Consider the following 251,451-nt stretch of genomic DNA (forward strand, 5'->3'; position numbering starts at 1 on the left):
GGCTTTGCCCCACTTTGGCCCAGCCTTACTCAAATGTGATGGCCAGATGTTTCTAATCTTAGGCATAAAAGACTCTATTCTTTGGTTTTCAGAAGCCAAAAGAAACTGGAAAGTTTAGGAAAAGTACTAAGCAGATGAGCTTTCCTTCTCTCCGACTCTTAAACCGTCACATTCATATTGTTCAAACTTAGGAAAATATGAAAAGCAAAACAAAATAAATATTCACCTTTGGGTTTGAATCAACTATGTGAAGTTTTAAGCCATGAAGGAAAGTGTATGTATGTGGGGTTTTTTTGTTTTTGTTTTTTTTTAAAGTAGTGACTGAAAAGTAGATGTCAGCAGTTTTCAACTGTAACTATAACCTTGTACCCACATGGCTGTGAGCTGAAGCCAGGAGGGAAAGGCTGGAAGGGAAGGGCTGGAGCCTTCCCCTGCTCTGGCAAGCTTGTGGCTTTGTTTTCTTCGCGTTGCTACACCGAGGCAGAGGAGAGGGGGATGTTTGGGTTTGCAGGCCGCCAGCCACTGTCAGCAAGTTTGCAGCCCTGGCTTCACTTCCCTGAACGGGGCCGAGAGAGGGGGGTCAGCTGCCCCAGCCTCCCTCTAACAACGGAGCCACAGAGAATTCAAATACTCCATCAGTTTCAAGGCTCTGACTTTACTCAGCTGAAAATTGACGATCTCATCTGGGAAGGGTCAGTTAAAAAATGACAGAACTGCCCAAAGTAAACAGAGGGGACAACCACAACAGAAACTTTCTCTGCGATGTTTCCTTAAAATTACTGACCCGGCCCACCAGAGCTCTGGCTAGAGTGCCCACCCACCCTCTCTGTTGCCCCCATGGCCTTGTTTGGGTAAGCCCTGGCTGACCTGGCCAGCGCGTCCCATCCTCAGGCCTCTCTCCAGCGCTCTCCCCGGAGAGCAGGGAGAGTCCACATTGCAGAGTGTTTTTAGATTGGAGTTTGGGGATCGTCAAACAAGAAGACTGTAGCGCTCATTTACTAGGACCCCTAATCGACGAGTAAACTCGGCTTAAATGATGTGCCCAAAGGTGGAGACTAAGCCTGGGGCAGGACTGGTCTCTTCGCTCCTAACCTAGTGCTCTTTCCAGACTATCATACACTGTTGTAAGGGGCTAAAAGTAGGAACGTTAGCTTTAAAGTTCTCTTTCTCCACCTTTTCTTTCTAACCAAATTCTATTTTGTTGACCTTCAGGGCTATGTAGAAAAACGTATTTTGAATTTAGACTTAAGGATGAGAACTAAATCTTACCCTATGTGTACCTTGTGTGTACGTCAGAGTTCATGTTACTCATCTGCCCCTCCAGGCAGCATTGTGAGGTCAGTGGCTGAGCAGAGTGGGCAGGGCATGGGCTTTAGAGTCCAACAAGCCTCAGAACTCAGGCTCTGCACATTGTAGCTGCGTGAACTTGGACAAATTATCTACTCTCTCCACAACTTAGTTTCCACACGTGTGAAATGGGAACAATCACAGCATCTACTTCGTCATATTTTCATGAAGATTTCACGGGATGGTACATGTCATGCACAATGAAAAACCCAACAAATGTAGAAATTGTTAATACCCTAGGAGGCATTTATTATTTCCTTTTTACGGATGAAGAAATTAAGGCTCAGAGAGGCTAAAGGGCTGTAGTCTTACAACTGGTTAGTAAGAGAGTCAGGATTCAGCTCAGCCTCCTTACACCACATCCAGGGCACTTGCCACTCCACTGCTGAGTGTAGATGGTTGAAGGTGGCTCTGGGCCACGGGTCAGAATCGTCTGTCCCTAGCATCACAGAATGACATGTTATTTATTAAGCCCTCACATGCTCGAGGTACTGGGAAATGGATGCTTCAGGGGTGAGGTAGGCTTTCATGTGCAGCTTTTTTATCAAGCAGTCTTTACACAGACACCAGCTAGGAAATGAAGCCTGGCACTAATTCCTAGCCCAAGCCCGGGGAAGTTGGGCTTGGGGGTTAGGTCAGAAGTCCTCGAATATTCTCAACTTTCCTTTCCTTTGGCAGTGCTTCCTTGATGCTCTAAGAATACTTTGTTTACCCTGCTATTAGAGCCTTCTCCACACTCTCTCATGTTACAGTATTATTGAGTATCCATCTGATTTCCCCTTGGGACAGTGAGCTCCAAAGTGGGTTGCCTAAGATGCTACACTGAGACGTGGGAAGGAAATATGTGAACACTTGCTTCTATTTATTCTTTAAAATACTAAGAAAATTAAGCTTTACCAATATTTAAAGATTAGTACCATATAACATATATAATTTATAACAAATATGCAATTATTGGGAGTGCATATTTGCTCAATATTTGCTCAATATGCTCAATATTTTTGATGGAGTGGAATGATGAAAAGAATTTGGACATAACTGTTCTAGAATGTAAGCCCCTCAAGGGCAAGAGATGTGCTTATTTCTGATTTGTATCCCACCTTCATCCTCAGTATCTAGCACTTAACCATTCCCCAAACAAATGAATTTGGCATCTATATGAACTTGGTTGTCTTTCTTTGCTTTTTTCCCTCTCTTTGTCATCCATCTGACATAATCCCATGTCTTGTTCAATATTCTGCCAAGACCTGAGCAAATAATAAAGCTGTGTTTGAGAAGTAAAGAGTGCAAGTGCCATGAGAAGGTTGAAAAGTGCAAAACTGAAATAGAAATAAAAGCAAAAATAAACAAGTGGAACCTAATCAAACTTACAAGCTTTTGCAAAAGAAAGCATAAACAAAACAAAAAGCCTACAGAATGGGAGAAAATATTTTCAAACGATGCGATTGACAAGTGATTAAATTCCAAAATATACAAACAGCTCATACAGCTCAATAACAGAAAAACAAACAACCCAATCAAAAATTGGGCAGAAGGCCTAAATAGACATTTCTCCAAAGGAGACATACAGATGGCCAATATACATTAAAAGATGCTTAACATTGCTAACTATTAGAGAAATGCAAATCAAAACTACAATGAGGTACCATGTCACACAGGTCAGAATGGCCATTATTAAAAAGTCTACAAATAATAAATGCTGGAGAGGGTGTGGAGAAAAGGGAACCCTCCTACAGTGTTGGTGGGAATGTAAATTGGTGCAGCCACTATGGAAAACAGTATAAAAACTAAAAATAGGGACTTCCCTGGCGGTCCAGTGGTTAAGGCTCCGTGCTTCCATTGCAGGGGGCACAGGTTCTATCCCTGGTCGGGGAACTAAGATCCCACATAAAGCGCAGCATGGCCAAAAAAAAAAAAAAAAAAAAAACCTAAAAATAGACTACCATATGATCCTGCAATCCCACCCCTGGGCGTATACCCAGAAAAGATGAAAACTCTAATTCAAAAAGATACATGCACCCCAATGTTCACTGAAGCACTATTTACAATAGTCAAGACATGGAAGCAACCCAAATTTCCATCTACAGATGAATGGATAAAGAGTATGTGGTACATATATACAATGGAATATTACTCAGCCATAAAAAAGAATGAAATAATGCCATTTGCAGCAACATAGATGGACCTAGAGATTATCATACTAAGTGAAGTAAGTCAGACACAGAAAGACAAATATCATATGATATCACATGTGGAATCTAAAAAAATGATACAAATGAACTTATTTACAAAACAGAAAGAGACTCATGGACATAGAAAACAAACTTATGGTTACGAAAGGGGAAAGGGGGAGGGGAATAAATTAGGAGTTTGGGATTAGCAGATACAAGCTACTATATATAAAACAGATAAACAACAAGGTTCTACTGTATAGCACAGGGAACTATATTCAATATCTTGTAACAAATTATAATGGAAAAGAATATGAAAGAGAAAATATATACATATTCAGCTATAAAGGTATATATAGAACTGAATCACTTTGCTGTACAACAGAAACTAACACAACATTGTAAATCAACTATGCTTCAATTATAAATTATTTAATTAATTAAAAGTGCAAGACTGGAAGTCCCAAAGAAGATAGTTAACGGTAGTTTAATGCACACAACAGGCAAAAGTAAAACATCATGGAAGAACCATGGGCACAAAGTCAGATATGGAGCACCAGCTCTGCTGTCTGAGAAATCAAGTGTGGTCTGAGCATCTGAATGTTTTCAAACTGAGCACTGCCTTCCCTCGTCCTCCTAAAGCTTCAGAAAACAACACAACACAATACAATGAGCAAGGATCTTGGAGAAGTTTCAATTCTGTCACTCTCCCTGGCTGGGTGATCTTGGGTGAGGCCCCTAACCACTTCTCCCTCCTCTCCTCTCGGGAAAATAGCTCTTTACCTACAGATGAGGTTGGACTACATGATTATGGAGGTCCCTTCACGCTCTGAAGCAGCCGTGAATATAGATGAAGTTGGTGGTTTTCTACACGAGACAACTACACTTTGAGGGGCACCGTGAGGCCCACTGGACCAAAAACATCACCTTACCACCAGCCTTCCATGGTGCGTGACATCCCCCCCTCAGACACTGTGTTTCTATGAGGGGCTTACCAAACCACCAGGAACTACTGACATGCAGCCACTTTCATTCAGTCTCAGCAATGTCCGTTATATATGTAGAGTGAGACAGCAACTTATAAAAGACTATTTGTATGTTGTATATATCTATAAATAAATATAAATATATGTGTTTATACCCAGAAAGAGAACTGAGAGATACCCACCATACGTTTAACATTGATTATTCCTAGGGCGTAGGAGAGTGAAGATGAGGGTAGAAATTTTATCATTTACTTTAAATCCTTCTATATCGTTAGCTTGTTTTTAATAAACTATTTTAATAATTAAAGATAAAATTGTTTTAAAAATAAAGCTTAGAAGTCCTATACAAATGTTTCAACAATAGTTGTAATAAGTGGCACCTGCTATTCAAGAAGAGGCTCTGCTAGAAACAAATCTGCATCTTGATACTTCATTAGAGCCCTTGCTAAAGTACTGAGTATGCACAGATTCTACAGAGGGTAGAGGCCCAGACTGGGAGGCCCTAATCACATCATCAAAACTCTCATTTAAGTCATCTTGGGCAACTTGAATTTGCCCAAACTTAACTTGAGTTTGGATTTCTCAATGATAAAACAAGGCTGTTAAACCAAATAACCTATAGGGACCTTTCTACTCTGAAGACCTATGGTTCTGAATACGGTGCATGCAAAGACCCAGTTAAGAAAGTGAGCATGACAGATGGGAGCCAGGAGAGAAGTTCTTACTTTCCTCCAAACCAAAGTGAAAATTGATGGAAAACTCTCTTCCTCCCCTACCCCTCTTTTCTTTGCTACAACCCGTTATCTAAACTTTCTGTATTTGGGACTCACCCCACTTTATGGGCCCTGATGGGTTACAGAGACAACCCCCCTTTATAGAAGCTGAAAATATGTCTTAAATATGTCTTAATGCTCAGTGCAAGCATATTCATAGGATAAATTTCTGACAGTGAAGTTGCTGGGTCAAAGGGTATAACTTTTTAATTTTGACAGATAGCACCAAACTATACTACAAGGAGATTGCATCAATTTTTAATCCTGCTAAAATGCTTTAAACTCCATGTCTCCCCATATTCTCACCCAATGAATGTGTGTTATTAGATTTTTATAGTGTTGCCATTCTGATAGGTGAAAAATGATTTCTCATTGTCTTAATGTTTATTCTTTAAACCGTAAGTGAGGTTGAGTATTTTTCCTATATATAAAAAGAAAAAGCATTTTCTTATATGTACTATTTATTTACCTATGTTTTCTATTCATGCCCTTTGCCTGTTTTTTTAAATTGGATTTTGATCTGCTTTAAATTATTTTGTAAGAACTCCATATTTTAAGGGAACTAGCCCTTTTTCATATTTGTTACAAATATTTTTTCCCAATTTTTTTTGGTCTTCTGACTTTGCTCACTTTACCCAATTTTTTTTTTTTTTTTTTTGCCTCGCAGAAATCTTTAATTTTTATGGAGTCAAATTTGCCCATATTTTTGCTTGGAAGGCCTTTTGGTTGGGAAACTTCTTATGGTCTCAACATCAAAGCTGCTTATTTAGAAAAACAATACTTGAGATTTCTGGTTGAAGACAGCAGATTAAACTCATGCACTGTGTTCTGATCCCTCCTAGAACTCAACCAAAAGTTAATGTTTGATGAAGTAATACATTCATGTGGTTCTAAAGCCAAAAAATGTAAAAAGGCACAGACCAAAACGTTTCCCTCATCCATGTCTCCCACTGGCCCAGGACCCACCTCCTTCCTGTTCATACGTGAGCGCTGTTACTAGTTTCTCATGTGTGTTTCCAGAGTTTCTTTATGCATATGTAAGGCAATAAACACTTAGGTAAAAGGATAAACCTACAAAGACAAAGAGAATGTGAAAGGGACAACAGCAGGATGACTTTAATAGCTGGAACGTAGATAAATGAGTGATACCTGAATCAAGAGAAAGCTGAGTTCTAAGCCAGCAGAAGAGAAAGCTACAGCAACTTGCTTTACATTTCAGAATCCTCCATGTACCCAGCAACTGGAGACACCAGGTACTTTTGTGAGTAATTTGTGAGTAAATTTGTGGTTAAAACAGTAGGCTGAGTTGAAATTCAGTTCAAGAAGCAGCGAGGTCCCTAGACCCCTTTTTCCCCTTGCTGCTGTCAGGTGGACGGCCCCTTCCCTGCAGTGGCCAAAGAACAGAGGGTTTTTTTTTTCTTCTGATGGGAGAGCAAGACAGAGGGAGAACCAGGCACAGTTGTGTGAAAGGACAAAATACTGAAAACATTACCTAGAGACCCCCTGCCTTCTTCACTTGCATAGGTTGTACAATCCTGGCATCCAGCCAGGAGATAGGAAAGCATTCTCGGAGGCTGACACGCTGGAGAGAAATGCCCTAAAGACCATTTGGAAACAGCAGCACCTCTGAGAGGACAAGAAAACAAAAAAGTATTAATATCGTCAGAGAGATAAGAGAGGATAGTGCACACATGAAATAAGAATGGAAGGTTATTTTTTAATGAAACATTTAGAGAACAAAAGCGAGATCTTAGAAATTTAAATATGATTGCAGAAATGAAAAAGCTCAGTAGAAGCTTTGGAAGGTAGAAAATAAAGCAGAGAGATGAGATATGGGAAATGGAAGATAAAGAGCAAAAGTAGTTTATTTTGGAGGTGATCCCAGCAAACACCTGAAGGGCAGTAGGGAAGTGAAACAAGGAAACCAATATAACCAGCAAGTTACTGTGAATAGCTGTAACTTGATTCCTTTGGGGAACTCTGGGAGGCTAGTGTAGAAATCATACCTCAATGTTACCCCCACTCAGGGCTGGGAAAGCTGGGGTATTTATCTACCAATTCTCATTAAGGGCTGCTCCTAGGGAGGAGGGGGTTAATTCACCAATACTTCCTCAGCAAACCTTCACTGGCCAGAAAAAGCCCTCATGCAAAGGGACATCGTGCTGGTAATTTAGAATGCCTGGATTTAGTAGGTACCAAGAGAATATGGGCAGGCACTGAGGGCAGCTGTTCTGTCTTTCCTGCACTGTTTCTTAGGAAACTACTGGAGGCTGTGCTCTGCCCAAACAGTGGAGTGAATCAAGAAAGAGGAAGAGGTGGAATTGAGAGGAGACTTAAACAAGTGGAGGACAGTAGGGATTAAATTAGTGGCATGCATAGGAAATCTAGGCAATTATTAACTCCAGAGAAAGCAAAATGTTTTTCAGGAAAATGATTATAATTTATTATACAGCACAGGTGTGAGTAGTACTTATTTGGTTAAAATAATGTAAATACTGTGTATCAACCTAATGATGATATAGCTATATAAGTCCAGGAAATATATGTGTGTATGTGTGGTATGGAAGGGGTGAAAGCTAAATCCCCATTTCCCACATTAGAAAGTCAATAGATTACATTAAGAAGGAGCTATTTAGAGATATGGTGAGTCAAAAAAAAAAGGATTAGTTAAAGCATTAGAAGTGCTTTCCTCTGAGGAGTGAGAAGTGGGGGGATGTGGAGTGGGGGGCTGCTATTTAGTAATGTAGAACTATTCAATTCTTTAAACTATGTGCATACTTAATTTTGATATAATAATAAAAATTGGTAATTTATCTTTTTTATTCTGCTGTATGAAAAAGGGAGGAAGTGAGATGGAGAATGTGCATCATTCCCAGCTGAGAAGGAAGCTGGGAAGGTAAAGTGAAACTTGTTTCTTGAGTCTATCAACCCAGCAAGGCCATTGTCTTTTCATCTCCTGTTGAGGCAGGGAAAAAAAATTATGAGCAACTGGGAAATTAAGACTTAAAAAATTTTAAAACAGCTGTTGATGCCAAACTGACCTGAAATCTAGGGCTGACCTAGGAGGGTTTTGACCCAAGGAAATGATCCAGGTAATTGCAAAGAAATAATTCTAACAAATTAAAAAATAAAAACAGCATTACATTAAGGGGGATATTAATAGCACTAAAGTGTCAGTGGAATAAATTCTTAATTGTGTCTGGATATACACTTCTTGAAATTTTACTTTAAATGCCTATTGCCTTAAAATCCAAAATTTAAAAATATGACTATTTTGATTTATAATTTTAATTTAAAGAAAACATGGAAATGCTTTCTACAGAGTTTTGCTTAACCATGTCTATGACTGAAATCACATTGTTTAGGTCTGTGGCCCCATCAAGACACCAGAGTCTGCCACCTTCTATTGCAGGCTAAATACCGTGGGGATAAGGCCTCTTGAAAGCTGACTCAGTCCTCTTTTCTCATCCTGTCTTCAATCTCTCTCCATTGGATCCTTCTCCTCAGCCTAGAAAAATGCTCAAAAATTACCCGTCTAAAATAAAAAATGATCAAAGAAGAAATTCTCACTTTAGCTATCACCCCGACTTTCTCTTTTCCTTCATCATAGTACTTCTAAAAAGAATACACGCTAACTTCCTTTTCTTCCTTTACTTCCTCACCACAGGCTGCCTCTTCACCTTGCACAATCTGGCTTTCACTCCGACCATTGCACTGAACCTGCTACCTCAGAGGTCTCAGGACTTCCTACCTGCTAAACCCTTGGTCCTATCTAGTCCTCATCTTCTTCAACCTCTCTAAGCCTTTGATTTTTAAAACCTCTTCCTGCTAGCTCTCTGTCTCTGTCTCTCTCTCGATTCCCTTCCTTCTCCCATATTCTGCACCTCTCACACTTCCTGGTTTTCCCACCTCTCTAAGAGTCTCTCTTTGGCTGCCCTCTCCTCCATCCGCCTCTGAAGAATGGGCATCCCCAGAGATCCACTGACTCCCCGCCAGATCTGGCCTCTGTCTCCCACCTCATGTGTACCCTGTCTCCCTTGCTCACTACACTCTGGTCACACTGACTTTTCTTTCAGCTCCTCTAATGCACCCAGCTCTTATTGCCTTAGGGCCTCTTCCCTCTACCTGGGCCGCTCTTCCCCTCCCCTCCATCTGGCTATTTCCAGCTTGACTTTTAGGTCTCAGCTTCCTATCACTTCCTCAGGCTACTCCTCCTGAATGGCCTCCCCACCCCACCCCCACAAAACTAAATCTGCTTTCCCACTTCTTGGTCTTAGAAATCTTTTTTTTTTTTCTTCAAAATATTTTTACAGTTTGTAATCACAGGCTTTCGTTTCATTATACGTTAATTTGTTTAAATATCTACCTTTCTCTCCAGAGTATCAATTCCATGAGGACAGGAACCGTGTCAGTTTTGTTTACCACCTTATACTTAGCATTCAGTACAGTCCCTTGAACAGTAAATACTAATTTTTGTTGAATGAATGAATGAGTGAATGAATGAATGCATGAAGTGATTTCTTCATGCCAGGCACTACAGTTAATTTTACATAAGTCACCTCATTTTTATTCTCACATCAACCCATATTCAACCCCTATTATCAGGCAAGGAAACTGAAGCTTAGAAAGACTGAGTAACAGTACTCAAGGTCTTACAGGAGCGTGAGTGTCAGAGCTAGAATTTGAAAATACGTTTCTCTGACTCTATGTAGGACTTCTTAATTATCATGTTATAGGGCTTCCTAGTTGACAAACCTTCTACATCCACCTTCCAAAACTGCCCTCACGCTTATGCCTTCTTGATGGTTTTCACGCTTCCTCTTGTGTCCTCCTCCCCGAATCTGTTCCAAGCTGGATACTGGTGCCTGGTGGGGAAATGGTCGTGGAGGAGACCGGGTGGTCCTGGCAGCTTTCCTTTTCTAACACATGTTTCTGAGAAGCCCTCAGAAAACCTGTGAGGCAGGCAAACCGTGATGCTCGTCAGTGTTCTGACTGCTCCCCTGCACTTTCTATATTCTCTTCTCATTTCCTGCCTTCTCCCCATGGCTTTGGGTTCCTCCCCATTGTGGTGCCCCACTCAGGTCTTCTCTCCCTGCCCACACACGCCCTCTGCCTATTCTAGTCCCTTTCGCTGACAAAAATGTACCCGTCCCAGAAAATGTTCTCAATAGAATGGTAAGTGAAAATAACAAATTAAGATAAAATATTGTATAAATAGTGGCTATGAGTTGAGTTGTATCTACCCTCAATTCATATGTTGAAGTCCTAAGCTCCAGTACCTCATTTGAAAATAAGGTCATCGTTAATGTAATTATTGAAGTTAAAATGAGGTCATATTGGAGTAGGGTGGGTCCCTACTCCAATATGACTGTGGTTCTTATAAAAAGAACACAATGTGGAGAGACAGACACGCACCCGGGGAGAACACCATATGGAGATGAAGGTAGAGATTGGCAGCAGAAGCCAAGGAACAACAAAGATTCCAGAAAGCCACCTGAAGCTAGGGGAAAGGCCTGGAACAGATTCTCCCTCATGATCCCAAAAGGAACCAACTCTACCAACACCTTGATCTTAGATTTCTAGCCTCCAGAACTGTGAGACAATACATTTCTGTTGTTTAAGCTGCTCAATTTGTGGTACATTGTTGTGGCAGCCTTAGCAAACTAACAGAAATAGTATAATCCCAATTTTGTTAAACAAAACAAACTTGTGTATGTTAGGGATTCTCCTTCTCCTCTCTTATCTCTCTCTCTCTCTCACACACACACACACACACACACATACACACAAATAAAAGAAAATATATACAAAAGTGTACAGTGGTTCGTTTGGGGAGGTGATGAGTAATTTTGCTTTGTATTTTTCCCTTCACCTTTAGGTATTTTCTCAATTCTCTTACATCTCTGCAATATTACTTATTATTACACAGACAAATCCTCTAGCTTCATCTGTAATTTGAGAACAGCCATACCAATCTTGCAGGATTGTTGTGAGGATTAAAGTGTCTGACACACAGTATGTCAGTTGGTGTCCCTAGACTAGGGAGAGCAGCTCCAAAGAAGTAAAGCCGGGCATAACAGCCTGTGGTTCTTCCGTTCATCATTAGGGGACTGCTCAGTTCATAAAAGGAGGCTTTGCCAAGGCTGCTAAGCACTGGTCTCCTCGTGTGGTAAGGGTGGATATGGGGAGTGGGATGGCACAAGGGTGGATATGGGGAGTGGGAGGGCACAAAGGACCTGGCTGGATGCCTTGGGCTTGGGAGGGTCGGCAAAGAAAAGCAAGAGAGGTTGGAAGGTTGATTGGAGGAAGATTAATTAAAAGAGGATAACAGTCCATTTGGGGTAATGTTTCTCGGTTTGGGGTGGGGGTCTGATGGGGTGACTGAAAAGGAAAGAGGGACCAAGATAAAGTAGAAAACGTAGTCAGGAAGTCAAGCAATTCCCTCCAATAGGAAGAATGCCCTGCCCCCTCATTTCTTCTCTGAAAACACTCCAGGAATGGTGTGGGCAACACAATTTACTTATAACTTTCCACAGCCCATGGGAAGATGTTCTTTCCTGAGGAGGGTTGTTCCCCAAACATCCCCTTTCTATCCAGACCTGTGATAAGATGTTCTTTTCTGGAGACTGTTTAGGTAGATGCTACTAAAACATTTAGCTTTGCCTCCGACTTATCTGAGCAGGGAGGGTGAATTGTCTTGAATCTTGAATTTAGCCATTTATGACTTCAAACTAATCCTTGGTCTCCAAAAATTGGGGGCTTTTTTGCTTCTTCATACTCAGCTGTGTCTTTTCTATCCCCATTCAAAATCCCAGCAACTTAGGGAAAAATTGGGTCCCCACAAATGATATTCACAATTCATACCTTTATGGGAGGTCACTGATGGCTTTTGCCCACTCCTCTTGCCAAAACCTTCATGTCCCCTTTCATTTTATACCTGCAAGATTCTGTAGCAACGTGGGAAACAGTTATACTATTTAATAGTGAAAAGAAGTCAACACAAAAATTGCATGTAAATTATGATTCTGGCAATGTAAAAACAAATAAACAAATAAAAAATACACACACACGTACAAGGACGATAGGCCTAGAAGAAAACAAACTAAATAATTAATAATGGTTATGTTAGAGTACTAGGATTGTGGATTTTTTTCTTATTCTTTATTGATCTAAAATTTTTAATGTAACGGAAAAATGCTTTTATAATTAAGAAACACACTTATTAAGATTAGGTAAAGGGCAGATTGAATAAGGAAGTCTGATAAAATAAATAAAACAGGAAAGCTAATTATAGATAAGGTTTTCTGGAAGTAAATATACATAGCTCTCAGCTCAGTGTATGTGAACCAATGGAGAAATATGACCACAGAACTCTTATGGAAGACAGTTAACCACACGTCAGCCTGTCTACTTTGAGAAAGAACAAAAGGAAGAACAACACAAGACTTCAGACCTGCCTGGCATTTGAGAAGAGCTGGAGAGCTAGGAGTCCAGGCACATTAGAGGTTTGGGGGCTATAGAGACACTGTGAAGAAGTTACCAAGTGTGGAGGTTTCCGGGAAGTGCTTCAAGCATGACATGGTGAGGCCCTGATACTGTTTATTTTTAGAAGTCCTGTTGAGAGGAGTATCTTTCACCTCTCACTAAATTAACTATGCTCCTTGGAACTATGGACATCTTTCTGCTGTAGCAGCAATAGGATCAAAGCACGTGTTTAGAAAGAGAAGTGAAAAACACCAGATGTGAGCAAAACCACAAGGGGAATTTCAGACAGGCAACGTGCACCAGATTACCCAATTTGGAATGTGGCCCAGGCCCCAGGACAGGCAGACCCTCTGAGGATCAGGCTGGAGAGACAGAGGTTATTGATCCTGATTTAAGCCAAATGCTGCTAACTTGATTCGTGACCTTGCTCCAGCCATTGACCTCCTCCAAACCACTTTCACCATCTGTAAAATGGAAGGACTGGCTCGTTTCCCCCCAGGAAGAGCTAATGGAAACCATACTAAAAACTAGAGGTAATAATGAAGCATGATCTTGTGATCTTGAAGACTGGTGGTAAATTGTATTTGAATATATAAATACCACAACGTATACACACTTACAGTGTGTACGGGAAGGATGTGTATAAAAAATGTGGGATTAAAGACTGTGTCATATCAGTTCACAAAGTAAATAATCTACATGTTGACAATTGCAGGAAGTGTGACGGGAATTTTTTTTCCCCCCTCACTCATAGCGCTTTAGGTCTCCTGGGGTCACCCCAGATGTAGACTAAAGCATACTACCTAGTACATAGTGCTGAATAAATGTTAGATCCAGAAACAGCTTAAGCTTCAAATTCCAGCTTTCTTTATCACTTAGTTGTATGTAGCCTTGGGTAAGTTACTCCATAGGTTGGTACCTTGGTTTCCTCTTCTGTAAAATGGGGATAAAACTAATATCTACCTCCTGGACTTGTTGTGAAGATTTAATAGAGTAGTATATCTAAAGAGCTTAGAAGAGTGCTAGGTGGATGTTAGTTATTATTATCTTCCAAAACCTTCAGTGTGGACTTTAAAGCTCTCTGCATTTCTTTATTCATCTCAGTTTTCTCATCCAAATGTTTCCAACATTCTTGCTCCATTTAAGAATATTTCCTGTCTTATTAATCTATGTAGGACACTGCTCCCTCCAGACTTTAAAGCAGTCTTACTCACCCTCCACCAAAGGCATTAATTTATTCCCATTTATGCCAGCTTTTTTTTTAACAACAGAATTTTCATATTTATTGAACAGAGAAAAAGTTCACAACATATTTTTTTTTTTATTGGGGTATAGCTGCTTTATAATGTTGTGTTAGTTTCTGCTGTACAGCAAAGTGAATCAGCTATACGTATACACATATCCCCTCCTTTTGGGGTTTCCTTCCCATTTAGGTCACCACAGAGTTCCCTGTGTTATACCGCAGGCTCTCATTAGTTATTTATTTTATACATAAGAGTGTATACATGTCAGTCCCAATCTCCCAGTTCATCCCACCCTCCCCTTCCCCCCCTTGGTGTCCGTACGTTTGTTCTCTATGTCTGTGCCTCTATTTCTGCTTTACAAATAGGTTCACCTGTACCATTTTTCTAGATTCCACATATATGCGTTAATATACAATATTTGTTTTTCTCTTTCTGACTTACTTCACTCTATATGACAATCTCTAGGTCCATCCACGTCTCTACAAATGACCCAATTTCGTTCCTTTTTATGACTGAGTAATATTCCATTGTATATATATAATCACATCGTATGTATTCATTCATCTGTAGATGGACATTTAGGTTGCTTCCATGTGCTGGCTATTGTAAATAGTGCTGCAATGAATATTGGGGTGCATGTGTCTTTTTGAATTATGGTTTTCTCAGGGTATATGCCCAGCAGTGTGATTGCTGGGTCATATGGTAGTTCTACTTTTAGTTTTTTAAGGAACCTCCATACCATTCTCCATAGCAGCTGTATCAATTTACATTCCCACCAACAGTGCAAGAGGGTTCCCTTTTCTCCACACCCTCTCCAGCATTTATGGTTTGTGGGGTTTTTGATGATGGCCATTCTGACTGGTGTGAGGTGATACCTCATTGCAGTTTTGATTTGCATTTCTCTAATAATTAGCAGTGTTGAGCATCTTTTCATGTGCCTCTTGGCCATCTGTATGTCTTCTTTGGAGAAATGTCTATTTAGGTCTTCTGCCCATTTTTTGATTGGGTTGTTTGTTTTTTTCATATTGAGCTGCATGAGCTGTTTGTATATTTTGGAGATTAATCCCTTGTCAGTTGCTTTGTTTGCAAATATTTTCTCCCAATCTGAGGGTTATCTTTTCATCTTGTTTATGGTTTCCTCTGCTATGCAAAAACTTAAGTTTCATTAGGTCCCATTTGTTTATTTTTGTTTTTTTTTTCATTACTCTAGGAGGTGGGTCAAAAAAGATCTTGCTGTGATTTATGTCAAAGAGTGTTCTTCCTATGTTTTCCTCTAAGAGTTTTATAATGTCCAGTCTTACATTCATGTCTTTAATCCACTTTGAGTTTATTTTTGTGTATGGTGTTAGGGAGTGTTCTAATTTCATTCTTTTACATGTAGTTGTCCAGTTTTCCCAGCACCACTTATTGAAGAGGCTATCTTTTCTCCATTGTATATACTTGCCTCCTTTGTCATAGATTAGGTGACCATAGATGTGTGAGTTTACCTCTGGGCATTCTATCCTGTTCCATTGATCTATATTTCTTTTTCTGTGCCAGTACCGTACTGTCCTGATTACTGTAGCTTTGTAGTATAGTCTGAAGTCAGGGAGCCTTATTCCTCCAGCTGTTTTTCTTTCTCAAGATTGCTTTGGCTATTCGGGGTCTTTTGTGTTTCCATACAAATTGTGAAATTTTTTGTTCTAGTTCTGTGAAAAATGCCATTGGTAATTTGATAGGGATTGCATTGAATCTGTAGATTGCTTTGGGTAGTATAGTCTTTTTCACAATGTTGATTCTTCCAATCCAAGAACATGGTATATCTCTCCATCTGTTTTTGTTGTCTTTGATTTCTTTTATCAGTATCTTATAGTTTTCTGAGTACAGGTCTCTTGCCTCCTTAGGTAGGTTTATTCCTAGGTATTTTATTCTTTTTGTTGCAATGGTAAATGGGATTTGAGTCAATTCCTACATTGACCCCACAACCAAAAGTCTATGAAGCATCATTACATCCTCTATTCTCCCATCCTTGGTTTCTTACATAACAAGATGCCCTCTTAACCAGAGCTGTCCCAGTAAAGATTTAAAAATATGGTTTTTCTCCTCTTTAGTAGAAGTTGTCAGTCACAGTGTAGAATAGGGAATCACCTTGGAATCACTAAGCATGGCTATCTTTAGAGAGATAGGGCAAGGAGAGGAGTCATGGGTATAATGAAATCCCCCGCCCCACCCTTTGGTGAAAAGTTGTCATTAGAGAGAAAGAGGGATGTGGTAGTGGGTCCAGGATGGCAGACACTGGAATTCATCCTGGATCATGTATCCACGAAGTGGCTGTATATGAGACCAGGAAAAAAGAAAAAACAACCTGATCAGTGAGAGTTACAATATTATGGGGGGAAAACGGAGTGGAATGTTGAGGAATCCCTTTCCCTAAAGTACCAATGTGGATGGACCCTACTTTGGCACCCCTGGAGGAGCAGAGAAAGGACTCAGACACCACAACCCTTCCCTGGACAACGTTTGCTGCAGTTTCACCAGCACTAGCATCATTCCTTTCCAGGAGCGCTTGGTCATCCACCAGCACCAAGTTTGATTATGTGATCATTGTTATTGTCCTTATCATTATCGCCTTCAAATCACTTAATATTTTTTCATCCCTCCACCATCTCGTCTTCTAGGGTGCTTTTACTACACTGTCATAGGAGTCCCTAAAGATGATTTAATTCCATAGAAACATTTGAACCCCTATTATACAAGGCTAAATTCTGGGGAACACAAAGATGAGTAATATATGGTCACTGCTCTCAAGGAGCTACTAACACATGATTTAGATAGATTTAAATTGCTAACTAACACTTAATCCAGTGATGACCTAGGTTACCCTAATTATCTTCCCTATTGGCCTGCCTTGTCCAGTTCATTTTTTAACACATATTTATTGACTGTGTGCTAGGCACTGGGCTAGCCTTAGGGTGCAACAACAAATAAACGTCATCCTTACCTTTAGAAAGCATAACTACAGTGTGAAAGTACTAGGCTTGATGATATACCTGGCTGACTACAAAAGGAATAGGTAACACTTAATATACCTGTCTCTCCTCCTGTAGAGTGAAGTACACTCCACTATAGTACTTCACTCTCCCAGCCATCATGCAGTGAAGTTACAGTTTAGATGTGTTAAGTTCTTCTTTGAGTCCAACTTCAGAGGCACCTGAGAAGAGGAGGGAGAAGGACAGATCTCCTTACAATGGTGAGTAGCTGGGACCTCCACATCCTGTGCTCCTCACCAATATTCTCATCTTCCCCCGTCTCAGGAATCCAGTACCCTTCATGCTACTGCCTGATTCTATATGGGTTAGAAGTTTTTAAATAGATAAATGTGAAATATCTTTGGTTTCTTAATGAACACTCTTCAATAATTGAGGGTAATGTCAATTATATAAATATTAAGCTTCCAAGGAAAGGAAGGACTTCTAAGGAAATGTTTTCCTTATTGGGAGAAGCATTTAAGATGAAGGTAAGTATCAAACTTCCATTGATGGTGATAAAACTACTTCTTATAATATTAAGCTATACAGCTGATCAAATAAGGGTGGTAGTAAATCTCCTCAGGTCCTCTGCCCACTCAGAATAAGACCTCAAGACATGCAGGAATGACTCACTGTGACAAACTCAGACAACTATTGATTAACCGTGCTCACAGAGCAGCATAATATTAGAATAGGAAGTAACATCATAGATTGTATTGGATTACTGGCACAAGCCTAAAATTTGGAATCAGATGGTCCTAGGTTGAATTTTCAGCTCAGATTCTCTTTGCCACCTGGACCTGGGGCAATTTACTTAGCTTCTCTGCCCCTTTATTTTCTCATTTGCATAATGCAGATCAAAATTTTTATCAACCAGTGTTTTTTAAAAGGACTAAATAAAGTGACATAATTGAAGGCACTTGGAAAAGAGTGGGCACCCTGTAAGTGCTCGTTTCTTCCTTTTATTTTACAGATGAGGAACCAAAGCCTGAAAAATTGATCTAACTTGCCTGATTAACCAATGTCATCCTTGGACTAAAGCCCCTGGCTTCCTGACTCCTAGTCCAGCTGTCTTTCTATCATTTCCATAATGGGAGTTGAGCAAAGATAATAGAAAACACATTTATCCCTGGTTTTCTAAAGCTTGAGAGGGATGAAATAAAAAGAGAGGAGGAGGCTGAAGTGGGGTGAAAGGTGTAAAAAGCAGATTTACTTCCCCGGTTTTGCATTACTTTCCTGAGTTTACATTGCTTGAGCACACACCCCCTGATGGTGGAGGGAAGTGGTAGAGCGTAGCCAACATGGGATTAAAGATTGCATTACATCAATCCACAGAGTAAATAATCTACATGTCCACAATGGAAGGGAGTGTGAGAGGGTGTCTTTTTTCTTCTCTCACTTATAGTTCTTTAGGTCTCCTCCGGCTACCTCAGACCTAGACTAATTTTCCAGAAGGTCCTACATAACCCTTCTCTTCAGGGCTCCAAGCTTGCTAGTGTGTGGATTTGGCAGAGAAGTGCAAACTAAAAAGGTTATGCATAAAAAATCACTTGTGACCTGAAAATTATTTCAGTGTGGGGTTGGTGCTCCACGTGGTTGAGTAGAAAGAGCCCTGGGCCAGAGACGGGATGCCTGACTGCTTCCCCAGCCCTGCCACTAACTAGCTGGGGGGCCCCAGAAGAGGAAGTTAACCTCTCTGCGCATCTGTTTTGTAACCTATAAAATGTCATCAAAAACATTCACCACATTTTATTTTCCTTTATCCTCACAAGAACTCCCCAAGGTAGATAGTACTCTTCCCATTTTAGAGGTGAAGAAATAGAGGCTTAGAGAATTGTGACTTGCCCAATATCATTCAGCTAGTAAGTGGCAGAATCTAATAGACATTGGACTTGAGCACAGAATGTACTCTTAACCTCCAAGATAGACTACCTATATTTTGATGGGAGAAATGGATAGTAAAGTTTCAAAGCACTTTAAAGGAGTTTAAGCAAATGTTTATTACAATCATTCAGAGGGGTTATAATCCCAAGGAGGTGCCTGTACTCAAGTCATTTTCAGCTCATTGACTTTCTTATTCATTGCTTTTCATGTGGATCTGAGAGTATCAAACCACAGTTATCCTCTTTCACCTCATTTGTTTTTGGTGTCAGTTCTCCTCCCACACTGGCTGCTTTCAGGGCCAGCCAGCACCACTTCTTGCCAACTGGAGGAGTGTAAGTGTAGGAAGCCACGCTCACACACTCACAAGCCAGCACACAAATGCCCACGCTCATCAACACACGCACACGCACACACATATATTCATATTACTTTGTACGCAGATCCATGGTTTCAGAACCTGACAATTTAAGAGTTTGTCATTATTATGACAGTGCACATATCATGTACAAATAATTTCCCAGAATTGGGCTTTGGAGTGAAAAATGCTATGATAAAGTGATAGAAAGTGGAGGGATACGTACTAAGGAGAATACCAAGAGACTTAGACCCTTCTGGCTTCAGGTCCAACCTTGAATTCTGCTATAAGCTTATGAATTTCTCCCAGCTCATTCAGCCTCCTTGAAAGACCCTTACCCTTGGTGGGCAATAGGTTTGACACCTCATTGTCTCTTCATGAGCTGATTCTGAGCTTTCACTGTTGTCTACATATGTGTTCCGGGCAGTGGTGGTCATCAGACTGTAAACTTCAGAGGTTCGGGATCACATCTGTGGAATTCTCCCTTCAGTGGTTTGGCACTACATGCAATTATCTCTTCGGTGACGACAACACTTCATTCTTGCTGCTGCTTTTTGTTTGGTTTGCTTAGGAGTCAGACACAAAAGATTTTGATCCTTATTTAATTATGTATAGCCCAGAACTGTTGTGGCATTTAACAAATGAATTTATTCATTGCACATGCACTTGTGAACACCGTGGTAATATTATGTCATGTTTGCATTAACCCTTAATGTTTACAAAGTACGTCCATGATTAGTGTCACACTCAGACTTCCCTTTGAGATGGTAGAAAGGGATAAAAATATTACCTACTTCATGAGGATTAAATTTGTGAGGATTAAATGCAATAAACTACTTAGCATTGGGGGCCAGCACAGAGCAAACAGTATTAAATGTTACTATTAGTACATGACTGGCCCATATTACTGATGAGGACCCACAGCTCAGAGATGCTAAGTTACTTGTTCAGGTTGTACAGTTAAGTGGTGGAATTCAGTTAAGAATCTAAGTCTCCAGACTCCAAGCCCATTTTAGGAAATTATCAGTTGACACTGCAATCATGGAAGGAAAAAAGCAGAGCCTCAGAGGAAGAGCATTCCTGACAGTTTTATGGTGGGTGAGTAGCCAGAAGTGTTTAGAGATAAAGCACTGCTCAAGGGGTTGTGGGGAGACACAAGGCCCAGGCCATGTACCACAAGCGGCCGTGCTATTCATTTTTGGTTCTGCAAATGCTGTCTTCCCTCAGCACCTTCACATATATTGTCCTCTTTCCCGCCTGCCTTCCCTTCTTTCCCCGATCTTTCACCTGAATAATGCTCCAGGATTCCAGGCTCAGCTATTCATGGAGGCTTTCCTGAGCCTGGTCTAGGTTTTCACCTACTGATACAGGGACCCACAGCACCCTGAATGCCTTCTTGTGAGAATACTCGTCCAATGTCTCTCCCCAGCTGGAATGTAAGCAGTGAGAAATCATCAACTTTATCCTGCTTGCTGGCTGATGTATCCCCAGCACCTTTACAGTGTCTGGAACATTTGTTAAATGCAGAGCAGGTGCTGGCCAATATCAAGATGGAGAGGAAGAAGATTAAGAAAAAAGTGAGAAGACACCAACCAGAACTTAAAATGTGTTACCATTTTGCCACAGATACACGCTGAGCCACAGATAGATACAATCCTCTATTGGAGGAGTGAGGAAATGTAGAGTGGGCAACTGGAAGGAACTGAAGGAAAGACTCCAACATACAAGAAAGGCATGGAGCAGCAAATCAAAGTAAAGTGTAACAAACACGGGGAAAAGCCCATCCCAGGCCCAGTCTTCGGCAGATGAATGAAAGGGGGCTGAGAACAAGACACTGCTCAGCCTCTTGTTGGCTGCCTTTTGCTAGAAAGCGATCAGGACTCCTGCTCTCTACAGATGACTGACTACAGAATACAGAGGGGAAGAGGGAGGGAAGGAGAGTTTCCACCAGGGTGAGGTATTTCTGACTCTGCCTTGTTGACAGCAAACAGTGGCGGTAGTGGGACTTTTGACAGGAAGTGTCCACCTCTGGGGGAGTCAGGATCGGGCCAGGAGGTAGAGCAACCCTGGCACCCTAAAGCCCTGGCTTTTTCCCCTCTGCACTCTGGTGCAGGAGCCTCCACATCTCTCATGCCTCCTTAGGGCAGCCGGGGGAGGGCACGAGGCCAGCCTTCAGCAGGGACCATTTCGTTTACATTCCCACCCCTCGGCCCTGGGAAGCCCCGAGTTCCCACACTCACTGAGGCAGGAAGGTCGCCACGGACACCTCATCTGTCCGGGTTGCTGACTAACTACAGATAAGCAGCAGCTGCTGCATCCACATTGGATGCAGATTGCCCACCCTGGAACCAGGCGGAGAAGGGCCAACCTCTGCCCACTGGGGGGTGGGGGACCACAGGGCCTCCAGGGCCATCTGCTGCGGCTGAGGCCAGTGACCGCGGTGGGGTGGGGGGGGGCCGAAAAACTCGCTTTGGCAGAGCTGCTGGACGGGACCAAGGAAAGGCAGGTCTTAGGTGTGCTTACCCCACGGCACAAATCCAACCCGACAGCCGTTGAGCACTTGACAGTTTTACAGTACTCTGTTGCATACTTTTTCTCACATCACTCTGACCACCACCCGTGAAGAACACAGAGCAGGTGTTTTTGTGTCCATTTTGCAGATGAGTAAACAGCCTCAGGATGTTTGAGAGACTTGCCCAAGTTCTCACAGCTAGTCAGTGGTAAAAGCCGTTTTTTCACGGCCTGTTTGGTGGGTCTTTCCATTACTATGCGCAAACACAACAAGCCAAGTGGACAAGTTCCAATTTTTATCTCTGAAAGAAAACTCCTCCTCCTGGGTTTAACCTGTCTTCCACCCAGCCTGTGGTGTAGCGAGAAACACTTCAGTCTTGGAGTTTGAATCCCGATTCCCCTTCTTGCCAGCCAAGTAATTTAGCAGCTGTGTGATTTTGGATTTGATTTTCTTGAATATTCGCTTCCACATGTGTAAAATGGAGTTGATGTGGCTTAAGTTGTGGAGGCTTCTGTAAGGATTAAGAATAACAGTAAACATCTACTGACTATTTTCCGTACCCCCAGCTCAGTTCTAAGCACCTCATGTGCACTGACTCACTGAATTCTCACAACAGCGCTAGGTTAGTTCATATGTGCTATGTTATTTCACTTCATAGATGAGGAAAAAATGGCAGCGGTAAAGAGACTTACCCCAGGTCATGCAGCAAACAAATAGCAGAGCCAGGATTCTCACCCAGGCTGTCTGACACCAAAGCCAAGTGCTTAATCTCCATGTTATACTGACTATGCAAATTATGATTACTGCCTACAATAAAGTACTCAGTCAATAGCTGTTACTAGGTATTGGGGCAAGTGTAGCTTGATTTATAAGCAAAGTGAAGAGCTAACTGCCTGAACTAATTAGATAAACCAAAGGCCTGTCCACTAGGAAGTATCTTCAGTTTAGTATGCCATGGTTTCTCATTTGCCACCACCAGCGTCATTCCTTTAGAACAGGAAGACACTTCGGGGACGTTTGGCAATGTCTAGAGACATCTTTGGTTGTCACAGATGTGGGAGTGCTACTGGCATCTAATGGGTAAGGCCAGGGGTGCTGCTGAACATCCTATAATGCACACAACCGTCCCTGCATCAAAGAATCATCTGGCCCCAGTGTCAATATGCTGAGGTTTAGAAATTGCTTTAATATTGAGCATTTATTATTGACTAAATACTAAATATTGAGTATTTAGTAAGACTACTTTAGTCTTGAAGAGCCCTGTTAATACACAAACTTGTCACACAGAACAACAAAGTAATGTTCTGTTTAACATCTCTTGATATGCTGACACAGTTCAATCTACGCAATATTTGTTATTACTATTGCTATTGTTACTGTTGTTGTTGCCAAGCAAAGATGTGTGCCCTAGAAATGATCAAGCCGATTTGGGGTTTGTGGTAGAGTTAGAAAACTGAAGCTCTTTTTCTGTCAAATTACGTTACCATCCTCCAAATTGCTGACATTTCTTCCAATATGTTGAAATAGGTCATAAATAAACTCACAGCAATGCCATTTCCTTTTAACATGCAGTTCTGTGAATCCCTGATATCTCTCAGTTCAGTCAGCTCTTCTTTTGTGCCCCTTCCCATTATGCATACACCAAACAGATTTTTTTTTTAAGTCTGATTTTGTTGGCCTCTTTTGGAAAGTCCTATAGCTACTAACATCTTCAAAATGGTAAACATTTGGGGGCTTCCCTGGTGGCGCAGTGGTTGAGAATCTGCCTGCCAATGCAGGTGACACAGGTTTGAGCCCTGGTCTGGGAAGATCCCACATGCCGCGGAGCAACTAGGCCCGTGAGCCACAACTACTGAGCCTGAGCGTCTGGAGCCTGTGCTCCGCAACAAGAGGGGCCTGCGCACCGCGATGAAGAGGGGCCCCCACTTGCCGCAACTAGAGAAAGCCCTCGCACAGAAACGAAGACCCAACACAGCTAAAAATAAATAAATAAATTTATTTAAAAAAAAAAAAAGGTAAAAATTTACTTTGCCAAACAGAACTTTGACCAGAAGAAGACTCTTCATATGTGAAGTATCTGTGATGTTTGGCAGACATCCAGCTTTCTTACTTTGTTGGAGAACACTGTGCCTCACATCACTGTGACTCACTGATTTCCATATCATTGTGCATTAGCTTAAAATACTCAATAAATAATCCTGAAAGGAGTTGTATCAGTCAGTTTAAGCTAGGTTATGATGCAATAACAAATGATCCCAATATCCCAACCACAAAAAAAGATTTATTTCTTGTTCATATTGTGTGTTCATCATGTATTGGTTGTAGCCCTGTTTCATCTGTTCATTCATCATTTAAACCAAAGGAGCAGGCCTTATTTGGGACATGATGGTATCATAGCAGGAGGAAAGAATGATGGTGGAACAACATGATAACTCTTATAGCTTCTGCTCAGAATTGCTCAGAAGTGGCACACGTTCCATATGCCAATTTGTTTCTTGCGTTGACCTTCCATTGGCCAATGCAAGTCAATAGCCAAGCCAGATGTCAATGGGGCAGAGATGTATATTCTTCCTACAGGCCCCACAGGCAGAGGTAGTGAATATTCTGAACAATAATATAATCTACCACAGGACTCTGTCTTTGTCACCAAAGTCATGAACTTCCTCAGAGCCAGGGCCTTAGCCTTGAATCACTACATTTTCAAGAAGTTTTTAGCAAGAAATGGGGGAAGAATATAAAGTGAAAGAGTTGAAGAGGCAAAATTGTCAGATTCTAGTGATTGATTTGTTGAGGAGCAGAGGTGGATGGCAAACGTCAAGGAAAAGACAAGAGTCAAAGATGACTTCTAGGACTCCAGGACTGATGAGTGATAATGCCGACAATTGAGATAGAGAACAGAGAAGGAGAGGAGGTTTAGAAGGAGAAAGGGCAAGTTTGTTTTTGTTTTAGATTGAGAAGACAACTTTATTGCTCCTTACAGCTGTCCCCTGAAAACCCACTTTATTGGTTCTTTCACCCTCTCCTCCTTTTTTGGGGGGGCAAGTTTTATTTTTGACCCAATGAACATGAGGTGTCTTTGGAACAACCATGTAGAAATATTCACTAGACAGATGACTATATGAGTGTGGCTCCCAAGAGAGTACTGAGCTAGAGACAAAGATCTGAGATTCAATCACATATAAGTAGTCATAAGTGATAGCTATTATGATTATATTTATTGAGCACTTACTATGTCAGGCACTGTGAGAAGCAATTTACATACATTTTCGTATTTAATTCTCATCATATCCCTGGTCCATGTTGTTTATCCTTACTGTGTAGATAAGGGTATGAAATCTAAAGAAGCTTTAAAAAGCAAAACAAAACTCTGACTGTCTCACAGCTAGGAATTTGCAAAAAAGGACCCAAATGTTTGCCTCCACAACCTACATTTCAATGAAGTATGCTCTTATTTGGAACCATGACAGCAAATGAGAACATCCAGGCACTACAGAAAGAGAGAGAAGATAAGAACAGTGGGTCAAGGGTAGGACTCTGAGGAATATGAATATTCAAGGATCAGGAAGAAGATCCCTTAAAGAAGACAGAGAAGGAACAAGTAGGAGGAAACCAGAAGAGTGCAAAGTCTCAGAAGCCAAGTGTGTAGAGAGTGACAATGAAAAGAGAGTGTCTAACAGAGGCAGCGACTGCAGAGTACTTGAAGAGCAGGGCTGGGAAAGGTCCATGGGTGTTGGCAGCTAGGTCTAGTCCCTGGAAATACCTATACCCTCACAGAAGTGTCCATAACCAGCTATATTCCCCACCCAGAACCCCAGGAGTAAAATATCAACTGTAGGTGGCTGGTCACATGCTGACTTTGTAAACACCAACCTGTTGCTGGTTCATTCTCTTTGAACTCTGCCTCCAGAGACTGCCTTGATTTTTTGACCTGTTCGAGTGGGTCTTTGTTTCTGGGTCTTGGTGACCCGGCTTTTGGACTCTGTACCTGTGTGTACATGTCTGAGGTTCTGGCCTGTTTTCTCTGCTTAGGAAACCCAGCCTTACACCACATGCCTACTCTTGGTTACTACCTACTCCCAACTTGAGGGAGTAAGGTCGGACACTGTCCCTCAATCCACAGGGCTGTGTCTCCTGCTAATTCTCTGCCACTCAGCTCCCAGAATTGAAATGAGGAGTGTGGTTTCAGATGGTGGCTGCTGTATGATGTGGCAAATTACTGACAGTAGGGCTGCTGGCTTTGAGATCACAGGTTGCTGGTCAGACCTTGCCAAGCCTTACAATGCTTTTTGTCAGAGCAGCCTCTCAGTCTTCAGGTGAGCCCTCCCAGTTGCCATGCTTTTTAATCTAGCTCCAGCAGTTTATGGAGCTATGAGAGTTATATTTGGGGACAAGAGGACACTAATGTAAATGGGACTTTTCATGTCTGCTGGGAAAGCAGGATGCTGAACAGCTGTTCAACTATAGCTGGGAAGGCTACACTGTGGGCACCACTGGGACTTTTTCACAGCCATGACTGACCGGTAAGAGCCCTTTGTCCATGGAGTGGCCAACTTCACCGTTAGAGTGGATGAGTATTCAGATCTCCTCTACTCGCAGCAGCTTGAACTGAATGAACCAGTATTATGGGTTCCCTCTGAGGTAAGGGCTCTAGGATCCTCCAGCGTCTCTGCTCTTTGTGTTCAGTTGGATGCTGCACACATCCATCACCTTTCTATGACCACAACCCCCCAGCAAGGGTTACCAGATTTATTGAATAATAATACAGGACACCCAGTTAAACTTGAATTTCAGATAAACAACAAATACTTTTTTAGTATGTGCTATACAACATTTGGGATATACTTATACTAAGAAATTATTCATTATTTATCTGAAATTCAAATTCAACTAGGTGTCCTGTATTTTACTGGACAATCCTATGGGCACCACAACCCCCATTACCTGAGACTCAGTAGGGATTCATAGGCCTTGGGATCCATTGGTCTCCACTTCTCCCAGGAAGGCACTGGGGCACTTTGTGAAGAATAAAAGCAGAGAACTGGGCCTCTGCTATGATTACTGGGGTCTTGATCCTGTCTGGTCCCCTATGCTCCTGGGGCAGTTCCAGGGGTCCATGAAATTACACCTCCTGAGTGCCTAGAACCTTGTTTGCCTTCCATCAGCTGCATTTGGAAGACAAAGAGGGAAAGATGGCTTTTTAGAAGTGTCTAGACAGTTTGTAGAGACCATGATATCCTTGATCTGTGGCAGCACCAAATGATCAGTATCCTGCATGACTGTCCAGGGGATGGTTTTTGCATTTCCTGGACAATGTCCTAACATACCCTTGAACACCTCCGCACATACCCTGTCCAACTATGCCTCATATAATTCTCCAGTCCGGCAATCCTGGATTACCTGAAGCATCAGCACCTCCAAAACCGTCTCCAGACAACTCCAGTTTGGTGTAGCCAGGTGTCTATGATTCTGGAGTGAGAGACCCCTGGTCAGTTGACACAGACATTCCAAATTCGGCTTGATAGCATTTTGTTCTTTTTTGTGCAACTGACCTAGTAATGACCTCCTAAAAAGAGAGGGAAGTTGGCCTGATGTGCTGAGCTGGACAATATTTTTCATGCAAATCAAGACTCCCTTCACCTTTGCCCCATTATAGCACTAGCTGGCACTTACTATGTGCCAGAAACTCGTCTACATTGAATTTATTAATACAGGACTTTACCTGTATTAATAAATTCAATGCTTATAATAACCCTATGAGGTGTATGCTGTTACCACTGCTGTTTTACAGATGAGGAAACTGAGACAGAGAGATTAAGTAATTCCTCTAAGGTCACACAGGTTAAAAAGTTGCTAAGAAGTAAAAACTGGGATTCAAATGTGGGCAGTCTAGCTCCAGAGTCTGTCCTCTTAACCTTTGTGCCAACTCTAGGTAGCCTGGACCCAGCTTGGTTCAGCCTAACACTGTTGGGACTGGTGTTGCTGACACTGGTGCTCCTGACCAAGGAGGCCCCTGTTCTGTCCTCCATTATCCCCATTTGGGAAGGAGAATGGCTTGCTGTGAAGATGTCTTCAAGGCCTAGAGGGTCTAATGCATGATAGTGAGCTCAGTCTGCAGTAGCCTGAAGCATCCACTACAAACCTGGAAGCTTAGCTCATGCTATGCAAGGTGGCTTGCCTTATTTTATGAGCCTTGGGTGCTCCATCAGCTACACACCCAGCAACAGAACCACAGGGCAGATGGTCTAGGTTGTAAGCCTGAATACAAGGGGCAGCAGAGGCCATCAACCTTGGAAGAGTCTGACTTGAACATTTCACAGTCATTCAGCCCAAATTATCTTTCAGTCATCTACATGTGTTCCTAATCCAGATCCATAGCCTTTTGGGTGCAACTCAGAGAGGTATGAAATACTAGGAGGACGTCTATGAGAGTAGGGTGGTGCACATCCTGCCAGGAAGACCTGAATGTAGCCTCAGTTCAGCCACCCATCTGCTCCTCTACCAAAACACAATCTGTGGCCCTCTTCAACATCATGTGTGCTGGTACACTACCACAACAAGACCTGGACCTCAAGCAGATATTACCTGGGTTTCCTAAAGAGTAGCTGTGGCTCCTTCTTACCCTCACACCCCTCCAGGACTCCACCTATGGGACTCCCATCTCTGGTCTGCCTCTCTTGCCCAATCATTACTCGGTCCTGGCAGTGACAGCTTTATAAAGAAGGCATGCTTCCCTCCCTGCACTGCTCCTTTATCCAGTCCAGCCCCTTATACCCTGATGGGTAAAAGAGAGTTTCTACTTCCATGGTCTGTCAAAGCACTGCTTTCCAACCAGAGCCCTTGGGTCTATCAGGTCCACATCCACCTGCCTGCTACCCCTAAATGGGTGACAAGAGTAGTGCTTAAGGAATACCTGCATTCTTCTACTGCACACACACAATTGACTGCTCTGTCTAGTGTCGCTGCCACAGAATTTGCTTTCAGAATTTATTGTTTCCCTCTTTTCAGAACTGCTTTTCTGTGCAACAATATTTTGCATCCTTATCGTTTTCTTGCACCCCCTCTTCCTTGCACTATTGATGCTCCTGCAGCTAGAGAGTACCTGGGAAGGTATGCACCAACTTGAAGGAATTTTGATGAGTATACCAAGTTTTTGCTGGCAGCAGCCTTCAGAGAGGAAGATTGAGCATGGGATGCCATCTCATTCTCCCCTAGCACATTCATTCTACCTATCTAATATGAAAGCTAAGGATTGCTGATAATAATAACACCACCAGCAAAGAGATCTATCATTTCTTGAGCACTCACTATGGGTCAGGTAGTGTGCTACATGCTTTGCATATATTTTCTCACTTAATCCTCCCAACAATGCCGTAAAGAGGATACTATTTTACCTCTAATTTATAGCTGAGAAAACTGACTTGCCAAAGATCACATAATGAGTAAGTGGTAGAGCCAAATTTCAAACCCCAGTTAATTTAAAGCCTGGGCATTCAGCCACCTTGTTTTCATTGTCATATATCAGCTAACTTCCTCCATGTCCAACCTCCCAGCTCCTTCTATTCTTTTCTCTACTCCTAAATCTCCAGCCACAACCCCAACGAGGAGGGGAAATAAACATGAACTGTATTCCCAAGAGGAAGTAGACTCATTATGACACTGTGACTGACCTCACCCACTGGACCACGGGAAAGAGTGAGGGCATGAGGAATTGTTTTCATTTGGCCCTTTGAAACAGAGACCCTACTCAAAGTAATGAAGGGTATGTTATAACTACTACTTCCCTGTTTCATTCACTAATGGATCCCGAACACCTAGAACCATGCCTAGCTAGTAGTAGGTGACCAACAAATATTAGCACAGAATACAGGAATTTGGGGTTGGCCTGACGAAGAACACAGGAACCCTAGTAAGTCTGGGTGGCAGGAAAGTGGCTTTCAGTAGAGTAGTAAAGTAGTGGCTTCAGTATGACCCTCCATGGCCACCACTCCTTTGTATGGCATCCTTTCAACTCCAGTTTCCATGGCTAACTGCCCCATTATCTCCATGTTTCCCAGTTCAAATCCCAGAAGGAGAGAATCTGATTGACCAAACTCACCTTTTCCATTCAAGCCCTGGTTTTTGCAGGGGCAGCCCTAATGTCAGGGCCCAATTCCTGGTCCAATCAGGAGCCATCCCTGGGTAAAGAAAAATCTAGCTCTGCTTCTCAGAGCAGGGGGCTGTGGGTGGGGCAGTTTCATCTTGAAGAGGAAGTTGGGTGTGGCAGGCACTTTGTTGACATATCCAGTGTAGGAGTGCTCCTGGGAGCCCATCTCTCATCTCTGAAAAGTGACTTTGTAAGTTAGAACTTTTCACCAGGCATTCCCAGGAATGCCCAGGTAAATGCAGCTGGTAACTTGCTGAGTTTGGAATTCCTCTTGGCCTGCCATCTCTGCACTCTTTCTTCTGGGACTACCTTGGTTTGTCAGCTTCTTACCTGTTTGCAGTTGGCTCTTTCTGGACTCTCTTCTACTTAGGTGAGTTGGCTTCTAACTAGACTGCTTGACTGTTGGACAAGGTAGGTGTTTGGATTCAGCTTTGGTACTGGATCATGCTTTCAACTTGGATGAAATGGCCTCACATCTTGCGCCCTTGCCCCCTCCTTTCTACTCAAATTCACTCTGCTTCAAGTTATCATTTGCTTGAGGGTGCCTTCCCTTCCCAGCCCACCAACATATTCCTGATGGCATGACTTTAAGAAATAGTTGGTGGCTTCAGTGAGAGCAATTTTAGAGGAATGATTGGGGTAGAAACCAGATAGAAGCAGGTTGAGGAAGTGGAAATAGTGAGTATAGACTACTCTTCTGAGAAGTTTAGATGAAAAGAAGGGGAAGGAAACATCTACATGTCAAGATTTGTGTTTTTTTTTTTTAACTTAGAGTTTGCTCTGATTGTATAATACATAATTTTGTCAAACAGTTTGAAAAAATAAAAATTATAAGCAATAAATGTATAATTCCCCATAATTCAACTACCTACATAATTATGATAGTTACTCATTTTTGAGCACCTACTAAACAGAAGAACTGTTCTAGTCACTTTATAAATAGTGTTTCTATTTACTGTGTGATATAAAGTCCCAGCTGGGCCAGAATTAAGACAGATATGTCTGTGACATCAAGTAAGACAATATCCCCTCCCCTCAAGCAATAATTAGCATCCACTGATTTACAAGGGGGCTAAGAGTTTGTTGGGGGAAAACTCAAATTCTGGCTTTAGGAGGGTTTTGTTCGTGCATAGCCATGTCTGGGGGTAGTTCCAGAGGTAGACATGGCTGGCAGGTATAGTGGGGCCCCCAGAGAAAGCACAGCCTGTTGAGAAAGGAGTCTGCAATGGTAAGGCTGGGCTTTAGTCCTGCAAGGCCATGGCCAGTCTGGCTGTTATGTGGCAGGGCCTAACTCAGCTTCCTCGTGTGTGTCTTTCCAGAAGAAAACAAAGAATGGCCTCTGTGTAACAGAAAGAGCCATTTTGTGAAACTCTGAAATGCCCTAGGGCCTATCACCCGGTGGGTAACTGAGTGTAGCATCCGGGAAAAGAGCCTTTCCTTTCTCACTTTGAGAGAGGATGCTGACAGTCATCACAGGAGCTATCCAGCCCTAAATTTCCCACAAAACTAGCACCACGGGGCCAGTTGTAGTGGCAGAAAAAGTTTTTCTTTAATTCGCAGCAAGGTAACGGTAGCAGACTTCAGTTAGTTCGGTAACATTTTACCTTGAGCATTAATGCTGAAAAAAATGGACTCTCTTACTTCCTGTTTTTCAAAAGCATTGTTGACTAGGGGAACAATGCAGGGCTCCCAGTGAGGCATGGGTGTGGGCTTCTAGCTCACCGTGGTGCTGTCAGAGCCAGCGTCATGGCGTTAGGTGAAGCTAACTGTAACAACAAATGATGGCATAACTGATTCAAGAACACAGGTAAGAGCTGCTCACTAATGACTCAACAATACCTTTTCCACCTTGTGTGCTGCACAAACAACACCTTCACACCCTGTATAAAACCGAACACCCTTGCCGTCCCACCTGCCTAGTACCACCCACCCCAACTTTTTCTCCACAGCATTTATTACCATTTCACGTACCATAGTTTTTCTTATTTCTTCTTCTTTTTTAAAAATTGTCTTTTTCCTACTCTAGAATGTAAACCCATGAAAGTAGCGTCCAGGTCTACGTGTTTATTGCTGTGCCCCCAGAGTCTAGCTCAGTGACTGGCACAGAGTATTCAATAAATAAATAGTCACTGAGTTCATCCATTTTGTAAGTTTCCCCCAAATTTGGGTAAGGATGAGAACCATTAAGATTTTAATTAGCAGCTGGATTTATAGCCTGGAGGAACCTAGAATATGTGCTTTCATTTATAATAACCCTATAAGGTACATACTATAATATGCCTATTTTACAGATGAGGAAATTGGGGATTAAAGCAAAAGCAACTTGCCCCAGGCCCCACAGATAATAAGGGCCAAGGCCAGAATAAGCTAATATAGTAAGTATGAAGACCGTGTAGGAGGTATTGCTAAAGCTGAGGCAAGAGCTAACAAAAGCCTTAACTGATACGGTAGAAATGGGAACATAAAAAAAAGAGATGGAAAGGAAAGAAACTGTGAAGATTGATTAGAAACATGGGAGACAGAATTCAATGCACTGCTAGAAGTAGCCCATAAAAATCAAATGAGGAAAGGGGGATTTCTTCTAAGAGGAAGGTAACTTCAATTTATTTCAGGAAGAAAAAAAGAAAGGAACAGATCAAGTAAATGTAAGCCCTTGCAGCTTTGAGCATATTTATAGTAAAGTTAATGTGGATTTCATAATTGGATTTTAACTGCAAAACAGATGAGAGTAAAAGACCTTATGGCAAAAAGAGTCAAAGTTGTGTCCTAACATGGAGAAGACTCTGGCAAGAGTGTCCAAGGAATGAGTCAGGAAGCAGTGCAAAGCCTTGGGGAGAGGGGAATCTTAACAGTATGACGAGGGGTTGTTAATCATGAGGTTCCTGGGCAACATAAGAGGCCCTTGAAACAGGCCTTAGTTTGGGAAAAGGAACTGTAGGACCCAGGTAACAAGGTCAGGCCACCTCACCTTCCCCCTCACCCCTGGTCCATCAGCTGGTGTTGCAGAATATGCTGTGATCCTTCCAGGGGTTTTGGAAGGGGAACCAGGGGCAGACGACTGGATCAGAAGGGCCAGCAAGGATGGTCAGTCACACATGGTGAGAGGCAGGTAGGGAAACTGAGAAGTAATATGTACAAGAAGCATCAAAAGGCAAAATCCATCCCAAGTCACACGGGATACTGGCTCTGGGGGTTGGCGGTGTATTTGTTCAATCAATCAATATTTACAGAGTGCACTTTATATGCCAGGCACTGTGCCAGGCACTGGGCTAGGTGCTGGGAATCAAGCTCCTAATAAACTATTTCCTGATTTCTCCCCTCTCTTCTGGAGAAAGAATTGGAATGACGTCTGGCTCTCACTGGCAAAAGGACTGGGCAGGGCTGCATCTGCAAGAGGTAGACAGTGACTTGGGCAGAGAGATCAGGTTGGGGACAGCAAGGTCTGGCTGATATAATATTTATATTGTCCTGGGAATTTGTGTTTATTTTCTATGCTCAACTTGATATTATTTACGTTTGATAAGCAAGTCAACTACTTTATGCTTTCTTTGAGTAATTTCTAGATATACAGTTATGACATTTTTTGTGGGGGGCAGGGGAGGGACTTTTGATTTTCAGTCCTAAATGCAGCAGTGTGCCTAAATTACTGGGCTTAATAATCACTTAAAACAAATGTAGTTCAAATCACTCAACAGCAGCAGCAGCAAACAGGGGAAAGGGCATGATCCATCACCCCTTTATTATATGGCCAAACCATAAATCACAGGGGAAAGCCACAGTAGGGTGTAGGGATTTTAAATCACTGCAAGGGTAGAGGTCAGTGCGCAGATAATCTGGAGCGATGATCCCCCCCCAAACCCCTTAGGTACTACATTTGGTAACCACTTAACTCATAAGGGCAACCTGGCTATGAACTTCCCAAGTTAGGGTGTTTGCCCCCTTTCACTCAGCCTGCAAGTGGGCCTACGAGATTACTCCTATTTTCCATGGTAAGAGTATTCCTCTTAGTTACTAGAAGGGAATTGAAGAAACAGAGCTGGTGTAGTCAACAACCCTAGTTTCTTGACTTATTAAATAGAATGGAGATGAACACTCAAACAATTATTTGCCTTTGTGGAATGTGTTTTCCCTAGTAACAGTGTTGTACATACTTGTAAGATTTCTATAATAGTCCATTTAAAACTCTCTCTCTCTCTCCTATACAGACTGCAGACTCCTATACAGCCTGTAGCCCACTGTCTTTTCTATAACTGGAACTCAAATTGTATTAATTGAAAAATATTTTTATACCAGTAGAAAAAGGGGAAAAGAATAGTAGAAGAAACAAGAGGAGGAGCCAAAATGAAAGTTCCCTTTAAAACCATATTTAATTATGGATATATGATTATAGGTATGGGTTCTAACTGAAAAGATTTTAATCTCTGCTTTTGTAAACAATGAGGATTCCGGGAGACAGATTTTAGGAGCTTCTTTTAAAAGTTTCTAGATCTGTGGTCTGTGTTATTTTAGTCTTAGACTTATACCCCCTTAAAAATTTAGGCCATTCATTCCTACAAAGAATTTTAAAGCAGAATCAATCAGTGTAGTTCAATCTTAACATTTATTAAGGGCCTAATCTATGCCGGGCACTTTTCTAATCATTTTACATGTATTAACTCATTCAAATCTCATTAAACTCAGTTTTACCTAGGAGGAAATTGAGGCACAGAGAGTAAGTGACTTGTCCAAGATCTCACAGCTAGTGAGTGACAGTCAGGATTCCCGCCCAGTCTGATTCCTGAGGCCACACTGGCAGGCACCCTACTACCTTAGCTCTGCAGATTTAGTTTTCCCAGTACACGTCTCCAAGTAAATGGTTTATTAAAACAACTCTTAGATGTTTAAATGTTTGGCACCCATTTGTTGGATGATTACCTATTACCCTTTGAAATTTGTTAACTTTGTTTCTAAAAGCAACATGCTTAGTTTTTTTTTTTTTTAATAGAGCTTTATTGGAGTATAATTGCTTCACAATACTGTGTTAGTTTCTGTTGTACAACAAAGAAAATCAGCCATATGCATACACATGTCCCCTTATCCCCTCCCTCTTCAGCCTCCCTCCCATCCTCCCTCTAGGTGGTCACAAAGCACCCAACTGATCTCCCTGTGCTATGCGGCTTCTTCCCACCAGCCAACTGTTTTACATTCGGTAGTGTATATACATCGATGCTACTCTCACTTCGTCCCAACACGCTTAGCTTTTTAAACCATCTTTTGCTGCTTTCTTTTCCACAAGAGGAAGTTGTTTGGATAGTAAACTTTTAAGAAACAAAATGAGTGTAGAGTTACTTTTGTGAGGACAAATGGTAGAAGGCCATTCTTTCATGAGTTGGGCCAGCATCCCAGAAATTTGTTTTTGTTTTTTGTTTTTATTGAAGTATAGTTGATTTACAATATTATATTAGTTTCAGGTATACAACATAGTGATTCATATTTTTATAGATTAAAAGTTATTATAAAATATTGGCTATATTCCCTGTGCTATAAAATATATCCTTATAGCGTATTTATTTTTATTTTATTTTATTTTAATGTATTTTATTTTATTTTATTTTATACATAGTAGTTTGTAGCTTGTAATCCCCTACCCCTATCATGCCCTGTCCCTGCTTCCCTCTCCCCACTGGTAACCACTAGTTTGTTCTCCATAACCAGAACCTTGTTTTGAACAGCTTTCAGTTGCCAGTATGTGAAGGCAATCTACATACTAATGAAAAAGATTAAAAATTTGCTTATTTATATGCATTAAAATCTTTCTTTATAACAAAAAGTACCTTTCATTTTTCTTATTTGCTATTTTTCTTGTCAGTACATAATTCCCTCTCATTTCTCTCAGGTTTGATATAAGACTAGCCTTTTCACATCTGATACCTTTAAGGAAAAACCAGGAAAAAGAAGTGGATGGGGAAGAGTTCAGACTTATTATTTGTTAATTTATGATTTTTAGCATTTTAGTAACTCTTGTCATGCTATTTTCTCCAGCTTCTGCTAGGACTATGATGGGGAGAAGAAACTCATCTGGAGTGACAACATTTCTCCTTCCCATTATTAGTTCTTGCATAGGATATTTTAAAAACTGTTTAAAAATCTCATTCTGGTGATAAGGAAAGGAAAAGCAAGTACAGCCTGTATACTGGGGATTTTCCTAGAGAACATTATTTTGAACTTCTTCATGAGATAAAAGAGAAGCTAAAGTTATACTCTAAACTGTTTAAGTTTCAGACAGTGTATTTTGGTTCAAAATACGCCGTGAATTTTAGAACTTTCATCGTGGCTTGGTGACCTGGCCAGGAGACGTTTTTGGTTCCTCAAGATTATTATTATTATTTTTTTAAATTATTAACACCTTTAATTATTATTTATTTATTTATTTTTATTTTTTTGGCTGTGTTGGGTCTTCGTTTCTGTGCGAGGGCTTCTTCTAGCTGCGGCGAGCGGGGGCCACTCTTCATCGCGGTGCGCGGGCCTCTCACTGTCGCGGCCTCTTCCGTTGCGGAGCACAGGCTCCAGACGCGCAGGCTCAGTAGTTGTGGCTCACGGGTCTAGTTGCTCCGCGGCATGTGGGATCGTCCCAGACCAGGGCTCGAACCCGTGTCCCCTGCATTAGCAGGCAGATTCTCAACCACTGCGCCACCAGGGAAGCCCTGGTTCCTCAAGGTTATTAATCCTATACCCCCAAGTATATTTCATATGTAGTTCAACAAATGAAAATTAGATGCTCTTCATGGGTTTAGGGGTAAATGAGCCAATGAAAATAAGCCCTTTCTGAAATGACAGCCTCAGGGAGATGGACCAGTCAGGGACAGTCCTGCTTCTTCCCATGTACAGGAGGGCTGAGGGGGTCAAGAAAGGAGCACCGTAAGAGGGCGAGCCCCTCTCTGGAGGTGGAACTGCTGCACCACACATCGTGTTTGTTTGGATGATATACTGAGCCCCAAATCCACTCCGCTGTCTTATTCTCTAAGAACGAGCCAAGCAACTGAAAACATGGTCCACGCTCAGCTAAGTCAAAGCCCAAGGGATTACTAGCATCACAGGCTACACTCGCCCACCTGACATGAGAATGTCTGTGAGAGAATAGGGAAGGGTGGTGTCACCACTATCTTTCTCTTTGTGTCCACCAATCTAATAAACAAGCCTCCTTTCCTGGTCTAAATGTTTGCTCTAAAGGAGGCACAACTCAGTTGAAGCATCTTCAAATTACTGTGGCTGGTTTACAAGCCACCCTGTAAAATTATGCCCTGGAACAAATTTATCAGCTGGTTTACAGTAAAAAGAAACCCAGGCACATTGTTTATTATGAGAATGTGGTCAAAGTGAGAATTTTGTTTAATGAATGGATAGTATATTAAGAAATTAGACAATTTATATATTTGAGCTCAGTACTAGAGAGTAAATTATTTCTTAGGAAAAGGCTCATAAGACATTACATTTTAAAATTTAAAAACAATATCTCCAATAAATTAAATTTAAATAATTACATTCCAATATCAGTGGAGAAAGACCATAGTAGAGAAGTACACTGGGGAAGCTTGTTTTAAACTAAGAAAGACCTCTAGGTAAAAGATAGTAAAATCACATCATCAGCCAAAAAAGAAAGTTGAAGAGAGTTGAAGGTTATAGGCTTGTGAAGATAAAGATCAAATAGTATGAAGGCTAAGAAAAGCCTTTGTTGGTGCAGTCAATACAAATTAGCTTTGTTGCTAGAGATCCTGAAATTTAAATTCTGGGAATCAGGTCAGTATTACACTGATGAAGCAGCAATGTCAGAGGATATTCTACCAAGTCAAAGATGTATTAAAATTATGAAAGGACCATGGAGAACCTGATAGAACTCTGTGTATTCTGCTGAGCTGATAAGTAGAGAACTAACTAATTCAAGATGGATAAAACTGATGGGTCTCTCAAGCTTCTAATATTTTCAAAATGTATTTGTCTTATCACTTAAAGGCTTATAGTAACAGTAACCTAAGTTCTGTGTATTTTCCTTAAAAAAGGAATAACCATTTGAAGAGAAAATTCTATACCCCTTCAGCACGAAGAACCCATCCTTTTACCGTGTGAATAGTTTAAGCAGAATCAGAGCTCACTATTCAGAGAATGGTTTATATAACCTTTGGGTCAACTTGTGCTTCATGGTGCACTAAGCTCTTGACACTCACCTCTATAAGCTGGAGACAGATTTGGTTTTTGTATTACCAAATATTGACTGCAAACTTTGAAAAAAGGAAACTCCCTTATAGAATTACAGAATGTTAGAGCAAAAGAGAACTGAAAGATGATCTTGAATAAACCACCATTTTATAGATGAAGAAACTGAAGCAGAGAGGGACTTGTTGATGCCTCATGGGGGCTGGGGGCAAAGCCTGGTCCAAAGCTCAGTTCCCCTGACTCTTAGACCCACACTCCAGCACAAACATCATGAAGCCTCTCTCTTATTGCTTGATGAATGAGTGTGTTAGGCACCGGGAAGATAAAAATGTAAGAGGTATAGTACTTGACATCAAGGAGCTCAAGATCTAATAGGGAAAATAGATATTTTGACAGATTTCCCTCCCCCTGCCAAAAAAGCTTTATGTTATATTCTGTACACTATTGCTAGAATGATTTTTCTAAAAATACAAATTGGAACATCCTATCTGTCTCTGCTTAAAATCCTGCAGTGGCTCCTCTTTGCCTATAAGGTAAATCTTCCCCTTTGTTCTCTGACCTCCTGTCTTACTGCATCTATGCTGATGCCCCAGTTTAGCCATAGAGAACCAGTTGCTTTTCCTGAAACATGACCTGCTGCTTCATCCTGCCAGGCCTTTGCGTATGCTCTCCTCTGCCCGGAATGCCCTCTTTTCATCATCTGCTAGGAGGGTTATCTTTTTTTGTAACATATTTCATTAGGTTTCTCTCCTCCAATCTCCAGCCTCACAGGTAGAAGTGGACACTCCCTCCTTTTTTATTGTCCACCGTGTCCTGCCTATACTTCTCCTACAGCACCTGTAGTACTTTGTAATGTGGATTTCTTAAAAATAAATAAACGTATTTGGTATTTACACTCATGTCTTTCTCTGTTAATTGAAGGTAAGCTCCTTGATGGCAGTACCATCTTCTTTGTACCTTTAGAGTATAACTCAGCAACTTGCTCATAAAACTCCATTGAATGAACTGCCCATCAAGGCCCTTACAAAGTGCTATGGCAACACAATGGAAGGAGCAGTGATCAGTGCTTGGAGGAGTGCCCCAGAAGATAAAGCATATGCACCAAGTTTTAGACGATGAGTAACCCATCTAGGCAGACGGCAGGCATTGGCTCATACTTGGTGGCAAGAATAGAATGCAGAGGTCTGAGAAATGGTGGCAGGTTTGATAAATTTTGGGTTTTTGTTGTCGTTAAACTAGAAGAGTCTATAAAAGTCAGTCAAGGCCTATGTGTGAAAGTCCTGGTAATCCATTAAAAGAAAAAAAAATTTGATTGTATTATAAGAAGTTAAAGAAAGAAGAGTTGTGAAAGTCAGTATTCAAGAGTATGAATGATTGGATTCTCCTGTCAAAAGAAAGGGCAATGCAGCAACTGAACAGAGGCTGCTCTAGAGATGGACGGGACTGGGGGCTCTGAGTCCTGGGAAGACCCACCCTCCAGCACTGAGGGTTGTGGAGAACTGAGGGTTCAGAGAACTGAGAATGGTCTTGGTGAGAAGTGATGAGAGCATGATGTCAGGCAGTGGAGGTGGAGAAAAAGAGAATGATTGAAGAAACACAGCAGTGGTGGAATGATGAGTGATGACTGACTGAAGATGAGGAAAAGGGAGGAGTCGTGAATGATTCCAAGCATTGATCTTGAATGTTTAAGTGGATGGCAGTGTCCTGATATGAAATGCAGGAAGGAGAGGTTTTTGAGAAGTAACATTAAGTTGAATTTGTGATGCTTGTAAGATACTTAGATGAAGATGTTGAGAATGGTTGGAATTATGTGTATCATGCTCAGGAAAGAGTTTAGGTCATGAGAATATCTAGATGATAACTGAGTCCATAGGAGAGGATGAGAGCATCTGGAGAGTGAGAGCATCATGTGAGAGTGAGGGAAGAAGGTCTAGGATAAGCCCCTTGGCAAAGGAGGAGAGAAAGGAAGATGAGATCACATAGACTAAATTGGATGAAACAAAAACGTAGGAACAAATCCAATGTGGAGTCATGGAAGCCATCGAATAAGAGAGCTTATTCACCGAAAAGAAAGAGTTAATGGTGTCAAAAGCAAAGAAAGGACAAGGATGATGAGGATTGAAAAAAAGTTCTAGAAGAACTGTAATATAAGGCTGCAAACATACTCATTGGGGGCTGGAGGAAGTCCAGGATAAGCCAGCCCCAGCGTTGGGCCAATGAATCAGAGACAAAGGCTCCTTTTATTTCCTAGACCCATCCAGCCCATAAGCCTGAGGTTGACTTAAACTATGGTTTGTGCTAAATAGCTTCATCTATTTAGAGCTAGTGAAACTGAGGTTGTTGGATTATCTCTGGCAAGGACTTGATAAAGAATTGAAGGACTCTCACATTAATTTTCTTCTTCATTTGTGTGAATTGGGATTGGGTTAAGGAGGTAGCTGACTAAAGAAGTTTAAAAAACATGAAAAAGAGGGGGAAATAAGAAGTGTTTACTCTTTAAAAAGGTGATCTGCCAAGCAGCTGTCCTAGAGGTCTTTTTTCTCCTGCCTGCACATAGTCTAGGGTCTATTTATAGGAAAACTATAAGCTAGCATGGCCGATATAGGCTTCAGTGGGCCAGAAAAAATGCAATCACCATATAATTTGTTTCAAATTCCTCAAAACTGTTTTATTAAGGGACTTGGTAAATGTGGGGATTCAACATGTGTTCTATGGACAGTGTGGAACTTGAGGGTACAGAAATTGAGAGGAAGCACTTAGAAATTTTCAGAGCAAATCAAGAATTCTGTGACATACAAACAGGTCATCAGTGGGCTTGTGTCACTGAGCAGGGTATGGATGAGTCTTGGTGTTGTGGAATTCACACAGTAAGTCACATGGGGCATGACCTGTGCACTAGTCTTATGTAGGAGGACCAGGTAGTAGACAACAGTAGTTTGGAAATTTTTAAAAAACTAAAAAAAAAAAAAAAAAAAGCCACCCATACAACTACCCCACCACCCTGTCCCCAGATAGTTTGAGAAGCACAGATTCAGATCACAGCCCATTTGTAAGTTAAGATTTCTAATAGTTTGAGACAAGTTAGTTGACAGAGAGCTTCAGCACATCCCAAAAATTTAGCTATAAAATGAGAGGAAATTGGAATTCAGAGTAGAAGATGTGAACTGGTGATGGAAATGTCCAAAATTACCTTCTAAATAGACCTTCTAGATTAAATGTAAGCTAGCTTATTTTTTAAGTTATTTTGTTCATTACAATACGCCCAGGGTCTATAACAGTATCTGGCACATGGTAGGCACTAAGTAAGAATCTGTTAAATCTGGAGTTAATTGTTCTAACTACAACATAGAGAATAGATTGAGGAGAGGAAAGGTTAGCAGGAGAATTTAAAGACAGTTTAAATATAGGTTGATGGGACTAATCAGCCTAGTGGACACAGGAATAAAGAAAATATGAATCTAAGAATTATTGGGAGTAACCTCCAGTTTTTCCCTTCTCAGCTGGCAGCGTGGCCATCCCCTAAGGTCCAGTTCAGAACTCTGGAGTCATCCTTGACTCTTCCCTTTGTTTTTGCCCCCAGTAGTCTGTCACTCTCTGAGTCCTAAATATCTCTTTATTCTGACTTGTCTTACACTCCTGTAGTTCAAGCTGCAGCGTCTCTCCCCAGGACATTTGCAATAGTTTCTTAAGTAGTCTCCCTGCCCCAGGCTCTTCCCCATTCAACCTTCCTTTCAAATTGAAAATCTGGTACTTAGACTTTTTTGTTTAAAACCATTAAACCCCCCTGATTTACTTTCTAAGCTTAAACTATACCTAAACTCCTTGGTAGGAGCTTACAAGGCCTTCTATCATCTGGCACTTGCCTCACACTCCAGCCTTTTCTTCTGCTCCTTACCTGGTGATCCTTGAGCCTCAGCAACACTAAACTACTTGTAAGCCCCGCCCCAGGGTGTACCATGCTAGTTTGTGCCTCTATGCCTTTGCTGATGCTATTCCTTTTGTCTGGAAGTCTCTCCATCCCACAGCCTGCCTACTGCTCCATATGTATCAGTGTTCTTTTGCTGCTGTAACAATTACCACAAACTTAGTGGCTTAAAAATGACACAAATTTATTATCTTGCTTTTGTGCAATTCATAAGTCTGAAGTGAGTCTTGTGGGGCTAAAATCAAAGTGTCAGCAGAGCAGCATACCTTTTGGAGGTTCTAGGAGAGAATCTATTCTTTGTCTTTTCCAGCTTCTAGAGACTACCCATGCTTTTTTGGCTCATGGCCACATCATTCCAACCGCTGCTTCCATTGCCACATCTCCTTCTCTGGCTTTGACACTCCCATCCCCTTTTATATAAGGGCCTTCATGATTACAATGGGCCCATCTGGATAATCTATAATCTTTCTATCGTACCTGAATTTAATCACATCTTCAAAGTCCCCATTACTATGATACTTAACATATTCACAGGTTTAGGACATGTACATCTTTGGGGAGCCATTATTCTGTCTACCACACCATCTAACTCCAGTTGATCTCTTAAAGCTCAGCTCACATATCACTTTTTCTCTGAAGCATCCTCTGCTAATCCTTCCACTCAAAGCCAGTCCCTCTGTATTTTGTGTCATGTACAAGCTACCATCACTGCTGGATTAGCTTGTATTGCATATATTAATTTTTCAGACGTGTCTATCTCTCTACTAGGAGCTCCTAAGAGGGCAGCTTATTTATCTTTGTATCACCAGCACCTAGCATAGTACACAGCATATAGTAAATATGAGCTAAATTTATTTATTTTTTTAAATATGCTGGGCAATGTGCTGATCCATTTCATGTTACCTAGAAACGTAAATTTAAATGGTGATTGAAGTGTGTCCCCGACTCTCCAGCCTCATCTCGTATCACTCCTCCCCCAACCCTGCCCACTTTCACACCTACTTCCCCTCAAGTCACAAGGGCTTTCTAACCCTTCTTGATCATGCCGTGCCTTTGCCATCCTCATCTCTCTATCTGTCATGCTCTTCCTCCACCTTTTCTATTTTATGAATCTCTATTCATTCTTCAAGGCACAAATCAAAAATTTCCCCTCTGGGAAAATTCATGCCTGTTACAGTCTCTTCAATACACAATTCATCACTTCCTCATTGGGGTGCTAAGATATTTTGTACATATCTGTATTACATACCTCACATTGTGTTTTGCTTGGTTATGTACATATCTGTTCCCCCATAAGAGTGTGCAAGGACCATATCTTGTTTACACCCATGCTAGGCATATAGCAAGTGCTCAACCATGTTTATGAAATTAAATTGAACATATGAACAGATCAACATGGTGGGGATGAGCATGGAGGGCAATGGGAAGGAACCAAAGATAAAGGATGCCCTTGAGGAAGGTAAGGAGGAATAAGGAGACTGAGAAGGTGAGTGTTCAGAGGACCAAGGAAGTAGAGTGTGATGAAGACCCTAGGTAGAGGGCCTGACCATTAATTAAGGAGGAGAGTGTGAGCAGCAGTACCAAATGTCATTGAGACACTGACCTGGGAAATCAGTGAGAATGGCTGCTGGAGTTGACCTTTAAGAGGTTCTAATGGCTTTAGGAAGCACAGCTTTGGGTGTGCTCAGTCAGGGCCCTGGGTCCACTCCTGTTTTTAGGTCAGGAGAGGAAGGTTCTCCAGAAGGTAGATGACTTGAGGAAGAGGAAAGCCAGACTTTTTATCTGACCAGCCTGTTTGAATGCCTGAGGACATGAACGCCACAGCAAAGCTCCAAGTCAGGTTAGAAGGCTTGGTTCTTTCATCTGAAACAGAAGGTTCAAAGTACTGGGAGATGTTGGTTCTCAGGGAATGCGGGGACCAACTTGACGTGTTCCCCTATAATAACCAGAGATTTTCATCAATGGGGCATAGTCAGCCGGTAGTCAAGGGGCTCTTTAGGATCAAAGGCAAATGTCTAATCTGGCTTCAGAGCTGGGAGCAATTTCTCTTCCATGGAGCTTTTCTGGATATTGGGATTTCTCTATATGAGGTATTATCTGACCCAACGGACCAGTATTCTCCACGCCTCTGCCTGCCTTGAACCTTGCTCTCCTGTCTTCCACCAAAGCTGCTTTCTCCAACCTACCTCCTGCTTGGCTAACCTTTATGGCCAGCTGTCTGTCTTGGCCCATTTCAAGCCTGATTTAGACAAATTCTTATGCCTGCCACCTGCCTGGATTTTCCCCCAAATCGATTTCATCCAGCATTTAGTTCTGTGATCTGTTTCTGTTATGTCCTAGATCAGTCTGCTCTGGCTTGGTAGGTCATGCATTCTCAACAGGAGTGCGAGAATAGTTCTTGGGGGATGAAAAATAATTTTTTAATGTATAGTACAGATATAAATACAGAACTTAAACTGATGTAACTATATATCTGTGGTATTAAAATATTGTGGGGGGAGCAATTAAAAATGCCTAAAAAGGCTCCTTAGGAGGGCAATCATACGAGAAATGTTGAGAAACAAATTCAAGCGCCTAGAGGAGTACAAGAAGAGTGGATGGTGAGGAAATGGAGGTGACCATGGTTGGTTACTTGACTGAGAAGTAGATCACGGAGAAGATTCCAATCTAGCAAACACATTTTGAGCATTTAGTATTATGAGCCATGAGCTGTGTGAAACACTTTCACATTTGTTAGCAAAAAGCTTCTCTTTATTTTAGTCTCAATGGACATGTGCCTTGTGGGAACAATAGCAATGTTTTCCACTGAGACAGTAGCCCACCTCTCTCTTCTCTGCTTGGGTAGCTTTTATGCTAATTACACACTTGGAGGTAACTCCTCGTTCACATTTTGCAACATAATAAAATGAAAAACACAGCCCAGCTTGTGTTTGTAGAAGCTCCTTTCATGGCAGCCTTTCAATGGGTTGGGCAATTTAAAAGATGCAATTGTAATCATGACTAACTCATTAAGATGCTTGAGGGAAACCTGAACATCCTTAACCTACTTTTGAAAAGAGAGGCAAGGAAAATACAGGAGTGGGAATAATCCAAGGCAAACAATTTCAAGTCTTGGAACAATGGACAGACTCTGGAACTCCTTGGCTGGGCTAGAGGAGGCTAGGACAAGAAAACGGAAGGGTGCTTAAAGGAAGCCTAGTAATCACTGGTGTCTGCTTGCTCTTCTAGAGTGTGACCTTTATTTGGTTGTTTGCTTTGACTTTTAAAGTGCCCTTCTTTGTTCTCTTATGGCATGCATTAAGAATCTACCACTGAGTCTTCGCCTTTTATCCTAGTCAGATCATCTCCGCTATGTATTCATCTCATGTACTTGACTCCTGAGATTTCCTTCTCTCCTGCTTTCCTGCTTTTGTCCTGAGTGCTGAAGCAGGGATGATGGCGGTGGTGGAAGGCTGAAGGGGGAAGATGAATGAGTCACAGTGTCCGCTGAGAATCCATAGCCAACTCTTGGCAGCTTATCGGGGGTAAATCTTGCCTTCAGCTTCTTGTGTTGACTTTATCACCCACTCTGTGTGCTTAACTCTGATGGATGTTATCATCAGTTCTGTTTATTCACAATGCCAAGAGCACCAGTTGAACAGGGAAATCTTCAGGAAAACATACTCGTTAAGTGTCAAGTTGACCAGAAAAGAAAAAACATCATTGTTTTATTGAATTTGGCATTGTTGTAGAAATAAACGATCATTTATATTTTGTCAAACTACTTGTGCATGTAGTCACAGTTTTATTCCTTCTTCCTGGTCAGACTTCGTACTTCAGAGGATGGAAAACAGGAGAAGGGAGATTTTTAAAACACTGCTTTGAGTGGGGGGGTTTGAGCCACAGAAAAGGGTATCACTTTAGGGGATAGGGAAGCATCTCTGCTCGGGTGTACCCAACTGAGAGGGGCCATTGACCGCAGGAGAATAGAGACGAGGGACACTGGTAAGTAATTAGACAGCTTTTCCCATTCTGGGTCATTTTCACATTGCAGCCTCAATACATTTTTTAAGTTTTGTAAATTCTTGGAACATCATATTTACCCATTCAAACAGTTCTTTCAATATAGTGGATATTTGTAGGCTGACCTAGAAATCAGGACACCTTGAATTTAATCCCTGCTGTGACCATTGGCTGACTCTGTAACTTTCAGCCTTTTTGGTTCTCCAAGATATATGACTAATGGAAAACACACAGGTGTTGGAATTATTACAACGCGTGTTCAAATCCTACCCTTACCACTTATTAGCTTGTTGCGTTTGGACAAGTTATTTAAATTCTTTGAGCCTCAGTGTCTTTGTCTGTTAAATGGAGATAAAGATATCTGCCTTGTGGGAATGTTGTAAGGATCTGATGAGATCATGTATATAAAACACCTAGTCTATAGGAGTCACTAAATACATGGCTGCTCTCATAGGAATATCTGTGCAGAGATGAGAAGAGGCTAGGTGACAAAAAGCATGGGTGTTCTGAGCCCATTAGCTGCTCAATGGTTTCCTAAACTTATGGTATCATTAGAGAATGAGGAGAACGTATCCTGGCCCCATGGAAATCCAGGCCTGTTTTATTTCTGCAGGATCTGGTCACCCCACAATCAGAATGCGCAGGAGTAAGGGAGGGGGTGAGGAAGAGAGAGAGAGAGAGAGAGAGAGAGAGACAGGGAGAGACAGAGAGAGAAAATGGGGAATCTGTACTTTTCAAAGGCAAAGAATCTCTAGCATTCCGTCAGCAGTGGGACAAGAATGAAAAGAAATGGCTGCCTGCTGGTGGTATGCTCACCAAGCCAAACAACCAAAGTGTTTCCTGCTCAGTCTCCACAGATGTTGTTCCTTAGTCTGGATAAGTCCCCTGGAGAGCATTTTGCTGAAAGCAAGAAAGGCAGCTGCATAACCTCCTGGCCCATGGAGCTGACAAACCAGTGTGTCATCAAAGAAAGAGAGAGTCATGGGAAATAAAAGCCTGTGGTTCAACCTCCCAGTCAGGGAGTCAGGTGGCGGTGAGGTGGCACATTTGACTCTTGCTCATTAACAGAGTTTCTCTGTATGTCCTCCTTCTCCTCCTATTTGTCTGCCTGCCTACTGCTGGGTTCCACCGGGTAGGCAGTGAGTGTCTACCCCAATCACTATTTATTCAGTGAGTACTACGTAACCAACATCCATTCACACAACACAACACACCTACATTGAACACCTTCTATGAGAATAACAAAATAATAAGATAGACTCAGACTGTGCACTCAAGTAGGTCCCAATATAGTAGTCATATATTCAACTAACTGGTAAGTGGTATGTATAATATACTGAAAGCAGCTGCAGAGGGGCTTGGGGAAAGGTGCAACAAAGCTGAAGAAGGCTTCGCAGAGGAGATGACATTTGAGCTAGTCCTTGAGCTAGGATTCCACAGGTCGAGGGGAAGATGGGGTGGACGAGGGGAGGGAGGAAGGGCATGTCAGGCAAAGGAAAGTGCAGGAGCAGATGTGAGGAGTACATGGCCCACAGCACGTCTGGGAACTGGCTGGTAGGTTGACGTACCTGGAATATGGGCTGTGCCATATGGGGTAACAGCAGGAGAGGAGGTAAGTATGGCCAGAATGCCAGGGTTTTCTGTTCCAGCCTGTGGAGTTTGGGCTCTAACCACAATGAATGGGGAGCCACTGGTGGGTTTTAAGTACAGAGTGATAGGATTTTACTTGTATTTTGGATAGTCCTGTGGGCATCAGTGTAGTGAATGGACTGAAAGAAGGTGAGACTGGAAGCTGGGAGACCAATTAAGAAATCAATTGTGTCAAGTGCTGCAAAATGGTCAAGGAGAATGAGACTGAGAAGGAGTTCACTGGATTTGGCAGTTGAAGGTCTCTGGTGACATCTAAAAGTAATTTCACTGGAACAATTCAAGCAGAAGTCAGGTTACTAAGCCAAGGGTTTTCAAAGTGTGGTCTCCAGACCAACACATCAATATCACCTGGGAACTTGCTGGATATGCAAATTGCCCAGCCCCACCCTAAAACTCTGGAGCTGGAGTCCAGAAATTTGTTTTCAAATGCCCTCTGGGTGATTCTGAACACGTGAAAGCTTGAGAACCAGTGGCCTAAATAAATCTTTCTCCATCTCTTCTCTAAGTATTCCTTACTAGGAACCCTACCCTTCCAATAACTGACCTGTCTGCTATTCCCTAAAGAATTGTTACTCTTATGGTTTCTCCGCCCTCTGCGTAAGTCGTTTCTTCTGTTAGTTGTGTGCTCTCCCCAATGCAATGTATGTACATATATAGTCTCTACCTGGTGATATGGAATTCATTCTGCAAGGCTTAACTCAAGTGTCACCTCCCTCAGAAGTCTTCCCAATATTCCCCAGGCAGCCTTTCTACAGATACTTTTTTGCAAACATTACTATTATGTGACTTGTTTCATTGTATTGTGCTGTTTGCTTTACTATCTGTCTTCCCCACTAGCTGGAAGCCCCTCAGGAGTAGGGACTGCCTTGTTCATCTCTATTTCCCCACTGTTTTCACATAGTAGATGCTCAACAAATGTTGGGAGAGGAAGTTGTCGTGGGTTGAAGAAGTAAGAACAAAAGGGACAAGCTATGCTTTGAAGAGGTTGGGAAGTGCGAGGAAAGAGATATGTGCCTGAGCCTACAATAGAAAGTACTTGTGCAAATGTGAGTTAAGGCTGAAGAAAATTGTTGGCTGAGAGGATTAAGCCAGCAGAGAGGGAGAGATGAATGAGAGTGACAGTGGAGGCAGATGGATAATGAATGGCAACATGGTTTTGGAAAAGGCAGAAAGGGATTAAATCAATGGCCAGTGCAGAAGGTTATTAGCATTGGAATGGAGGAAAGGCCTTTCTCTGAGATCCAAGAAAACGAAGTAAAGGTGGGTGCATAAGAGATAAGTTGTGAGGTTGAAGGGAAAGAGGTTGGGGAGTTTTTAGATGGCCTGCCAGTATAGAAATGGGGAGGGCTAGGGAAGGTTACGGGGGAGGTGATGTTTGAGCTAGGAGATGTCTTTAAGTGAAGTGGGAAGTAAGGCCTTTTGCTGGGAAGGAAACAGGGAACAGAAAGAGGCTAGAGGACAGTGGGAAAGGTTTGTAAAAGCTGTGGAGGTGTGGTAAGGGGCTGGGCGGAAGGACTGAGGTTAGAGAGCAGCAGCAGGGGATTCTTTGGGGCTGATTCATTTCAGCTGCTGAAGGGCCCACCCATTCATCCCACTGGCTTTGGCAATGGAAGCAGTATAGGTGGATTGTCTGCGGAGGCTGTTTCTGCAATAGGATGGACAACTCTGGGTACAGATCCCAACACCTACGTGGAAAGCATTCTAGCTCTCTATGTCATCAATGCTGTAATATACTGCAGACAATAACCATGTTACTTTACATATGATAACTATGTAGCCTGTGTAGCAACACAGGACAAGATTTATGCTATGTAAATTAGCTGAGAAAGCAGGATTGATTATAACTATTTGAAATGTGCATATGAAGGAACAACTGAATAAAATATACCAAAATGCTATCAGTGGTGGTATTATAGGTGATTTTCCTTTAATTTTTAAATATATATATATTTTTTAAAAAAATATAATATATATATACATGTATATTGTTTATAATTTAAACAACGATATGGCAATAAATAGAACTGGTTCTTTCTCTACTGGCGTTTTCTTTCATTAGGTACACATAGAAGGCAGTATTTCAGAATAAAAAATTGTAGTGTAGAACCAACCGGCAGAATTGTCTGACCTTCCCTTATCTCGGGGGCAGAAGCAGGGAAGTGAAGTCCTCGAGATGTCCCAGGGTTGGAGGCTGACAAGCCAGATGTTGGGCGTCACGCTGTAGGGGAGCACAAAGGAGGTATGTGATCAAGCCCTGTCTCACAAAATGTTTGGGAGACCAGGCTTAAAATAAATGACAAGAGAACAGCTTATACGGTGCTCAAGTGGATGGTCTGAACAATGGATGGGATTGGATCTCTCAGGCAGAGACCTGTGGGCAGGCATATATACCACGCAGAGGTCAACCATGTGCCACTGGAGGTGGTCAGCTACCTGGGCTGTGCCACGGCTTAGCAGGTGTGTGATCCTGGGCAACTTCTCAGGCTCCACTTTCTCTGTAACGTGGGAATACTAATAGCTACTCATAAGCTGGCTGGAGCATTATAAACAATGAAGTGGGTAAAGCGCTTAATACAGTGCCTGACACACAGTAAGCTGTCCATAAGAGTTAACTGCCATTATTATTATTATTATTATTATTTTTTATAAATTTATTTATTTATTTATTTATGGCTGTGTTGGGTCTTCGTTTCTGTGCGAGGGCTTTCTCTAGTTGCGGCGAGCGGGGGCCACTCTTCATCGCGGTGCGCGGGCCTCTCACTGTCGCGGCCTCTCTTGTTGCGGAGCACAGGCTCCAGACGCGCAGGCTCAGTAGTTGTGGCTCACGGGCCTAGTTGCTCCGCGGCATGTGGGATCTTCCCACACCAGGGCTCGAACCCGTGTCCCCTGCATTGGCAGGCAGATTCTTAACCACTGCGCCACCAGGGAAGCCCGGGAAGCCCTTGCCATTACCATTTTTAATGATTGTTGTTATTGATATTATTACTCATAAATATTTATGATATAGGGAACTGATTTAGAGTAGGGGTACTCTGAGTTATTTGGAGGGAATTCAGGGAGGTGTCCTGAGTGAGGTTCTCTTTTACCTCTAGAATAATGCTGTGGGTTCACCCCAAGCCTTCAGGAGGGAAGAGGGAGCTGTGCAAGGAGGAACTCCACATTGGTTCTTCTTTTGCTAGTGTTCATGCTACTTCCCCACTTCTAAACAGGTGCATATTACTCCAGAGCACCCTTTCACCTTCCTCTCCCACTCTTCTGTTTTTCTTCTCTTCAACTCTTCTTACTTCCCTTTTCTTCTCAAAACCCCAAGTGGTGGATGAGCAAGGAACTATACTATATTTTGCATGTTCCAAGTTGGCCTTTTCAAAACTTGAAGTTTGTCTACTGATTTCAGCACTTGGAGCTTACAGAAATCAGTCTGTGTTCACCCTATCCACTCCTTCACTTACTTACAAATATATCTATACCAACCATTGTCTTGAGTAAATACTCTTAAATGACAGTCATCAGTAGACAGGCAAGTATTCCAGACCACAAGAGTTCAATTAAGGAAGGCTCTTTTGAGGTAACTATATCTTGCAAAAGAAACCAACAGAGATGTGAACTGTCCACAGGGCTCTTCTCAGCGATGAGGTGTACTTTCCTGGACTCACATGTAGATCGTAATGTGCAGAACGTTCTCTGTCTTGCTAGCATCTGTTCTTCTTTTCTCGCTTAGACTTTCAGGAAGTGTGATACGAGGGAGGGAGTCAACGGTTTGAAAGAAAAATGACCAGGTCTTTGGTCTGAGCAAGAGAACAAGTATTCATCTTATACTGTTCTCAACAGAAATCAGAATAATTAAAAACAAAAACAAGTTGGTATCCGGCAGATTCACCTGCTGAATTCCAAGTTCACATTCCTTTCCACATTGGCAAATAATAATGCTATACTCTCAGCTTTGTTGGAAACCCTATTGGTATATTTACAAGGTCATTATCTTCAGCAACAGATACCTGTTCTGAGCCCAGCAATTACCACCTCTGTCTCTGTACACATTAGCATGCATACACACCACTGATTTGTACTTTCCTACAAAATTACTCTTTCCCTTTTTAATTAGAATGTCTTCAGAGCAAACCCCGTTGTTAAGGCCATGTACACTTCCATTGTAAATACCTGTTGCCACCCATTAATTATCTCCTGATGAATTACTTTAGAAGTTTTTTTTTAATGCTTACTTTTAAAAGTGGGATTTCTTTTCCTTACTCTCGATGCCCCCGTCCTCACACTTAGTTAACTATTTTGAATTCCACATAAGTGGACTTACATGTGATCTGCACTCAGATAGTTTAAACATTTTGCCAAACTTTAAGGTGGAAACTTTCTGTATGCCTGGACCTCACTGCTCAAGAATTTCTTGGCTAATTGTGAGGGAAGAAAATAAGAATGTTGGGTGGAAACAACTGAATACTTTCTGAGAATAAAAACCTTAACACTTTACAAATATCTGGAGTTACATAACCATTTTAGTGACTGAAATGCTGCAGCTCATCCAATAATATTGTGGTTTGATAATTACACAGTTGTGGATTTATGCTGTTCTTGAGTTGGGGTGACATCCTGGTACATACAGGCCAATTCTCTTTTACATCATTACGTATAAAAAGTACACACCCACTTAGGAATTGAAGCATAAAATACTTAAAAGAAAATTTTAAGTCAGGTAGTACTAAAGTGAGCATTCCTATACTCACTTTATATAACTTTCCTGCTTATCTCATGGGTAGCAGAGAATTTTGGATTCCTAGTTAAGTTTTATAGGTGACATTGCCATATAGTATACAGAGCACATGCATATGAGGAAGATTTAATTATAAAAGGACAATCTTAAATTTTCCACTCCTTGACATCAATTAAATTGAGATAATCACATTCCTAAAAGGGCAAACATATGCCAAGAAGCTCACATTAAGATTTCTTATATTACTCATTTGGGTCTATGTTCAGTTGAAGGGTCTGACTGGCTCCTAATTCTCAGAGCTAGTTTGAATCTTGAGATTAACTCCTGCCTTCTGGAACTTGTCCCCTGTTTGGCTGAACTTGCAGACCTCTCAGAATGTGAGTCTTTATTGGACACTTATTCCATGCAAGACATAGAACTAACTACTGTGGGATTATAAATATGAATAAGAAATGGTTCTTGTGTTTATACTGCTTACACTCCGGTTGTATAGGCCACCTCAGGTCATTTATATATTGCTAGCTGGAGACAGGGCGAAATGAAAGTGGCCTTAGAATTAATCACAGTGCTCCCTACTTTCCCATAGTCCTGTGCTTTATCACTGTTGTAGTTATGCTGTTTGTATGTTGGCCTCCCACACTGCACTGTGATCTCTGGAGAACAGGGGCTGGGTCTGATTCCTGTCTGTACTGCCACAGAGTCAAGGACATGCTTTGCAGAGGGTAGGCTCTCAAAAAATGCTTTTAAATAAAAGAATGCATTCGCTTGCTTAGGTTTCCTAGTTACAAGTGGGTCAGCTTGTCCTGTACCGAAATGAAAGTGATGAGAAGCTGTGCCCAGACCTCTGCCCAGAGGTCCCCGCACTAAATATCATCTTCGATATGCTTCACAGTGTTGCAGGAAGGGACAGTGGAATGTGACTGAATAAGAAATCAGAAATAGTGGGGTTTTGTCTCAGCTCTGTCACCAATTACTTATTTAACCTTAGGCAAGACGCGTATGTTCTATCTCAGTTTCTTCACCTGTGAAATGGGGATAATAATGACTGGCTTGGCTATTCCCCACAACTGCTTTGAGGATCAAATGAGATAATACACTTTAAAGTGTTTTGGAAAGCCTAAAGCACTGCACAAATGCAAGGCATTATTTTGCAAAGAAATCTTCCTTTTAATTCCTGTTCCACAAACATTTCATTACGCATCCCTGGGTTATATGGTGAGATGTATGGAGTAGTTTTATATGTCAAGCTATGAAGTGCCTTGATACATCAACCTATGCTTGATAAGAACTCCAGAATCTCTTCTTCAACATATATAGTGTTTAGCTGATTTAGCACTGGATTTTCCAAAACACCTAAACTTTCTGTCAATATTGCACCTCTCGCCGATTCATATAGATATATATGTTCCTCATTCCACATTTATTTAAAACATGTATTGTTGACACTCATGTGCACTAACTACTGTGCTACAACTGGGGCAAAACAGACAACACAGGATCTCTGGCACTGGGCTTTTTTTCAGCTTATTGGGTTTGAGAGAATAGACATGAGAACAAGTAAGTGCCTAATTCTGCATTTGTCTTGGGAGGCAATTTTATGTGTGAGTTATAATTAGTAAAGACATATATGTATATTTTTAGTTTTGACAAAACCAAAACTAGTGGTGGCTTTTATTCATGTTTTTCTACTACTAATGGTCTATAGACTTTAATTTGGTCTTGGAGACTGATTTCTTTTTCCCCAGATGAAAGTTTGTGGGATCTCACTTTCCTTTGTATCAGTCAAGCTATAGAACTTTAAGGAATAGCAATAGCTCTGCTTAGTTATAGGATCGCCTGAATGTTTTCCTGCCAATTTCTCCTATACAGTAGAATTTGCTTTGACTAAAAGCACTGTCCTTGGGGAAGGCCATCCCCCAATCTAGTTGAGTAATTAAACTGCTGAGTACATTTTGGGTTGACATCGCCAGGTAGATCCTGGCATCTTATGTCCTCAGATGCTACTCATGTTTTGAGACACCACCACTGGACCCCCGGCTTCTGATAGGGATCAGGGAAACAGTCATCTAAATGCACGCAGTGGAATTTAGGTTTAGCTTTGGGGAGAGACCCATAGTAGAAAACATATTTCAGTGCAATTCCATCCTGCTAATCAGTCAGGCTCCTCCCAGCTCTCCTTAAAGCAGTCAACAGCCCTGGCTGCTACTGCTAAACACAGTTTTTCCACTTCAGCTACATTGCTCTTTTGCCTGCTTATCTATTCCACCAAACCTCCTTTTCCTTCTGTATTTCCTGTATCCGGTAATAGCTCATCATACCTCAAGATACTGAGGTCATTGCTGACTCCTTGGTCTACCTTTCCCCTCTCACCTAAGCAGTTACGAGTCTTAGGAGCCAATGCCCATCTTTTCTGCACGCCCACAGCCCCTGCCTAACTTCTTATCTTCCCACTGTGGGGAACAATCTCTCATCTCTATTGTTCACCTGCCTCTATACTCATTCCCTGTGCTTGAGACAGCTTAGACCTCTAACCATGCGAAATCGCCTCTTCTTTACCTCATTAATCTTCTGGTCCTCCAATTCTTAGTCTGGCTGTTGAGGTCTTCCAGGAAGCCTTCCCTGACCACCCCTGGGCTGGGACATGACACACAGTCCCTCAGCTGTGAATGTTCAGCTGTGAACGTTCTACTTGTCGCACTGGATATTAATTGTCTGTTACTTGTCTCTCTCTTTCTTTATCCCTCAACTCCTCATACAGGATCTGGACCATGGTAAATATTCACCAGAATGCCAGTTGATGGGTTGGACTTACTTGCTCTCATCTCTCAGTCTTTGCTGATTCCAATTTCTTCCCTTGATTTTCAGCTCCCTTTTTGTTTCATTTTTACCAATTTATATGCATAGCTTCCTTCAAAACACGTCCTTTCAAATACCTCTTCCGTCATAGCCTTCCCCTACTTCCATTCATGACATTTATTCTTTATTACTTTTGTCCTTATGGGGATGTATGCCATAAATTTAACATAATAACGAATCCAACAAAACTTACATGTGAACAAAATAATTGCTTTCCTTGAGACAGTCACCTTGAGAAATCACATACATATATTAATAATGGTGTTATAGCCACAGTCATTTCTGGAGCTGCTCTTTGGGGGTCATTACTTTTACATTCTTCTGGATCTATTAATAATGACAAATCAAATCTTTGCAGGTGATTTCAAAAATTTGTATACAGCCAAGTCATTGTGAACTATATTTAGTGAGTAAGGTGAATGATCAAGCTGGTAACCCCACGGGTCAACACCTAAAAAGTAATTTAATCATCTTTTTCTGAACACATTTGTTCAAGGGAAATTCCAAAACTATTTTGACTAATTATGTTATTTTTGAAAAGAGTTTTTAGCATCCCAAGCTGACTACTTTCAATAATAGTACTTGCTTCTCTATTATAAAGTGCTTATTAAAATTCAGTTTGGAAATTCATAGGCCTATGATCATACTGACCTGCACTTGTTTGGTGTTGTTTTACATTCTAGTTCCTATGTGATAGATACTGGGAATGAATAAGGCCATGGTCCTTGCCCGTACGGCCCTCTTAATCTGGTTGAGAAGATAGAAATACAAACGGTCCTGTGTGAAAAAATAGATAAGAGTGTAAGATAAAGAAGCAGTACAGTGGAGGGACTGTCAGTGAGGGATGGAAATTCGTTACAGTTTCCGTAGAGCCTTCTCAGGACTGAAGGATGAGTGATTAGAAGTTCACCAAGAGGAAGAGAGAAGGGGACTACAAGAGTTCCAAATCAGGGGACAGAAGGTGCAGAGACTGAAGCAAGAAGATATGTTCAGGGGAATCTCAAGTCATTCAATACCGTTATTGTGTTAAGTTCACAGTGGGGGGCAGAGAGGACAAGATTTGGAGCCCAGTGAAGGAAAGGCCTTATGTTTACCATTTGTAGAAGTTTGGATTTTATCCTGCAGGAGTCACAGGGAGAGGCTCTGTGGGTAGGATTCCCCTTCCCAACAGGATCATAAACTCCCACATCCAACTAGTCACATAGGTTTGCCTTCCCTCCCACCTCCCACCTCCCACCCCCCTTTTTTTTCTTCAAGATTGTCTCAGATCCATTCCTTCCTTGCCATTCTGGAATTTACCTCATTACTGCAGGCCTTCATCACCCCATGCCTGGACTGTTTCACAGACTCCTGACTGGTCCTTGGACTCCAGTTCACCTTTTGCTCCTGACAATCAATTCTGCAGAGGATTATCAGAGCAACTTTCCTTTCCATCAAGTCTCACTCCTGTTCAGAAACCTTCAATGGTTTTCTATGACCTGAGAGATAACTGTACCCCCCCATCCCCTGCCTGTCATTCAAGGTACTGCATAATCTGCTCCCAACCTCCTTTCCCGCCTTGACTCTGGTGGGTCGTTGCTAATAGTGCCAGAACTCATCTACTGATTTCCTTATCTTATTTGCTTTTGATGATGGCTTTCCCCTGGAATGTTATGCTCACATGAACTTTTTGATTATTTCAGCTCTTCTCTTACAAATAGCAAGCCCACTTGTACCCATACCTGGTCACATTCTCCACTCTCCTGCTGGGGAAGTAACCATTATTCTGGTTATAGTCTTCTACCGTATACTGTGTATTATGTATTCATAAATCATATATAGTATTGTTTGGAAAACATTTAAATATACAGAAATGGTATACTTTATAGTTCCTTCTGCAATTAGTTTTTTTACTATCTTTTTATTTTTAAGACTTATCTCTAATGACATATACGAATACAGTCTTTTCAATTGCTGTATTGTGTTTCATTTTATAAATATACCATACGTTATTCATCCATTCCTCTGTGGGTGGGCATTTAGGTTGTTTCCGATTTTTAGCTATTATCAACATCTTACAATGGGATATCCTTAGCTGATCTCCTTGTCCTATGCCAATTTTACTAACCTTTCAAGATCCTGGTCTCATCCCAGCTCCTTCATGAAAGCCTTCCCTGAATCCTGCAGCCCGCAGCAGCAATGTCTCAGTCCTCAAAACTAGCTTGTGCATCATGCGTCTTTAGTAACAGTCCATTGTGCCGGGCTACGCAAAGTAAGGCGCTTAAGAAATATTTGCTAGATGACTGACTGACTGACTGCATGAATGAATGAATGAATGAATGAAGGGTGCAACACAACCCAGTTGATGGCTCTGTTCATTTTAAATGGACTTTGGCGTCTTGGCCCGTTACCTTCTTTGACAGCACTGGTCCCTCTCTACCGCATTCCTCTTGCTGGCCCGGGAGTGTGTGGATGGACGTGTGGGTGTGTGGGGGCGATTCCTATCTCAGTGGATGATGTCTGTCGCTCCGGCAAGTTCAGGATCTCGACAACCCTAGTGATTCAAGTTCAGGGTCCTAACACCCACCCCTTCGGCTGAGGCCGGGCCCCGAGAGACGCTCCAGCGCCGATCGAGTTAAGGCGCGTCGGGACCCGACGCGGGTTGGCGAGGCTGGAAGTGGTGTCTGAGGACTCATAGTAGATCCCTCCGCGCGCAGCCCGGGCCGGCGCTTCTTCCTGCGGGAAACCCCTGGGTGCTGAAGGCGGCGGGGCCTGGCCGCGGCGACAGCGGGGCGGGGTTTGCGGTGGGAGGAGGAGGCCGAGGCGGAAGGACACACGAGGTTGCTTCGCTGCACACCCAAGAAAGTTTCAGCCAAACTTCGGGCGGCGGCTGAGGCGGCGGCCCAAGAACGGCGGACTTGGGGTGCAGGGAGTGGAGGCACGGAAGCCCGAGTTTTGGGGCGCAGCGCTAGGCCGTGAGCGGCAGAAGCAGGAGAAGAGGAGGAAAAAGTGGGGGCTCCTCTGTCGGGACCCCCTCCCCATGTGGATCAGCCCAGGCGGCGGCGGCGGAGGAGGAGGCGACCGAGAAGATGCCCGCCCTGCGCCCCGCTCCGCTGTGGGCGCTGCTGGCACTGTGGCTGTGCCGCGCGGCCCCCGCGCGTGGTGAGTATCGGGGCGTGGGGTGCTGTCCCCTGCGCTCCGGCCCACGCCCCTCCGGCCCGGCCGGCCACCTGGGGCGACCCTTCCCACCCTTCAGTCCTCCACTCTGCGAGAAGGCCGGGCTCGCCGTCGGCGTGGAGTGAGGCCACTTAGTTCCTAAAGTTTGGACATCATCGCCCCCCCTCCCTGGGCGCGCCCCCTCCCCCGCGCTCCTCGCCGCCTCCTGCTCCCCTCTGCCGGTGGCCGCACGCACGCCTCCTCGGCCGGAGGCGGGCAGCAAGTCTCAGAAACTCCCTTTCTGGAGCGCTTGAGTTCGGGGAGTTGGGCAGTTTTGCCCACTGGCTCCGCGTTTCCTGGGGTCGAGGGAGAGCCAAGGGCGGGCTGCCCGGGACAACCATCGCCGGCCGCGGAGCGCAGATGGTCTGAGCGGAGGAATGCCAGACCCTGGCGTGGAGGGAGCGGGGGCAGGGCCTCCAAGGCCAACGGCTTACACCTTCACAGCCAGACTTAGCTTTGCTAAGAGGAGGCCCACAGTCTGAGTGGGTGGGTTTGGTTTGGATGGGGACAGGGTTTTACGGCGCGCCTGAGTTCTGACACTCTGAATCCACGGTCCCCATGAATCCGGTGTAAAGTTTTGCTCGAGTCTTTGAAAGGTGGAGGCAGGAGCAGTAGGAAAACTGGTGTGGCTGCATGCTGAGCCACATGATTTAAAAATCTCCACTGCTGTTATTCTTTCCGAGGCGCAGAGCTCGGGCGCTGTTTCAGAGTCTGTGTCCAGCCCCAGGAATGTGGTGTGACGATCACCAACTCCTCCAACCTGGCAGCAGCTTTTGCTGTTCTTTTGGCATGGTTGGAGGTGGGGCGGGGGCGGGTGAGGAACAGTGGATACGTTAATTCAAAGTGGTGCCTTCGAAAGCTTCTTTATGGTTGGATATTTGCAACAGTCTTTCTGAACAGGGTTGGATCAAGGAAAGGAAATCGAATCATATCTTACCCATCCCACCCACACTCTTAGATTGCAGATTTCTTCAGACTGTTTAGTGGAAAGAGCTTGGGCTTTGGAGCTCTGCTCTTTAATCCTGGGTTCAAATCCAGCTCTGTTGTATGAACTCACCAATAAAATGGGAATGAAATTACCCAGCTAATAGGATTAATTAAGAGAATGTATATTAAACCCATGGCAGTCAAAAGGTATTCAGAAAGTCCTTTCAGGGCAGGGCTGTGTTTTATTTATTTTTTTGAACTCTCTGCTTCCAGTGGGATGGTGGCTTGTGCATGTTTGTTGAACTGAAAGGGGCCCCTTCTTTTCCTAGCCTAATCTGAAGGAAGATTTTTACCCTTACCAAGAAAACTGGTACATGATCTATGTCTCTTTGCAGAGAGAGTTATGAAGATGAGCTTCAGAAATCTTTGCTCTTTGTTCATTGTTAACAGACAGTCGACATGCCAATCACAGATGTTTAAAAGACATCAAGGTTATTGATCACAGTGCTGGGTTGTTCAACACCAACCAGATCTTTCTTGGAAAGTTCAAATTCCATACACCTCTGGGTCCCTCAGAATTTCAGAAGTGGGCTAGGATGCCGTGTGATGTTGAACCAAAGCTCTTGTTTCAGAAGCGTTTAACAAAACACATATGATAGTATTTTTGCCTTTCCTTTTTCTTTGAGTGAAAACTCTAGTATAAGTGTAAATTTAGGATAGAGAGGAGTATAAACAATGGGCTAGTCTGGGGTTATAATCCTTGGTCTACCATTAGCTTGTTTTAGTAAATAATTTTCATGGTCTGTTGTCTCCTCATCTATGGAAGAGAACCAGAGATCACTTACTTTAGAGAGTTGGAGGGAATAATAAATATGTTTGCAAGGCGATTTGCTACATTAAGTGTTTAATGATGAGACTGATGTCAGAAATAGGATTACTCTGACACACAAAGTTTCTCTCATTCTAGGACCTATACTTCTGCACTGATGAGGTATTGCTCTTACTAGCTAGCTTTTAGGTGGACAAGTCGAGTGTTAGTGTTAGCTCAAAGGACAGGATTTAGGTATTTTGATTTTTAGACAGGTGTTCTTCAGATGCTAAACTACACAAAAATAGAAGGGATTAAAAAACCTGTTTATTGGTACAAATCTTGAATCTTTTCAGAGTCTAACAGTGAAAGCTTCTTGAATCTTCTCAATTTATTATCATTGTGTTTTGCCAAGGTACCAATTATACCACACCCTTCCAAACTTTTGAGTGTTCCTGTATTTAGCTAGTGGCCAATTGTTAATTTAAACATCACTGAGTTCCTAAGGCAAGGAGCTGTCAACCCATCTGTCTGATTGTCTAAACAGCTATCGAAGACCACCCCTTGCTCCTTGTTTTCTTTTGCTTTACAATGGGAAGTGACTCCTGGTTTTGCTGCCTGCTAGATGATTTCTCAGTTGAATTCTTCTCTTGCTTTTAAAAAAATCACAAATTGTTTTTTCTTTCAGATGGAGATAAAACTTACCCTAAAACTGTTTTCCTTTTTCTTCTTGTTCTCTCTGTATTGATATTATTTCTTTTTGGGGAGGAGGGATGAAGGAGAGTGATTTTTTTTTTTTTAGTCTCTCTTTTCTTTTTCCTGATTTTTTGATTTTAAAAAATATTTACCACATCTTCTTGGCATCTCCCTGTGCCATTCCCACTCTACTGCCTCTTCTGTGGGCTTCTTATAGCATAGAGGAGTAACTTTTCAGTTCACCTGAACTGTAGTTGCTGACTTCAGGACCCTTAGAAAATGTTTAAATTCGGTGGGATATGCTTGGACGCTTCAGACCAGCCTTACAATACATTTTAAAAATATCACACCCGCAGAAATTCTATTTTGCCCACAAAATTTGCATTGATCTAGTTCCCACTCTCCGATGCCATTCCTAGTGGTCTTCCTCCTTACCCTGTCGACTGCAGTAGAACAAAGCTCCACATCCTGGCTGCATCAAAATCAGCTGGGGTGCTTTTGGTACAGTAGATCTGAGATTCTGTATTTTTCAAGGCTTATAGGTGATTCTGATACAGTAACTTGGTTGGAGCTCAATGATATTTCATTATTCTGCCTTCAGGTGTATATATGGGGTCTTTCCTTTTTAATTTTAATAATTTCCAGAATGGACTGAACCTTAATCAGCCATTCCAGTATTTAACCCTTCCGACTCCCAAAGATTTTTAAAATTGCCAGCATAAAAGCTATAGAGTATAATACTATTTCTTCTTGTTCATCTGGGCACAATGGGTCCACATTGTCTCTTTAGAAGGGCTTCATATATTTGCAGGATATTATTATAAACTGCCTCCTCCCTTTCTTCTCTCTTATCTCTTTTTCTTCAAGGTTCATTCATATGTATCATTTTTAGACAGTTTGTCTATTGGTCCTTAACGGTTTTAGAGTGAAAAATTCTAAGCCATGATTTGAATGAGAATATAATCAGAGATTTTACATTATCCTTATACTGTGTGTACAGTTCTTATTTAAGTGCTTCTTTTCTTGACATCTCTATCTGGATGCCGCAACTTGAACCTTTTATTTTACTCCCACCCTTTCCTTATTCTCCTTCTCTCTTCTTTCCTTTCTCTGCAAATGACTTGAAACCAAAGGGTTTTCTTTTCCTCTACTTTTCCTTCTTATTGGGCTACCATATGCATTATATTTTGGGCAGATCACTGGACTAGAAGCCAGAAGACCAGAATTCTCCTCCAGGTCAGTTATTAATTAGTCTTGTGCTGTTGCTGGAGGGGCACTGCTTTGGTCCTCCGTTTGCTCAGGCACTTTGTTTGTAATCACTGAGCCAATTACAGAGTTGAGACTAGAATTTCTCTCTTCTGGTCCTCAGCCTAGTGCCTCGTCCATTCTCCACACCACTTCCATCTCTTGTACAAATGAGCTCATGTACACAAAAATACTTAGAACTTCCTCAAGCGCTTATTGTTAATGTGTGCCTCTTGAGGAAAAGAATTGTGTCTTTTCAGTTGTGTTTATTCTAATGCCCCCCCTTGTACCTAGTATGGTGCCTTGGCATCTAATTGGCACTCAATAAATATTTGTTTAATTGAACAATTACTTTTAGTCATTTTCTTATTCTGGACTCCTGTGGTACTTCAAGTCAGTTTTTTAAAAGACAGTATTTGCAAGCGTTATTGTTTACCTTACATTTGGGGGAAAAACCAAATTTTTCCCTTCCCCAGATGTTTTATTTAAATTTGCCATTTTGAATTTCCCTCTTGGGGTGTGTGTGTGTGTGTGTGTGTGTGTGTGTGTGTGTGTGTGTGTGTGTAGTTTCTTCTCTCTCTCTTTCTTTCTTTTTTTTTTCTGATCACTTCTGCAATTCATAAAGGTCACTTTTACTTTGGAATTTAACCTCAAAGGTGCTGGCATCCATCCCCAGCCTCTCACTTGAGTTGCTTCTACTGCTTCCTGTATTACTGTATTACTATGGCAGCAATTTCTATTATTTTGTCCAGAGTTGCCACACCTTACTGTAATTTGGACATTTTGGGGACTCTTGGAATATAGTGTTCTTAAAATTAGAATTAAAAAAATTTTTTAAATTTTATATTGGAGTATAGTTGATTAACAATGATGTGTTAATTACAGGTGTACAGCAAAGTGATTCAGTTATACCCATCCAAGTATCCTTTCTTTTTCAGATTCTTTTCCCATTTAGATTATTACAGAATATTGAGCTGAGTTCCCTGTGCTATACAGTAGGCCCCTGTGGGTTATCTATTTTAAATATAGTAGTGTGTACATGTCAATCCCAAACTTAGAATTAACTAAGTTTGTTTAGATGATTATTTTGAGTTTTTTTTCATCCTGAGCTGGATATTGCAAACTTGTACTAGACTGAGAGGATATTTACATTCAGTGTATTTGTTTTTTCCCACCAAGAGGGTTCCCTTGAAAACCACCACCACTGACAAAAAACTCTAACGGTGAGACATAATAAATACATTTTTGAGAGAATCATAGAGTGTGAGCTATCTCCAAAATGAGATTTGTTCCTTGAGGGCAGGGACCATGTCACACACATCCCTCCTCTGACCTGTGCCCAGCATGCAGAGTCAGCTGGGCAGCAGGTCCTGGTTAGAGCACCTGGGATTCCTGCTCTGTCCTCCCCAGCTTTGGGACATTCTGGAAGAGAGCAGTGGTGAGTCAGGGGTGTGTCCTTATACTCCTTTCTCCTTTGAAGAGAAAAGATCAGTTGAAGGCTGACCCCACCTACAGACTTTTATGCTATCTCTTTTTATTAATTAATGGGTAGCTGAAATTTTCCTCTTTATTGACTTATGTATTGGGAGGAACTTTAAAAAGTTCACCTTGTCCTGTCTTTCCCGTGCTGATTCTGATCCTCTTACAACATCCTGGTTAAGATGTAGCCCAGCTTTTTTCTCCTTGAACACCTTTTGTGACAGACAGCTCCCTGCCTTCGGAGGCAGATGAGTCTAGATTTGGACAGCTGTAATTCTTAGAAAGATCTTTTTATATTCAGTTGTAATCTGCCTCCTTATGACTTGCCCCCATTGGCATTCTTCTCAGGCATTTGTCTCAAAGAGTCCTGAGCCCTTTGTGGGTGACAGGGATCCAAAGATACCCTTTACTGAGCTGACACCCACCCCTCCGTAGAAGGAGTTAAACTCAGTGAGGAGCATGAAGATGACCCTGTCTGGGGTGATTGCTTGGGTTAATCACCTTAGCCCTATGTGTTTTATACTTCCCTGCCCAGAGGGGCACTTGTGGGAGGGAAGCATTTGTTGAGCAGTGTTTCCCTAACCTCTCTTATGAGAGGAATACCTGGGGTCTTCTGGAGATTCTGATTCAGTGAGTATGGAATAGTGTCTGGGAATTTGTATATTTAAGAAATAGCCAGGTAATTTTTTTTTTTTTTTGATGTTAGCTATGAGTTTTTCTTTTTTTTTTTAAATTAATTAATTAATTAATTAATTAATTAATTAATTTATGTATGGCTGTGTTGGGTCTTCGTTTCTGTGCGAGGGCTCTCTCTAGTTGCAGCAAGTGGGGGCCACTCTTCATCGCGGTGCGCGGGCCTCTCACTATCGCGGCCTCTCCTGTTGCGGAGCACAGGCTCCAGACGCGCAGGCTCAGTAGTTGTGGCTCACGGGCCCAGTTGCTCCGCGGCATGTGGGATCTTCCCAGACCAGGGCTCGAACCCGTGTCCCCTGCATTAGCAGGCAGATTCTCAACCACTGCGCCACCAGGGAAGCCCCCAGGTAATTCTTATACTAGGGAAGTTTTGGAATCACTGCAGAGTGAATCTAGGGAAGCCAAGGGCTTTTTGTTTTGTTTTGGTTTGTTTGTTTATTCTTTGATAGTGCTAGAGGTGGGTTGCTTTGCGTCCTGTGGTCATTTTCTTCCCCTGCTTCTTACGGAATGGCTAGCTCACCAGGGAGAAGGAAGCTGCTCTGGTGTCCCCATAAGGCTAGTAAAGTTGTTTTGTTGTAAAAAAAAAAAAAAAAAAAAAGGTTTTTTGTGATCTATCCAAAGTCTTAGGACTGCCATGTGTGTGTCATGTATGACTTTGGTGGAAGCCTCCTTATCCCTCCATCAGAATGTTACCTGAGATACCAGAATACTTAAAAGTTCCACAGACTTTTTGGTGTCCATTAAGGAATTCTGTCCTCAGCCCTTGTGAATGATGCTGTCTTTGAGGATGTCTGTTTTGTTAACCTATGAACACATGTCTGGTGCAGGGATTTCCCTCAGACATGTTAGTGCAAAAAGATATAAAGGTCACTCATTTCAGGCAGTCCTGCTTTGGGGGGTGTCTGGGCTGCTGCAGCAAATGGAATAAGGAAGGGAGAATAAAGGAGGAATGGAGGACCTCTTGAGCAGAACTGAGCAGTCTGCAAGAAGGGGCCCAGGAGTGCTCCTCTGACAAAGACACTTGGTCTTGCTGTTCTTGATAGGAAGAAGGAAGTGGCTTCAGATCTGAAAGGATATGCTCATGGCCTCTGGATGGGACAAACAGCAGCGTTCGTTGGCAGTGGTAGGAAGTTGGCTGTAGGTCTGTTCTTTCTTTTCTCCTCTCTTTTTTGAAGGGAGGACGAGCTTTGTGGCAGAAAATACATTGTGACTTTAAAAAGAATAGTAAAGCCAAGAAGGCGGGATGAAAAGCCATAGCTAGGAATGAGCAAAGCAAAGCAATTATTGTATTAATTTATTTATATATGTAAATATATAAGTTTCTATATAATACTCTAGTAGGAGCCCTAGCTATATGGGCTCTAAGATTTATTACCTGTGTAGCTCTCCTGTCTTAGTGGTGTGTTAGGGAGGACTGTGGTGTGTTGTCATCCTTAATTTGTGTGTTTTCCTTAGTATCGTGTGGTAGGGAGTACAGGGTATTTTACTTTTCTAGCTGTGTGGGAATCACTGACCAAATGGAAGATAGAGTCCTGCCCCCAAGGAGCTGACATCATCAGGGAGACAAGACAGATGAGCACACAAAATTAGGGACATGAAGTACAGTTATTTAGTAACTTATCTTCACTCTCTGAGAGCAGTTTCCTGTAGTCAGGGTGACTAAGAGCTGTAGGGTCTGAGGGAGGAAACTCTAGGACCACCAGGGCACGGCGACCCCCAGCTCACCCCTGCTAGGCTTGTCTGCTGTTCTCCTCTTTCTCTGTTGGAATTCAGAAGTATCAAAACTTGACTTGGGGAAAAGACAAAGCCCCCTTGTTTGGTGGGGGTGTAAATATAAATTTGGCACCAGCTGTGGTGTCTTAGTGGGTTTGTGGCAAGAGAGAAGGCTGTGTTCTCAGTCTTGGATGCTGACTGAGCCTGATCTAGGACAAGTTAAGGTGGAAGGAGCTCCTTTGGAAGATCGAGTTCTCAGTGGCAGTAGCTGAAGGAACTTCTCATCACAGTCAGGCAATGACTGAGGTGTAGTGTGGACACACCCCGAGTTGCTGCCTCAGGTGGCATTGATTAATCATGCTGACATCTCCCTCACCCTCTTGTGCTTGTCTTGGCAAAACCCTGTCCTACTAGCCCCTCAAAGTTTGGGGTTTACTGGATGATTGGACAAACTCTTGGGGGGTCATTTTACTGTCCCTTGCCACTCTTGAACTGCAGGCGGGTTACCATGGTCCAGTTCTGGTGCCCTTGCTCTCCTGGTCAGGCGGTGAGGGGCCTGTGTCTCTCTTCCCAGTGGACTGGAGCACCTTCCCCAGAGGCCTCTAGGGCAGTTTCTGGTTTTCAAGTCAGTTCCTTCTGCAGGATATTGGCAGTGACTCTGCTTCTTTGAACGCCTCAGCCAAACATCGTGCCAAGGTGGACTCATCATCTCACAAAGACAGGTTGCATCTATGGGTGTCGCAGAACCTGTTTCTGGGTTAAGGGTAGCGCTCCCACCCTCATATATTTATTCATATGAAGAAAGCCTGTGTGTATGTTGTGAAGTAAGGAAAACATGATGATAATATTTTGATTGCAGTCAGATATTGTCTCCCTAATACTCTGTTGTCTTTTAACAAATAGTATCCCTTTAAAATACAGTTTTGCTTGCCGACTAAAGTGTTGTACAAGAAGCTGTGGTTACATTCTAAAGTATACTACCTTGTTCAGAGGCAGGTGCCTTTTTAAATTGTTCTTTTTTTTTTTTTTTTTTTTTTTTTTTTTTTTTTTTTAACATCTTTATTGAAGTATAATTGCCTTACAATGGTGTGTTAGCTTTAAATTGTTCTTTGCTTCTTTTTCATCTCTTTTTACTCTCATCTCTCTTTTGTGAGGAGATTCTGGGAGGCTTTTAAGTCTCAAAGATTAAATAGCCTATTTTAACTAGTACCTAACAGGGAGAGGTTGCTATGTTGGCATACTTACCCAACATTCAAATAAGAAAAATTGAGAACTATTTATACACTAATATGTTCTGTTGAGTTTATGAATAGTAAGAAAACTAGATAGTGCTAATTTGTTAACTTCTCTAAATGGTTAATGTGGTATGCTGCAAAGAAACTTTTGTTTAATTCTCTGCTTTCACATGCTTTTGTTTGTCTCTAAAGTGTGGAGACTCATTGAAGTTTGAGGACATGTATGTTTTGATTATTACTTTTTACTCTGTTTTCTTTGCAGAGAATGTGCCTTTATTTATTTGCTATATCTTTTTAAATTGGAAACATGAAGGATATTTACTTTATTATAACATCTAAAGCACTTTATAATCTTTATGAGGATTATTAGAGAAAAAAACATATTTGTAAATCATGCAAGTTTTGGATGTTACTATATAAAGTAAGTAACAATATGTCATGGCTCCTGTGACATAAACTTTCTAAGAGATTTAAGGAAAATGGTTGTAACTGAAAACAAACATTGTTACATTTTAACATAGGGTTGCATAGCAACAGAATTATTCCTTATGTTTACATGTAATTAACTCATATTTATACTTTGTTGATTTTCTCTGGCACCTTTATAAGATTTTTTTTGGGGGGGGTTGTTTTTAAAGTAATTACATTTAAAGGTAGTTAAGGACCTTTGAAAAGTCTAGAAAAGTGTAAGAAAAATCCACAGTCTTAACCACTGTTAATATTTTGATGTACATCATTTGGTCTTTTTATCTACTCTTAGATTTAAAAATTGTATATTTATAATGTATATACAATTTTCTGTTCTGCCTTTCTTTGGTGATTTCTCCTTTGCTTTGGTTGCATATTTGACTCCATCTTTTTTTTTTTTTTCTATATAAATGACACTGATCTTCTTTATACAAAAATTTTCTTCTTTAGGATTTTTCCATTAAGCTAGATTTCCAGAAGAGAAATTACTATCTCAAAGAGAGTGATTTTTTTTTTTTTTTTAAGTTTAATTTTTATTTATTTAATTATTTATGGCTGTGTTGGGTCTTCGTTTCTGTGCGAGGGCTTTCTCTATTTGTGGCAAGCGGGGGCCACTCTTCATCGCGGTGCGCGGGCCTCTCACTATCACGGCCTCTCTTGTTGCGGAGCACAGGCTCCAGACGCGCAGGCTCAGTAGTTGTGGCTCACGGGGCTAGTTGCTCCGCGGCATGTGGGATCTTCCCAGACCAGGGCTCGAACCCATGTCCCCTGCATTGTCAGGCAGATTCTCAACCACTGCGCCACCAGGGAAGGCCAACGAGAGTGATTTTTAAGAATTGGGAAATAGAATTTTTTAAACAGAAAAACATAAGAGAAAATTAAAATCTCCAATAATCCTATCACCTCTAATCAAAACCCACACTTAATATTTTGTTACATTTCATACAGTTTTTTTTCTGTGTCTCTTACTATAATTAGGACTTTAACATATTACAGTTTTACCATATACTTCTGCACCACTTAAAATATTGTGAACATTTTCCCATATATAAATATTTCTTTCTTTCTTTTTTTTCTTTCTTCCTTTTCATTGAGTATAGTAGATTTACAATATTGTGTTAGTTTCTGGCGTACAGCAAAGTGATTCAAAAAGAATATATATATATATATATATGTATATAAAATCTGTTTTCAGATTCTTTTCCATTATAGTTTATTACAAGATGTTGAATATACTTCTTGTGTATAAATATTTTTTTAAGAACATGGTTTTAAAGGCTGCATGTTGTTCTATCTGAAGATTCTGTTATATTTTATTTAAACTGAAATCTATTCTTAGTTTCCAATTTTCATAATTTGTAAATAATGCTGCGATGAACATTTTTTTTTTTTTTTAAGGGGAAGAGGAGGAAATGAGTCTTTTTTTTTTAATTGATTGATTGATTGATTGCTATGTTTGGTCTTCGTTTCTGTGCTAGGGCTTTCTCTAGTTGCGGCAAGCAGGGGCCACTCTTCATCGCGGTGCGCGGGCCTCTCACTATCGTGGCCTCTCTTGTTGCGGAGCACAGGCTCCAGATGCACAGGCTCAGTAGTTGTGGCTCATGGGCCTAGTTGCTCTGCGGCATGTGGGATCTTCCCAGACCAGGGCTCGAACCCGTGTACCCTGCATTAGTAGGCAGATTCTCAACCACTGCGCCACCAGGGAAGCCCTGAACATTCTTATATGTAAATCTTGATAGGAATATTTATTTTCTTAACATAAATTCCAAGAAGTCAAATTATTGTATTAAAGAGCATGGATCTTTGTGTGGAGCACAAAGATACACACTTTTGATACACACTGCCAAATTTCCTTCCATACAGTTTGACCAAGTTATACTTCTATCAGCAGAATATGAGACTCTCAGTGTTTCCAGCCGTTGTCAACACTAGTTTTTATTTTTACAACTCTTTACCAATTGGATAAGTGGTAAATGCTACCTCATCTTAATTGGTCTGTCTGCTTGTAATGATGTTGAATGTTTTTCATATGGTCAGTGGCCATTTGTATTGCCTTTTCTTTTTATTTATTTATTTTGGTATATTGTGTCTTTTATTCATCAAGGTATTTAGTTTTTGGTTACTGATTTAAAATATTTCTTTAAATATTAAAGGTATTATCTCTTTGTCTATCTTAAATGTGTCAAAACATGTATGGACACGTTAAACTACATAATATCAAATTGCTACCAATATTGATATCAAAAATTTATTTGATAGTTTTTAAAAAAATCCTTTGATTTCTAATGTGCTTGGTCAATTTTCTATGTATTTGTTAACTGGTATTTTCTGTAATTACTTTAAAATTCTAATCTGACTGTATCATAAATCAACAAGCTGTCAGTTGTATGTGCCCAGAAAATGCACATTTACTTTAATACCTTATAAAAAGATACTGGAAAAAAAAACAGTGTATTCTGGAGCCTGATATGTGATTTTGGGTGGGTAGAGGGTAATCTGCTTCTGTGTTGTTTTCTGAGATATCCAAGATCTTGGAAGTGTGTAACATCCCATTAGGCAGGGCTAATATGCACTATTAAATCTGACATTTTGGCCTAATTGATAATTGTGCAATGGTCTAGCCAGTCAGTTTGGTCGGCCAACAGGATGACTAAGATTCCTTCCCCTCTCCCTTCACCAAATTGATTAGTTGTGGGACAGAACTGACTGAATCAACCTGTTGTTTTGGCACCCCACGAACACCACCTGTTTCTTAGATTTCTCCCTCCAGCCTCCCACTGCCCTAGTGCAGTGCTGTGTGCACAGTGGGTAGGAGATCAGTGTTGTTGCTGAAGAATGTTGCAATAAAGAAGAGTAGATTGCTTTTTTTTTTCAAGCTTGTATGTTCTTAAGGCATCCTGCTGCTTTTGGCATAAGAGTTCCAGCTGAACTGCTCTATGTGGCAGCCCTGTAGGTCTTAAGTGTTTGATTCAGAGTAATTTCAGGCAATATTAATGCTTTCTTAAGTATCATTGGAATTTACTGGGCTGTTTGTTTGCCAGCTATTACCATATTTAGCATGAGGAGACCTGGGGAACAAGGACATTTCTGACCAACCAAAGAAGGAAACCTCTCTGAAAGATTGCAACTTCTTTTTTTTTTTTTAAGGTGTGGTTAAGAGAAAGCCAGTTAGAGTGAGATTCCAGTTTGTGTCCCCTGGTCTTTGCCCCAGCCACAAAATTAACTTACGGATGGGAAAGAGGCTTGATAGTGAAGCTCTTTCTCACCCTGAAGTCTAATACTGTTTCTGGGAGGAAATTAGAGAATTCTTACTCCTGGACTGTGCACTGAGAGGCTTAATCAGCAGGTGAAGTTGCTGATTAAAAACATAGGTTAATGGATGTTTATTCTCATCTTTCCTCTTGAAGGCTTATTACTTTTCTGCTTTGTCATGATCTGAATTTATTTTGGCCCAATCCTTTTCTCCATCCTACTTTTGGGATTATCAGCCTTCCCTCTATGGCTTAAAATTTCTCTGCCTCAGTTTTTCCATTTTAAAGATGAAGATAGTATTTGAAAGGACCACTCGATACAATTAACATAAAACGTAAAACAACGCTAACATTTACATAGCAATGCAGAGTTTACAGAACACTCTTACACAACTGCTTCCTTTAATCTTTACAAAATCTTGGTTGAAACTGAGCCTCTGAGGGGTTAGTTGGCTTGTATACCATTGTTTAGCCCTAGATAATAAGTGACAGAGCTGGGACTTAAACTTGTGGTTTGACTTTTAAAACCTCAGCTCTTTTAAAAAAATTGCTTAATTCTTACTATGTGTCAGTCCTTCTCCTAGGGGCTTTACATATATTTCCTCATTTAATTCACGTGGCTATCCTTTGGGGTAGACAGCAATTAGCTATATTACAGGTAAGGAAATAGGAGCTTAGATTCACAGCTTTGGGTGTTGGGGCCAGTCATGTGGTTAGTGAGGGATGGAGCCAGGATTCAGACCTCTGGCTCTAGGGCCTCTGCAGTCAGCCGTGGCACTTTCTGTACATTCACACGATTATGCCTCACAACAACCCTTTGAGATGGGGAGTAGGGGAAACTGAGACCTGTAACATGCTCAGGATAATGCAGTTAGTAAGTGGCAGGTTTGGAATTGATTGATTGATTGGCTGATTGTTTTGGTCTATTTGTCTCCATAACCCTTACTCATTCTAGTACACTGAAAATGCATGTTTTTCCTCATAGGTTCTCTGAATGTAGGAGCCAGCTGTTAGGAATCATTTGTATTTTCTGAATAAATGGGTTGATTTTAGTTGACTAATGGCCCTGGGCTTCTCTCAGTTGATTTCTATCATCAGGACAAGCAGACTGAATTTGGGTTGAGAAGAGCGGAGTTCCCATTAAGGATGTCTTTAAGCCAGAATGGGCCACAGCTATGAGCTCCTCAGAAGCCTGCTCTCAAGAGCAATGGCCCAACTCCTAAGGGCTCTGCTTGGGGACATTTCTGTTTGTGTTTTGAGAGACTTCTCTTTGAGAAGGAGTTGTCAGCTTAGAGGGAGAAAGGGTGGGGATACCCAGGGCTCTTAACTGACTAGCCCTGTGTCCCTGTTTCTTAAGCACTCTATGCCTAAATTTCATTATTTATAAAATGAAGGTAATAGTAGCATGTAAGTGCTAGGCTTGCTATGAGGATTCAATAAGTTAATCAGTGTTATATTTGTAGTATGGTTCCTGGCACATCGTAAGAGTGCAGTGAATAGTAGTTATTGTTGTTGGTGTTATTTTATGTTGCAGTTTAGACTGGCTTTTTGTTGCTTTCACTTTGATCAAAAGTGGATGAGTGATTCAGATCCTTGGTGAGAAATAGGAGCTTCATGTTTGCAGCATGTAGATTATTCACTGGTTTCCCATGAACCTGTAGATATTTAAGGGTATTATATTTGAGTCTGTTCCCTTAATGGGGTGTATCTTCAATTTGGAGAATTTGTCTACTATACAAATTGTATTGATAGATACTAAATCATTTCCCCCTTATTTATTCACCAGACATTTGTGGTTGGATTATGTTTAGTACAGAAACTATGATTTTTCTGAGATGTAGCTTTGAGGACAATATCAGGTCCAACACTCTTGTTCCCCCCTTTCCTATGATATGATAAACATCATCATGTGCCATCTGGTGTCACCATGCATTTGATGTTTTAATTAGCCTTATAGCACTTAATGGAATCTCTTTGGAATAATAGAAATACCTCATGATCTGTTATTACTTTAGGGGTTCCTGGAGATTTTGGGATCTCGGGCTGGGAACCACCCATCTAGTCCATCCTTGTTTTACAGATGAGGAAAGCAAAGCCCAAGTGACTGGCCAGAGGGCCCAGAGCTAGGTCAAGGTTGGGGCCAGAATCCAAGCTCTCGTTTTCTAGTCAAGTGATCTCCCCTCTATACTCCTTAGTCGAATGATATATCAGTATGTTGACCCTCTGATTTTTGAAATCTGAAAAGGGAACAGTGAAGGAGTGGGAAGGGTGGGGGAGGGGAGATGTGTGGCTATATTGTAAATGTCAGTGACAGCAGAGAAAATATTTGCCTGTGAGACCCTGCCTGTCCCTTTGGACTTCTTTGTAGTGGTTAAGACAACCCAGCAGGACTGGAGTCGTTAGTGATTCAGAATTGGATTAGCCAGGACTGGTGGAGTAACTTTCTCAGAAAAGGGTTTCGTATTTTAACATTTCTTTCCCATGACAGTTTGCTTATTCTCAAGTTTTGGCAGCCTTGAACAAATGGTTGTCAGGTTTTTTGTTTTGTTTTGTTTTAAGACAAAACTCCAAATTTTATTTTGCCAATTTAGTAAACTGTATTCTACCTACCACTCCCTTCTACTCCCTCTGTAATTATTTCTAAGACTTTGTTTTTCAGTTGTAGGAGTACTATGAAAAGTTTTCTTTTATGGTCTGAGATATTTATAATTATGTGTAAGCACACTGAAAATGTAAGTGGTGCATATGTTAACTCAGATACCCTTAAAACACTTAAAATATTTTCCAGTAATTTAAATCATCCTGCAAAGGCAGCTGCAGCCACTTACAGTAAAAGAGAGGAGGTATATACTAAGGGTAGCAGCATTTGAATGTAATTAATGTAGATAAATGTGAATGTCACTTTGGAGGAACTGTATTTGCATGAAAGCTGACCGGGGCATGCTTCTTTATTAATAGAGTGAACGAAACAGACAAAAAAACTATCCTCCTGGAGCTTATGAGAAGTAACAATAGTTTCCATATACTGAGGGTTTATTACGTGACAGATGCCTGGGGAAAAAGTGCTTTACGTGTTTGCTTTACTCCTCACAGTAGGCGTTATGATTCCTATTTACTGAAAGATTAAGGCTTGGTCATCCAGGTCACCCAGTTAGTGATAAAGACCAGGAGCTGGTATAGACCAGGAGCTGGAACCCCCCTTGCCTGACTCCAGAGCTCACATATTTACCCACTGTTAAGTGATGCCTTTGTCATTTGGTGTAGTCCTGTAGCCCTACAGATAGTGTAACTTTGGATTTAGTAATATTTTCTGTATTAAATTGACTTAAGTTTTACTCTTCTTAACATCTTACTTCTGAACGAACATTTGAATAATGTGGAGATTATTTAAATGTCAAAATTCCAGGGGCTTCCCTGGTGGCTCAGTGGTTAAGAATCCGCCTGCCAATGCAGGGGACACGGGTTCGAGCCCTGGTCCGGGAAGATCCCACATGCCGCGGAGCAACTAAGCCCGTGCGCCACAACTACTGAAGCCTGCACTCTAGAGCCCGTGCTCCGCAACGAGAAGCCACCGCAATGAGAAGCCCGTGCACCACAACAAAGAGTAGCCCCCCGCTCTCAGCAACTATAGAAAGCCCGCGTGCAGCAGCAAAGACCCAATGCTGCCAAAAATTAAATAAATGAATAAATAAATAAATAAATTAAAAAAAAATTCCATTTTGACGAGTTGCAGTTCTTTCTAAATCACTTTGAAAATGGGAAGGATAGATTTATATTTGTTGTAATCCAAGGAAAGTTGTTTAGCATTTCTCTCTCTATTACTTCTTGATCTTAAAAGAAATTCTTTAGTAGATTAAGACTAGGAATGAATGTGTAGCTTTTTTAAAAGAATAAAAAACATTTTGATAGTCTGAAAATGGCAATCCAGAGTCCTATTTGTGCCAGCCTTTTAAATTGCAGATAGCTTTTCTTGACTGTGTGCTTGTATTCTTATTGTATCTTTCTGAAAGGGATATAAAAGACCATGTAAAATGATTGGAATGCCTCAGCATATGAAAGTGGACATAGCCAATACTAAAACTGCCCAGGACTAACCTATCTAGGCCTGGGAACTTTGAAATTAGCTGTGTGTAGCATTTCTACACATAGTGTTACAGAAAAAGCATGGGGATAACCTTGGCTTTTCTTCTTTTCTGTGAACATTTTCCTTATTATCTCCTTTGTCACTGAAAATTGATGATCATCAATACTAATAGATGAGAGAAGTATGTTTGACATCAACAGAATCCCAGATAATCCCCTCTGTTTTAAAATACAGTCTAAACATGCATGATCAGACATGTGGGTCCTTTCAGACATACTGGACTTTCTCCTTCAGGTTTAGTTGTGTTCAGCTGCCAGTTGAATGGTGAAGGAGAGAATGCCCAGGGATATGAAGCATAATGAGAGATAAATGACAGTAAAGGCTGATTATTTATGACTTTTAGATACCCTTCCAAATACATTTTGATGTTTACTTTAGCGTAGCTGGTGAGTTTTGGAACCAGCTAGGCCTGGCTCCGATTCTTGGCTAAGGGTATTGGGCAAGCCACTTAGCTTCTCTAAGTCTCAATTCCCTGATTTATATAATTGGAATAATAGTAATACCTAACTTGCAGGATTGTTTGTAAATATTGGAAACTGCATGGTTCTGGGCACAGAATAGGCGCTCAAGTGCAGGGGGCCCCAAAGTTTAAACTTCATTAGTCTCATGGCAATTCCTCCTTTGGAAGATGTAGTCTGGGAATACTTGTCTCTGGACTTCTTGTTTTAATATCTTTTAATGATTCCCTTTAGACTCTGCTCCATTGCCAAGGCAGGATTATGGATCACCTAAAGAACAGACTAAAGCACTATCATTTTAGTAATTTAAAGTTTGCAGGATTGTGTGTAAGTTAAAAGCCTTTCTAACACTTTTGTCTGCTCTGTTTGCAGCAACTTGCACCTATGACCTCAGAAGCAATTGGTTCATAGAAAAAAATTATTTAGTACTTCAAATCAAAGCTGGAGAACTCTTTCAATAAGGAGGATCTACTTGGTTGGCTTATTTGTTTCCATCTTTCACCCCTGAGTCTTCATGGAAATCAGGTTTGAAATGTTAGAAGCAGTTGGCTTTCAGCATTGGGAAGGCTTATCTAATCAGGCATGTGAAGTGGCCTATGTCAGATTTCTGTGCCAGAGAAGGCTAGGGGAGGTTGAGGAGATTATCGCTCTTGCTTGTAATTCCTGAGCATTTTTGAGACACTAGGAGAGCAGTGGGGAAATATTTTAAAAAATGGTTGAAGTTGGTTACACCAGCCTAACACACATAATACCTACCATCCCCATTTAGGCTGGTCTCATAATATAGATGTATGTGATCTAATTTGAGTCATGTAATAGTTTATCATTTGGGGGCTAGATGGTGAAGTTTTTCTGTTTCACAGAATTTTGGATTGGAAATTTTACATACAATAATATTTTACATTAAATAGTGCTTCCTGGTTTATAATCACTTTTATAAACATGATCTTATTTGAGCCACAAATGACATCTGCTAAGGAAGGAGGGCTGGTGATATTTCAGTTTTACAGGTGAGAACAGTAAGTCTCAAATAGCTTAAGGGAATTCCTCTAGATCGCATGGTGAGTATATGGCAAAGCCATGATTAGAATCCAGGTCTAATTTCTAGGGCAGTTCTTGTTTCATTGTATCACATTGCTTGCTCCATAATGTCCCTAAATCTGAGTTCTGTTCCGCATGATTTGAAAGGATTCTCTTTCCTTTTGTTTGATTAGTTGTGTCAGTTAGAGCATGACAGTAATGAAGCAGAGGTTGAGGAGTCTTTCTCTAGATGGGTAGGTTAGCTTTTCTTAAAGCTGTTCTGTGCCTGCAGTAACTAATTGTCCCTGCTGCTGTTGATCCAAAGTGAAATAGGCTGGAGAGTGTGGCTGACTCACCTTAACCCATCACAACTTCCACATGTTCTGCCAATGGGTCCATAATGTTGTGTTCATTTACAAGCATTTTATGTGTTCTGGTGTCTGTTTCTTAGTATTTTTCCCCAGCTGTTTTTACTGTCTCAAGCCTTAGTTCTTCCTGAGTGGCCTGAAGTGACTTTGCTGTTCCTTAAAGTTTCTCTTAAGTCTCTCAAGAGCATGCAGCATGGGCTACCCCTTAATGTAATTTTATTTCATAGCTCTTGGCATTTCTCTCCTTAATCATCATAACTTTAAATTTAAACAGAATATAAATTGTTTATACAGATAGGCATGTCAGTTTTGCACTGTCACTTATGTAAGTGCACTTTAGCATTTCTTCTTTCCTTTTGATCAAAATGAGGAAATAGAAAATGTTTTGTTATGGTAGTTTTACGCATACACCCACAAGGAAATGCATAGCTAGCTTCTGTGGGAACTGTAACTGATACATTTTAGGGAAGAAAATGCATGATAGCTAAAATTTTAACTCTGCCAAATGGTCATGGGGAAAGAAAGAAAAATGATGAAATTCACGTATTGCACTTCAGTTTAGCTTGCTAATTCTGAGGCTAAAAACATATGAGCCTGTGACTTGTTACATCTATCTGTATATGAAAGTATGCTGGCCTTTCCACAAGAGTGCATTTCAAAAGTTGTGCTTCTCATTCAACGGAGCCATCTCAACAAGTGTTCTTTCAGGTGTACAGTGTAGGAAAGCTTACTGCAAAGAGTGGCCAATTAGTTGAAGGTTTGACACCTCAGTATCAACAGACTGCCAAATGGATCATTTTGTCTCCTCTGGCAGTCCAGTTGGACATTTGGCCATGCCCTGTGGTCAGCTGAGAGCTTCCTCGATAAAGGTCACTGTCATCTAGCTGCATCGGGGGTGGGGCTGCACCTCTCTCAGTAGGAAGAATTTGGCGATTCTATGTCATGAGAGCTGGGAATCCCTGTGTTCCATCAACCTGAGGGGAGCTTTGATAGCAGGATTTTTATTGTTCCTGAGGCACATAGATTATCTAAAATGCATATCATTTGTTGATAGAAAATTGGGAATTGATTATATTTTTTTATTCATGCCAGGTTGAAATTAATAGACTTGTTATAGTCACTGTAGTAGAGAAGTATTTATGGTATTTAAATTTCAAATTTGATAATTTGGATTTTTGAATTAAACAAACATCCCTACTTTAAGAGTGTGCGTGTGTGCGTGCGTGTGTGTGTGTGTTTGTGTGTTGGGAGGAGGACGGATAAACCTTGAAACTGTTTTAAAAAAATGTTTTATGATAGTGCCTATTCTCAGTTGGCACCAGAGAGTAACTATCCAGAGTGTTGTTCACGTCTAGTGAAAAGATTTAGGGAAGTTGTAACTGGTTTAATAACCATCTGTGGAGTGACATAGATCGACACACCCAATTACACAAGACCTGAGTCTGAGAACTGTTGATGTGCAATCATCCCATCAGCATCTGCTCATCATTATCAACAACAATAATGGCTCAGCTATTTCTTTGGGGCCACATGAAAAGACAGTGCACCCATAGCTAAGGGCAAGTCAGACCTAACAAAAACATAGCCCTCCCTGACCCCTTGCTCTCAAACTACCGTTTTGTGAGGTTTTGAAATAGTTCACTTTATTTCTTGTTTGTCATTAGTTTTCCTTTTTAGATACCATGTCTTTCCAGCTCAAATTTTTGCCGGAACCAGGAAGGGCAATGTACTGTGGGTCATTTTTCTAACCCATTTCTTTGTCATAACTGTTCATGTCCATGGCTTCATGCTGCTTTAAGTGTATGAAAGTATTCAGTATCTTTTCTAGCTTACACCTTTGTTACACCTGCTGTCAAACCACTTATGAGCACTTTCTAAAATAAATCATTTTGGTCACTGTGAGTTGGAGGGAAGGAATCAGTTCACAGGAATAAATTGACATGTTGAGAAGATAATATCTAATAGATGGCAAAGTACTTTCATGTGCATTATATCTTTTATAAGATCATGTGTTCATTTGTGGAGACTGAGGCAGACACCCTGTGAGACCAAATCCAAAGTCACGCTGTAGGTACCAGGGATAGTTGGAGAACTGAAGCCAGGTCTTCTGTCTGTTCCTTGCTGTATAACTGGATCATCATTTTATTGACAAAAATTTGGGATCTTTCTGTTTTTAAAAGGTACCCTTTTGCCTTTGAAAGCTATGTTAGCAGTTCTTTCCAGAGTGGAAAGACAGCAGTTGTATTTTTCTGCTTTTTGATAAAAATCATTGTTTTTTCTCTAAATTTTTTTGTTTCTAACTAGAATCTTGTAGCACTGCAGGGCTTCTGACTAAGGTGCCTTTTGGAAAAGTAAGGTTTTACAGAAATTTTTAATTTTTATTTTTATTTATTTATTTATTTATTTTCTTATCAGTCATCAATTTTATACACATCAGTGTATACATGTCAATCCCAATCTCCCAATTCATCACACCACCACCCCCAGCCCCCGCCGCTTTCCCCCCTTGGTGTCCATACGTTTGTTCTCTACTTCTGTGTCTCAATTTCTGCCCTGCAAACCGGTTCATCTGTACCATTTTCTAGGTTCCACATATATGCGTTAATATACGATATTTGTTTTTCTCTTTCTGACTTGCTTCACTCTGTATGACAGTCTCTAGATGCATCCACGTCTCTACAAATGACCCAATTTCGTTCCTTTTTATGGCTGACTAATATTCCATTGTATATATGTACCACATCTTCTTTATCCATTCATCTGTCGATGGGCATTTAGGTTGCTTCCATGACCTGGCTATTGTAAATAGTGTTGCAGTGAACACTGGGGTGCATGTGTCTTTTTGAATTATGGTTTTGTCTGGGTATATGCCCAGTAGTGGGATTGCTGGGTCATATGGTAATTCTATTTTTAGTTCTTTAAGGAACCTCCATACTGTTCTCCATAGTGGCTGTATCAATTTACATTCCCACCAACAGTGCAAGAGGGTTCCCTTTTCTCCACACCCTCCCCAGCATTTGTTGTTTGTAGATTTTCTGATGATGCCCATTCTGACTGGTATGAGGTGATACCTCATTGTAGTTTTGATTTGCATTTCTCTAATAATTAGTGATGTTGAGCAGCTTTTCATGTGCTTCTTGGCCATCTGTATGTCTTCTATGAAGAAATGTCTATTTAGGTCTTCTGCCCATTTTTGGATTGGGTTGTTTGTTTTTTTAATATTGAGTTGCATGAGCTGCTTGTAAATTTTGGAGATTAATCCTTTGTCAGTTGCTTCATTTGCAAATATTTTCTTCCATTCTGAGGGTTGTCTTTTCGTCTTGTTTATGTTTTCCTTTGCTGTGCAAAAGCTTTTAAGTTTCATTAGTCCCATTTGTTCATTTTTGTTTTTATTTCCATTACTCTAGGAGGTGGATCAAAAAAGATCCTGCTGTGATTTATGTCATAGAGTGTTCTTCCTATGTTTTCCTCTAAGACTTTTATAGTGTCCAGTCTTACATTTAGGTCTTTAATCCATTTTGAGTTTATTTTTGTGTATAGTGTTAGGGAGTGTTCTAATTTCATTCTTTTACATGTAGCTGTCCAGTTTTCCCAGCACCACTTATTGAAAAGACTGTCTTTTCTCCATTATATATCCTTGCCTCCTTTGTCATAGATTAGTTGACCATAGGTGCGTGGGTTTATCTCTGGGCTTTCTATCCTGTTCCATTGATCTGTGTTTCTGTTTCTGTGCTAGTACCATATTGTCTTGATTACTGTAGTTTTGTAGTATAGTCTGAAGTCAGGGAGCCTGATTCCTCCAGCTCTCTTTTTTTCCCTCAAGACTGCTTTGGCTATTTGGGGTCTTTTGTATCTCCATACAAATTTTAAGATTTTTTGTTCTAGTTCTGTAATAAATGGCATTGGTAGTTTGATAGGGATTGCATTGAATCTGTAGATTGCTTTGGGTAGTATAGACATTTTCACAATATTGATTCTTCCAGTCCAAGAACATGGTATATCTCTCCATCAGTTGGTATCATCTTTAATTTCTTTCATCAGTGTCTTATAGTTTTCTGCATACAGGTCTTTTGTCTCCCTAGGTAGGTTTATTCCCAGGTTTTTTATTCTTTTTGTTGCAATGGTAAATGGGAGTGTTTCCTTAATTTCTCTTTCAGAGTTTTCATCATTAGTGTATAGGAATGCAAGAGATTTCTGTGCATTAACTTTGTATGCCACAACTTAACCAAATTCATTGATGAGCTCTAGTAGTTTTCTGATGGCATCTTTAGGATTCTCTATGTATAGTATCATGTCATCTGCAAACAGTGACAGTTTTACTTCTTCTTTACCAATTTGTATTCCTTTTATTTCTTTTTCTTCTCTGATTGCTGTGGCTAGACTTCCAAAACTATGTTGAATAATAGTGGTGAGAGTGGACATCCTTGTCTCGTTCCTGATCTTAGAGGAAATACTTTCAGTTTTTCACCATTGAGAATGGTGTTTGCTGTGGGTTTGTCATATATGGCCTTTATTATGTTGAAGTAGGTTCCCTCTATGCCCACTTTCTGGAGACTTTTTATCATAAATGGGTGTTGAATTTTGTCAAAAGCTTTTTCTCCATCTATTGAGATGATATGGTTTTTCTTCTTCAATTTGTTAATATGGTGTATCACATTGATTGATTTGTGTATATTGAAGAATCTTTGCCTCTCTGGGATAAATCCCACTTGATCATGGTGTATGATCTGTTTAATGTGTTGTTGGATTCTGTTTGCTAGTATTTTGTTGAGGATTTTTGCATCTATATTCATCAGTGATGTTGGTCTGTAATTTTCTTTTTTTGTGATATCTTTGTCTGGTTTTGGTATCAGTGTGATGGTGGCCTCATAGAATGAGTTTGGGAGTTTTCCTTTGTCTGCAATTTTTTGGAAGAGTTTGAGAAGGATGGGTGTTAGCTCTTCTCTAAATGTTTGATAGAATTCACCTGTGAAGCCATCTTGCCCTGGACTTTTGTTTGTTGGAAGATTTTTAATCACAGTTTCAATTTCATTACTTGTGATTGGTCTGTTCATATTTTCTATTTCTTCCTGGTTCAGTCTTGGAAGGTTATACCTTTCTAAGAATTTGTCCATTTCTTCCAGGTTGTGCATTTTATTGGCATAGAGTTGCTTGTAGTAGTCTCTTAGGATGCTTTGTATTTCTGTGGTGTCTGTTGTAACTTCTCCTTTTTCATTTCTAATTTTATTGATTTGAGTCCTCTCCCTCTTCTTATTGATGAGTCTGGCTAATGATTTATCAATTTTGTTTATTTTCTCAAAGAACCAGCTTTTAGTTTTATTGATCTTTGCTATTGTTTTCTTTGTTTCTATTTTATTTATTTCTGCTCTGATCTTTATGATTTCTTTCCTTCTGCTAACTTTGGATTTTGTTTGTTCTTATTTCTCTAGTTCCTTTAGGTGTAACAGTAGATTGTTTATTTGGGATTTTTCTTGTTTCTTGAGGTAGGCTTGTATAGCTATAAACTTCCCTCTTAGAACTGCTTTTGCTGCATCCCATAGGTTTTGGATCGTCGTGTTTTCATTGTCATTTGTCTCTAGGTATTTTTTGATTTCCTCTTTGATTTCTTCAGTGATCTCTTGGTTGTTTAGTAACGTATTGTTTAGCCTCCATGTGTTTGTGTTTTTTACATTTTTTTCCCTGTAATTCATTTCTAATCTCATAGCGTTGTGGTCAGAAAAGATGCTTGATATGATTTCAATTTTCTTAAATTTACTGAGGCTTGATTTGTGACCCAAGATGTGATCTATCCTGGAGAATGTTCCGTGCGCACTTGAGAAGAAAGTGTAATCTGCTGTTTTTGGATGGAATGTCCTATAAATATCAATTAACTCTATCTGGTCTATTGTGTCATTTAAAGCTTCTGTTTCCTTATTTATTTTCATTTTGGATGATCTGTCCATTGGTGTAAGTGAGGTGTTAAAGTCCCCCACTATTATTGTGTTACTGTCGATTTCCTCTTTTAGTGCTGTTAGCAGTTGCCTTATGTATTGAGGTGCTCCTATGTTGGGTGCATATATATTTATAATTGTTATATCTTCTTCTTGGATTGATCCCTTGATCATTATGTAGTGTCCTTCCTTGTCTCTTGTAACATTCTTTATTTTAAAGTCTATTTTATCTGATATGAGTATAGCTACTCTAGCTTTCTTTTGATTTCCATTTGCATGGAATATCTTTTTCCATCCCCTCACTTTCAGTCTGTATGTGTCCCTAGGTCTCTTGTAGACAGCATGTATATGGGTCTTGTTTTTATATCCATTCAGCAAGCCTGTGTCTTTTGGTTGGGGCATTTAATCCATTCACGTTTAAGGTAATTATCGATATGTATGTTCCTGCTACCATTTTCTTAATTGTTTTGGGTTTGTTTTTGTAGGTCCTTTTCTTCTCGTGTGTTTCCCACTTAGAGAAGTTCCTTTAGCATTTGTTGTAGAGCTGGTTTGGTGGTGCTGAATTCTCTTAGCTTTTGCTTGTCTGTAAAGCTTTTGATTTCTCCATCAAATCTGAATGAGATCCTTGCCGGGTAGAGTAATCTTGGTTGTAGGTTCTTCCCTTTCATCACTTTAAGTATATCATGCCACTCCCTTCTGGCTTGTAGAGTTTCTGCTGAGAAATCAGCTGTTAACCTTATGGGAGTTCCCATGTACGTTATTTGTCATTTTTCCCTTGCTGCTGTCAATAATTTTTCTTTGTCTTTAATTTTTGCCAATTTGATTACTATGTCTCGGCATATTTCTCCTTGGGTTTATCCTGTATGGGACTCTCTGTGCTTCCTGGACTTGGGTGGCTATTTCCTTTCCCATGTTAGGGAAGTTTTTGACTATAATCTCTTCAAATATTTTCTTGGGTCCTTTCTCTCTCTCCTCCTTCTGGGACCCCTATAATGGTAATGTTGTTGCATTTAATGTTGTCCCAGAGGTCTCTTAGGCTGTCTTCATTTCTTTTCATTCTTTTTTCTGTATTTTTTCCACAGCAGTGAATTCCACCATTCTGTCTTCCAGGTCACTTATCCATTCTTCTGCCTCAGTTATTCTGCTATTGATTCCTCCTAGTGTATTTTTCATTTCAGTTATTGTATTGTTCATCTCTGTTTGTTTGTTCTCTGATTCTTCTAGATCTTTGTTAAACATTCTTGCATCTTCTCGATCTTTGCCTCCATTCTCTTTCCGAGGTCCTGGATCACCTTCACTATCATTATTCTGAATTTTTTTTCTGGAAGATTACCTATCTCCATTTCATTTAGTTGTTTTTCTGGGGTTTTATCTTGTTCCTTCATCTGGTACATAGCTCTCTGCCTTTTCATCTTGTCTATCTTTCTGTGAATGTGGTTTTTGTTCCACAGGCTGCAGGATTGTAGTTCTTCTTGCTTCTGCTGTCTGCCCTCTCTAGGTTTTATAGAAATTAACGAGCTTTTCCATGATTTTCTAAAGGAGTAGACTAAATCTAGTGATATAAATATATTCTTTGATTTAGCAACAGATTACAGACTTTGATTTTGGAGTTTTAATATTTGATTACCTTCTTTTTGGAGCATATATATACCTGTACACACAATGGATGCTTAAAAAGTTCTCATTAATTTGGCAAGCGGTAAAATGCAAGGTGAGTATGGGTAGAGAAGTGCTGTGTAACTTCAGTGCCAGGGTTGCTGTGTGCTTACTGGTTGTGAGACCCAGCTCGTTATTTGAGAGCTGATGCAGAGTTTCAGGAAGCACTCTGAGCTGTGGTACAGAAGTCCTGGTATGGGACAGTGTGAGCCCAGGGAATGTGCTTAGGTAAGAGACCATTAAGAAATAGGCTTTGCATTGCTTCTAAGAATGAGGCCTTGTGCTTCTTTGTCTAGTTTAGGCTTCTATTGGTGAGCTAAGGAGAAGAAGAAGAGACTAAACAATTCTTGAGAACTTCCTTGGAGGTTATAGCTGGCTGTAAAGAGTCTTTGTTGAGCTAGCCGAGTAACTAGTCCTAGGACAAGCAAACTTTGCAGGAGTCCCTTTGCTTGTATGTATAGCTCCCTGGGATTGCTATAGGGTTCCAAGTCATCACTGTTTGGAATAGTAGTATTCCAGCTTGAATGTGCATAAAGTTTTGGAGGGTTTGTTAGAACACAGATTGCTGAGCCCACCCCCAGAGTTTCTGATTCTGTAGGCCTGGGGTGGGACCTGATCATTCACATTTCTGACAAGTTCTCAGGTGATACTGCTAATATTTTGGGAACAACACTTTAAGAACCATTGACTTAGAGCATCCTCAGGTGTTTAAGTTTGGGGAGCTATGTAAGCTTAGTTGGGGTCTTCTTATAGTTCCTGCAGTGTGTAGAGGTGAGTTTCCAGGTGTATTAATTCATTCAGCAAACACGTGAGCATTTCAGTTGTTAGGGGATACTGTGAAGAAAGCCTACAAAAATGCCTCCATTTGTGAAACTTCCATGAGCATAGGCCAGGATTAACCTGATTATCAGTCCTTCTGGTTATCAGTGCTTGCAGGTGAGCCTGTTTCTTTTCCTAGCTTCCTTCTACTTATTTTTACTTTCTTTTGGAATCTTTGAATTTAGTAATAATGACATTGATATTATTAATCATCACCATAACTTTTTATTGAGTGTTTATTCTGTGTCACATACTGTGCAGCTAAGTGCTTTACATTCATTATTGCATTTAATCTTTAGAACAACCCTTGTGTTTTCATCTCGATCTAAAAGATGAACTTTAAAAAGGTTGGTAACTTACCCAAGATGATGCAGCTAGTTAACGGTGGTGCTAGGTCTGTTTGACTGCAAGACCACACTCTTGACTACCATGCTTTTTAAACTGCAGATTGTGACCACTAGTGGGTCATGAAACCAATTTGGTAGGTCTCAAACTGCACTTTTTGGGGAAAAAAATCAAATCGAATAGAAAAATCACAAGGTAGGGATAAGCGTTGTTTCTTGAAAGTTTTGTTTTGGCTGTGTACATATATATGTGACTATTTGTTACAGTAGATCACAGTAAAAATGTTTGTAAGCTACTGCCTTCTTGACTATGGGACTTTAGGTCATCTAATCATTTTAAAATACAGATTAGAAAATTTAGGTCTTAGGAAAGTAAGTAATTTTTCAAGAGCAGAAAAATTAGTGGCAGTACAAAGACAAGATGTCTGACTTTTCAGCCCCTGGCCACTGCTTTATCCCTCACACCATGCTGCTTCCTTAAAAGTGCACTGTATTGCCTGGGAATTGAGTCTTATCTTTTCATGTGATAGGAAATATGCCATGGAACCTTTACAGATGTTGACAAAACCTGAAAAGGGAAGTTGAATCAGCCTGCTCTGGGTAGGTGAAATTTCTGCCATGGAGCCCCCAAAGTCTACAGATAAAGCTCTAACATTTCTTCTGCTAATGCTGGTGTACTCGATGGAATGAGGATAATATTAACTAACAGTGCCAGGCTGCAAGCATGTTTCATATACTAACTCATTTAAGTACCAATTATTTTGACAGGGTGGCCATGGCTGGGTTGTGAACGGCTGTTTTGAGTGAGAGGGGGCGTCCTACCAGCATGCGCTAACACTCCTCTGTGCTGTCTCCAGTTCCTCATTTTGTTCCTGCTGAGTTCAGAGCTATTTTTTCTCATAGCCTGGCTTACCTGAACATGGTCTCAGCTTTATTTTCTTGTTTCAGAACATCCACCTTTGTTAGGTGGGTAATTTAGGTTCCTGTTACCTTTCCCCTTAAATTAGTACATTGCTGATCTGCGTCAGGGCCAGGGCTGTAGATTGTCAGCATGAATAGGTGATGGTGTACGTTGGTTCCCTCATGCAGAATGCTGCCCCAACCCTATACACGAAGGAGCTTACTACAGTCTGTCCAAGAGTACTGGGGGACACTTGGAAATAACTTGAGAATGCTTACAAACCCTTCCAGCAAGTGCCCTTTAGCATTATGCAAATAATGCATGGAAGCTGAGGGAATGAAAAGTCAAGGCCTCCCCTCGTGGGGAGGGGAGGCTTGCACGTTCCAGTTAGAAGAATATGTAGAAGCAAGTAAGGATGGGGTGAAAACTTTCAATGGTGAATCATAAAATTTGAATTAGAAGGAGCCTAAAAGGCCTGGAAGAGTGAAGTGATTGGCCTTCGGTCAGGTGGCGGCTAGGTGATAGAGAGCCAGGCATGGAACCTAGGTCATCATTCTGTGGCCCCTTCCATCCTAAGACATGTTTACTGGAGTTGTCTTTCAAAGCACCTGATTACAGAAAAGAGTGACTCTCCCTTACCCTAGCGTGAATGAAACAGAGGCACCAGGAACATGTACCAGGTTTATTCAATTTCTTTGCATTTTCCCCCAAATGCTGTGACCCGCCGCCCTGCCCCCCGGCTCCCCAGGGCTATGTGTGTCCTAGTTTGTGAAATGCCGGGGTAAAGGAACCTCCAAACTTTAAACAAATGTATGCCCCAAGGAAAACTTTTTTTTGAGCATGGACCCTCTCCTCCAAGTAAGTAAATAAATATTTATAAATTATGTACCTGTACAACTACTATACCATATGTGCATATGTTAACTCTTAGTAAAGTTCAATTATATGTTTTTTAGACTGTAAATATGTATACATTCTAAAAGTTCTTCTGGTTCCCCAGTGGATGGTCTTGAACCCCTCTACCTCTGGGATACACACATCTGATTTTGCAGACCACTGGTCCAGACTGAAAATTGAACAGTTTAATGTCAAAGCTATTGGCTCTTTCATTAGATAGATTACTTTTTAATCCCAATAATTTGAATGTCCCTCTGCAAAGTATTTTTTGAGGTTTTGAATTAAAAAGCTGTCTTTCCAGAGTGGAAGAGATAAGGATGGAGGATGTATATGAATTAGGTTGAATTTCTCCTTAAGAAAGAATGCTGTTTTTGATCTAAGGAGAATGAACAACGTTCCCTTTTATGGTCTGTGTTGGTGCAAAACCCTTGTTTGATGTCATTAAGTCTTCCCTCCCCACTTCTATAGTGATTAACCTGCTTCATAATCCATATTAAGGCTTGGTAAATGTTTGCTGATTTAAAAAAAAAATACTTTCAGCCTTAACTAGAGAGCAAATTAGAGATGACAGAGAAGCAGGATGGAGAATATACCACGCTTTCCTATGGAATGCTGTTGAATACTACTGGTAGTGTGAAAGGGTTGTTAATTTGTTTTAGGCCTTCTGCAGTATTACTCAAAGTTGAGCAAGACTTGTAATCAGAAGTAATGATAATAAATTCGTTCGTTTCATTTCAGGGTTTGGAAGCCCAGGACAATGAGGATTAGCTAAGACAAAGATACACTGAGTAAATGCAATGAAAATTAATTTTGGTAATAAGAAATTCCATTTTTGTAGTAAAATAAAAAGGAATAACATGGCCATCATTTGTGGAGAGACTATGGAGGGCAAATTAAAGAGAGGGATAAAAGTCACTGGCTACACAGCAGAGCCAGAGAAACTCAGGGACATGTATTATGTATATACATGTTTATTATGTATGTGTGAAATAGAGTATATAAATATACTCTATTTTAATATATTTATAGAGTATATTATATATGTTATATATATAGTATATCATAGAGTATATAAATATACTCTATGATATATATACATAAATACATATATATTATGTATTATGAAATATATGAAATATACATAATAGAAATGTATATTATATATATACATGTATTATGTATATGTATTTCCAATACATACTTTTGTCATTCGTGAGGATGCAAATCATTTCAATATTAGAGCAGCTCAGTTCACTACTGTTACTGGAAAAACGAGTTAAACCAAGCACATATCCTACTGAGGGTGAGTCAACAGTGTCATTTTAATGTAAGGAGGGACAGTATATTAAGTGACTTATTCCAAGTCCTGTGGTTTTCCTCCAGCTGAGCAAAGAGCTGTTGTTTCAGAAGTGGGGCTTAGATGCAAAAAAAAAAAAAAAAAAAAATGCCCATTTCTTTTCTCAATTATAGCCATTTAGTTTTCTTTTTGCCTGAGCCTTTTCAAAAACCCATTTTCTCCTTACATTTCTGTCATCAGATTTCCTGAATTTTGATGGAATACTTATTTATAGAGAATATATTATTTGTTATAGACCAATTATAATTTGAAACTTTAATTTGAATTTCTCCACAAATTTATGGACCCAGGTTGGTATATGGTGTCAGAGATCCTTTAAAAAATGTTGTAAGGGAAACAGAACAGTAATCTATTTTAACAAGTCATTATTTTCTACAGTTCTTTAGTGGTGTGGACATGAAGTAAGGTAGTATTTTATGGAACAATATACCAAAATGTAGTAATGAAATTTATCCTTTTGACTTTGGAAGAGACGAGTCTTGTATTCTCAGCCTGTGGAAAAACAGTGTTCTGAGCTGTCTGAGGTTTTCTTGAGTGGGATCCAGTATCATTATGGGTATGTGTCTGGATAGTTTATTTCTTGGTTTGGGAAGGTGAGTTTTTGTCTTTTTTCCCTCTCGGTGGATTCCTTCAATTGGAGAGAAGCAGACCAGATGAGGAAAATATTCTTTTACGGATTCTCGGTTTACCACATTAGTTATTACCCACCTTCTCTGAGTAGCAGACCACACTTTTCCTGTGTAGTGGTTCAGTTTTCATTAACTTAACTACAGATGTGTTCTTTGAAGGGATTTATTTCTAATCAGTTGAATTGTGGGTAGCTTAATCAAATGATGATAGATTGCCTGCTTTTAATAGGGTCATCATTTGTAAGAGTAAAATCTTGTCAAGATAAGGTGTCATCATTCTTATGATCTGGTTCCATAATTTCCTTTTGCTTCTGTGATGCTACTCTATTGTTGAGAAGAAATGGTATCTAGTTACAATTTCACAAAGGAAGAACTCTGTACAATTTCACCTGGTCTTTTATCTCATAGAGCAGTTTGTTTTTGTCTTTTTCCTAAGAAATATTGATAATACATAGTAGTGTATTGAATCCTAGGGTTGGCAAAGTGGGGTTCTTTTGTTGTAGAGGTAGGAGTGATACTAATGAATGGATGTCAGTCCTTGTTAGGGCATGTGCATGAAGAGTTGTTCTTATCCTGGGAACTCAGTATTGCCTTTGTTTTTGACAAGAGTGTGGTCATTAGCTGATCTTTGGCATAGGTGTTTTTTTTGTGTACACAGCTGGTATGTGGGTGCTTAGCTACATGAAAATGTTAGAGTCACAAATGTATATTACAGAGGTTTGCAGGTTTTGGTGGATATCAGGTTCTGACTGCATCTCAGCAGAGTAATGAGTGAAAGGACGCTGGACTAGTAGGTCAAAGAATTGTGTTTTAGTCCTGGTTTGGCCATCTTGACTTGAATAACTTTGGACAAGTCCCTTATTTCTTTGAATTGCAGTTTCCTCTTCTGTAAAATGGTGCTAATACCAATTTGCATGCTTACAAGATTGTTGTGGGGATCAAATGAGATCGTTTGTATGAAAGTGTTTTGTAAAGTATGGAGGTGCTTTTATCATAGTGTTATCTTTGGCCAGTTGATCTGGGTATTTCAGCCTTCTCAGGGCTGAGAAATTGAGGGTGTGAACTGACTTTCTGATTTGCTTGGCCACAGTGTTCACATTGGCCTTAGAATACTTATAGGTTTGGGTGGGGGAACATAGGTAGAAATAAGCTGAAAATTCCTGCCCTTTAGAAGCTGGGATGTTAATCCTGGGTACATGTTGCCAAGTCAATACCAACTCCATCTGTAGGTGCTTATTACTCTCATTTTACTGGGAGGACACTGACCAGCCATCTAACTTCGGATATGACTGGCCAATTTCTGAAATTCACATCTTTAGAGTTACCCCCTGAGGGGTAAGGTACTGTGTCTTTGGAAGGTTGATGCTTTGGGGTTATTTTCTGTGGAGATGGAAGCTCACTGTGCTGAAATTTATAAACATGTTCTACTTAGCTATTCTAAAGCCAGATTACATTGAGGGAGAGAATACTTGATTCACGTGATGTTTTTAATATAAAACTTAGAGTATTTGAGACTTTCTATGGTAACTTATAATCAGGCTTAGTGCCAAAGTGATTACAATGCCTTGGTTTTAATGTTTTTGATGAGATGATGTGTGCTTTGGTGGGGAGGAGGAGAGATGTTATTTAATCACCAGCAAATACTAGTACACTAATAACCACATTCACTGAATCCTTTGTCCCTTCGCTTGAACTGAGGGTTACTTGCTTTAACACCGGTTTTCCAGAGGGCTTAATCCTGTTAATGTGATGAAGTGATAGTGAGAAGGACATTCCCACTGAGCCTGGAGTGGTATAACTGGTAAAACTCCCTTTGTAAATCCCTCTTGTTCAACATGAGTGTCACTCCCATTTCCCCAAAGTGGAATGAATTTTTATTGAGGAGAGTATTTTAAGAGTGATAAACAAAAGAGATTCAAATATCTCCTCTGTCAGGTCACTGTGACCTTAGAAAACTAGAATAAACTATCATTTTGCAGATTTTATTTTTGTCTTCTTTTGTGGGAAATTAAGGACTTGTTTATGTTCTCTTCAAGAGAGATAGAAAACGACTGGCCTGTTCCTTCAACAGTTTGGCTTGGCAAACATTTTCCAAGCATTTCCCCTGTGCCTGGCATCTTAGCTGGGTTGAAGCTGGGTAGAGCAGACATGGTGTAGGTGTTGCCCAGTCCAGAGTCTCTCTTTTGCTGGAACTCCCTTGGGCTGTCAGGCAGGAGGAGTGGCAACAAAGCAGAAGAAATGAGTGGTAGGCCAGGGCATCTGCTTAAAAAATTTTTTTCTAGGAATTTATGACTCATTTATGAGAGTAGGGGAAGCACTGAGCTCCAGAAAGTCAACACCCCTTACTGGATTTACCCCCCAAATTTTAATCTAATATATTGGAGTTTAGATCATTGCTTTTGCTCTTTCTGAGAACTCTGGACTGAAGCTGGGACAAGGGAAGTCTTTTGGCCTCTCTAGAACCAAAAAAACCTTTGTGAAAGGCAATGTAACTTTTGCCAGATCAGGTGTTGCTGCAAATAGAGAAACCTAGATTTCCTTCCCTTGTTTGAAGACACAAACATGGAAGACAAATTTCTATATGGTCACTTATTGACGTACAAGTGTACCTTGGAGATATTGTGGGCTCAGTACCAGACCACTGCAATAAAGTGAATGTCACAATAAAGCAAGTTACATGAATTTTTTGGCTTCCCAGTGCATATAGAAGTTATGTTTACACTGTATTGTAGTCTGTTACATGTATAATAGCATTATATGTAAAAAAACAAGGTACATATCTTAATTAAAAATACTTTGTTGCTAAAAATGCTGACCATCATTTGAGCCGTCATCAAATGGTAATCTTTTTGCTGGTGGAGGGTCTTGCCTCGATATTGGTGGCTGCTGACTGATCAGGTGGTGGTTGCTGAAGATTGGGGGGGGGGCTGTGGCAATTTCTTAAAATAAGACAACAGTGAAGTTTGCTGCATCGATTGACTCTTACTTTTGTGAATGATTTCTCTGTAGCGTGCAGTGCTGTTTGATAGCATTTTACCCACAGTAGAACTTTTTTCAAAATTGGAGTCAGTCTTCTCAAGCTCTGATGCTGCTTTGTCAACTAAGTTTAATAAAATATTCTAAATCGTATGTTGTCATTTCAACAGTCTTCACAGCATCTTCACTAGGAGTAGATTCCATCTCAAGAAGCCACTTTCTTTGCTCATCCATAAGAAGCGTATCCTTATCTGTTAAAGTTTTATCATGAGATTGAGCAATTCAGTCACATCTTCAGGGTCTGCTTCTAATTAAAGTTCTCTTGGTATTTCCACCACATCTGCAGTTATTTTGTCCACTGAGGTTTTTTTTTAAAAATTGAAATATAGTTGATGTACAATATTACGTTAGATTCATGTGTACCAGATAGAGATTTGACATTTGCATACATTATGAAATGTTCACCATGATAAGTCTAGTAACCATCTATCCCATACAAAGTTATTACAGTATTATTGACCCTATTCCTTATATTACATTCCTGTGCCTTTTTTATTCTATAACTGAATGTTCATACGTCTTAATCCCCTTCACCTATTTTGCCTCACGCCACTCCCTCCCCTCTGGCAACCACCCATTTGTTCTCTGTATCTGTGAATCTGTTTTCATTTTGGCTTTTTTTGTTTTGTGTTTTAGATTCCACATATAAAGTGAGATCATATGGTATTTGTCTCTCTCTGTCTGACTTATTTCACTTAGCATAATGCTCTCTAGAGTCATCCATGTTGTTGCAAATGGAAAGATTTTTTTTTTATGGCTGAGTAATATTCTGTTATATGTTTATATATACCAAATCTTCTTTATCTATTCTTCTATTGATGGACACTTAGGTTGCTTCCATATCTTGGCTATTGTTAATAATGCTGCTATGAACATTGGGGTGCATGTATCTTTTCAAATTAGTGTTTTTGTTTTCTTTGGGTAAATACCCAGAAATTACTGAATCATATGGCAATTCTATTTTTAGTCTTTTTGAGGAGCCACCATATTATTTTCCATAGTGGCTGCACCAATTTATATTCCCATCAACATTTTAGGAGGGTTCCCTTTTCTAAAAATGCTCACCAGCACTTGTTATTTGTTGTCTTTTTGATGATAGCCATTCTGACAGGTGTGAGGAGACATCTCGTGGTTTAGATTTGCATTTCCCTAATGATTAGTGATGTTGGGCATCTTTTCATGTGTCTATTGGCCATATGTATGTCTTCTTCAGAAAAATGTCTATTCAGGTTCTCGGCCCAATTTTTGATAGGGTTGTTTGTTTTTTTGATGTTGATTTATATGAGTTCTTTGTACATTTTGGATATTTACCCCTTATCAGATATATCATTTGCAAATATCTTCTCCCATTCAGTAGTCTGCCTTTTTGTTTTGTTGATAGTTTCCTTTGCTGTGCAAAAGCTTTTTAGTTTGATGTAGTCCCATTTGTTTATTTTTGCTTTTGTTTCCCTTGCCTGAAGAGATAGATCCAAAAAAAAATATTGCTAAGATCAGTATCAAAGATCGTACTGCCTATGTTTTCTTCCAGGAGTTTCATGGTTTTAAGTCTTGCATTTAAGTCTTTAATCCATTTTGAATTTATTTTTGTATATGGTGTGAGAAAGTAGTCCAGTTTGATTCTTTTGCATGCAGCTGTCTAGTTTTTCCCAGCACCATTTACTGAAGAGGCTGTCTTTCCCCCATTGTATATTCTTGCCTCCTTTGTTGTAGATTAATTGGCCATATAAACCTGGGTTTACTTCTGGGCTGTCTATTCTGTTCCGTTGATCAATGTATCTGTTTTTGTGCCATGTCATACTGTTTTGATTACTATAGCTTTGTAGTATAGTTTCAGTTTGGGAGCATGATACCTCCAGCTTTGTTCTTTCTCAAGATTGCTTTGGCTGTTGAGGGTCTTTTGAGGTTTCATACAAATTTTAAGATTATTTGTTCTGGTTCTGTGAAAAATACCACTGATATTTTGATGGGGATTTTCTTGAATCTTAGATTGCTTTGTGTAGTTAGGACGTTTAAACAGTATTCCTTCTTCTAATCCATGAGCATGGTATATCTGTTCATTTGTTTGTGTCATCTTTTGTTCCTTTCATTAATGTCATATAGTTTTCCCAGTACAAATCTTTTACCTTTTAGGTTTATTCCTTGGTATTTTATTCTTTTTGATACAATTGTAAATGAGATAGTTTTCTTAATTTCTCTTTCTGATTATTATTAGTGTATAGAAATGCAAGTTTTCTGTATTTTGCATCTGCAACTTTACTGAATTTATTTATTCTAATAGTTTTTTTTATAGCATCTTTAGATTTTCTACAGATAGTATCATGTCATCTGCAAACAGTGACAGTTTTACTTCTTCCTTTCCAATTTGAATTCCTTTTATTTCTTTTTCTTGTCTAATTGCTCTGGCTAGAACTGCTGCTACTATGTTGAATAAAAGTGGCAAGAGTGGGCATCCTTGTCTTGTTCCTAATCTTGGAGTAAATGCTTTCAGCTTTTCACCATTAAGCTGAGGGTTTGTCAAATATGGCCTTTATTATGTTGAGGTATGCCTTCTGTACTCACTTATTGAGAGTTTTTATCATAAATGGATGTTGAATTTTGTCTGCATCTATTGAGATGATCATATGATTTCTATTCTTCAGTTTTGTTTGTTGGGAGTTTTAAAATTACTGATTCAGTTTCAATTCTGATAATGAGTCTGTTCATATTTTCTACTTCTTTCCGATTCAATCTTGGGAAATTGTCCATTTCTAAGAACTTATCGATTTTTTTCTAGGTTGTCCATTTTATTGACATAACTGTTTGTAGTAATCTCTTATGTTCTTTGTATTTCTGTGGTGTTTGTTGTAAGTTCTCTTTCATTTCTGATTTTATTGGTTTCAGTACTCTCTCTTTTTTTCTTGATGACTCTGGCTAAAGATTTATCCATTTTGTTTGTCTTTTCAAAGAACCAGCTCTTAGTATCGTTGATCTTTTCTATTGTTTTTAGTCTCTATTTCATTTATTTCCACTCTGATCTTTTTTATTTCTTTCCTTCAACTAACTTTGTGTTTTGTTTATTCTTCTTTTTCTAGTTCCTTTCAGTGTAAGGTTAGATTGTTTATTTAAGATTTTTCTTGTTTTCTGAGGTAAACTTGTATTGCTATAAACTTCCCTTTTAGAACTGCTTTTGCTGTATCCCATAGATTTTGGTCGTTGTGTTTCCATTTTCATTTTTCTCTAGGTATTTTTTGATTTTTCTTTTTGATTTTTTCAATTGATTATTTAGTAGCATGTTGTTTAGACTCCATGTGTGTATGTTTTTTGGGTTTTTTTTGCAGTTTTTTTCTTGTAATTGATTTCTAGTCTCATACTGTTGTGGTCAGAAAAGATGCTTGATATGATTTCAGTCTTCTTAAATTTATTGAGACTTGTTTTGTGGCCTAGCATGTGATCTATCTTGGAGAATGTTCCATGGGCACTTGAAAAGAATGAGTATTCTGCTTTTTTTTGGAGGAAGTGTTTTATATATATCTATTAAATCCATTTGGTCTAATGTGTCATTTAAGGCCAGTATTTCCTAATTGATTTTCTCTCTCAATGATCTGTGCATTGATGTAAGTGGGATGTTAAAAGTCCCCTATTATTCTGTTACTGTCCATTTCTCCCTTTACATTTGTTAATATTTGCTTTATGTATGTAGGTGCTCCTATGCTGGGTGCACATAAATTTACAATTGTTATACCTTCTTCTTAGATCAATCCTTTTGTCATTATGTAATGTCCTTCTTTGTCTCATTACAGTCTTTGTTTTAAAGTCTATTTTGTCTGATATAAATATTGCTAGCCTAGCTTTCTTTTCATTTATATTTGTATGGAATATCTTTTTCCATTCTCTCACTTTCAGTCTGTGTGTGTCTTTAGATCTGAAGTGAATCTCTTGTAGGCAGCATATATATGGGTCTTGTTTTTGCGTCCATTCAGCCACTCTCTGTCTTTTGATTAGAATATATAGTCTATTTACATTTAAAGTAATTATTGATAGATATGTACTTATTGCCATTTTTTTTAAAGGTAAGGTAACTACAGGAGGAGATGGAGTTAAGATAAAGCTTTTTTTTAAAAATTAATTTATGTATTTATTTTATTTTTGGCTGTGTTGGGTCTTCGTTTCTGTGCGAGGGCTTTCTCCAGTTGTGGAGAGCGGGGGCCACTCTTCATCGGGGTGCGCGGGCCTCTCACCATCGCGGCCTCTCTTGTTGCGGAGCACAGGCTCCAGATGCGCAGGCTCAGCAATTGTGGCTCACGGGCCCAGCCGCTCTGCGGCATGCGGGATACTCCCAGAGCAGGGCTCGAACCCGTGTCTCCTGCATTGGCAGGCAGACTCTCAACCACTGCGCCACCAGGGAAACCCCTTATTGCCATTTTGTTAATTGTTTTCTGGTTGTTCTTTTTATTTCTTTTTTGTTCTTTCTTATTCTTTTGCTCTCTTCCCTTGTGATTTGATGGCTATCTCTTGTGTTGTATTTTGATTCCTTTCTCTTTTGTTTGTGTATCACAGATTTTTGGTTTGTGGTTACCCTGAGTCTCATATATAACAACATAAACATCTATATATTTCACTACTTTTGTCTTTTAGACTTCCTATTAGCTTTATAAGTTGTTGATCTACTACCTTTACTGTATTTTTACCTTTACCAGTGAGATTTTTTCTTACATAATTTTCATATTTCTAGTTGTGGCCTTTTTTTCTGCTTAAAGAAATCCCTTTAACATTTCTTGTAAAGCCTGTTTAGTGGTGCTGAACTCTTTCAGCTTTTGCTTGTCTGTAAAACTCTTTTTATCTCTCCTTCAACTCTGAGTGATAAACTTTTTGGGTAGACTGTTCTTTGTTGTAGGTTTTTCCCTTTTATCACTTTGAATATATTGTGCCACTGTCTTCTGGCCTGTAAAGTTTCTGATGAAAAGTCAGCTGATAGTATTATGGGAGTTTCCTTGTACTTGTTGCTTTTTTCTTCCTGCTTTTAAGATTCTGTCTTTATTTTTAATTTTTGCCATTTTAATTATAGTGTCTCTTGGTGTGGACCTCTTTGGGTTCATTTTGTTTGGGACTCTCTTTGCTTCCTGGACTTGGATGTCTGTTTCCACCCCCAGTTTAGGGAATTTTTCAGCTATTAATCTTCAGGTAAGTTCTCTGCTCCTTTCTCTCTCTCTGTTTTTTCTGGGACCCCTGTCATGCAAAATCAGTATTCTTGATATTGTCCCAGAGGTCTCTTAAATGGTCCTCATTTTTAAAAGTTGTTTTTCTTTTTTTCTGTTTAGCTTCAGTGATTTCCACTACTCTGTCTTTCAGATTGTTGATCTGTTCCTCTGTATCATCTAATCCACTGTTGATTCCTTCTATTGTATTTTTTTATTTCAGTTATTGTATTCTTCAGCTCTGTTTGGTTCTTCTTTATATTTTGTAACTCTTTGGTAAAATTCTCACTGTGTTCATCCATTCTTCTCCTGAGCTTGTTGAGCATCTTTATGATCATTACCTTGAACTCTTTATTGGGCAGATTGCTTATCTCCACTTTGTTTAGTTCTTTTACTGAGATTTTGTCTTGCTCCATCCTTTGGAACATATCCTCCATCTCCTCATTTTGCCCAATTCTCCATGTTTATTTCTATGTGTTAGGTAGGTCAGTTATGTTTCCCGTTATTGGAGAAGTGGCCTTATGTAGGAGATGTGTGATAAGGCCCAGCAACATGCTCCACTGTGATTACCAGAGCTATATGTTCTGGGGGTATCTCCTATGTGGGCTCTGTGCACCCTACTGTTGTGGCAGGGATAACTCCTGTGTGCATGCTGATAAGTGGGGCTGGTTCCTGGCCTGGTTGACTGCAAGGCCATGTCTCATGCAGTAGCTGTGAGCCAGCTAGAGGGAAGGGTAGGCTTCCCATGCAATTGACTGTTTGGCTTGAGGGGGCTTTGGGGATGGTGCTAGCCTCCTGGAGGGCAGGGCTTCCACTGAAGTCTTGAACCCTTCAAAGTCATCCAAGAGGGTTTGAATCAACTTCTTCTAAGCTCCTGTTAATGCTGATATTTTGACCTCTTCCCACGAATCACAAATGAGCTCAATAATATTTAGAATGGTGAATCCTTTCTAAATGGAGGTTTTCAATTTCCTTGCCCAGATCCATCAGAGAAATCTCTGTCTATGGCAGCTATAGCCTTACAAAATGTATTTCTTAAATAATAAGACTTTAAAGTCAAAATTACTTATTGATCCATGGGCTGCAGAAAGGATGTTGTGTTAGTAGCAATGAAAACAACATTAATCTCATAGTACATGTCCATCAGAGCTCTTGGGTAACTAGGTGCATTTTTATTGAGCAGTAATATTTTGAAAGGACTCTATTTTTCTGAGTAGTAGGTCTCAATGGCGGGCTTAGAACATTCAGTAAGCCATGTTGTAAATGGGTGTACTCTTACCTAGGCTGTGTCGGTCCATTTATGGAGCACAGGCAGAGTAGATTTAGCATAATTCTTAGGGGCCCTAGGATTTTTGGAGTAGTATTCAGTAAATAAGCATTGGCTTCAACTTTAAGTTACCAGCTATATTAACCCCTAACAAAAGAGCCTGTTTTTTGAAGCTCTGAAGCCAGGCGTTGACTTCTCTCTAGCTATGAAAGTCCTGGATGGCATCTTCTTCCAATACAAGGATGTTTCATCTATACTGAAAACCTGTTGTTTGGTGTAGCACCTTCATTAATTATCTTAGCTAAGTCTTCTGGATAAGTTGCTGCAACTTCTGCTCAGCACTTGCTGTTTCACCTTCTGCTTTTATGTTAAGGAGATGACTTCTTTCCTTAAACCTCATGAACCAACCTCTGCTAGCTTCAGACTTTTTTCTGCAGCTTCATCACTTCTCTCAGCCTTCATAGAAATGAAGAGAGTTGGAGCCTTGCTCTGGATTAGGTTTGACTTAAGGGAATATTGTGGCTGGTTTGTTCTTCTATCCAGACCACTAAAACTTTCTCCATATCAGCAGTAAGGTTGTTTCACTTTCTTATTATTTGTGTGTTCACTGGAGAAGCACTTTTAATTTCCTTCAAGAACTTTTCTTTTGCATTCACAACTTGGCTAAGTGTTTGGTGCAGGAGGCCCAGCTTTCGGCCTATTTCGGCTTTCAACATGCCTTCCTCACTAAGCTTAATCATTTTTAGCTTTTGATATAAAGTGAGAGACGTGTGACTCTTCCTTTCACTTGAACACTTAGAGGTCATTGTAGAGTTATTAACTGACCTAATTTCACTTTTGTTGTGTCTCAGGGACTATAGAAGCCTGAGGAGAGGGAGAAAGATAGGAGAATGGCTGGTTGGTGGAGTGGTCAGAACACACACATTTATTAAGTTCACTGTCTTACACGGACACAGTTCATGGCACTCCAAAACAAAGTAGAACCATCAACAATCACTGATCACAGATTATCATAACAAATACAATGATAATGAAAAAATTTGAAATTTTGTGAAAATTACCAAAATGTGACACAGAGACATGAAGCGAGGAATAGCTGTTGGAAAAGTGGCACGACAGATTGGTTCTATGCAGGGTTGCCACAAACCTTTAATTTGTAAAAATGCAATAAAACAAAATGCAGTAAAATGAGATAAGCCTGTATACAAGATTTTCTGTTTGCTGTCTTTCTTGGCTCATCCAGCAACAGTTAGATGAGCAGGAATGGACATGAGCATTTGCAGGCCAAATTGTGACTGTTAGTATGCTGGGCTGTTTTTATTCAAATGAGTGGTGTTAACTCCACAGAAATCTAAGTAGTCTTAGAGATAAATTCTTGCTTACATGCACAGTAAAGAAAGAATGTGAGTAGTTGAGAGTTTTATGGAGTTGGAGGACTAGAGTTTTTCAGAGGGATTGATTGAACATTGAAATTATCAGCTCTTCATCAAATTTTTAAACATGCATTATTATTATTCTTTTCTGTCGACCATGGGGCCAAAGTTTTGTTTGCGTGAGTTGGCATAGATGTGTGTCTGAAGAAACAAAAGAAGGGAGGGATTGAAAACAAAACTACATAAAAATGGAAGTTTGGGGCTGTATTTCATGTTTTCTTTTACCCTTGATATTTAATAAAGATTATTTTCCTTCTGTTACCTTCCTCTGTTCCAAGGTTGTTGCCCCAGGCATGTTCTCTGGAAATGGGAATGATATGCATTTACCATTTCCAGATTTAGGTATTTTCCTCACAGTGCTGGTTTCTTTGCTTAGCTGGGATATTCTGGATATGAGCCTACAGTTTAGAACCTTTTGAGCTCTTGGGTTTAGACAGTTCTCAGTGATGTGTGAAGGAATTTTGAATTGAATATTGTCCACAGGTGAATAGGGTTTACTTTTGGCTGAAGATATAGAACCTCAGTGACCCAGATAATAATATAGACATGACCCAGATGTTAGGAACTTAGCCTGTGCAAACCCTGACTTCAGAACATTTAGTGCGACTTTGTATAAAGATTCAGACCTTCTGTCATCCATTAGCGTAGTACACTGATTATGGTGTTCCAGTGACTTGATTCTTGGGAGTAACATTTACTGCTACCAACCAAGGATTTAAAAAAATCCTTCCTGTGGGGAAGGATGCCCATGGGGAAATCTGAAGTCGTTCCCTGGGTTTTCCCCATTTGGTTTTGGGAAGTTTCCATGACCTTATATAATAACATATAACAATATAGATTTTTCCATTTTCATTTTTGACATAATTTTGTCCCTTATTCTTTCTGTTTAGGGTCTACCTCTAAATTAACAAACAGTAGAAATTGTCTACTCCATTTAAAAAGCATTCTGAACAATTTAAGCTAAAAGAACACTTTGTTTCTTTTGGGTGGGTATCAAGAAAATTATATATATTTATAAAATTCTTTTCCGGCAAGGGTACTTAAAAGCATGTATTTGAAATTAAAGGTTTTTTGAAAAATGGAGCTGTGCTTAACAAAATAGTCTTTTAAAAATTTTACAAAGGGAGCGTTTACTAAAAGCACAGGAAATTGGTGATAGGCAGAGTTTGTCTCTGATAAGAGAACAGATAGAGACCATAGAACAGAACAGATAATAGAATATATAAGACAATGGAATAATACCTCAGATTGGACTTTTATGACCACTAAGCAATACAGAAATATATAGTCCTTTGTGTGGAGAATAATTTAACTCCAAATATGATATAACTTCTTACCCTCTGTTGTGTTTTATTACACTAAGATCCTGACCCTTTTGGACATGAAAACCTTGTAACTGTTTTGGTCAGAGTCATTTTACAAAGGATTAGGTACTTACAGTGAAGAAATACATTGGAGCTATTTTGGACCATATTGGTGCTTATTGTTTTGTGGATGTGTATCAGTGTATCTACCCATGGGGAAAATAGTACTGTACAATAAAAGCATACTATCGCTCTAAGACACTGATGAAAGAAATTAAAACTGATACAAACAGATGGAGAGATATACCATGTTCTTGGATTGGAAGAATCAACATTGTGAAAATGACTATACTATCCAAAGCAATCTACAGATTCAATGCAATCCCTATCAAACTACCAATGGCATTTTTCACAGAACTAGAACAAAAAATTTCACAATTTGTATGGAAACACAAAAGACCCCGAATAGCCAAAGTAATCTTGAGAAAGAAAAACAGAGCTGGAGGAATCAGGCTCCCTGACTTCAGACTATACTACAAAGCTACAGTAATCAAGACAGTATGGTACTGGGACAAAAAACATAAATATAGATCAATGAAACAGGATAGAAAGCCCAAAAATAAACCCATGCACATATGGTCACCTTATTTTTGATGAAGTAGGCAAGAATACACAATGGAGAAAAGACAGCCTCTTCAATAAGTGGTGCTGGGAAAACTGAACAGCTACATGTAAAAGAATGAAATGAGAACACTCCCTAACACCATACACAAAAATAAACTCAAAATGGATTAAAGACCTAAATGTAAGGCCAGACACTATAAAACTCTTAGAGGAAAACATAGGCAGAACACTCTATGACATAAATCACAGCAAGATCCTTTTTGACCCAGCTCCTAGAGAAATGGAAATAAAAACAAAAATGAACAAATGGGACTAATGAAACTTAAAAGCTTTTGCACAGCAAAGGAAACCATAAATAAGATGAAAAGACAACCCTCAGAATGGGAGAAAATATGTGCAAATGAAGCAATTGACAAAAGATTAATCTCCAAAATTTACAAGCAGCTCATGCAGCTCAATATCAAAAAAAAAACCCAATCCAAAAATGGGCAGAAGACCTAAATAGACATTTCTCCAAAGAAGATATACAGATTGCCAACAAACACATGAAAGAATGCTCAACATCATTAATCATTAGAGAAACACAAATCAAAACTACAATGAGGTATCACCTCACACCAGTCAGAATGGCCATCATCAAAATATCTACAAACAATAAATGCTGGAGAGGGTGTGGAGAAAAGGGAACCCTGTTGCACTGTTGATGGGAATGTAAATTGTTACAGCCACTATGGAGAACAGTATGGAGGTTCCTTAAAAAACTAAAAATAGAACTACCATACGACCCAGGAATCCCACTACTGGGCATATACCCTGAGAAAACCATAATTCCAAAAGAGTCATGTACCACAATGTTCATTGCAGCTCTATTTACAATAGCCAGGACATGGAAGCAACCTAAGTGTCCATCAACAGATGAATGGATAAAGAAGAAGTGGCACATATATACAATGGAATATTACTCAGCCATAAAAAGAAACGAAATTGCATTATTTGTAGTGAGGTGGATGGACCTAGAGTCTGTCATACAGAGTGAAGTAAAATCAGAAAGAGAAAAACAAATACCGTATGCTAACACATATATATGGAATCTAAAAAAAAAAAGAAAAAAAGGTCATGAAGAACCTAGGGGCAGGATGGGAATAAAGATGCAGGTGTAGAGAATGGACTTGAGGACACGGGGAGGGGGAAGGGTAAGCTGGGACAAAGTGAGAGAGTGGCATGGACATATATACACTACCAAATGTAAAACCGATAGCTAGTGGGAAGCAGCCGCATAACACAGGGAGATCAGCTCTGTGCTTTGTGACCACCTAGAGAGGTGGGATAGGGAGGGTGACGCAAGAGGGAAGAGATATGGGGATATATGTATGTGTATAGCTGATTCACTTTGTTATAAAGCAGAAACTAACACACCATTGTAAAGCAATTATACTCCAATAAAGATGTTTAAAAAAAAAAGCATACTATCTTAGCTTAGCATTCACTTGGAATTTTTATACCTATGTTTTCTGCATTTGCCGTTTAGATGTAAATTATTTGGTTTCCGTTCAAACCATTTAAATCAATTCTTACCATAATACACATGGCTTAAGATTCACGGGGGAGAGTGTTTCTTTATTCATGCAAATTTTAAGATAGGAACTTCCAAAGATGTTTTAGTTTTGTGAAGATTAAAAAGTATGGTTCCACTTTCTCAACTGTTCATCCCTGTTAAAGGCCAGGAAATTTGCACCATTTTTTCCTCATTATTTTACTTTTCTACTCCTTACACAATATGAAATCAGAGTTATTAGGCACAGTCACATTTGGGTATCCCCGTGCTTATTAAAATTGGAGCCTTAGAATATTTTAAACACATAAACCGATTGTTGAGTTTGTTAAAGGGTTTTGTCAAAGTTAGAGATAGTTAGTTCATTGAATATTTTATGAATATTGAGTATACCTGCTGCGTTCCAGGCACTGTTCTAGGTCCTGGTTATACAAAGATGAGCCAATCATGGTCACTACCTTTAGAGAATTTGCTCAGAGGTGGAGAGAAATTGGTGAGCCTGTATTTATAATGCATCTGCCCAAGATGTAAGGGGAGTACAGAGGAGGGACATTTAAATCAGATTGGACGGTCTCTGAGGGCTTCTTAAGGAAGGTAATGCTTTATTCGTGATTTGAAATATAAGTAGGAGTTAGCAAGATGGAGAAGGAAGAAAGGGAGGGGAACTATTTTCCAGGTGGAAGAATGTATGTGTGTGTAGAGATGATTATTAACAAATTGTTCACATATGATTTATAAGTATATGTGTATTTTTCATATCTTGCATTTCATATGGAAGAGGAAGTCCATTTTCATCCTCAAAACTAAGAAATTAAAATTTAACTCATAAGTAAATTTTTTCTGCAGTCTTTAAAAATACAGCAAAATAAAAGAAAAAGAAAAAAAACACAGTGCGTAATATATGTTAACATAGTACAGCAAGTGTGCCAAATTTTGTTTTTTGCAATAAATCCAACATTATAAAATAGGACAAAAATTGGAATTTTTAAAATGAAAGATTATTATAGATTCACCAACTCACTGGGATGAATATCTTCATAAAACAAAAATGCTATTAATAATTTAAAAAATACCCTTATGTATAAATTCAGTTTTTTGTTGGTTATATTTTCTTAAATCAAGGCATACCTGCTTTTGAAAAGTAGTAATATTTTGCTATGAATCTTATAGCTTAAGCCTTAATTTCTGTGGGTCTGGTATCATCATCTCTTAAGTAGAAAACAAATGTTCTATTAGATGATACCTTTAAGGGGCATAGAAATCCTCGGAATGCTATCAGGAAAATAAAATTAATATCTCCCTTGTTTCATTTATGTGCCTTTTAATCAAGGCAGATTTCAAGGAGGAAGACAGATGTTTCTCCATTTTGTTTTTCTTTCAATGTACTACTTGGGATTTGAAGCTTCTGCACTTCTTCTGTTTGTTTGGATTTTTTTTTTTTTTTTCATGGCTTAATCCCAAAAAATGGAATAAAAAATTTAGCGAAAGCTTTGTTGTTTGAAATTGCAGGGTGCTGAGAGACTTATTGCAAATCCCTGATGTCTCCCTGTCTGCCCTCAATTCTCCTATTTTTGGTAATAATGCAAGCAGTCATTTTAGAAAACTTTGCTGTGTTCATTTTACTGAGCCTCTTCCAGAACCATGTGCCTGAAGCAATAGCAGCCAGCCACAGCCAAGGTCCTAGGGCATAAACTCAGACTTCATCTTTCTCAAATGCTGCTACTTGAAATTTGCATAAACGTTGAAAAGAAAATTAAAAGGGCCTTCTATGCCTCCTCTTCACATATTTTAGGAACCCCAGCCATTCAAGGCATTAAAATGTCTTTTGAGTCATCAGTGGATGTAAAAGCACAAACAGATGCCATCCTGCAGACAGAGGGAGCAGGATATGAAAAAAATCATGTGAGATAGACGACAGAGGCTTATTTGAAGAGGCTACAAAGCAACAAGTAATGCCAATTTAAAACGATTACATGTTAATGCAACAAGTGAAACACATTTGAAGGCTGCTCAGATTACACCGGCTGGGGTGCAGACTTAATTACTCATGTTAGAGATTTCTAAAACAAAGGGAGGCTTTTAAACCAGTCATATGTAGCTGGCATGATACTGAAAAGCCCTGGAAAACCTAGGTAAATGCCTAGAGGAAGTTTTAAGGACAATTCCATTAAGTCTGGATATCTTGGGCCTGTCCCTAAATGGGCAAATTCCTTAGGCACTGGAACTGGTAAAAATCAATGACAGTTTATTCTGTTGTTTGCAGTATTTATATACAAATGAGGCTGATAAACTTTACTAGAACCTTGTCTGGACTTAGTTATACTTAGTGCTAAACAACAAAGGTTTGTGTTGTATTTCTTAAAGGTTCTGTCTGGAGTGATTCTGAAATTGATATTGAGAGAGTCTGCTAAAGGTATACAGTAAAAACAATTTTTATTTTACTCCTATTTATTTTAGAGTCATTTGGGTAGGTCATTTTCTATCTGTCCCTATTCCTAACTTCCCTAGATTGTGTGCACCATGAGAATAGGAATTGTTTGATCCCTGTTTGATTTTCATGCGGTGCTTAGTAGAGGGCCACACTCAGAGTAGTCGTTCAACAAATAGTAAAAGCACCATATGAAAACTGAATGACATTTTTGCTCATATATAGTGTTATTTTACCTTTCATGAATTACTTCTCCCTGTGCTTGCAGTGGTATACCTTTTTTTTTTGAGCAGTGAGTGACTGCTTTTTGTAGTAGTTCAGGATATCTTTTACTAGACCTTTATTGGTGGCAACTGGGAAGAATTTATTCCATTTATTGATATTATGTCCTAAATTGCTTAGGGCTCTTCTATTTTTCCAGATTTCTCAGTTTGTTAAACTGGGGTTTGATTGATATAACAAGTTCCTCTAAAGCCACCATTTATCATGGAGTCAATAACAAAGAATTTAAGTACCTACTATGTGGGCAGTCCTTTTTTGAGCTCTTACTATGTGTCAGGCATTGTTCTAGGCTCTTTAAATGTATTAATTTAGTTCATTCTTGCCAGGGCTCTGAGAGAGATTATTTTGTACATGAAGAAATGAAAGTACAAAGAGGATACAGAGATAGATAGTAAATGGTGGGGCTGGAATTCCAACTGAGATCCTGATTTCAGCATTTACGCTTTCAATCACTAAACTATATTGCCTGAAATATACAGAAGAGAAGAAATGGTTTCTATCACCTAGGAACTTAAAAGTGTAAAAGCCGAGAGAGTTAGGAGACAGTACAGAATTAAATGCTAAATTGTGAGTTATGAGTGTTACAAGGGTAGGGGTTGGCCTGTGAGGACAGAAACGTCCAGGGGAAGCTTTGTGGGCTAGGCAGAAGGTGAGCTGGGCCTAGGAGGACGGAGCAGAATTTAGATTGTAAAGTGGAAGTGGCAATCAGAGGAAGCTGAGATACTAGTGGAGGCAAAGAACTGAGTTCACAGTGGTCTGTTCAAGCAAGAGGCTGCATTCAAAGCGGTTCGAGGTGAAATGCTGGGCGCATAATGTAGGCTGCGATCTTGAAGGCCAGGGTGAGGGCTTCGACTGGAAGAAGGAAGGAATGACTCATCCCTGGAAGAAAAAGTGCCAAGCTTGGCTCTGTACCTACCGAAGGTACTGCATCCACCCCTCAACTGGTTCTTCTGAAGCCAAGCTGAGAATAAGTTCTGAAAACTAAGAACTGAAAGCCACTGCAGATGAGCGAGTGGTGGACTGACACTTGTAACATTGTCATTCTGGAAGGTTAGATGGGATTAGAATAAAATCCTTACCATTTGCGGGGGGAGCTGAGAAAATGAGTGGCTTCGGCCTAGTCTAAAATGGGGTGACTTGCATAAGCTTATATAAGAAAGGAAGAAAAGCCTTCACACACTGGAACATTTAACAGTCTTGACTTTTTTCAAACACAGATCTGGTTGTGTTGCTTTCCTTGCTTAGAGCAGCCCAGGAGTTCACGCTCACCCTTAGAGTAGAAGCCGTAATCTAACCCCTGCCTGCCTTCCTTGCTGTTTCCTATTACCCTCCCCGTTGTTTAATAATTTCTAGCCATACAGACATGGAATACCAGTCTCATTCCATCTCCAGGCCTTTACGCTTGCTGTTTCCTCTGCTTGGGATCACTGTTTCCCCATATCTTCATGATTCTTGTTCATTTGAGTCTTAGCTCAAAGGAAACCACCTGAGAGAGGCCTTTCCTAGTCACTTTATCTAAAGTAGGTCCCTACACCTCCAGCCTTCCTGATTACGTTGTATCCCATAACTGGGTTCTGTTTCCAATAGAATCTATCACTTACCACTGTGAGATAATAAATAAATTCACTTATTCATTATCTGTCTTTCCCTAGTAGAAATAAGGTTCATGAGGACAGGGACTTTATTCTGTTAACCATGGTTTCGCTGACATCAGGGCCTGCACCTCACATAGTAGATGCTCTGTAAGTACTTTTTTTTTTTTTTTTAAATGAATTTGGCTGCTCCCTGAGGCTTGTGGGATCTTAGTTCCCCGACCAGGGATTGAACCCGTGCCCTCGGCAGTGAAAGTGTGGAGTCCTAACCCCTGGACCTCCAGGGAATTCCGTCTGTAAGTATGTTTCTGAGTATTGGAAGACTAGTCCCCAAATATGCAGTACAGAAAATGTGTGAAAATTGGAAATATTCTAGATATTGTGTCACATTGCCAAGTGATGGAGTGATGAAATTGGAATCCACTGCTTCTTTTTGTTTTTGCCCCTTTTGGGGGCAGGGGGCACGCACATATATGAGATTGATATTCGTCAGCCAGCATTTATTGAGTAACCTCTGTAGCTTAAGATGAAAATTCGGGAAAAAGTCACTCCTTTTGTGAGTGACCGGTTTCTCTGAGTCTATTAAAACATCAGTTTAATGTCTTAACTGATACGATGGAACATTTCACTTTTTACTTTACACATATAAAGCTGCTTTTAATTTTATTGTTAAATTTAAGTGTTTTACGTTGGGGAATAAAGTAAATTGAATTTTGAAATGAGATCTTTTCCAGCCTCACTCACTGTCATGGTTTTTAGTTATCAAAGTTTTAACTTCTATATTTATGACAAATAATTACAGTATTCATTTAGAAATAGCCTCTGAGCAAAGTTGTGAGTCTCAAATTGTACTTTTTTGTTGTTGTTGTTGTTATTCATCCAGGCAATATATTGTCGTCTAGATCATCCAAGACTTCGGGTGGATTATATAGTCTTAGGGGATTCCTTAAAGTGGCCCATCATGCCTTAGTACAGGTATTGTCTGCAAGTGTGGCCCCTCAGAGCAGCGGCATCAACATCACCTGGGAGCTTGTTAGGCATGCACATTCCCAGGCCCCCTTTAGACTGACTCACTCAGAAACGGGGGGGTGGAGTCCAGCAATCTGTGTTTTAACAAGCCCTCCAGATGATTCTGATACACACTAAAGTTTGAGAACCGTGGCTCAGTAAATGTTAAAGGTTCAAGGTAGCATGATCCTACGGATCAGCCAGATGGCATTAATTATTAGCCTTGTGAGCCTACCTCCTTTTTGGTCCCTGAATTTGATTGGTTCACTAAGGCTAGGCTGTGAAGTTATTTTCTAGATTGATTGCCACATATTGACTTTAGGTTGTTTGTATTTCTCTGCACCTGTCACTGTAATGATTTGCCAGGATGCTTAATAGGAACAGACTGTGATTTTTTTTTTTTTTTTTGCACCCATGGCTTTCTGAGTCATGGGTGGCTGGCTCCTTTTGTCCTTCTGGATAGATTTCTCTAGGTACCAGGCATGCCATTCATCTACTTTTAATGAGGGAGTTGTCACTGTTGGAACACAGGGAATCCTTCAGCAGCATTTAGTTTACCCCAGTTTGGTTTACAGGTTGGGAAATTGAGCCCCCATGAGGTTGTGCTTTTCTTGCAGTAGTGCAGCTAGTTTGTGGTAGAGTCAGCGTTTCGGGACTCCTGACTCCCTCCACTGCCCCAGGATTCCTGCAGGGGGGAGGCCAGAGCTGTGGCTTGCTCTGGGCTGCAGGGGGAGGACAGAACTCTGGCTTGCTCTGGGCCTGCGGGACATTCCTTTCCTATTTAAAGAAAAAAGCAAATAGAAAAAAAAGTCAGGAAGTTCTCATTGAAACTAATAAAAGTGTCTAAAGAGAATAAAAAAATCAGTTTGAGAACTTTGGTATGGAGGAAATAACCTGACATTAACTGTTTTAATTATAGTTGTTGCATTGGGCTTATCAGTGTGGGAAGAGGGAGCATTTGAGCCCTACAGGGAAGTGGGATATGGACAACAAGATGACCCTCTTCCTGAATATGCCTGCTCGGGCTGCAGCCTAGTGACTGCTTGTGTGATACCAATAGCTGTCATGGAGACGGGGCTGGACTCAGTAAGGCCCAGCAGTGTCACAGCTAGCGCTATGGAGGAATGCCCCATGAGGAGGCCTCTTAACCTCCTTGGCCTTCACTTTCTAATACGTGGGTATAATAATACCTATTTTGCCCCTCTTGAGAAGAAAAATGTCAGATGGTGGGAAGCACTGTATTACTGTAGTTAAGAGCACAGACTCTCTCATGAGATCCAGACTCCCTAGGTTCAAATTCTGGTTCTTTCACTCACTGTTGTGACAATAGGCGGGTCACTTATCCTTTCTGTGGGATGGGTTTAATGAAATTAACTACTTCATAGGGTTGTTGGGAAGACTGAATTAGTCTGTGTAAAGGGCTTAGAACAATACCTGGTATTTCGTAAGTGCTATGTGTTAGCTGCTATTGTTATCACTAGTTTTTAAAAATATGATTACCTCAAGAGCTGAGATTTTTGTAAACATGTTCTCAAAGGGTTTCATCACTTGATAACAGTACTGGGCAAATAGAAGCCTCTTATGCAGTAATTGTTAATGGAGGATCTGTTCTAACATCCAGCTTGTGCCTGGGCCCTGCTGTGAGAAGAAGCTGGTTTTGGTGCCCCGGAAGGGCAGACCTAGAGCCTCTGATATTGCAGTTTATTCATAGAGTGGTACACACAGAGGAAACTCAAAAGTGGAGACTCCTCGGTTTTGCTTTCAGGTATTTATACATGAACCATCCTAGGAGATGAAGATCTTAATAATCTTCCAGAAAAAGTTCATGGACTTCAATTTTGATTTTCATTGTTTGACAAGGTTTCTTTCTGTCTTGCCCTTCCAATTGTTACTAGTATTCTTGATAAGCGTTTTGGTGATGCAAATTCCAACTCTAAAAGCTAAACAATCAAGGTACTGTAATTATCCAGCCAATGAGGCTTTGGGTAGCCTTCCTCCTCTTCTGGCTGAAATCAATGAAAGTTTCTACTATTGCTGTTTATTTCTGGATAGTCTGCTTTTGGGAGGGATTAGGATGATGAAGTACCTTTTTATTAAAGGGACTAGGGTTCAAGAATTTGAGAATTATTGTTTTATTTATATATATATAATTAACTTTTCATTTTCTTTGCTTTTATCCCCCCTCCTCTACAATCTCTATTTATAGTCTACTTCCCATCTTTGTGTGAGCCCCTTAAAGTAAGAGATTATGTTTTATTCATTTCTCTATGAATTCCATTTCCCCTTTTTCCTCTGGATCCTAATGTAGTGTCTGATACACACTAGGCTCTCAAATACAGTTTGTTGAATGAATATTATTGATGTTTCTGATCATTTCTTGAAGTGGCCTGTTTTGAAACTTCACCTGAGGCTTAAGTAATTCATTAATATCATGGTGACCTAGTATCTACCCAGGTCTTCCTAAATATTCATTGATGAATCCTTACATTGCTCATCTGAAGTATCCAAATCCCAAGATGCTCATGGCATATCATGGATAGTATAGCTTTAATATTCTTAGTATCATTGGGAAGCAGGGATGTAACAGCCAGAGAGATAGAGGCACAGAGAATTAAGAGTACCATTCGGGCCCACAGAACAGTTATTGTGGGAAGAGACTCTTGGGATGAGCTTCTGTACTTCTATGACCGCAGGAGCCAAAAGATAAAAAGATGATTAAAACTCTAAAGGGAAACCTAAATCAAGTTGGATATGGGAATGAATGTTGACCTGGATTGGATGATGTTTCTTTGATATCTGAGGGTTATGATTAGTGACTTATTTCTAATGTGTATTTGTTTTCGTTTTTAGCATTGCAATGTCGGGACGGCTATGAGCCCTGTGTAAATGAAGGAATATGTGTTACCTACCACAATGGTACAGGGTACTGCAAGTAAGTTTTTCTCTGTTTTTTTCCTTCTTTATGTATTTTATTTTTCCTCAGTAGGAAATTGGACAAGATATGGTAATACTATTCTATTTTTAATACTCCTGTGAAATGTTACTGGTTCTCTAACTTTTCTGATGTAGTTTTTGTGGGGGATGAGGATGTGGATGTCAGATAAATGGTTAAGAAGAACTTACTGTCTTATCTTTTTCATCATGAAAAAGACTTTCAGTGAGTAGCTAGTTAAATATAGTGAGTACATTCTTTTACATTTTTCAGTTTAAGGCAGAGCCTCAGAATCGCTTCTCAACGTGTTAGCTGTGATCTTGTTTTTAAGTCAAACCAAATAGATGTTAACTTTAATTCTGCCGACTGTAAGTAAATACTACAGCCATGTGAAACTTTTTAATCTAATATAAAAAATCAATTCTGAAAGAGAGACTGTGAGAGAAGATGCACACATGCTTGTAGGGATGGGGTGGGGAGCAGGGGCTGTGGCTGAACGTCATTATATAGGTTTAAAAGAATAAGGATGAGGAGTAGATAGGACTAGGGGGTTTAGGCTAGTCCTCAAGAGCATTTCTTTTCTTTCTCTCTGATCATCCTCTAGTGTAGCCATACTTTTTGTTTGAGGAAACCTGTGAGGTAATCTCATAAATTGCTTCTCTAGGTTGCCTATGGATAATTTTTTTTCCCCCTTCAACCTCAATTGAAAATTTTTGATAGGAACATGTTTCCACTCTATTTCTTTAATGGAAAATAAGATTTGGTAATATGACATTTATTTTCTTTAACACTTTTATGGGATATATTTGTTCTTTGCTTTGGTAGAAGTATTTGCTTGATAAGCATTTTTTAAAAATTAATTAATTAATTAATTAATTTTGGGCTGCATTGGGTCTTTGTTGCCGCGCACAGGCTTTCTCTAGTTGCGGCGAGCGGGGGCTACTCTTCGTTGTGGTGCGGGGGCTTCTCTTGTGGAGCACAGGCTCTAGGCACGTGGGCTTCAGTATTTGCAGCACATAGGCTCAGTAGTTGTGGCTCGTGGGCTCTAGAGCGCAGGCTCAGTAGTTGTGGCGCACAGGCTTAGTTGCTCCGCAGCATGTGGGATCTTCCCGGACACAGGGCTCAAACCTGTGTCCCCTGCATTGGCAGGCAGATTCTTAACCACTGTGCCACCAGGGAAGCCCTTGATAAGCATTTGAAGTGAATTTATCCAACATGGTTTTGTTTCTTTTCTGGATATTTAACTGAAAAACATAACTATAATAATGACATTTTTCCAATCAAGTCTATTCTGACAACAGGATATAAGTTCTTTAATGTTATGAACAAGAATTTTCCGAGTCAGAAAAAATTTTCTTCACCAAAGTGAAAATATTTTAAGCTGTGATGACAGTAAAGCTTAACAATAGGTTGTTTGGATTGGAATAAATATAACACTGGAAATGAAATTTTTTATGTAACTGATTATGGGCTGTTCACTTAGTTTTTCTAGCTGGGAAAAAAATCCAACCAAAAACATGTGATGTAGTCTTCTCTAAGAATGGAAACACAACTGGAGATAATAAGGAAAGGAACTTAGTACCTTAGAATTGGCCATTGAAATCTTGTTAATCTCTTTTTGGCATCTGGTGTCTTAGTTACTTGCTTTATTCTATTATTTATCTCTCTCGTGGTAGTTAACCCATTATACTATGATCATTTGTTGATGTGTTTGTTTCTCCCACTAGAGTGTGAAGTCCTGGTCTTGTGTGCTTTTGCACAGTTAATGCCTAGTACAGCGCCTGGTATGTAGCTAGCGCTCAATGATATGTTTCTTGAACCAAAAGTGCTCAGTAGATATCATTCACATGTCTTTAAATCTGTTTGTCTTAAGTAAGTAGAAATGGTCCTTTCCTCTGAGAATTTTGTTGGCTCCATGTAGCATTCAGGATGGTAGTACTATACAGAGAGGCAATTTAGTTCTATTTAGAGATAATTCAACTTGGTGACTTATGTAGGGAGAATTTCAAATACGTTCTAAGTGTTGGCCTACATATTTGTGGTCTGACATGGGGAAAGAGGGCTGTAGAGGAGACCAATCTCTGAGCACTTACCAGGAATGGACACTAAGGGTCATTTTGGGGAGAAAACAGATTTGTGAGCTGTTAGTCTCAGACTCTGCAGCCAAGGTGAGAGAGACAAAGTTGACCCTAGGTTTTGGAAGAAGCGTTGCTAGGAAACAGGGAACTCACTTTGTGATTTACAAAAATGGAGCTGCCTGAATTCTGTCCCTGGATACTTGTTAATTATTGATGGAGTGGGTTGCTTATGGATATAGTTCTGAATATAGTCCTGGACATCCCTCAGATGTCTTCCAACCCTGTTGTGAGGGAAAGAAGCTTCTAGAGAAAAGGAGAGTAAGGGAATAAAATGGGCAAGGTGATCTTTTTGGGAGACCGATGTGAACAACAAAACTTGTAAAAAGAGAATGTTTCTCTACTTCAGTAAAAGTAATGTTAGCATCTTCAGGAGTATCAGTGTCAACATAAGTGGACACAGGAAAAGCAAGAACAATATCAGGGAAGCCAAATCAGTCATTCCACAGTGCCATGCCAGCCAACCTCCACAGAACATTAAGCAAAATTTAAGTAAAAATAACATTTATTTAGCAGACCTTTCAGTATATCTTCACCAGCTTTGCTTTTTTTCCCTGGGGAAAGAAGTTACTTCAGCTTGCTCAGTAAATACTATTTTCACAAAATGGTAATAAATATTAGAACACTTAGAAGGTTTATAAAAATTACATCAGATATGCAGGACATATGATTGTCTTTTTATTCATGAGATTGCTTAGTGGATTAAGAAAAGAAAGCTGAGGCCAAATTTTTTTTACTGGGGTGGGTGGGTAGGAGTTAATGGAAAATGTTTTAAAGTAGAAGGTGTCTGACTGTCTCTTTAAAGAGAATAATGTTATTGATTCAGCTAAATTATAATGGTTGTTTATGGAAGTTACAGAAATCCTTGATAAGATCACATAGACAGATGAGAATAAGTACTTTTAAAGGTTAGTTTTGTACACAGCTCAACTGTTTTTTCTAACTGTTAAGAGTCTAAGTACTCTATCAGTCTGTGATTAGATTGGGAGCCAGACAAGGAGAACCGGTGTAATCTTGCATAAAACTCATTTATTGCTCCTAAATAGTTGTTGTCATATCTTAATAAAGCCCTCTCACTACAGGGAGATAAGGCATTTCATTCTCTCGCTTGTCCTACTGGGAGGTGTAAATATATAATTAAATTTGGCTGTCATTAATCACTTTCAAGTTGTTTTCTCAGGCTTTCAAATATAAACCATTCCAAATCCCACTTTGATTAAAAATCGTGGGCAACTCAAGTTCACTAGAATGTTGGGGGTGGGTGAGGTTATGATTTGTAAAATTCACAAAATGTTTATTTTTAAGGACACATCTATCATAGTTATTTAAAGTCCTTGTTTGCCAGTTCTTTAACATTTAGGTTGTCTTTGGATGTGTTTCCATCAACAGCTCTTTCACTCGACTGTGGGTACAGTTTCCCTTTACTTCATGTTTATGGTAGTTTTTATTGTTTTCTGGACATTGTGAGTGATGCATTTTAAACTTTATCTTCTACTGAAGAATGATACTGGAAGATCACCTTGATGCTATTTGGGCTCTGCTATGGGGGGGTCTGTTTTGCTCTTAGTCTGATGGTGCGTCTTGGTCTAGACTTGGGCTCTAGATATAATCCTTACTCCCAAGGTATGACCCCTCAGTGGGTTCAGTGGAAAGCGTGAGGTTTTTTACCATATTCTGGGGTGTATCCCAAGCCCCTCTAATTTGGTAGGATTTAAAGTAAAACCTCTGACTCCCCAGAGCCATGCTCAGCTTTTCAGCCTTCCAGCTCTTGCTTTCCATTGTGTTCCTAAATATCATCTTGTTGTGGAGTTATATTACATATTTTAGGGCTACCTCCTCTGTGGTTCTGTTTTTTCCAGGATTTCTCCTCAAATTTCAGCTACTTTGACAATTCTAGACATCTTTGACTCTTTAGCTCAGTAAAACTTCCATTCTCTGCTTGCTTTCTGTTTCTCTTGTGCTTCATGAACTGGGGAATACCTTCAGGGAACAAGGTGTATTAAATGCGTGTTTCATATACGTAGTTTGTTTTTTCCTTCGAGGCTCATATCCCTTCTAATTTCTGCCCGCTTTGATTGCTCTCTGGTACCTTTAATATTTTGTCTGGAGTTTATAATTATTATGAACGGGAGAGTTGATCTAAGTTACTTTGCCATTATTTTTAATGGTAAGAATTATAATTTTAAAGGAGTCTTTCAAAGTTTTCTACATACCACTTAGGAGGTAACTAGCACAATATTTGTTAAACAATGGAAAGTCACCATGAGCTATATAAGTTCCTGTGGATGGGTGATTACATTTGAGACTCTCTACTTTTTGCCAAAGTATCTAACTAGAAACTACATTTTAAAGTAAAATTATTATAAATAGAAAATGTTATAAAATATAACCGTGTCACATTTTACCTAAAATTTATCTATTAGCTATAAGAAACATTAAACTTTAACAACTAACAATTTTCCTTGCCAGGATTAGAGAGTAGTGTTGGTGGTCCAGGCCTCCAAAAGCCATCCAAGAAAACTGGAGCCATTACCTTCTTTGTCCTCTTGATAAGTTTTTGTATAGTTGTGAAAGAATACAATTACTCAGAATCTTCCAGAACCTTGCTTATAGTAGAGGATGCGTTATCAATGTTTGTGTTGTGGCCGTACTGCCCTAGAAAGGCATTTTCAAAAGTCATGGCTGACTCAGCATTTTCCCCTTTCACTCACCTTTTTGGTGAGTGCTGTTCAAGGGCAGATCAAAGAAATGCACTGGGAAAAATATCAACTGTTAAATCACTTTCTCTTTTTCTGCTGAAACTGGTTCTGCCAGCAAGGTTCCTTCAGTTGAGATAAATAATACTTTAAGGCAATAGTTCAAAAATCAAAATTAATGCAAAAATTATGATTAAAAATATCCAAATTTTTTAAAAAGATAAAATCAGTACTGCTGATTTTTTTTCTTTTGTGCCAGGCTCCTGTATGGTTCATTCTGGAACTGGTGAGTGGATTAAGGCATCTGGAAGAGCCCTGCTTGGTGACATGGAGAGGACAGGTTTCTATGCTAGATAGACTTGAATTTGAGCCCTAAATCCTGTCAGTAATTGGATCTTTTGGCAAGCTGAAGAATATTATGCTAGCTAATATTTATTGAGCACTTATTACATACTAGACTGTGTGCTCAATTAAGCTCTTTACAGGTATTATTTTAGTCCTCATGTAAAGTAGAGAATCTTGATATCCCTGTTTTACCAATGAGTATATGGAAACTCAGAGAGATTAAATAATTTGCCCAAGATCACATAACTCTTAAGTATCTGACCTGAGATGTGCTCTTTGAAAATGTGCTTTTGCTCTGAGTCTCAGTTTGCTTATTAGTAAAATGGGACAAAATTACCTGTTTTAAAGTGGTATCTCAAACAGGACCTTCTGAAAAGGAAGTGTGGAACATTTGAAAGTATATAAAAGGTAGCTTTTCAGATCAGGATTATGATTAAAACTCTATATATAGTTCCTGATTTTAAAGTAGAGACATAGGTAGGCCTGGGCAGCTCATAATACTACATAATACTAGAGTATTGAACTTGCTTGTAGCTACATGAGTGTACATGGACCAGGCTTGGCTAATGCTGCAATTCTGAGAAGTGGCCTTGCACTTGAAAGTTCAGTGCAATTAATGCAGATGAAATATAAGAAGAGAGCAGTGAAGGTGGGGGTAGAGGATATTGTGTACTAAAATGCTTTTTAGTAGAGAAAACTAAACTTAAAAACTTGAAACGTCTCCCTTCTTTTTCCTAATGGAAGATGAGCAAGTCCAGGCAGATTTTATGCACCTGTGAAACTGAGAGGTTAAATTCTACAACTTCTGATAAATGGTGCTGCCAGCACAGAAGTCACAAGTTGTTAAACATAGTGCCTTATACTTGCATTGCGAGTTATAGATGTATAGATAGATGAATGTCCTGTGAGGCGTTCCTTGTTTAGGACTTGGGGTCTGGACCCTTTAACAGTACCATTTCTAAGCTATTCTTCTTATTAACACTTATGTCCTTGAAAACTCCTTTAACAAATATGTTGTGTCCCTGAGGAATTTTTCATAAAGGAAGTCTTGATGAATAGCTTCTTATCAATATATAACAACAGAATTCTCATGTTCTTTTCAGCTGATTTTTATTCTTCAGGTTGGAAACTTTATAAACTTCAGTGTTAGGTAGAGAAGTAGGAGAAGGTGGTTCTTAGGCTCTGCCTGTATCCTTTTGCCTGTCTTGGGTCACTGCCAGTAAGTTAAATCAACTAATTTTGGCCTGCAAACCTGGCATGAATAGATAGGAGTTTAGCTAGGCTTCTTTCAACACCATCCCCAGGTTAACCATAATCCTAAGTGAAGTTTCTTTCTCATTGTTCCATTGTGGCATGTCAGCACCATTCATTTCGTATAGTAATTCCTTTATCCCCTTTTTTCTTGTGACTAAGCAGGATGAGAAACATTTCTCTTTCTCGATCTGGAGTAATTAATTAAATCCTTCATTTAAAATTTGGCTATCTGTCTTTCATCAAGGCTAGCAAGATTGAATACAAAGGGGTTGAAGAAGTCAGAATGTGATAAAAATGTAATTATCTAAAAATTTCCAAGTGCTTTTTTCTCTGTTAAGCTAGCATAAATGTGTGGGCGTGATGGGGGTTTTCATTAAGTTCTCTTCACAACATCTTGTTGCTAGGAATTTTGTAGGTAGAAATGAAGTTTAGTGTTTCTTCCACCCCATCATGTGAGAGTGTGTGTGTTTTGTGTTTTGTTTGTGTGTGTTTGTGTGTGTTATGTGAGTGTTTTGTTTTCATATTTGTCTTAGTTGTGTTTTATTTTACATCTCGATGTAAGGTAATTTACAATTTGTCTGGGGCTTCCCAAAGTTTTCTATATCCTATTTATCCATCATCAATAATCTTCACTAGCACTTCATCCTCTGTGTCCAAAAATGTATTACTGACTCTTATACTGATGCCTTCAGCCTTCCCTTATTAATGCAGTTATCTTCTGTTTAAAATGTTCTTTTTCTAAACAATCTCCTACTTGGACATTTATGAAAAGACCTTTATGAAAAGAAAGTGAAAGCAAAGACTAATAAAGGCATTATTTAAGTAACAGGTGGTATTACTCAGGAAACCCATCCAAATGGAACATTATATCCATTTTTTTTCTTCATATAAGTATGAGGAGAAGGTAGGTGTTAATAAGAAAAGAGCCTGATTAGACCTTATGTAGAATAGTAGCATTTAGGGTACTTGAGTCTGTATAGATTCAGTAACTTTCCTGCAGTCACTATATGTATAGTCCTGTATCCTGAACTCTGAAAGTAAGACTCTGAGGCACTTTAGGATCCTCACTCTTTGTCTTGGTCTGCACAGACCAGGTGGCTTAACCAACAGACATTTATTTTCACAGTTCTGGAGGCTGGGAAGTCCAAGATCAAGGAGCTGGCTTACTTGGTTCCCTGTGAGGACCTGCTTCCTGCTTTGTAGATGGCCACCTTCTCACTATATCCTCACATGGTAGGGAAAAAAAGCTCTGGTCCCTTGTCTCCTTTTAAGGGCACTAATCCCATCACGAGGACCCCACCCTCATGACTTCATCTACCTAATTATTTCCCAAAGGCCTCAGCTCCAAATGTCATCACATTGGGGATGTAGGTTTCAACATAAGAATTTTGAGGGGGCACACTCAGTCCATAGCACTCTTCAAAGGAAAGTTTAATATTCATCAAACTGGTGTTTATTGAGCTGGCTACTATGATTGAGCACTGTGCTGGGTGTTGTGAACAGCCATAAAGGCCTAGAGGAGGCCTGTGCTGTCTGACTTTCTTATTCAAAAGTACCTGTACTGGGAGTGTCTGCTAATGAATGTTGTGCTTTTCCTGCGTAAGACATGGTGGCAGTCCTCTGATGTCTTGCCATCTTGTTGGGGAGATGAGACATATATATATGTGTGTGTGTGTGTGTGTGTGTGTGTGTGTATACACACACATATATACATATATATACACACACACACACACACACACATATACATATATATATATACACACATACAGTCTATAACTGCCCAATGGAGCAGCACAGATGATAAGAACTATGGAGATTCAGACAAGGGAACGACTACTATGGGACAGAAGACTACAATCAGAGGATTTTTTTGTGGTTCACTTAGAATCTGAGAATAAATCTGAGAATATTGACTGTGTCTTAGGAGATGGATAGGTAGAAGGCCGGAAGTAGAGAGACTGCGGGGACTAGAGAGCTATTATTAACTGGAATAATTGTTACCAATATCTTCATCATTTTTTTCCTTAATGACATAGTTTTAAAACTTTTCTACATCTTGGGTGTTCCCTTCTGTCTATACTTCAGTTTGTGTGAGGTTTTACTAAACTGGTATGTGGATTAATCTGTTTCACAGTGATAGATAGCTGATTTAAAAAATCATTCCTTTAGCACATGCTGGCTTGAATGCTAGAAGATAGACTGTCTAGAGTTAGGGGTGAGTGGGGAGACCGGGGACAAGAAGAGAGTGCAGCTGGGAGCAGTCACCTGTCCTCCCCTCCCCTTTTTGGCCTTGACTGTTGAGTCTTGTGCTGCTTCCAGAGCAGAGTGACCAGGTAGGCTTGTGGACACCATTTGCAGGGAAACTCAGAATTCAAGAATCTCTGAGGCAAGAAGAACAATGGGTTGGGATAGGAGGAGTGATGGAAAAACAGAGACACCAGGAACAGGATCGGTCTTCACATAAGGCATAGCGCATTCTCGTAGCTGAGAATTTAGGTGTTCCCACCTCAGATCTCTTCTGTCCAGCATATCATTGGCCTGATCCAGTTCAGTTCAGGGATCCAGAGTAAGCAAGCATCTGTTAGCCACGTCTCTGGTTACCCCAGATTAGCTCATGTCCTTTACTGCTTGTTTCCTCTGATTATATAGTACATATCCAAACCCTCAATTATCCAGAATAAACCAGGGAGGCCTATTCTATGTGGAAAACATTTGACAGTGGTTATGATTTTTTGCCTTGACCATGGTAGTGCCTTAGCCATTTAACCACCTGTCCCTTTAAAGTTTTGAAATGCTGGGGTTCTTATTGTGTAAGCCAGAGACATCTCCTTGGGTAGTTATTTTACTGGGTAACTTGCCCCTTCTGAAACCTCACTCAGCCTGAAAAGTACCTCAGAAGCCTCTTTGACTTTAATTTTTCTGTCTTAGTCCCATTTGTATATAATATTTGTGGTGTCTGATTCTCTGTCTCATGTTGTTAAAACTCAATGGCCTTGAATTTCTGGGTCACTCTTAAAAAAGTGGACAGAGCTTGATTACTAATGAAAAGTTGACTCATTTCCTTCCAGGCAAAGGTTGAGACTGACAATCAGAGTTTATAATTAGTCTTCAGAGAAGCATACTCTCTAATTATGGGATATCACCTATTCTTTCCTAAATTTTATAAGAATTAATGAGAGCATCTTGAGCTGGGGAAATGAGTAAGACAGGTACTTATGCTGTGTTGAGAGGATATATAAAAACTGTATCTGGAAAAAGGTCCTACATGACTTTAATTAAGTGATTGATTCCCTGCAAGTTTAAATTTGGTGCATCTCTTCCCAGACACACACATCGGTCATTTTTAGTCTTGTGAAATTTTTCAGTAGATCAGATTCCATAAAGGGACTTCAACGTCTACCACCATTCTGTGCTGAAGAAAACAGGCTCTCATGTTGGCCAGATGTCTTGGGGAAGATGGTAAGGACTTTCTTTCCCAGTTAGGCTCAGGGTTCCTCGTTATTCTCCATATCTTGTTTAAATACATCACTCTTTCTCTTTTGCTTATTCTTTGCTTCCTTATGCTTCCTGTGAGGGATTAGCTGAAAGTGTGAGTTGTACAACAGTTCATTTACACAAGTATGTATTGAACTCTCTGTGCGCTTAGAAGGATGATAGTTGGGCAGTGTGAAGGATATAAAAGAAGAGACACAGGCACAATTCTTGCCCCAGGGAGCCCCTGCTTGGAGTGGGTTGATGGTTAAGACATACACAACCACTGACCCCAGGCATTACCATCAGCAAACATCATTACATTCTCGGGCAGTATTGCTGAGGGAATTCAACAGCCAAAATTGTAGAGTCATCATACTTAGGAGGTGGAAGGGATTTTGTCGATCACCTTTCCCACTCATCTTGTTTTATATATGAGGAACCCAAGGCTTAATATATTCAAGTGACTTATCCTGTATTACATAACTGATTAGAATGTAGAGTGGGACTAAAAGCTGTTTCTCAGTCCCCATTAGGTGACCTAAAGATTCAGCGCTATTTCTTTTCATTTTTGGTACCAACCCTCGAGGAACAGGGTGAATATATAGGGAGAAGGGGAGGAGAGAAGGAGAGAGAAAAGCAGAATTAAAAATAGACAATTTAGGGCTTTTATGAGGCAGTTTGAAAGACCAGGGATTTTAACTCTAGCTATACATTTTACTTTTTAACATTCCATGAAACAAAAACAATGTGGAAATTCTTTTGCGTTCCTTCTAAAGGAGGTATTTAATCCTCCTAAAGGATATTAATGTCCAAGGGGGCTGTAGAACATACCTAATGGAATCATACAATTTTAGAGTTAAAGGGAATATTAGAGATTATTTGGCCTAGCATCTTGTTTTAATACATGAGGAGGCTGAGGCTCAGAGAAGTAAAGTGGGTAATTCAAGGTTCACATCTGGTGGAAGAGCCAGGGCTGATCTAGAGGAAAGGTCTGTGGGGAGCCGCTCAATCAAAAGCTCTGAGAACATTAGCTAAAGTCTTGGCTGAGAGTTTTTGTAAAACAATATACTAGTTATATTTTTATTCTTTTTTTTAAAATAAATTTATTTACTTATTTATTTATTTAAGGCTGTGTTGGGTCTTTGTTGCTGCACGCGGGCTTCTCATTGCAGTGGCTTCTCTTGTTGCGGAGCACGGGCTTCAGGCGCGCGGGCTTGGCTCCGTAGTTGTGGCTCGCTGGCTCTAGCGTGCAGGCTCAGTAGTTGTGGCACATGGGCTTAGTTATTCCGTGGCATGTGAGATCTTCCCAGACCAGGACTCAAACCTGTGTCCCCTGCATTGGCAGGCGGATTCCCAACCACTGCACCACCAGGGAAGCCCAATATATTTTTATTCTTATTCAGATAAAAAACAAACTAAAAATAACTACATAGCTATCTATCTATCTATCTATCTATCCATCCTTAGGTATGCCGTAAGTACGTCTCACCTACCAGTAGACATGGGTTTTTTAAGCAGAATGGTGCAGGAGAATGTAGCCACATCAGGCATGGCTTTGCCTTGACTCAGTTTAGTAAGTGAAGTGCATCTCAGGATGCATTTATCTTCACTTTGTGTGAACTTGAGTGCATACTTTCAGGATTCTTGCTTGATATTCAGTTTCTTTGGTTTGGAAGGCCACAAATCATTGTAATATCTTAGATTTTTTTGACCCTTTGGGCCATGGTCCCATCTTTTAAAGGAAGTAGCAGCCCATCTTTTAAAGGAAGTAGCGGTTTTTGTCTTGAGTCACCACATTAAGGTTATACACCATAATTTTTTTCCTTGATGTTCGTTATTTTTATTATCTTTGGTTCTAATTATGCAGAGGTATGACAATTGACAATGATGATTCTTTGACCATTGGATTGCCTTTCTGAAATTAAACGCAGTTCATAACAAGTGCTCCTAAAGTGCCCTGACTTCTAGTAAACAAAAAAAGTTACCTAAATTGTAAGCACATGTTTTGAATGTGTTTTTAGCCTATGTGTACTTTAATGCTGTCCTGGCCTTAGAGCAGGGATCAGCAGACTTTTTTCTTCAAGTGCCAGATGGTAAAGGTTTTAAGCTTTGCTGGCTAAGAAGCAAATTGAGGATATAATGTAGGTACTTATATACCTCTTTAAAGCATAACCATTAAAAAAATGTAAAAGCCAGCTTTAGCTTCTGGACTGGAGGTATAAAAACAGGTGGCCCATGGATTTTGCCCAGGGCAATATTTCTTGACCTTTACCTTAGAGCATAATAACCACTTGAAATGCTTCATGTCCTTGGAGGGCATGCGGTATAGACTGGAAGAGCCATTTTTGGGCTAAGCTTTTTTTTTTTTTTTTTAAATATACAAAAGAAATTCTTAAAGCAGATGTTGCTGAAATTAGAACAAAGAATTATATCTGAATCTTCCTTTATCAGTTTTTGGTTGATGCCACTTTTCTAGTTGAGATGACCTATGCTGGAGGTCTGCACTAAAGCCGAGATCCTGTTAAATTAATGAGTGTTTTCAATAAAATGAATAAAAACATTACATTTTTTTCTTTGACGGTAACTGTTCCCTTATTGTCATAAAAGTAATAAATGTTGTGAGATGTCATTAACTTCACGAAAGTTATCCTTTGTGTGGAAGAGTTTTTTGGGTGATTATTGTGATGGTGATGATTTTAATAATTATGTTTGTTCTCAAAAGCTTATAATCTAGAGGGAAACAGATAAACAAACCAAATCCAGTCCCAGCTGTGTAGTTGATGATAGAGCATGCTTCCAAGTATAGATACCAGTAGGCTAAGACTTTCACGTGCGCTACAAGCGTTGTCCATGCAATGGGGGTTTGAAGGTTTTGCTGTTTTTGTTATAAGAATGCAAGAGTACATAAAATAATGACAGCATTGTATTTTTAAAAGAAATAATCTGTATGGTATCTGCATGTATGTTAGATAAATTTTCTCATTAGACCACTGTTTAGCTTTGCAAGATTTTCACTTTGACCCTATGGAGGCATAGAATTTGATTTCATACAGCAGATCAGGCATAGGTGAAGGAATTTCCAAAGCTGAGGAACACTTTTTTGAAGACATGTGAGTTTGAATATATACGATTATAGGCAACATTTGTAGGAAACTTTTCTGTTTAATTCAGCTAACATTTATGAGTGTTATGAGTGCCAGATACTAAGCTAAAAATTACTTTATTTGGATATGCTATCTCATTGTTTCTCAACCTTTTTATCATTATCACCCCTTGCCCCAAAGGAGCCTTTTTAGAGTTTTTTCCTAATCTCTCCACCCCTGCCCCATGCAATTTTAATACCATAGATATATTGTATATCAGTTTATCTACTGTGGCCCTTTGGAAGTTCACAAACCATTGTAATATCTAAGATTTTTTTTTTTTACCCCCAAGAACCATTTTTTTAACCCTTTGGGCCATGGTCCTATCTTTTATGGGAAGTAGTGGTTTTTGTCTTGAAATAGGGTTCAAGGCACTGTTACTTATTTTTCCCATGATGCCCACTATTTTTATTATTTCTGGTTCTAATTAAGGCCATTTAAATGGGATTTTGTAGTGTTTCAGGGCATTTTGAAATTGTATTTTCCAATTATTCATTGAATGGTTTTGCATACCTATACATGTGATTATTACTTTTTTTTCGAGAATGATGTATTCAGAATCTACAAAGAAATATTTTTTACCCTCTTAAAGTTTGGAGAAATGCAGGTTTTTCTCCAGCCTACTCTCACATTCAGGTTTGGTTTGATATGATTTGAGTACAATTATTTTTGAACTAGGAATCCTTTCAGACCAAACCATAAGCTTTTGGAACTTTCTGTTTTCAAATATTTTTTAGACTTCAGAATTTTACAGGTGGTCACCTACTCATGTTGGAGAACAGAAAGCAAGCACCCACACTCAATTTTTTTCTCTGAAATTTTGTTTAATTTTTACTGCTAAGTTTCTAAAAAGAGTGTAGCAGTTTATGTTACTGAGGCCACTTTGCAGGATGTTCTGTCACTCAGGATCCTGGTGCTTCATGTAGTCAGTGTTTTATTAAAGATTAATAAAAGTATAAGAGAAAATGCAGACTCTGTGTGTGTGTGTGTGTGTGTGTGTGTGTGTGTGTTAACTTCATATTTTGGGGGAATATGTGATTTAAAAAATCTACTCCGTATAGATTTGGCTTGCCCACTTTAAATGATTTAGGGGTAAGTGAAGGTTAAGTCCTCTATATATCAGGAATCTTAATTAGTATTGATAATCCTTTGGGTAAATAGCTCAACCTACTGGTTCCCAAACTTTGAGTATAATTAAAGTCTTTTGAAGGTGTAAAGACTCCATGGACCCTTGCATTTTGCCTTTTGGCTTCTGTTAACAATATAAGCCCTGAATAGTTGAATGCCTTCTATATGCCAGTTACTGTATTAGGCACTGGGAGTATGGTGATGAATAATTCTTAAGTCTGTTGGGCAGACAAATAATCATAATACAAGGTAATGAGTGATATATGTTAGGGTTATGGGAATATACAGCAGGGGGCATCAAGCCTGTTTCTCAAAGGAAATAAAATTTGAGCTGAAGCTTAAAGGAATTTTAGGGCTTAAGAAGAGGGAGGGGAAAAGTGTTTTGGGCTGAGTGAACAGCATGTACAGAGGTCTGGAGGCGCACTATAACATGTTCTAGGAGCTAAAGAAGCTGAGCCTCGCGAGAGTGTAAGGCGTAAAGGAGAGATGATCTTGAGATGAAGCCACTTCACGGTCTCTTGCTTGAAGACAATGCATCATGTCAAAATCTACTCAGAATTCAATCACCCTTCATAATACCTCAAAATTTTAATAATTGTAACAGCATTTACAGTCCATTTAATATGGACAGGACATTATTTAGTAGTCTAGAGAGTGTTTTATAAGCGTTTACAGACTCCTTGCAGCAACTGTACAGTGCATAGCTTGGGAACAACTGGCTTAACTCATTCATTTTTGCCTATTACTGTGAAGGGTGCTTTTTGTAAACTTACGTGTTTAGAGTATGTTTGCCATGTTTTAATCACAAGTAGATATTTTCTCAGGGTCCAGTGCAGTGAAATATGGTAAGGTACTGATTGTGTGCTAGAAGACAGAGGAAAGACCATCTTCTGTTATAGCAGCAACAGAACTCTTTCAGTGCTGTTTGTGTGCCCTTGCCCAATCTTTCAAGTGATGATTGAAGAGGCTAGGCACTCAGTTCAGCTTTTGAGTTCTGATAAATGAGCCCAGACTATAAACTGGAAGATAAGGGTGTTTGCAAATTCTTACATAAATAAAGCATGGTTTCCTATTGCAGTGGTTACTGATTTCATAGTCTCTGATGAAGATGAACAATGCTATGAATTAACAGTTTTAAAGCATATACCACGGCAGCTTCTGGTTGGTTTGGATTTATTAAAATCGGTGTGTGTTTATTGCTTTATTCAGATGCAGGGCGGGGGGGGAGTGGTTGAAAAAGCTGAACACGTGGAAACCCAGCGAGGTGGAGTTTCAGAAGACAATTCCCAGCCTCACAACTCCCCATGAAATCCTTTTCCTGTGGGAAACTTTTAATTTGGAAGCGTTCAGACTAATGTGGGAACCAAGATTAACATTTTCTGAACTACTTCTACAAGAAAAGCAGAAATGTTCTGTTCAGGAAGCTGAATTTACATAGTAGAAAAATGGGCTGTCCTGCAGTATTTGGTAGTCTTTGTTTATTAGTTGTGGTAAAAAAAAAAGGTGTGTGTGTGTGTGTGAGTGCATGAGTGAGAGAGAGAGAGAGAGAGAGAGAAATTGATTGTATATTTGTCTTTGTTTCCTTTACATCAAACCAGCAAAGCCCTAGAAAGTGTATTTTACCACAAACAGCCCAGCACTGGGCCCTAACTCTATACATGAATACTTTTGTTTTTTAAATTTTTAAATTTTATTTTATTTTTTATACAGCAGGTTTTTATTAGTTATCTATTTTATACACATCAGTGTATACATGTCAATCTCAATCTCCCAATTCATCCCACCACCACCAGCCCCCCGCCACTTCCCCCGTTGGTGTCCATACGTTTGTTCTTTACATCTGTGTCTCTATTTCTGCCGTGCAAACCGGTTCATCTGTACCATTTTATGAATACTTTTTTTAGTTCTTTTTCTTTTTCCTTCTTGCTGAGTAAGCTATAGTATTTCCTTTTTTTTTTTTCCTTTCTTTTTTGGGGGGAGGGGAGGTGACAGTGGGAGTGGGAATGGCAAGAAGAAGTAAGCATCACAGACCTCTTCCCTTTTCCCCTCTTTACCAGGAAGTTAACAAGAAGTCTTCAAGTACTATTTTGTTTTGTTTTGTTTTTTGTTGTGTTTTTTTTTAAACAAAGTCAGTAATTAGCATAACCCAGTTGGTTACCTTTACGCAGAGTTATAGAATTAAAAAGTTGACAGTCTGATGAGATGTCAAACTGGTGGTACTGAGAGGAGGGGGACGGTGAGGTTGGATTAGTAGGTTGGGCCTCTTGAGTGCCAACCAAGCGTTTAGACTTGATTCTGTAGGCTCTGGGGCATCTAGGAGTTTGTAAGCCAGAGCCTTGGGAATTAAGTGTTATATAGGAACTTTAACTGGTTACAGTTAGCCTTGGCTGTTAGCAATTATTTTTTATCTACTTTAACGGGGGCCTGGGGGAGGGGGCAGGAAACTAAGCTGGCATTATGGTCACAGGAAAGAACAGACTGATTTGGGGCCTTTTCAAACTGCAGACCTTTGTTACTGACCAATGCTTAATTTGGTTTCTTATTTTTTCCCTCTGCCCTTACCTCATTTCCCTTAACGACAGCTCCCCCTCTAGAGCTCAGCTAGGGCAGGCTGCCACTGCGGATTGGGGGGCCGAGAGGCCCAGAGCAAGAAGAAAGTGGGTTGAAAGCGGAGTTCTGTTTAAAGAATTTTCTGCTGGAAACCAGCCCAGAGGGAGTAAAGAGGAGCTTTAATGAGGAGCAGCTGCAGGGCCGACGCAACCCACATGAGACATTTTTTTTTCCCCTCCGTTCCACATTCTGTATAGTTTTTTAAAAATCATGATTTTGAAATAGCTGTTTCGTAAAGCACGCCTCTCTTTTTCTTCTTCTTGTATGTGGTGGCGTTTTGCGTTGTTGTTTTATTTTTTTAATGACCAAATCCTCGCTAAAAAAAGCTAAAGACAGAGCTGCAGCGAAGCCCTGCATGCCATTTGGACTCACCCTGCTGATACAGAACATTCGGTGGAGAAAACAAGGAGAGAGAACACTGGCTTTTATTTGGAAAAGGGGCTTATTTCCTGCTCAGACTTCAGTCATCTTGGAGCTGACACAAGCTGCTGCAGTGTTTTAAGCTTTTCTCTAGACGAGTGGCTATTCACTTAGGAAACTTGAAAGAACAAATTTTTCTGTCCTGTATTACTAGGGAGACTGATCCTGAACTGCAGCCATTGCCAGATAGATTGGAATTGCTATTCAAATACCAGCTTCGTTGAAGTCTGTAAAGTGGCTACATGTAAACGAATCCAGGCTGCTGGTGACATGTGAGAGTTGGGGTCTGGTTTTCATCTGTTTTATTGAGGGGGGACTGTATGGGCATCCATTCAGTTGGAATGTTTTCTAGTTCCATTAGGAGGAATCCCTTGTTTTCCTCTCTCTTTTCTTTCCTCCATCCCTCCCCTTCACCTCATTCGCCATGTGTGTGTCTGAACAGTAACAATGAAAGAGTGGACCTCTTTGTGTCAGAAATGGCAAACTTTTTCCGAAAAAGGCATGCATATATCTGTATGGAGCTGATAAGTATTCAGATTAGTTTGTGAAATTATTTTACAGGGAAAAAACCCCCCAAAACTTTCCCTGTACTCACAGCCTCCTCTGTGAACTATATTCTTTCAGAGATCCAAAGCCAGAGAAAGGAAGAGACTAGGAGGAAGTCACTGAGAATACTACTTAAATAAGTGATAAATTCCCTCCAGAGCGGGGGGGGGGCATTCATATTGTTTTGGGAACAAAAGGCAGCTGTTAGAGTTTTTTGGTTATCTTTTAGAAATTTTTTATATACACCTTTAGTTCAAGATTTAGGCTATTTTCCAAAAATTGTACTTAATAGAACTTAATAGAAGTTCTAATAACTTAATAGAACTAAAGATTTATAAGGGAACTTGGATGATAAACTCAACTTGAGCCATCTCAAGAAGAGGGCTATTTAAGCTCCTGTTTTCAGTGGAGAGTCTTAATTCCCACTCAGACTAACGGTATATGGTGTACTTGTATTACAGTTGAACAGGGATTTGCAAAGTTGAGAGGTCTCCTGCTTTAGGAAACAGGGGTCCTTTATTTCTGGCTGTCTCACCCATTTCTCCCCTTTCTTCCCATGTTCATAATTCTGCTTAGCCTCCTGGGGTGTGAGAGATAATCTTATACCTCAGGATGATTCTTATGGTGGCCTTGGCCTGTGTTCTACCAGGCAGAGCATAGTGTGAGGTTGGGAGGGGATTTTGCAACATAGGTGTTCACGGTATTCAAGGCACCTGCACCAGGGTCTGAAGATATGCCCTTTCTCACAAAAAAAATATCAAATGGGAGTTTGAGAGACGCACAGGAAAGACCTAATTATGGCTTAAATGAAGAAGAGCCACACTGTTAGAAATTATGTAGCATGTAACATGAAATGCAACTACTATTAGATCAGAGATGGGTGAGATGGTGTGGAGAAAGCTTAATAATGGACATAGGTTTTGAGCAGGTCTCTGAAGCAAGGATCGACGAAAGGAAAATAAATTAGAGGCATTATCAGATGGGAAAATGTGATATTTCTCACTGGAGATTAGAAAGAAGATCTTTATATAGGGAAGAGTAGACATGAATGTGGAAATAATCTGGAGTGCTTAAGTTATGGATCTCTGAGGAGTAAGACGGGTGGTAGGAGTGGGGCAGACAAGTAGGTCATAGATTCTAAGGATTTGAGGGGCTGGGCCCTAAAGCTAGTTTCTGAGCAGAAGAGTGACATGATCAAAATTATACTTGAGAAGGATCATTCTTTCAGTGAGCAATTTTCTGGCTACCGTTAATGGAGAGGTGTGGACAGGATGCTGGGGTAATTGAGATGACAGAGCTGACTGAATGGCTACCGGTCTTGGGGCAAGACTTCGTAGAATACTTTCAGTTCAGTGACATTCTATGTTTTGATAAAGGATCTAGGTAAAGATAGAAATACAGTTGTAGATGATGCAAAACTCGAGGAAATTTCTACATTTGCAGACAAACTTGGGGCAGGTCAGTTAGCTTTGGTGTCCTTATCGGTGCAATAGGGGTTCAGACCAGTTGACTTCTGAGGTCTGGTGCAGTGCTGACATTCTGTGGTTATATGAATAAAGTGTAAAAGTTATCTCAATCAAGGAAACTTGGGGTAAAGATTCAACATGGTGAATTTAAAAGAAAGAAATTACAGGTCCAATTATTGGGTTCAAAAAACAAGTTGTACTAATATAGGGTGGGAGGAATATGGCATAAAAATAGTTCATGTGAAACAAAATATGGACTTTTTAACTGACTGGATTTTGTGACTTCTAAAAAAGTGAACACCAATTTAGGCTGCAATATTAGAAACAACAGGGTCCAGATCACAGGAGGTGATGGTCCAGCTCTATGCTGTAGTGGTAAGAACATATGTATCAGGTGTTTTTTTTCCATTTTGGGCCCTACCTTTTAAAGAGGTTTTTGATGAACTAGAATCATCTAGTTGGGGCTAGGCAGGATAGCCCAGTTTTGAAGTACGTGGGCTCTGGAGTCATACCTGGATTTGAATCCTGCTTCTGATATCTTGTAGCTCTGAAATCTTCATCTTTCTAAGCTTCAAGGTCCTTGTATACAGAATGGACAGCATAATATAACATAACTGTTATAGGGAGTAATAAAAATAAAATGCTTAGCAAATACATAATACATAGTAAGTGCTTCAAAAATGTTGGTCACTGTTATTATTATTACTGTTGTTATCTTAAGCATCAGAGAGCCACTAAAATGGTGAGGAAGTCTGGACGAGTCCAAAGCATTGAATCCTGGAAAAAAGAAAACAAAGAGTCAACATAGCTATCTTTAAATTCTTTTTTTTTTTAAATAAATTTATTTATTTTTGGCTGCGTTGGGTCTTTGTTGCTGTGCACGGGCTTTTTCTAGTTGCGGCGAGTGGGGGCTACTCTTCGTTGTGGTGCGTGAGCTTCTCATTGTGGTGGCTTCTCTTGTTGTGGAGCACGGGCTCTAGGCATGCGGGATTCAGTAGTTGTGGCACGTGGCCTCAGTAGTTGTGGCTCACGGGCTCTAGAGCGTAGTCTCAGTAGTTGTGGCGCATGGGCTTAGTTGCTCTGCGTCATGTGGGATCTTCCCAGACCAGGGCTCAAACCCGTGTCCCCTGCATTGGCAGATGGATTCTTAACCACTGTGCCACCAGGGAAGTCCAATCTTTAAATTCTTGAAGGGCCACCTGTAAGAGAAGCGGAAGGCTTGTTCCGTTTCGTTCTAGAAGACAGGCATAGCCAGCAGGTGGAAATTATAGGGAGGCAGAATTATTTTTTTTAAATAAAATATAACTCACATACTATTTAAAAATTTTTTAATTAAAAATTTTTTATTGAAGTATAGTTGACTTGCAATGTTGTGTTAGTTTCTGGTGTACAGCAAAGTGATTCAGTTTTTTCTATACACACACACACACACACACACACATATGTATACTTTTACATTATGGTTTATTACAGGATATTGAATATAGTTCCCTGTGCTACACAGTAGGACCTTACTGTTTATCTATTTTATATACAGTAGTTTGTATCTGTTAATCCTATACTCCTAATTTATCCTTTGCCCATTCCCTTTCCCCTTTGGTAACCATAAGTTTGTTTTCTATGTCTGTGAGTCTGTTTCTGTTTTGTAAATAAGTTCATTTGTATCGTATTTTAGATTCCACATACAAGTGATATCATATGGTATTTGTCTTTCTCTTTCTGACTTACTTCACTTAGTAGGATAATCTCTAGGTCCATCCATGTTGCTGCAAAATGGCATTATTTCATTCTTTTTTATGGCTGAGTAATATTCCAGTGTGTGTGTGTGTGTGTGTGTGTGTGTGTGTGTGTGTGTGTGTGTGTGTGTGTGTGTGTGTGTGTATGTATGGGTATATACGTATATATCACATCTTCTTTATCCATTCATCTGTTGATGGTCATGGACAGGTTGCTTCCATGTCTTGGCTATTGTAAACAGTGCTGCTGTGAACATTGGGGTGTATGTATCTTTTCAAATTAAAGAGTTTTGTCTAGATATTGATATATGCCCAGGAGTGGGATTGCTGTATCATATGGTAACTCTATTTTTAGTTTTTTTAGGGAACTTCCATACTGTTTTCCATAGTGGCTGCACCAATTTACATTCCTACCAACAGTAATTCACATACTATTAAATTCACCCTTTTGAAGTGTACAATTCAGTGGTTTTTAGTATATTCACAGTTAAGTGTAACCATCAACATTATCTAATTTTAAAACATTTTCATTACCTTCCAAAAGAACTCTCTACTCCTTAGTAGTCCCTCTTCAGTTCCCCCTCTTCCCAGCCCCTGGCAACACTAGTCTACTTTCTATCTGTATAGATTTGCCTATTCTTGACATTTCACAAAAATGAAGTCATACAATATGTGGCCTTTTGTGTCTAGCTTCTTTCACTTAGCATGGTAGTTTCAAGGTTCATCTGTGTCACAGCATGTATCAAATCTTCATTCCTTTTTATGGCAAATGATATTTCATTGTATGGATATACCACATGTTATTTATCCATTCATCAGCTATGGACATTTGGGTTGTTTCTACTTTTTGTTATTATGAATAATACTGCTCTGAACATTCTTTACAGATTTTTGCATGGACTTATGTTTTATACCTCTTGGTATATACATACCTAGGAAGGAAGGTAGAATTTGAAGACATCAGAAAGAAAGAGCTTCCTGACATGGGGATCCACCCACACTGAAAAGAGTTCTATTGTTAAAGTAGTGAGCCAGTAATTTTATTTTACTTAACAAATACATGGCGTTTACTGTGTGCTACATACTGTTCTAAGTGCTTTACAATTATTTAAAACCCTACAAGGTAGGCACTATTATTAAATTTATTTTACAACAAGGAGGTTTAGTAACTTGCTCAAGATCACTCATAGAGTACATGGGATTGAAATCCAGGTGATCTGGTTCTAGTGTCTGTGCTTTTAATAGTAGGAACAAAATAACTTCAAGTATTTATTAAATTCTATTTCTCAGATACCATGCTTAACTACTTTTATTCAAGTAGAGGCTGTGGTTGTCTTTTAGGGATATTTTAGAAAGAATTATCTCTTTGGGTAGAAATTACCTTAGGGTGTCTTTAATCCCAAGGTTCTGTTATTACAAGGATGGATGGAAGTGGGGAAAAAGACAGCAACAAGATGTCTGGCCTGAGGCTTTTAAGATGATCAGAATTTTTTATCAGAAAGGGAACAGTGAGTGTGAATGATGAGTACTGTAGGAATTCAGTTAACAAGACATCAGAACATGTTCATAAGTTATATATAATGTAAAAGGATTAACCAAAAATGACTTTTGAGATTGTGAATGGAAGCCTTAGAAAAATGGAGGAATTAAAGTTTCATGGAAATATAATCCTACTTTTGAAACGTTTAGTTTCAAGTATTGGCGGGATATATTAGGGTAAGTAGATGACTTTTAGTAAACTGAACATATGGAACTGGAGCTGTATACATGAAGGTAGTTGCTTAAAACAAAATGAACAATAACAAAAATAACAAGTGCCTAAGAGAGAAAAGAGTAGTCCAGCCCAGACTTAAGCTTCAAGTGGCCATAAATTGATGGGGAAGAAGGAGAAGGGGATTCAGCAATCTAGACTAAGAATTTACCAAGCTTTGAGATACAGAGGGAGTCATAAAAGCCAAATGTAAAACAAGTAGAGTGATGGAGGCATGGTCAGCAGTACCTCCTATAAGGGAGAGAGTTTCCTTATGAAGAAATCTCAGATGAGACCATTGAACTGGACAAGGGGAAAGTCATTGCTCTTAGGACATGGTTTCTGGGCAATAAGTAGAATGAAAGTTTTACTGCAAAGGAACAAATAAGAAAATGGAAAAGAAAGGGAAAATAGCTGTAAAATTAGGCTACAGTTATAGAAGTTTGTTTGTGAAGGAAGAATTTGGAAAGGGAAATGAGGCTTAGTGAAAAATGTAGGTTAAAAGAGACTTGTACATGTTTTAAGGTAAAGGAATAGGCTGATGTCTAGCCCTCTAGAACATTTTAAATAAGAAATTCTTTATTATTATACCAACAATGGGTCTAGTTTCCCATAAAAATAAGACGTGTTTCTGTACATGGACTTAAGGAGAATAAATCAGTTGTACATCATATCTAAGTATTATCTGATTTAGAGTAAAACCCTAAATCCTTCTTTGCAGTGGCCTGAAGACCCCTCATGATCTGCCTCCCAGTTATAGCTGTAATATATTTTCTGCTACTTTTTTTTCTTAATCCCTTTGGTGGAGCCACAGAGGTCTCCTGGCTATTCCTCAAACATGCCAGGACGGTTTCCTATTTAAGGGCCTTTGCGTTTGCTGTTCTGTCTGCCTTGAACATGCTTTCCCTAGAGACCTGCATGGCTAGTCCCTCACCTCATTCAGGTTTTGACTCAAATGTGCCTTTCAGTGAGGCCTTTTCTGCTTTTCCTATTTGTAACTGAAATACCTCACTTATCCACCTCCATTATCCCCAGTTCATTCCCTTCCTGTACCCCTTTCTTGTTTTATCGTTTTATATAACACTTAATGCCACATAACAAATTATATATTTTACTTATTAATTTTGCTTTTTGTCTTCTCCTACTAGAATTTAAACTCCACGAGTTCAAGGATTTTCCTAGCATTAGAACTATGCCTGGCACTTAATAGGCACTTCGTAAATGTTTGTTGCATGAATGAATGAGTGTAACATTCTTTGTGGAAACTGATATGACAATGTTCTTCTTCATCATCAGCATCATTATTAATAAGCATGTTGGATGCTATACATAGAATTAGGCTTCAGATATTCTATCAGTCAGGAGTTGGCAAACTTTTTCTATAAAGCACCGGATAGTAAACACTTTATTGAGCCATATCGTTTCATCACAACTACTCAACCCTGTTATTGTAGTGCGAAAATAGCCATAGACAATCCCTCCATGAATGAGTATGTTTGCGTTCCAATAAGACTTTATGTATGGACCCTGAAATTTGAATTTTACATAATTTTCAAATGTCGTAAAATATTATTGTTTTTTTAAATTTTTTTCCCTCAACCATTTAAAAATGTAAAAACCATTCTTAGCTCTCGAGCCATAAAATACAGGCAGTGGGTCAGAGTAGACCCACAAGCTGTAGTTACCACCTCTATTTTTACTGGTTTCTTAAACATACCTTAGCTGAAACTTGTTTTTTCATACTGGTAGGAAGCAACAATGTAGATTAAACCTTAGTAATAGATAATTCAGGAATACGTTTGTTTGGCTTCAGAATCTTGCATATTGTTTTCATTTTTGTTTTCCTGGGAACCTTACGTTTTCATTACATGTTTATGAAGCTCATTTTTGAATGAGTTTGCATTCTCCGAGCAGATGCCATATGATAGTGTTGGGGAGGTGGTGGAAGCAAAGCTGGGCAAAGCCCACCCAGGTTTAAAAGTTTGCCATTATTTACAAGGCAAAGAATTTCCGTGTGGGAGAATAGAGAGGTGTTAGCCAGGCTTAATGCCCAGAGGACTGTCACTGTGACTGAGAATTGTGTCGCAGTTTCTAACATCTTCCATAACAGATTTCTTGAATAAGTTGCAAATGCTTTTAATAATATAGCTCAGGGTTAATTTTACCTATGCTACGTTGGCAATTTTTGCTCCTTTACTTAAAAAGTAATCAGCAAATAACCTATTCTATTATAAAATTAAGCTGTGATTTGAATAAAGCATTATATTTTTCCTCAATAAGTGCAAAGAGAGAAAAAATGTTTTTCATCTGCAAAACTTTTACATATTTATAAAGTTTTTCACATACTTGATTTTGTTCAATTCTTACAACAGCTTCACGATGCAGGTAGCTTTATTAACTATTTAAAATGTGAGAGAGCTGATAGTGAAGTTAATTATTGGGTTGGTCAAAAAGTTCCTTCGGTTTTTAAGTAAAAATAAAAGACACATTTTTTATTTTCACCAAGAACTTTATTGAACAGCATATTCACCGTTTTGTTCCACTACCTTCTGCCATTTTTCAGGCAACTTCATAATTCCATCTTCCCAAAACTTTTTATCTTTTTGAGCAAAGAACTGCTCCAGGTGCCTTTTATAGTCTTCCAGGGAATTGAAATTTTTTCAATTAAGAGAATTTTGTAAAGACAGAAATAATTGGAAATCCAAAGGTGCAATGTCTGGTGAACACAGCGGATGAATCAGAACTTCCCAACCAAGCTGTAACAGTTTTTGCCTGGTCATCAAAGAAGTAGGCAGCCTTGTATTATCCTGATGGAAGATTATGCATTTTCTGTTGACTAATTCGGGATGCTTTTTGTTGAGTGCTGCTTTCAGTTGGTCTGATTGAGAGCAGTACTTGTTGGAATTAATCATTTGGTTTTCTGGAAGGAACTCATAATAGAGGACTTCCTTCCAATCCCACCATATACACAACACCACCTTCTTTGGATGAAGACCGGCCTTTGGTGTGTTTGGTGGTGGTTCATTTCGCTTGCCCCACGATCTCTTCCGTTCCTCATTATTGTACAGTATCCGCTTTTCATCGCCCGTCACAATTTGTTTTAAAAACGGAATGTTTTCATTACGTTTAAGTAGAGAATCACATGTGGAAATACCGTCAAGAAGGTTTTTTTTCACTTAACTTACGTGGGACCCAAACATCAAAGCAATTCACATAACCAAGCTGGTGCAAATGATTTTCAACACTTGATTTGGATATTTTGAGTATGTCGGCTATCTCCTGCATGGTAGAACGTTGATTGGTCTCAATTAATGTCTCTATTTGATCACTATGAACTTCAACTAGTCTACCTGACCATGGGGCATCATCCAGCGAGAAATCTCCAGCACGAAACTTTGCAAACCACTTTTGACACGTTCGATCAGTCACAGCACCTTCTCCATACACTGCACAAATCTTCTTTTTCTTTTGCGTTTCTGTTGTGTTTTTACCTTTCTTGAAATAATAAAGCATAATATGCCGAAAATGTTGCTTTTTTCTTCCATCTTCAGTATTAAAATGGCTACACAAAAATTCACCAATTTTAATAATTTTTTTTTTAAATGTACACTGATATGACAGCTGTCACCATACAGTCTAACAAAATTGTTTCGAATGAAGTTAAAGACAACTAAGCGCTACTAGAGCCATCTTACGGAAAAAGCTGAACGAACCTTTTGGCCAACCCAGTTAACTTGTCCAAGGTCATAGCACCAGGACTCCAAATGGGCCTCCTCACCGCATGAGGTGCAGACTCCTCACTGGAGACTTCAGCCAGTCTTTGGTTTCAGTGCTGTGCCCTCTCCTCACTGCCTCTTATTCTCTAGCTTCACCTGTTCACGAGGATGCTCAGAGCTCTAGCTGCTCCTGGCTCCGCCACGCTAACTGTTCAGAGCTCTGGGAGAAGGTGAGGAGGCTGGGGTCCGTTGCATCACTGCCACTGTAGCTACTTACTAGCTCTGTTTCCTCCTCCAGCCACTTTAGCTACTGTGTAATTCGTCTGGGCATGTACTGTCTTAGTTCCCAAATATCTGGTTCTCCTTTTCTCAAAACTGTGACCTCTAAAGGCCTCACCTGGTCAACCAGTGGCTAATAAAACATCATGGATATGGTTGGCAAAGACAAGAAGGAGTGAGACAGGACCCCAGTGCTTCAAGTCTGGGTGATTGGGAGGGTCAGAACATAGTGATTGAGCATCGGAAGATGTGATAGGATTTAAACACATTGGTTTAAATGTGTTGTCTTCGAGGTAATGGTGGAACAGCCTTGCAGTTAGTTTTCTATCCTCCAAAAAGTAAAATGGAGAAAGAGGTTGAACCAAATATCTGGGTTACAGCCAAATGGCAAGATTTATAGTTAGAATCAAAGACTTTGTGGTTCATTTAAATGCTTCTTAGAGGTCCCATTTGAACAACCTCTTCATTATGAAAATGGAGACTTTCCATGCCTTTTTATGGTGTTTAGAGAAAACTGTAGTAAATATTACACACAATTTGGGGTGGTTGTGTATCTTATGAACCAATGGATGGCATATAAAAAGATTCCTCAACACAGTGTGTGGAAAATGTTACAGAATGTTATTCTTGAGTTGTTTTCCCTTCTCCACTTTGGTGTTTGTATGGTACCTTAGATATTTTAAATGTTATTTTAATTATATTCTGTGCTTTTTTTTGGTTAGGAAAGCTGCCTGCTACTAATATCTTAACAGATTTAAGTTTCTGAAAAGCCCCTTTGAACCCTTCGCCATTCCTGTACCTCCTTTTTCTTTATCACAGTCTCAACCCCTTTAACATAACCCAGAAGTCTAGGTATAGGCCAACTGATGTCTCAGTGGAAACAAGAAAAGTAGAACTTATTATTTCTCAGTGCTTGAGAGATATTTTATATATTTTAAATTGGAGAGGATAAGAGGCTCAGTCCATACATTATCATGTGACTGTCTTAATTCTATCAATTGACTTAGTCAAAATGAGAAAGTTAATGAATTTAAAGACAAGTATCAACAGTGCTGCACAAAAAGGTGCTGTTACAGCATACCAGCCTGCACCTACATGAAAAAAGCTATGGCTGTATTTTGCCTCTGAATAAGGGTCATGCTCACTGGCCATGGCAGACCATGCTGGGTCACCCACCTGATATTCTGTCACCTGCCAAAACTCAAAAAGACATGAGAGTATGCAGTTAAGTACTCTAAACACTTCTCCTAAAGTGAGTCAGTTTTACAGTTGTACCTTTGGGTTTCTCAATTTACAGTCTAGTGTTTTCTTGAATGGACTGTGTTATCTTGTAAGTTTTGGGACTTATAAGAAGTCAAGTATTTTCATGGACTCCTCTCTTTTCCATACAGATGCCCAGAGGGATTCTTGGGAGAATATTGTCAACATCGAGACCCCTGTGAGAAGAACCGCTGCCAGAATGGTGGGACGTGTGTGGCCCATGCTATGTTGGGGAAAGCCACATGCCGATGTGCCCCGGGCTTCACAGGCGAGGACTGCCAGTACTCGACCACTCACCCCTGCTTTGTGTCTCACCCTTGCCTGAATGGAGGCACCTGCCATGTGCTTAGCCGGGATACCTATGAGTGCACCTGCCAAGTTGGTTTTACAGGTAACAAATGGGACTCAGGGCCATACTTTCCCATCCTCAGCAGGTACTTTTATTTAGCATCTTTTAGATACTGTCATCTGGTTCTTTAGGGTCCCCCAACTCTGGTACAGGTTTAACATTATGGTAAGGAACTGGAATGTTCCAATCAACTATCCTTCAGTTCCTTTTGAAAGGGGAGAAAGAGAAAGAAAAAGGGTCAGATACTCAGAAGTAGTTGACTGACTGAAGAATACATATCAGGATTGGGGATCAGAATTACTTCACTGTCACCAGAAGAAAAGTTGTTCGTGTTACTGATAACTTATTCCTTGAAATCTCCTCTCCCCAGACATTCAGGGCATTGGCTTTTCGAGCTTTCTAAACTGATTGTTCCATTTGCTTCTACATTGCCTTATCCTTGTCTTTATGCATTTAATTTTTGTGTTCTTTGGAATTCTGTTTTGAGCCCTGTTTTGAGTCATAGCACAGCTTTCCCCAGGGAATCTCGCTATCTCCAGTTGCTTCAACTCTCACCATGTTCATCCCTTGCTGATGCCTCTCGTGGTCATCCTTTTAGCTCCACCCCAACCCTGACATTCAGGCTCATATTTCTAACTCTCCATTGCATATTATCCTTAGAAATTTGACAGGTACCTCAAACTCAACATGTTGATATAATAGTGGCACCAGTGTACACTCCAAATACTCCAAACTAGAAACTCCCTCTCACTTATCTGTACCCCACTTAGACTCAGTCACCCAGTCTAATCTCTGAAATACCTCTCACCTATCTGCTCCTCTCCATTTCCTCTTCTGCTCTGTAGGTGAGGTCCAGGTCATCTCTCACCTGGACTCCTGCAGTTGTTTCCTAACTGGTTTCCTTGCCTTTACTTTCTCCCCTTCTTGTTCACCTGTCACATTACCACGGATCTTTAACATAAATGCAGATCTTCTCACAAACTCACCTGCTTACCAGCCTAGTGAGTTTTCATCGTCTGCAGAGTACAAACTCTTTTACATGGCTTGCATAGCCCTTACAGTCTAGGCCTCACATCTTCTTATAGCCTCACTTCCCCACACGCATCTCGCTCTAGTGACGCCAGCGTTCTCATCATTTCCTGAAAATGTCATGCTTCCTGTTGCCTCCATGCTTTTGCACACCCCTTTGCCTGGAACGCCCTTTTCTACAGTTGGGGATTGCCCAATGTTATTGTAAACTCTTAGTGACCCTTTCATGATTCCTTTACACAGTTAGTCTCTATGTTCTGTTATTTTATGTGTCACATTTTATGGTAATTAATTTTTACGTGTCTCTCATCTGACTATATTGTGGGTTCTTCAAAGCTGGGTCTGAGCTTGATTCAGAATGAACCACACGTGTTTACTAAGTTAGACGAGAGAAGGAGAACTATCCATCATTTTGTCCCCCACTATATCAACAATTCTGTAAATCTAATAAAAAATGAAAAACATATTCAGAAAACTAGACTGGATCATTTAGTTTGGAATACTTGTTCTACTGGTTTTTCATTAAAAGGTGTTGTTACGGGTAGAAGATAATTAGGATGCTCCATTATCTCCATCATGACTATGACAGCATTGATACTGTGAGTCATTGAAGAGATTTGGTGGTTAAGAGAATAATTTTTTCCTGATTGTCGGTTTCGAGTTGTTTGGCTCCACAAGGCAAAGGGAAGGCATATCCATTTAACACATTTTAATCCTGACTAGTGGAAATGGCAGTAGTGCCTTCTTCATAACTAAAATGTTACTCTGAAATAACCCTCAAATTAAAATGTATTCCTTTGCCATTAAAACAAACTCTTCTTGGTGGTCTGCAGGATTCTGATCATCTTTACACATCTGCCACTTTTGTCTGTCACTTTAGGAACTGCCACAGGTCAAGCTCACTCTTTTGGTTTTGGGATAGCTCACTATACCACCTCGTCAGACCGTATGAGCTCACCTCACTCACAGATAAAGAAACAGAGGCAGGAAGTTAGTGCTTGTACAAAACATATATGGGAAACCAAGGTCAGAGATCTTCTTGTTTCAGTTGTAGGCAAATACTCTGATATACACAGTTGTCAAAAGTAACCATTTTTCTGTGTTCTCCATTGTAGGTAAGTACCTCTCAGAAGAAAAAATAGGAAGAAAAATTGAGGTTCCTTCATTTTCTCTCTGCTTAGCACTCTGAGATATACATGCTGTACCCAAATTTTTATTGCACCTTTTCCCTTCGATTTGATATTCCTGATAGGCAGAGAGCACTTCTGTGTGCTCAAGTGTCACCTCTCTCTCCCTTTTAGAGAAGCTGTCATGACTGTCATTTGCTTTTCTCTGGGGGTCAAAGATTTGGATGTTTACCTAGACAACCAATTGGAGTACTAACAAATTCAGGGGGTTCTCGTATCTTTAGTTTTGAAAAAAGCTTAAACTAATGAAAACAAAAAACCACGTGAATACCAAATTTACTAGTAGCATGGGAGTATTTTTTTTCTCTCTCTTTCTACCTCAAAGAATCTGCTTCGATTCCTTTGAGTTATGCCTTGAGATCCAGTACTTTCTTCCTGCTTCTTTCTAGTACTTTCCTACCTGAGAGAGTCCACAAGAATTACCTTTCTAGACCTTTATTCTCATGACAGCTTCTAATTATTTCCATATATAGGAAACCAGAGAGTCTTTATCTCCTTCAAACACATCCAGCAATATTTTTGTCAAGACCGCAATCAACAAAATGTTTCCCAGAATACGTGTGCATGTGTGTTGTGTTTAAGGGAAATGGAAGTCATATTGACTTGTTTCTATCATCTAAGAGGTCTATTTAGTCATAATGTATTGTGGAAAATATCAGTACATTTTATTCATTCAAAAGACATGATTTGAGAGCCTACTACAGGGATCTGACCCCTGCCAGTGGGACAACTTGGGGTATATGTTTGCATGTGCAGGGGTGTGTGTGTGTGAGGGAGAGGGGGTGGGGATTTGGGGAGCTGAGGGGAGCATTAAGGATGACTTTACAGCAGTGATGACTTATGAGTAGAGCTGTCAAGATAAGTTGAAGCCCATTATGTAACCACAAAGGAAGATGGCCTTCCAAACAGAGGAGCAGCTTATGCAAAGACAAGGAGGTGTGAGACAGTAGGTGGATCCAGACCCTTCTGGATCCTGTGCTGCAGGGATTAATGTAGGCTTCCCGTGACTAACCTACTGTCCCTCCCCCTCCCATGTGAGCCACTGAGTGTTTGTGTCTCAGCTGAGGGCCCTGGAGAGTGCCCCTGTCAGGTGAACTTGAGGAAGCTCTGATATGGGCTTCCTGTAAAATTCAAAGAGCTTAGGGATTCTCCATGCAGTGGCTCCCCTATGTCACCCTTTGGGTGGGAGATGTGGGGTGGTGGGATGGGGCTGACCCTCATTTCTGTGGGCAGTACTGAGTTCTGTTATCTTTCCTCTAGGTAAACTGTGCCAATGGACGGATACCTGTCTGTCTCAGCCCTGTGCAAATGGAAGTACCTGCACCACTGTGGCCAACCAGTTCTCCTGCACATGCCTCGCGGGCTTCACAGGGCAGAAGTGTGCGAGTGATGTCAATGAGTGTGACGTTCCAGGACGGTGCCAGCACGGTGGCACCTGCCTCAACCTCCCGGGTTCCTACCAGTGCCAGTGCCCCCAGGGCTTCACAGGCCAGCACTGTGACAGTCCCTACGTGCCCTGTGCACCCTCCCCCTGTGTCAACGGAGGCACCTGCCGGCAGACTGGTGACTTCACCTTTGAGTGCAACTGCCTTCCAGGTGAGGAGTCCCCCTAGTGTCCTGGGTTGGGGGATGCACCTCCAGCAGGAAGGAAGGGGATGGGTGTGGTTCAGTTGTTCCTTTAAGAAGTATCCTTCCCAGGAGGGAAAAGGGGAAGTGAGAATTTTGTATGGGGTGGTTTTCTGGTGAGAGAGGAGTTTTATGGGCCCATGTGGTCCATAAACTGAGCAGGGGGTAATTTAACATGTCAGGGTTTATGATGATGAGTGGCTTGGAAATTGTTTATTGTCCTTTTTGGAGGAACAGTGAGAAATAAGAGACACAGAGCTCTGGGAAAAGGATAGACAAGTCTATGGAATGGAAAGGAACACAATGAGAATTAGACATTGAAAAATGTGTATGTATGATTAATAAAATGCTTTAAACTGAATTGACAATAATAATAGATGATCAACTTTCCTATATGTTTCTACCTCTGATAGAATAATGGATTATTTTACTGTCTACCTAATTGTACCCACCTACCCTTCTGTGATTTTCACTGAGCTTCTGGTCTTTAGAACCCTCTCCATGTAGTCTCTCTGACCTTGGGGTAGCCCTGCCCAGACTTGCAGTTGGACAATTTTGGAACTGGGGTGGCAGTGGTGCTCTGTTAATCAGTGGACACTTTTTGATGAGCGCTGATAGATTATGTATGGCACAGCCATACATAACCCCAAGGTAGAAGCAAAAAGAGGAGCAGTGTATGGGAGCTTGGGGCCCAGTGTTCTGTAGGATGGAAAAAGGAGCCAGGCTGGCAGATTCACTGATCTCCTTATAAAAAAGATGAGGAGGCTGAAAACCGAGAATTTTGATTGGGAACAGAACACAAGCAGCTGGAGCAGATGAATTACTAGGCAACAAAGATTCTGCTTTTTATACAAATAACCTTAGTGCAAAAACAAAAGAAGGAAAACTGTAGGGGGGAATAATGTGCTAAGTAAGCAGAATTGCCTCAAACAGAAGTTGTTTTAGCCACTCTTTTGGAGTAGGAATCTTAGATTCTGGTGTTGTGGATATGGTTCACATATAATGGGATCGTTTGTTTTATCTTTTGGGGATTAAAGGTCATATGTTGGTCCTTGGGATAAAAGCAAATGGTAATTTATTCATTTCATTCAGTTGAAATTTACTGGCTGCCAGCTATGTTCTAGGCACGGTGCTTTGTGCTTGAGATACAGCAATACAAGACTGCCACATAATAGAAAAGGATACCATTTAACTCTAAGCCACAAGAACAATCTATTTAATTGCATTGCTTTCAGTTTCTCTTTCAATGAAGAATAGATAATGCTGTCATCTTAGACACTAAATATTTATCTACCTAATATTACTGTCATCCACATTATCTTGTAGAAGGAATAACTAAAAGATATCTTTCTTCACTCCTGTTTTTGTTTGCATTTTAAGGGTTAAAAGAAGGAAATAGAAATGTAAACAATTTAATTTTGCAAATTTTCTAACAGTCTAATATTCTAATAGCCTAAGTGGCTGGTAATTGAGGTTAGTGCAATTTATTGTTGAAGACTAAATGTGTTTTTTAGTTTCAAGAAAATTACTTCTAATAGTTGCCTAGAACAAGAGGTTGATTTGGCAGCAAAGTACTAACGGGAAGTTAGCGAAGTCAATAAAGGAAGTTTTTAGCAGGGAGAGAGTGATTATTCACCCCCATAGCCTCTGCATTGTTATCCATTAGCCACGATAACAACCTTAGGGAATTCTGAGAGTGTGTCCAGGAAAGGATCTGTCAAACCAGAATAGTATCTCCTCCTTGAGAAAGGAAATAACCAAGGATTCCACAGCTGAGATGTTGCCAGGGCTAGTGGGATGGAGTAAGGAGATCCTGGCTGTCTCTTACACTCTCCTTATAGTTTAAAGCAAGACATTTTTTTACACACTGACGAAGTGTGTGTGTGTTTGGGATCAGGATGGGGGGTGCAGCGTTGGGGGCAGAAGATTTGGCAAAGAGTTTACTAACATGTATTTAATGCCTTTTATGAGTCAGGCACTGTGCCAGGTACTTCTGCTTCCATTAGCTCCATTACACAAAAACCTTGGGGATAGGTATTGTTTTTCTAGTTTCCCAGGTGAAGCAACTCAAGTTTGGAGATGTTAAGTGATTTACTCAAAGTTGCACAGCTGACATGTGGTTAGGCTGAGTCCTGAAATCCAAGCAGGTTATTTCCAAAGCCTGTGCTTTGTACATCTTGTTCCATGACACTGTACTACTTGTCTGCCCCTGAAGGTGCTTTGAAATGTGTAAGACTTTTTGTTAAATGCTTAGAGGTGTTTGGGTTAAAAGAATGTAGGTTCATGTTAAAAGAAAAAGGAGATATTCTAATTATGATCAGACAGTATTTGTTACATACATACATATATTGCAGATATTTAGAAACAGTTAAGTAGGCTAGTTCTTGCCTTTCAGGGTCGCATGATCTAAAACAGATGACGTCAGCTTGGACCACGTATAGAAGGAAATTAAAAAAGAATTCAAAACGATAGTGCAATAACACTGTGAACAAATATATATTTATACAGTGTATAAGATTTTTTTAAAAAAATTCTTTATTTTATTTATTTATTTATGGCTGTGTTGAGTCTTCGTTTCTGTACGAGGGCTTTCTCCAGTTGTGGCAGGCGGGGGCCACTCTTCATCGCGGTGCGCCGGCCTCTCACTATCGCGGCCTCTCCCGTTGCGGAGCACAGGCTCCAGACACACAGGCTCAGTAGTTGTGGCTCACAGGCCCAGTCGCTCCGCGGCATGTGGGATCTTCCCAGACCAGGGCTCGAACCCGTGTCCCCTGCATTGGTAGGCAGATTCTCAACCACTGCGCCACCAGGGAAGCCCCTGTATAAGATTTTACGCTCATTGTTTTTATGTCCCAGGTGGAGTTTGCAAAGTATTAACTTTATTTCCACATGGGGAAATAATGCCTGGAGATGATTTTCTTTTACAGAGTCCTTTTCATAATGCAGTACCATTCTCCTTGTCTCTCCCCCATTGCCCTCCACACTGTCCAAGAGACTAAAATGTTACTTAAAATAATAATTACTGTCTCAATGTAAACAACACCATTATTTGAAGAGAATCATTATTTCAGTTCTAAAGGTGGGGAAACCAAGTCAGCGAGAGGCACAGTAGCTTTTGTCCAGGTTCTGCAATTCTCAGATGGCTGCTTCGCACCGCATTTCAAGTCTTTGCAGTTTTAACTGAGGCCTACCCTGATCACCCCATTTCAGGTTGTAACCATTCCCTTCCCCCTTCACTACCGACCCGGGTCTACTTTTTCTTTTTTTCTCTTTTCTTTTTTTGTAACACTTGTCATCATCTTACTATATAATTTGTGCTATATAATTTACCCCATTATGTCTGTTGTTTGTTGTGTGTCTTTTCTAAACTCTGCTGCCTCTTCCCCTCTCCAGAGTGAAAACTAAGATCTTTGTTTTTATTTAGTGATATGTCCCAAGCACCTAGAAACCATGCCGGGTATATAATAGGCGCACACCTATTGATTGGCAGATTGAGTTTAGTATAATATGGTAGTATTGAGAACGTAACTTTGGTCTCTTCATTTTCTTCCTGGTAACATGCACCCTAGACTTAGTCTAGCTTCTCCTTCTGTACTTGTTTATACTAGTACTGAGTAAAAAGAATTGGAGTTCTTTTCAACTCTGAAAGTCAGTGAACCCCACAAAAGTTAGTGATTATTTTTGAATGGTGAAGATATAGTTCTTTTCCTGCAAAGGGCACTGTAGTTACTGAGTTGATTTTAGAATTATTTTAAGACTGATGGGGAGGGAATTAAAACTGCAAGAATGACTCATCCTGTGTAATAAAGAAAGAAGTGTTTCTCCACAGAGGGAAGAAGAAAGGAATATATTCAAAAGGGAACTGATAGAATCAAACCAAGGAACTGTATTTCATCTTCTTGGATCAGCAACTGTTAACAGTCCAGATCCTTATGAACTACCATTAGGTAAAGTTTTTAGCAGAAGCCCTGAGGAGCAGCACTCAGCCAGAATAATTTTAACAAAAGAACAAAATAGAAAATAAATTCTTGAATCACTGATTCCCAATTTTTTTGGGTTAGTGGGGAGAGAATGAGTTGAACTGGTTTTATGTTTGTGGATATTTTAAGAAGTAGCACAGGTAATCAGAAAGCAGTGGGTTGTTTGTATCTCCTGGCTGTACCTGTGAGTTCACAGTTGGAATAGGACAGTCCCTGATGGACTTTCCCTTTTTCTTTCTCTCCTGTACCTCCTTATTCCTTTATGATTTTTAAACTTCATAGAAAGCTGTCTGATCCATCCTCTCCAAACAAGGAAGGTTTATCCTTTGTAAATCACCTCTGTACTTTACAGGCTGATTATATGTAATATCCCTATATCATTAAAATAAAGCTTAACCACATTTTGTGGCTTTTGTGTCTGCTCTGCAGTTGCTGAGCTTAAAAACTGTTAGAAACTCTTGCATTCTCATATGTGCGGGCATGTGATGTTCTCTTGGGTATTATACTAATCATATTCTGGCAGGTTTCACTGGAGCAGATGCAGAAATTGTCGTACCATTTTGCCAGGCGCATTATTTTAGCTCCTCCAACCTGGGCCCTGCATTTAGTTTTACTTGATGTTCCTGGAAGTTTTTCCTGTTCTGCCATGCTTGGCAGTTTTGCCCATGCTACCTCCTCAGCCTTCTGTCACTTACCTCCCCCACCCACCCTGCCTTTTTATATAGAACTTATTCCTTATGATGTGTCAAAGGCACCTACTTCACTGAAATGCCTTCCATACTCTCTACCCCGTGGGGACTAGAGACCTTCTGAGGTCTTTCGCAACCTGTGTACATCTAGCACAGCACTTATCAAACTGACTGTTCATCCTTGCCAGTAGACACCCTCATTTTAATTTCCGCCCCCAGTATCCAGCTTACTGCCTGGTACAAAATTGAGACTTAATGAATATTTGACAAATGAATGAATTGAGTGTGATAGAGAAGAGAATTCCTATATTCTATAATTTTTAAAAATGCTCTGAATTTATTTCTTTTGAACCCCTGTATTCATTTCTCTGACTTCTTTGGAGGTAAAGTTAGAAAGGGAAGTGGAGATGATTTGGGAGCTACAGAGGGAGGCAGGTAGGAGCAGCCACCTGGGTGGGTGGCGGGGCAGGCATCCAGGGGCCAGTCATGGGGTCGGTGAGCTCACTGGGGCCCATTCAGAGGACGACGGATGCAGTGTGCCGAGGAAACCAGTGGGGCAGAGGTGGGGCCCGCTTGCTCTTGTGACAGGTTTCTTCCCAGAGGCGGGGGAGAAGGTAGCACATAGCTGTTTACTTTTGTGCCTTTGTCCAGTTCCAGGCATCCCTGGGTTTTCCTCACTCTTCCATCCCTGTGCACAGAAGCTCTTCCTGAGGACCTTCAGCCTGGCCTGGGAGAATCTTGGTTGTGTCATCTCAGCTTCCCCTTTCTGCTGTCTTCTTTGTGCCTCTGTACCAAGCCTTTCCACCCTCACACCTCCCAGGGGCTGAAAATGGAAAGAGATGGAAGCTCTCTTGAGAGATGCTGTTCTCTATGTGGGATGACAAGTTCGAAAGACACTTTTCTGCTCCCCACCCTCACTGTCATCATTTATCAGTTACGTGGCCCATGGTTTTATAACAGCACAGTCTTAAAATGTTCCTTCTGAGTTTAATTTCTTTCTTTTTGGCCTTTTAAGGATGTGAATTGGCTTTAAGCAGTGGACTCCTTTTAGTACAGTCATGTGAGCCTTTCTGTAAGTCTGTTACACCCATCCCACCCACAGGTCTGGAGACTTGTCTGTTTCCCTTTCCCTTAAAACCTTAAAACATTTTTAAGAAGTGATTCCACTATAACTTATTCATTTAAGCCTTACCCTCCCTCCCTACTCCCCTCGCCCTTGGGTAGACTTTCTTATAAGAATTTGCTAGCTATTTCCAAAAAGAGTACTGTAACTCTATTTTTAAAGCATAAATCCTGTCTTAACTTTGGAGGAGAACTGATTTGGTTAGGGTTTTCTCAGACATGGGAACTTTTGACCCAAGATCAGTTTTTCAGATTAATGAAAGGTAACTCTGGGGTCCCAGAGATCATACTGATTGAAACTGAATAAAATTTCTGGTTCAGTACTGACTCCTACCTACTAGGCATTTAAACTTGGGTAGGTCAACCACGTGGCCTTTACCTTCTTCATCTGTAACTTAGAAGGATCAGAGTAGATAACCTCTTAGGGATGCTTTGATCCCGTTGATTTATAATATTGGGTTGGCCAGAAAGTTCGTTTGGGTTTTTCTGTAACATCTTACGGCAAAACCCAAGTGAACTTTTTGGCCAAGCCAATAGCATTAGCTAATATGTGTAAAACACTTCCTGTGCATCAGGCATTGTTTTAAGTGCTTTTCCTTCTAATATAACAGCTTTATTGAGATATAATTTGCATACCATGTAATTTTCTCTTTTGAAGTGTACAATTCAGTGGTTTTTAGTATATTTACAGATATATGTAACCATCACCACAACAAATTTTAGCTCATTTTTATCACTTCAAAAGAAACTTAGTATTCATTAGCAGTCATTCCCTAACCTCCCCCTAACTCCCTCCCAGCACTAGGCAGTTCCTAATCTACTCTCTCTATAGAGCTGCCTATTCTGGACATTTCATATAAATGGGAACACACAGTATGTGGTCATTCGTGATTGGCTTCTTTCACTTAATGTTTTCACAATTCATCTGTGTTGCAGGAGGTATCAGTACTTCATTCCTTTTTATGGCTGAATCATATTCCATTGTATGGATTTACCACTTTGTATCCATATTTATCCATTCACCAGGGAATTGACATTTGGGCTGCTTCCACTTTTTTTGGCTATTTTGAATAATGCTGCTGTGAACATTCTTGTACAAGTTTTTGAGTGGACATACGTTTTCATTTCTTTTGGGTGTATACTTATGAGAGGAATTGCTGGGTGATATGGTAACCCTAATCTCTTCGTGACTGCCACACTGTATCCCATAGTGGCTGCACTATTTTACATTCCAACCAGCAGTGTATGAGGATTCCCAATTTCTCCATATCCTTACCAACACTTGTTGTTATCTGTCTTTTTAATTATAGCCATCCTAGTGGGTGTGAAGTGGTAGCTTATTGTGGTTGTGATTTGCATTTCCCTCATGACTGGTGTTGAGTATCGTTTCATGTGCTTATTGGCCACTTATGTATCTTCTTTGGAGAAATGTCTATTTAGATTTGTTATCCATTTTATAACTGGGCTATTTGTATTATTATATTATGTATATTATATTTTAATTTTTGTTGTAAGAATTCTTTATATAACCTAGATATAAGTCTCTTAACAGATACATGATTTGCAAGTATCTTCTCCCATTCTGTGGGCTGTCTTTTTACTTTCTTGATGGTATCCTTTGAAGCCCAGATGTTTTTAATTTTGATATATTCCAAACTATCAGTTTTTTCTTTTGTTGCTTGTGCTTTTGGTCATATTTAAGAAATCTCTGCTTAGCCCACATCACAGAGATTTACTCCTATGTTTTATTCTAAGAGTCTTGTAATTTTAACTCTTACATTTTGAGTTCATTTTTGTGTATGGGATGAGGAAGGGGTCCAACTTTATTCTTTTGCATCTAGATATTCAGTTGTTCCAACACAGTTTACTGAATTAAGTGTTTTTTATATCTGACTCATTTAATCTTTAAAGCAACCTTTCAGGTAGGTCCTGTTAATTACCCCAGAGAGGAAAGAAAGTTTAAGTATCTTGCCCATGTTCACTCAGCTACTGCATGGCAAGGGTGAGAATTGAATCTAGGCAGTTTGACCCCAGAGGCCATGCTTCAACCATGAATTAACTCTTTCACCTACTTGTCTTCTCACCTACCTACATAGTGACAGGTAAGAACTAAAATAGTCAGTCATAAAAAGAAGACATTTTATTTCTTATATATTATGGTTATGTTGAAATGCTTCTGCTTTCTTAATTTGTCTGTGGTTGGTGAATTCAGTTAGTTGTAGCACTGGCAAATATAAATTGAAGGTCAGTTCAAGTCCTTATAGTTTGGCTACAAAGTCTTCATCACCTCCTTGACACCCTAGTCAACCATATTTAGTCACCAGGGAGATCAAGTTAGGGGGACGATGACCAATAGCAGTTCTGGAACACCACCAGACCACACAGGTTCTAACAGCGGTGGGCCAGGACCCCTTATTTCCCTCCTACACTCTAAAACTATCTATGACTTTTCTGAAGAATGTTTCCATTTAAGAGCACTAGACTAGAAACAGAGACCTCAGTTATTGTTCAAGGACTGTACTTTCTGGATCTGTAGATTTGCCCTCACTTTATCATAATTATGGGTGGGCTTAAACAGTTCAACATCTACTGACTCATTAGTCCATTTGTAAGACTTTCATGTGATTAAACAGATATAGGAGTAATATGATTAATTTTAAAAAAAATCTGAGTCTATAAAATTTTTCATAGCCTTTCTCAAGCTTACTTAATGACTCATCTGCTTGAATGGACTGAGTACCGAACACCTAGAGAAACAGAATTCTCTTCAGTCAAGCTCTCAATTATCTCCATCTTCTACAAAGTGATTTCCTTTGCTCTCTGGGTAATTTTTTTGGTTACTTGGTTCATACTCATTTACATGACTGCTACTGTATTCAGAGAAACCAGCCATGTTCCAGTGTAACACAGCAGATGTAGAATACCACAGTAGCTTGTGGTAAGGAATGAATAAAGCAAGGTGTGATTGATGTCTTTCCCACTCACCAGACTGTAATGCCCCCAAAGCAGGGACTCTTTCTTTTACTCACCTATACCAGTGCCTAGTATAAGACCCAATAAGTGTTTTGAGTAAGAGAGAGAAACTTAAGGGACATTTTGAAGAGGGCAAATACTTAGTCATATGTATTTCAAATAAGAGGATGATCAGTGAACTTTCTCTCTTGTTTTAAAGCTGGTAGTCTTCTATTTTAATAGCTAAGAGATTTGGTAGCAAGGAGAGAGAAAGAAAAAGCCCAATGTATAAATTATAGAGGAACATTCTATGGGCAGTTAGGGTGAAGTTTGGTGTGCTAGTTTCATTTTTCATGAAAGGGAGAAATCAAGCGGAAGGAAGCAATGCTGTTAATGTGAAGAGGAGGATGAAGAATTTGAAGGGTTGGTTAGTTAGTAATAATAGTTAGCAAGTTTAGTTAGTAATAATGCCACCCCATATTCAGATAGCTTTTTATATTTATTTCTACCTTACTCATGATGTGGCACTTATAACAACCTAGAAAGGCAGGCTGGGCAGGTGCAGTCAGCCTCATTTTACAGATGAGGAAGCTACTTCAGAGTTTGTAATTTACCATGTATTAAATAGCTTATAAGCAGTGAGGTTGGAACTTGACCTGTATCTACAGACTTTTAAGTTCAATATTTTTTCTTATGTCCCTCCCACCACGCTGATTTTCCCAAGGAAAAAAAAAAAAAAGGAATTTAAATTTAATTAGGTAATCTTTTATCTGTTCTTCCCATTAACCTAGCATGGAGCTGGGGAAAATCTAATACCCTTGTTTTTTTAGAACGAGTAAATAGCTGTTCTGAGTAGACATTTATCTTCACTGGGATTTTATTTCATGAAAACAGTTTGAAATACTTGTGAGGTAACTATGAAGGCATGTCATTGGCATAATGAGTCATTTTAAGTGTCTGACTCTGCTTGGGGCAAGAGAAGACAGGAGATTGGGGGATTTTTATATGGTGAGTCTTGGGTTGACCAGCTGCTGGCTATTGAATTGAAATAATGAAGTCAGTCTGTTCTGATGACCATGCCCTGTGGAGAAGAGCAGATCACACCATCTGTATGAGAATTTATCATTTTCTCTGTTTTTGTCTTACTAGGTTTTGAAGGGGTCACCTGTGAGCGGAATATTGATGACTGTCCTAATCACAAGTGTCAGAATGGAGGGGTTTGTGTGGATGGGGTCAACACTTACAACTGCCGCTGCCCCCCTCAGTGGACAGGTATGTACGGTGTGACAGATCAGTCAGAATGGGGCATAAGTTGGTAACCAGAGGCAGTCTGTTACTGAAGTGGGCATCTTTTACAAGGGTCTCTGTGCTACATCATTGGGTATAGTGCGAACCCCATATGTTCCCCCATGTTCACTTAAAGGAAGAAATATTTTCACGGGTATTTATTGGGCAGCTGATGTGAACTCAGCACCATGCCAGGTGCTGTGGGAGATATGAGAAAGAACATAATTGAAAGACTCTGAGGTTATTATTTGGTAAAACAGCACATTGCCTGGAACATAGTAGATGCTTATTAAATATTTGAGAGGAAAGGAACGTACTTAAATGCAAAAATATAAATGTTCTTACCATATACACACAAAAAATGGTAACTGTGTGAAGTAATGGATGTGTTAACTGATCTTATCGTGGTAATCATTTCACAATACATATGTATATCAAATCATCATGTTGTACTCCTTAAACTTACACAAATGTTATGTTAAATATAGCTCAATAAAGCTGGAAAAGAAGAAGAAGCTACAACTTGTCAAGTTTTGGTGTAGTATCAAAGAATATTCATAATTATATGAAAAGGTTATTAAAATGCTCTTCCTTCTTCCAACTGAAAAAAAAAAGAAAATAAATTATGCAGGCTGCGAGAGTTCAGAGCTTATTGTTTGTTCACAGACAGAAATCTATCTCATCTTATTGTCATGTCCTATAATTATGCAAAGGGTTGGGCAGGTCCTCTTGATGACATTATTTTTACGACACCCATCTACATTGCTATTTTTTCCTTTTTTGTATCCCTTTTTGCACACAGATTTTTCTGCCTCTGACATTAGAAGAGTAGTCTTGCTTAAATTTACAACCTCTTGGAAGTTTCTAATGTTGTCTTAAGCAGATTTTCCTCTTATTTTTGAAATTAAGTGAGTTTATGCAGACATTTGGTTCCAGTTTCTGTTTATATCTATTTATCTAACTGAAAGTGGAGACAAGTAAGAACTGATTAAGTGATTAAAACTGAGCCTTTTTGAGAGAAGTTGATTGATTTAATGTGGAAACCCAAGAATAAGTTAATGTTATAAGGAAGAAACTCCAGTACCAGTGAAGGATTGTGCCCAGCAAAGAAGTCTTGAAATTGGATTGCTGTTGTTACTACCTGGTATTCCTTAGAGTCTCCGAATTGCCTTCCCTCATCTGCAGCAGCTAATTATTTAGAGTACTCTTTAGAGCTGTAGACTTAGGAATAGAAAAAGATTAAAAGGCTTTAAAACTTCAATAATACGATTTCCTGGAAGGGCACACATTTCTGCTTTTAATCCCCAAACTGTCTTTTTTTTTTTTTTTTAAGATACTTTCCCACTGGGTTTACCTAAAATTGGACTTCCCCTAGAATTTCTTCTTGATTTCTTGATCCTAGGACTTTACTCCCAACCCTCTGCTCTTTCTGTCATAGTCTCTGTTCTCTTTAGCTTTTGCCATTTCTCTGGTGATTTTTTTCATAGGCCATTTTTTTTTCCAACTTAAAAAGATTACTGTAAAGTTAATTATGTGACAAATAGTAACTGGAAAGATTTGAATTTTTCACTTTTTAATGATCCTCACAGTGGTATTGGGCAGGATGAGATACTTGTTAGGAACTTGACCCCATTCTAATCTCTCCCTTGCCCTGTGGGAGAGAGTGGCTCTGTGTGGTACCAAGGCTCCTGATGCCAATGAAGATTAAATGATAATTGTGATTTCGTTGCTGATTTTTCTTTGATAGCACACTCAGTTTCCTGCTTTGATATTAATTAGGAAGGTCCAATCTTGGGGGGAAAGTTTCCCAGTGAAATGATATTTTACCAAAATTTCTTACCCCAGGGTGTTTAGTAAATACCTTTTTTCTATGAAAGCCCTTAGAAGATGTTTCTTTTTCCACGTGCTTTTGTATTTTTTCTAGAGGGGATGGCAGAAATGATAGATAAGTTCAATGTGTCAGTATTTATTTCTTTTGATCTGCTGTCATTTAAAATACCCTCAGTCTTTGGTTTCCCACCACAGGTTTCCTTCCTCTTTTTCACTGATGCCAATCTTTGACTTCCAGTGACAGCCTTGTTTTGTTTTTTTTTTTACTGTCCTGATGACCAACAGGATAAAGTCCAAGGTCCTTCCTTCATTATGTGAAGTCCTCCCTGGCCTCAGCCCCATCTGCTTCTTCGGCAATAAGAACGGCTACCTGTATCAGCCACGTCCTATGTCCTTGTTCACACCATTTCTTTTCTCTGGATTTCCCTTCTCCACTCCTCTCCCTATAGTCCTCACCATTTTTGCCTGCCTGGCTCAGATCAAGTGGGTACCACCTTCAGGAAGCCCCCCCCCCGTGCCCTCTCTCTCTAGGCTGAGCTAAGTGTTACCCTCTGGGCTCCCTAACTACCCCATACATTCCTCTGTGATAATGCTCACCACATTAATATTAGCATTATTATATGCTTGAGGTGAGGGAATGGGGTCACTGAACTGTTGATGATGTCAGTTACCAGAGCGCTTTACAGACCTTTGTTGTCAGTAGCGTATAGCTGAGCTTGTTCCTGATCCCAGCCCCAACCTCATTCTGAGAAGAATAGAAAGAAAATTTGGGGTTGTAGTGTTCCTATTGATACTGACATTAGAGCTGTAAACAAAGTCACATTAGTATTTTCTGCCTTATACAAATTAAAGAAATGAATGGGGCTGGGAGCTGAGAGTTAACTCATGTTTATTAGCACCCAAATAATGAGCTAATTACAGTGTTTTATTTTATGTAATCTTCGCAATAACTGTATGAGGGGTAGAGTTTTTTTTTTAATATTACTTTTACAGATGATAATGGATATTCAGAAGGGTTAAACAATTTACTCAAGGCACATAGTGGTTGGATTAGGGTTTGAATCTAGGCTTGCTGAACTACAAGTCTGCTCAAATCTGTGGTCTTTTTTTTTTTTATACAAATTGACTCTATAGGTTATCTTTAAAATTTTTTTTATTTATTAAGGACTTTATTTTTTAGCAGATTGAATGTTCAAATTATAGTTTTATTATTCTAGGATATGGTGACTTATTCTTTGTGTGTGCGTGTATGTGTGTGTGTGTGTGTTCATGTTCCTGGTTACTTTGAGATTAGAAGTTAATATTAAGTAAGTGTTTTATACTCAGTCTGGTGGTTTTTTCACTATACCTAAGAGCCTTATTGCAACTTTGTTCAGAATTCCCTTTACAATTTTCAGCTGCAGAGTTGAAGCATTCGAAGCATGAACTGTTTGGTCTGGCTTTTGACAAAATAGAGAAGGAAGGGTTTGAGCAGGCTACTAGGAGAGGAAATGAAGTTACCAGCTATCTGAAAAAAAATGGGTGGGATTATATAGCTAAAAAAACCTAGGTATCAATTTGCAGTAAATGGAGATTTGGGAATTGGCCACATTTTTAATGAGAAGAGCCTGATAGGTACCATGTTGTTTTCTAAGTACACCTACGTAGAAGGCTTGATCTTTTGCAGCAAGTTCTGGATTTCAAGATGACCAGAAATTTTTTCCAAGTCTACTCATGGTTTGATTTGGGATAAATGAGTCAGCTTCCCTTTCTTCGGAAGGTTTTATTTGCTATTCACAGAACTGATACCTCTTACTGGGAGAATAAATGGTGCAGTAGAAAACTTTTTGAGCTTTTCATTTATTTAGCAAACAGTTATCATGTAAAACATTTTAGGTCCATGCTGTTTGATATGGTAGCCACTAGGCACATCTTGCTCTCGAGCATCTGATATGTGACTGGTCCGAACTGAGATGTGCCTCAACTGTAAAATACCTGATTTTGAAGACTCAGTATGAAAAAAAAGTAAAATGTCTCACTAATAATGTTTTAAATATTGATTAGATGATAAAATGATAATGTATTGAATACATCGAGTTAAATAAAATATGTTAATTTCACCAGTTTCTTTTTCCTTTTTTAAAGTGCTATCAGAGAATTTTAAATGACAACTGTATCTCTCATGATAGTTCTATTGGACAACACTACTTTATTTTTTTTATTTTTTATTTTTATAACACCTTTATTGGAGTATAATTGCTTTACAATGTTGTGTTAGTTTCTGCTTTATAACAAAGGGAATCAGCTATACATATACATATATCCCCATATCTCCTCCCTCTTGTATCTCCCTCCCACCCTCCCTATCCCACCCCTCTAGCTGGTCACAAAGCACCAAGCTGATCTCCCTGTGTTATGCAGCTGCTTCCCACTAGGTATCTATTTTACATTTGGTAGTATATATAAGTCCATGCCACTCTCTCACTTCGTCCCAGCTTAACCTTCCCCCTCCCCGTGTCCTCAAGTCCATTCTCTACGTCTGCGTCTTTATTCCTGTCTCCTGTCCTGCCCCTAGGTTCTTCAGAACCTTTTTTTTTTTTTTTTTTTTTTTAGATTCCACATATATACGTTAACATACGTTATTTATTTTTCTCTTTCTGATTTACTTCACTCTGTATGACAGTCTTTCTGTCCATCCACCTCACTACAAATAACTCAATTTCATTTCTTTTTATGGCTAATATTCCTTTGTATATATGTGCCACATCTTCTTTATCCATTCATCTGTCGATGGACACTCAGGTTGCTTCCATGTCCTGGCTATTGTAAATAGTGCTGCAATGAACATTGTGGTACATGACTCTTTTTGAATTATGGTTTTCTCAAGGTATATGCCCAGTAGTGGGATTGCTGGGTCGTATGGTAGTTCTATTTTTAGTTTTTTAAGGAACCTCCATACTGTTCTCCATAGTGGCTCTATCAATTTACATTCCCACCAGCAGTGCAAGAGGGTTCCCTTTTCTCCACACCCTCTCCAGCATTTATTGTTTGTAGATATTTTGATGATGGCCATTCTGACTGGTGTGAGGTGATACCTCATTGTAGTTTTGATTTGCATTTCTCTAATGATTAGTGATGTTGAGCATCCTTTCTTGTGTTTGTTGGCAATCTGTATATCTTCTTTGGAGAAATGTCTATTTAGGTCTTCTGCCCATTTTTGGATTGGGTTGTTTGTTTTTTTTGATATTGAGCTGCATGAGCTGCTTGTAAATTTTGGAGATTAATCCTTTGTCAGTTGCTTCATTTGCAAATATTTTCTCCCATTCTGAGGGTTGTCTTTTCGTCTTGTTTATGTTTTCCTTTGCTGTGCAAAAGCTTTGAAGTTTCATTAGGTCCCATTTGGTTATTTTTGTTTTTATTTCCATTTCTCTAGGGGGTGGGTCAAAAGGATCTTGCTGTGATTTATGTCATAGAGTGGACAACCCTACTTTAGATGCAAAGATGTACTGTGTAGAAGCATCCTCTTTGATCCTGGGTGGTAGAGGGCTGGATGTGCAGCTATCCTCGAGGTGCCCTTGTGTTGGCCTCACTAGAGGAAAGTATGTTGACCTTGTTCTAGTGTGGTTTCCACATCAGTTGTGGACAGAACTGTGTCCTAGCCCAGTGCAGAGTGGTTTTACCTGACATGGTTGTCTAGAATAGTACTAATTTGTGCCTTCAAAGGCTACCACTCTTCTGAACAAACTAAAGCCCAGATGGAAGAAAGAAATCGGTGTTGGGAGTTGGGCAAATGGTTTACTTTTTTTTTTAAATAGGAATCTTGTTATAGAGATAAGTCGGTAGTTGGATGTTCCTTTAGGATATGTATGTATACCTAAGGATTTGAGGAAGCCTGAGCACAAATATCTTGACTATTACTGTATTTGGCTCCAAGCCATCTTATGAGAGAAGGTCTGCTCTGGCAGATATCCACTTAAGAAAAAAAGTTATAAAAGGTCCCCAAATTAATTGAAGCAGTGTAGATTAATGTTTTGTCTACATAGGTTGTTATTTGAATTTTCCTTTTAAAGGTTCATTTCCTTCAGAATTAAAGTTGACTCTAAACTCAACTCACAAATTCCTCTCTGGCAGCTTTTGGTTTTGGGTTCACTCCTAGGGCAGACATGATTTATTTTCCTGTGCAGAACCCAGAAATGTAATTTCAGCTTGGGCTTGGAATAGTGCTTTGGGACACTAAGCAGAAGTGAACAATGGAAGTTAGGTGGACATGAGTCAAATAAAACCAATCACATTTTCTCTCAGCTCTCCTTTATAGCATGATGAACCTAAAGTGTTAGTTAAGATTCCCTTTGCTGTCAATTGCTCCAACTTTAGCAAAACTTTTTGGCACAAATCACCAAGTACATACTGCCAGGGGTGCCCTCTGGGAACGGAGTCTTTTCATGGTGGTATTTTGATTTTGAACTCAGTGCTCCTATTTCAGACTTGCCTCTAGTTGGTACAAGTTGTTCTCTAGAATGAGGCTTTTCTCAAAAATCACTTTTCTGTATTTTTAATACTATAGAAATGGAGCTCTTTGGTGACAGTGGAAACTAAGTATATCTGGGACTGCAAAAGTCTTTTCATTTGTAGTCTGCATGGAGGAATGGAAAAAATGCATCTCCCGTTTCAATTTCTCTGCTGTCAACTTGATTGTGGGGATTTGAAAATAAGCCTGTTTTTTTGAATTCTGCTCCCCTGCCCCCAACCCAACCTCAGTTTACTATCATTTGGGCAGACTGCCGGAGTGCTAACCTAAAGCACTGTCATCCCAGAGGTCTCAGAGCTAATTAGCGGTTGTGTTGGTGGGAACAGGAGTGAGTGGTTAGTGTGGCCCAATAAATGCAGGAGGTGAGACTGAGGGATCTTTTCTGCCCTCGTGGTCCATGACTCAATGTCTGGCTTTTGCTGCATCCCAGGAAAGATCCAGTTTCATTTCATGACTTTTCAAGCCCTCAGAGAATGGTTGTAAGGTAGCTTCAATAACAGATATTTACTGATTAACTTACAGTTACGTACTATGCTCGATGCTATAAGAGACACAAAGAAGAAATATATCAATTCCTGATCTTTGAAAAATGGTCAGATTCACTAGGAAGAAATAAGAAAGTCAACACATAACCACAGTAGGAGTTGAAAAGTAGGAATGATCATGAGTTTGAAAGAAGCATGGATAGGAATTGGGGACCATCTAAGTCAGGGGTCCCCAACCCCCGGGCCAGGGACCGATACTGGTCCATGTCCTGTTAGGAACCGGGCCGCATGGCAGGAGGTGAGTGTCGGGTGAGCGAGCGAAGCTTCATCTGTATTTACAGCCGCTCCGCATCACTCTCATTACCACCTGAGTTCCGCCTCCTGTCAGATCAGCGGCGGCATTAGATTCTCATAGGAGCACAAACCCTACTGTGCACCGCGCATGCGAGGGATCTAGGTTGCGCGCTCCTTATGAGAATCTAATGCCCGATGATCGGAGGTGGAGACGAGGCGGTGATGCCAGCACTGGGGAGTGGCTGCAAATACAGATTATCATTAGCAGAGAGGTGTGACTGCACAGAGACCATAATAAATCAATTGCTGGCAGACTCATATCAAAACCCTATCAGTGAGTGGCAAGTGACAATGAAGCTGCATCTTATGGAGTAGACTGGACATAAGCGACACACTTCAGATGTCACTGTCTCCCATCACCCCCAGATGGGACCATCTAGTTGCAGGAAAACAAGCTCAGGGCTCCCACTGATTCTGCATTATGGTGAGTTGTATAATTACTTCATTATATATTGCAATGCAATAATAATAGAAATAAAGTGCACAATAAATGTAAGGTGCTTGGGTCATCCCAAAACCATTCCCCTGCCCTCCGGTCCTTAGAAAATTTGTCTTTCAAGAAACCGGTCCCTGGTGCCAAAAAGGTTGGGGACCACTGATCTAAGCACTTGTTTGGGCGAGGGGGGAGATTGAGAAGAGTTAACTTCTATTTTAAAATCTGAGTAGTGGGAGAATGTGGGGACTGTTGACAGAGATAAAGAAATAGGCTAGAGATGGTGGTGAGTTTGAGGTGAGTTTTCCAAGTGAAAACATTCAGCAGTAAGACCTAGGAGGTCAAAATGGAGGTGTAGGGGCTAGAGACTCAGATTTTGAGTCTTATTTTTGGTTGCCTTGGAAATGTTCAAGTCTGTAAGGAAAGTGTGTGGACTGAGAAGGCCAGAGGGTCTGGATCTTAAGTCTACACTTAAGAAGATTGATGAGGAAAGGAATCCAAAGAATGAAGGTGAGAGAAGGGGATGTGTAAGAGTTCAGAAGAAGCTCTGCCATTATAGCATCACTGAGTCAGGGGATGCATTTTAAGATTGTACCTTTGACTCAACTCTACATGCCCCTGTTACAGCGCCTGCAATATTATACTGCTCTTACTGTTTGATATGCTTATTACCTCGCCTAATACACTCTCAGCCTCTGGGGAATTGGGAACTGGCCTTACTTATTTTGGCATTCCCAGGACCAATTTTAACAAATGATGGTTATTGAATGAATGACAACCTGGAGACTCAAATGCAAATGATAATTGCAGAGAGTTAGTCAGAATTTTTGAGGTCATTGGAAATCTTCTAAAATGGAGTTTCTCTATAAAGGAGAGAAGAAAGCCAGATTGCAAGAGGTTAAAGAGAAAAGTGGATGTTGAGGGAGGAGTAGGAATAAATCACTTATTCAAGATTTTGTACAGGTAAAAAATGGAGGGACAGAGAGAGAGAGAGATGGGGCAGCAGGGCAGTAGCTTTAGGGACAGAAACTTCATTCATGTGACCGACCATAGAACCTTGGCTAGACAAAGAGTTAAGGCAGCTGGAAAAGGGTTGGTTAGTGAACTGGGTTATTTAGGAGTGGTTTACTCTTTCAAGTTTTAGTGGGGAAAAATTAAGTGAAATGGTTGTTGGGAATGGGAGAGAAGGGAGATTGGAAGTTATATTCAGAGAGTGGAAGTACCAGTTTGAGATCTTGGAGTTGGAACAATGAGTGTCTTATAATGAGATCCAGAATGTGAGTCTGTTTGTGATAATGAGTGGATGTGGAGGTCTGTTGAGTTGAGAAAACTAAGAACTCTTGGCTCAGATGACCTTATTGGTCCTCAACCCAGATGTTGATTTCATGGGAGATGGGAGAGCAAAGAATGAGAGGAACATAAACCACGTGCTTAAGTAATTCAAGGAAGTGGACGTTAGTCCATGAGGACAATAGATAGAGGTGAAATGATTTAAATTATATTTAGTGTTTAGTGTTTTTTAAATTTTAAAAGATATACATGTTTAGAATAATTTGGATTTGCATTCATCTCTCTACTTTTTTCTGTCAAAAATGAAAGTATATTCTTTTCTGTGAGGTAAGGAATGAGCATACTTCTCTTAATCTTCTCTTCACTCTCCAGATTTTGTTCATGTGATCTGGGATTTTAAAATTTATATTATAGTATTACTGAAATTTAGTCTTACCCATGTTCTTTAAAAATTATTGCTATGTATACTGTTTTAAAATCCAATTTATAACACTTTAGACTTAGTTCTCTGTATAAGTTGTTCTATGCTAACTACCAGTACATTTATATCACAACCGTCTCATTCCTGAGTTTTTTATTTTCACTTACTTTTTCAGTCAAATGAGTATATCTTTGAGAATTTTTTTACAGAAAAGCGACATGTTGGCATATCTTCAGAGCTCTTGTATATATGAAAAATATTTTTTTAGTTTAGTTGCCTTCATACACAAATGGCATCTTGTATAGATACTGAATTCTTGGGTCACAAATTACATTGTTATGAAGTTCCTAGACATTGTTCCTTTGCTTCTTGTAATGAGTATTATAGGGAAGTCCAGTGTCTGCTCAGTCATTCTCTCTCTCCCTCTCTGTCTTTCTGTCTCTCCTTTCACCTCTCTCCTCCCTCTTTAAAATCAGAACTTTAACCAATATTGGTATAGGTATATTTCCTATTATTTTTTCCTAGTCTTTTCGAGCCCTTTGGATCTGCAGACCTAGGTCTATTCTCACCTCAGAAAAGATTATGTTTCTCATTTGTTTTTGTGTCTTCAGGAACACCTATTACCTTTACACTAGGTCTTCATTCTTCCTCATAGCTAAAATCTTTTCTCCCTATATTTTAATCTGCTTGTTTTTTCCTTTGCATTTCACAAGAGCTTCCTAAGTTTTTCCTTCATACCTGATTTTTCTTCATTGTCAGTTCTGTCCTTTATCATTTTCAATTCTGATTTGTATTTGAACGGCATTCTTATATTTTTTTAAAAAATTTTTTATTGGAGTATAGTTGATTTACATTTTTATATTCTTTTTTTTAAATTTTATTTATTTATTTTTGGCTGTGTTGGGTCTTCGTTTCTGTGCAAGGGCTTTTTCTAGTTGTGGCAAGGGGGGGCCACTCTTCATCGCGGTGCACGGGCCTTTCACTGCCGTGGCCTCTTGTTGCTGGGCACAGGCTCCAGACGCGCAGGCTCAGTAGTTGTGGCTCACGGGTCTAGTTGCTCCGCGGCATGTGGGATCTTCCCAGACCAGGGCTCGAACCCACGTCCCCTGCATTGGCAGGCAGATTCTCAACCACTGCACCACCAGGGAAGCCCTACATTCTTATATTCTTATAGTATTTACTCATTGCATCTAGGTCCTCTCTATTTCTGCCTTTCTCTCAGCCCACCCCATTTCATCAGAGTATGATGCCCTATATTTTCATTTTTTTGAAAACCTACATGTGTAGAAAATTCTTGAGAATATAGAACCAATTCTTTCTATAATGTACTAGTTTCTGGAAGTGCAGATTTTTCACAAGTATGCTTTTCATCTACATCTTAAGTGGTACCTCTACATCTTTTATATTGAAAAATGTTCTAATGGACTCCAGGTTGTTTTTTGTTTGTTTGTTTTACTCATTCTGCTCATTAGTAATGGCTTGCCCATAAATAGAGTAGGTTGATTCTCTTTGGAACCCCTGCTACAGTTAGTTTTTTCTTCCAGGGAAGTGAGGGGCTCTTTATGTAAACTGTTTAACAGCCCGGCAGCCCAAGGAAGTGTAAGAGCGAGAGTGTGGACCTCCTAGCAGAGAGACAGAAGTGTGGCACCATTTTCTTCTCTGTGTGGAGAAGCCTCTGTGCCAGCATCAGCTTTCTGAATACCCGGCATTGACACAGCATCCATCACTCCCATATAGTGGCTGAGCCTGGATGCTCTTCGTTGCTGTTGCATCCGGAATTTGCCCCAGAAGCACCACAGACTTTCTTGTTGCTATAGCGGCCACAGGAGCCCTGGGACTCCTCAGTGCTTTAAATTGCTGTTGACCTGGAAGGATGGGATGGAGTTCAGTCCATTCTCCCCATAGCAGCATGGTGGGCTTTCTGAAACACAAATTGGATTGTGTTGTTTCTTTGCCTAAAGTGATTCAGTAGGTCCCTCTTGTCTTTGGATACAGTTCCAAGGCTCTGAGTATAACTCCCTCTCCAGCCTTATCTCCACTGATGCATGCCTTGTAATTGAACCACAGTGTTTTTTTTCATTGCCTCAAATAAGTCACATTTTGCCTTCTGTTCAAACCTGTACACATACACCTCCTTCTGCCTGAAGTACCCTCCCCACCATCCCCCTTTCTACACATCCTCTCACATACGTACACATTCTTACACAACCTGGTTAACATATAAAGTCTCTCTCTCTTTCTCTCTCTCTCTCTCCTCTCTCTCTCTCTCCTCTCTCTCTCTCTCTCTCTTTCTTAACAGTAATTTACAATTTATTCAGCTGTAATGCACTTATTCTGACTTTAAAGTAGCATCACGTGGCATACTTTTGAGTCCGTTCATGAGATTACTGTTGTACTTATCTCCATCTGTTTTATAGATCTGTGCACTCTCTGGCACGAGGGCATCATTCTGGGTTTGGAACACACAGCAGTGAACAAATGGATAAAAGAACCTCAGAAATAGTTAAAGCAGGAGACCATTGTGATCTTAGAATATCAAGACATATGCTGCCATTACTGTTAATATTTGGATGATAAATTTTTGTTGTAAATGCAACCTTAGGTGGTTTGAAGGTGTGGTCTGTAGGAAAGTGAATTGTCAAAAAAACCCACACTGCCTTGATACAGGCTGCCATTCGGCCATAATCTTGGCTTGCCAATGAAACATAGCATCCCCCACTGGACCTGCAGAACATAGTTCTTCTCTGTTCTGCTCTGTGTTCCTAAGGCAATATGTATCTATTAGAGCACTTCTTACCCACTGTTATAACTGTTTATTTGGTTGTAAAACCCTTACGTGTCTGTACGTTCTGGGTAGAATCCACAACTCTTTTGTTTACCATTTTAGTCTCAGGTCAAGCCTGGCATGTAGTATATACATATTTGTTGAATGAATGAATGAATGAATGGAGCATTAAATTTTCCAGTTTGTTCCTGGCCCAATTTCATGCCTCCAAATTCAGGGCTATTATTGGATGCTGTCAGGGTCTCTTCTCCTTACTTCCCTGAGATACTTTAGTATCTTTCTTCAGTGTGGACTGGGTCTGTACTATGTCTGTAAATCTGGACTAATTTTGTATGATAGTATTACATTTGACAATCAGTGTAAGCACTCATCACAGTGTCTGGTACCTAGAAATAGCTGAATAAGTCTGTTTTTACTATTTGAAGTCAGTAGCACCATAAGGAAATAAAGGAAAGAGTGATTCTTTGCCTATTTACCTTCATGCATATGGAGGCAACTGGAAGAGGAGGACCTCTACTGAGGAGGGCTGCCCGCTGATGGCATGTAGTCTTTAGGGAAATCTTGGGTTTCAGTTGAAGAAGTAAGGTACCCCACAATATAGAGTCACCCTTGAGACACAGCTGAAGGATTAAGGTCAAAAGGCAGGGTGAATTTGGTGTGGAATAAATGAGATGGAGTTCAGCAGTTAAGGGAGAGGGTGGAATGAGAGGCATGTGTATTGATGGGGGGATGTAAATAAGGGGGTGATGGAAAGTCTGGGAGTATGAATAGGATAGAGACACCCTAAAGGTGTGAGGGAGATGAGTTGAAAGATGATTATTATTTTGAGGTTAGAAAGACTTAAGTGAGAGAAGACAAGAGCAGATCAAATTTGTTTAACAAATATTTTTGATTACTTCTCAAGCAATATTATTAGCTGGGCACTGTGCTAAGTGCTAGGGATTCACTGATGAAGTAAATGGTACCACCCATTTCTCCATGGAACTTACAGTATAGTTAGTAACACAGACATAAAGCATATTATCTGTAAGATTTTGAACTATAATAAATACCTAGTGGGAAAAGTAGAGGTTATTAGAGAGCATATTAACAGGTAGAACTAGTTGGGTTTGGGGTAGGTATGTACTGTCTCTTTCAGCTATGGACAGTGGGTATGAATTATTAGGGGGTGGTTGAGCCTAAGAGTGCTCCACGTACAGGGAACAGCTTATGCAAAGACCCGTAGCGGGGAGAGATTGTGATCATGTTGAGAAAGGATAAAAATAAAAAGCCAGAGTGCCTGGCACGAGTGGTATTTCAAGGGGAGAGACTGGAGAGGTAGGCAGAAAATGTAGATAGGATTTAGAATTTTATCCTAAGTGTAATGGAAGGCATCAAAGGGCTTGAACAGGCAAATGGCACAATCCACTGTACATGATGAGATTAAGTTGGGGACTCTTTAGAAAAAAATAACTGATCAGGATGCAGGGAAACCAGGCTTTTGAGGAAGCCTGAAAAAGATGATGGTGTCTAGGATTCATGGGAACGTTCACTGAGATTCTTGCGTTTATCTGCATGTGTATCCCGCACACCTACAAGATCCCCTTAGCCACTGTAACCCTAGCCTCATATATACATGTGTGTGCTTGTACGTTAGTGCATGCACACAGCCTCTCATTAGGCAGACCCTGTAGACTCCAGTGTTTGTGCAAAATGTTTCAACCATCTTTCGTCCTGGGAAGTTGTAGAATAGTCAGGCTTGTCCTCTGCCCTTTCACTTCAGGAGTAGAATGGAAACTCTCCTTTGTGTAGAGGAGAAGGTTTGTAGGACAGAGGTTACAAGAATGCCCTGCTATGATACGAAAAGATGAAACTCCCCAACTCAGGAGCCCGGGTGACTGCTGGCTGGAAGCGTGTATTGGAGACTGAATTCTCTTGACTCAACCAAAGAAGAAGAGGTAGCAGGGTCAGGGCAGGGGTCAGCCAAGCTCATTTTTACATGTTCCTCATGTGGTGATTGTTGTTGCTAATGAGAGTTGCCCCTTAGAAGGGCCATTGATGTGGTAAAAGGTTTCCCCCGCCAAGTTGAGAGGCGACTAGGAGGGGAGGGCTTCTTCCAGAAGTGCTAAGGCTCAGCGACCATTTCTTTTCTTTCCTTTTTTCCCCTTCCTCCTCTTGTTTCCCAGTCACTTGTAACTCCAAGTCAGATTGATGGTTTGTTTGTGGTGTCCTGAGAAAACCATAATGAGCTGTTTGTATCCCGATGTCTTGCAGCTCATAAAATGGTGTCTGTTTAGTGGTCCTCTGCTCACATGGCTAGAACTTGATGCTCGTGAAGCCCAAGTCATAGTTTCCATTTCAGTACAGTCCTGTTGGGTTCACTCTGTTATATTTTCTGACACAGGCACTGCCCATAGTCTTACTCATTCACCCTTTGCTTTTAAGACCATAGGATGGTGCAATAAGAAAAGATCATTATGAAAGTGACCCCACTCCTACAAAATCAATACCACGTACTTATTTTTCTTGTTTTTCTTTTTTTTAATAAATTTATTTTTTATTGAAGTATAGTAGATTTACAGTGTTGTGTTAATTTCTGCTGTACAGCAAAGTGATTCAGTTATACATATGTATACATTCTTTTTAAAATTCTTTTCCATTATGGTTTATCACAGGATAATTGCATATAGTTCCCTGTGCTATACAGTAGGACCTTGTTGTTTATCCATCCTATATGTAATAGTTTGCATCCGCTAACCGCAGACTCCCTTCCCCACCCCGCTCCCCCTTGGCAACCACAAGTCTGTTCTCTGTGTGTGAGTGTGTTTCTGTTTTGTAGATAGGTTCATTTGTGTCATATTTTATTTATTTATTTTTAATCAAAGTATAGTTGATTTGCAATATTGTTTTAGTTTCAGGCGTACAACACAGTGATTCAGTTTTATATATATATATATATATTCTTCTTCAGATTCTCTTCCCTTATAGGTTATTACAAAATATTGAGTACAGTTCTTTGTGCCATACAGTAGGTCCTTCTTGACATCGCTAATTATTAGAGGAATGCAAGTCAAAACGACAGTGAGGTACCACCTCACACCAGTCAGAATGGCTGTCATCAAAAAGTCTGCATATAATAAATGCTGGGGAGGGTATGGAGAAAAAGGAACCCTCCTACACTGTTGGTGGGAACGTAAATTGGTACAACCACCGTGGAGAATAGTATGAAGGTTCCTTAAAAAACTAAAAATAGAGCTACCATATGATCCTGCAATCCACTCCTGGCCATATATCCAGAGAAAACCGTAATTCGAAAAGATACATGCACCCCAATGTTCATTGCAGCACTATTTACAATAGCCAAGACATGGAAGCAACCTAAGTGTCCATCGACAGATGAATGGATAAAGAAGATGTGGTACATATATACAGTGGGATATTACTCAACCATAGAAAAGAATGAAATAATGCCATTTGCAGCAACATGGATGGACCTAGAGATTATCGTACTAAGTGAAGTAAGTCAGACAGAGAAAGACAAATATCATATGATATCAATTATATGTAGGATCTAAAAAAAGATAGAAATGAACTTATTTACAAAACAGACATAGAAAACAAACTTAAGGTTACCAAAGGGAAAGGGGGGTGGGGGGGAGGGATAAATTAGGAGGCTGGATTAACATATATACACTACTATATATAAAATAGCATACTTGTTCTTAGTTGTATTGTCTTCATTTGTAGCACTGCTTAGGCATCTTGCTCTTCCCATATGTTTCTCAACCCTGCCCTTTCCCTCAACAGTCATTTTGAAGACTAACTTGAAGTGTTGTGATCTCACATCCCAATGTCCTTTTCAGCACTTGATTTCTGTTTTTAATTTTGTCTATTTCTAATTCTTCTTCCAACTAGCTGTGTAAATGTGGACAAGTCACTGTACCTCTCTGGTCCTAGTTTTGTCTGTAAAATGAGCACATTAGGTTGAATCTAAGGTCTATTTCACCACTGACACTAAGTGTCTGGTACAGTGCCTGACATGTAAACCGAGGTGAATGGCCAACAAAGTCCTTGCTCTCATGGAGCTTATAGTATAACAGAGACAGAGACTGCAAAACACAAATGAATATAAAATTACACCATTTGATAACTGACAAGACAGACTGAATGGAGTAGGTGCAATGAAGGAGAAAAATGAGGAGTGTGAGCTTGGAGGTCTACTTAAATTATAAGGAAAGTCAAGGTATGAAATATTAATTAGCCATATGAATAAGAGGGAGAAGGATATTTGAGGTGAAGAGAACAGGACATGCAGAGGCTCTGAGGTAGGAAAGAATTTAATGCTTAAGGAGCCAACAGTAAGCCATTGTGGCTATAGAGTAAAATATATGAAGGAAAGATAGAGATTTGAGATATATTTATGAAACAAAAGCTATCACCCAGAGAATTATCAGTATATGCAGGTGGCTCTAAGTGTTTAAGGTGTCAGCCAAGGCTTTGGTAGTGTAGCATTTCATACCAAGTTAGTACAGACTCATAGTGGCAATAGAGAAAGTAGTTTCTAGAAACAAGTGGTTTCCTTTCTAATAGGAGATGGGAAAAGCCTAATAGCCCACTGCCTTAGTCCCAATGTCAGATGCCAGTAGCCCGCAATACCTGGCAGGTGAAATTAGTAAGAGGGATAATTGATGCCCTCAAAAACTTGCCTAACCGAGCTTTGTGCAACATATTTTGGGAGTCCACCAGCAGAGTTTGTGTGCTGACCCATGCTGAGACTTGTTTGGATTGAAGGTGTAGTAGCTAGGTAGGGCGTGGAAAGACGCAGCTCTCCCTTTTCACCAGAGGCTTTTATATGCTAGGTAGCTCCTAACTTAGTGCTTTCTCCTTCTCTCCCTACCAAAAGAAAGTCATTTGCTTTTAGTCCCTCCTGTATTCTACTGGCAGACCAATGCAATGTTCACATGCAACTTTGATCATACCTTCCCCCACCGGAGAGCCTACAATGACTTCCCTTTGCTTGTTGTATCAAGTTCAGAATTCATATTAGAATTCAAAGCCTCAAATGGTCTCCAGCCTTTTCTCATTTCAAACCCCAACTAAGAACAGACTCCAGTCATTTTGACATCTTCAAGATCTAACCCTACCAACCTGAGTAAGCCTTCTTCCTCCAGCCCAGGCTGACGCTTTCTTGCCATGGAGTAGTGGGAAAAGCTGAATGACCTCAGACAATGGACCCAGCCCTTCTAGTAGATCTCCAAGAAACTTTCCTATTTCAATACTTAGTGACTTTTTGTCTTTATTCATTTCTACCAAGGGTCTTCTTTTATTGTCTCATGCTTCCATGCCTTCTCTGTGTGCTTTAAGACCCTAGGATCAGGGACTTAGTCTGTAGATCTTGTGGATCAAACCCAGGGCTGGATAGTTAACTGTACCTCTGTAGAAAGAACAGTGGTTGTAGAGTCAAATTGATCTGAGTTTGAATGATAGTGCTCTGACTTACCAGTTTATGACTCTGGGCGGGGATGGTGGGGTTGGTGGTTACCTAACCTTTCTGAGCCTCACGTTTCTTATTTTTAGGCTTCTGCATTGGTTTCCTCCTTTGCCAAGAGGGGTGGTGACATGAAGGAAGTGCAGTATGTTGGCAGACTTTCCACTGGGAATTTTGGAACAAGCAATTTAGTGGCACCCTGGTTCCTGTTTTTATATTCTGAATGTAATGACTGGTTGCTAGAATTGGAATGAGGAAAAAAGTCTGGCATAAGTATGCCTGGGAAGGGTTTTGTTCTGGAGAAATGTGCCTGAACCTTAGAGAAAAATGATCCATTCTATAACAGATTATTTATAAGCCAGTATTCTCTTGACTCTGTAGATTTGACTTCTCTAACAGTATCTAACACCAAACACCTAAGGTATTTGATGAAGGTATCTAACCTTCAAAAATCAACCTCATTAGAAAAACAGTCAACTGTACTGAAAAAATACATTTGATTTTTGGACAGTAATTTGAAGTCATAATTTTTCCCAGTAATTTGATGGTGCGAGTCATGATTTTAATCTTCACCTTTCCTGTCCTGTCTCCTTCCCCATGCCTTTGTGTGCTTGGGAAAACTGAGATGCACAGAGATTGTTTTGATGTGGTGAGATACACACCTCAAGTCTTTGTTACGAATTTGAGAGTCAGCAGCTCTAGTTTAAATCCCAGCTCTCCTGCACTCCCTGCCTCACAACCGGCAAGTTATTTTACTTCTCTGAGCCCGTTTCCTCAACTATAAATGAGATAATGATTGTGACAACTCAAGCACAATGCCTGGTTCATAGTATGCAATCAGTGACTCTTGGTTTCCTTTCCCAAGAGAACAAAATTTCCATTCCAAGCATTGTTTCATTAACCTAGTGTGTCTTATTACAATATTTAAGTGTCTGGGTATTATAATGCATACGAAATACATATGAGATGTTTTAAAATCACAGTGTCTTATACTCAGAATTATCACAGAGCCAATAAGAAAGAAAAATAACATCCAAATTTCTCACATTCAGCAAGTCAGTTTGGTTTGACGATAGCACAGTATTTGAGTCATAAGTGTAAGAGACAAGACGCTCAGTAATTTCCAGGTTACAGAAACTCTTCACCTGCTTCTTGGTTATGTTTTCATTTCTAAATACCACCTGCATCTTAATTACACACCTGTCTTTAATCTGAGGTAGCATTTCTGCCAGTGAAGTAGGGGAGCAAAGCTTTCTATACTAAATGACATCGTCTACCCTGGGGAAATGATTGCTCCTGCACTCGCTCACTCGCTCACTCACTTTGTATTAGTTAGTACTGCAGGTTGCAGTTGACAGATCCCCATCTGAAATTAGGGAAACCTGTTGGAAGGGACATCTCTCAGAATGGCTGTGCTCTTGAATGGACTTATGAAGAGTCGGTCTTTGGGAACGATTGGAATCAGTACCTTGAATGCCACCAGATTCTATTTTTCTTTTCTGTGTACTTCTGGTTCACTGTTACCATTTTGTGTGTAGACTGGTCATGTTATTCTTTTGGTCCATGTGGTAGAGGGTCTCTAGTCTAAACGTTTGGAAAAGAGACACAGTGACAGTTTGTATAAGATGCCCATCCTGGATCAGTCAGCTGTGACCAGGAAGGCATGCATGATCATGTAAAGACATGGTGGCTCCTTCAAGAATTATATGGATGAAGTGGGGTGAGGAGAGCAGCACAGAAGCAGGGTCCTGAGCACAGAGTTCCAGAGATGCCCACACACCCATTCTGCCGTCTTAGGTAGAGGGATCTTAGCTGGGAATACAAAAAATATTCCTGAACTGAGGTTGCTTGCAGCCAAGTGATGGGAGATTGCTGTGCAATCAAAGAAGTGCAATCAAATGATGCTGGTTCTGTAATAATGGATGTATAGGTTAGATAGGAGTAAAGAATAGGTGGTCAGTTAGGTTGGATCAGACACAACTAGCTTCTGTTAGCAGTTGATGGCTACACAGTTGGGCACTTTGCAGACTCTGAAAATACTTGAGCCAAGTTGAATTGTTATCTGGGGACTAGGTCTAGCCTTGGCATTTTCTGAGTATAAAAGTCCTGTGCTTTGTCATTAAGAGGCCTCTTCATCAGAGTGCCTTTTTGAGTCATTCCGTGAGTTTTTTACAGAGAAAGAATTAAGGACACCTTGAGGTTTTTGGGGTTTTAGCCACTTGTCATGTTCTGTTTTAGAGAATTCATATGATCTGAATATTCATTCCCTTTGGTAGCTCCCTAAACTGGTATTAAAAGACCTCTGATAAGAAAGATTCATCAGTTTGTTTTACAACTCAGGTGGCCTGGCACTAAATGCTTGCTAATCACAAATTCCTTGCTTATAAGTCGATTGTCACTGGGCCTAAGAGCCTTTGCCATAGTCCCCCATCCTTTGCTCTCGTAGTGACCTGCAGTCCATTCAGAAGTGGTCTTATTATCATCCTTCAGTTTGCTTTTTCAGGCAGAACAAACTAATCCTTTTCCATCTTCTATTACATAAGGTCGCCTTCCCACATGTTATTCCACTAATCCAGTATTTGCTCCAGTCTCATCATCTTGGCTTTGCCTTTCACATTCATATTTTACCATGGCTCTTATTGTCCTTAGTTCCTTAATTTCTTCTCTCTACCCTTGCTTGCCCTTACCATTATTTTTAGTTAAACCTTTTATTTTGAGATAATTATAGTTTCACACAAAATTATAAGAATTAACAGAGAGATACTGTTTACCCTTAACCAAGTCTTCCCCAATGGTGACATCACTTTGCAAAACTACTATCCAGCATCATAAACAGGATGTTGACATTGATACGGTCAAGATATAGAACAGTAGCCCTAAAGCTTTGATTTTTAGGTTGCTTCTCATTATTCTTGTCCGTACTCATCTCTTAGGCCCTTCTCTCCTTGCTCTTCTCACTTATGTATTCATTGTCCCAGGGATTTAACCAAATCAGATTTAAGGATCTTATAAGACTCAATTTTCTCTTTGATAGGTTGGCTAGATTTCATGGTGTCAGAGTTTCTAGGGATGGCAACTTGCATTCTCTAAATTATTTGCCTGGAATAACTATATGGCTGTCTCAAGGTGGCCTTAAAATTCATGTGAGGACCTGGTCTGCTGTGAGTTAATTTTGCCTCAATTTCAGGCAGGTCACATGAGGGTGAAGAGTGTGTGGGGGCTGGTATGGTACTAATCCTCTGAGACTTAAGAGCCCTAATCAAAGGCACTTTTCCCCCCAAAGGACAGTTCTGCACAGAGGATGTGGATGAGTGCCTGCTGCAACCCAATGCCTGTCAGAACGGGGGCACCTGTACCAACCGCAATGGGGGCTATGGCTGTGTGTGTGTTAATGGCTGGAGTGGAGATGACTGCAGTGAGAACATTGACGACTGCGCCTTCGCCTCCTGCACTCCAGGCTCCACCTGCATTGATCGTGTGGCCTCCTTCTCTTGCATGTGCCCAGAAGGAAAGGCAGGTAAGGCCAGCGGAAGAACAGAGCTGGAAATGAGGGAGAGGGCTGGTGAGCAGTCGGGATTTCTGCCTCCTTCTCTTTCATCCCTATCGGGGTATGTCCTTTTAATTTCCATCTGTAGGAACATGCCTCTCAAAGATGTTCTTCTGGAAATGTAATTGCCAGCCAAAGTGCTGTGAAGTTAGTCTTCTTCCTTAGGACTTTTGGCTCTCAACTCTGTGTACCTCAGTTTTTCATCCCCCCAAAATGAAAGTTAGCAACTATTGCCTTGGGAACATCTATAGCCCTCCTTAAGATTTTAAGCTGAAAGGCAACTCCGAAATTAAGATGAATTTCTCAGAAATTAAGGCAAAATTACTCACAAATGGATGTAGGCAGTTAATTTTAAGAAGAAATAATCCATTTACTCAGAAAAAGTTGGCAAGAGGGAAACAATTAAGTGCATTCCAGCTCTCCATATTGTCCTCTAAGGGAAGGTTTTTACCAACTCCAAAGTTAACATTGCTCTAGCCTTTCAGTTTAACAGCTTCTGGTTCTAGGAATAGAGCGATGAAGGGAGGAATGTGATGGAAGGAGATTGCTTAGTGAGAGAACTTTGTGCCTAGCAGTTTTGAAATGTTCTTATATCTCTGCCTTTCCAAAAGCCCCACCTCCAGCTTTGTAGAAGAAGCCTTAGTCACCTCTTCTTAAGCTAATTTCAGACTGGAAATTCCAGTTCCCATGTGAACTATGCAGAACATGGGGCCTAGTAATATCTTCAGAGTCCTGAGGGCACTTGAGCCAGGAATGTTGACACTATTAAAAAGCTGCCCGAGTATAGGCTGATGACGTTCAGCTGGTTTTTTCTTCTGAGGCTAGTGAAATGCAGGTGGCCCCAAGATCATCAGGTAGCATGATCTTGGGAAAATAGGTTGCCTAATAAAACATAGGATGTATGTAATGTTTGGGACATATAGTAAATAATTATTTGTTGTTTCTCTGAAATTCAAATTGAACTGGGGGTCATCTGTTTTTATTTGTTAAACGTGACAGCACAATGGGAAGTATATCTCCCTTTTCCTGTCTCCATCATCTAACCATCTCACTTTATGGCCTCACTTTATCTACCCTTGGGGAGGGGTCCAGCTAAGGGCTCCGGGTCAGAGTATCAGGGTTGTCTGCAGAAGCTCCTTGCTTTGCTGCTGGCTGCAGCATGTCCCTGAGATAGGGCCAGGAAATTGCCTCTAAATCTTCATATTGGATTTTGATGTGCCAGTCATAAGGTTTTCCCTCCTCCATGAAAGAGAAAACTGTTCCCCAAGTAAGGGACATTTTCTCTTTCTTCTCCTTACCCCACCCTGTGACAGGTCTCTTATGTCATCTGGATGATGCATGCATCAGCAACCCCTGCCACAAGGGGGCACTGTGTGATACCAACCCTCTGAATGGGCAGTATATTTGCACCTGTCCACAAGGCTACAAAGGGGGTGACTGTACAGAAGATGTGGATGAGTGTGCCATGGGTGAGTACACAGAACCTTTCCGATTCCTCATGGTGTCTGTCGGGCTCAGCAAGCATTTAAGCTGAAGCGCATTTTACTCTACGAGCATGTTTCACCCAAACCTCGTATCTCACCTGTTATGTGCCCACTGTTCACAGCTAACCTTTCAGTGTAACCATGTATTCTATTTTGGGAATTGAAATATATAGAAGGTTTGTACTTGACTCTTAACATAAAGCCCTACCTTAGTGACAGTTTGGGCATAAGAACAGTAGAGACTCACAAGAGTTGAGGTTGTCCTAGTTTGTCTTTCTTTCCTTATTTCCTCCCTTCCTCCCTTCCTTCCTTCCCTCCCTCCCTCCCTCCTTCCTTCCTTCATCTTGTTTATTTATTTACTTACTTTCTTATTGATTGATTGATTAGAAGAAAATAGGAAATTAAGAACCAGATTATTAAAGACCTGGCCCTAATGCTAATAATCTGACCCACTTCTGTAGTCCACATTTGTGGACACTCCATCAAGTGCTCTGATCCTGGTGATTGGTCCTTGTGTCTTCCAGCCAATAGCAATCCTTGTGAGCATGCGGGAAAATGTGTGAACACAGATGGTGCCTTCCACTGTGAGTGTCTGAAGGGCTATGCAGGGCCTCGTTGCGAGATGGACATCAACGAGTGCCATTCAGACCCCTGCAAGAATGATGCCACCTGTCTGGATAAGATTGGAGGCTTCACATGTCTGTGCATGCCAGGTACGTGGGCCATCAGTGTGTGGGATCTAGACAGGAGGCACTGCACTGTGCTTCTCTTAGGCAGAGCACTCAGTATAGTGTGGCAATTCCATAAGCTCTGTTACCATTTAATCCCCCGCTAAGGGGACCCTTAAGGAGTAAGGCCATCTTAGAATTCTTAGAGCTATGGAAAACAATCCCATTATGTCAAAACCCAGATACATGTGAGAGAAAAATTCAGAAGATTTTTAAAATGCAAGTATACTTCGATTTAATAAAGGATTTATCATAAAAATTCTTTAAATAGCAAGCTTTCCTTATCCCCTGATATGTTACAAATAGCATACCATTCCATTTATAGAAAATAATTTTACCCATAGTTGTATAGGAACTTGCCATTTATCTCATAGTGAGATACACATGCTTTGTTATACTCTGGAACTCTTCTGCAGAGACCATTGCCTGAATCCTCAGACAGCACAGCTAAACCCAGCTTAAAAATGACGGCTGCCAGTGGCTGCTTTGCCTGCTTGAGGGTGTTGGCCTCTCTGGCCTTGGCAGGCCTTCCTGACCTTGACTTGCACCCTGAGAGGAACAGCATCTCTGATGCAGCTGGTCTTTAGGAACTTGGACTGGGGACCCTGTGGGCCTGGCACTGTCCTGAAAGCAAAGCCTGGACTGATCAGAGAATCTGATCAGAGAATCAGATTGAAACTGTTCCATCTTTGTTGGCATGCTAGGTCTTACCAAGGTCTTTGGAGGTGACCTCTTCCGCCTCTCCACAGAGACACGGATATCCCAGAATATTCCCCTGTCTGGCTGATGCTCACAGTGACTGTTTCCAATCATAGCAGAGTCCTCTTTTCCCTCTGCAGAAATGTTCATACTCATAGAGGATACGGTCATCTTTGCAACTTTGTGCTTTCTTGGCTAGAACACGCCTTTGTCTTTTTCTAAGCCACTTGTGTGGTCCATTTTGTTCAGGTTTCAAAGGTGTGCATTGTGAACTGGAGATAAATGAATGTCAGAGCAACCCTTGCGTGAACAATGGACAGTGTGTGGATAAAGTCAATCGCTTCCAGTGTCTGTGTCCGCCTGGTAAGTGCCCACCACCTGCCCCTGTTTTCTTTGAAAGCACAAAGCTGACTGACCACAGGGAAGGGAGGAGGGAGAGAACGTGTGTGGGCTGTACATGAGGAAGTCATTAAAGTGAGTGCTTCAGGATAGGAGTGTGTGTGTACAGAAATGGGGGATTTGTTTCAGCTAGTGTATCTTCCAAATCCTTTGTGGCCAGAAGTCCAAGTCTATTCTGAATGGCCCATGACCTCTCTGTCTGTGTGTACATTTGGGAAAGTTCATACCTCACGGAAGCCTTAGTTCTAGGTTATTCAGGATTTTATTTTTTCTTGTGGGTCATATTCTTGAAACCTTTCTGTGAGATGATTATTTTTAGACATTTCACCCATGGGTACAGAAACAGCACAAGGCAATTCTTTCCAGAGAACGCTGTGTCTCTCCTTTTGCTCCCCAAAGCTGTTGTTGAAGACATGCTAAATTTTCTGCCAGAGTCTATAGCCTCTCTTGTTTCTCTAGAGAGGAGGTCCCAGTTCCTCTGAAGCCACATTCACTTGTTAGGGGGCTCTGCCTATAACCATTCAGTCCCTACTTCAACGAGAAGTGAAATCTGTGCTGGGAAGAAAAAGGTAGAGAGACACACAGGTACCTCTGATGCCCTGAGCCTCACCCTAAGTTATCCTAGTTACCTGTTGGGGAGAATAATTCTACATTTGCTGACGCACGGGTATAACCCCTGCCAATAACAACCCAGTTCTCTTTGGGCATCATTCTCATAGTAAGGAAGACATAGGATAATCCTTTGACTTGTGTCATCGCTGTACCCTTTTCAGGTTTCACTGGGCCAGTTTGCCAGATCGATATTGACGACTGTTCCAGTACCCCATGTCTGAACGGGGCAAAGTGTATAGATCACCCAAATGGTTATGAATGCCAGTGCGCCACAGGTAAGAATTTTTAACTTCTTATTCCCCTGGTAGGTCTGCCTGAACAAAACAGGAGACCGTCCTCTTCCAGCTGCCCTGCCAGGCCAGTCCATTAACATGGGCTGCTCTGGATTTAGAAAGAGCTTCTTCCAAGCCTCTTTCTTGCTGCTCTCACTGTTTCCTCTACAACACCCGCCTCCTTCACCACAATCGTGGCCTGGCCTGGACATTTCCATTTGGTGCCCCTGTCTTTCTGGGGCAGATTTTGGCAATGGTGTGTTTCCAGCTGGCTTGACCTACTCCTTTGGAAAAGGGAAGAGTTCCAGTTGAAAGTTATTTTTCACTGGGGCTTCTCAGCAGGAGACCTGTCTCTGTGTTTCTTGAGGCAAGTGATCGAACAAAGGCCCAGAAATCTGGGGGCAGTGGTGTGCAAGTGCAGAGGTTTTCTGCATAAAAGAGGACTGATGCTTTGAGAGTTGGATGTGTATTTGAACAGGGGAGGGAGCTCTGTCTGGGAAAGTTTGGGTCCTCTTTCCTGACTTCTGCTACTAGGGTCAAAAAGAATGTTTACAAATATTCTACATTTCTGATCTGTGGCGACATTTCTAATTTGGGAGTGGATTTGAATAAGCCAAATGTCCCTTATTACACATTTGCTTCTGCACAGACCATCATTGTGTAGAAAAGGACTAGAAACTAGTAGAAAAGGTGAATTCCCAATTTCTTTTTTCATCTGACTGTTGAAGAAAGGAGTTATGAATATAATTCAAGATATTTTTTCTTATTTTAGAAGATGGAGTCTTAAAGGATTTTAAGCATCATGTGCATGATTTTTTTTTTGTGGTCACAGAAAAGCAAACTAAATCATAACAATAAACACAGAGAATTACTATTTCAGTAGTATTGGAACATTACCACTTATTAGGCCTACTTAGAGAGGGCCCTGTCAGATGATCCACTTAATTTTCTTCTCTTTTCACGAACGTTTATCTCTGGTTGGAGAGGTTTCAGGTTTTGTCTTCCTCTGGCCAGATTATGCTTGTGGAGAATAACCTTCACTGGAGAGAATTTACAAACCTTGAACTCATGTTTAAACGGGAGGAGAGCCCTCCTAGAGTCTTTTAAAAGGATTTAATGTTGAATAAAGGAACTTTTATTTGTCCCTTTTCTTTTTTTTTTTTTTTTTTAATTTTTTTTTTAAATTTATTTATTTTTGGCTGTGTTGAGTCTTCGTTTCTGTACAAGGGCTTTCTCTAGTTGTGACAAGTGGGGGCCACTCTTCATCGCGGTGCGCGGGCCTCTCACTATCGCGGCCTCTCTTGTTGCGAAGCACAGGCTCCAGATGCGCAGGCTCAGTAGTTGTGGCTCACGGGCCTAGTTGCTCCGCGGCATGTGGGATCTTCCCAGACCAGGGCTCGAACCCGTGTCCCCTGCATTAGCAGGCAGACTCTCAACCACTGCGCCACCAGGGAAGCCCCTGTCCCTTTTCTTTTAACTGTCATAACTTGTTCATTCATTTTATTTAACAAGTATTTATTAAAAACTTACTGTGTATGCATAGATCCCTGGGAGGTTGAGAGGAACAGAGAAAAGTTCTCTGTCCTCTCAGGCCAGAATTGGGAAGATAAGGTACATGAAACCATTAATATAGTACCTGTATATGCAGTTGGGTTTGGGAGGAAAGGAATATAGAGGTAAATATATGAAGGAAAAATATTGAGGGCTATTCCTCACTGAAGTCCAGTATGAAATGAAGATGCAAAGTGTCTCTGCAATGAAATTATTGATTATTTAGAAAAAGCTATTTGAATTCTACAAATCTGACTTGAAAAACTTTATTTTAAGCAAAACTCTCTAGTCTTGCCTTATAAATCAATGCAAATAGTCAGTTCCAACTGCTCATTGCCTGCAGTATGAATTGTTTAAGACTTGGGATGTGTAGGATAAGTGGATGCCGGCTACATTTATGTTCAGGTATGCAATGTCTGCCTTGGTTTTTAAGCATCTTTGGTACAATTTCTTCCAAGGATTCACTGGTGTGTTGTGTGAGGAGAACATCGACAACTGTGACCCTGATCCTTGCCACCATGGCCAGTGTCAGGATGGGATTGACTCCTACACCTGCATCTGCAATCCAGGGTACATGGGCGCCATCTGCAGCGACCAGATAGATGAATGTTACAGCAGCCCTTGCTTGAATGAGGGTCGCTGCATCGACCTGGTAAATGGTTACCAGTGCAACTGCCAGCCAGGCACATCAGGTAAGCCCACGCTGTACTTCCTTTGGAGTTTTCACTGTTTTTCAGAAACAATTTACGCAGATGTCTCAGACTTTCTTGGCATATGCTTAGATACCTAAAAAATAGTCTTGATTCTGAGAAGCTCAGCCAAAGCCACAGCCAGAAACGTCTCAGAGGCAGATGGCTCTAGCCAGTAGAGAAATTAGAGACAATAGCTTTGCAAAGCTGGTGATTTTGTGTATGTGTTTTTCATTAAAAGGGGGCACACCACTTCAAAAAATTGAAACTATTATTTAAAATTGAAAACCATCTTGCCTTTGTGGCTTGATTTGATTGTCTTTTTTTCTTTAACCTCCACCTCAATCAGGTTAATGAAGTTGGTCCTCCCTCCCTCCCTCCTTCCCTCCAGTTCTTCCAATAGTTTTTCCTCTGTCTCAGAGTCCAATATCTTTCATGTGACACTTTTCTCCTGATATTTTTCTCTGGTGGGCCTTGGCCATTTGCGGGGGGAATCTAAAGGACAGAAGAGACTTTGCAACACGTTCCATTGTTGGTTAGAATGCAGAGCTGCCATTTCCCATCCCAAGTTCCTTGCTGTTTCCTGACTCCAGCTGAATGACTGCTTGTTAGTCGTGAGGGCATGCTGCTCCTTGCTGGGGAAATGTTGAATTGTTTTCTCAGGCAGCAGCATTTCACAGGTTTCAGTAGATCCTGTTTTATTTATTCGAGGAATAATTATGGTCACAACTGTGGTTAATGGACAGAGAAGTTCTGTGTCCCCGATCAAAGGAATATGTATTAGTGGAAGATTAACTAGTGTGTGCCTTTGTTAGAAGGGAACCTGCCAATACGAGGAGTGATTTATTGAGAACTCATTCTCCATTTAAGGAAAATAGCCTGTGTAGGGGGCAGAGGTGGGGGAGGAGGTTAGCTGCCCTCATTTCATCTTGTTATTTCCAAATCCATTTCTTCAAACTTGTCAAAGGCCTGGTCTTCATCCAGGAACTCGTACATGCCAAGTTTGAAAACAAAGTCCTTTTTGAGTTGCTCAAGCATACGAGAAACATCCCATGCCTTCCCAGTTGAAAATGCCTTCCCCCTCCCCACGTTTAGATAACTCACTAAAAGAGCTGAATAGATCTTTGTGAAACCTTCCAAAAGCAATTTGCTTCCGGGCTGGTCCCCCGACATGAGAAATTGCAGTACGAAAAGAAATTTGAGAGATTTACAAGCAATTGAATGGATGCCTTTAGAATGGTGGGGCTGTTTTAGGCTTTGCTGTCGTTCCCGTTACAACAAATATACTGGACACCTGGGTGAGTGGTGGGCTGGCAAGCACTTTGTTTTCTCTGGGACTATATCATTACGCCGGGTTGGGTCAGGTGTGTTCCCTGGGGAGGACAGAGAAGTCAAGGTGAAAGTAGCTGTCAGTGAGAAAGGCAAGCAGTGAATATCAGTGGTGTGCAGGCAGCATAGAGAAGGAAGGCCCTGGTTCTCTCAGAAAACTGCCAAATCCATTCCTGTGGCTGTTTGGAGAATTAAAGCAAAGAGATGCAGGCAGCATAAAGAGATCTTGGCCTGTAATGGGTGGAGAAAGACCTGGCATGTACCAGGAGCCTGGGTGAAAGGATTCATTCAATCAATCATTATGAATAGACTCTCGAGTTCTAGAATAAGAATCCACAACCCATTCATAATATAGTCTGAGTTGGTAGGTTGGGGTTTGGATGAGTGTGTGGATAGAGGGATGCTTTACAATTTGCTGGTTATAATTGTGGTTTCTCACTCACTAAGTACTTAAAGTGCAATACACTACCCAGAATCACTTTTGATACCTTTTGATCACTTTTGATGCCTTTGATACCTGTGATCTTAAGTAAGTTTTTTTGGGTTTCAAGTCACAGAAACCACCTTGACTAGCTAAAAGAATCATCAACAAACAAGCAAACAACAACTACAAAACAGACAAGCAGAAAGAATTTTGTGAAAGCACACAGAAGTATCTCACAGATGCCAAGTGAGAATCGAACAATGAGGCTTTGGGGGGATGAGCAGGAAGTAAGGGCCACATGCAGACCATAGGTCACCCAGTTCATGTTGCAACGTCTCAGTGAGATAATCTCATTGGCCCAGCTTGAGCTGGGTGTCTCTTCCTGCTAGAATGAAACATGGATTTGGGGGCAGAGTCACATTGGACCGCCATGGCTGTTTGGGGCCTGCCTTGGTCCATTGTGAGTAAACGGGGGTTGTCAAACAAGGGCTAGACACATCTCCTAAAGGTATCCATTTGTAATCAAGTAATATTGAAGCCTTGCCTCATCTGTGGCTAGTAAGGCAGTATAGCCTCATTAATCACAGAATGACCAGTATGGTGTGGTGAAGTGTATGGAATCCAGAGAGCTGTGTTCATATCCTAACTGTGCTGACGCAATTGTGCAAGTTTGTGATAAAATGGGTGTAACACAACTTGATTTGGCAGTGGAGTGAGGAGAATAAAGTTATAGAACGTAGGAGGCAGAGTACTTGGCTCATGACAATGGCTCAACAAATTGTTAATATAATAATTATTATCAATAAATATTAATGTAAAGTGTGAGTGAATAAAAGCTAGGGCATTTTGTTGTGGAAGTTTCGTTTATTAGTTTATATCCTAATTATCAGCCTTTATTTTTAGACTTTTTAAACTACCAAGATATTCTTCTACTATGATACCCAAACACATCATGAAATTCATGTTAAATAAATAATGAAATGTCATGAGTAGTTTTAGATAATAATGGTAACAATAGTGATTGGTGTATCTCTACTATTTAGTTACCCATAGCTACAATTAAACCTTCCTAAACAGAGCCAAACTCTACCATTCATCTGAGGAACAGACCAGGAGGAAGGCAGCATACCCCAGGAGGAAGTTACCAGACTCTTTATCCTGAACTTTAGCCCATCACAGGGACAGTCAGTATCAAGCTTATAGTAGTAGATACAAGTTCCAAAATTCTAATTTTCATGTGAAAGCTTAAATTTTATCTTTGGAGCACAGTACTGTCACAGTTGTTTTCCTTGAAATGGCAGGTTTATTTCTCTCACTTAATGTTTGCTACATACTTAGGTCTGAATAGCCCTGGTTTGTCTGTCAGTTGTTCTTTCAATTAAAATGGAATTCTGTGAAAAAAGCAACTGTTTCAGTTCAGTACTCAATCATACAACTGCTTTTCCTGGAGACAGCTCTGAACGTTGGCATGCCACAGAATTACTTTATGTATATTTTCCATTTCATCACACAGAACAGTAGAGGTATACTCAAGGGTCAAGGTATAATCAAATTATAAAGTTAATAATTTTGACGGCTTCACCAAAGTCATTCTTAAGTGAAACTGTCTTTTTGTTTTGTTTTAACTGAGTGCATGGAGGTGAAGAATAAAAAGACCACTAGTACAATTTGGTGCCACTGCCTTGATTCCTGTTAAGATGCCAGCAGTCCTACCCCCATTGCTTTTGCATCATTAGTGCAAATTCCAACACAATAAAAACAACAAATAGTGGCTTAGTATGGTTAATATAATCATTTTGACCTCATGATGCCCCTGATGGGGTCTGGAGGACTGCGCTTTGAGAACTGCTACTTTCCTGTATTCAGGGCTGGCTGGATACTCTTTAGATTTCTTAACACCTAGCATCACAAGCAGAGATCATTGGTATTTTCTGTGCTAATATTGCATGGCTTCTCTTTGCTTTCACCTTTGCAGGTGTTAATTGTGAAATCAATTTTGATGACTGTGCAAGTAGCCCTTGTGTCCACGGAGTCTGTATGGATGGCGTTAATCGTTACAGCTGCGTCTGCTCACCAGGATTCACAGGTAATGCTCCTTTTTGTTGGGTGACTCCTCCTTCAGCCCCATCACTTTGGGAAAAGGGCATCTAAAGGAAAATTACTTTTCAAATATTTCCTATTTCTTTGTCTCTTGGAAAATTAGAAGTTTGTTTCTTGCTTCTCTGGCCCAGTTTTCTACTTACAGGGCTTCCCTAAACTGTAACATGAAACTTTTCATTAGTTAGGGTTTTTAAGCCATGTGTTTATAACTACCTGAAAAGAATTTCTTTTCAGACTTGAATTATATAGCTTTCAAAGCCACCCTTATTTTTCTACACTTAGTAATGAATACTTTCTGTAAAGGCAAAGCCAAGGTAAAATTCTATGAAAACACTAAATGCTTTTTTCTGAGTACTTCCTCTTATGGAGGATTGTTGGGTAAGGCCAAAACTTGGGAGGATCAAACTATTCTTGGCTAGCACAGAGAGGTTTTTTTTCTCTCTCGGAGGAAGAAGGTAAGTGACTAAAATAAAATTGGTTATAATTCTTCTTAAATTATAAGCAGCTAGAACATTTATACACACACCATGTGTGCACACACACAAACTCACATGCATCTTCTCTTTTACCTCTTTTGTTGCTAATAAGATTACCTTTATCTTTTACCCTCCTGATCAAAAAGTGCTAGAGGTTACTGAGCCTCTACTGAAGGCTTTTACTGACACATCCGTTTGTTAATGGCACCATCAGAGAGCATATAATGTGCCTGTCCCATTCTTTCTAGACAGTGCCACATAGAAGCAGGCACTTACATAATGATGTTACCATTTAATAAATACCATGTGGTCATTTGCAACCAATGTGAGAAACTTCCCATGGAGTTCTTTAAACTATGATGTCAAAAGGCCATCAGAGCCAAGTGAAGAGATACCTCTTGCTTGCTGGAAACTTACCTCTCTCTGTATTTCACAAGCCTTTGCACTGCTTGGTGTGATTGTGGACATGAGAGAGGAATGTTTATGGCCCACGGGGGTCACCGTAATCTCTGTTCAATGGAAGATAACTCAGAAGACAGGTGTGGTGAAAGCTCTTATATCTAGTGCCCAGCACTGCTGGTATAGCCAGACGTACTTCTGTGTCCTGAAACGTGTTACTCCAACATTAAGTGACAGCCAACTGAATACACAAAAATTCCTGCTAGATAGAATGACATATGCATTTTTCAAGGCCTTATTTTGAGCTAGGCATTAAATTAAGTGCCTAACCTCATTGAATTGTCACTGCTATTATTATTTCTACAGTATTGATGAGAAACCCAGAGCTCAAGAGAGCTTAAGTAACAGTACTAGTGCACTGCGGCCAGCATTCCACCCCAGGGGGTCCTACTCTAGAGTCCATACTCATTCTCACTTCACTGGACAGCCTAAATAGGTGCCTGCTGTGGTTTCTTTTTACATTTGTAAGCCTTAGACTGGTCTTAAATTTTTTGGAAATGTCAGTGAATCATATGCTCTCTCTTTTTAACATTTAGCAAATCAGGAAGGTCAAAGAGGGAGGACATAGGCTAAAAATATTCTAAAATAAACTTAAGGTGTAGCATGAAACTGCATAACCAAGAAATGGAATGTTTTGGTTACTGGGTGGTACTCTGTTCTTGGAACAGTTTTCTACAGCTGTTTTTCCTATTTGTTTTTTTAAGTCAGTTGCTGAAAATATCAGAGACAACTGTGATATATACTCATGACCTGTAAATATGAGCTGTTTTAGTCTTGCCTTTGTTTTATTTTAATACTACTATTCTTTAATTACAATTTTAATAACAGCTTGAACAGATTTAAGGGAGGTTTTTTTTTTTTAAGACTAAATTCTCTGTTCTCTGCAGACCTCTTTATACTAAATGATTGAATAGGAAAAGTAAGAAATCATGTGGTACTTCTGTAGAATACTTTCCAGTTTTATAAATTACTTTTTCAGTTTCACCTTGATGTCCATTATTTTGCTGACTTTTTATAACAGTCCATGAAAGTCCATAGGTTGGATATGAAACCAAAAGCACAGGTAACAAAAACTAAAATAAACAAATGGGACTACATTAAGCTAATGAGCTTCTGCACAAGAAAGGAAACAATAAGTTGAAAAGGCAACCTACAGAGTGGGAGAAAATATATGCAAACAATGTATCTGATAAGGGGTTAATATCCAAAATATACAAAGAACTCATACAACTCAATAGTAAAGAAGCAAATAATCCAATTAAAAATTGGGCAAATAACAAGAAAAAGAATTCTGTAACTATGTATGGTGACAGATGTTAACTAGACTTATTGTGGTGATCATTTTTCAATATATGCAAATATCAAATCATTATGTTGTACACCTGAAACTAATATAATGTTCTATGTCAATTTTACCTCAATTAAAAATGAAAACACATTAGTCAGGAGTAGCTATACCCAGTTTTGGAAAATATTATTGGAAAATACCCAATAATTTCCAGATAGAGGATATTGGCAATGTTCACTCTAATTCTCAGAGCTACATGATTTAGCCACAGACTGATTGTATTTTTAACTTGTAAATCATTATTTGTATTTTGAAATCCAGTATCATCTGAAACAGGTGAGGTTCTGAAAGCTTTACAATCTACCAAACCCTAGTGATTTTCAAATAGCATTTGAAAGGCTAATCATGAGTAGCTACCAATATAGCTAATCCTCATTACAATGTCATTATACAACTATATAAAATCACCAAAATACAATTTAAAAAATAGATACGAGGTTTACAGTCTTGTCTCTCTCTAAGTCTCTTACAGTATTTTCTAATCAGGAGTAAGGTGTATAAATGTTTATAAATTATAAATTTATAAATGTTGAACATGCAGTTGCTTTTGGTTCTCCAGCCCTTAGTCAAGCGAATAATGGCGTATCCTGAACAGGCACACTGCTAAGCACAAAGAGAGTGAGGAGCACTGAGTTGTGGCAAAGGTGGTAGAAAATGAGATCATGCCTTTAAAAAGATTTAGAGTATGATCTGGAACCCAGACCGCATTCATCAGAAACATTCAAAAAATGTATAAATGATGAAGGAAAACAAATGTTTAGAATAGGGGGAAAAATGGGGAAAGGACCTTCTGTTTCCAAAGAAGACATACAGATGGCCAACAGGTACCTGAAAAGATGCTCAACATCACTAATCATCAGGGAAATGAAAAAACCATAGTGAGATAATCACCTCACACCTGAAAGAATGGCTGTTCTCAAAAAGAGAAGAGAGAACAAGTGTTGGCAAGGATGTGGAAAAAAGGGAATTCTTATACACTGTTGATGGAAATGTAAAATGGTACAGTTATTATGGAAAAACAATATGGCAGTTATCAAAAAATTAAAAATTGAATTACCATGTGATCCAGGAATCCCACACTTGAGTATATATCTGAAGGAACTGAAATCAGTATTTCAAAGCGGTATCTGCACACTCATGTTCATAGCAACATTATTCACAGTAGCCAAGAAAGCAAAACAACTTAAGTGTAAATCAATGGACGAACGGATAAAGAAGATATGTTGTGTATATGCAATGCGATATTATTCAGCCGTGAGAGAGAAGGAAATCCTGACATTTGTGACAACATGAATGGAATTTGAGGACATTATGTTAAGTGAGATAAGTCAGACAGAGAAAGACAAGTACTATATGATATCTCTTATATGCAGAATATAAAAAAGCCAAACTCATAAAACCAGAGAGTAGAATGCTGTTTACCAGGGTCTGGACTTGGGGATAGGGGATTGGGGAGATATTGTTTAAGGGTACAAATTTGCAACTAGTAGATAAATAAGCTCTAGAGATAGAGTGCATAGCATAGTGATTATAGTCAACAGTACTGCATTATAAACTTCAAAATTGCTAAGAGAGTAGATATTAACTGTTTTCACCCCAAAAAGAAATGATAGTTATGTGAAGTGATAGAGGTGTTAGCTAACTCTGTGGTGGTAATCATATTGCAATATATAAAATATATCAAACTAGCACATTGTATACCTTAAACTTATACAATGTTATATGTCAGTTATGTCTTAATTTAAAAATTAACAAAACAAAGAAAGCAGATAGGGAAGTTTTATTATCCTCATTTAACAATTAAGGCAACTGAAAGATAGAGCTTGATGTGTCCATGGTCTTAGCTAGTGAGTCACACTGCTAGGACTGTGAGTTCCCAGAAGGCAGGGACCTCCCTAATTATCTTTTTTAGCCAGCATTTTCTAAAACAGTGTCTAGCACAGAGGGAACACTTAGAAAATGTTGCTGAATGAATGACCAGAATCACATATGGAACTTCTGACATCCAACACCAGACTCTCGAGTCTGGACTATACCATGCTTTCATTCATTAAATACTAATTTTTTGGGTACCTACCTACAAGATAAGAAACATTGGTTAATTTCTCATTCAGTAGTTACTGAGCCCAACAAGGCACATAGCCTTGTGCTGGGTGTTTCTGATGCTGGGGTTTCTAACGCTACTTTAAGCATGGGACCTTGCGAGTGAAGCAGCTGTCGGTCCACCAAGTAGAGTGCACAAAGAGGCACTTAACCCTCTCAGCTAAAGATGACTTGAAAATTGATTCTGCAAAGAGCTTTAAAAGCAAATGAAGGAAATGTGAGAGAAGTGGCTTCTGAGAAGATTCTTCCCAAAAAAAGGACAGAAAATGAAAAGGCTTTTTCCTCTCATTCTCCACTGGATTGCAGGCTGAGGATAGTGCTACAGTTGAAGAGTTCTGGCTCTTATCTTGGTGCCAGTGGCAAACACCAAAAAAAAAATCAGAGGTTGAAGCTAAGAAAGTAGTATTTTAAAATAAGTTATTAATAAAACACTTAAGAGGAAAATAGCAACTACTACCAGATTATGGGTTTTTACCTCAAGAACCACCAATAATGGTTTAGAGAGCAGTGGAGGGTGAAAAAATGTTAATACCCATACTTTAAAGGGGTGTGTATCTATTTCATTTGGAATTTCCTGTTCTAAATGCAGGGTTGCTCTTTCTTAAATGAAAATGCCTGTTTTTATCTAAATGAGAAAATTGTCTTCTTAGAAATTTATAAATTCCTTCATAGCAGTTGCTTGTTGCCACTCATTTACAGAATTATGGGTTATTTTAAAATTTTATATCATTTTGGAATATATAGTTAAATCTCATTTATTCAAAACTTAACAAAGCAAAACTCTTACGTAACTGGCATACTTTATTCCACTTAAAGAAATAAATGTGAAGGTTATAGCAGACATCTTTTCAAAGTGCAGTCTTGGATATGTTTTAGAGGAAGAACATATTCAGTTCAACTTCATATATTCTGAACATTTACATTATTATTTGATGATAAACTACTAATAATTATCTACATCAGAGTTTCTCAAAATGTAGTATTTGAATCACCTACGTTATTTAAAATGTGGTTTTGGGGCTCTAAGGATCTCCTTTTAAAACAAGTACTTTTAGCAACTCTTTTTGCACATTAAAGTTTGAGAACCACTGGTCTAGATTGAGAGACCCTGGATGGTTTTCTCAATGATCAAAGAACAATAAAATTATGCTTAGAATACTCTTCTTCCTGAGGCAGAAGATGGATTAATACAACTCTAAAAATGAAAGTAAAATGGCTTTTCTTTTTAACCAATTTAACCATTAAGTTAATAGTCTACTCACAAAACATTCCTGTTAATTGAGATTTACCATATATGGAAATGTAAGAGACTGACTAACTGAAAAAATGAATGCAGTAAACCAGCTGAAAGCAGTGATAAGGAAAGCTCCTTTGAGAGTACTCCAAACAGCAACAAGAGGAGCGGCCAACCTTGGTAACATTTGATGTTCTCTTTGAATCCTTGTAAAGTTTCCCCATTTCTAAGATGGAGTGAAGAAATGCATGTCAAAACACTACAACACTGTTCCAGCATTTTGTTAGCTTTATTATCAAAGCACGGTGCCCTTTGCTCCTTCCTTGCATGGCACTAAGTGCTGTTGGATGTCTTATTCCTTAAGTCTTGACATGCGGTGCCCAAGGCATCTTGTAGCCTATGAAGATGAAGGTATCGACACAATAGATCTCATAGTTCTGTGTCTGTTCCCTAAGCATTTTGTATTTGACAAAAACTGTCTCCCTTCTCTACAGGGCAGAGATGTAACATTGACATTGATGAGTGTGCCTCCAATCCCTGTCGCAAGGGTGCAACATGTATCAACGATGTGAACGGTTTCCGCTGTATATGCCCTGAGGGGCCCCATCATCCCAGCTGCTACTCACAGGTGAACGAGTGCCTGAGCAATCCCTGTGTCCATGGAAACTGTACTGGGGGCCTCAGTGGGTGAGTAGCTGTCATGTATTTTTTTTTTTAAACTTTTTTTTAAAAATTAAATTAAATTTAATTAATTAACTTATTTATTTTTGGCTTTGTTGGGTCTTCGTTTCTGTGCGAGGGCTTTCTCTAGTTGTGGCAAGGGGGGGCCACTCTTCATCGCGGTGCACGGGCCTCTCACTATCGCAGCCTCTCTTGTTGCGGAGCACAGGCTCCAGACGCGCAGGCTCAGTAGGTGTGGCTACGGGCCTAGTTGCTCTGCGGCATGTGGGATCTTCCCAGACCAGGGCTCGAACCCGTGTCCCCTGCATTGGCAGGCAGGCTCTCAACCACTGCGCCACCAGGGAAACCCTAGCTGTCGTGTATTAACAGTTTCTTATTGACTTGTGTCAAGCCAGTTGAGTTTTAGTATTGGCCATACCCCGTAGGAGTCAGTCAGGACTTGAGCTGAGACTTCGCTGAAGATTTCGGTAGTCTGCGTCATAGACTTCCAAATCGCCACTTCTTCTCTACCTTCTGTGACTGAGTAGGTGGAAAATAAGGAGGAATGTCTCTTTCCTCATGTGGGTAGTCAGCACATGGGAGGAATCCAGGGTAATTTTATGAGTCTTTGGCAATTGCACTTTTAGTACTTATTGCAAGATTGAGTTCTGAGGGATGTTCTATTTGATTTTCCCTCCTGCTTAAAAAAAAAAGCCCAACTCTGTTCTATCACGGTACCAGTGGGTGCCACTGAAGTAGATCTGGTTTCAGCTAACTTTAGACATGGCCCTGATGAAATGTTCACAGTTCGTAAGCCCCTGAGAGTTGTATAATGTGTTGGTAAGTAATTTTCTAGGATCACAGAGTGTGATGTTAGGTTCCATGAGATAGTCGTGTACTCTTGCTGTGCTTGCCAGAGGACAGGACTCTGGGCATTACCGTTTGCCATGCTTATAACAGGTGAAAGAACGAAGAGTGTATTTAGAGGTAAATAGGAAATCAAGTTATTTCCGAGATGAATTAACTCAGTATTCCTGTTTCAGAGTATAGCAGCCTTCAAAGAATCCCAACCCATCTACTTTTTTTAAAGGATCTCCAGACTAGGAGCCTATTATCTCCTGATACCACATTCTAAGTGCTAATGATGTTCAGGTTGTGAACAATGTGCATATATTTCAAATACCTTCATTTTTGTTCCTTTTCCTGCTCAGTACCCTCAGTGCTTTCTGGGAGCAGGGATTCAGGTCAGAACAAAGCCTGTCTCAGAAGTCAGACATCCAGGAGCTCTTCAGAGTGGCTTAGTGTCTCTGATCACTACCCTACTTCCTGGGTGTCTGTTTTACACCAGAAACAAGTGATCCTAAGGCTTGTGTTACTTTTAGTTTATATAGAAGAAAAGAAACTGCAGATTTATCTGTGTTAATGTGTCTTTCAGATTGTCCTGATTTGTTGTACCAACCACTGTTTACATATGAAAACTCACTATACTTACTTAGTTTCTCTAGCATCTTTGTGGGCCAGGAAGGTGTGTTTACTGAATACTCCAGATGGGCCCACATGATTCACATGGTGACCCAAGTATAGGTCCATAGAGGATCAGAAATGAGATTAGCTTACCCAAGAGTTCCTTGGTCCTTCATTTTTTCAGAATGGTGTATTTCAACTATGACTCAATTGTACATTCATCCCCCAGCAGTAAATAATTCTGTCTTCTTTCAGATACAAGTGCCTCTGTGATGCAGGCTGGGTTGGCATCAACTGTGAAGTGGACAGAAATGAATGCCTTTCTAATCCATGCCAGAACGGAGGAACTTGTGACAATCTGGTGAATGGATACAGGTGCACTTGCAAGAAGGGCTTTAAAGGTGAAAGCAGAAGTGCATATTTTTATCTCCCTTCTCTCTCTGCCTTTCTGTTGGTGCATATGGCTTGACTCACTTCTTCCTTTCCCTTTTTTCCTACTCATTCATATAGCAAACATAATTTGAGTACTTAATATTTATAGGGCAGTTGGGGAATAAAAACATAAATAGATTTATACATGGATTCTATTTTCAGACTAGCAGAGAGGTGAGTTACTGAAACAGTACCATTTAAGGTGAGCAGCTAGAACTCCACTTATACAACTTTGGACAGGTGTTCTAATTATAAGCTCCAGTGTAGGCTTGATTCTATGATAATTCGAAAGAGATATTGGTAGTAGAATGAAAATTTTGTTTTACTGTAATTGTAGCAGTAATATCATGGAAGAATCCATGTATTTAAAACCTTTCCAACAAATTCTCTTACACATTAAGGTATTCTTAGATGATACATAGTCACCTATGGCCTTCTGGAAAAATGCGTAATAGTGGGTATTGTGTAAAATCACGTTTTGAGTTGTCTCTGTTGTATTTCTCCCATCGCTTTTTTCTTAGATACTCAAGAGAGAGAAACCTGTGGGTAAATCATTCACATGTGTACTTCGCTATCCATATGGTCACTGATTTCACCTCTCAAAAATTGTGCCAGGCTACTGTAATACATCAGTATGTTTCAGTGTCACTTTATTTGATTACTTGAAAATTTTCTGAGACCATATTTTAGTCAGTAATTTTATGACATTCAGATATATTACATCTGCAAAGAAACTTATAGATTAAAAAACACTTTTATTCCTTTGTCTCATTGAGACTTGCTGATCAACAAAATAAAAATCAAAATGTAAAGTCCAAAGTTGTACGGCTACTGAGTAGCAGAGTACAGTTTGAACCCAGACCTCTGTACTCCTAGACCATCATTTTCTTTTGTACAGTGCTGTAGTTCCTCAGTTTTAAGGCTCTGTGTCAGGCCCTACTGAAGGTACAAAGGCGTGTGGCATTTGGTACAGTCCTGTCCCCATGAATGCTTCCTTACTTTTCTCTTTTTCATAGTGGGAGTAGATTTCGTGTCTTGGATCAGGGGAAACAGCTTTGTGACTTCAGGAAGCCCTACCACATCGATGGTAGAGACTGTGCATTTGAAAGAGTGGGCATAAATCAGAGGCTTTGATTAAGTATTCGATTATTTGATAACTTACAGGCTGTTTTTAAGCCCTGACCAGATACTCTGTATAGAAAGAGCTTCTATTTAGATATAGCAGTAGGTCTTTACCCTAATGAACTTCATGGTCCATAATGGAGAAATTAGTTATGTTTGGAGGTGCATTAGACTTCCAAGCTGTTAGAATATACTGTTCTTCCATGCATTTTTTGATGGATTAAGCACTTTTTACTGACTGACTATGTCAGGGACTTGACACTGAAATGAATGAACAGGCGTTCCAGTGGCCTGAAGAAGTTAATGCAATTTCTGAGGTGTTTAACGTTTACCACTGAGAGGATTGCTTAGTAAATGAGATAATGAGGAGGGTAACAAAGTTTCACTGTCTTTGATGTTTCCCCTTTTCTGTCTACAGGCTATAACTGTCTGGTGAATATTGATGAATGTGCTTCGAATCCATGTCTGAACCAAGGAACCTGCTTTGATGATATAAGTGGTTATACCTGCCACTGTGTGCTGCCATACACAGGTGAGTCCTGCAAGTGCAAGGGCCAGAAGGGTTGCTTGGTCTTGCCTTGCCATTCCAAACCTCTGGGTCTCAGAGATGGGGTCTGTGGGGCAGTGACGCCGCTCTGAGGAATCACTCCCTCGTCACCCTTCCTGCCCTCACTGACTGGGTCTTCAGCTCTGAGAAAACACTGTGGCCTCTCTAGTTGCAAGTGGTGGGGAAACTTATTTGCTGCCTTTATTTTTTAGTGTTTGAAAATTTTTTTAAATTATATATGGCTGGAATTGACACATAGCTGATGGTCTAGTCATTATTTGAATGGACCCAGAGTCTCTATGGCCTGTGCTCTTAGTCTGAGTTTTGCCAACACAACAACTACCACTTATTGGTCATTTACTATGTGCCGGACACGTTACATACTTTGGATTATTTGATCTAGTGCTCACAATAATTCTACAAAGTATTTAGAAGTTCCTATCACCATTTTATACATGTGGAAGCTTAGGCAAAGAGAGGTTACTTGCTGAAGGTCACAGAGATAAGTGGTAGATCTAGGATTTGTCCCTAAGTCTCTCTGAATCCAAAGCTTGTCCTCTTGTCATTCTTCTCCTCCCGTTCATTGCCACTGCATCTTATTCAGAGAGGTACTACCCCTTGGATGGCGATCGCACACACAGAAGACACGGGTGTGACTTCATTGCATATCAGGTGTTCTTTGTTTCAGTTGGTATTCTAGGAGTGTGCTTGGACGTTTCTTTGTAGTCTCCTGCCTCATTACTGCCATCTTGTGATTGGTTGTATTTGTGTGGCTCGTTTTTTCTTCATCTGTGGGGAACAAAACAGAAACATGGGCAATGACTTTGCATGTTTCTCCAGTGCATAGCATGCAGGCAGGAGCGTGGCTGAGTTCTTGCTCCCCTGGAGTCTTAGGCTGTTGATTATAGCTGTTGCCAGTGACTCTAGGCTGTTTGGAGTGGCACAGTGGCCAGAAGCATGCCTCTGTTACCTGAAAGACTTGATACTACATTGTTATCTTTGCCACCTCTTTAGAAGAAACATTCATGCAGGGAAAGTGCATTTAGCCAGCCTGACTGATAAAATCAAAGTTATCGGAGATCCCTAGCTATCCCCAGACAGACAGTCTAAATAATGCCATTTCACAGGGATAGTGCTGATCACATTTGTTGGTACTGAGCAGATGGTCTCACTTACAACCATAAAGACTGAGAATTGATGGCTGTAGGGAGATATAAGCAGGTGTCACTATGCTCAGGCACATTATAGACTTACCTGAATATGACTAAGGTGCACAGGTCATCTTGAAAATATTTGTCTTCCTGCTATTCAGATACTATAAGAATATTTGACTAAATGCTGGCTGTTGGTTTTTCTGTGTATTAGGATCTTATTAAAAGAATTTACTACTTGTGAATTTTGAGAAATTATATTAGACTGGAAACCTATGCAGATTAAAATTTCAGTGCTAAGTGTCACTAAGTGTTCTAAGTGTCATTGAATTTGGCCAGCATGAAGGGAACTAGGCAACGTTGCCTTTCCTTATGAGCCATTATTCTGACCAGACACATTAAAAACTGGTTAGGGATATTGATGAAAATTTGTGGTAATATTTTTTTCTTTCTGAATACAAAATTTTAGGATAAAATTTTAAATTGAGTTAGTTGTAATTTGACTTTATTTTGTTGAAGTATAATTGATTTACAACATTATATTTGTTTCAGGTATACACTGTAGTGATTCAGTATATTTAAAGATTATACTCCATTTAAAGTTACTGCAAAATAATGGCTATATTCCTGGTGCTGTACATTATATCTATGTAGCTTATCTATTTTATACGTAGTAGTATGTATCTCTTAATCCCCTACCCCTATCTTGCCCTACTCCCCTTCCCTCTCCCCACTAGTAACCACTAGTTTGTTCTCTATATCTGTGAGTCTGTTTTGATTATGTTATATTCATTTGTTTGTCTTGTTTTTTAGATTCCACATATAGGTGATAACATACAGTATTTGTCTTTCTCTGTCTGACTCATTTCTCTAAGTATAATATCCTCTAAGTCCATCCATGTTGTTGCAAATGGTAGAATTTAGTTCTTTTTTATGGCTGCGTAATATTCCTCTGTGTGTGTGTGTGTGTGTGTGTGTGTGTGTGTGTGTGTGCGTGTGCGTGTGCGTGTGTGTGTGTGTATCACATATCACATCTTTATCCATTCATCTATTGATGGATACCTAGGTTGCTTCCATATCTTGGCTATTATAAATAAGGCTGCTTTGAACATTGAGGTGTATGTATCTTTTTGAATTAGTGTATTTATTTTCTTCAGATATATACCCAGGAGTGCAATTTCTGGATAATATGGTAGTTCTGTTTTTAGTTTTTTGAGGAACCTCCATACGGTTTTCAATAGTGGCTGTACCAATTTACCTTCCCACCAACAGTGTACAAGGGTTTCCTTTTCTCCACATCTTCACCAACATTTTTTATTTGTAGACTTTTTGATGATAGTCATTCTGACAGGTGTGTGTTGTAACTTGACTTTAAAAACAACTTTATCTCCCTTTTTAAAAAAAGTTTATTGGAGTATAGTTGATTTACAATGTTGTGTTAGTTTCAGGTGTACAGCAAAGTAAAACAGTTATACATATACCTATATCCACTCTTTTTTAGATTCTTTTCCCATATAGACCATTACAGAGTATTGAGTAGAGTTCCCTGTGCTATACGGTAGGTCCTTATTAGTTATCTATTTTGTATATATTAGTGTGTATATGTCAATCCCAATCTTCCAATTTATCCCCCCGCCACTTACACCCTGGTAACCGTAAGTTTGTTTTCTACATCTGTGGTTCTATTTCTGTTTTGTAAATAAGTTCATTTGGCCCCTTTTTTTAGATTCCGCAGATAAGTGATATCATATGATGTTTGTCTTTGTCTGACTTACTTCACTCAGTATGACAATCTCTAGGGCCATCCATGTTGCTGCAAATGGCATTATTTCGTTCTTTTTATGGCTGAGTAATATGCCATTGTATGTATGTACCACATCTTCTTCATCCACTCCTCTGTTGATGGACATTTAGGTTGCTTCCTTGTCCTGGCTATTGTAAATAGTGCTGCAGTGAACATTAGGGTGCATGTATCTTTTCGAATTATGGTTTTCTCCAGATATATGCCCAGGAGTGGGATTGCTGGGTCGTATGGTAGTTCTATTTTTAGTTTTTTAAGGAACCTCCATACTGTTCTCCATAGTGGTTGTATCAATTTACATTCCCACCAACAGTGTAGGAGGGTTCCATTTTCTCCACACCCCCTCTAGCATTTATTGTTTGTCGAGTTTTTGATGATGGCCCTTCTGACTGGTGTGAAGTGATATCTCATTGTCGTTTTGACTTGCATTTCTCTAATAATTAGTGATGTTGTGCATCTTTTCACGTGCTTTTTAGCCATCTGTATGTCTTCTTTGGACAAATGTCTATTTAGATCTTCAGCCCATTTTTTGATTGGATTGTGTTTTGGTTTTCTTTTAATTGAGCTGCATGAGCTATTTGTATATTTTGGAGATTAATCCCCTGTCAGTTGCTTCATTTGCAAATATTCTCTCCCATTCTCAGGGTTGTCTTTTTATCTTGTTTATGGTTTCTTTTGCTATGCAAAAGCTTTTAAATTTCATTAGGTCCCATTTGTTTGTTTTTGTTTTTATTTCCATTACCCTAGGAGGTTAATTGAAAAAGATCTTGCTGTGATTTATGTCAAAGAGCATTTTGCCCATGTTTTCCTTTAAGAGTTTTATAGTATACAGCCTTACACTTAGGTCTTTAACCCATTTAGAGTTTATTTTTGTGTACAGTGTTAGAGAGTGTTCTGATTTCACTCGTTTACATGTAGCTGTCCAGTTTTCCAAGTACCACTTTTTGCAGAGACTGTCTTTTTCTCCGTTGTATATTCTTGCCTCCTTTGTCATAGATTAGGTGACCATAGGTGCATGGGTTTGTCTCTGGACTTTCTATCCTGTTCCATTGATCTATATTTCTGTTTTTGTGCCAGTACCATACTGTCTTGATTACTGTAGCTTTGTAGTATAGTCTGAAGTCAGGGTGCCTGATTCCTCCAGCTCTGTTTTTCTTTTTCAAGATTTCTTTGGCTTTTTGGGGTCTTTTGTGTTTCCATACAAATTGTAAACTTTTTTGTTCTAATTCTGTGAAAAATGCCATTGGTAATTTGACAGGATTGCATTGAATCTGTAGATTGCTTTGGGTAGTATAGTCATTTTCACAATATTGATTCTTCCAATCCAAGAACATGGTATCATCTCTCCATCTGTTTATGTCATCTTTGATTTCTTTCATCAGTATCTTATAGTTTTCTGAGTACAGGTCTTTTGCCTCCTTAGGTAGGTTTCTTCCTAGGTATTTTATTCTTTTCGATGTGATGGTAAATGAGATTGTTTCTTCGATTTCTCTTTCTGATCTTTTGTTGTTAGTGTATAGAAATGCAAGAGATTTCTGTGTATTAATTTTGTGTCCTGCAACTTTACCAAATTCATCGATGAGCTCTAGTAGTTTTTCAGTAGCATTTTTAGGGTTTTCTATGTATAGTATCATGTCATCTGCAAACAGTGACAGTTTTACTTCTTCTTTTCCAGTTTGGATTCCTTTAATTTCTTCTTCTTCTCTGATTGCCATGGCTAGGACTTCCAAAACCATGTTGAATAATAGTGGTGAGAGTGGACATCCTTGTCTTGTTCCTGATCTTAGAGGAAAAACTTTCAGTTTTTCACCATTGAGAATGATGTTTTCCGTGGGTTTGTCATATATAGCTTTTATTATGTTGAGGTGGGTTCCCTGTATGCCCACTTTCTGGAGAGTTTTTGTCGTACATGGGTGTTGAATTTTGTCAAAAGCTTTTTATGTATCTATTGAGATGATCATATGGTTTTTATTCTTCAATTTGTTGATGTGGTGTATCACATTGATTGATTTGAGGATCCTGAAAAATCCTTGCATCCCTGGAATATATCCCACTTGATCATGGTGTATTAGCCTTTTAATGTGTTGTTGTATTTGGTTTGCTAGTATTTTGTTGAGGATTTTTACATCTGTGTTCATCAGTGATATTGGCCTGTAATTTTCTTTTTTTGTGATATCTTTGCCTGGTTTTGGTATCAGGGGGATGGTGGCCTCATAGAATGAGCTTGGGAGTGTTCCATGCTCTGCAATTTTTTGGAAGAGTTTCAGAAGGGCAGGTGTTAACTCTTCTCTAAATGTTTGATAGAATTTGCCCGTGACGCCATCTGGTCCTGGACTTTCGTTTGTTGGAAGAATTTTAATCCCAGTTTCGATTTCAGTACTTGTGATTGGTCTGTTCATATTCTCTTATTTCTTCCTGGTTCAGTCTTGGGAGATTGTACCTTTCTAAGAATTTGTCCATTTCTTCCAGGTTGTCTGTTTTATTGGCATACTGCTGCTTGTAGTAGTCTCTTATGATCCTTTGTATTTCTGCGGTGTTCATTGTAACTTCTTTTTCATTTCAGTTTTATTGATTTGAGTCCTCTCCCTCTTTTTCTTGAGTCTGGCTAAAGGTTTATCAATTTTGTTTATCTTCTCAAAGAACGAGCTTTTAGTTTCCTTGATCTTTGCTATTGTTTTCTTTGTCTCTATTTCATTTATTTCTGCTCTGATCTTTATGATTTCTTTCCTTCTACTAACTTTGGGTTTTGTTTGTTCTTCTTTCTCTAGTTGCTTTAGGTGTAAGGTTAGATTGTTTGTTTGAGATTTTTCTTGTTTCTTGAGGTAGGATTGTATTGCTATAAAATTCCCTCTTAGAACTGCTTTTGCTGCATCCCATAGGTTTTAGATGATCATGTTTTCGTGGTCATTTGTCTCTAGGTATTTTTTGATTTCCTCTTTGATTTCTTCAGTGATCCCTTGGTTATTTAGTAACATATTGTTTAGCCTCCATGTGTTTGTGTTTTTTACAGGCTTTTTTCCTGTAATTGATTTCTAATCTCATAGTGTTGTGGTCAGAAAAGATGCTTGATATGATATCAATTTTCTTAAATTTACTGAGGCTTGATTTGTGACCCAAGATGTGATCTATCCTGGAGAATGTTCCATGTGCACTTGAGAAGAAAGTGTATTCTGCTGCTTTTGGATGTAATGTGCTATAAGTATCAATTAAGTCTATCTAAGTCTAATGTGTCACTTAAGGCTTGTGTTTTCTTATTAATTTTCTGTCTGGATGATCTGTCCATTGGTGTAAGTAGGGTGTTAAAGTCCCCCACTATTATTGTGTTAACTGTCAATTTCCCCTTTTATGACTGTTTGCATTTGCCTTATATATTGAGGTGCTCCTATGTTGGGTGCATATATATTTACAATTGTTGTATCTTTTTCTTGCACTGATCCCTTGATCATTATGTAGTGTCCTTCCTTCTCTCTTGTAACAGTCTTTATTTTAAAGTCTATCTTGTCTGATATGAGTATTGCTATTCCAGCTTTCTTTTGATTTCCATTTGCATGGAATATCTTTCTCCATCCCCTCACTTTCAGTCTGTATGTGTACCCTAGGTCTGAAGTGGGTCTCTTGTAGGCAGCATATATATGGGTCTTATTTTTGTATCCATTCGGCCAGTCTGTGTCTTTTGGTTGAAACATTTAATCCATTTATATTTAAGGTAAGTATTGATACGTATGTGCCTGTTGGCATTTTCTTAATTGCTTTGGGTTTGTTGTTGTAGATCCTTTTTTCTTCCTTTCCTCTTTTGTTCTTTTCTCTTGTGTTTCCTGCCTAGAGAAGTTCCTTTAGCATTTGTTGTAAAGTTGGTTTGGTGGTGCTGAATTCTCTTAGCTTTTACTTCTCTGTAAAGCTTTTGCTTCTCTGTAAAGCTTTTGATTTCTCCATCAAATCTGAATGAGAGCTTTGCTGTGTAGAGTATTCTTGGTTGTAGGTTTTTCCCTTTCATCACTTTAAATATATCATGCCACTCCCTTCTGGTCTGCAGAGTTTCTGCTGAAAAATCAGCTGATAACCTTATGGGGGATTCCCTTGTATGTTAGTTCTTGCTTTTCCCTTGTTGCTTTTAATATTTTTTCTTTGTATTTAATTATTGTTAGTTTGATTAATGTGTGTCTGGGCACGTTCCTCCTTGGGTTTATCCTGTATGGGACTCTCTGTACTTCCTGGACTTGGGTGACTATTTCCTTTCCCATGTCAGGGAAGTTTTTGACTATAATCTCTTCAAATATTTTCTCAGGCCATTTCTCTTTTTCTTCTGGGACTCCTATAATTCGAATGTTGGTGCATTTGATGTTATCCCAGAGGTCTCTGAGACTGTCTGCATTTCTTTTCAATCTTTTTTTCTTTATTCTGTTCCACCACAGAGATTTCTACCATTTTGCCTTCCAGGTCACTTATCTGTTGTTCTGCCTCAGTTATTCTGCCATTGATTCCTTCTAGTGTATTTTTAATTTCAGTTACTGTATTGTTTATCTCTGTTTGTTTGTTTTTTAGTTCTTCTAGGTCTTTGTTAAACATTTCCTATATCTTCTCGATCCGTGCCTCCATTCTTTTTCCGAGATCTTGGATCATCTTTACTATTATTACTCTGAATTCTTTTTCAGGTAGATTGCCTATCTCCTCTTCATTTAGTTGTTCTTATAGGTTTTTATCTCACTCCTTCATCTGCAATATATTTCTTTTACTTCTCATTTTGTCACACTTACTGTGTTTGTGTTCTCCTTTCCACAGGCTGCAGGATTGTAGTTCCTCTTGCTTCTTGTGTCTGCCCACTGGTGGGTGAGGTTGGTCCAGAGGCTTGTACCATTATCCCCTTGATAGGGAGTTTGATTGGTGTTGTGGTGACCAGAGCTGGTCCTGGGTATTGAGCAGGGCCTCCTCTTTGCTCTGTGTTTGTCACTGTCCTGTCAGGGGCAGGGCCTGATCCCTAGTTTTTGGAGTAGAGGCCCCCAGATCTGTTTCTTAACTGTGTTTCTCATCTGCAGTGCAAGGTAGGTGGGACTGGATTGCTCCCACTGGGAGAGGAGTCACTGAGTATTCCTCCTTTGGAGCTGTTCACCTGTGAATGTGCTCTTTTGTGTCCCCTTTTGCCCATTGTGCAGGCTCACAAAGTACACTGTTCTTGGCATTGCTCTTGGTCCCACTTTAACTGTGGGTATGCTGGCAGTTGGCCCTGGTGACTCTCAGGCATTGTCTTCACCAGGCCACTGGCACAGATCCACTGAAGTCAGGTCCCAGGACTGCAGTAGTAATGAACCTGGACCCGCTGTGGGAGCTGTGGCGGCAGCTCAGATTCTGACCTGGCCCAACCTCTGTGTATGTGCCCACAAAGCCTACAGCTGCTAAAGTCAGACCCATCCCAACAAGTGCAAGAGCACTTGTTGTCCTTTTGGATGTCTCGCAGGTGCTGAATTTAGGAAGCCATCAGAGGAGGTGTAACTCTGGGTTCGTGTAGCTGCGAGGAGAGGTTTAAGCTCTTCTTCCTTAGTCACACGGCCCCTGGGGCTCAGCTGTGGTTTCAGCCCCACCTCTGTGTGTGTTCCTCTCACCGGAGTCTGCTCCAGAGGTGGCCAGAGCACACAAGCTCGTCAGGCTGGAAGGAGCCCAGGTGGCGACAGGGGCCAGCATGCTGCCCAGGCTGGGGTGGGGGGGATGGGGGCAGAGGAAGCGATGGCAGGGGTGCGCAAACCGCCTCCAGCCGGAGCCCTCCCTCGTGCCCATGGAGGCAGGGGCCGCCTCACAAGAAGAGAAGCTGCACAATGGCGACCCCGCCCTTTGCACGTGGCGCTTCACTTCTGTGGCGGTCTAGGCTTCCTCCACAAGCATTCCTGGTTGTGGAGCTCCTCACTCCCCTCAGGCTGTCTCCTCACAGCCAACAGCAGTCCCCTCCCCAGGTCTGCTCTCCAAACCCCACGTTCTGGCACCCAGCCCCCGTGTGCACCTGCAGGCACCCGTCTCAGGCTGGGGCGCACAGGGCTGTGGCACGGACCATCTGCATAGGTCTCACTGTGTCCTGCCTGCCACAGACCAGTTGCCGGGCTCTCCTCTGAGTCTCCAAGTCTCCCCTTCTGTCCCAGCTGATCTCCCTGCCGGTGAGGAAGCTTCCCCAGATGTGGCAACCTCTCCTCACCTTCATCTCCCTGCCAGGGGTACAGGTCCCATCCTGCTTCCTCTCCTCTTCCTTTTCCCTTCTTTCTTTCATCCTACTTGGTTATGTGGGGATCTTTCTTGTCCTTTTAGGTGTCCAAGGTCCTCTGCTAGTGTTCAGCAGGTGCTCTGTGAGAATTGTTCCACTTGTAGATGTATTCCCAGTGCATTTGTGGGGAGAGGTGAAGTCCATGTCCTTCTACTCCTCTGCCATCTTGGAAAAAGCCTATCTCCCCTTTAATAAAAGCATTCTTTTAATTTTTTTCTGGAGTCTTATATTCAGTATACTAAGATAGGAAATGTTGATGGGCAACTATCAATGTCATGTTGTTGATGTTGATATAAGGAGAGATGTTACTAAGCATTCAGTATTACTTCACTGTTTTCCACCTCTGATGGCCTTCTCATCAACCCCATTGCCTTCTGGAACAGGCCAGCAGAGGTTTTGAGGAATAGGAGTTACTGTGTTACTTCTTCCCTGCTTATGTGAAGGTAGATCTGTGTTGCTAAGCTTCTGAGTAGCTGAATCTTAGCTATGAAGATGCAGAAACTATCACCCCTGATTGATGCAGGTTTCCAAATCCATGTAACCACTCGTGATAATCATATGAAGATGACAGCAGCCCAACAGTTGTTGAGTACTTACTGTATGTACTGGGCCCTATGCTAATATGGACTTTGTAAGCATTTTTTCATTTAATCCACAAAAAGCCTCTATGAGTTATATGCCATCCTAATTCCCATCTTATTTACGTGGAGAGAAGATAACTTGCCTGAGATCACACTGTTAGTAATCACATCAGAGCCAAGACACAAAAGTCCATAGGTCTCTCAGATTCCAAAGCTCTTATCCATTACATTAGACCTGAATTCAGAGATCATCCTTTAGTATAGAATTTGGTGGGGGTGGGGGGGAGTTTCAGTTTCCTTGGAATTTTTCTCTATAATAAACTCTGTCATTTGATTTACAGGCAAGAACTGTCAGACTGTATTAGCTCCCTGTTCCCCAAACCCTTGTGAGAATGCTGGTGTTTGCAAAGAGGCACCAAATTTTGAGAGTTACACCTGCCTGTGTGCTCCCGGCTGGCAAGGTAACAACATGGGAATGGGGAAACCAAGAGCCTTAAACAAAGTGGTCAGGTTATCTGATGACATGGAGAACCTGGTCTTTTGAGGCTTGCCCTTTTTTGTTAAGAACGGAGGCCTGGGGCTTCCCTGGTGGCGCAGTGGTTGAGAATCTGCCTGCCAATGCAGGGTACACGGGTTCGAGCCCTGGTCTGGGAAGATCCCACATGCCGCGGAGCAACTAGGCCCGTGAGCCACAACTACTCAGCCTGCACGTCTGAAGCCTGTGCCCCGCAACAAGAGAGGCCGTGGTAGTGAGAGACCCGCGCACTGCGATGAAGAGTGGCCCCCACTTGCCACAACTAGAGAAAGCCCTAGCACAGAAACGAAGACCCAACATAGCAATCAATCAATCTTTAAAAAAAAAAAAAAGAACGGAGGCCTTGTATAGAAGCTGCTAACTGGGATGTTTTAGAAAGCCTTTCCATTTTGCATGTCTCTGGGGCTAGAGGACTCCAACCAGAGTCTGAAACCATGATGTTCTACAGGGGATTCTAGCATCAACTGCTAGGGGCACTGAAGCCTTAAGGGACTTCCAAAAGCAGGAGACCAACCGGCATATCCTTGGAGTAGCCCCACCTGCCCCAGCTGAAGCTCAGGCCCCACATAAATTTCTGTGGGAATCAGCTTCCAAAGACTGGACCATTCATTGCGCCTGTGTTTCCAGGTCAGCGGTGTACAGTTGACATTGATGAGTGCGTCTCCAAGCCCTGCATGAACCACGGTCTCTGCCATAACACCCAGGGCAGCTACATGTGCGAGTGTCCTCCAGGCTTCAGTGGTATGGACTGTGAGGAGGACGTCGATGACTGCCTTGCCAGTGAGTATGCCAGCCTGCTCCCAAGCCCCCAGCGAGAGGAGGACACAGGGGGCAGAGGAGAACTCAGTGGAGGCACTTGCCTCTCAGTGCTGAGGCTGGCCATCCAATAGTTGACCACGTGTCTTTAATCTTTGTACTTTAAAAACCTTCATTTTGAAGCTTTTGGCTTTAGGAGTTAAGGCAGGGTAGTCACGTCTAAGTATTGCCTTACTGATTTTTGTACATTGACAAAGTGGGAACAATGCTATGAAAGCTTTTTTTAAAAAGCACATCTCTTGAAGTATAATTAACATACTACACTGCCAGTATTTAAATGTGCCAGTCAATAAGTTTTGACGTATGACAACTGAAACCAATACTCAAGATATTGAACATGTCCACCCCCCGGAAGTATTCTCATCTCTTTTGTAACTTAACTCTCCTTTCCACTTTCCTTTGCCAGGCAACCAGGGATCTATCTCTGTCACTATAGATTTGTGTGAATTTTTTACAGTTTTATATAAATAGAATCATATAATGAAAACTCTTTTTTGAAGAGAGGGAATATGAGTTTTAAAGGTTTTAAAGAGTAATTCTGTTTTGTAATCTTGCTAAACTCACTTATCATTAATTCTAGATTAGTATAGCTTCTGGTTTAGTTTAGAGTCCTAGGATTTTTTTATAGAGATAATAAACTATGTTATTTCTAAACAAATACAACTGTTATACCTTTTATTTCTTTTCTGTATTCTTTTATTTCTAAATCTGTATGCATTTTATTTATTTTTCTTGCATTATTGCACTGACTTCAGTAAATGCAGAATAGAAGTGGTGAGAGAAGCCAGTCTTGCCTTGTTCTTGATTCTAAGGGAAAAGCATCAAATTGAGGAATTTACCTCAGTTTACCTCAGTTTGGTGAGAATTTTGCAATTTACCTTCAGTTTGCTGAGAATTTTCTTCCTTTTAATAATGAATGAGGGTTACTTTTCTTTCAAATGATTTTTAAGTATCTCTTGAGGTGGTAATACTGTTTTTTAAGGTCTTTTAATGTAAGTGAATTATGTTAATTGATTTTCAAATGTTGAACTAACCTTAAATTTCTGGGATAAATTCTACTTGGTCATGATGTATTCTCTCTCTCATATATTGTTAGATATTATTTACCCAAATTTTGCTAAGGATTTTTGTATCTGTGTTCATGGGGCATATTGTTCTCTAATTTTCTTATACTATATTTGTATAGTTTTGATAAGAGGGTGATGCTGGCCTCATAGAACACATCAGGAAGTGTTCTCTTTCTATTTTCTGGAAGACTTTGAGTAGAATTAGTATCATTTCTTCTAAACATCTAGGCCTGGAATTTTCTTTCTGGGAAGGTTTTTAATTATAAATTTAATTCCTTTAGTAGGTGTTCAGGGTATCTATTTCTTTTTCATTGAGCTTTGGTGATTTGCATCTTTCAAGGAATGAGTTTTACTTTATCTAAGTTGTCAGAATTGTTGGCATTGAGTCTTTCATGATATTCCTTTATTGTACTTTTAATGTTTATTTTAAAATGGGGTTATTTCCCTTCTCTTATTTCAGATATTGGTTATTTATATCTTCTCTCTTTTTTCATCTGGTTGCCCTTGGTAGAGCATTATTGGTTTTAGTAATCTATCTATCTCTTTATGTATTATGTGTATGTATACTTATGTAGGTAGGTATGTAGGTATGTATTTATTTATAATCTTTTTAATGAACCCAGTTTTAGTTTCATGATTTTTCTCAGTTGTTTTACTGTTTCCTATTTCATTGACTTCTGCTCTTTAGTCTTTTCATTGCCTACTTTGGTTTTAGTTTGCCCTTCTTTTTCTAGTTTCTTAAGATGGAAGTTTAGATTTTATTTCATTCTACTACTTCTAAAATAAGCATTTAATGCTATATATTTTCCCTCAAAACACTGCTTTAGCTGTATTTCACAAATTTTGATGTGTCATGTTCTTTTCGTTCAGCTCAAAATACTTTCAGGTTTCCATTTGGATTTGTTCTGTGACTCATAAGTTATTTAGAAGTGTGTTCTTTAGTTTCCAAATATCTTTTGTTGCTGATTCCTTCCAGGTAGCTTTTGTTACTGATTTCTAGTTTAATTCCATTGTGATCAGTGAACATACTTCACATGATTTGAATTACTTTAAATTTATTAAAGCATGTCATATGGCCCAGTGTATGGTCTGTTTTGGTAAATGTTCTGTGTGCATTTGAAAAATGAAATGGGGGAAGAAAGGAAGGGAGTGAGGGAAAAGAAAGCAAAGATAGATTAGCGCAGGGGGCTGATTAATATCTATTCCATCCTACCCCACCCACTCCACCACCACGTATACCTTTTGAAAATCTTTATTGATATTTCTGAGATTCTGTGTATTGGGGCATATATTTGATTTACAAATGCAAGTTTGTGGGACAGATACAAGTTTTATGACTATTAAGTTTGCAAAACTGTTAGTGGTATATGTAAAGTTCATTCCAGGTATTAAACAGATTCTTATTATTAAGAATCTCAGGGAAGTGTTACTGCATTCATTTTCATAAATGGAGGAGTCAGGGCAAAATAGATGCAAAGAAAAGTCAGAATTGTTTCAGTTCTTTGTGTGACTCAGTTCAGGGTACTCACCTGTATGAGTCTAAGATTAGCTTGATGCTGCTGTTCAGAGTTCTAATTCTTGTGTGCAATGGCTTAGATCCTTGCCAGAATGGAGGTTCCTGTGTAGACGGAGTGAATACTTTCTCCTGCCTGTGCCTTCCGGGCTTCACTGGGGACAGGTGTCAGACAGACATGGATGAGTGTCTGAGTGAACCCTGTAAGAACGGAGGGACCTGCTCTGACTACGTCAACAGTTACACCTGCAAGTGCCAGGCGGGATTTGATGGAGTCCACTGTGAGAACAACATTGACGAGTGCACTGAGAGGTGAGCAGCCCGTGTCCTCAGGCACCAGTGTCTTAGGGGCAAAGGGAGAAACAGGAGGAAACTACAGAGCACAATACTGGGATCAAGGGACAGGCATAAGGCATCCACTTGGATCCCACCCCATAGTCACCTCTTATTTCCTAGTTCCTGATTCCTTGTAGACGTCTAGTTACAAGCTCAAAGGTTAGAGGTTGAAAAACTCAGTGAGATGGAGCATCATTTGTTGCTTGCATAGGGAACAGAAAGAGCTATAATTCTATTCCATATCCTTTGGGTCTCTTGTTCATTTTAGTTGACAATTAAAAGATTCCTATTTCTTTGCAGATTTGTCATCCCTCTTTAAGTAAGTTCTGGGAGGTTTGTTTCCTTTTTTTATTATCAACAAATTTGTTCTGTTTCTCTTCCATAAAGAAATCTAGAGTCAAGAGCTATTTATTTAACACTTCCCTTATAAATTAAATTGACTTAGGGATAAAATGAAATGTGATACATGGAAAGCTGCAGAAGCACTGGGTAAAACTTGGAAACCTTCACTTTCTTTAGGAGCCTCTAATAAGCTCAGACTTTTAAATACTCCCCTAATCTTTTTGGCTGTGCAAAGGAAGCTGAGACTCAGGCTGACTGGCGCCCATTCTAGTTTGGAAAAAGGTAAAGTTTACTGGATATAGGAGTTTTGAGTGCTCAGGAGTATTTGCCTCTGTAATATCTTAGATTCCAGGAACCTTAGTTTTTAAATAGCAGGTCAGAGGAACCAGATTACATAGCTAATGTTGTTCTCCCTGTTTGCTTCTCAGCTCCTGTTTCAACGGTGGCACATGTATCGATGGGATTAACTCCTTCTCTTGCTTGTGCCCTGTGGGCTTCACTGGCCCCTTCTGCCTCCATGAGATCAATGAATGCAACTCTCATCCATGCCTGAATGAAGGAGTATGTGTTGATGGCCTGGGTACCTACCGCTGCATCTGCCCATTGGGCTACACTGGGAAAAACTGTCAGGTACTTAGACTCCATCCCATTCATTCAGCTCCCTCAGAATAGTTGAATATTACACCTATTCCTTTTCTAGGCAGAATAAGCCCCACCCAAAAGAGAAAGTTCTGGGTCTTAGGGATGTCCCTGAGATAAATCTGGAGAGCTTCTTAATAGCTGGTAGATTCCAAAATGGTGACACTGGCAAGATTATATAGATTAACAAATATAAAATTGTCATAACAGACTAACCAAGAACTGCAGAAAATGCATGTGGGAAATAAGTACATAGATATCATTTAGGAAATACAAAAAGGGAAATAAAGAACAATCAAAATACGATTTTTAAAATTCAGGTACAACATCTAAGGGGATAATGAGAATTATCATGTCTTGCAATATTGTAACAGTCTCAAAACCAGGCTATTCACATGTCTTTTAAATTCAACTATTTATAATAATATATGTTTTCATAGACTCTTATAAGGGAAGGGCCCCTCAGAGCTGACTGGTCTAGCCTTTCATTTCATGGAAGAAGAAACTGAGCCCCAGAGGGGCAAAGTAACTTTTCCAAGGTTGCATACCAAACAGCATGGTGTTTAATTTTATGTAGCTTTACCTCTCAAACAATGGTACCTGATAGAATAACAGCAGTCCAAAGAATTTAGGAATAAATGGCCAAGTTTAACTAGACTTACAGAGTACACTTCAGTAAGGCTTTGCTATAAGCAGAGGTGCTATAAGCACCTCTGCCTATTAAAGAGCTTGTTGCTGATTCTGTGGATTAGGAGGATATTCTTCACGGGGCTCCTGCTTGTTCTCACAGTGTAGACTACAAGTGCTAGTGGAGCGCTCTGCCCTTCCCCCTTTCTTTCACAAAAGGTCTGTATTGTTGAGTATGGCCTTCCTCTCCCCGGGGGCCAGGCCACCACATGTGAGTTTTGGAGAAGGTGCTAGTTCACTTACAGTCTCTGTCTCATGCTTTTCATGAGCCTGAGTTTCTCCCATCAAATAAGCTCTTTGACAGTTTTTAGGTTTATTAACAGGCTTTAAGTCCTTTCACTCATATTCACCACAGACAGATTTGATCAAGCCCCGCGTGGATTTCTCACTCAGGAGTAGCACATAGGAGCTGTCTGACAGCTTTAACTCTCTCTTTCTTTCTAGCCCCATAGGGTGGCCATGTTTCTAGACATAAGTGTGACGTAGGGGATAACTTAACCTATTGGGCTTCCTCAAATTCTTAAATTTATGTGGTAAGAATTTTTAAATAGCAGAGCTAAAAGGAATTAGACTGTATAAAATGATTAGATTATCTGGGGACAGTGGATCTAAGTTTAAGGCTTGGGTGAGGGCTCTTTTTTTTAAATTATTAATTAGTATGCTTTCCTTTGATTTCTTAAAATGCAGTGTAACTTTTTTTTCGTTTCTGGTGTCTGAATGTTGATGTATGTGTATGCCCCTGTTTCAGACCCTGGTCAACCTCTGTAGTCGGTCTCCATGTAAAAACAAAGGGACTTGCATTCAGGAAAAAGCACAGTCCCGGTGCCTGTGTCCATCTGGATGGGCTGGTGCTTACTGTGACGTGCCCAATGTCTCCTGTGAGGTGGCGGCCTCCCACAGAGGTGAGCTGTGCCCCCTCAGACTCAAGGGTCAGTCCACAAAGCATCGACTGACCAGCAGCATTTTAGGGCAAATGTTGTTGTCGTGGGAGGAGAGGGAAGGGAAGACAGGAGTGGATGGGCAAGACTCTGGAGAAAGGGTCTGAAGCAGAAGGTGAAAAAGGCAGAGGAACAGCTCTAGAGATTCCAAAAAGAAACGTACTTGAAGTGAAATGAGGGCATATTCCACTTTCAGGGCTTGTTTATTTTTAATATAAAACTGGTACCGAGGATTGTGAACTAGACAAGAATAAAATTTGATGTGTCAACCGGCTGAGATTAGTTGGTCCGAACCTGACGTGTTGTATGCTCTTCCATGATGTCTCTTCCTCCACTGGGTTTCCCAGGGGTGCCCGTTGACCGCTTGTGCCAGCACTCAGGCATCTGCATCAGTGCCGGCAACTCACATCACTGCCAGTGCCCCCTGGGCTACACCGGGAGCTACTGTGAGGATCAGCTTGATGAGTGCTCGTCCAATCCCTGCCAGCACGGAGCCACCTGCAGGGACTTCATCGGTGGCTACAGATGTGAGGTGAGTAAGATGAGCAGGGAGAGGTCAGAGACCTCCCAGAAGATGGCACAACTTCTACGGACATTAGCATATTGAGTTTAGCTGCTTATGTCTTATTTTCACAATTTATAGATATATTTTTTTCCAGTTACAATTACAGTGTTTACTAATCGCTGTTTTTTTTTTCAGTCCCCCTGTGCAATAAGTTAAAATAGCTCTGGTAAGATATTTTTACAGAGGTCTGGAACCATCTTACTTCCACAGGGTTGCTTCCAGGATTCAAAGCCAACATTCGCTGGCTGGAGTGCATTTCACAGCCCCACACAGCCCAGCGGCCCCTGGTACTTCCCTGAATAGCAGTTGAGATAGGAGAAGCCACTTTGAGGCGTGTCCCTTTGACCCATGTCATCTTTGTATACAGTCATTGATCAACCAACTAATAATTCTCTCAAAAAAGTGTTGCTTAGCCTGTTCTGTGTACTGTCATACTGTTACATGTGTATACCTGAGGATGTGTGTGTCTTTTAAGGGACATGTCATGTCTTCTTAATGTCTGGGCTGGTAATGGCTAGATCAAGATTTTAACTAAAGACCAGAGACATGGATTTGATCCCAATTTAGACCACCAAGCAACACTGAGAAAAGCTTTGCTTGTCCACTTATCATAAATGAGCCAAAGACGGCATCTGTATATTGGTCCCTAAGTTGTTTATTTCTTCACAGCAGGCTGAGACCTGTTAGCTCAAAAACCACTGTAACCAAACTCAAATTTTTACACATCCAGTTGTTTTAAACATAGCTTTAATAAGTAGAATTTAGCCACTTAGAGCCTGCCTGCTTTGTATATTCTGCAAACCTGCACCAGACACTGCTAGCCATAGGTAAGATAAACCCCAGGACATGAAGATACCAAGCCACAGCTGCCCTTCAGAGCTCTCTGATCCAGAGACCCTGGCCTGGCTGCTGAGTGATATCACCAAACACGTCAGCCCCATCTCTGTAACCCCCTTCCCTCCAAGTTCATCTGCCCTCCTCTCCTTACTCTCTTTCTCCCTCTGGATGATCTTATGCTGTGAGGGACTCAAAGCATTTCTCAAATAGAGCCACTTCGTGGTCAGTATCTTCTTTCTTGATCAGCCCTAAAAGCCCTGGAACCCCTACCTCTAGCCCAGGTAGCTAGCCCACCTCTCCGGGCCCTCACCCCATACCAGTCAGTTTCTCACACTTAAACATGTATTTTCCTGAACCTGGAGATCAATACATGTGATATCTTTACTACCATCCACACATACCATTTGAGTGAGTCACAGGGTCCTCATCACATACACAGGAATGCATATTTTAGGGGAAGCCTGCGCACAGGAGGGACAAAAGTTTTGCACAGGCATCATCTGAAATATCGCTCAGGATATTCAGTCCTTGCCTTCCCCTTCAAGTGGCTTTTTATCACTTTCGGCTGGAAGTGATAAATGCCAGTAAGATGTGAGCTAACTCTGCACGAGGTGGTTAGTAGAGAGTGTGATGATGCCAGAGAAGCGTACAAGGGCTGGGTCGGGGTTGGGGGAAGAGGGTCACAGTAACTTACCAGATCTCATTTGCTCTCATGGTCTGTGTCCTACAGTGGGCCAATATTTCTTGTTCGTTTTGCTTGCTCTTGGCAGTGTGTCCCAGGATATCAGGGTGTCAACTGCGAGTATGAAGTGGATGAGTGCCAGAACCAGCCATGCCAGAATGGAGGCACCTGTATCGACCTTGTGAACCATTTCAAGTGCTCCTGCCCACCAGGCACTCGGGGTATGAAATCAGCCTTACCTGTCTTCCATCCAGGGCATTCTCTAAGTTATAAATGCATTTTTAGTGTTGAGTGGGTTTTAAAAAATCAAGCATTATTCTGAATCCTGGTAATTCAAGCCATTTCATTCATCTCTTGCCTAGCTCTGATGTTCTGACTCCAATTCTGTCTGGATGTTGTTGGAATCCATGAAACACAGAATGTGAAAATGACATAAGGTTGCAACAGAGTTAATCTGGTTAGCAAGATTTCTTGGTGCTTCAAAGGAAGACAACTAGTGGCCTCTTGAAAAAATAATTCATATTTACCAGCTCATGTATTTTTTTAAACTTGCCAAGTTTTGCCTCCATAAAGTGGGGAAATGAATGACATGAAAACATTTGCCTATTTTCATAAGCCCAGGGGAGAGCACTGATGGCCCAAGACTGTAACAAAGAATTGCAGTAAGACCTAATGAGATACAACCCTAGATGGTGGATGATGGAGCCATCATTTTGCCAGGGGCATTCCCCTGCCTCCAAACAATCTCTTGGAAAGAGCTTAGAGTATTGTTTTTTAGAAGAGATGTAGTTATAATGGTACCTGCTCTGAGCCGCTTGTGAACAAAATAAAAAGTAAGAGGCCATCCACAATGGTGGCAAATCGATTCTCATTGTCAAAGAGAATAGAATGTTAGAGTAATATTTATACTGTCTTAGACCTTTGTGTCAGTGAATTTTGATAATTTACCCTTCTTGAGTTCAGAGTTTGGCTAAATTAAAATGGAAGAGTACCCCACTAGTAGGCTAGTTATTGAGCAACGAGGTTAACGGGGAAGAAAAAATTAGGGAGAAACTGCCTTTGAATATTTGAAGATTTGTCCTGTAAAAGTACTGAGTTCTCTGCTCAGTACTTGAAAGAGAAGTAGAAGTTAATTTTGACTTGTTGTTAGCTTGGTCCTTTGAATACTTGTACTGTATGGGACAAGGTGTGATTCTGGTAGTAGCAAATTAAACCTCAAATCTCAGTGGCTTAACACAACAATTTTTTTTTTTTGTCACTCAAATCAAGTCTGAGTGTGTTGGGCTACCTCTCTTTATATTTTAGAAATGTGGCTTGCAGCACAGGGCCTCCAAGACCTCCACAGCAGGGGAAGAGGGACAGACTTATAGGGTCATGCAGCAGCTTTCAATACCTCAGTCTGGAAGTGACACCCATCACTACTGCTCACAGTATACTGGCCAGAAGTAGTAAAATGGTCTCAACCTGACTTCAAGGGAGACTGGGAAATGTAGGCAAGCACATGGGTATTCATCTACACTAAAATCTCTGCTATACCATTAACTTACTTTTTTTTTTTTTTTAACCGTTAACTTTTTATTAATTAGAGATATCAGTCCTAGAATGGATCGTTTCATAAGGCAACAAAATTTCTCTCTTCTAACCATTTGTTAAGGATGGCTGAAATAATAGTTTTGCTATTATTATTAACAGTCTTTTTCTTCTGGCACTTTGAATGTGTCATCCCATCCCATGTGATTTGACCTCCATTTTTTTAAATGAGAAATTAGCTGTTAACCTTATTGAGGCTCCCCGTACATGATGAGTCACTTCTCTCTTGGTGCTTTCAAAATTCTCTCTTTGTCTTTTATGATGTGTGTAGGTTGTGGATCTCTTTGAGTTTGTCATACTTAGAACTCGTTGAGTTATTATACTGTTGTGTTTGGTTGGATATGTGGAGTGGTATTTATTTCTCCTGGCTTGACTTCTCTGGCCATTGGTGAACATTCCAGAGGACTCTCAAGTCCCACAGCCTCATTGCTAGAGTTACCACTATTGCTTTTCTTTCTATACTCCTGAACTCTGGATCTAGGCCTGGGTTGCCTCCAGTCCCCCATGTCAAGAGCTAACTGTAACAGTTCTTCTGCCTCAGGCTGAGGTTGACCTCTCTTTTACTTGATAGGTCTGTTCATGACTGCTGGTTCTATTCTGATGGGAGGATAAGCTTCTGTGTTCATTTTACTAGCAGTCCATAGAATACCAAATATTCTATGAGAGTGGGAGCACGTACCGGTTTGCTTTTACTTTGCAATTTTTGATTTTGTTTGTTAATAGGTAATGTATGCACATGGTCCACAATTTTATACAACCCCCCGCCCCAACACACACACACACACACACACAGACACACGTAGAAGGAGCATACAGTGAAAAATCTCCTTCCCATATACCTAGTTCTCCTTCTCTCACAAACAAGTAAACACCACTTTTCTTTAGTTTTTTGTGTATCTTTCTTGAGTTTTTTTTTTAATGTATCCTTCAGAGTTTCTTTATGTATATAGAAGCCAAGGACAAAGATATTTTTAATACCCACTTCTCCCTCTGAAGATAGATTAGACACAGTATTTTGCACTTGGTTTTTTTTTTTTTTCCTTAATTGAAGATGTTTCTATATCAAAATATAGAACCTCCTTAACCTTTTTTATTCTGCAGAAATCCCTTTTATGGGCATACCATATTTTACTTAACCAGTGCCCTAATGATAGAAATGTGAATTGTCTAGCATGTGTGTAAGTGTATATGTAGAATAAATTTTCAGAAATGGAATTGCTGGATTAGAGAATATGTGCATTTGTAATTTTGGTTGATATTCCTGAATTGCAGTGTATGAGCAAACCTATGGGCTTCTCCTCAATGTGAATGGACATACTCTCATTTAAAAGTCATTTGGTTTTCTTTTTTCTATGGTTTCTCTGTTCGTATCTGTATCCTTTTTTCCTGTTATGTTGTTTATCTTAATATTTTACGGAGAACAGATGTCTATGAAACAAAATATAAGTATATTCCCAATGTATTGCTTTTTGGTTTTTAACTTTCTTTATGGGGATTTTTCATGCAGAGATTTTTATTTTTAATCAGGTTGAATTTATCAGTTTTTTTTTTTATGGTTTCTGTATTTTGAGTCCTAGTCAGCAACACTGTTCACATGCTCAGATTATAAAGGAATTCTCACATGTTTTCTTCAAGTACTAGAATACTGGGGGACTTTTTCCATATGGCTACTGATTTGTCCCAGCACAATTTACTGAATAGTTGATCTTTCATGCAGTGATTTGACATGGCACCTTTATCAAATTCTAAATTCCCACGTGTATTTGGGTGTTTTTCTGGACTTTCTTCTTTGTTCTATTAATTTATCAATGCCTCTCTGCTTGAAATATTAAGGATCTTCTTTTTCAGGGTTTTCCAGGCTGTGGTTATAGTTTATTTTTCTATATAATTTTAGAATCAGATTGTCTATTAAAAATCCTGTTCGTATTTTTATTGGAGTCACATTAAATTTGTGAATTTGTGTAAAGAAGACTGACATCTTTATGATGAGGAGTCTTCCTAACCAAACCATAGCGTCTTTCCATTTATTCAAGTTTCCTTTTGAGTCTTTCAGGTCTATTTTAAAGTCTTCATGTAGGTGTAGCACATTTCTTGTTAAGATTATTCTTAGGTATTTTATCTTTTGCTATTGCTATTGAAAATGAGGCCTTTTCTTACATTTTTCTTTTCTTTCCAATAGTCTTGCTATTACAAGCAGCAGGAATACAGAACTGCTTTCCTTTCTTTTGCAATTTTTTGAATTAATCATGAAATCATTTCTAGAATAGTCATTGATTTCTTTTGTTTCTTTCTCAAAAATATTTACAGATACTCAGGCTTGATGGCTCATTTACAACTACAGCACATTGAATGAGTTCTGTTTTAAATGGGATAACCTTTGAGCTCTCAACAGGGTATTTCCCCTCTGTTTTTTCAATATAAGATATTAGTGCACTTATACTATTTTACAGGAAAAGTCAATTATGTCACTCAAAATTTACTTCCAATTCTTACCAAGAATTCTTCCAATTCTTACTTGTAATTATTTATTTATTTATTGTTATTTTTTTAACTGTTTTTATATTTTGAATCTAAATAAATAAATTAATGAAAATAATGCTAGCTACTCCCTAATGAGCTGCTTCTTTGGGTTGTGCGGGAGAGTACATGTGAAGCCCTGAGTACATTCTTTCCTTACTGGTGACCAAGAGGATGGCAGCTGTCCTGGATCAAGAGTGTGTTTTGCCCTGCCTGACCTAAAAGTTCCCACCGCAGACTGAGGAATGTAACCTGACTAATTGTGAAAGTGCCAACAAGGGTGGTTCTCCCTTGCTGGAAAGCAGCGTTCCAAGGACTGTCATGATTTTCTCTCTCTCCTCTCTTTCCTCCAGGCCTGCTTTGTGAAGAGAACATTGATGACTGTGCCAGGGGTCCCCACTGCCTTAATGGCGGTCAGTGTGTGGATAGGATTGGGGGCTACAGTTGTCGCTGCTTGCCTGGCTTTGCTGGCGAGCGGTGTGAGGGGGACATCAACGAGTGCCTCTCCAACCCCTGCAGCTCTGAGGGCAGCCTAGACTGCATACAGCTTACCAACGACTACCTGTGTGTCTGCCGCAGTGCCTTTACCGGTGAGCGACTTTCCAGCCTCCCCAGCCACTCTGCCTCAGAGGGGGATTTTAGTGAGGAAACTGGGCCCTGTATGACAAATCCCAGACCCGAGTGAAGCTTTTCTCATATGTGGAAAACTAGACCAGCTTAATTCAAGGGCCCAATTTTTTCTTAGGTCTGTGCTCCATCGATGTTTGCCATTCCTGAGAGACGCTGTCTCTTTTGTTATACATTCATTATATCATATTGTAGCAGAAATAAAAAAAAAAGAAATAGAATGTTGGGAGTAGTTGAGCAAAATAACATTTTAAAATTGAGGTAAAATACACATAACATAAAGTTTACCATCTTTACCATTTTTAAGTATACAGTTCAGTGGTGTTGAGGACATTCACACTGTTACGCTACCATCACCACCATCCATCTCCAGAACTCTTCATCTGAGCAAAATAACATCTTGTTTTCAGGAACCTTACATCTAACTCTGGTTTCATCACCCTGCCTCCTTTGGCATGTAGTGACTTGAGTTACTGGGTAGTTGCTGCTACTGTGACCTTTCCACCTCTGTGGGAATCCAGAGAGGCTTAGGGTCTTCTAGGACACTTAAAGGGAGTAGATCCAAATTGGGGTGTGTTTAACCAAAATTGGTTGATGAGGGTTTGAAAAGGAAAACTTCAGAAGTCACAAGTGTGACCTGCAGTCTTAAGACTTGGCTGTGTTCATCACAGATTATAAAGATGACCAAGTCCTGCCTCAGAATAGGGACTTTATCATAGACACTTACTAATTATTTCTGGAGGAGGGCAGCTTGGTGACTTTGGTGACTTTGGCAAGTTGGACTCTGCTACATTCTGAGCCTATTATATCCAGACATTCTTCCTTCCAATTTTGAAGATGTGCTACCTTTAAGAACTTGGGAATTTTATTAAAAATGGGATAGATTTTGAAATATAGAAGATGCCTAGGTACATTATCAAAAGAGAAACAATCCATTATGAACATCATGCCTTCGAGGCAACACTGGACAGAAAGAATACGAACAATCTGTCTGTAGTCTCATATTGGTCATGATGTGCTTGAGAAGCCCGAAGAGCAGAACTGACTCCTGTTCCTTTCATTACCTCTGAGGCTTCCTTTATCTGGAAACAATGATAAGCACTTACAAAGAAAGAAGGAAATAGATGAAGGAAGGAATGGAGGTCACCTTGAATTGGGATCCCCTAGTCAGGAAGTGGTGTTTCTACATTTTCTACACCTGTGAATAAAAAATCCTTTGACTCAGTGATTGCGATTATGGTGGGGTGCTGATGCTGAGATGAACATCAAGGGACCATCAGTCCCTGAGCCCCGTGCAAATGTGGAGGCTGCTCTTGCTTATTGTCTGCTGCTATGATTTGAAGAAACAAACATCTGTAACTCCTGCCTCATAATTCTGGTTGGCCAAAATTATTGCTATTTTAATTTCATTTTAATTTTTAAAGCCCTCTCTTCCCTTCCAAGTGCCTGAAGGCCAGATGGGGCCTGAATCCTGCTATTTGCCAAAAGTCCCCAACATTGCCCCATGTCCCCCCCATGATTTCATTTGCTTAGTTCAGTTTGTCATGGAACAGTGGGCTCAGGATACCTTCTGTTTTAGAACTGTGCCTAGAGATCATTAACTCTGGGAATATTAAGCTGTGTTTTGAAACAGTGCCAATCAGGTTACAGAAAGGCTAGAAAATGATTGAAAAGAGAGGTCACTGATGAAAATTCGCTATAAACTGCAAATCACCCTTTTTCTTAGTTTTTTTCTTTTAATTTTTATCATAGTATAGTTGATTTACAATGTTGTGTTACTTTCTGCTGTGAAAGTAACAGCAAAGTGAATTCACAGCAAAGTGAATCAGTTATATATATACATATATACACTCTTTTTTAGTTTCTTTTCCCATATAGGTCATTACAGAGTATTGAGTAGAGTGTCCTGTGCTATACAGTAGGGTCCTTGTTAGTTATCTATTTTATATAGAGTAGTGTGTATATGTTAATCACCATTTAGATGTATTGGTCTGGTGTAGCCTCTCTTATGAAATAGACGGTGTTAAAATGCAGTGAACACTTTTGCTAAATGTTTCTTTTGACTCGTGAAAGCTAAAGTGCCTTCAAAAAAAGCTTAGATGTCATTTTCCTGTTTTTTTTTTGGAGGGATTAGTCATTTTTTTTGTAAAAAATCTTGTTTTGTGAGTCTCGTTTTATGAGTCGATTCTTGTTTTGTGAGTCGATTCAAGTGCGTATGTGTGCCATTTGTGCTTATTACTGTAGATAAGACAGATGAGGGAACTGCCCTGAGTTGGTGATGGGCCACGCATGTTGAGATCCAATGAGTGCCTTCCTCATCCTCTTTTGTTCCCTTAGGCTTAGAACTTAATTCTCATACCTCTCCCTCCTTCTCTAATCCTTTGACTGGCTCACATCCCAGCAGTGTTCTGTTCTGTAACTTGCAGTTACTACTTCTGCCTTCTAAAACACCCTTTCATTTTCTACTCTGAGGTCGTCACTGTGAAACTTTCGTCGATGTGTGTCCCCAGATGCCTTGCCTGAATGGAGGGACCTGTGCTGTGGCCAGCAACATGCCTGATGGTTTCATCTGTCGTTGTCCCCCGGTGAGTGCCGTGTTGCCTGTTGAAGGAGGATGCTCTCTTCCACACAGTCTGTGACGAAGCTGAGATTAAACCTGGTGTTTCCGAGCCCTGTGGGGAACTGTCTTGGTGGGGACATTTCTTAATTTTACCCTCTTTAGGAGAAAGTGCTTCAGTTTTCCATTTAGAACTGTTAAAATACTTCCAGAAACAGTGAGCTCCCTGATCTGTGACTGTCAATCTTCAGAAGCACCAAGGGCAATGGAACGTTCCCTTGAAATCAGGGCTAGTTTCTCTGGCTTCTGGGTCTTGTGCTGGAGGGTAGTCTTGCTGCCCAGATTGGGACAGAGTTGGTTGGACATGCCACTCTGCTCACATTCCTTGGCAGGGACTATTTGAGAGCAGGCTGCTTCTTCAACTAGAAGGAAGCCTAACGTTAGCCATTTGCTGTGCAAACACTTTTGCTACTGCCAGAGGCTAAAACCTCTCTAACACAGATCACTATGTGTGGAGAGATACCAAAAGGAAACCTGTCCAGTAACCTTGGCCTGGACTGAGCAAGAAGGCCAAGAACGAAATGGCATAGGAAAGTTTTTAGACACCTAATACTCTGAAGTGAGTTTTTTCCCCCTATAAAGTCACTGTATGAGTGATCTAATGACGCTTAGGAAAGGTGCTGATAGATACGGTGTCACCTGACTCTTATCCTACCATGAACTGTTGACTTCATTTCTAGAACTGAGCTCTTAGAGTGAGAAAATTCTATATTCATCCTATGGAACCGCCAGCCCTCACCTATAGATTGACTTGAAGAGGTCTCTTCCTAGAACTTGGTCCAGGAGGCTACACGGAGGAATCTTAGCCAAGGGTCTAGTCTTCACCTCCCTAGAGGTGTGGCAGAGAGGGGATTGGGAGGGAAAATGGGGCATACCCTCAAGAGTCAGCCTGCCATCCTCATTTGTTCCCTGATTTCCACAGGGATTCTCTGGAGCGAGATGCCAGAGCAGCTGTGGACAAGTGAAGTGTAGGAGAGGGGAGCAGTGTGTGCACACAGCCTCAGGACCCCGCTGCTTCTGCCCCAACCCCCAGGACTGCGACTCAGGCTGTGCCAGTAGCCCCTGCCAGCACGGGGGCAGCTGCTACCCGCAGCGCCAGCCTCCTTATTACTCTTGCAAGTGTTCTCCGCCGTTCTGGGGCAGCCACTGTGAATTCTACACAGCTCCCACCAGCACCCCTCCTGCCACCTGTCTGAGCCAGTATTGTGCCGACAAAGCTCGGGATGGCGTCTGCGATGAGGCCTGCAACAGCCATGCCTGCCAGTGGGATGGGGGTGACTGTTCCCTCACCATGGAGAACCCCTGGGCCAACTGCTCCTCCCCACTTCCCTGCTGGGATTACATCAACAGCCAGTGCGATGAGCTGTGCAACACGGCCGAGTGCCTGTTCGACAACTTTGAGTGCCAGAGGAATGGCAAGACATGCAAGTAAGCATCCAGGGCCCCCAGAACTGAGGGACGCTGTCACTAACGTGCCGTGGTTTCTTGTTCTTGCTCCTAACCACTCCAGTGCTGCAGCCCAAGCTGCCTCTGCTTTTCGGACTGGTGCCCTGGGGCCCTCTTCTTCCTGGCATCAGCCTTGTCCCAGCGCACGCTGCCCTGTGCTCCCCCTTGCTGCCGGAGGTGCGGGAACGCTCACTGCACAGCCGCCCTCTCTCTGCCTGTCTCTGCTTCCTCGCCTGCTGCTCTCACAACCTCCTGGGGGAAATAACTTTTGGAAGTGTTGTTACCCACTCTCAGGCAGCCTCTCACTTAACCTGCCTGCAGGATGGATGGAAAGGTCTGTACCTCTCTCTATTTGCCCCATTCCTTTCCCTAAGACAGGGTTTCCCCATCAGGTTTATCAGGAAGCATATAAGCTAGCTTAGGCAGCTTAACCCTCCAGGTCTTCATTGTTGCAGTTATACGGGACTTTGCGGGTTACATAATGACTTTCCATTTAGTCACCCCATTTAGTTTAACTCTGATTAATTTTCGCCAACCTTGTGAGGCACAGGTATTGTTAATGGCCTTTCACAGGTGAGGGAACTGAGACCTAGAAGGTTCAAGAACTTGCCAAAGCACATACAGCTACTCCTGACCTCCTCATTGAGCTAGAGTGGCACAAGTTGTGCTAGGTGGTGGAACCATCAAGGGATGTGAGTCGGGGAGGAGAGGAGAGTGGAAATAAAATGATTTTTGCATCACTGGGCTTTGGGATTCAATTTCCTTTTCCCAGTGTTTGAAAGATGCTGTACAAATTAGATCTGGTTCCCTGTGTGGGACACACTGCTCCCCACCTACCTTCCAGAGCTGGGATTCAGTCTTGATTAGAAAAGAATTGGGCCATATCAACATGGTCCACTGTACAGCATCTCTTGATGGTACAGGGCTACGATCCAGTGTCTGGAAGCACTCTCTAGAGTCATGTTTTACTTCTGAAAGCCTAGAGGCAATGGATAAAAAAAAATAAAGGAAGCATGAACCAAGTAGATTTTTGTTCCAGATTTGTTTACAGATCTGATTTAACAAGATTATGAGCTGCCTGGGGGCCCATGCGTGTAGTGAGTACAGTTTTGTTTCTCATTCAGAGAGCACTCACTGACACTAAGGGGTGTAGACTATATATGCTCTAAGAAGACAGGGATAGGAGAGTCACAGAAGGCTTCATGGGGCATTCGGGATCTAATCTGAGCCATAGAAAATGGGTAGGAAAATCCACATTAGTTCCAAGGGGAAACCAACTAGAGCTGCGGTCTGGTCTGAGACCCTTACCTTGTTCTCTTCCTCCTCTGCCTCCCCCTGCCTAGATACGACAAGTACTGTGCAGACCACTTCAAAGACAACCATTGTGACCAGGGATGCAACAGTGAGGAGTGTGGCTGGGATGGGCTGGACTGTGCTGCTGACCGGCCAGAAAACCTGGCAGACGGCACCCTGGTAATTGTGGTGCTGATGCCACCTGAACAGCTGCTCCAGGATGCCCGCAGCTTCCTGCGGGCGCTGGGCACCCTGCTCCACACCAACCTACGCATCAAACGGGATGCCCAGGGGGACCTCATGGTCTACCCCTATTATGGTGAAAAGTCAGCTGCCATGAAGAAGCAGAGACTGACGCGCAGGTCCCTTCCTGGCGATCAAGAACAGGAAGTGGCTGGGTAGGTTTTTAACTTCTGAACTTCTTAAAGCTTAATTTTATCAAGCTGAGCACTTTGATACGCAAAAGTCATAACTGCACCTATAAAAATGGAAGGTCAGAAAAAGAACAGCCAACCAAGTAACACAAGCCCATGATCCCAGTATTCACAGTTAGTGCTAAAGGTTTGCCTTGATTTTGGGATCCTGAAAAGTGGGCTGGAGCCAGTGGGGGGCAGGATGTCAGGACAGCCTCCTCAAGTGCTAGAATCTCTAACCGTTTGCCAGAGTTACCTTAAATCCCTCTAGTAATGACTCCTCTTTGTATGAATCCTGGCCTTCTTTTCAAGGCCCTCCATTTATGTCTCTTTGACGATGATGTTCTGCATATGTTCTGTCATTCACACCCCACATTGTTAGTATATCTCATAGTGTTCAACTCGATAGCTAGCTGAAGTACAGATGCAGAGACAAAGGAGAGTAAGGAACAAAAACAAGGGGCAGGGGTGTATTTTTAGAGTGGCTCTATGTACCATTGAGTACGTTGGAGCGGGTAGGAGAAGCCCACCAAAGGCAGCTTCACCCCATTTTCTCACTTTGTCTCATGTTGCCTAAGTCAGAATGCTTAGACTCAGCCAAACCAAGGATAGCGAGACATCCCCCAAGTGAGAATTAGTGTTTAGAATCTAGATGGACAACATCTTAATTTCTGAGATCTTTCTGGAGGCAGCATCCAGAGGTGGAGAGGCTGAGGCTGAGGGTGAGGAAGAAGGCTCATGTCACCCTCTCTAACTCAGATTCCTGGACGACACCCTTCCGTTTTCTCACCATTTCCCTTTTACCTCTTTCCCCTCGGCTTCCCACAGCTCTCAGGTATTCCTGGAAATTGACAACCGCCAGTGTGTTCAAGATTCAGACCAGTGCTTCAAGAATACGGATGCAGCAGCAGCTCTTCTGGCGTCTCACGCCATCCAGGGGACCCTGTCGTACCCTCTTGTGTCTGTTGTCAGTGAGTAGCACTAGAATTAAGGGGAAAGTATGGGGAGAAAGGTGTCTCTTGGGGGCAGAAAGAACAGGGCATAGTTTACAATGTGCAGCTCTCTATTTCTCAGGGCTGGTGAGGTCAAAGTTGTTCTCTAAAGGAATGTAGGGGGAATATTGAGGGGTGGATGTTTTATTCATTACTTTTCCCTGTCTCTCTGCACTTTCAGGTGAATCCCTGACCCCAAAACGCACCCAGCTTATCTATCTACTTGCTGTTGCTGTTGTTATTGTCTTGTTTATTATCCTGCTGGGGGTTATCATGGCAAAACGAAAGCGTAAGCATGGCTCCCTCTGGCTGCCTGAAGGCTTCACCCTTCGCCGTGACTCCAGCAATCACAAACGTCGTGAGCCAGTGGGACAGGATGCCGTGGGGCTGAAGTAAGGGAGTCTGCCACCAAGCTACCATTCACAGTAATAATGAGCATGGATAAGAGGAAAATCAGATCTTGTTGAATCATGATTTTATGTTCTGAGCTCTGGCCATGCTGTGTTATTACACTTGACCATGATTCTGGATGCCTACTGAGTGACTCTAAAATAACAAGAGTCTGGATGCTTCAATTCTGTACATATAATCACAGTGGTCCTCAGCTTCTGTGATGAGGCAGGCACACTTTTGTTGTCAGCTCTTGATTAGTGGGAAAGGAAAGGATATTTCCTCAGGCAGTGGGATGTAATATTGCCCATTTTTCCTGGGCCAAAGTCCCTGAAAGTCTGACTATAGCCATGAGAGTGTGTGATGGTAGAAAAAGTATTGAAAACTTCTATGTTCATTTATGATATAACATCTGCTCTTATTTTACACCTTCATAATTCCATCACATCAGAAATCTCTCAGTGCAAGTCTCAGAGGCTAACCTGATTGGTTCTGGAACAAGTGAACATTGGGTCGACGATGAAGGGCCCCAGCCAAAGAAAGCCAAGGTAAGCTAGCCATGGTAGAACCACCATTGTTATCCATTATCTGCTCGCATTTCATATTTCTGTCCTTTGGTATCTAGAGTGTCAAGAATGGGAGAAAAGGGTGATAGTCTTTACATGTTGCCCAGGCAGAGGCTATCCTAGGTTGTCTGAAAAAGCAGGAATCTTTAGGTCACTGATGGCCTTGGGTTACCTATGTAAGTTTTTCAAAAGGAACTCTTTAAAAATAATAAAACAAACGTGCTTCCTTCCTCAAGTGTCATGCTGATGGTACTGGAATAAGGACTACTGTGTGTAAATAGCAATTTCCTTCATGGCTAGATCTCTCCCTTATCCTCTCTGGGTACTTCTCCTTCTGGAAGGGAAGGTGGAACTAATCAGTGGAAGAGAGCCAATGACCACTGAGTTTGGAGGCTTCAAATCTTGAGCCCTGGAAACTAAAGCCGTATAGAAGTAAGGGGTATATTGGGCTGAGTCTGACATGAAAAAGGAGACCATTCACCCATAGATATACATGGCTAGGATATGCATGTATCCCAAGGATAGTCTAAATCAGCTTGAGGAAATAAATACTTGAGGAATACAGGCATGAAGTACACCATGATGGTTAAGAACATTGCTTTAGCTATAGTCAGAACTGGATCCAAGTCCAAAACTCTGGCACATTACTTAACCTCTTTGTACTTAATTACCTTAATCTGTAAGATAGGGGAAATAATAATAATTCTTTCCTCTATGAGTTGTTGTGAGGATTAAATACAGCACTACGTGTAAATTGCCTTACCTATTTTCTGTCACATACTAAATACTTCATAAAGGGCAGCTGGTTTTAAAATTATAATAATAATATTATTATGCAGTAAATACTTCCTGAATGCTTGCTCTGTGCTGGGCACTGGGTTAAATACGGGGTGCAAGGAGACAGCCCTGAGCAAGGCTTGTTCCCTATTGTGAGGAACCTTTCAGGCAGCAGTGGGAACTGCCGTGTAGTGCCATGTAGGTACTTAACACATGCTCAGTTACGCAGAGTGAGCAGAGGGTGTTCTTCAGGACCAACAAGAGGAATTAGAGCCTACTTTCTATTTGAAGGGTAGACAGGAGTTAGTCAGACAAAGAATTGGGAGAGACCATGGCAGGCTGAAGGAAGAACATAGGCAAAAGCCCAGAAGCAGGAAAATGGTGCTTTGGGGATCTATAGATGGCATGTTAGGTAGGTAATATAGGTGACGTAGTAAGGCTGAAGCCTAGAGTATGGGCTTGGGGAGGTTAGGAGAGTTGTACAGACGATGCAGGCGAGGTAGACAGGAACCACATCATGAGAGCAGTGGGAGGCCAATGTGGATAATAATCTGGAAGGTTAGATAGGAGGACAGAGAAAACTGGGTGGGAGATTAGAAGTGATGGGAGACTCCGGACTAGCTCCTTGTCTGCAGCTCCTGGCGTGGGCCAGATTGATAGGGAGAGTCGTCTTCTCCTTTCAGGCTGAAGATGAGGCTTTACTCTCAGAAGAAGATGATCCCATCGATCGACGGCCATGGACACAGCAGCACCTTGAAGCTGCAGATATCCGTAGGACGCCATCGTTGGCTCTCACTCCTCCGCAGGCAGAGCAGGAGGTGGATGTGCTGGATGTGAACGTCCGCGGCCCAGGTCAGCACCTGCAAGCCTCCCCTTTTTCATTGCGCGTGCCTGCCCTGGCTTCCACCTTATCCCTGTGTTTGTCCCACTTGCTGATATGCTCCCTTCTGCTTTCACAGATTGGAAATCAGCTCGAGGAAATGAATGTTTAAGGAACACAGGCTTGCAGAAATTATGAACTTATATGAGAAAAGAGGGAAGGATTTCACATTGCTTCACATACACCATGCTCGACAGCAAATAGGCTGATTATTTGGGATAGATTTTAGTAGGACAAAAAAATAATATTCCAAAGCAGAGGGATAGAGAATTTGTTTAGTTCGTACCTTAGTGCACATAGTTTATTAATAGTGGATATTTTTAAAAGTTGTCCAATTTAAAATAACATAGCACTTAGGAACTTGAACAGGAAAGCTTGTTTAACGTAGAGAATAGCTGCTCTTTACAGAAAGGATATTATCAAGGAAAAGTCAATTGCCAATTACCACAAGAATCACAGAGTTTCTTCACAAAAGAATAATTTTCTTCACATCGAACAACAATAGGGTTAATTGAACATTAATGTCTTTCCCCTCCTCGAATACTTTTTGGAATTTTCCCTTCCTCTAGATGGGTGCACCCCACTGATGCTGGCTTCTCTCCGAGGAGGCAGCTCAGATATGAGTGATGAAGATGAAGATGCAGAGGACTCTTCCGCCAACATCATCACGGACTTGGTCTACCAGGGTGCCAGCCTCCAAGCCCAGACAGACCGGACTGGTGAGATGGCCCTGCATCTTGCAGCCCGCTACTCGAGGGCCGATGCTGCCAAGCGCCTCCTGGATGCAGGTGCAGATGCCAACGCCCAGGACAACATGGGCCGCTGCCCTCTCCATGCTGCAGTGGCAGCTGATGCCCAAGGTGTCTTCCAGGTAAAGAGTTGGTTCCTTATGGATCTAGTATATTTTCCCTTTATTAAGGCACTTAATATCCCATTACATTTGTTCAATGATTCTTTGAGAGAATAAGGCAGATGATAGAGTCCTGCTTGCTGGAAAGGAAAAGGGAAAGCAGGAAAAGGGAGGCAGGCAAACAGACTTGACTGTTTGCAGCCAGGAAATAATAGAGCCAATAGCAGAAAACACCAGTCTTCTGATTGTTAATCACTGCTTAGCTTTGTTTTGTTTCTGATGTGGCAAAATGCCTCCCAAATGAAAAGATCAGATGGGAGTGATACCTGTTATGAAGCCTCTGACTAGTGTCAGCTTCTCCCTCTAGATTTATCTGACCATATGGGCTTCCAGCTGCTCCTTGGTGGGTTTCTCGACATGAGTTCATGATGTATACCTGATGCCCTGTTATTCTACCCTCATGAGGAAATTGGAAGCATGCTGTATCATCTTAACCTATACACCATAATTGAGGTTGTGGTATTTTCCCACATCCCTCTTCTTTCTTTAGAAAGTAGAAGTACATTAGTTTACATAGCCATTGTAAAGCTTGAGCACCTATTTGTTTGTATTTTCGTTCATCCATTTATTCCTTCATTCATTCATTCAACAAATATTTATTGACTGACCATGGTAGAACCATGGGCACAAAGATAACAAGACATTCCCTGTCCTCCAGGGACTTACAGTGTAGCCTCAGCTCTGATGCTGTTATTTCTTATCTTAGCTTCATTATTTTTTGTATCCAGGTGACTCTCTTTTCTGTACTTTCTCGTGTTCTAGATACTGATCCGCAACCGAGTAACTGATCTAGATGCCAGGATGAATGATGGCACTACACCCCTGATCCTGGCTGCCCGCCTAGCTGTGGAGGGAATGGTGGCAGAGTTGATCAACTGCCAAGCAGATGTGAATGCAGTGGACGACCACGGTAGGGATGAGAAGCAGGGATTCAGATTCCTACCTGCAAAGCAAGTCTCTAAGGAGGAAGATTGTTGCACGATCCTTAATGAGCTGTCCCGGATCCGAATCCACTGAAGATTCATTCAGTCATTCATTCTTCCTTTTACCATATTGAGTTCAGAGATCTGAGACAGCGGGAGGTCCATAGATGAAGCTGGGAAGGGATTTTTAGTGAGGGTTCTCAGATCTCAAAGCAGGTCTATGGAAGGTTTCCCTGTGTACATTCCCAGGCACACCACTCTTGATATAAGGATGTGAGAGCCAACTTCATTGTGGAGGTGAGGGTTGTGAGATACTCTAACTATGCATTCTGGCATGTAATAAATAAGTAGGTTATTGTCTTCAGTGTGTGACAGGGTAGATTCTGCCATGTGAGGGATGTGGTACCATAGACAGATGATCCTTTTACTTAGAGGTCTTCTGAAGGCTAGGCAGCCTGTACTGAAGTATTTCTAGAATAGGGGAAAATGAACATAATTCTTGGGTTTTTCCTATGGGCCCCCAGAGAGAACTGGCTTCCTACTGCTGTCCAAGAAGTTCAAGTTTCCTAGTACAAGTCCTGATGCTTCCCGATAGTAGGAGTAGGACATGTCCTTCTGCTCTGTCTGCTTATAAAAATGTTTTTTTTTTTTTTAATTTATTTTATTTTTATTTTTGGCTGCTTTGAGTCTTTGTTGCTACGCGCGGGCTTTCTCTAGTTGCAGCGAGCGGGTGCACGGGCTTCTCATTGCGGTGGCTTCTCTTGTTGCAGAGCATGGGCTCTAGGCGGGCGGGCTTCAGTAGTTGTGGCTCGCGGGCTCTACAGCGCAGGCTCAGTAGTTGTGGCGCACGGGCTTAGTTGCTCTGCGGCATGTGGGATCTTCCCAGACCAGGGCTCGAACCCACGTCCCCTGTGTTGGCAGGCGGATTCTTAACCAGTGCACCACCAGGGAAGCCCTAAAAATGTTTTTTCCTGCAGGAAAATCTGCTCTTCACTGGGCAGCTGCTGTGAATAATGTGGAGGCGACCCTTTTGCTGTTGAAAAATGGGGCCAACCGAGACATGCAGGACAACAAGGTACAGTCTGGGCTCTGAGCTGGAGGGCAGGCATAGCAGGGCCTCAGATTATCAGGCCTTCACTTTTCTCCTGTAGCTCCTCTTGTGATAAGGATAGACAAAGATGGAAGCAGATTGGAACTTGGTCCAGAGAGCTGGAGTGCTTGTATTGGGCTTATCCAGGGAAGTGTCAGGATTGACCCTCTGCCTACTCAGTACTCAGTCTGAATCAGGCTCTCCTGTCAATAACTTTGGTGTAGCCTTTTCTGCCTTTCTCTTCTTTGACATTTCCCTTTCTCCTGGTCTTCGTTCTTTTCACACTCACTTACTTTTCACTTGTTTGTTCTTATTTGTTTTCTTGATACTTTTTTCCCCCTTGTTCTTGGGCACCATGATGTTTTCCTGTTTGCTTTTCTTCCTCTGAGTTTTATGTCATGTTCCCCTCTCTTGCTCATCTTATCTTCTCTCATTCATTTCCTCTTTTCCCTTATGTTAGTTCTTTCTCTCAGATGTTTTGTCTCTTCTTTCTTTTACTTTCCCTTATTTTTCCCAGTTCTATACATGCTTTAGGTTCTTCCCCTCATACCTTTCTTATTTCTACCTGTTATTCCTTTTAGGACCCTATTTGGATAAGCTCAGTGCTCTTTTAAGTGAATTTCTGGCTTGGGGACATGCTTTACCTCACACGTTCCCCACTAAGGAGATGTAGCACTCAATGGGGCAAAGTTGGTTCTTAGGGAGGGGTAAAGTAATCTTAACTTTCTTTATGTATAAAGTACAGATATCCATTCAGTACGTAGGTAGTTATACACTTTATCTGTGATACTAAAATTTCATGCGGGAAGGAAGTTAGGAAAAAACGTCTAAAGGAATGATAACAAACAGATTGAGAAACACTGCTGTATTCTCAAGAGTGTTATTAAAATGTGCTCTGTGTGGACCTTTTCTGTAGGAAGAGACCCCTCTGTTTCTTGCTGCCCGGGAGGGGAGCTATGAAGCAGCCAAGATCCTGTTAGACCATTTTGCCAATCGGGACATCACAGACCACATGGATCGTCTTCCCCGGGACGTGGCTCGGGACCGCATGCACCATGACATTGTGCGCCTGCTGGACGAGTACAATGTGACCCCGAGCCCTCCAGGCACCGTGCTGACTTCTGCTCTCTCACCTGTCATCTGTGGACCCAACAGATCTTTTCTCAGTCTGAAGCACACCCCGATGGGCAAGAAGTCTAGACGGCCCAATGCCAAGAGTGTTGTGCCCTCTAGCCTCCCTAACCTTGCCAAGGAGGCCAAGGATGCCAAGGGGAGTAGGAGGAAGAAGTCTCTGAGTGACAAGGGCCAGTTGTCTGAGAGCTCAGTGACTCTGTCCCCCGTCGATTCCCTAGAATCTCCCCACACATATGTTTCTGATACCACATCCTCTCCGATGATTACATCCCCCGGAATCTTACAGGCCTCACCCAACCCTGTGTTGGCCACTGCTGCCCCCCCTGCCCCGGTCCATGCACAGCATGCACTGTCTTTCTCTAACCTTCACGAGATGCAGCCCTTGGCTCACGGGGCCAGCACTGTGCTTCCCTCAGTGAGCCAGCTGCTGTCGCACCACCACATCGTTCCCCCGGGCGGTGGCGGTGCGGGGAGCTTGGGCAGGCTACATCCAGTCAGTGTCCCAGCGGACTGGGTGAACCGTGTGGAGGTCAATGAGACCCAGTACAACGAGATGTTTGGTATGGTCCTGGCTCCAGCTGAGGGCACTCACCCTGGCATAACTCCCCAGAGCAGGCCGCCTGAAGGGAAGCATTTACCTGCCCCTCGAGAGCCCCTGCCCCCCATCGTGACTTTCCAGCTAATCCCCAAAGGCAGCATTGCCCAACCAGCCGGGGCTGCCCAGCCTCCATCCAGCTGCCCTCCAGCTGTTGCAGGCACCCTGCCCACCATGTATCAGATTCCAGAAATGGCTCGTTTGCCCAGTATGGCTTTCCCCACTGCCATGATGCCCCAGCAGGATGGGCAGGTTGCTCAGACCATTCTCCCAGCCTACCATCCCTTTCCAGCCTCTGTGGGCAAGTACCCCACGCCCCCTTCACAGCATAGCTATGCTTCCTCCAGTGCTGCTGAGAGAACCCCCAGCCACAGTGGTCACCTCCAGGGGGAGCACCCCTACCTGACACCATCCCCAGAGTCTCCTGACCAGTGGTCAAGTTCATCCCCCCACTCTGCTTCTGACTGGTCAGATGTGACCACCAGCCCCACCCCTGGGGGTGCTGGGGGAGGTCAGCGGGGACCTGGGGCACACATGTCTGAGCCACCACGCAGCAACATGCAGGTCTACGCGTGAAGCACTCTGCCTCCAGCGTAGGGACAGAACTCCTATCGTAAATGCTGCTGAGGAGCAAATGAAGGTCGTCCGGGACAGAAATGAAGAAATCTCTGGAACCAGCTTCCGGAGGCAGGGGAGAGGAGATGCTCTTATCTTGTAGATGATGCAAAGGAAGCAATTTTATTAGCTTCACTGTGTATCTGCAGGGTTTTGGGAGCGGGGGGAGGGATAAGGCTCCTTGTAATCTCTTGCCCATCAAGCCCAGGTTCGTGGAATTGCAAGATGAATACAAGCCTTGGGACCGCGTTTCCTCTCTTCAGCGTGGGCAACAAGATTGATGCCTGTTGCAGACATTCTTGCAGCTTGGACTGTATTTTCAGCCTTGGGGGCTATTGCTATATCCATGAGAAGATTCTATAGTAGAGTCCTATTGGGAATTGTGCCCTGGAATTCTGCCGGAGTTGACCTATCTTATATTCTCATCCTTGGAAAGTCTTTTGACTTCACTTGGTGCTGTAATTGTTGCACCTCTCTGTGGCTGGAACCCCACCTGCATGTTATAGGGCAGGACCTTTGTGCTTTTAATCATTCCTGCTCTGGAAAGCACCTGCAGCCTTCTTTTCCCCTCCTATTTTCCCAGTGTCCCTAGGAGTCTCACGGGGTTTACTTTTATGGTTCTCAGCAGAAAACTTTCAAGTATGTTTTTTTAGAAAGTGGACATAGTGCATTCTCCTACATAATATCATTCCTAAAAGAAGAAGGGGAACAAAATATTTTTCTTTGAACCCATTTGGGGATCAGAATCCCCTTCAAGAGGCTGCCCCTGAATTCTCTTGCCTGCATGCAGGATTCCTACAAACCTTACCAGGAAGAAGAGTAAGAATCTGTTGTTTCTTCCATTTGTGGGCCTAGTAAGTGTGAAGGTTTATCCTTGGCAGTGTAGGTTATATGAGCCCTTAAAAAACCCAAACAGACAAAGGTTTGGAATGTTGGAATGACCAAGAGATAAGCTAACTCATGCAACGAAGGAGTGGTTACCCGCTGACCGGTCCCTGCCAAGCATTCCATTGACTGCCAGTGTGAAACACATTTGTTCCCTGATATTAGAACGCTCGGCCTGCTTCACTCACACATCCAGCAGATGAAGATCATCTTAGCTGTTGAGCCATCCCCTCCACATATCTCCAAGAAGAAAATGTCTCAAACAATATTCCCTCGCTGTTTAGAAGTGAAATTTCTTTCCTCCGCTCAAGGGCCCCCTGTGACAGTCGTCTTCCCTTAGTCAGATGACCGTAGTCTCTACTCCCTGATGTTCCCTCTGATTCCAGGCCCCTTCACCTAGCTTCCCTCCATACTGTGGGGTCTGATTACTGGGGACCCAGTAGGTTCTCACTGAACACATGGGTTTTCTGTGTTCGAGTGTGGGAAATAGAATGTTGGCTAGTTTTCTAAGGCCTAAGCAGCCTTATAAGAAGGTTGGAAGGGGAGGAACTATGAGGTAGCCTTTGCTATTTTTTGCTACCATTTCTTTTCCTTTCCAGCAATCATGAGATTCTCTGTTAGGGAACTAATGTGGACACTTATCAGGGACATTTTCCCTTCATAGAGTCACCTTCTAGATGATAATGGACAATTACAGACTCACTGTCTTGTCATCCTCATGTTCAGATTGTGATTGTATCCCACCTGAGTCTGCTTCCTGTATTTGTGGTGTTGGCAACTTTTTTGACCCTCTGTCAAGGATGAAGCATTCTAGCCAACACTAGAAAGAGGAGAAAAATACTTTTCTTCCTCTTCTCCCTGAGTCAGCTAACAACTGGTCCTGTCTCCACACTGTTACTTCTGCCCGGTGCTATGATGTCATGACACATGGAAAATGAGTTCTTCGGGAGACATTTTGTAGATATTAATAGGTGGTCTGCCTACTCCGTGTTGGTTTCGATAGTTTTCATTCCTGCCTTGCCTGGGAGTATTCATCAGTTCTTCCCATTTACCTGATTTATCTGTCTGTGACTTCGTATGGAAACCCTGTGTGTCTGTTCGCATGGAAGTGTACAAAGGATTTTCCCAGTCCTGCCCAAGTTCATTGAATTAAAAAAAATTTTTGTTTTTCCCTGATATAAGCAGATCGTTTGTTCATTTGTATTTTATTCTCTCACATGGCAACTCTACCAGCCCCGTTCATAGTGTGTAGTATTTTATCATTCTAAACGGTGACTCTTTATCCTTGGACCCGTTTGTTGATTCACAGGTGGGGAGAACCTATCTACATGGATCACTATGGACCCCACACATCTGCACTTCTCCGTCATCCTGTTCCAGCCCCTCTTCCTCAAAGTGTCGGCCTCTGATCCAGTAGCTTGATCCCTTGTAGCCTCCTCCATCTGCAAGCACACTGTAGGCCTAACTTGCTTGTTCCTCTTTGGGTTTTGGGGAGATGAATGTGAAAGCTGCCATTACAGACAACGGGCTTCAGTGATGAGGAGGAAGACACTGCCTTTCAAGCATTTATCAATCGCTTAGATTGTAAGAACGCTTGAGTTGTATAGGACCTAGTAAAAGAGAAGGTAAGATGGAGAATCACTTTCTCACATGGGTGCTGAATTGGAGACTAAGTTTGTATGGGATACAACTTTTATGCCAGGTATAGGTCACCCTCTGTGCCCCCCACAGTCTTGTTTTATCTTTATAAATTCTTCCTTTGATTCCTCTTCTGTCTGCCTTTGGGGATATGTTTTTTATTTGTTTGTTTCTTTTATATTAAGTGTCATTTTCTGACTTACATGTTGGTGAGGGAGGGAGAGGTTTGAGGGAAAGAGACTGAGAGCTAAAGATTTTATGTAAGCAGTCAGCTATGATGCACAAGTCCATTATATCATCTTATTATTAAATTTGCTAGTTCATAATTCTTGCATAAAAAAGAACCAAAGGTGTAATGTTCTGTTGGCAGGTGGTTTGGGGATTTGGGCCTTAACTAATATACTGAATGTATAATGACTGTTTGAGAGGACAAGTTTATATGCCCTGAGGCTCCCATTCATAACTGCTTGGTACTGTGGCTTCTTCCTTGTGTACATTTCTCTTAAAAGTGATACGATATCTGTTTGTATGAGAAACCCATAACCAGTAAAATGACTGCATATTCCTGACTATACATAGTAAGGAAAATGCACAATTTGTTTTTAATTTTCAAAGTTTCATTCTAAAAGTAGTTAAGATGAAATTTATATGGAAGCATTTTTATCACAAAATAAAAAAACGTTACATGTCAAGCTCAATGGGCACTGCGGTTTTTATTTTCCATTCTTGCATCACTGGTCTTGCAATGATTTACCTTATGATGTCATAATTTGCTGAGAGGGAAAACATTTTCTTTTCATTCTGAATCCCACGGAGCCTAGCACTAGTCTTTTTTTCTTTCACCAGGCAGAGAATAAATAAATGCTTTTGAGGAGAAAGCTTCTGCCAGATAGGAAGCATCACAAGATTGAGTTACTTCTCTGTGCACTAACTGGTGACAAGTGGGCAATGGCTCAGGACAAAGTGCCTTCCAGTGGAAATGTAGAATTTTGCTAAAGCCAGAATTGAGATTTGGGATATAACTAATAAAACCAATGGTGCTATTAACTAAACCATTAGTTTCCAATATTATTCCTCTTTAAATTTTGTATAGAGTTAAAATATACAGCTATATAATATTATTTTGCATATATAGATGTTACCAAGTTCATTCATGCATTTACTTGTCAATCAGTTAGACGTTTGAACACAAATACTTGACATTGATGGTATATATGGCATTTTAAACACAATTGGTATCATATACTGGTTATCCTGAGTGTTATAATTTTATATAAAACACATTTGAGTCCTCATGTTGGGTTTTGAAATGGTGTAAAGAGAAAATGAATTTGAGAGCTAAGGAATGTCTCGCCCAAGTCTGGTTCTCTACAGACTGGCTTCTCAGAGCCTTTCAGATTCTGTGGCAATGAAAATTTGCTCCATGGAAACCTACTTCAGTGGATCTGGGCTGTCCATCACATCCTATTCCTGCAACTGCAAGCGTAGAAACCTAGTGCTTGATCGTGCAAGGACTATCCAGGGCTTTCCTAGGCATGAAATGCAAGAAAGGAGAGCAGGGCTGGAGGCCAAGGGCTGCCATATCACACAGCTGGAACAATAGACTTGGACCCCAGGCCATGGTCACACCAGGGGAGGGACTGGGCTTCCCTGTCATGCAACTAAAAGGCCCCACAGCTCAAGGAGAGGGGGTGAATTCTTTTCTCAGAACATGATAATAGACCAACCGTCTTTAATGTCTGCACACTGTGATGATGTGATGGGCAATAGGCAAACTACAAGCTTGTTACTGCCTCTGCTTCCAACTTCTCACAATAAACACTGCCTCAGGCTTGCTGCATGATATTGAGGTCATTCACCTCATTTGGTGACAGTATTGTTTTTTTCTTTAGACTGTGCCACGCGGCTTGTGGGATCTTAGTTCCCCGACAAGGGATCAAACCTGGGCCTGCGGCAGTGAAAGCGCGGAGTCCTAACACTGGACTGCCAGGGAATTCCCTGGTGATAGTATTTTTTAAATGAAATATGGATCAGGTGCTTGCAAAAGCCCCGAAGAGAGAGATGGTGCGTGTGAAGTGTGTGTGTGTGTGTGTGTGTGTGTGTGTTTGTAGGTGTGTGAATGTGTGTGAAACAAAGAGTGAATACAACTTTTCCTTCTTTTGAAATGGACCTTAAGAAAACACATTTAAAACATCTGCACCCGTCAAGTCCTGACTGCAAAGTGTGGGCAAATTCAAATAAGGATAATTCAAGAAGGGCTTATTTATCAAAACTAATTATGAAATGCGTGTGGGGTGTAGGGGAAACCTAGGGGTAGTGCAGAAAGTCCTGATTAGCATCAGCATGTATTACCACTTCCCGGTCCAAAGGCGTGAAGGCTGGGAGAGTTTACTGGAAACTGAAAGGAGGGAGTCCTATAGAACAAGTTAACTCAAGGAGAGCTGTGACTTCTGCCAGGGGCATGGTGAGCCCCAGGCCCTCTCAGTGCAAGGAAGCCAAGAAATGAACACCCTCATCTCATTCCCCACCACACTTCCACCCTGGACTTTCTATTTGCTGAATCCAAGTCGAAGTCTGAAAATAAAAGAGTCTGTTGGAATTGAACCACTGATACAGGTCAGCTTCCTGGAGGAGAAATCTTGGTGGAGAAAGGAAGAGAGTGGATCTGGAAGGTGCAAACACAACATTATCCAAGACATTTTCCCTCCAATGATAATATTTCTAAAAAACTTCTATTGACAGCCTGCCGTTGATACGTGAAGGCAGGGAGATTATGTATTGATAATCCTGACTTAACTTCTTTTCCTGATCAACTAGTGTGTTTCTTCACCACCTTGTCTTTGAGCACCCAAACTGAAGATAATATCAGCAGGAGGATGGATAAATTACGGTGCTGTCACTCTATGGAATACTACCCAGAAATGAAAAAGAATAACATGCGGGGCTTCCCTGGTGGCGCAGTGGTTCAGAGTCTGCCTGCCGGTGCAGGGGACACGGGTTCGAGCCCCGGTCTGGGAGGATCCCACGTGCCGCGGAGCAATTGGGCCCTTGAGCCACGATTGCTGAGCCTGCGCGTCTGGAGCCTGTGCTCTGCAACGGGAGAGGCCACGATGGTGGGAGGCCCGCGCACCGCGATGAAGAGTGGCCCCCACTTGCCGCAGCTGGAGAAGGCCCTCGCACAGAAACGAAGACCCAGCACAGCCATAAAATAATAAATAAATAAATTAAAAAAAAAAAAAAAGAATAACATGCAACAATATAAAGAGGTGTCATTGACATAATGTTGAGCAAAATAAGCCGGACACTAAAAAATACATTCTGTATGATTCCATTATATAAGTCAGAAAAGCAAACAGCTGATAAATAAAGATCTGAATAGTGGGTACTTTTGGGGGAGAGGGGTCTTGACTGAGAAGACTGCAAGAAAAATCTGTTTGGAGACAGAAAATACCTTGACTTTGGTGGTGATTTCATGAATGTATACATAAAATTTCATGTAAAATTTACTTCAGATTTGTGAATTTTACTAATGTGAGTTATACTTCAATAAAATGTATCTATAATACTGACAGAAATGTATAAACACCTAATATTATAAATACTGTAGTATATAACTATGTATAATTTTATATTTTAAAATTATAATACATTAATATTTTTTCATATTTGTTTCAGATGTTCAAAAATGAGGTAATATAGGTGAGACTCCTATATCCTCTCACTAATTCCATTCCCCTCCCTTCCTTCCTCCCTCCTTCCATTTCCAGTTATTTGCTTTCATAAATTTAATTTGTGGAGATTATTTTATGCTTAACAACATTGCTATTTGCAATAGGTGATCCATGAAGCAAATATATTTTCAAATTCAGTTGTATAAATTGTGAGACCACAGAATTGCAAAATTACTTAAATGAACAAGGCAAGCCAGCTATTGGCTAGCTGGGTAGGAGTTCTGGAGTCCAGATGGATACTCCATACCTGTCTGGGCCCTGGCTGCTATTTGGTACTGCCTGGTGGCACTTAGCTACTTCAGCATAAACATATTGGGATTGAGTCTGGGTTCTGTAATTAGACAGGGATTTGCAAGCTCCTCATTGTAAATCATCACCTGCTTCTTATGCCTATTTCAGACAATTTAGGCTAGCAAATACTGGGATGTAAGAACCCAGCTTGTGTCTTTCTGTAATGGAATTGTCTCATTTTTTCTCTCTCCCTCTCCTCAATCACCCCTTTCCCTTCACTCCGGGAAAAGATTTCAGAATAAGGATCTGGCAGACGATGGTCACCAACCAGTAATCATGTTACATCAGAATCTTGTTACTATAGTTACTGCAGGATTTTACATATAAGAATTGGAAAGGAGGAAGAGAAGATATCTTCATCTGAGATTAATAAGACTATATACCTGGACAACCCAAGAAAATATACTAAAAACCTACCCTAGGTTTCAGTAAATAAAACAAAGTAAAATTACTTTATAGAAAAACTTTGTTATAAACAAAATCCAGTTTGGGGATGTAATTAAAGAGAAGGGCATATTTCATCTGATCATGCCTGCAACTTCGATAATATTCATTAAGATACTCAATTTTTTAAACCTCTCTCAATATCAACTAACACAAGTACAATCCCATAATAAGCCCTTCCTAACACTCACTTACTGAGATACCACATTTCCCCTTAGTGTGTAATTTTCCCTGCAGCAAAAAGCATCAGTGAATCCATCTTTGTTTGACTCACCAGGTGCTCCTTGTGGTTTGACTAAAGGACATCAAGAGGCCTGTGCTGACACTCCAAGACAGGAAGAATACCTTTTCAACACCTCGTTATATACAGAGCACTGACTGTCACAATAACAGTTAATGAATTTTCCAAGAATATCTGGAAGATTCATAAAAATTATACCTAGGTAAAGCCATCTTAAAATCTTAGTGTAGTTTCAAAGAATCAGTATCATATAGACAGTTATCTCTGAACATGGCACTATCAAATGAGAAACAAAAAATCGAACCAACACCCCTATATCTATGAAAAAAATTTAATGTATAAATGTCAGTTATTAATAAAATATGTTAGAAGATATTTAGTAAGTATACCAAAATTCTTATCAAATACTACCACTATTTTTGAAATAGTAATTATTAGAACTATGGAAAGCAACCAAAGTTTTTAAGTAGAAAAATTCTCGTCCAAATATTTACGCCACAGCAGAAAGACTGAATCAATAACGAAAGCATTTAAAATTTTTTAACTGAAATATAGTTAATTTACAATATTGTGTTAGTTTCAGGTATACAGCAAAGTGATTCAGTTATACATATATATATTCTTTTTCAGATTCTTTTCAATTATAGGTTATTACAAGGTATTGAATATAGTTCCCTGTGCTATACAGTAGGTCCTTGTTGTTTATCTATTTTATATTTAGTAGTGTGTATATGTTAATCACACACTCCTAGTTTATCCTCCCCCACCCCTCTATCCTCCTTGGTAACCTTAAGTTTGTTTTCTATGTCTGTGAGTCTATTTCTATTTTGTAAATAAGTTCATCTGTATCATTTTCTTAGATTCCACATATAAGCCATATCATATGATATTTGTCTTTCTCTGGCCTACTTCACTTTGTATGATAATCTCTAGGTCCATCCATGATGCTGCAAATGGCATTATTTCATTCTTTTTAATGGCTGAGTAAAATTCCATTGTATATATATACCACATCTTCTGTATCCATTCAACAGTCAATGGACATTTAGGTTGCTTTCATGTCTTGGGTATTATAAATAATGCTGCTATGAACATTGCAGTGCATTATCTTTTAGAGTTTTCTCCAGATATATGCCCAGGAGTGGGATTGCAGGATCATATGGTAACTATTTATTCGTTTTTAAAGGAACCTCCATACTGTTCTCAATAGTGGCTCTACCAATTTACATTCCCACCATCAGGGTATTTCTCAACACCCTATCCAGCATTTATTATTATTATTTATTTTAACATTTTTATTGGAGTATAACTGCTTTACAGTGGTGTGTTAGTTTCTGCTTTATAACAAAGTGAATCAGTTATACATATACATATGTCCCCATATCTCTTCCCTCTTGCATCTCCCTCCCTCCCTCCCATCCTCCCTATCCCACCCCTCTAGGTGGTCACAAAGCACAGAGCTGATCTCCCTGTGCTATGCAGCTGCTTCCCACTAGCTGTCTATTTTACGTTTGGTAGTGTATATATGTCCATGCCACTCTCTCACTTTGTCCCAGCTTACCCTTTCCCGTCCCTGTATCCTCAAGTCCATTCCGTAGTAGGTCTGCATCTTTATTCCCATCTTGCCACTAGGTTCTTCATGACCATTTTTTTTTTTAGATTCCATATATATGTGTTAGCATACGGTATGTGTTTTTCTCTTTCTGACTTACTTCACTCTGTATGACAGTCTCTAGGTCCATGCACCTCACTACAAATAACTCAGTTTCGTTCCTTTTTATGGCTTAGTAATATTCCATTGTATATATGTGCCACATCTTCTTTATCCATTCATCTGTCGATGGACACTTAGGTTGCTTCCATGTCCTGGCTATTGTAAATAGAGCTGCAATGAACATTTTGGTACATGACTCTTTTTGAATTATGGTTTTCTCAGGGTATATGCCCAGTAGTGGGATTGCTGGGTCGTATGGTAGTTCTATTTTTAGTTTTTTAAGGAACTTCCATACTGTTCTCCATAGTGGCTGTATCAATTTACATTCCCACCAACAGTGCAAGAGGGTTCCCTTTTCTCCACACCCTCTCCAGCATTTATTGTTTGTAGATTTTTTGATGATGGCCATTCTGACTGGTGTGAGGTGATACTCATTGTAGTTTTGATTTGCATTTCTCTAATGATTAATGATGTTGAGCATTCTTTCATGTGTTTATTGGCAATCTGTATATATCTTCTTTGGAGAAATGTCTGTTTAGGTCTTCTGCCCATTTTTGGATTGGGTTGTTTGTTTTTTTGATATTGAGCTGCATGAGTTGCTTGTATGTTTTGGAGATTAATCCTTTGTCAGTTGCTTCATTTGCAAATATTTTCTCCCATTCTGAGGGTTCTCTTTTCGTCTTGTTTATGGTTTCCTTTGACATGCAAAAGCTTTTAAGTTTCATTAGGTCCCATTTGTTTATTTTTGTTTTTATTTCCATTTCTCTAGGAGGTGTGATTTATGTCATAGAGTGTTCTGCCTATGTTTTCCTCTAAGAGTTTGATGGTGTCTGGCCTTACATTTAGGTCTTTAATCCATTTTGAGTTTATTTTTGTGTATGGTGTTAGGCAGTGTTCTAATTTCATTCTGTTACATGTAGCTATCCAATTTTCCCAGCACCACTTATTGAAGAGGCTCTCTTTTCTCCACTGTATATTCTTGCCTCCTTTATCAAAGATAAGGTGACCATATGTGCGTGGGTTTATCTCTGGGCTTTCTATGCTGTTCCATTGATCTATATTTCTGTTTTTGTGCCAGTACCATAATATCTTGATTACTGTAGCTTTGTAGTATAGTCTGAAGTCAGGGAGCCTGATTCCTGTAGCTCCGTTTTTCTTTCTCAAGATTGCCTTGGCTATTCGGGGTCTTTTGTGTTTCCATACGAATTGTGAATTTTTTTGTTCTAGTTCTGTGGAAAATGCCAGTGGTAGTTTGATAGGGATTGCACTGAATCTGTAGATTGCTTTGGGTAATAGAGTCATTTTCACAATGTTGATTCTTCCAATCCAAGAACATGGTATATTTCTCCATCTATTTGTATCATTTTAATTTCTTTCATCAGTGTCTTATAATTTTCTGCATACAGGTCTTTTGTCTCTTTAGGTAGCTTTATTCCTAGGTATTTTATTCTTTTTGTTGCAGTGGTAAATGGGAGTGTTTTCTTAATTTCACTTTCAGATTTTTCATCATTAGTGTATAGAAATGCAAGAGATTTCTGTGCATTAATTTTGTATCCTGCTACTTTACCAAATTCATTGATTAGCTCTAGTAGTTTTCTGTAGCATCTTTAGGATTCTCTATGTATAGTATCATGTCATCTGCAAACACTGACAGCTTTACTTCTTTTCCAATTTGGATTCCTTTTATTTCTTTTTCTTCTCTGATTGCTGTGGCTAAAACTTCCACAACTATGTTGAATAATAGTGGTGAGAGTGGGCAACCTTGTCTTGTTCCTGATCTTAGTGGAAATGGTTTCAGTTTTTCACAATTGAGGATGATGTTGGCTGTTGGTTTGTCATATATGGCCTTTATTATGTTGAGGTAGGTTCCCTCTATGCCTACTTTCTGGAGGGTTTTTATCATACATCGATGTTGAATTTTGTCGAAAACTTTCTCTGCATCTATTGAGATGATCATATGATTTTTCTCCTTCAATTTGTTAATATGGTGTATCACCTTGATTGATTTGCGTATATTGAAGAATCCTTGCATTTCTGGAATAAATCCCACTTGATCATAGTGTATGATCCTTTTAATGTGCTGTTGGATTCTCTTTGCTAGTATTTTGTTGAGGATTTTTCCGTCTATGTTCATCAGTGATATTGGCCTGTAGTTTTCTTTGTGACATCTTTGTCTGGTTTTGGTATCAGAGTGATGGTGGCCTCGTAGAATGAGTTTGGGAGTGTTCCTCCCTCTGTTATATTTTGGAAGAGTTTGAGAAGGATAGGTGTTAGCCCTTCTCTAAATGTTTGATAGAATTCACCTGTGAAGCCTTCTGGTCCTAGGCTTTTGTTTGTTGGAAGATTTTTAATCACAGTTTCAATTTCAGTACTTGTGGTTGGTCTGTTCATATTTTCTATTTCTTCCTGGTTCAGTCTCAGAAATTTGTGCATTTCTAAGAATTTGTCCATTTCTTCCAGGTTGTCCATTTTATTGGCATATAGTTGCCTGTAGTAATCTCTCATGATCCTTTGTATTTCTGCAGTGTTGGTTGTTACTTCTCCTTTTTCAATTCTAATTCTATTGATTTGAGTCTTCTCCCTTTTTTTCTTGATGAGTCTGGCTAATGGTTTATCAATTTTGCTCATCTTCTCAAAGAACCAGCTTTTAGTTTTATTGATCTTTGCTATCGTTTCCTTCATTTCTTTTTCATTTATTTCTGCTCTGATCTTTATGATTTCTTTCCTTCTGCTAACTTTGGGGGTTTTTTGTTCTTCTTTCTCTAATTGCTTTAGGTGTAAGGTTAGGTTGTTTATTTGAGATGTTTCTTGTTTCTTAAGGTAGGATTGTATTGCTATAAACTTCCCTCTTAGAACTGCTTCTGCTGCATCCCATAGGTTTTGGGTCATTGTGTTTTCATTGTCATTTGTTTCTAGGTATTTTTTGATTTCCTCTTTGATTTCTTCAGTGATCTCTTGGTTATTAAGTAGTGTGTTGTTTAGCCTCTATGTGTTTGTATTTCTTATAGATTTTTTTCCTGTAATTGATATCTAGTCTCATAGATTTGTGGTCGGAAAAGATACTTGATATGATTTCGATTTTCTTAAATTTACCAAGGCTTGATTTGTGACCCAAGATATGATCTATACTGGAGAATGTTCCCTGAGCACTTGAGAAGAAAGTGTATTCTGTTGTTTTTGGATGGAATGTCCTATAAATTCAATTAAGTCCATCTTGTTTAATGTATCATTTAAAGCTTGTGTTTCCTTATTTATCTTCATTTTGGATGATCTGTCCATTGGTAAAAGCGGGGTGTTAAAGTCCCCTACTATGATTGTGTTACTGTCGATTTCCCTTTTTATGGCTGTTAGCATTTGCCTTATTTATTGGGGTGCTCCTATGTTGGGTGCATAAATTTTTACAATTGTCATATCTTCTTGGATTGATCCCTTGATCATTATATAGTGTCCTTCTTTGTCTCGTGTAACAGTCTTTATTTTAAAGTCTATTTTGTCTGATATGAGAATTGCTACTCCAGCTTTCTTTTGATATCCATTTGCATGGAATATCTTTTTCCATCCCCTCACTTTCAGTCTGTATGTGTCCCTAGGTCTGAAGTGGTTCTCTTGTAGACAGAATTTATATGGGTCTTGTTTTTGTATCCATTCAGCCAGTCTATGTCTTTTGGTTGGAGCATTTAATCCATTTACATTTAATGTAATTATTGATATGTATGTTCCTATTACCATTTTCTTAATTGTTTTGGGTTTATTATAGTAGGTCTTTTCCTTCTCTTGTGTTTCCTGCCTAGAGAAGTTCCTGTAGCATTTGTTGTAAAGCTGGTTTTGTGGTGCTGAATTTTCTTAGCTTTTGCTGTCTGTAAAGCTTTTAATTTCTCCGTCAAATCTGAATGAGATCCTTGATGGGTAGAGTAATCTTGGTTGTAGGTTTTTCTCCTTCATCACTTTAAATATGTCCCGCCACTCCCTTCTGGCTTGCAGAGTTTCTGCTGAAAGATCAGCTGTTAACCTTATGGGGATCCCTTATATGTTATTTGTGTTTTTCCCTTGCTGCTTTTAATATGTGTTCTTTGTATTTAATTTTTGATAGTTTGATTAGTATGTGTCTTGGCGTGTTTTTCCTTGGATTTATCCTGTATGGGACTCTCTGTGCTTCCTGGACTTGATTAACTATTTCCTTTCGCATATTAGGGAAGTTTTCAACTATAATCTCTTCAAATATTTTCTCAGTCCCTTTCTTTTACTCTTCTTCTTCTGGGATCCCTATAATTTGAATGTTGGTGTGTTTAATATTGTCCCAGAGGACTCTGAGACTGTCCTCAATTCTTTTCATTCTTTTTTCTTTATTCTTCTCTGCAGTAGTTATTTCCACTATTTTATCTTCCAGGTCACTTATCCGTTCTTCTGCCTCAGTTATTCTGCTATTGATCCCTTCTAGAGAATTTTTAATTTCATTTATTGTGTTGTTCATCACTGTTTGTTTGCTCTTTAGTTCTTCTAGGTCCTTGTTAAACGTTTCTTGTATTTTCTTCATTCTATTTCCAAGATTTTGGATCATCTTTACTATCATTATTCTGAATTCTTTTTCAGGTAGACTGCCTATTTCCTCTTCATTTGTTAGGTCTGGTGGGTTTTTACCTTGCTCTTTCATCTGCTGTGTGTTTCTCTGTCTTCTCATTTTGCTTAACTTACTGTGTTTGGGGTCTCCTTTTCACAGGCTGCATGTTTGTAGTTTCCGTTGTTTTTAGTGTCTGTCCCCAGTGGCTAAGGTCGGTTCAGTGGGTTGTGTAGGCTTCCTGGTGGAGGGGACTAGTGCCTGTGTTCTGGTGGATGAGGCTGGATCTTGTCTTTCTGGTGGGTAGGTCCACGTCTGGTGGTGTGTTTTGGGGTGTCTGGGGCCTTATTATGATTTTAAGCAGCCTCTGTGCTAATGGATGGGGCTGTGTTCCTGTCTTGCTAGTTGTTTGGCATAGGGTGTCCTGCACTGTAGCTTGCTGGTCATTGAGTGGAGCTGGGTCTTGGCGTTGAGATGGAGATCTTTGGGAGATTTTCGCCATTTGATATTACGTGGAGCTGGGAGGTCTCTGGTGGACCAGTGTCCTGAACTTGGCTCTCCCACCTCAGTGGCACAGCCCTGACACCTGGCTGGAACACAGACAGCCTGTCCTCCACACGGCTCAGAATAAAAGGGAGAAAAGAAAGAAAGAAAGAAAGAAGAAGATAAAATAAAATAAAATAAAGTAAAATAAAATAAAATTATTAAAATAAAAAAAATAATTATTAAGAAAAAAAATTTTTTTAAGTAATGAAAAAAAAATGGACAGACAGAACCCTAGGACAAATGGTAAAAAGCAAAGCTATACAGAGAAAATCACACACAGAAGCATACACATACACACTCACAAAAAGAGAAAAAGGGAAAAATATATATATATTGTTGCTCCCAAAGTCCACCTCCTCAATTTGGGATGATTCGTTGTCTATTCAGGTATTCCACAGATGCAGGGTACATCAAGTTGATTGTGGAGATTTAATCCTCTTCTCCTGAGGCTGCTGGGAGAAATTTCCCTTTCTCTTCTTTGTTCGCACAGCTCCCGGGGTTCAGCTTTGGATTTGGACCCACCTCTGCATGTAGGTCACCTGAGGGCGTCTGTTCTTCGCTCAGACAGGACGGGGTAAAGGAGCAGCTGATTCGGGGGCTCTGGCTCACTCAGGCCAGGGGGAGGGAAGGGTATATACACAAAAGAGCTTGAAATCTTAGGAATGTTTTAACAAATATGTACAGCAAACAATAGTGCTGAAGAAATGTCTTACCAACACCAGAGCTCCCTGGAAGCTACATGAACCATACCCTGCCCCTATCCCATTATTTCCTGATTAGAGCCCTTTCCCTTCACCCCAGAAGTAACAACTTTCTTGACAGTTCTGCTCATAATGTCCTTGATTTATTTTTATCAAGTATGAACGTACACCTAAAAATAAAGTTCAGTTTTGCCTGATTTTGACTTATACGTTCATTTTTGTTTTGTTTGTAATATCCATGTTGTTGCATATAACTCAGATTCATTAGCTCCATTGCTGCAGTCACCACTGATGGAAATTAGGCTTCTTTCCAGTTTGGGGGAGTACTGTTACATCCATGTATCCTAGTGTACATATGTACACATTTCTGTAGGGTAGGGATGGAATTTCTGGATCATAGAGCCTATTTTCAACTATATGAGATAATGTCAAACAGGTATCTAAAGTCATTTTATTGATTTATTGCCACTGAAGTGTAAGAGAGGTCTTATCATTCTATCATTCTATATCCTCACCAAAGCTTCATATTATTAATTTCTTGAATCATTGCTAAACCTGATGGGTATAGCATCAGATAGCAGCTTTAATTTGCAGTATTCTGTTTAATAATATGATTGAAACCTTTCCATCTGTTTATTGGCTACCTGAATTTTCTCTTATGTGATGTGCCTGTAGAAATCTTTTGCTCATTTTTCTATTAGATTATCTGTCTTTTTCTAATTGATTTGTTAAAACCATTTAGAGTGCTCTTTGTCAGTTATAGGATTATTCAATACTTGATCCAATAATAAGACAGAACAGAATCATACCACACCTGGAAGAGAGTATTGGGTTCTATACCAAAAAAAAATCAGAGATGTACTAAGAGAAATTAGTTAAAGCACATATTAGACAGACATTTTTACAATCATAGAATGAGGAAGGATGAAAGAATGGCATGAAACCCAGAAGGTAGAAGACCTTTAAATACTCTGTATGGTGAAAGACACTGTATAGGTTAGGTGACAAATAACAGATTGGCCAAATTAATTTGCAATATATTAGTAGCGCCAACAAATCAAAAAGCAGAGCAAAGCATGTAAGAGAAGAATGGGCAAAGGATACAAAGAGGCAAATGTAAGAATAATTTAATCGTGTATTGTACATTTGAAAGTGGCTAAGACAGTAAATCTTATAAGTTTTCATCATAGGAAAAAAAGTATAACTATGTGTAGTCATGAATGTTAGTTTGACTTATTGTGGTGATCATCTAGCAATACATAAATACAGTAGTCTTCCATTATTCACAGTTTCACTTTCCATATTATTAGTTGCTGCAGACAACTGCAGTCCAAAAATATTGCAGTTGTCCCTTGGTATCCATGGGGGGTTGTTTCTAGGATCCACCACAGACACCCAAAGCCTTGGATGCTCAAGTCCGTTAGTCTGCTCTCTGGATCCTCGGTTCTGCACCTGTGGATTTAACCAACCACAGATCATGTAGTACTGTATTTATTTTGCAGAAATCTTGTATTAGTCAATAGTTCAAACACGTGCTGTTCAAGGGTCAACTATAAAAGAGAATTCCCTTCAGAGTGCCTACATCATTCACCTCACTTCATCTCATTGCATTGGTATTGCATCATCTCAGAGGTTCACAAGATGAAGTAGGGTGAGAACAGGACAGTAAGATATTTTGAAAGAGAGAGAGGACCACATTCACGTAACTTTCATAACAGTATGTTGTTGTAATTATTGTATTTTAATATTTGTTGTTTTGGTTAATCTTTTATTGTGCCTAATTCATGACTTAAAATTTATCATAGTTATGTATATATAGGGAAAAGCATAGTATATATAGGGCTTGGTACTATCTCTGGTTTCAGGCATCCACTGCTGGTCTTGGAATCTATCCCCCATAGGTAAGGGGAGACTACTGCATAGAGAATCATTACGTGGTGCACCTACAACTTATATAACATTATATGTCAATTATATCTCAATTTAGAAATAATTTAAAGAGTAGATTGGCATTAAGCTACTATAAAGTTCAGTCTCACTAGTAATCAGAGAAGGTCGTTTTAAATAACGAGCTATACCTTCTTTTTCTAATAAGCCTATATTAAAGAGTTGAATATTAAATACTTCTAGAAACATAGGAAAGTGGGCCTTCTATAGCTGTGCTGGCTAATATGGCAGCTAGTAGCAACACGTGGCTACTTAAATTTAAATTAACTGTAATTAAAATAAGTTTGAGAATCAGTTGCCTTGTCACAAGAGCCACATTTAATAGGTCAATAACTGCAGAAGGTTAGTGGCTATAGTATTGGGCTGTATTAACATCTCTACCATTGCAAAACGTTCCACTGAACAGACTAAAGACATCAGCGAAATGGTGGAGTAGGAAGCCCTGACACTCCTCTACTACTACAAACCAACAAAATACCTCTGTGAGAAATCCAGAAACCAGTAAAACTATGACCACACCCCACATGAGCGTGAAGCCATCTTCATGAAAGTTGGCTACAGAATTTGCAGCTCTATCCACTTTCTCTCACCAGAGAGCCTCTCATTCATCCCCTAATCCACAAACACACATATGCAGCACGTTTGGGAGGAAACACTCAACTCCCATCTTCTCCTTGGGAAGGGAAAGGAGTAGAATGTAAGTACAAATGACCTTCAGGGGACAGTCCAAGGGACAAGGGTCTGTCTTGCCTGTACTCCAGTACTGACAGGAACAAAGGTGCCAGGTTGAGGGGTTTCAGAACACAGATATAAACCATGTACCAGGGTGTGCAGCACTACAGACAGAAACTAGGTGGAGCCCCAGGATGGTGATTTACTACAACACCAGATAAGCTTCAACTTTGCAGTGGGAGCTCCTGAATAGAAACTGGCAAATCACTTCAAAAAAATTGCATAAACAAGCCCAGAAAGGATACATAGACATTATACATTAAACACACACACACACACACACACACACACACACACACACACAGAAAAGACTTGAGAGGTCTCCAGACTGTCTTGCTTGGCTGTGTGGAGAAAAACCGCCCTGT

The 251,451-nt window shown here is 40.3% G+C and overlaps 1 protein-coding gene, 1 long non-coding RNA gene and 1 pseudogene across 3 annotated transcripts; 1 reads left to right on the top strand and 2 right to left on the bottom strand.

Moving 5' to 3' along the window:
* Nucleotides 1-35,300: 35,300 nt before the first annotated feature.
* Nucleotides 35,301-57,955, bottom strand: LOC309660293. Its single transcript, XR_014263320.1, has 2 exons — nt 57,645-57,955; nt 35,301-56,031 (listed from the first exon to the last, which is right to left on the bottom strand). It is a non-coding gene; the product is annotated as an uncharacterized lncRNA (long non-coding RNA).
* Nucleotides 57,956-58,094: 139 nt separating this feature from the next.
* NOTCH2 (notch receptor 2) lies at nt 58,095-236,876 on the top strand. The gene is made up of 34 exons (XM_082457807.1): nt 58,095-58,395; nt 112,038-112,119; nt 140,212-140,471; nt 143,906-144,241; nt 154,164-154,286; nt 175,157-175,390; nt 176,734-176,889; nt 177,429-177,617; nt 178,581-178,694; nt 179,504-179,617; nt 181,624-181,857; nt 185,583-185,693; nt 191,822-192,014; nt 193,707-193,852; nt 195,424-195,537; nt 205,671-205,790; nt 206,492-206,644; nt 209,344-209,572; nt 210,367-210,568; nt 212,013-212,166; nt 212,550-212,734; nt 214,375-214,507; nt 218,747-218,983; nt 221,493-221,605; nt 222,560-223,065; nt 224,427-224,774; nt 225,618-225,760; nt 225,963-226,173; nt 226,623-226,719; nt 228,198-228,366; nt 228,964-229,265; nt 230,067-230,214; nt 231,205-231,302; nt 232,234-236,876. Exons 1-34 carry the CDS (start codon nt 58,323-58,325, stop codon nt 233,620-233,622), a joined length of 7,416 nt encoding a protein of 2,471 aa, XP_082313933.1. The 5' UTR covers nt 58,095-58,322; the 3' UTR covers nt 233,623-236,876.
* Nucleotides 164,631-170,067, bottom strand: LOC309660022 (ubiquitin-conjugating enzyme E2 D3 pseudogene; annotated as a pseudogene). Its single transcript has one exon. The product of its transcript is annotated as a ubiquitin-conjugating enzyme E2 D3 pseudogene (transcript).
* Nucleotides 236,877-251,451: the final 14,575 nt, after the last annotated feature.

Source organism: Balaenoptera physalus, assembly GCF_965194825.1.
Source record: "Balaenoptera physalus genome assembly, chromosome: 1".
NCBI lineage: Eukaryota > Metazoa > Chordata > Mammalia > Artiodactyla > Balaenopteridae > Balaenoptera > Balaenoptera physalus.

Coding starts and splice junctions, on each gene's coding strand:
- NOTCH2 (XM_082457807.1), top strand. CDS start 58,323: ATGCCCGCCCTGCGCCCCGCTCCGCTGTGGGCGCTGCTGGCACTGTGG. Junction 175,391..176,733: donor GTGCCCAGAAGGAAAGGCAG/GTAAGGCCAGCG, acceptor ACCCTGTGACAG/GTCTCTTATGTCATCTGGAT. Junction 231,303..232,233: donor GAGACATGCAGGACAACAAG/GTACAGTCTGGG, acceptor CCTTTTCTGTAG/GAAGAGACCCCTCTGTTTCT.